At 39.3% G+C, this 270801-nt stretch overlaps 4 protein-coding genes across 4 annotated transcripts in view; 3 read left to right on the forward strand and 1 right to left on the reverse strand.

The window, feature by feature from the left end:
- The first annotated feature begins 24120 nt into the window (after nt 1–24120).
- Nucleotides 24121–144203, forward strand: BLTP1 (bridge-like lipid transfer protein family member 1). Its single transcript, XM_082482267.1, has 85 exons — nt 24121–24212; nt 32190–32319; nt 35946–36062; nt 38950–39028; nt 39695–39759; nt 45371–45557; nt 46716–46797; nt 47423–47616; nt 50876–50955; nt 52165–52315; nt 53861–54017; nt 54802–54880; nt 55667–55758; nt 56657–56774; nt 57878–58033; nt 59023–59120; nt 60134–60312; nt 60443–60549; nt 62625–62833; nt 66000–66227; nt 66804–66941; nt 68178–68354; nt 70722–70850; nt 71774–71893; nt 72620–72897; nt 73672–73922; nt 74304–74562; nt 74979–75822; nt 76694–76764; nt 77244–77417; nt 77804–77924; nt 78784–78930; nt 79301–79428; nt 79856–80058; nt 82045–82242; nt 82916–83127; nt 83446–83597; nt 84466–84616; nt 85758–85910; nt 87160–87400; nt 88761–88909; nt 90753–90972; nt 91880–92038; nt 93610–93785; nt 94328–94503; nt 95125–95831; nt 97139–97378; nt 97803–97896; nt 102957–103163; nt 103318–103556; nt 104140–104384; nt 105766–105871; nt 108296–108393; nt 108683–108868; nt 109906–110074; nt 110606–110817; nt 111859–112057; nt 112614–112673; nt 113920–114146; nt 115055–115185; nt 116655–116778; nt 117770–117879; nt 119347–119437; nt 119975–120037; nt 121672–121916; nt 122553–122768; nt 124101–124281; nt 125713–125905; nt 128067–128228; nt 128347–128486; nt 129547–129748; nt 130148–130351; nt 130471–130650; nt 132305–132442; nt 132849–133106; nt 133999–134149; nt 134423–134580; nt 135099–135291; nt 135499–135716; nt 136360–136611; nt 137184–137387; nt 138829–139023; nt 139921–140055; nt 142317–142482; nt 143453–144203. Exons 2-85 carry the CDS (start codon nt 32223–32225, stop codon nt 143667–143669), a joined length of 15018 nt encoding a protein of 5005 aa, XP_082338393.1. The 5' UTR covers nt 24121–24212; nt 32190–32222; the 3' UTR covers nt 143670–144203.
- On the forward strand, nt 143853–155238 carry ADAD1 (adenosine deaminase domain containing 1; the record flags this gene model as incomplete). The annotated part of the gene is made up of 12 exons (XM_082482445.1): nt 143853–143870; nt 144257–144542; nt 145012–145209; nt 146486–146659; nt 147088–147255; nt 148398–148523; nt 149493–149616; nt 149828–149998; nt 151691–151917; nt 153175–153412; nt 153933–154065; nt 155125–155238. 12 exons carry the CDS (start codon nt 143853–143855, stop codon nt 155236–155238), a joined length of 1977 nt encoding a protein of 658 aa, XP_082338571.1.
- A 107757-nt stretch (nt 155239–262995) lies between these two features.
- Nucleotides 262996–270801, forward strand: part of BBS12 (Bardet-Biedl syndrome 12) — a gene marked incomplete at both ends in the record, with an annotated part of 13704 nt that continues 5898 nt past the window's right edge. Inside the window, 2 exon segments of the mRNA XM_082482522.1 lie at nt 262996–263067; nt 263073–263080. Of these exon segments, the coding sequence (XP_082338648.1) occupies nt 262996–263067; nt 263073–263080 (80 nt within the window).
- Nucleotides 265729–270690, reverse strand: LOC309671416 (uncharacterized protein). Its single transcript, XM_082482647.1, has 5 exons — nt 270612–270690; nt 268755–268910; nt 266692–266820; nt 266447–266584; nt 265729–266209 (listed from the first exon to the last, which is right to left on the reverse strand). The coding sequence occupies exons 1-5, from the start codon at nt 270612–270614 to the stop codon at nt 266120–266122; spliced, it is 516 nt and encodes a 171-aa protein (XP_082338773.1). The 5' UTR covers nt 270615–270690; the 3' UTR covers nt 265729–266119.

The raw sequence follows: 270801 nt of genomic DNA on the forward strand, positions 1-270801 counted from the left end.
CTGGAAATGTTATTTATATGCCAAAGGGGTTATTTAAGATTTGTTCTGACTCCTATCAGACTTGGACACTTCCCCAGGAGAAGGAAGGAAGGAAAACGTAGGCAGAGGACATGAGAAAGAAGATGAAAAAGAAACATATAGCCTAGAGACGGTATATGAGATTACCATGAGGAAAATGCTGGTGGCATCTGGTTCAACATTTGCATCTGAGCAGAGTGTCTGTTGGCTTCAGATAAACAAAAGCTTAACAGCATTATGGCAAGTTCCAGGATGGAATGTACCAAATTATTTTTTTAATAGTGAAAGATCCAGAAAGGTGTTGGCCATTTCTAGTTACATCTGATAATAAAAGCAAGCTTCCAATGACCAGCTTGGAAAATTCATGAAAATTCTGGCTTCATACTATTTTATAAGCTCTCCAGAGGACTTGAATTCTCTTAAGTGGCAATTATTTCCGTCAGACCACTCCCATGCTTTTTTTTTTGTTTTTGTTCCAGTGTGTGGATTCTTTCTAATATAAAATTATACAATACATTTGCAAACTAAAACCATTTTCAAACACCCTCTTTTCTGGACATTTAAAAACCTTAGTCTAGACTACTAGTTACCATTCTGTTGCTGTTCAGAGCTGCAGATAATGTAGCTGGATGGCATTTAGACGGGCAGAAGAAAATCACCCTGATTCAGATTTCATCTGAACATCACAGCATGTGGAGCAACTCCAATGATTTTAGCTTCAAAATGCCATTTTTTATTAAGAAAGTGCTTCTGTCCTCAGTGTTTACATATGATAAACAAGAGTTTATGGGGATAACAAAACACAGATTTGCTTAATTGTGAGACTGTTTTTCATGATGGACAAGATTTATTCCCACTTCAGGTGCTAAAGAGGTATGTTTGAGTCTTGTCTGGAGAAATCTGCAGCAGGAAATCTGTTTTAAAGCCTGTTAAAAATCTGTTTCTGCACAAAACTAGTTCCTATGTACTTGCCTATTGTAGGACCTGCATCCTGAAAAGGGATCACACCTGTGTTTGCTGATGACTGACTTGAAAGTAAAATGCTCTGTTAAATATGGAATTACTGAAATGAATAGTGACTTTCTCTTACTTTCTTTTCAGGAACTAAATTCCTTACTATCCTTCCCCCCCCTCCCCCCGCTGTTCTTTTGCACAAAAGATCATTTTGGATTCCATTTTTTGTCTTTTACCTAGCTTCTTACTAGGTCCCAAGTACAAAGCTGCTTCTCTCTATTCAAAGCTTGCAGGGTTTAGCTTCCTCCATCCCAGTAATACCACACTCAGCCAAAGAGCTTCACTCGTGAGGAGTGACATGAGCGTGATGAGTGGGCATTGCTTAGCAAGGCCCATGAGCAAAGTACAGAAAGGAGACCTGAGTATATCTGAATTTTGTGCTTCTTAAAAGTGTTTTCATTTTAGGCCTTTCAACATTGTGCAAGTATTCGCTTGGGAATGGTCATGTTGCCATACATACAGATGTTTAATGCATACAGAATGCTTTATTTTTTCTAAGAGCTTAAAGAACATAAATAATTGCTATAGTGTACCCACTACTCAAAATGTTAAGCAAAATCTAAGTTCATAACAAGTTTAGGGCCAGACCATCTGCTCCACAGCAAAAAAGGCTTGAAATTGCTTTCAAAAGCAGTCCTATCTGGCAGCTGTAAAGAGAAGATGATCACTTCTTCTCTTTACAGCAGCCAGAGAAGACACTGGAAAGACATAAGCTGTCACAAATGACAACTTCCCTGTAATAGGACATGCAAGATTTTGGGAGAGATGGAAAATGATGAGCAAAGTGGTGGCTTTTCACACTGATGACATCTTGGGCACAAACTTAAGTCATTTCTGAAAACCTTGATGATGAAAGTGGAGATAACAAAGAAGATTGTGGGTAATAAGCCAAGAGAGTTGCATGAAAAGGTTGCTTCTCAAATTGCCTGGTCTGATGCCTTCTACTTTCTGAATGTGTTTCTTTGGAGCATGTAGGTAAACAGAGTTACATCCCTTGATGCTGCATATGCCTGCAAACGCTTCCTGTCTTACAGAACATAGTTAAACCTAAGGTTTACTACAGCTTTCAGGTTGCAGGGATTTATGAGAAGCTTGCCCTCATCTGTGCAGTTCTGTGCAGACAGGGAATATGAGGTCTCAAGGGCTTTCCTTTTTCTTAGAACAAAACCATGAGTTTTATGAGCTTTTAAGTAAAGCATTGGCAAAAAGCAAAAAATATTAGTTGATATAAAATATGCATACATCTTTATGTCTGCATGAGAAATTAAATTATTTTCATTCATTTTCAAGGATAAAAAAATAACTTTGACATACATTTAAAACCAGGACAGGCTGGGGATAAGGAAAATAAAACAATCTGTGTGAAAGCTGATCTCAAACAACTGAACGTTCATTTCTCATTGATTCATAGCTCAGGAAAATATATTTGGGTCATTGCCCAGCTCCTTTTGCCCTGAATTTGGATTGGCCATCTTGCTGCTGTATTAACAGCCTCTGCTCTATTCCAGGGAACACTTCTGGGAATATGTTTTTGTGTCGTGATTGCAATAACAGTAAATACAACTGGTCTTTCAGATTATGAAACACTGATTGTGTACAGTTCACTCCACTTAGTGCTGGCTGCTTTTTAAATGTATTTTCTCTCCTGCCTCTTTAGACTGTGAAGTCGATAGGTTGGCCAAACGTGATATGAGTTTCTTAGTCAGGTTATGGAAAGTGCATATTAATATACATCTACATATACATACATATACATACTAGTGTACAAAATAACTTATAAATTATGCATTGAACTTTCTTACCTAGGAAACTAGTCAGTGACCATTTTAAGGTAATAATATAGTGTAGCAGAGGTTGATTATAGAATACCACGTTTAAATCAAGATCTACATCACTACAACAGAGGTCTTGGAAACTGTAGAAATGTAGGGCTAGGTATAATCCCAGCCATCAGTTCCATTCTCTGGGATCAAGTTGAGTAACTCTCACAGATTTTTGTATAGCCTGTTCTTAGGCATGTCCAGCAATGCAGATTCTATAAATTTTGTAAATAATCTCTTTTAGTGCTAAACTGTATTTAGAAAGTTGTTTCTAATATTTAAGATGGATTTTTCCCTTGCTATAAAGAAAGATTAATTCTTCTTCTGTTCTTGATGTTATGGAGAGTAACAGTTGGTTACCATGCTTTTATGACAACTTTTTACACATTTGATGTCATCCATCTTCCTCCACATCCTCACTTTCCCGTGCAGAAAAAATCCATTTTTTTCAACTCTTCTTCAAAGGCCTAATTTTCTAAACCTCTCACTGCTGGCTCACCTCTCCAATTTATCCTAATCCTTTTGACACTGAGATTGGTACCAATTTAGGTTATGTTCCAATTTAAGCCATATCAAATTCCAAGTCCGACAGAGTGCCTCACTTACATGCTATATTTCTGTTGATAACTCCTAGAACAATTACTGTTTTTCTTGTGGAGTGTTACATAAAAGCATTCCCTATACCTATCATTTAGGCTGTTAATTAAAACATTAAATAAGCCCACATCCAGGCCTGACACAGTCAAGAGCCAACTTTGAAACTATTTTGAACATGAGCTTTCAACACTTACCTAATAACAACACCTTTTTGCCAGTGTTTCTTAGTTTTCATGTGAGAATACCACTCACATCTTAATATAGTAAAACTATATTAATAGTCTTTATTAAAGTGAAGTTATACCATACTTAGAGGTTGACAACTACCCATTAGGCTGGATGTTCCATCTATAAAGTAGAAGAGCTGGACTTGAAATGTATTGGTCAAGTCCACATTGGCTGATTTTATGCCCTTTTTGTCCTCTGGATGAATACCATGTAAGTACTCTATCATTGTTCCATTATCAAAGCACCATGAGCTGGCCTGTAATTCTTCCTGTCCTAGTCTTCTGACCTTTCTCTAGTGAATATTAAGAGGTAGTTGGGAGCAGAAGGGAAAGTGAGCCAGAAACTATGGGGTGACAACAAAACAAGCAGAGGCAGTGACCTCGCCGACTTGGGTGCAGTCCCGCAGGACTCCAGCAAGGCAGGGCAGGTCTGGTAACACTCGCCAGGGTCAGCCACAGTCCAGCAGATTGCCAGGCAAGCCTGTAGTGATGGGGCAGGCCAAAATCAAGCCAAGAAATCAATCCAGCAGGGCAAGGTCAAGATCAGCCAAGTACAAGGCTGAGCGCAGACACACCTGTGATGTAGCTTAGGCAAGGCCCGAAGATGAAGACCTTGACCATAAATGCACCTTCCAAGTGAAGGAGAAAGCCCTGATGCGGCTTCCCACAGCTCTCCCTCCTAAGCCTGACCCAACGTTATATGGCTATGGGTAGATGGCATTTCAGAGCTGGCCTTTCTCACCTGCCTGTGTTGACAGGCAGCATGATGCCTCAGAGGGCTGTAAGAGGTTGCAGAGTCTTTTGGTGCACACAGGGCCCTGACAATGGCTGGCTTTTGCCAACTCATTTCCCTCCTCTTCCCCTTATTTTTTAAATTTCATTGTATAATGTGTAGATTGAAAATGGAGTTTTTCACTGAAACTCTTCTGACCTAGTTTGACCTAGTTTGAGTGCAGCCATGGCACCTTAACATTAGTCTTCTGAAGTCATAGGCTTCAAGGACAGTTTCCCTACAGGTAGCTTGCACTGGTAGTGCTTATCCACTTGCCCATATTTCCATAGGCTGGTATATACATCATTACATTCACACTGGATGGACTATTATATTTCGATTATCCAAGAACAGTGATACAGCTTTTATGTGTAAAAAAAAGTATTTTTAAGTCTCTCTCTTCTTTTTTTTTTCCCAGTTACCTCTTGCCTGCAACTCATCTTGTAAGGAAGAGAAGTATCAGGCTGCTTCAGTATCTCTAGAGAGATTATATAAGTGGAGAGGTGGTAAGTGTTCTTAAGAACAATGCAAAAAATTTTGTAGCCGTTAATAAGAAGTAAATAATCGTTAAATTGGTAAGCATAGAAGATCTAGCCTATTCAAGTGTTATTTTTCAATGATCATAGTTCTAGCAGCTTGGTATTGGACTGCTTTGCTTTGGCATATGCATTTATCAACAATTTTGGAGGTAATGTCACTGTTTTATTAAGAAAAATACTGAATATTTTCATTGGCAGGCATGCAACATTTTTTCAGTAATGATATTACCAGGCATGGGGTTGAATATACAGACTAAGATTAACAGTAATTTTACTATCTGGTAAAGCTTGGAAACACTTATATGCTAACCAGCTAGCTGAAGGAGATGCAAAATACTTGGCCAGATAGCATACGCGCACACCCTTTATAGAAACACATAGAAGAAACTTTTATTAAAACAACATTTCTTCAGAATCTGGCATGGAAAAGGAGAATGCCTGCCTCAATAGATGCATAGAAAGATGGAGACCTGTGAGGGCTATCACCTGCTCCAATCTGGCTGAAGACGTTAGTGACAAAAAATTGTTACCACCTAATGGTTGTTTAATCCCCCACGCAAAACTACCTAGTAGTTAGCTTAGTTCTCTGTGGACAAATACCCACCTTCCAAAGATCCTGATCCTGCACTACCTGCAGTTCTGCTGGCAACCTCAGTGAAGCAGCCGAGTGACCCGGAGCGTAATCTGCTCTCCCAGTCCTATTTCCAGGTGGCTTGGAGACCTGCTGGCAGGTCATGGCAGCATGGGGCTGGCTGCAGCACTGCTGCTTCTGCTCTACCTGCCCCTGAAAGGGTAGACTGAATCTATTTCCAGAACTATTAGTCAGGCTTTTCAGAATTAGTGTATCCGCTCCTCCCCATTTCTGAGAAAAAGTGCGTGCTGGGGAATTGTAGCTTTGCCTCATTCTTTCTTCCTGTTCTGCCACAAGTCTTAGTGATGGGCTGAAATAACGTCAGTTGTCCTGATAATAAGAAGTGCTTATTTCCTTGCCACTGTGAAGTAAAACAATAAGTTGCTTTAAGATAATATTTGCCTCTAACCACACTTAGACAATGCACTCAATTTCCACTGCAAAGCTAAACTAATGCTTTAAACTCGGCTCCATGGGTTATTTATAGATCCTCTGCTGGCTGGTGATAATGATCCTCCTCAGGCTTAAGTCACAGGCAGAATAATCCCCTGAATTCAAGACCTTTTATTAATCGTTCATGTATTTTTACTTTGTGGGAGGAGAGCTACGTCCTACCTGCGTGCTTGGATGCTATTAACAAACCACCTCAAACAGTGTATTGTATTTTTCCGAAGGAGTCTTACCTCGGGAACAGGGACTTACAGTACTTTGGCTCCTGCAAACCTAATCCCAAGAAACTGCACCAGCAATGGGTTTTATCTTGAAAATATACTTGGTCTGAACCACCATTACTGTCCTCCACATGCCCACAGCTGCGACAGTCAAGAGTAGTCATCCTAAACCATGCAGTCAAGCAGCTGTGTTGTCTGAGGTATTCAACACTGTAGAATACTAGAATAATTATTTTCCTCTTTTTTTTTTTTAATTAATTTGGACAGTAGCAAGCACTAATCAGATAATAGGCAGGATTGCTCATTATTCAGAAAGAAACAGACACAGAACAAATGCTCCCTCTTTTCTAATGTGCCTTTGGGAACAAAGAAGCAGGAAAATTGGAGCAGAGAGACCTTACAAGGGAGGAACGACAAAGCCTTTGCTATATGGTTCTTTTGCCAGCCTCACTCCAATCTCTTCCATGATGTCCTCGCTAACGGAGCAGTGCAGGTGCTACACAGGTACTTGGAGCAGGAGTGCAAATGGCAGGAGGAGCCCTTGCTGCCTCCCATGGCCACATCAGCACCTATTGGGATGCTGTGGATTCAGGCTTCCCTCTGGGCTTCAGCACCACTGCTTCTACTGGTGCAGCAAGACCAGGAGTCTCCGGAAGGCATGTTTCCATGTATTTCTGTATATTCAGTGTCTGACCCCTCATATTTCTTGCAGAATATGCTGAAAAATGGTTAAGAAAGTCATTCTATGGGTTATTCCCCTAAGGCATGTGTAAGTTTCTAGGAGGAAAAGAATGTTCTTTGTGCTAATTCATAGAAAGAGGATGCATTCTTTTTTAAAAAAAAAAAAACGTTTAGCAAGCATTATTTTCATGTGAACAGCATACTGGAAAACAGATATTTTCCCAAGTTATAAAAATTGTCATAATTTTATGTGCTTCACAAAATTTTACCCAGTTTTCTGCATATGTAAGTGTGGGAAAACAAAAGCATTCAGTGAGCATTTTGAAGAAGATGGAAACATTTGAAAAATCATTGGCATTACAGATTCCCTACCAGCAATTCCACTGTGTGAATGCAATGAAAAAGCAAATGGTAGATTATTTCCTCTCACTTACCATGCTTCTAAACTCTTCTGAGAGTTACAGGTGAGAAGTAATATCATAACAAAGTCAGTAAAGACAACTTACACTGCTCTGCAAAATAAGAGGGGTCAGAATTTTGTTAGAAGATCAGGTCCTACACTAAAGGTAGGAAACAAAGTACATTTAATTTATTGACCAGAGGTTAACCATACCAAAAGGAAACAAATGTAGTGAAAAGCAGATAATGGAGTCCAAAAGATCCTGCAAGGTACTCAGATCACACAGTGCACAGGGGAAACTGAGAAAGGTGAATTGTCAGATAATACTGCAAAGTATTAATGCCACAAGAACAAAGAACACAGCAGGAAAGAGAGATAATGATCATGAAATTCTCATGTAACTTATTCTGCCTTGTGAGGGACTGTCTCCTCAGCAGAATGAGGCTCTGCAAGTACAGAAAGAACTTTGCCAAATGGTCCTGTCTTTTAATCAGAGAGCTTTTTGGAGTGTAGTTGGTTGGGGCAGACAGGTTTTAAGGACAACAGCAATGTGTGCCTTCTGGTGTTTGGGATTTTCTCCAGTTGTGAACATCCCAAATTCTGTAGTCAGATGATTCACTGGTGACAGAGTATTCCTTGCACCACCAATAGATGCTTGAATGCAGCTCCATTCAGGAAAAGTTCTTATGAGATTCCTTTAGAGAAACATCTTATTAAGGGACCTGAGGAGAAATCTCTTTGGGAAAACTCTTTAAAATGGCAGTTGAAATCAGGATTTTGTACTAGCAGATAAAAAGACAAAGAGAAAAGTACTTTTTGTCGGATTTGCTGGTAGGGAGAGTACCTACTGAAATTTCTTTATAGTCTCCCATAGAAGTTGAAAATACACATATTCCAAATGCTGAAGGAACCAGTCTCTGTCATTGTACTTCAGTATGTTGAGCAACAGGATGCCAGAAAGAATAAATTGCCCAAAGCATGGCTATGTGCTCCACGTGGACTAACTTTCAGAAGAACAAGCGCAGACTGCAAAGTTAGGAACTGCCAAACGAAGCTCTGAATGTATCAGTCAGCTTCAGTTCTGTCCCTCTGTGTGCATATCAGTTTTTTTCATCAGACAGCCTTACACTCTTTTTTAACCCCGTGAAGCAGGGATGGGCCCAGGTTGTAAATTGGGGTGCTTTCTGGGACCCCGGTCTTAGCTGCTACGAGGTTTGAAGTGAGGGGGAGCAGGGCTGGCAGAGGTGTGCACACCTGCCATGGGCAGGCTTGGAGGCAGATGGAGGGTGTCCGGGTACCCTATGGTGACAGTGCGTAACCCTGTAATGTATAGCCCATAATGTATCCTTAGCAACAGCCTGTGTGGAACCTTAAAATTCACTGAAATTTAGCTCAGTTTCTGTATGGAAAGCAGAAGGTGCATCTATGAAACAAAGAATAATTCCCAGAGAAATTTAAACCCTTAGGCCACAGGATGGGGAGATGACTAGGAGTTTCCAAAGAAGAAGGTATCTTTATTATTTTTTTTTAATACCAAACAGCAACATTTTCCCTGTGTTCCACTCTGAGAAACAGCAAAATGAAATTCTCACAGCAAAGAACCCCATTAACCTTACCCGCAGGCTATGTTAGCAGTTCAAATTTAATAGAATTACAAACAGTTGAAAATGGACTTTTCTGATAAGAACTGTTGGATGTTCTTAATAGAGGTGCTGCTGTTAGTCCTCAAAGTAGCACTCACCTGTTGCAGGTGTGTGCACAAACATGTATGTGTGTATATTTACCTAAAATAAACACACTTTCTCTTGTTTTAATTCTGCTTCCTGCAAAATGGAAGATCGTGTTTTCCAACAGTAATAATATTTAAGAACAGAATACGGGAAGAGTATTTAGAATAAGTAAACAATGGATACTGAGAGTGTTTGAGTAGGTGATCTATTACAAACACTTTGTGTAGACTACACAGTGTAGCAGTGTACAGATATCATAGAACTGATATGTCTGTCAGTTGACCAAATGCTTATGCTTAGAAATCAATGTTCCAAAATCAAAAAACCAACCATATATTTAACTACATTTGCTGTGTCCGTGTTATTTCCCTGAGACTGCCGCTGGTAAATATGAAAAGGAATCACATAACCAGCTGCCTCATTTGATTTCAAAGAACTAAGCTAGTAGCAATACAGTGAACACTAAAATTCAGTCACAGTTTTGCAAAGCATCTGCAAAACAAATAAATAAATAAAACCCCAGAGATTTTGTTAAAATTCTTCAAATGAGGCTACAAAACAACACTTACCACAGAACTTCATTAGAGAGAATTAATGACATAATCTTTGTGTTTACCTCTTCAGAACAATTACTTGAGGCAGGAAATCTTTAGATAAAAACCTCTAATGATGCTAAGTCTCCTATCTAACCTCCTTCCCGAAAACATTACAGTTAATGATGACAAATTCTTTCCTTTTGTATCATAATAAAATTCAGTCTTTGTATGTGGTTCAATAAGAACAAAAGACTATTTGGCCTCCTTCTTTCTGATTTTAAATTTAAACTGGTAATTGACTTATGAGAAGTTTACAAAGGTGGAAAAATGGTTTTCTTCTTTTGTCACTGTAGTTTTTATTTGTTCTGAACTTGCAATAAGTAATACATCAATTTAAAAAAGGCCAGAGAATTCCCAAGTCCTGGGGTACAGCGAATAAGGGACTCTGCATGTGCTTTTCTCTTTCATAGGCTGCAGAGAAAATAAGATGAACCTACAAGATACAGTCAGAAAGAGCAGGCCAGGTCAGAAGAAAAAAAGTACAGCTACGGATGGAAGAAAAACTACTAAAGATCCATAGCAGGTAAAACTATAGCTATCATAAGTAAGATATGCCACTCCTGGGGTGATGATAAAAAGCTTTGCTGGAGCTAGCCATACACCCCAAAGCGGTGAGTTCATGCTGGAAGAAAGCACATCTCCGTAGCACCCGGGCTGCTATTGTCCACTGTTGCAAGCTGAGCTCTGAGTCCCTGCAAACCCCTGCGCCAGCGCTGGCCTCCCTGCTTCGCGGGCTGCTGGTGCTTATGATCCTGTGAAAAGCAGGAGCTATGAGAAGTATTTACAAACTGGTAATATGGAAGGGAAAGCAAATATTGCCTGTTAAACCACATGTTTTCTGTGGTGCATTGCTGTCAAGTCTAGACTGTGGGATGTAAGTACTCAGGCAGGAGAGCCTGTTTCCAGATAGTACTATCTAAGGGGCACATGCTGTTTGGAAGCACAAAAGTATCAGCTGATCTGCTTACCTACCGATGCTGCTAAATATAATGGGAGTTTATCACAAATTTTCAGTTATTATGCAAGAAATTAACTTTGGCGAGTTCTACTTCTATCTACTGAGAAGAGTCACACAGTTCAGCAGAAGGAATTACGGTGATAGGGATTATGCACAGAAGTAAGGATTGCAGTGTTCTTCAATTTAAACATTATGATTTTGCATCTGAGTCTACAATAAGTGCTATCGGTAATGTTAGTGACAATGAGTTCTCTACTACTGAGGGTATTTGCATGATCCTTTTGCCCTTTAAAGTATCTACCATTAGGAATATATATGTAGAAAAGGCTCTGGAAAATGCTGCTACACTACGATGATATCATGTACGCCTGAGTAGATGATACCAGGGTTTAAATCCCAACAGTAATTTAAGTGTTTCCTATACTAAAGCTATGATCTGACAATCATTGCTGGAAAGGTGGTGGCAGCTTAAGCCAGAGCTATCCACAGCTGCTTGTTCTCTGCCAGAAATCATCCTGGCACTTTGGCTAGTGGAACAAATCACTGGAGTGCTCCTCATCAACAGCATCGCAGAAGTGCGCCCATCTAATTTGAACTGCTGCCACGGCTGTGTGAAGTAACTCGGCTGATTTTACACTAGAGTGGGTGAGGAGAGCTCGTGTAGTCTGTTCCCTGGCTGAATTGTGGGGATGTGACTGCCTGCAGATAGCTGCTGCTGACAAATAGGAGGGGCCTTCTGCATAGATCGCTGATGGTGGCCTAATGCTCCAGACTGGAATCAGTAACAGTTGCTGTAAAGACTCCTTATCAGTCTGGATAAAGCCAGAAACTCTACAAAAGCAGCGTCTTAATGCTTGAAAAGCATAAAGCTGACAATTGAGGTAGTGTAGGTCTACCGATACTGGGATTCATTATGAAAGCTCTTACTGAACGATGCAAAATATTTTTTCTGAGTATGCCCCTTTGCATTGCACATGCAAAGGAAGAAGCAGCACATGTAATTCAATATTGCATGTCTTTTCTCTTACAGGAACTGGGTAACAGTAAGGCATTGACACAGTTGTTACAAGGTCATCAAGAAGTTGTTAGCTGAACAGAAGGTTGCGGTAGTCACTTTGTTACTGGAACTGAGCCAGGAGGGCTGAGGAAGAACTTTCTCAGCTCAGGGAATTGCTGATGCTTTTTAATAGGTCCAGCACAGAATATATGTGAAAGAATATATGATAATCTTCTGAAGTACTTGCTGGAGCTTTCTACTTTATGAATTTAAAATACACAGTACTGCAGTTCGGGCAAGAAAAGCAAAACAGCACACACAAGAATGGACTCTCTTTACTGAATCTAAAATGTAAACAAGCACCCCAAAATGCCTCAACAGCAGCCCTTCTGAGTGTACTGAGTTTTGCTGTTATCTACAGATGTTATCAGCTTGTAGTACCTCCTTGATGCTTCTTAATTTCAGGTCTCAGATAACTGTCTTTCCCAGGATATCTAGAAAGAAACACCCAAAGAACTAATTATTGTTCAAAACCACAGGAGCTCTGTTTTAAAGTAATTTTCTCTCCTCATGTGGTTTTCTACCCTGTGTGAAAGCATGGGTGGCTCCTGCTCTCCTCATATCACAGTGGCAGGGCTAGGCTGAGGCAGAGTTGGCCATCAGAGATGATCGGGGAGGTAGGCTGGATGCTGACCTGTTTGTGGTGTTTAGGTCTCAACTGAGAGATCAAGGCCTGCAGTGTGTGTGTGTGTGCTCTCACCTCATCCCAGGCACAGCCTTCCTGGGAAGGAAACCAGGGTATTTTGCTCAGAGGTGAGCCTAACACTCATGGTGAGGTCCTTGGTTGTGACTGGTAGATCAGAGCTGCAAGTTTTCACGGCATGCACCTGCCAGGCAGAGCAGACATCACCTCTAAGTCCCAGGCAGAGCCAGATTGAGGCAAGTGTGTCTTGAGAGCAGGAAGATTTAATACCACCAAAAGGTTGTGTCAAGGTCCCAGGCTGGGATTGTTTGTTCAGAAGACAGATCGACAACGCAGCTGGCAAACATCCAGGACGCAGCTTCCCAGCCCTTTCCAAGCTTCCTGCCCCCATCATCGCTGTTCTCCTCTTTCAGTTCTGCAGGAGGAGCATCTGCTGAGCAGTCCTGGGAAGGGGAGCAGGAGTTGCCAGGTCACCACATCAGAAGCTCACTGCTCTGCTGGTGTGCACCTTCCCCTCATCTCTGCTCTCCCTGCCTCTTTCCAGTTGTTACCATCAACCTCCTCCATCCCCAAACCTTGCATACGACCACAGATGCCCAGGGCTCTGGAGCTGAGGTGGTGAGAGATGCAGCAGTGGATGATAAAGAAGGAATCATAATGAAAATGGAGAACAAACATTAAAAAATAAATCAGCCTTCAGGAGGGTTATGTGATTGCAGATAGTTATACCAAATCCATCACTTCTGTCATTATCATCAGAGCGCTGTCAGAGCCATCCTCATTGGTTTCAGTGGGCTTTGGATTAGATCTGGAATTAATATAAAGTGTTAAAAGAGCTGATTAAAAACAGTGGCAACTCTAGGAGCAGTCAGCTGCATCACTGACTATTTGCTATCTGCTATTTGCTTTCCGAGTCTGTGACCGTGGGTGACAGTGACAAAGAGAAATACATCTAGGGGACACCATTTGATCTAGAGCTGCAATAAGGCTGCTCACTGCCAGCAAGAGCTGACTCCGGACTGACGCAGATGTTCATTCTGGATTGAAATACTAAGTTGGCATCTACAATACAGTAGGCCAAAAGAGAGTAGGTTTGCTTTTTTTTGTGGAAGTGCTAGTGCTAAAGTAAGCAGTTTTCCTTTTTGCTAAGTCTGCAAAAGCAATGAACACCATGGTCAAAGTCAAAGAAATACTGTCAATTTAGCAGAAGCCCAGTTCCTAAAGAATTTCAAGTCATACTTGTAAAACTGGTAAGACCAAAGTTGTTTATACTGCACAGTTAATACTGAAAACAGTTTCCATAATAAGTTTGATTTCCAGCTTCTTTCCTTCCCTGTCCCTTGCAAATGTAAATTTAATAATAATAAAATATAAACTCCGTAAAAAAAGCAAAAATCTACAAACCTCCAGTGTTCCCTAAAAGCTTGTGTCACACCTTGTCATCCAGGGAAGTTTGCTTTAGGTACTCACCAAAGAAACACACAGCAATTAGGAAATGTATCTGTAGACTTTTGAACAGTTTTCTACCAGTTTTTGACTCATGGCAAATTCGATATTTGTTGGCATTTGTCTGAAAAGCTTAGGTTTGTTTTCATGACTCACAAAATAGTAAAAGGTTGCGTTTCTTTAGCTAACTATTGGGCATCTCTGGGCAAACGTGTTAATGTTTGTCACATCTGCCACAATGCAGTGTTGTCTAAAGCACAAAGAAAATCTCCCTGGAAAGAATAATATGATTTACTCCTATGCGTGGCCAGGTAGATGCGTTCATGAGAACTCACAAATGGTTCTGAAGAGTACTTGAGAAAGAGGAATGCCTAAACACAGGTGAAAGAAAACAACTCGCAGACCCCACTCCCTTTATAAACTATCCGGCTTGGTGCTGTGCTGGGTTTGGAAAACGTTTTGCGCTCTGCTTGGAAAAAAAGCACAAAAGGTTCCTGAAAAGGCACTTAGGGAGAGAGTAACACTTCCCAGAGTGTTACTGACTCTTTCCTTGCTTAAAAAAAAAAAAGCTTTCTAGTCATCACGGGGAGGAGGGAAGGGAGTAAGTCTATAGACAAACCCTTCTTTCCTGTGCACGTGTGGAGCCCAGGAAGCAGGCTAACCACAGCCTGGAAGGGAAACTGTGCAGCTCCTTCTGCTAGAAGATAGGCAGCGCTTCCCTATCTCCCCCGAACCAGCACCCAGGCACTGCTCCTGCCCTGCTGGGCTCAGAGACCAGGAAATGTGGGAATGTTGGGACTGCTGGAGAGAGCCCAACCCAAGCAGATCAACTGTTGTGTGTCTTCTGCTCTCTCAAATAATTTCAGCGGGTTTTCAGTTGGTGTTTGGTTTATGTCCTTCCAGCGCTAGTGAACGAGCTTATGGTCAGAGACGTTCCGCTTCACCCTGAACTGAAACCTGCTGTCATACCAGGGGTAAAGCCATTTTCACCACTGCCGTAAGAAGCATCCAGCATTTGAGATCACAGCTTTTGAAACAGCACAGAAATTCTTACCAGTTTTGTCTTTTTAACACTGTCAGTTTAATTAACTTTCACCTTTAGTTCAAGGATACTTGCTGGTGATAACTGTTTCCAAGGATGGTTTAAGACCTTCAGGTAGATGGAGAGGACAGAGTGTGCAAACAGAAAACATTGAGCTATCATTTTCTAGCTACACATGAGAAAGAAAAAATGAAGACAGCTGATTTTTTAAGGCAAAACCCAGCTCAGTCTTGCACAGTGGCAAACAGCAGAATAGTATAGTCAGAATACAAGCAGGGAAGCTACCTAATTTATCAAATGCAAATGTGATAAATTGCTTGTTTATAAATTATTTATTGTAAATATAATTTGTGAAGCTTTTATGAGGTAAAATCATCAAAATCATGTCTCCAAGGTTGTCATCTGCTTATTAGCAATTACACTCAGATCATTGCTAAGTATTACCACTAGCCAGTTTTCACCATAATATTTTATTACCAATAAAAATATATTCATTTGTACTGCTTTGTGCATCATCATGATTACACTGCGAATGTGTCAGCAATATTTCATCTGGGTCTCTAGGGAATATTAAGGGCATGCACCCTACCTCCACAGATGTCATGGTCAAAACTTTCAGTAATTTCACTGAGAACAGGACCGAGCCTTGCCGGAGCTGCTCTGCTCTCTCTCCCGACGTGGTCCCGCTGCGTCAGTCTCCAAGGTGAGGGCTCGGGAGCTCTCCATGGGTCAGAGCTCCACAGCCGGTCCTGACTCCTCATTGATTAATTCCCTGATCGCAGTATGTCTTGAAGTGGTTCCTCTTCTATTTCTACTGCCGCTTTTAGTAACATTTTTAAAGTCACCTTGCTCATCCTTAAATGTTGTGAGCCTTGAAGGGAAGATGCAGTATCTTTCCAATACGACACTACAGCCTTTACGTGTGGAGGTATCCACAGTGAATTAAGACACTGTCCTTACAGCTTTGTTAATGTTTCACTTACATTTTTCTCGTTTATCCAGGAAGACTCTCAGGAGACCTGGAAAATGCCTATACAGCAGTTGCTTCACCCGCTCACAGGAGCAGGCACTGCTCGAGCTGCGTGTGGTCACCTCTGTGGTCCCATAGTAATACTGCACAAGCAGCTATGCCCAAAAGCCTGGAAACAGATGACATTATAGACATCTAATGTGTCAGAGGATCTCCTAGGCAACTTCCAAAGCCCTTGGTCACATAGGGCAGGAGCATTTCAAGCGCTGAACACGGATAAGGTGCATTGCACAATAATTTGTTGCACAGCTGACTATCCACCGTCTCCTGTGCTAAATGGTTCTCCATGAGCACAGTTTTGAGAGCCTTTGGTCTGCCTTTCTGTGCCACAATTATTGCCTTTACATAGATAGCTTTTTTTCTCCTTCTAGTATATGCTTGATTTTTTCCTCTTTATCTCTTTTTTCACCTCTAAATCATTTTCCTAAAACCTGCACTTAAGTGTGATTATTCCCTCAGTTGCACAATTACATCACCCCTTAAAATCCATGTTATATTTGTACATGAAGAATTCACTGTTGGATTCCCCCACCCTTTTTTAAAAAAAAAAAAAAAAAAACCAAACCAAAAAATGAACAAGTAATGAAAGGAATAAACCCCCACAAAGTCTCAGTATTATCCTTCTACACAGCAGCCGTTGAGACAGCAAGTGAAAAGTAGCTTCTCCAACAAAAACGCTAGAGGAGGTTAAAAGAAATGTAGGTGGGTATTGGTCATTACAAAAGGCTTATTGTACAGAGCTGGTATTAAACATGGGGCGATATCCTGCGTATGTCTTTATACACCCAAACTGCAAGTCTGTGGGAATTTGCAAAGTGCAAAGAACACGGAATCTAAGCCAGAATTATTTGTAAACATGCGATAGATGAGATTTATATAGCAGGCTACTGCAGATTTATGAAACCAGGAAAGGAAATAATTACAAAGGAAATTAAAGTTAAAAATAGTCATGAACCACCAAAAAGACTGTGCTTTCACTTCTTTCTCTGGCAACAGAGTGTTACACCCACTTGCTGTGTGCCAGTTCATTCATCTAGATAACCAGTAGGGCCAGGAATGGGGTCTCCAGTTTAAAAAAGAAACTTTACTTGGTAAATACTTCTCATTGTATGTTCAAAATAGGTTTTAGATTGCCTAGACAAAAAGCTTATACAATTTGCCTATACAGCGAGCACAAGAAGTCTTCTAATAGAGTGTTTCAGCACAATGTGCTTCCTTTGAGAGCAGGAATAACTAAAAATAAGAGAAATTTAAGAATGAAAGCTAAAGCTAACCTACCATCTGATGACAGTTATTACCAGCAGAACACAATAAAATGTAATGTGTTGTTAATAAAGTGATGCTGTAGAGCTTTAAGATGTGAACACTGAAGGAAGGGACATAACTGCTGGTAGATACCCTACAGGCAATTATTTATTGAGCTATAGAAACCCAATAAAATCCAGTATAAATCAGTAACACAACTAGACAGAAACAAAACAAGGAGAAAGAGTCAAGATGCAGCTCTACGGTGCTGGATATTGCTGTTAGCTGTGGCGTATGTGGCGGCACTGAGGCCACGCAAGGGAGCAGGGAGGATGCCTGGGATCTTTAGGAGCTTCCAAATATGCACCCCAAAGCCAGGCACAGGTTTTTAACGGGTTCAGTGAACAGATCGTAGGAAAACACAACAGGCTAAAGGAAATCTCTGGGACTGTAATAACAGCAATAACTTCCTTAATAGCAACAATTTCCTTAACCATAAGGAAGTTATAATCCATACCAAAAAAAAATCCATACCCAAAAAGGAAGTGGTAACACAATTAAGCTTCATGTATGCACGTCTAGCGAGTGATGTGGGGGATAGGTGAGAAAGGTGGGTTTTAAAAATACTAAGCGAAGGATTTTTTGACAAAATGTGTGCAGGTGCACCATAAGGACACTCAAGTGTGTTTTAGTAATCACCAAGACACAGTGATGGCATATCATGGGATCCCTACCTGTTTGCTTGTTTTCATCTGTCATTTTCTGAAATTAAAAGTAACAATTTTTCATGGAAATAAGATTTTTCGTGCTGTCTGGAAACAGTTATTATAGATTAATTTTAACCAGTTGCTGGTAAAAGCTTTTGCCTTCTACAAGTGAAACCCTGGGCTTGCTGAAATCAATGTTCATTTTACGTGGTTTGATGCCTGTTTCCTCACAGAATAATCTGCACGCAAGAGGTCTGAATGAGATGCGAGAGCGCTTTCCTGTGAATTTGGCTAACCAGTCCTGGTTATGAAATGCAGTTTTTATTATCAGTGTTGGTTTACAATCACACTCATTAATCACATCAGAAGGAAAAGGTTTATAAAAATGATTGTTTGAAGAAACTAAAATAAAACCCAACATGTTTTGTTAGTAATTCTCATACACCATTCTGACTGCAGATCAAAGTGAAAGCTATATTGTTTAGTTTAAAGGAGTATAACAGCATATCCTTTATGTAGGGTAAATTATATTTTCCTTTAGATTTTATTTAGGGATTTAATGAAGAATAGCTTGATCCTTCTACATTTTTCCTATATTCACGTAAGATCTGGGTGCACAGATCCAGACACCAATAAACTACTCTCAGAGCATGGAGGATTTCTTCCAGCTCAGGAGGAGCCTGTTTGGGAATCAATTTTTGGGTACAGCATGAGATGGCACAACTTCCATTGAGAGACCAACAACGTTCAGTGAAGCTCCTTGGATAAATACGCTTTGGAAGCAAAAAAGACACTGTGAGTACCGAAAGGTCAAGTATGGAATAAATTAAATCTGTAATTGATAACAAGTGACTTCCAGCTCTGGCAAATCATGTACTTAATACAAATTATTAATATTTGTTTGTTTTCTGAACTGAGTGTCTGTGATTTTATCCTCAGATGAAACAAACCAAAGAATTTAAGATTCTGCCACTAAGCTAAAGGATGTGGGTGTTTCTGACCCACCGGCTGCTAGCTGCTGGCTTATGTTATAGTGAGTTTTTGCGTAAGGAGTATTTATATTGATTTATGTCTAAGCTCAGTGTTTGTTTTTAATGTAATCTAGAATTAATTTTTATAGTAAACACTGATGTTATTTAGAGAAAGCGTAAACCAACCAGTACTTCCATTTATATACTCACAGCTCCAGCAACTTCAAAGCACTTGCTAAAGCACAGCTGAAGACAGACTTTAGCTTCATAGAATACAGATCAGTAGTAACATGCTTTTCTCTTTTTATTTGTGATCATTTTCTCAGAGTCGGGAGAATGTGGGAAATATTTTAAGTTCGTTTTTTGTTACCGCGCTGCTCTTGGTCCACCCGAGCCGGAGCCCAGCCTGAGGTGCAAGATATCCGCGTCTGCACTCGGCAGCCTCTGGTGATGCTGGACACGGCACCAGGAAAACAGTTCCCCAAGGATACTGCGAGAGAGCTCCCCACAAGAAGATTGCCTGACAAGGACTTTTCAATCTGATAAAGACTATGAAGGGGCTCTTTATGGTTTCCTGATTAAATGAATTGTTTCATAAAATAACCGATGCCGGTGAACCAGCTTCTAGCTCCATGATGGTGAATACCCTGGCTGGCGGGGGGGCTGTTGCCAGAGTCTGGTTGCTTTGGGGGATGCAGATGGAGCATGGTGATGGGAGACGGGATGAGGACAGGAGCGGCAGAAGGACAGGAAGGCTGAAGGCTCTGCGGTTGCGTCTGGGGCTGGATCCCTGTCCACTCTCACACTGCTTGGGGTGGGGGTCCTGGATCACTGCAAAAGGACATCACTGGGATTAGCGGGCTGAGAGAGAAACAAGATCCTTGCTACTTAGGCAGTCACATGTGGCAGTTTAGTAACACGTTGCTAGCTTAATCGCAAGAAGAAAATAATTGTTGGTAAGGGAGGCTTTCTGCCACGTTATTGAAGGAGGAGTGCTGCTGTGCACAAGCCTGATTCTTAGAGGGGTTGTGCCTTTGAGTATCCAGGTAATGTCAGCCAGAGCAGTGACTGCTCTGTTCCCCTAGAAAATGCCAGGAGAACCCAGCTGCCCCAACAAGGCAAATAGTATAAGCCCGAGAAATAAGTATGAATGTTCCCGGTCACATTTTTGCTTTTGTTAAAGAAGGTCATGCACCCAGCAGCTTCCGGTTCTGTATAAATAAATTCTGGCAGCCTCAACATTAGCTTGACTTTGACCCTTGGCTGGCATCAACCAAAGATAAAACATAGGAGTTAAAAGACTTGGGAGCTTTTAGAACAATGTGCAGAGAAGCGTCTTCCATTGCAAAACAGAGGAGGCATAGATAATTTAAAGATGATGCTTTTACTCAACTACTCCTCTTTCCTTACAAAGAAAGTCTTGGAGTTTTAGGCATAAAAATAAACATTCTGAGGCAAATGGGAATGCCACCTGATGTAAAATAAGTTAAAGTGTAGAGGACGGGGTTATAATTTTCCCTAACGTGAAAGTTACATGATTAGACAACATGAATAAAATCTCTTTTCAGTTCCCATGCGGACAACTAAAGACGCAACATCATACACTGCAAAGAAGTAACGACGAACTATTCTCTTTTTTCTAGACCATGAGAAAAATTTGGGCAAGCTTAAAAAATTATACCCCAGGGACAACATTCAAGCCGGGGCTGTGCATGCTCTGTGTATACTTAATGCCATCAGAAGCTGACAGTTTCCCCCCAAAAAGCAAATGAGTCTTTGGTATGTTAGACAGTGGACAGGACTTAGAGAAACCCCTGTCTTAGCTCCTCCCCCCACCAAATGTGAATCTATATATGACGGTCATTATGTTACTCTACTTTTAAGTATTATAGTGCATTATATTTCATCTGTTAATCTCAAGCCACCTCGAGAACGGCTTGATGTGTCAGGAGAGGCTTTCTTGGTCCTTCAGATCTGAATCATTGACTGGATTACAGAAGGAAAAGGAGATTAATCAACTCCTTTCTCTCATTACTTGAGTGGTTTTGTTTATGCTGATAACATATCTTGAAGCTTTGATGGTTTGTGAACCTTTTTAAAGGTAATTTCTACAAATAAATTGCACATGTCAAATATATTTTATTGTCTGGCATCAGTGTACAGAAGGAAGAGCTGAAAGAAGCAATCCAGCATCATTACTTACTGGGAAGAAAATGAAGGGAAAACTCCTTTAAGAAGAGAGAGGAAGAAAAGAAAGCAGGAGGAAAATATCAGGCTCCAATTTTTGGACACTCCCCCAAAAGGTCATGGGAGGCAATGGAAGGAATGAAACTGGTGATGGAAATCAGCAATACAGACAAACATCCCAAAAATTGCAATCTTCAAAAAAGCAGCAGGCAATCAGGCAGGGGTGCTGTGAGAATCCACAAACCTCATGTCAGCGCTAACCCATGGTAACCATGGCTCCTTGTCACACCCATGCAACACCCCTGCCTCCAAGAAACTGCACTTAAGGGGTCAGAAACTTCAATATAATTCCATGTGCCCACCTAAAAAAGAAAAGCCTGGCACCCAAGGCTTGCCACGGCTCCAGGCTGTGACAGTGACCTGCTGCGGTGATCCACGTGCGAGGTTCCACACTTTGGTGAGAGCCTGCCAAGAGTGAATTTGTTTAGGCCAAGCCAGATGATGCTGACAAAATAACCCTCAGGTGTAAAAAAAGGGGGATCTGAAAACTGAACATATACAAATCTAATAATGAAATACAAATCTAATAATAATGAAACTTTTCCTGCTAATTTCTAAAATAACTCTTTGTTATCAGTTTGGAAATAGTTCTTATTATTGCTGCATTAGGAAAGGGACCAAAGATTTAAAACAGCAATGCTGCTGGCTATCGTAAGGCAAAGTGAAGCATGCTCTTAGATTGCATGCTATAAATATGCACACGTACTACTTTTTGATATAAACACAGTGGCATGTTGGACTTAAGCTGGCCTTTATTTAAAAATACTGCATGGAATAACTTCTGTTCTTGATTTTATCTGTTGCACAAGTAGACTCAAAGCCTCTGCAGTTCCTCCCCACCACTGGAATTGTGATAAGACCCAGAATTGCAGCTACCCTGCTTTTCTATTTCAATCCTGGTAACTTTAAATTGTGGTATTACACTAAGAACAGAAAGCATTTCTCCCTCTGCCTTATTTTGGTTGTTCTGGGACACATTCTGCCTTGTAATTGATAGAGTTTAAAAATAAATCTAGTTCGACCTTTTCAAACATAAAAATATTTTCTTGAGAAGAAAGTGCAGGTTTCTTTTACAGAGGAGGTAAATATTAGTGCCCTTTGTGAAACAAATAGGTTCAAAGTAGTAGAGGGGTAAATATTTTTCCTCACATTAACTCCACATCAATTTTCTAGCCAGGCCTGTATCAGCATTAAAGCTTTTCTTTCCATCTCTTACACCACACAAAGGCCCACATTCCCCAAACTCTAGTGCTAATTTTGAGCTAAAATTTCTTCATGTGACTTAGCTGCATGGTCCTCATTAAAGCCTTCAGGCACCATGTGGATAAAAACATTTGGAAGAGCATCCCAAGACCCTGAGCATCCATCCCCTTGGCACAGCAGGTCAGAGCATCGCTGGAGAGCATGGCTCTAGCAACAGCGGGGAATGAGGTTGAAAGGGGGGCTTCACTATGAAAACCAGAAGTATTTAAACAATATTTTTGTTACTATGCTTAGTATGATGAGAATGTAATAAAAAAACATGAAGGATAAACCTTGTTAGATAACACTTGCTTTGATGGTAGTTCATCTGCTGGGCGGCGGATGCCTGAAGCTGTTCTGAGTGTGGCACTGCCCAGCTGTGCTGCTGAGGACGCTGGGGTGCAGCTGGGGCAAGGGTTCACCTCTGGTTTGCAGCACTGCAAGATGGGGATAATTCTGCCGGTGCCTCTCTGTGCCATGTTAAGAGCTCTCACCAGGTGTCCAGGGGCATTCATGACCTTGTGCAGCGAGCGGGATCACCTGTTTGCTGATCCGGCTGAAAGCTGGCTCTGCGGGGAAAACCATGCGGTCTGCTTGAGTCAACGTAGGGCAGGAGGCAAGAACATGTGGCTCATAGAGAGGAGCAACAAGCCCTCTGCTCAGCTGGGCTCAGCTCCACTTTGGCTCAAGTGAATCCACACAGCCCGTAGACAGGTCTCGCTGCAGGCCAGTGAGAGCAGGATCCTGGCTTAGGGAGGATCTGTTTCCCCTCCAAAGGGTTTATTTTGCAGGTCCGAAGCAGTACAACCAGCCTTCTAATCTAGGTGCCCAAGGCTGGGTACCCAAGGCTGCCATCTGAGCCCTGGGAAATTCAGCATGATGGAACACGGAGTTCAGCACTGGTCTCGAGAGTGTGCAAGCACCACATGGAAAGAGGTACACATGCACACGCGCAGTGTCAGTTCCTGCTCTGGTTTCCTCTGAGACACTACAAAAGTCTGTAGGATGCACGCCCAGCTGATTTTAAAGAAATCTATGCGTTTGTCATGTTTTACTACATCTGACAGTAAAAGTCATGGCCACGCACGTGCTCAAAAATACCTGACAACTAACTTTTCATCTGCCCGTCTTCCGTGGGCGAGTTTTGTCCACCTGCTTTGGAGGGAACCAACCACCAGACAGCCAAACGGGCAGCCAGAACACAGACCTACCCAGCGACTCGCTAAACAACACGCTCCCGCGCCTCCCAATTAAGAAACGTCCGAGCTGCGAGCGAAACGGGGCAGCCGTGGGCGCCGCGGCCCTGCTCGGCCCCTCAGCGGCGGGCCCGGCCTCGCTGAGGGGAGGGCGGGCGGGCGGCGAGGGCCGGCACTGCTTCTCCTCACGGGACGCTTCGAACGCGGTCGCGACGACGGCGGACAACTCCGTCTGCGGCAAGATCCATCAAAAAGACGAATATTTGCACAAAGGGGGGCGAGGGGAAGACTAAAATTACCAGCTGTAGACCCCAGCAGGCAAAGCCACCATACCGGCTCCCCCCGCTGCGCATGCGCGGCGCACACCCCCCTCCCACCGCGGAGTTCCCCGCGCGCGCGCACACACACACGAGCACACACGCGCGCGTGCACACACACACACACACACACACACACACACACACACGCACGCACGCACACAGAGCCGGCACCGCCTCTTGCGATTGGCGGCGCGTCCCCCTTCTTCCCGCCTCCTCGGCGAGCCACCGCCCTCGCCATTGGCCCCGCCGCCCGGCGGCGCCTCGCGGTTGGCTGCGGCGGCGTTGCGGGCCGGCGGCGCTGTGGGCGGGGCGGCCCGGCCTTCGCCGTGAGGTGCGGGAGGGCCCCGGCAGCCGCCGCCGCTGCCGCCGCCGCTTCCGGGTCTGTGGTGAAGCCGCCGCGGAGGGCGATGGCGTAAGTGCGGCGGGGAGGGGGCACCGGGCGGGGGCTGCCCGCGGCGGGCGGGGCGGGGGCGTGCTGCCGTTCCCACCGGGCTGGGTCCGCTTGAAGGCGGGGCGGGGGCTGGTGCGGAGGGGTCGGCCCCGCCGCCGTTCCCTGGGCCTGTCAGGCCGCGCCGCCGGCGGCCTCCGAGAGGGAAAAGCCCGCGAGCGGGACGGCTGTGAGGGGCCCGGGGGCCAGCAGCGGGCTGGGGCCTCCTCCGCGTCCGCCGGTGCTGAGGGGGAGGCGACCCCTCAGACCCTTGCTGCCTCCTCCGCCCGACGGGGCGTAGTGTTGCCGGTACCGGCGTGGCCCCTTTCCTCCCTCCGCTCTCCGTAGAAGCGGTGCGAGAGGAAGCCCCTCCGGTTTCACGGGTTCCTGTTTGGGTTTTATGTTGGTTTGGTGTTTTTTTTTCTTGGTTTTGTTCCCCCTTCTTTTTGCGTATGTCTTTTGTAGGTTAACGCTGTGCAGAAAGGGAGTGAGGTGAGGCGACAGGAGTTCAGGCACTCCCGGTTTGGTTTGGCCTGTGAGGAAAGTTTTGCTCTTCCCTTTTCCTGGCCGGTGAGGCACGGTCTCTGCCAGTGTCGCCGGCCCTCAGGGTTTAACGCACACACACGCACTGGTTTAACACAAAGTGCACCTGCTTTTTGGTGTGCCTAAAGCTGTAATGATAATGTGCTTGCACGTCACATTGTCAATAAAAAAAAATCGGATGTAATTTGTCAATATGACATGCTTTAACATGTTAATATGGTGGAGGTGTATTTTAAAGATGAGAATATAGTCAATATCCCAGTCGTAATCTGTGTCTGGATTTGTTTCCCATCTTAAGACCTCCACAGCAACCTTTGCTAAACTTTGTGAAAACTTCCAAGATTCGTAATTTACTGCAATGGACATATCTCTATATATAACTTCAACAGGTTTAATATGAAAAATACCACTATTGTTGCCATGGGAGTTCTTCTGTTGTGTAATCTAATTAGTTAATTCTACTTTTGTGGCTTTTTTTATTGTAGCTGTGCAGGTTTTTTTCCAATTTTTATGTGCAAAACCTAACGACAATATAAACAAGCAGTCCTGAGGTTTTAGCAACTGAGAAGAAAAGCTGGAGTGAAGGGGGAACTCCTACACTAACTCCTCTTGTTTGTAGAAGTGTGTTAATAGGTTTTTCAAACAATAATCGGTAAAAACAGTATCTGAGGTCTGATTAGGCAGTTGGCACTCAATGGATGTTCAGGGATGTTTGGTCATCATCAGGATGATCATGGCCTGAATTTGCACAATTTGACAGTGTCTGTGGACAGATTAATGCATGAGGTGATTTGGTCTTGGTGAATTGTCTCGAGTTGATTGGGTGGAGGTACACTTCTCTAGAGAGAGTGCTGTTATCCTCACGTGTGGCATGCTGAAGTAACTCACCCCTTTTGGGTATGCTGTTAGAAAACTTTGGCAAGTGAAATGCGCATCAGCTGCTCTTTGGTAATTGCCCTTTTGCATAATTTTATCCTGTGGGAAATAGGCGAGAGTTTACTGCTCTTTGTTAGCAGCATGCAGAGTTATCCTTTGTTTACAGCGGTGTTCAGATACTCTACCTTCTCCTAGTAACTTCTTATCTTCTTCTGTAACTTTTTCTAGTGCTTGTTGCTGTGCCGAAATCCTCGGGTTGGCTGTGGACTGGGGCAGACACTCATGAAGCTACATATGTAGCTCACTTAAGGATGGTGGTGTATTTAGCCACAAGACTCACTTTTAGTTTGATTTATGGCAGATTTACCCCTTCCTCTAAATTGTGGTGATGTGTCAGAGGAGAAATTTAGAGGAAGTACTTATGGAAAAATTTATGCATAAGGTGTAGAAGACTCAATTTCATAGAATATTTCAGAGGTACCGTGCTGTAGTTCAAATTAAAAAAAGGGGAAAAAAAAGTTATTGCCTTGTTGTTGAGACCAGCCCCAAAAAGGAATAATTTTCCTTTTTTTTTCTTTTTTAATAAGAGGAACGTGCATAAGGGAAGTTCTTATTTATTTCTGCTCTTATGAGCCTTTAGGTTCTGTTGTTTGGTTTTTTTTTTTTTCTGTTTTTGTTCTTTTTTCGTTCTGCAGCGTCAAAAGCTGGCAATGTCAGCAGGAAAACAACCCTCTCCCCTGAACAAGTCTGGGAGGCAAGGCTAAACAAGGCTAGATTTTTATTTTTAAAAATTAAAATTAGATGAACAATGATCCTAAGTTCAATTAGGTATTCCTATGATAGCAATTGAGTGATGCAAGGAGTGCTATATGTTGGCTGCCATAGCAGGAGTTTGTCTTTGATTTCTTCCATGTTAAAACTCATGTCTTGTACTACAAAAAATAAATAGATAAAAATGTATCACTTCTGCTATCTTGGATGCTGAATCAGTAAATACTAGATTTTTTTCTTCTGTGTTTTCCCACTGCTCTCAGAAGTGTGTTAAATTTTTATTTTTTTTTTCCACTGTAGATGATTCTCTAGTGGTTTCTCTTTCTCTATTAGGTAAAATAAATGTCATCAGGTAGGCTACTGTAAGAATGATTTTTATCTTGAATCTTACAGTTCCTTTGAATATACTTTAATTTTTATTTAATTAATTTTTAAGTAAACATGTTATTTACAAACGTAAGCTACTGTAGTGCAAATTATGTTTAACTAAGGCAGTCCAAACACTGGTTTAACTAGGTGTGACTATTCTGTGCTCTGTTTTTAATTCAGCTGTTTCTGCAGGAGGTTGTTGAAAGACTTCATTAGTATAATTAAAGCAGTAGTTTAGTTTGTTTACAGTTTACTGCTATTGTTACTTCAAGCACTAGCAGAGGGGGAAGAAAATAGGCCTGAATCTTAGTTCTTTTCATAAAAAAATAACTGCTAATCTTTAATTTGGTATAAGGTATGAAGCCAATGCAACATGTCGGATGGCAGAATTGCTGTGCGGGTGCTGTCACTTCACTTATTTTTCCGTATTCATGTGTTTTCTGAGAACTTTCCTTCTCTTCCTTCCTTTTCCCTTGCTTGTTGATTAAAGAATAGCTGAACTTCCTAGGCTGTGCTGGGACAGATTTGAAGTCTTTGGACCTAGCTGGAGTGTTTTGGGAAAGATGCCAAGGTTGGCAGGTTTCTGTTTTGTGAAATGTGCATAATGTGCATCTGGGTGCTGACAATGTCATGATACCTTCAGAGGAAAATTCAGTCCAGTTGTTTTTATGTTTGTGAGACTCCTTTCTAATGTCACTTAATTATCTAAAGTTCTGATTTCTTAGCAGTTGTTGCTGCAGACCCTTTGAAAGAAAGTGATGGAGTGGGTAGGATGCAAAAATGCCATTTCTGTACTTTTCTCTAAGGAACTGCTGTGGGCATGGCTCCTTTACTTGAGATGTGAAGCATCCAGGCATAATATCTACATTCGTTTATTTAGACTTGAGGGATCTACCTCCTGTTGCTTAACGTGTCATTTTGGTGTAATTGTGACTCCACTGGCTTGTAATTGTTGTACAAGTTGGGAGTTGAGTATCCTCAGAACGGTAGTTAACCTCTAATAACATCAATTAATATGTTTGGTAAGTGCTTGACTTCTGGGATGATCTGAGGAATATGTCTGACAAATTTAAACTCCTGGTTTATTCCCCTCATTAATTCTAGTAATAATAAGGGGATAGGCAGCATCTGTTATTTCCCTGCCCGCTTCATAACTGTGTAAAAGTGTTTCTTCTCAACACCGTGAAATGCAAGGTTTTTTTCCCACCTTTGGATACCAATTTTATTCAGCTGTTTCGACAGGGTGTGCCAGAAAGAGTGGTACAAAGGATGTGATAAACAGACATTTCTTTCTCTTTCTCCTTGTCTTGTGCAGCCCAAGACCCATATTGCCCTAATGCTCTCGGGCACTGAATAAAATGTCTGTTGCCTTCGGCCTCAGCTATAGGTATAGGACAGACCTTTTACAGGTGGGTTGTTGCTCCCTAGGCTGCAGCTGTCTGTGCCAAGCAACTGCACTCTGGTGTCTTAGAGCCTGGTGGCTGGGCTTCTGTTGTAGGGTTTTTTTTTTGTCAACTTGTTCATATGTGCATGCTTCCTGTAAATTTTTAATGACTTTTTGTTCAAGCAGAGCTTTGTTCTCGGTGTTAAGTGTTAATGTGTCAGGCTCAGGTTAAAACTGGTATACCTATTTGATGTGATTGAAATGAGTTTATTAAGATTTGAAGCAGCTGCTTTTGAGTAGTTGGCTTTTTAGGGATAGAATACTTGCTGTGAAAATCAGATTGAGTTTGGAATGCTGGACGTGGGCTGGAAATGAAGTGCATGTAATCCTCCAGGATTATAACATCACCTGCGTGTTCCTAGTACTGAGAAAAATGGATTAATATGTGACACGAGTAATTAAAAATGATTTTTTTAAGTGTCTGTTGAAGTGTGTGTTTCTGCTGTGAAGAAAGCCTGTCTGGCTGGGAGGAGCAAATCTACAGCAATATCGAACAATCACATCTTCAAGCCAGTCCACTGTCTGCTTTGAACACGCTAAGTACTCTAAACATGCACAACCTGAAAAGCAGACCCCAAGTATTTCAGTTTGGGCATCATAAATAAAGGATTTGGCTTTATCTCTCCTTGCTTCAGATGTCTTATTTGCAGAAAGAAAACCACATAACCCCTTAAAGCACTGCTGTGAAGATAAAAACGCGTATTAGGATTCTGTCACTGCAGTGCCCCAGAATCCTCCTCTTCTGTTGTCCTCCTTCCAGGAGAAAGCTAATACTTTTTGTATGTATTAACATGTTATGTGGTAAATGGGAGCCACAAGTGACATACTGAATGGTAAAGGTGGGTTTACAAAAAAAAAAAAAGAGGGGAGGGGAGGGGGCCCAAAGGGCCCAAATAAACCAGAACGCTTGTTACAGTTTCGGACTGTGTTCTGGCATGTTAACTGAGCTCATCACAAAACAGTAGAGACCTTGAGAAAAAACTAGAAATAAATACAGAGAGGTAAACATCAAGTTCTGGGTTTCTCTTCCTCTTTGGTATGTTTTCTTTCTTGTATTAGCAGGGCTGGTAAAAGTGAGTTTCCCACCCAGGCTTGGGTCTCATCCTTCCAAGAGTTGTCTCATAAGATTTGGAAAATATATGGTTACTTTGGAAAAATAGAGTAGCACCATGAATGTAAATTACAGGCTAATCAACCTATGGTTCAGTGTTCCTGGAGAGTGCAAGGGTTAATGTTTTGTCTGATTGCGAAGTAATTTTGCCCATAGGAATAAATGTAGTAGAGGGTGGATGAATGCAGGCAGCTGAGAGGTATGCACGATTTAAATCTATCAGTACAGTATGTAGGGCATGGAAGATAAAGGCAGATAGGTGCAGGACTGTCAACAGAAAGAAGTGCCGGTTACTGAAAGTAGCTAATATTGGTCCTGGAAAGACTGTATCTCTTCTTCTGAACAATCACAATGATCCAGATCCTGCCTCTCCATCCTCCATGCTGTATAAATGCACAAGGACATTATAAACAGTGTGTACTACTTAAGTCTCTATATGCGTCCCCTTTCTATTACACTAATTCATATGGCCAAAATTGCTTCCTAATCTAAATAGGTGAAGGACTTGCTTCCTCCTAGACACATACCGAGAGCCCACATCTAGTGCAGGTGTTGCTGCTGCCTGTTTCTGGGTGGTACACTTTCATTGCTATCGTCCTCTTCCTCAGGTGACTCAATCGAGGGTGAAGGGTGCCTGTCAGTGGGGCAGGATGTTAAAGGATCAGCTCTGGAGCTCCAAAATGGTGTATTGACACATGATGACTGATGGGGGATTCCTGTGTTTATTTGCGTGTGAATAGCAAATGTATTCCAGAAAACTTCCAAGGATATCCAATTTATGGTTTTGGATAGTGGTGACAAAAAATTATGAAAGTGGTCTTTATGTAAATAAGTAACTATCAGGATCCCGTGACTTGCAGTCTCTGAGTTGGCTTGCCACAGTCCTATTCAGAACATAATGATATTTAATCTCCTGCCTCAGTGTCACGTAATACTGGGTGGTAATTTCTTAGGAAAAAGCCACAGATTGCTTTCTTGAGGGATGAAATAGTGGTGGTGTTTGTTAAGGTGATGGGCAGTCCTCACCAATTAACAGCACTTCCACGGTGGTCTTGCTCACAAGAGAGTGACCCTGTTGTCCCTTGGTAAGAAAGGGAAAAGACCAAGTTGTTTCTTCTTTTATGCTGGAAGTGTTGATTTTGGTTTCTCCAGTTACCCTGTCATTCACGGGTTAAAGGCTCTTAGAGGCTGCCCGCAGAGGCATCATCTGCTTCATAATACAAGTTGACATGTGGGTTTTTTATTAAGGTACTGTGAATGTCTTAAAGCAAATCACAATGCTATTATGTGATTTTAATTTGCTGTTGTAACGTCCCTTCTAAAACAAGGGATTCTTTTTTTAAAGTGTGCGTATGTGCGTGTGATGCTTATTGCTCCTGGTAGTGATGATAAAGAAGCTACTAACTTAGCTCCCCTACAAAGAGGAGTAATGTCAGGTGTTGGGGTTTTTTTTGTTGTTTGTTTGTTTCTATTTATTACTTTTGTGTTCTTTCCTCCCCATTCTATTTCTTCTTAGAGAAGAGGTAACAAACAAATAGTTAGGACTTACTCTTGTGACTCTACTCGTATTTTAGTTCAAAACATAGGCTCTTGGTTCAAGGTACTGTATTTACCCAAATGTAGGGGAGGAACAAGTGCATTAAAGACACATTTTTTTCAACTTCTCCTTCCACATTTTGTTTTCAAGTTATAATAGTGAGAGATAGTGTGTATATTACAGGAAAAACTGGATAAATTGTTAGTTTTATTGCTAACGCTTCTAAATACTGACTATTCTAAGGATGTTATGCTGCTCAAAAACTAAGGTCTTAGGAACATTACTTAGTCTTATGTTGTAGAGCTCTTGATGGAGAGCATCGAAGACTTCTTAAAGAAAGGAAGTAAAGTCTACTCACTTTTTTCTGAGGGTTGAATACTGACAGGAAGACAGGCTGCCAGGAGCTGGAAGGTGTTAAAAAAAACAAAACAAAACAAAAACCAAACACAACAACAAACAGAATTAATGCTTATCTTCCTGTAAGAAGGTTGACAGATAATGTCCAAGGGAGAAGGCTTCAAATGAAACTAATGCAAGTAAAATACTGCTGTGTAATTACATATGTTACTGAGTTGAGCTACTCCCTGTTAATCACACTTAATTAATATAACCCAGTTGCAAGATGATTTATGGATGGTTTGAATAAGTGTGTAAGATCAGAGGGACTGGTTTTTTTCTCTCTATAACAGAGATACTGTGTAGTCACTTTTTCATACAATGATGCAAATCCATCCTAAAGCAAGAGAGTTAATGGATACAGTGGATCGAGAGGTTATGGGAATTTTCCATAGCTCCCTCAAGTGTCTGCTTCGGCCTTTCCTTCTGTGGGGGCAAAGGGTTCAGTCTCCTTTTGTCTCATACTCACTTTTTGAATGTTAGAAGGCTTAATACAGACTCATTTCTACTTGTATGTTTAGTTACCTTTTGACTTACTGTTATGGTACAACAGTTTTATAAATTCATTTGCTGTTATATGCGCTACAGGGCACTGAGGGTACTAAATTCAGAGAGCGTATTCTGGCATTCTGTTGATCTGTAATCTGTTTTAGGGAGGCACGTGCCTGGAAACTCTGTTTCAGCAGAGATGAGTGAAAGTGTTTCTGGAGCTCTAAAGTAGAAGAAAGGGTAGCCGGGAGTCATGAAGATGCTATTGAAGGAATGAAACAAGTAAAGTCATATTTGTGTGAAACAGACTATTAGAGATTATTTAACATGGTAGATACTCGATTTTCTCCAAACCGTACTGTGCTTGTTACTCATTTTGGTTTTGATGTTGTGTGGTTTTTTTTTTTTTTTTTTTTTTGCCTTCAGTTCTATAGGTGCTGGTGCAAAAACAGTTTAGCAATGGATCAACGAAAAAATGACAGTTTTGTCCCAAGTATCACGCAGTTGGAAGACTTCCTAACAGAACATGACTCCAATGTTGTTTGGCTGTTAGTAGGTGAGGTGAATCTATTGTTTTGGTTAAATGGTTTTTTTTGTTTGCAATTTTAAATGTGCTTCTCTAAATGTTGGCATACCAATATCCAATTTCTTACCAAATTACATCAAAACAATGAAAATAGAATTTTATTTGTCAAATAGCTGCTTAGCGAGGTATGGCAATGCTACTTAAGTAATTCAGAAAGAAAAAATACAGAACTGTTTCCAATACTGACTGTGCTGCAACACTTGGGAGATAAGTCTAATGTGCAAAGGACGATGCTCTACAACTGGGACTCTGCAAAATAACTCAGTGAGAACTACTCTCCATGACGGAAGTTTTTTCTAACACCAAAGTAAGCTGGTGATTAACTGTAATACCATAACAAAGGATTAACATTGTTGCACGTGGCAAGCAGATACAATAACTTCGTTATGCCAGTATGTACATATCTGCTATTTAATATGGTGTAGTTTGAATAGTGATATAAAGACTATTGTGTTTAATGATATAACTTGTAGAATAAATTGTGTGCCACAATAAACCTTTAAGCCAAACCATTGTGTACTCGGCTATGGGCTGTTTTTGTAAATGTGCCTGATTAACGTATGCTAATTTTTTTTATAACACTAGTGCTATTGTTTATATTTGTGTGTAGGTACTTTTATTTTCTGAATCTACAAACAGACAGGTCAGGGACAGCAAAATAAAAATTAAGTTATATTCAGGTCCAGATGAGAGTGCCAGAAGCGTGTGATGAATTTGGACTTTTCCAAAGGTAGTTAATACCTGGTTTTCAGCCTTGATTCTTAAACCTGGAGTGAGGGGCAGCACAGGAAAAATAACTTTATTTTTTGACTTCTGGGAAGTTAAAGCATGTCTCTTGGCTAATGATGCACTGGAATCATTTTTCAGTAGGCCGAACTGAATAAAAATAACATCGGCAAATTAGCTGAGGGTACTTTCTGAATATTAGTTATTTCACTTTTAATATGTTGACATAGAAAGTTTGTACTCAACATAACATTCTAAGTGTAATTAAGGTGAAAATAAAGGAAGTCACCATGTTGATAGTTGCTCATGGTGAAATGTGGAACAGATGCAGAACACATTTGAAAAATTTGACTCTGAAAGCTTTGACTTGAGACTTAAAGATGTTCAGGTCTTTCACCAAAGAATAAAATTGTTAAATTGCAGCCCGCAGCATTTTCTTTCTCTGGTTTCGCCTCTCTGCACTGGATTCTTAGAGCAAACTATTAGTAATTCTACTTGAAAAGTATGGAGGATATAAGCAATTCCACATAACAGCTGTAATTTAAACAAAAAACTTTGCTTAGCTTTCTTATTTGTATGAATATATTAAAGTTACAAACTTCTTTTTCACACAAGGGTGGGTGGAACTTCAAGAGATAATACAGGCCATCCCCTTTTCCTGTGGGCAGAATGACCTATATATGGTTATGCAGTTTTGGGGAGCTGCTTATCTCTTTAATTGTAAGAAACCACCTGGTATTCTAGAAACAATTACGCAACAGAAAAAGCTGGGTAGCCTCCTGTTGTTATGAGGTCTGGATAAAACCACATTAAAATAATATTTATTAACTGACCCAGTTTCAACCAGCCATTCCTCCTTCACTTTCACCTGCTGACCTATGGCATCCTGTTATAAGAGAATAAAAAAGGATGTAAACAGTTTCTTCTCCTGAATCCCGAAGCAGCTATTTATCCCAGTAAAAGAGGTGCTGAATTCTGGAAATGAACATGCTCCACAAAGAGCTGTTGCTCAGTTCTAGAATACTTCCTAAAAATCACATACGGCAAAACTTTCCATATGTAATTTCCAAAATGTAGTTTCAGTGAAGAGGCTTTTAAAATCGAGAATACAATAATGAGATGAATAGAGTTTATGGGACCTGTCACTTAATAGCAGAGACTAAATTTGGTGAGGGAAATGAAAAGGCTACAATTTGTGGCAGAGGTGAGACTAGTGGTAAAGGCAGTGGATTAGGACTATAGTGCCTGGAAACTGCACTTGGCTTTAGGTATCTCGCAGTTAAGTGTGTAGTTGAACTTTAGTCTCAGCTAAGTTAAGTTTTATTACTGGAATGAGACCCTTTGATTGTGAGTCATTCCACCTTTCTCCCTACATTGATAGAGGACCAGCAGTGAGTAACTTACTCATCTGAAAGTGATGGGAGGTGAACGCTGTCCTTGGAGTGTGCCTTCATTGGCTGCTGAGAGCGGTTTCTTTCCTGGGGTGTACCTTTAACCCTCCCTACTTTGTTCTTGTGTAATCATCCACACAGATTTGGTTTGTTTCACGTGTCAAACAGCTTACCTGCCCAAGTGTAGGAGCTACTCAAACTTTGGCCACACTGGATCAATTTTCCAGTAAGGAAAAGACACTCATGCAAGTCTCTCTTCTACATTCTCATCTTTCAGCAAAGCATAGGTGGTGTTACAAAGTAGTGGAGCATCCCACTGCAAAAAAAAAAAAAAAATAAGGGGCAGTAAAAGGACAGGTTATTTTTGTGATTTTTTTTTTTTTTTTTTTTTTTTTTTGTGTGTGTGGTTGGTTGGTTGGTTTGGTTTTTTTTTGACTAATCACCTGAACTCTCTGCAGAGTAAAGGCATCATACCCGTATGCATTTCTGCACTTCAGATTTCCCATAAAAGGCACCATAAATCTGATTTTTTTTCAGTATGAAGTGTATACATAAATGAAAAACTTCTTTTACAAAGTTCAGTTAGTATAATGAGTAGAGATACCTCAAATATAAAAATTGCTTTCTTGCCTGCTCTGCTTTGGATGAAACTGAATGGTAATTATCAGTAAAGGGAGATAGAGCTAGTCTGTTCCCTGGCAGTCCTTTTCCTTTTGGGTTTGTCCTTCTGGAAGATTTGAGAACCCTTGTAGTTATAAGTAGGTTACTAGTTCTTAATCAACTAAACTAAAATTTACTTTGGGGATTAGCAGACCTAATTTTTTTTTTTTTTTAAACATGTTTCTCATTGGATTGCTATTTCCTTTTTTTTTCTCCTATCAAATTCCATGCCTGAGCTATTGACAGATTTCTGCTAACCCAAGAACCCGTACATTTCTCTCAGGATACAGCAACTTAGGAAGTGGTTTCAGATGTGATAATGTTGTTTCCTGTGCTAAGATATGAAAGACTAGAAATTGAAGTTACAGGTCACAGTTTGGCGGAGGAATGTAGTATGACTTTTGTGGTGTTGGATTTTTTTGGGTGTTTTAAAATAAATGACCATGTAGGGTAATGCGTGTTATGATTTGTCTATGAAATTTAACTTTTTGGATGATAAGGGATGTAATGAAATATGTGGTGCCTTTTGCGGGTGCTCTGGAGGATAGTTGGTTTTATTTTTATATGGGGAATGGAAAAGCAGTGAAGAATTTATATTTTTCTGAATTTCCTTTCCCCTTCTTTTTTTGCCGCCCATGTCTTCACACCCTTCTCGCAGCATCTCTCTGAAAACACCCATTAAAGTGTCCCATTGGTTTCCTTTTTTTTTTTTTCCGGAGAGTAGGAAGAATTCTGTGCTTTATAGTCTTAATAGGTAAGGCTTTTATCTAGGTCAGCATACTTTTAAAAATACTTTAATTCATTTTAATCTTTCAACAGCAACAATATTGTCTTGTGGATGGATTATCTACCTAACTTATTATAATTCCCGGAACATTGGACTCATTTTAACATTGGTTCTTAACAGATTATATAAACATGGCTACATCCATATTGGTAAGTTATGATTACTGTAATGCTGCTGCTTATCTACTGCTTTTTATTACACCTCAATTTGCTAAAAACGTGAAGTAAAACCCAAGTGTTCCTTTGTTATAGTAATTTGAAAATGATCAGCATGGGTTTAATTTAAGAAGTTCAATATCATGCTTTAGGGAAGGATTCCTGGTGTAGGTAGAAAAAACAGCCCCTTTTTCACTGAAGTCTCATTATTTTATATTAAAGTTCACTTGACAGGTTTTTAATTTTAAGTCAAATTTACTTTTTTCTGTTTAGTCTGTATAATTTGTTTACTTAAAATCTGTACATTTTCCATTACCCCTTTTTCAAAGCTCTGGAATCATAATGGTTAGTGTCATAGAATCATAGAATAGTTTGGGTTGGAAGGGACCTTTAAAGGTCATCTAGTCCAACCCCCCTGCCATAAGCAGGGACATCTTCAACTAGATCAGGTTGCTCAGAGCCCTCTCCAACCTGACCTGGAATGTTTCCAGGGATGGGGTGTCTACCACCTCTTGGGCAACCTGTGCGAGTGTTTCACCACCCTCAGTGTAAAAAATTTCTTCCTTCCATCTAGTCTAAATTTTCCCTCTTTTAGATTAAAGCCATTACCCCTTGTCCTATTGCAGCAGGTCCTGTTAAAAGTTTGTCCCCATCTTTCCTGTAGGCCCTCTTTAGTTACTGATAGGCCACTGTAAGATCTCCCTGGAGCCTTCTCTTCTCCGGGCTGAACAAACCCAACTCTCTCAGCCTGTCTTCACAGGAGAGGTGCTTCAGCCCTCCGGTCATTTTTGTGGCCCTCCTCTGGACTCGCTCCAACAGGTCCATGTCCTTCTTATGTTGGGGGCTTCAGAGCTGGATGTAGTACTCCAGGTGGAGGTCTAACGAGAATGGAGTAGAGGGGCAGAATCACCTCCTTTGACCTGCTGGCCACACTTCTTTTGATGCAGCCTAGGATACGGTTGGCTTTCTGGGCTGCGAGTGGACATTGTCGGCTCACGTCCAGCTTTTCATCCACCAGTACCCCCAAGTCCTTCTTGGCAGGGCTGCTCTCAATCCCTTCATCCCCGAGCCTCTATTGATACCAGGGGTTCACCCAGTCCAGGTACAGGACCCTGCACTTGGCCTTGTTGAACCTCATGAGGTTCACACAGGCCCACTTCTTGAGCCTGTCCAGGTCCCTCTGGATGCTATCCTGTCCCTCCAGCGTGTCAGCCGTACCACTCAGCTTGGTTTCATCTGAAAACTTGCTGAGGGCACACTCAATCCCACTGTCTATGTCATCGATGAAGATATTAAACAGTACTAGTCCCAGTATGGATCCCTGAGGGGCACCACTTGTCACCGATCTCCATCTGGACATTGAGCTTTTGACCACTACCGTCTGTATGCGACTGTCCAACCCACTCCTCATCCACTGAACAGTCCACCCATCAAATCCATATCTCTCCTCAGTCCCCCATGGAACCTGCCTGATCTGCTTCTGAATTTGTCTCATGGTGTTAAGGGCTGCAGCTTCCCACTCCCCTGCACCTTTGAGGTTGGTTATACGGGGTCTGAAGTGTGGGTAGCAACTGCTGGAGTGGGCTCAGAGGGGCACAGTAGCCGTGACTTGCTGTTGTGGCAGTGTCCTTGCTTTCTAAATAAGCTGTCAGAACAACAGATCATGTTAATCCATACTGGGACTGTGGTATGTAGAATTCATACTGGCTAGAACATTTGCATCAAAATCCATTAACTTTTTTTTTTTTAATTTTTTAAAACATTTTTGAATAAAACAGGTCAGTACAAATCACTTGGGCACTCACCCACATTACAAAAATATCTGGTGCTGAATCACAGAGGGCTGTGTCCCACAACCTCACTCTGATTGCACTTTTAATTTTCTTTCATTTATTCTTCCATATTTTCCTCTGTCTGCTTGCCAGAATAACGGTGACTTTGGTTCTGGACTTTTTCTGCAACTATTGATCATAAATGTAGTGAAAACTTAAAACCAAAAAATCCCGCCCACACTTGACTTCCAGGGACACCTGCAATAATTTGCTTGTGTCCTTAAGAATTTGAGAACTGTAATCCAAACAATCTTCAAAACCAGCTTTTTAAACAGTAATATAGATGAAATATTATTGGCTGCTACACTTGATCTATAGGCTTTTATTAAAATTTCTCTGTGAAATTGCTATTAAGTAAAGACAGCTGGCCATAGCTGGCCAAATATATAGTGTTCTTTATAGACTTAATCAGTAAGAGGAGCATAACATTAATTAAATCCCATAATTTACAGCTTGGCTTCAATTGATTAATGTTGATTTTTTTTTTTATAAAAAAAAAAAATCATGGTTTACTTAACTTTCTGCGAGTGAGGTGAAAAGCCTTAGGAAAAATATGGGCTATTGCACTACCTTCTGGTCTTTTCATGATTATTAATCCTTCCTGCTGTAAACACAATTTGTCGTAATAATTGGACTGAAAACTTTATAGCCATTTAAAACTTGAAAAATTATTTTGTCAGGAATCTTTATTTCTCTAATTACAGTCTTGCATACAATGGCTTGGTACTGTAAATGTTCAAAATAGCTTTCCTAACTTTTTTCACAAGCTTTGCAAGGCACCTTTGTTCCTGAGTGACTAGTGTTGTATTCTTGGGTGGTGCCAAACCCAGAACCTTTTAGATTTGCGTGCTTTTTGTCATGTATGTTCTGAATCTCTGGCTTCCCTTCTCCTCTGAAAGTCAGTCTGTTTTCAAAGGGAAAACTCAACATACCCAGTAAACCTATTTCAGGTAATTGAATACTATATTCTTCCTGTTCAGAAAATAAAGCATCAACAACTTTAGACTAATGTCTAATAAACCCTTTTTTTTTTTTTTTTTTCACACTAGGTTCCTTTTCGTTTTCTGTGCTATCTGGAAAAGTCATGGTTCGTGAAATCTATTTCATCACAGAAGACATGTCTATCAGGTACAGATTTCCAAGGGAGTTGCTCTTCTAAATTATAATTTTAAATACAATAAATGTGAGGGTATAACGTATCAAATACCATCTTACAAATGAGCAAAGAATATATTTATAAATTTTAAAAATAAACTGACTCTTTGCTAGTAGCATTTAGACATTCTTAGCTACGTGTTAGCTCATTTCCTGTTTGAATGTTACCAATTGGAAGTGAGTACTGGATAAGATTCTAGTTGTCCTTAGTATTTGTAAAAGAAAACACTTTAGAGTTTGCATTAATGTTTCATTAATGTTTTTCGCTCCCTCATGCTCCCGCTCTTAAGTCTGGAAGATTCATTTTGGCCAAGTGGTTTACATTTATTTACTGGAATTGAGAATAATTGGTTTCGTGAACCACACACTAGCGAATAGTTTGTAATTTTTATTCTTATTGTTAAATTTGGAAGGGCTTGAGAGGGCAGTGGATATGGTGTTTTACTCAAGTTTCAGCTAATGCAGTAATTGTGTAATATTATACTGTGTGCTTTATGCTGTAATGCTTCGTGCTTTAATATCGCTTGTATACTACTGCAGCTGCAGATCTCTGCATAAGGCAACATCTCATGCAGCTGCATATAGGACTTTGGATTATCACTCTCTTATCTTCTGTTTTATCTAACTTATTTGATTTAGAATTCAAGATGGATTTATCATATTTCGCTGGTGGAAGATGTACAACCCTAAACAGAAGCAGCATGGTAGGTTTCTCAAAAAGGTTTCAAAGTTTAAGTTTACAGGTAGCCTAGAGAAAAACACTTCCTTTGCACGATCGCATGTGTGTAATTGATTTGTTAATATTTACCTGAAGTACATTGAATCATCAGAAGGTATGGGTTCTTTTAACTGGTTGATCTGCATTAGTAGACTAGAACAATACAATGATATAAATACAGGATTCGTTATCAGGGACTTGAACCCTCTTAAGACAAACCAATAACCTTAATAGTAGCCTTCATTAGCTGTAGTCTAAGCATAATTGACCCTATATTGAAGTTTATAACTCTGATAACTGGAGACTTATCTTCTGGAAGTGATTTTACTTTTCAAGTTTTAGTGTTGTGCTGCGAGTATTTTAGCAAAAGGTAGGGGACATTCTTTAGTATTTGATAACACTCTGTCTTGATGACATCTGTGGTCATAGAAGTGGGGAAGTGTGAAAAAATAATTTATTTTTCTTCCTTATCTCTGGCTGAAGAGGGATGATTAACACTGGATGCAAGAGATTAATTGTATCTGTGGAAAACACTGTGAGGAAACATAAGTAGCCTTGTGATGTGTGCTTAGTCATTTGTAGGATTAGAATCTGGTTGAATGAGTCCCGGGTCCTGTCTGTCTTGACTTTTTAAGCATCACAGCTCCATTGCTGATTCAAGGAGGTCCAGAAATGGCAACTCTACAGTGGCGGAGGGCACTAAGTGAGAGGGTCATTGAACTTTGGAGGGCTGCTTTTTTTTCCCATCTCCCCTTTGGAAGCCGCCTTTGGTGTGAAGCTTCTTAGACTTGTCAGCAAGCTTGTACAGATGTTGCTTTGTCAGTACCAACTCAACAGTGGTAGGAGTACTGCATGCATGTGATGCAGGTAAATATGAGACACCGTTCAATATAGTGATATGAATTAGGAAGAGTTGCTCGCTTCTTTTTATTGAGGCATTACTAAGCCTCTGAGGTGATAGGACACAATTCAAGTTCTTTATAGTATAGGAAGACTAATTCAAAAAGTGGAACCTAGGCTTAGAGTTAATTAGATTTTTTCCAACCACAGGTTATTGTCCAACAGGTTTTCATAGAATTTTCTTCATCTGCTAGTTAAAACATATTTCTCTAGTGGCTCACAGAATGAAAAAATGAATCGAACCTAATGCAATAAAGATAGTTGTGTCTGTCTTTTATGGTGGTATTTTTGCTTGGCAGTATTGCAAGGCTTTAACTTTTTCTGCTGGCATTTAAGACTGCATAATTAGTGGACAAATAATACAAGTAACCAAGGAGGTCATAGGCACATAGGTCTGACCACAAAGTAATGTGAATAAAATACTCTCTTAAATAATTACGCGTTTTCCTAGGAAAAATAACCTTGCTCACTTTACATTTTGATTATTTAACAGAGATGCTTTAGTTTTTAACTTTGAAGATTTTATTTTTCCTTTAATGATTCTTAGTCTGTTCTTCCCAATACAATTTAATCTGGTTGATTGCAAGAGAAATACCTGTACCTGACTAAATTGCGAAGGCTCATGGTATGTTGCATCTTAAGATTTATGTTTTGTTCAAGGATTACTTCCTTACAGCTGCCACAGAGAATGATTGGAAAACCTGTTGTAGCTAGACGTTACTGATGCATACCTTTGTTTCAGATCCTTCATAAAACAAAAAAACGAAAATAGAGCTGAGATTTTCCTATAGAAAACACTTAGACTGAATCAGGGCTATTGACAATGTAAAATCCCACCAGATTCTTATAAAACACAAGCCTTAAATATTTTCATATTTTTGCTTGGAAAAAATACATTTTATGAAGACTGAGATATAAGCAACAACAATTAGTTTCCCAGTGTTGTGGGCTTTTTGTTTTTTAAACTGCACTGAAGTGCAGGTTTTAGGTGCTCCTAAAAATAATGGGAAATGCTATAGGAACGGGATTTTGTTTTTTCATAGTGGTGATGAACTTAAAGTCCTGTTAGTGTAGAAATAATGTAACCTCATTCTATTTTATTCTGAGAGGTACTTAGAATGTTAGAGGAGAGGGTTTTTGTGCACAAAGGGAAGGCTAGTGAAGGATCCTGAAATACTTGGAGGCCTTAATAAGGAAACTCCCTTTCGGGTCATTTCAGGTGTCCTTGCCATCACCTCTTTGGTAAAGGACTGCACTCGATAATCCAGTTTTCAGTGGTGAGTTTATCAACGTTAAGCACCATTACAATTGTATGCAAGGAACTGAACTTCAGCGTGGGGACATCTTAAATTTTCTAAAAGCTAACTTTGTCTGTTCAAATGTGTATGAAGCTTGTATGTGTCTCCGTCTCCTGAAGGAATGTGCTTAAGGTACTGCAGATTCATATATTCCCCACTGAGCTTGTGGGAGGAGAAGGACTAGAAATTAATTCATATATTCAGAGGTTTTAGAACCAGACAGGGCTTCAGTGTTCATCCAACCCAGTCATACAAGTTGTAAAGTCTTCCCTGGAAGCAAAATAAGTGACTTTTTAAAAAGATTGAGTGATGTTGAGTACTTGACATGTTCTGTAAGTTATGCCAAAGTAAAATTGTTTTTAATGCTAGGATTTACATATTCAATCTTGATATAAATTCAGCTTACTCCTGTTGGTAAGAAAAATCCAGTATTGTTCCACGTGCCCATGCAATACGTTCATGTGTTATTGGGAATATTTTTCCCTGATAACTGCTTTCTAATCACATGGCTTCTCGGCCTTCTTCCTGAGGAGCTGAAGAATGTGGCAGCGCCTGCCAGATGATGCTGACCTCTGACTTTTCAAGCCTTGTGAGGATACACAAAGAAATAAAAACTGAGCAAGAAGCAGGATCTGAAGTTGGTCAGAGAAGGGTGAAGGTTATTAGGAAAAAGACGGCAAACTTGGAGAACAGTTCCCTTCACTCCGGTGTATGTGCTTTGCAAAATGCTTTACAGTGTACTCTTCCTATTGAACCTCTGGTAGTCGATATGTGTTTATGATCAATGGATAGATTACAGTAATGGATGCTAGCAAGCACTACTGTTACAGCTTTGTGTCAGAAAAAGGAAAAATGAAATTGCTTTGCATTGTAGTGGGTATTTTTTTCACATTTGTTCTAAAGCTAAGAAAATTATTTTGTTACCATTCTTCTGAGAAGAGGAAAGCTAACCTATCAAAACTGCTGCATTGTCTACCTGCCCACTGGCATCTAAAATAAATGTTGCTGTAGGACTTGGGTTGCACTGTAATTTAAGGATGCTTCTTATAAAGACTCAATCACAGCTCCTTGCATAAGAGGTTTGAACCACAAAAAGTTTGGATAGTGATTATTGATTTCCTGCTGTGGTTTTTCAAACGTTCCTCAGTTCAACCTAGCAAGTGCAATCTGTTTTTCATCACGGCACTATGTTTGTACTAGGCATGTCATACCGATGTTAAAAGGACTTTGTAGAAAAAGTCAAGTATGTGGGTTGTCTTCCTGCCTTGAGTGTTAAAGTAAACCGGACTGGGACTTGAGAGTAGGTTTTGTACATACTCAAGAAATGAAAGTGGTTTAGGAACAAAAGTTGGAGTATGTGGTGAATAGGGCAGACCCAGATGCCTTAGCTTAGGTATCACAGCAGATGATCAATTTTCACATTGTAAAACTGTATAGTGTAGTTTGTGACGTACTTTTTGAAGGGGGAATACTGTTTTGAGAACCAGTTCCTCTACTTTTTGTTGTTGGGAGCGAGTTGTTTCATGTTTGTGTTAGGTTTTATTTAGTGGGTATATTTATGTTGAATTCTTTGAGTAGGTATGATGCAAACATTTAAGTAAATAATAAATAACTAATACATCTTGATTAAACTCTGTAGGAAGCAAATGTCAAAACCTTGGCTACGTTAGTCACCTTGATTCCAACAAATGTTGATAAAATTTAAGTGTTTTGCTATCAATCTGGTAGTTACTTTTACATGACTTACACATATGCTTCTTTGGATCATTTAACTATATGACATTCAGATGCGCTTGCCCCCCCCTCTCCCTTTTTTTTTCTTTTCTAAAAGTGTCAGGCAATCAAATTGGTGTGGAGAGGTGAAATCTTATTTTTGTTATTAGGAAAAAGATAGTTGTCTCTTCAAATCCCCTTTAAAGAAATGAATTATTACATATGATTTCATTTAGTTAATGAAGTCTAATGCTTTCCTCCAGGAATTGAAAAATTACATTAATTTGTGTTCTTGATGATACTGAGTCTCCCAGGTGATCAATTGTGTATCACAATCTTTGTCCATGTCATCCTTTGCCTATATCTTATTGATGCGAGTTAACATTACCAACAAATGGATTTGATAGTGCTTTTATGAAAACAGGAAGGAACTGAAACTGGCTCATTAACTTTTCTTTGTCTCCTGTTCAAGAAAACTGATGTCAGTGCTTTCTGGAGTCTTACTATACTTTTTTTTTTTTTCATAATGATACAGAAATTTCTGGTAATTTAGGTGTGAGGGGTAAAAGGTGGGTTGCTGTTGTTGGGACAGAGTGTTGTATAGATGCGTAACATCGGGGGACAGATGAGTTTGTTAGCAAAGAGGGTGCATTTAATAAAGCAGCTGTGTCTAAACTTTGGTTCTTTGGCAGCTGCATTTCTTCTCTTGACCCTGACCACAACAGCAGCGGTGTTCGCTCTGACTTTTTAATTTCTAGTGTTTGTGGGAAATGTTGACTTCAGGTTGTACCCCCTGAGTTACAGATTTGGGACTGCTGTAATAGCCATTGATGCTTCAGCTTCCTAAAGTCTCTTTGACTTAGAAAGACCAGATCAGGTTTTAGAGCAGCTCAGGTCTCTTGAGTGAATGTTTAATGGGCACTCTTTCAACTGGGTAATTAGGGGGAAATTGTGCGAGCTTTTTCCTCACATTAACTACATAATTAGGTCATACTATCTAAGGCAAAAGTATGCCAAAGTATGTCACAAACAGCTCTGTATGTGATCAACAGCTGTTAAACTAGTTTTTAAGTATCAGAGAGTCAAGCTGATATCACAGGTAAAATTTTACATTTTTGAAAATCTTGACTGATTGTGCAAAATGACTATGCTTCTTGTTAGTTCTGCATATTAATGTTTTCTGTTTCTCTGTAAAATAAAGCTTTTTTTCCCAGTTCAGGCCTGCTGTACCACAAAGCTTTTGGGTTTTGAGATTGAATTGGTCTCAAGTACTGATATCTGTGGTAAAAGGCAGAAGTTGGCACCGAGGGTTCTGTGCTGTGCATCAAGAGGGGTTTTTGTTTGTTGGTTTTTATACATGAGTCTGATTAAACATCATTTACCATTTTGTGCAGCTCCTGCCTGGATTTATTTTTAGATTGTGACCTAAGGGTGAAATACCTTTCAGGTTTCATATTTTTTATGCAACTGTCTTATTTGCCAAGTTTCACTGATTTGCTTGGAACGGTGTAATTATTTTGTGGAGTTTTTTATTGTTTTGTAATATGTACTTCAGCAGTATACTTCAGCAGCTGTTCACTACTGCATAGATTGTTTTTGCAACATCACTGCCTATTTGAAAAACTGTAAATGTTGCAAGGGAATGTTGGAATAGAATTAGAAACTCTTTTCCTACTATTTGTTTAGATCCAAAGGCAGAAACACGACTGTATATTATGGTGAATGACTTTGAATTTCATGTGTACAACCGTTCTGAGCTTTATGGACAACTTCAAGAACTATTTGGCTTGGATCCCACAATAATTCCAGCAAAGAAAGATGATGAAAAAGCACAAGTAAACGGGAGGCAGAGAACACATACCAATCTTGAAAGGTAAATTATTATGCATTTTGCTGTTTTGTTAAAGCTTTGTTCTGCTAAGTGCTGAACTAACAGGGTAATGTTTTGTTAATGTATGCTCTGGAGGCCAAATGGTTGAAGCACAGCTAAGAGAGAAATTGCACTGACAAGCCTGACAGTCTAAATCTTTTTCCTTTCCTCAGACTTCCTACCATAATAATTAAAAACCAAACACTCCTTGTTTAACGTTCAGGGACAGGTTGAAAAATCTATTTGAAGCACACTGGGAAGGGAGCATGTGTTGAAGAGGATTATGCTTCTAGAATAGTAGTGGTGTTGCTCAGTAGAAGTAATAGCTGCTCGAGACATTGAACAGACAAAACATGAGGATCTATATGGTTTTGGGAGAACTTAATTGGTTTTTGAGTTTTAAATATGGGCTAATTTCACAAGTTGTCTTTTTAGGGGTGTGTGTTTGTGTATAGATACACAAACCTCCTTTTCTTATTTTATTCCTTTTTTTTTGGGGTGCCCCAGAAAACATGGTGCGCGTCTATAAGGAATTCTTCTACATGGCTTATGTGTAGTGGAGTGGCATGTTCAATAATAAGCCTTTGGGCAGAATCACACCAGACTGATTTATTGCCAGGAGCAGAGGAGACTTGAGTCCTTCCACTGCTGCTGGCCAGGCCAGCACGTGTTACTAAATTACATAGTGGGCAGCTGCAGGATTGGGTAAGGGCTGTGCCTCCAAGCCAGTGTCTTCGTGTTTTCATCTTACGCCCTTATTGACAGGTGAAGGAAGGACTTCTGCCTTTGTGGGGGGGACACATGTCATGGGAAATGAAAAATCCCACACCTAAATAAGAATATTTAGAACAGACCAAATTCCCCTGAGGAAGATTTATTGAACTATTTAAGAATTATTGCTCGGTGTTAAACATGGCACATTTGTTTTCTGCCTGTGTTAGCTCAGTATACCAGCGCCCGAGGCGTAGGTGCGTATGCTTCCTGCTGTTCTACCAGGCTCTGGAGGAGCCTGCAGTAGTCTGCTAGCTGGTCCCTTACAGGAGGCACCCCTGCAGGAAGGAGTGTTCCCTGAGATCTGTGCACTGAAGACCCCTAGAAGAAAACGTTGGTTAGTTCTTCTGCAGAAAAGACAAAATAATAAACCCCATTTTTTTCCTGTAGTGTTAAAGTAAAAACAGAATCTCAAGATCCTTCTTCTTCATGGAGGTCACTTATTCCAGTCATTAAAGTCAATGTGAGCACGGTAAGTGAAAACACCCTGATAATGAGAATATTTAGCAGTGTATGCTTAAAAATCAGGCTTGCCATTCATTTTTCTTATACATTCTTTTTGAGTTTTTGTTCTCCTTCATGCTTTAGAAAAGTTTTAAATTGACACCACCAGCACTCCCTTGACACAGACACAAATCCTGCTGGTGCTGATGGAAACATCAGCATCTCTGTTGTGGGAAATAGTTATGTCTTAGACTTGTAATGATTTCAGAATGTCACCAAGTAATTAAGCTAGGTAATGGGTGTTGTATGATGTGTGGTGTGTTGGGTTTTTGAGAGGTGTTTGGGTGTGTTTTTCTTTTTTTCTTTTCTTCCCTGCATCTTTTAATAGGGATATTTGGACACGTTCCTTAAAAGTTAATGTTGCCTCCCCAAAAAAACAGGAAAACTGTTATTGAGGTGATATGGGACAGAATATTGAGAGTTTAGTGTACAAGATAGTATTTTTAGATATGCACAGAATATGGCCAGGACTTTTGTCCATGGTCTTTATTTGCATATGGCTGGTTAAACCGCATTATTATAGGTAAATTATATATATGTAGATATTAAAAAGAGCAGTATATAATGAGTAATTGGATTTTCTTTTAACTTAGGGTCGTTTGGCGTTTGGGAATCATTATCAGCCACAAACACTTTGTATTAACTTTGATGATGCTTTTTTGACATATACCACAAAACCACCTTCGAGCCACCTTGATCAGTTTATGCACATCGTGAAAGGAAAATTAGAAAATGTTAGAGTCATGCTCGTTCCAAGTCCGAGATATGTTGGTCTTCAAAATGATGAGTAAGTTTTGGGTATTTTTGTTTCCATTTTATTTTCTTATTTATCTTAAGAAAACAAAGAAAAGAATGTTGGTTGTGTTTCTGTGACTTTATTTTTCTTAGTGTGTTTAGATAGTTGGCATTTTTACCACTCTGAAGGTTTTAAATGTCGATCTTTGAAACTATTTCATTTATGGAGAAAACTACTTTTTTTCTATCTCGTAGATTTTTGTGTGTGTGCGTATTCTGCTCTATGATTAATCACAGAATTAGTAGAATGGTTTGGGTTGGGAGGGACCTTTAAAGGTCATCTAGTCCAAGCCCCTGCAATAAGCAGGGACATCTTCAACTGGACAGGTTGCTCAGAGTGCCGTCCAACCTGACCTGGAATGTTTCCAGGGACAGGGCATCCTGCATTCAACTTTTATTTTCTTTCACCTGGGTACTATAGCTATACGCTTTGACAGCACTAAATTTCTAGAATAAATGCAAGGTTTACGGTATTGACTTCTATAGAGCTGATTTGCATATGGTTTGGAAAATATTTTTTTAAAAATGGGCAAAAGCTGCACAATACTTGGTATAGGAGAAATCATGTTATCTCTTGAAGACAGATTGCTGATCCTTTTACCTCTGTGTATTCTGCGTGAGTGGGGTTATGCAGCTTTAACAAACTGAGTGGTAATAAGTCAAACAAAAGGGTGCTTGCATGAAGGGATTTGACACTAGAATTCTCTTTTTATTACACTTTAACCAGCAAGACATTTATGTGCATACTATATTAACATCCCCGATTGATATGATATGAACACCTTAGCCATAATTTTCTGCATTATCTTATTTGATGCTTGCAACTTTATATATTCAACAGATGATTTGGACAAAAATGCTAAATTTCAAAGTCTTTCCCAGGCATTATTGGCTCAACAAAATTAAATGATGTATACTGTCCTTGGACAATTGCGTGTATGAGTTAATGTAAAATGATTATACCTATTTTATACCTCCTTATACCAATATCCAGAGAATGAATAATGATGTTTGGAAGTAAACTGTACATCATTTGACTGTACCTTAATTGGCTTTGTATCAAACAAATACTGCTGTCCATAATATGCCTTTATATGTTTTCAAAGACCATTCTGTGGATGTGTACAGAATCTTACTCTTCCAACATGACGACAAAGGAAATTTCTCCAACTAATATTGAGAACAAACAAGATTAAAACAAAATAGGATTAAGATACTCAAACTATTAGCTTTTCCTCCTGCTTCCGCTAAGTATTTTCTTTTCATGCTGTTACCATCCCTGCAGCTCCTGATGGCTGAAGGATGGCATGTGTGCAGAAAATGTGCCCTAATTTACTGGGTAGATTCAACAAATGACCCAGTTCACTGGAAAAGGGAATGTTTGAATCTTTAGAGCCTACCCTCTTATGCTTCTTTGCCTTAAAAATTAAGCTGGTTGTCTTAACTTACAAAAATTCCTGCAGGCAGTGCACATATAAAAAAACACTGAGTGACTCAATGAAATTTGTAACAGACTGACTAATCGATACAAACATCAAAACCCCACCTTAAAAACTGTCTTATTACATTACAAACAGATATCTCAATGCCTCCATCACTTTTTGTAAATAAATCCTCCAAAATCCATGGAAAAAAAGAAATTGTGCTAGGAAAAGCAGATCAAAGCAGAACAAGTTTGCAGAGCAGTGACTAAGTCAGCAGGCTTGAAGTGGAAATTTAGGATAGATATTGGGAAATACTTTTTAATGGTGATGATAATCTCATTCGCATTCATTGCCTTTATCTAATTTGCTTTTAGAAATGGCCTGTGGTGAATTTCTACCACCTTCATCAGCTAAGTCCAGCAAGGTGTAATTATTCCTGCTGAGGTTAGGCAGCCTCGTTGGGTACCTTCTTCTCCCGTTTTCTGCAGAGGTGGTCTCATGTGCACCTTAAGCTGAGAATACAGCTAAAAGAAGCAATACTGTTCTCGTTGTTTTTTTTTTTTTTTTTCTCCATGGCTGTGCAGTGAATACTGATCATGGAATTCATGCCTATTAAGAAAAATATACGTTGGTCTTAAATCTAAATTGTTTCTGCTAGTGGGTTAGAAAAGTGGCTGAATAGTGGCCAAAGCATCTTTTGCAGTAAAAATGGAATTGTCAATTATAATATTATTACTACTACAAAATGTAATATGTAAATTAATGTGTGGTGACACTGTTAGAAAGGAGTTTAATATACCAATATAGTATTGTTAGAAGAACTGTTTTGTGTATTAGTTTCATCATTTAGATCTTTTTATATTGAGGGAAATGTTATTAAGGAAGAACAGCGTGGTTTGTTTTTTTTTTTTTTTTTTTTAACTGATGGTCTAATTACTGGAGCTGTCCTGTCCCTTTGGTTTAGAGTGCTATTTTAGTAAGAAAACAATTAGCAGGTGAAAGAACGATATAGGACAAGGAGAAAAGAACTCTTGATGGAAAGAAACATTGAAAGTAAAACTTTGGTAGTTGGTTGTGGTTTATAATACCTGAGAAATGTCTTTGTGGAGAGGAACATGTTAACTCAAGCATGAAGATACCTAGACGTTTAAATTACTTTATATGATAATCATAATGTAATGATCAAGTATTTTTTCAAAATCAGGGTAGACATAGCCTAGCAATATGACAGTTGCCTTTTTGATAGAAGACGTGAGACCAGATAGACTTGAATTTTCAGTGTTATTTTCAGAACCTCATTTAATCTGAGGTAGCAGACTGAGGAATCACAGTGCGATAGGGAGGGAAAGAGAAAACTGAAGTTATAACCTGCACTTCAAATTTAGCTTAAAAACAGCTGCATTTGGACAGACTGTGGTGTGATGCAGGTACTTCTCTCTATTCCGTCTGTCAGGAGTCTGATGCCTGGTAGATAAGTTGGCCTGTGGCTCTTGCAGGCAGCCTGCAGTCAGGCTGCTGGCAAGGCCAGCACAGGCACATGGAGCTCATGTCTTGGGATCCCATCAAACTTGAGTCTTGCCCGCAAAATCTTCCTGGTCAGGTGCCACATACACTCCATCCCCACTGTTGGCTTGCTTGATACAGGCAGCAGTTTTATTGATGATTCAATGCTTAAATATGTACTACATACAAGCTACAAGTGAGCCTGACCTATGTAATCTCTTCCATTGTGCTTAATATATTGCATTTAAAATTAAGTGAATTCATAAAGATTAATTTCAGTGGATTGCTTTTTAATCTTTATCTTTGCACTCTTTTCTGTTACAGACCACCGAGGCTGATGGGTGAAGGTTTTGTTGTAATGCAGTCCAATGATGTTGATATCTATTACTATATGGATGAACCAGGTACCTTCTGTTCAATACAAAGATAAAATTTTAACAGATTTGAAGGCTATTTGTTTATTTAATTGTTTAGACTTGCTAGGCAATTTCTTTTTTTTATGCTGAAAAAGTTCTATGATGAAGCAGTTGGTGTAATGTTTTGGAGCCAGTAAAAGCATTCATAAGTAGGCTTATAAGTTAGTAAGTTATTTTGTCTGCAAATGAAAAAAAATTTCCACTGAAATAAATGGGAGAGAGTTCACGTGTTTCAAATTTAGAAGGGAGTGACATTTTAAGCTGCGTTTTTAGTAGTTGTCGTCAACTTCTGGACCATTTCATGTAAGAGGCCTGGGGAATTCCATAGATGAAATAACTGTCTGTGTAGAACAAACGTTTTTATCAGTGAGTAGTTTTATATAGATATAGGTACTCTGTCAGCAGTGCCTTCTGCAAGTCTATATGCAACTTGGAACCAATTAATCTTGACATTTGTTCTTGAAACATGTTATGTTTTAAGCTGTAAACTTAAATGATGTGGTTTCCAAAGTACTTCAGGAGTGGGAACAATTTATAGTCCATGCCTAGTGGGGTTTTGGGGAAGTTTGATTCATCAATTTCTGAATATTGTGGTGTCTGTCTCTTTCACTTTAAATCCAGTGCATTATATTACCACTTTATTTTGTCGGAGCTTTTTTGGTTTGCAAAAGCTTTTGCTCTGACTTCACTTAAGTATTAAACAAAGGTAGCACGTTCAATAATGATGTATGCTGGTGTAGGATAGGTGGCAATTTTGGATAGTTGCTGAATGACTGCTCTTTTCCTTAAAAGAAACTTAGTCTTCCTTTTTATTTGCTTGCCTTCTCTGTAGAAATGATTTCAACTTAATCTTATTTGGTTCAAAACTTGGTTTGTAAGTAAGATTCTTAACTGAGTGTGGATGTATGAAAGCTTGTATTGGTAAAAAGCATACTTAAGAAATAAATCTGCTGTGTATGTTGACGTTTCACTGACATCAGTGAGCAGTGCTCCAGAAAATCCTGAGGATTTTTGGTCATATTTTTGCCCTTCCCCTGGGAGTCTGCATTGAATTGTGGCTAGATATTTATGTAACGTAGTGGTCTCAAATAAAACTGACATCAGGACACTTTAATTGTCTTGTCCTTAGGAAACATTTTTAACGCTAATTTGAAGCAGCTTCCTTTAATAATCTGGTTATTATATTCTGTAATACAGGTCTTGTACCAGAGGAGATGGAGGAAAGTAATGATGGAGAAGCAAACAATGAGGACAGCAAACTACAGGATCTGCCACCATGCTGGGGTTTGGACATTGTTTGTGGAAAAGGAACAGACTTCAACTATGGACCTTGGGCTGACAGACAGAGGTATTATCATGATTTACATCTTCAGCTTTAATCTTTAGTGTGTATATTGTTATTGAGAAAACATTCTAAAGGTTCCAGCGTGCAATGGCTCAGAAGGTACAAATCTGGGTATGAATATAATGGGGGAGGAATCATTTATCCCTGCTTAGGAGAATCAACCGTCTCTATTATCTAGATATTTTAGTGGCAAAATATTAGGCCAGAGCTCTACTGTTATTCTTCACTTAGCGCTCGATGTTTTGCACACGACTTTCTGAAGACAGTAGGATTGTTTAGAGAGTAAAGGACTATTAAGTAAAAGTGACATCATCAGTGCTTTTCCTTTTTTCCCCTATTAATTACAGATTGATACTTCTCTTGGCTTCCATTAATTCTCCTGTGAAACTATTATGATTAACTGTCTCTTAGGAGTGTGAGGATGGCAGACCAAAGAGTAGTCATTAGATATGACAGCAGCTTTGAGAATTTAAGAGAGAATGCCAATTTCTAGAACAGTGCTTTGCTAGGAACATGAAGTCAGTGAATCATTAATGACACTTTTAATACCACCAAAAAAGCTCACTCTATGATGTTATGCTTTTTATGATTTAACTGGCTAAACAGAAGGCAGTTTGATGCCTATGCAGCGTCCATAGACTTCACAAATAAGTACCTGGGAATGTTTTTCAGTGTGCCGTGGACAGAAGATAGAATTTTGGAAAGTGCCTGAACGTTAGAAGCACAGATCTGTAGGAGTTCTGTGGACTTTGTACTCTCAATTCTTATAAGGGCTTCTACAAATACCGATCTTTAATACAACATACAATAAAATCCTGTGTTTCCCCAGGCTTTTGACAGTGTGTGTTGTGTGGTGTTTGTGAGGGTTTTGTTGGGGTTGGTTTTGGCTTTTTTTTTTTTTTTTTTAAACTTCTAAGCGGCTGTAGTGGTCAGGTGCTGGGTGCAGGATACTGCTACCCTTAAAGACTTACTTCCACCCCCTTGAAACCTATATAAGCTATGCTGTCTGTGTTTCATCACTGTGGCTTTCCTTTCATGTAGTTGCATGTTCAGATACAAGTCTGCAGAAATGTAGACTTCATTTCCCTCCCATTCTGAGGTCCTAAAGTTTTGTATTTTGTTTATTTCTGGGCATTACATCAATTATTTATGGACAAACTGAAGCATAAACAGTTTGTTTCCTGCTATGTTTTTGTAGCAGACTTGTAATCCAAAGATGAGGAATAAGAAAAACATAGCTTATTTGCCATCTGAATTAAAATATTTTTGTTCTAAATCATTTACAGTCTGCCCATTTATGGCTTTTATCCAAAAGTCACTTCTTGTCATTGAAACTTTGGGAGATTTCAGTAATGAGTTGGAAGGCACCCATCATGAAGACTTGAAACAAACATTCTTTCTTATCACATCCAGTTGTTGTCTAAAGACTCAGCTAACTGGCAAATAATTGAACCAAATAGATGCATAAATATGTATATATTTCTTCTGTGAATAAAACCAACTCTTTTCTTTCTTTTTTTTTTTTTTTCCTTCCTTCTTCCTCACTAGGGATTGCTTGTGGAAGTTTTTCTTCCCACCAGACTACCAAGTTATGAAAGTCTCAGAAATTGCCCAGCCTGGGAAACCAAGACAGATCCTTGCTTTTGAACTGCGGATGAATATTATTGCAGATGCCACCATTGATTTGCTTTTTACCAAAAATAGGGTAAATAATGAAAAATTATCTAGAAAATAACTTGTGTATTTTGATTGCACTGTGCTTTTTGGTTGTGCATATTTTTACTTTGCTCAGGTGTTTATTACAGAAAGATGTTTTTAAAAGCTAGGAGATTTTTGTTTTACTCTTCCATAATTAGGAAGAGGTAATAAAAAGAGAAATACTGGCCGAGAGACATTAATATTTGTTGGCTTATTTTAAGTTTCTTTTAAGCCTTAAAGCTACATCTTGAGCCATGCCAGCTCCTGCACTCTTGGCAATTCATGATCTGGGTATTTCCTGTGCAGTCTTTCATTACAATGAAGCTCACCGAAAAGATCGTTTCTTCTGATATTGGATGAATATCTAATATTACTGGAGAGATGATAGTGAAGGGAACAAAAGATGCGTATGCGTAAGGGTTTGGGTTTTTCTTTCCCCTGTTGCTACTCTTATAAATGGGATGTAGTGTTGACTTCATTGCACACGTGTTTTCTTCTGGTTTTGTGACTGAAAGGGTTAGAAAGTGTATTGTTAGAAATATATATTCATCTGCCCTCTTACGCTGTTTCTAGTAGTGACTTAAGACAGCATGTTAAGCCTAAAAATGGCGTTACTTGGTATCATTGCACATAGGTAGTTCATTAGTAATTTTTCTGCAGGCAAGAAAGACTTTAGTCATCTGGTGCCTTAATCCGGGTGTGGGTAATGGTGCCCAGAGGCATAAAGTACACTGGTTGATGTGGTGAGCCTAGAAGTAATGTTTGGACTTTTCTCCTTTCTTGCAACACAGGAAACTAATGCTGTACATGTAAACGTTGGTGCAGGATCATATTTGGAAATAAATATTCCCATGACAGTAGGTGAAAATGGTGAGTTAAGGCTAAGCTTCATTTGTTTTCCTAGTGTTTTTCCTGAACGACTATCTTAATTCCTACGTGTGTGAATGTCTTGTAGTGTTTTTCCTTTGCGACTGTGAAATTTATACTCTTACGTAAAGGAACAAAAAGTATTTCCTTGTACATTTCATTGCAAGATATTAAAGCGTGTACATATTTAAATAGTTAAGTTACCTCCATGCTTTGTTTAGGTTAGGAAACACAAATTCCTTAACTACTAGACAGTGTATCATTTAACTGTGTGTGTATTGAAGCAGATTACAGGTACATTGTCAACTCAAAGCAGGAAGACATCTTCGGTAGGATTAGTGTAGTAGTTGAATCATGCTGAGAAATGCATTATGAAAACTAATTTAATAGTAGTTTATTTAAACAAAACAAACCCCCAAATCCAAGGTGAAGTGGAGATACAGGTATGGGTATGTTCCTTGCATTTACTGATCTTATTGGCTAGTTTGAAGCCCTTTGCTAAATTGTTTGTTCTCTTGATTCTTTTTGGCATATTTGAAATTTATTCTGCAACTTAAACCAAGATCATCTTGCCGGGTCCAGAAATGGAGACTTTTGTCATCTCTCCTACATGAAGGCAGAACATGTTAAGCTCTTTACTGATGACCAGGCGAGGAGAGAATTATAATAGTACTAATTTCCATCATGATATCTCTTGTTGGTGGACTGCTGAAATCACTGGTGAAAATTATTTAAATATTTGTGTAACTCTTATGTCTGAATGACTGGTTTATGTCTTCTGTTTGATAGGCTATTCACCTACAATTAAAGGGCAGCTTCTACATGTTGATGCCACCAGCAGTATGCAGTACCGCACGCTCTTAGAAGCTGAAATGCTAGCTGTAAGTTTGCATTAATAAGCGGAAAGCTTCAGTCTCTAGAGGATTTTTAGTAAAGAGCATATTTATTTGTCTGTGAAGCAGTTCTTTAGGTTCTTAACAATACAGAAATATGCCTTTTGAATGTATTTTGCAAGACCTCTATATGTAAGGAACTTCTGTGCACACATAACTATGTATGCATGTAACTTCCAGTGACTTACGTAATTTATATACCAAGTTGTATGTGTTTTGAAAGCAGTGGAGGGATTGGAGTGCCGTTTACAAATCTCGCCTTGTTTACTGTGTAGCCATATGTTCATATAGGCTTTACCTTAATAAATGATTACACTTGCTAGCTGTGCTACAGAATGTGAGTGCATAAGTACTTAAAATTACTTCGGAGTGCTTAAATTACTTGAGACAGACTTAATACTGCATTATTCTTTTGTTTGCCCCATGTTTCACTTCTGCAATACTGTAATTCTGTAGATTACCTTTCTCACTGGTTTTTAAGTGACCTTATTAGAGCGATGTTTGTCATGTTATAATTTGAGCATTGTATCAATGGTTGAAAAATATTATGTTGTGAGGGATTTTTATCTTTAGCATATTGTGAAAAGTGATGCTTTTAATGAAAACTTCGGTTTATACATTACTTGGTGCATCTACTGCAACAAGATGTAGCAGAAGTTTGTAGTATACCTTTCCAAATAAATGAATACACTAACGCTTGACCTTCAAACACAGAAAGAGAGAGAGATTAAATTATTAAGGAACTGGAGAGTCCTTCTGTTCATCCCAGCAGGAAAACAGTTTTAATTATTCAGCAGAGTACCTATGTGAAAACTGCTGAGCTACAGGGTCATCAAGCATTGTCATCTTTTCAAGTAATTCTGATGCTTTAATATCTTGTTCACAGTTTCATATTAATGCCAGCTATCCCCGGATATGGAACATGCCACAGACATGGCAATGTGAACTTGAGGTTTATAAAGCAACCTATCATTTCATCTTTGCTCAGAAAAGCTTCTTTACAGGTAAATTCTTTACTAAATAAGTTCCATATCAAATTAAGTATTCTTTCTTTACAATTCCTTTTCGAATTTTGCAAAGGTGTACAAGGTCAGGTAGTCTGATTTCACATATTTAAGACAAGTTGTTTCTGAAGACGAAGTCCTAATGTTTCCTGTTGTCTGTAAGTGTCTAAGTACGTGACATTCTTATATTTGAGTAGAGATAACAAATAATTTAAATTTCTAACATCTAAATTAAATTTGATCTGCAGTTCTGTTAAGTGATTTTAAATTTCAGATTAATTTATTTCTATCAGAGCTATTGATTTGTTTAATGTTTGTGATGTAGGATGGTGATTCCTCCGATATCTCTCTCTTTGGCTGACTGATTTTCAAATACTTAGGCTTTAGGTTGTGTCCCTGTGGCTGACAGATGGTGAGAGAATGTAATTTGCTCCTTAGGAGTTTGGCTGTGAAGAGGAATACATGCGCACAAGGCAGTACAATGTGATACAGCATCACCAAACTGTTGCTGAATGTTCCAGCTGCAGTAATGGAAAGAATATAGCCCCATCATTGTGGCACTGCCTGGGCTAATTAGCCCTGCTGGGAGGAAGGATTAATTAGTGCAGGCGTAGTGCCATGCTAATAAAGTTGTCCTCCTAGTGAGGCTGGCGCCGTTATCCGTATAGTGCTGCAGTACGCAGCATAGCCTACCAATCTATTCAGAGCAAACATGAACTTCTACAACAACTCTGTTCTGCTGTGTTAGGAAATACTACTAGTGTACACATTCAGACTATCGGAGTGGAAAAGCAAAGGAAAGCAGTTGGTAGTCCAGTGCTTTTAGGTCAACATGTAACTTGGCTACCGAACAAAAACTGAACTAGAAAACCTTAATTAAACCTATGGCTTTCGAACTTAAAAAGCAGGTGAGAAATGGGAGATGGGTTCACAGCAAGTATTTGTGGAATACCTGCCTGAGAAATGGATAGTGTGTATTGTTCTCATTTTCCTTCTTCTGTAAAGGAGCAAACAGTTAAGATTTACAATTTATGAAAAGCCAAAAACATAACAGAAGAAAATCTCTCACTTGATTGCTACTAACTTGTGTTTTATTACTTCAGATTTGATCCAAGACTGGTCCAGTGACAGTGCACCTGATATTTTTTCATTTGTTCCTTATATGTGGAACTTCAAAGTCATGTTTCATCAATTTGAAATGATTTGGGCAGCAAATCAACACAACTGGATTGACTGTTCCACCAAACAACAAGAAAATGGTGAGACCACTTTTTACTTGGATGAAGAGTACATACTACAAAAAATACGTACAAAATATAGAGTATATAGATATAGAAAGTACAAGAATTATAAAATTTTTACTAGAAAAATGTGTGTTCATGATAAGTAACCCTTTTGCTACTGGTGATGTGCACAAACTGACCTAAAACTGTTGTAAGTTCTAACTTACTTTGTACAACTTTTTTGGGGGAGAGTGCAGTTCTAGATCATGTTTTAGCATTCATTTCTCAAGACCCTTTGAATCTTTGATTTAGTACAACAGTTTGCAGAGAGGAACCGTGAGGTCTTGACATATACTCAGTAAGCTAAATGAAAATGTTCACTTGGGAATAAATTTTTTGAGTTATGTTGGAAAAAAATACCATTTGAACTCCATATAACTAGAATGTCTGTTTCCTGTTCATTTCAGAGTAGGAGATAATACTGCTAAGTCTAAACAAAACTAAGAGGTACATTTCAGAAAGCTAAAACTTTGTTTAATATGCAATTTGGTGTATATGTATTTCAGTGGTCTACATTGTAGTAAAATCTTATAATTTCAACGTAGAAAGAGGATGGTGGATTAAAAATCATGAAGTTGTGTTGTAGTTAAAAATAAGGCTCGCTAATTTGTCAGAAGCCTGAGAAATTTTCACTGTGTGTTTTCTTGTCCAATAACTGGTGTGTGAAGCAATAAAGTCAGTCGTAAGAAATTAGTTACAGTCGTTTTTATTGTCTGCTTGCAAGTTCACTGTGCTAAGTGCAGTGTCCTTTCTATAAAGGATAAGCAGTGGGGAGTAGGTACTTTCAGAATAATTTAGTATGATGTACTCTAAATAGACAGTAGATAAAATGGCAATTTCCTATGTCATGAGTTCTTGAATATCTCTTCATTATTTTTACCTGTATGTTTGGTAATTTGTCTAAGAACAAAACAAGGAGTACTTTTGACAGGTTTTTTTTGTTTATTTTTCATCTTCTCTCCCAGTTTATCTTGCAGCTTGTGGAGAAACATTGAACATTGTTTTCTCTCTGCCTTTCACTGACTTTGTTCCAACCACGTGCAATACTAGATTCTCTTTAAGGGTAAGTTCTTCCCCTCTCGCCCCTTTTGTCTTCTAAATGTGAGCTAGTTTCCCTACCTTCTTCAGTCAGGAAATTTTATTTAAACTCTTTTCTGAAAGAAAAATACTCTTTCACTTCTGGTTCATAGAATTTTTCTTTAGGTAACCCAGAGGTAAATGGTTGATGTTGTTTATATGAAGCATCCGATCATAGGCTGTTTTAATTTACACATACGTATATCTACACAAATAAAAATGTATTTTAAGAATATATGCACACATATGCTTCATACATATCTATATACACACATTTAGAATGTATATTTACTATATATACTTAGACTGTGTGTGTCTATGTATGTATTTTACCACTTGGAAGTCTGTTCCCGTTTATTTAGAAAATGTGAAAATCTAATATCTGTTCAAAGGTAAAAATCAAATCTGAAACGAGTCCCCCCAAACCGTTTTGGATAGCCATATTCCAGATTTTTAAGAGTTTCTGGAGAATAAGTAATGATGATAAAGTATTTTTAACAGACGCAGCTAATTCTTTGAAAGACTGTACTTCTTGTCTTCCCTAAAATAGAAGCAATCTTCTGCTACTAAAAATAAAAAACTAGTTGATGGTGATGTTGGTAATTTCAGATAATTTGATAGCAAAGAAAGAAATGTCTTTTTTTTTTTTTAAAGTATGGTTTAGTCGAGACGTAGGGTAACCTTGGGCCAGTTGCTTAACTTCTACAGTATGGCTTGAACAACAGAAGAACAGAAATCACTGAAAGCCATACCCCTGTGTTTTACAGATTGCTGTGGTGTGTTGTTATGTGCAAATTACTGGACCTATGACTGTTCAGAACTACAGAGCTCTTGGGATTGTACTAGAAATTGGTGGGATCTGTGGTCAGCAATCACATGTGAAAACTGAGATTTCTTGCCTCACTTTGCCTGTAAAGTGAAGATGATGGTGCATCTGAATATGCAAATAGCATGTGAATACGTAAATTAATTTTTCTGTTACTAATGTTTGATTTTTAGGGAGAAGATGTTGATCTTCATTTGTATCTACCAGATTGTCATCCTAGTAAATATTCCCTTTTTATGTTGGTGAAAGATTGTCAGCCTAACAAAATAAGTCCTGAATCTTGCATTTCTGCCGAATGTCAAAGTGGTCAGAAAACGGGCAAACCCAAATGGAGGAACATTACTCAAGAAGAGTGAGTTTCATTGTGATCTATATTTATGTCTTTATATTGGCTCTTCATATTGACTTATTTTGTTTGTGATGAAAGCAATCTCATATCTTCGTGGAAGATTTAATAAAAATGTGATGTTTCTTTTTCAAAGGGCTGGATGGGTTGAATGCTGGACAGTCCCGAGTGTTGTGTTTACAATTGACTACTCGTGGCACCCAATTTATCCTCAAAAGGCAGATGAGCAGTTAAAACAATCCTGTAAGTGTCACTACCTTTTTCTTGTTAGCGTGTTTCATTTCAGGAACTGCTGAGATTTTGTTGGATCAAACTGTTTAAATTTGCAGAAACGAATTTTGAACTGAACTACTATTATATGTCACATAGGAGAATGCTAATCTTTAGACTGCACCGGGTTTGATTTAAAAACCAGCAACATCTCATCATGCAGAATTTCAGAAAATGTCCCAGTTCCCTGTGTAAAAGAGGGTACTGCCTGTAGTTCACTTCTCCTTGTCCTTAGCAAAGTGGATGTCTTAAATGGGTTGTTGTGTAATGTAAAATGTCACTTGGTATATTTAATGTGAAGTACAATATTTTTGGCGGTATCATGTTCCTTAGCCTTTCTAATCTTTTCTACCTTTGGATGTTGTCTTATGATTTAAGTGTTTAAATATACTATATATGAAAGATAATAACATAGTATTACCTTTATGGATATGAAACTGGCAGATTTCATTGTAGCTAGCACTGTTGAAGTGAGCCAAGGCCATCAGATACGAGTGTTAGTCTGGTCAGTCTAATTTCTAAATAGGAATTCTTAAATTTTAGCTGTCTAAATATTTCTGAATAAGAAATATTCTATAAGTTTGTGCCTGTAAAAAAAAAAAAAAAGTTATAAAATACTTAAACGCAGAGATAAAATTAAGTTATTTTAAATGCAGAGGGAGGTATGCAGGAAGTTATGGGGTTAAATAAAAGTCTTCCAGGTTGAGATGGTGGAAGCAGAACTGATGAAGGAGAGGTATTAGAAGAATAATGAGGACTAATTTGAATGGGCTGCAATCAGCAGGTGTTAGAAGACATGCTGAGTAGTGGTTTTAGGTTTTGAGTTCCAACAATTCAAATCTTGGAGAACTCCGATTTTAGAGGACAAAGCAGAAAAAGTAAGATTCATCTTGCAGGTGTTCATTAAGTGCTCTTGTGAGACTGTCCGTTTGTGTCAAATGTGCACACTTCAAATTTGAAAACATTTACTGGTAATCGTAGCAATTGAACCTGCGTTGGAGACTTTGTACATACATGGGTAATTTTGCCTGCCGTTTCCTTCAATGAATAGTCCAGCACAGTCCAGCTCGCTTCTAATCTGTGATGCTGACAGAACGTGTTTGTTACAGTAGCAACACCTGTATTTTATTTTGAGTCAATCGATAGAACTCTTTAAGTCTCCGAGAAACAAATATGTTGCATTACAAGAGATGCAGCTTCCAAAAAAGTGGTCATCTCACTGCAGCATTTAGCTGATTTGTAACACATAACATAGTGCAAGCACTCAGCAAGTGTTGTAGGCAATAATGGTAAGTTAAAGCCTTGAAGGTGTGCTGCCTACAGGCATGTGTTCACTGTAGTTCTTTATATGCTGGTTCTTCCAGTTAAACTGGCACCCGAAACCTTACTCCATCTGGAGCATCAATTTCAGATGTTTTTCCCATAGAGTTCTTTACTTCCCGGCAATCGTTTTCCATCCCCAAAGCTCTTCCAGTTATTTGCTTCCTTCTCATCGCCTTTCCCCACTTAAAAAAGACAAAGCGCTTTCTTCTCCCTAACTCCAAATTAAAAGAAGGGATAAGAAATAAGATGTGCATTTCCAAACTGTTTTGTGACTAGAGTAATTGAGTTGTTTGAGAGGAAATTTTGGCCCACAGAGCTACCGGTTCAGAATAGGTTTCTAATATAACTTTTGCAATTTTCCTGTTTATTCACTTCTGTTTATTCTGCAATAGCTGTGTGGTTGTGGGAAATCTGCTATGCTGAAATGAAAGCATGTCTTTGTTTAACTTGAAAAGCAAGATAAATAAATTTAAATTTTTTTAAGAACTTGAAGGATTCTTTTTCTCTTGCTTAATTTTGACTAAAATATTCTTTATTTTCCTGTCTTCCCATAGTTACTAGTATGAGAAACCAGTTCTGTAGCACAGACATATTAACATAATTATACAAGCCAAATCAGAAAGATGTGAGAAGTTGTACAATTAATACACATAATATTTGCAGAATTTTGACCATCGGAAGCCTAACTTGTAATCAAAAGCTGTTTTCTTTGTTTTGCTCCCAAGTGTCAGAAATGGAAGAAACAATGTTATCTGTGCTAAGACCGTCGCAGAAACCAGCCGAGAGCGTGATTTCATCTCCCACAGCTTCAACCCGCCTTCCCCTTGACCCCTCAGAGCTGCCCCCGGATAAGCTCCACGTGGAACTGGAACTCTCCCCAGATTCCCAGATAACCCTGTACGGACCCCTGCTCAAAGCCTTTCTATCCATAAAGGTAGGCATAGGAGCACAACTCGTCAAATTTATGGGTGGCCACATTTAGGAAAACAAAGAATTTGTTTGAAATGGAAAATTAGGATTCTGCAGAATAAGTGAATTTAGATGAAAGCTTCTTGTAAGTACTACTTCGGAATGGCTTCATGGTGATAGCTGGGATGAATTCAGTTGGCACAGGCTTATGAGTAGACTTCCAATATATATATGTAGACACGTATGAACATAATTTTCCTTTCAATGAATAGTGTATGCTCTGGACTTCATGTGCAGAAAATGTCTTCTTTGACTTCTGCAGTAGTAAAAAAAAAAAATAATCCATGATTATGACTAGAGCTTATATTAACAACCACTTTTATACAAAGATATATCAGAACCCATGCTTTTAGTGCATTTTAAGTACTGCAGAGTATCTTAATGGTTTGTTTGGTTTTGTTTAAATTAGATTCTGTGAAATTTCTGGAGTTAGTATCATGGAGGGGAAGGGGGAAGGACATGACAACAAGTTTAATTTAAAAAGCTATTTCGATGAATATTGAAGAAGAATTTTTCATCCTTTTTTGATGTTAATCTATTATGCTTTAAAATGTTTGTTTGTGTTGCTTATGTTGTGTCCTCTTCCCTTACTGATCTTCAGAGTGGCTAGAAATGGTTTAATTTAGCCTCCCTCACCCTGCCTTGTTCTGACAAAAGCAGAGGCGGTTGAACCTGTTTCTTCTGTTTGACTAAGGGTTTTGATTGGTTTTTGTGATTGTTTGGGGTATTTTTGTTTGTTTGGGTTTTTTTGTCTGTCTGTTTTAAAGGTCTGTTCTAGCCTAGGCAGATCTAGGCTAAGGTAATGCTTCTGGAGGCTTTCATTTTGGATCAGACAATGAGGAATTTTGAGATAGGTGATCAGTGTCAGGACTTGTACTGAAACAGACATTTTTACGAATTTATGTAAGGTATTGCATGTAAGCAATGAATAGCAGAAAATACTATGTTTTTGTGGATTATAGGACTTTCAAATATGCTCATTATTTTTTTCATGTTGCCACTAAGGTAAATGGGATTAAAATTATGCCAGTTTTGCATCTTGAAGACTTCGTTTCTTCTGATACAGAGGAAATGCACCCATGTTTGAATTGTTTATTGAGCTCCTATTTTGGAGCCCGTAAATTCATGAGACGGTTCTGTCTTTCCAAGCAAAGTAGCACTTCTTCAGTGCTTCAACCTCTGGAGGTGTATGGAAACGGTGCTACGTTACATCCCTTGATTCTATGATGATTTAATTTTTTTTAGGTGCAGATTTCTCAGGTTAAATCTAGCTTTTATCTTCTAATTTTTATCTTCTAATTTTTCTCTTGAGATTTAGATGAATAGCTCATTTTTGAAAATGTGCATTTATTGTTCTGTGTACTATTTTTGTGACTGTTTACATTTTTTTGTTCAGCTGTGCTGGCAGCATATCTTAATAGGTTTCTAGGGTTTTTTTTTAATGCTTGATTTCCTGACTTGTTGTTTTCAGTTTGTTTTCATCGATCTTTTTTAATACATGTGGGAGAGGTTCCTGGACATGCACCATTCCTGCCATTTTGTTAGCTTTCTATTCTTGGGGGGTAGTTCTTTGGGTTTAGCGCACTTTGTTTCTTACTGAAGGGCTTATTGGCTGGGAACGAGTGACTTCTAGATCCTTGCATCCCCAGCAGAAGGTACCAGGAGTAAGTTACTGGAGTTCTTAGCACCCTCTGCTGGGTCTGCCTTACAAAAAAAATATTTCAAGGTCTGTGTCGTAACATTGACCTTTATCTTTTCCCTTTGTTAAAAGGTAAAGTGTGTGAGCTTTGCTTGACTTCTGAGGCTTTTTTGGTTTGGCCACAGGGCAGTGCTTAATTCATACGTGTTAACACCAAAAATACTTCAGAGACTCAGTGCAAGTTGGTAAAATTACATGTCCACAGGAGTCATTATTTCAAGGCTGATAATGAGCCTCCCTTTTCTGCAGAGCTTTTTCAAGGACATGGGTACCTTGCGGTTGCTTGCTTTCTTTTTGTTGTACGCTTCCTCTTTACTCACTTGCACTGCAGTCTTGGGCTTGCAAAAGAACAAAGTAGTTTTGCAAAGCAAATGAGGCACAGAAATGCGAAGGAGGGGAGCAAGAAACATCATAAGATTCAAGTCTGTTTCAGTTTAATCTTCAGTTGAGTACTCTTGTCTGCATCTCACGAGTCACCAGTGGAGTGTGCAATAGTTGGAGCATTTTTGTCAACATAAGAGGCCGAGGGACTGAATTACTTTCTAGGAATGAATGAGGGGGCAATGTTTGTGCTTGTCTTGTAACCGCTTTGGTCAGAGAGGATTTTGCTTCACAGAAAGCTTGGTGCCCAACACTTCCCGCATGCTGAATTAACAAGAAAATAAAACCTGCATAATTCAGAAAATCCGTCTTGAGTGTCTGGCCTGTTGGGTTTTTTGTTTTTGTGTTTTTTGTTGTTGTTGTTGTTTTTTGTGGGTTTTTTTGTTGTTGTTGTTGTTTGTTTGTTTGTTTTTTTAAGGGGGGGAGGAGGTGAAGAATTATCAGAAATCTGATTCTGATGCACTTAATAAATAAAACACAGGAAGGTGATTTATTTATTTAGTGATGGATTTTCTGTTTCCCAGTAGAATTTGGCAAAGTTATTTTGGTCTTGCATAATTGAGGGGTGTTGGCTTAGCAACAAGGTGCGTTTTAGACAAAAGGGGAGAAATGTTTATGAACAAGTATTTTAGAAGCATTTAAGACTTTGAAATATGCTGATAACAGGTTTCAGAAGGTTGGATGAGAGTGACTTCCTGCCGGATGTTTTGTGTTCTTACTCTCAAAGTTATCTTTAAAAGCACAAAATCTGTTTAAAATGTCAGTAGTAGTGCTTCAGAATAGTTATTTGCATAGCATGCATCTAGAATACTAGATAGCTTTGAGAACTGCTGAGAGTCCCTTCTTTTCCTGCAAAGCACATGGCCTAAATTTGCTTAAGGTATCCATTTTTCATAGAACAGAAGTTTATATGTTTCTTCAGCTATAGGTTGTAGCTATACGGCTTATTTTAGGGAAGGCTAACATACAGGAAAAGCTTGGATTTGTATTTCATTACATCGCCTATATGTTTTTAATTTGTTTTCCATATGGTCATAATTCCTTTTCCTAGGAAAATTATTTTGGAGAAGATGACATGTACACTGATTTTGAAGAAGTTATTTCAAGCCCTGTTTTGTCACTGTCTACGTCTTCAAGCTCTGGATGGACGGCTGTTGGAGTGGAAAATGACAAAAAAGAAAATGAAAGTTCAGTGAAGCCAGTTCACCCTCTCACTCTACGCCCATGGGATATCACTGTGCTTGTTAATTTGTACAAAGTGCATGGGCGATTACCCGTTGTAAGTACTTCAGAATCTTAAAATATTTTGTTTCATGTAATTATTTCTTTTTTTCTAGATTCATAACCTGGAGTTAAGTTTAACTTCCTGGAAAATTGTTAGGGTGGTGCTTACCAAAGGATGTGTATATGCTCTACTAAAATTGCGGCTATCTAAACCAATTTGAGACATGATGTATTTTTCTTATCTGGGAGGCAGAATTGGATAATTTTTCATAAGATTTTTATTCAGTGAACTTGATTTGCGTGATAATATTTTTGATTGACCATTATGACTTCTCTGCTAGTTAGCAAAACTGTCTTCTAATGGTGCATTCTGCTCTGCGCAGCTGCATTTTGAGGGATCCCCAGGAATTCAAATAAGAACCGAGTTAAAAATTGGGTTCACCCAAATGGTTTGAATTGATGTTTATGTAATTGTGGAAAGGTTTTTGAAGTTGCACGGGCTTCTTTTTGAGTATCCATTTGGTGGAAAACTGGCATGCTTCCTGCTCACAGGTTTGGTTCTAATCCTGCAATTTCAACCGTGTTGTGTATTTTCAGTTTCTGAAGCAGATGTGTTTAATTTTTATTTTAGCATTGCAGTCCAGATGGTCCTGAATGCCCTACAGCTTTCTTGGAAAGGTTGTGTTTTGAGATGAAGAAAGGATTTAGAGAAACAATGCTTCAACTTGTACTGTCTCCAGTGAATTTGTTTCTGAATGACAACTATCAGGTAGTAAGCAGTTTTTTACGTGTTCGTATGTGTGTGTTTGTATTGTGGAAGTTGCGATGATCTTAAAATTGAATTCTCTTTTGTTAGGAACTTCCCTGTTGTACACATACAATGTTTGTTGAGGCTTATGAATCATAAGAGACATTAAAGAAAAATCTGATGCATATTTTTTTAAAAATCCTTATTTCTGTCCAGTTTGCATTTTAGTGAAATGCACAAAAGATAAGATTGTATTTTCTTAATTTTGCTTAAAATCTTTCTGGAGAATTTGCTTCAGGAGACAGAGAATAATCTTCAGGCTGGTCTTAGAATCATTGAGTGATCTCTGGTTTGTGCATTGGGGCTTGGTTTGTTTGGTTTTTTTGTGTGGCGGTTGGTTGATATTATTTTTTTAAAGAATCTGGTTTTCAAAGATTCATAGGTTGTCAGTGATATCAAGAGAGTAGGGTGTGTTTCTTCTTCATTAAGCAACTCCAAAGGTTTTGCTGTCATTGGAAAACAAACCAGGCAAGATAACAAGTTGAAAAAAACTGAATGAAAGAGAAGTGTTGCTATTGACTTACTGGCTTTAATCCACAGCTTACCTCCATGCAGTCACAAGCGTCTGGTGTATGCCTATGCTGGTTTTATCTTCTCAGTTTCTTCTCTGGATGGTGGAGTAATCTTCTTTTGAAAAGTATTATATCTGAATGTTCATATCTGCAAACAAGTAGCTTTGCTTTAGGTAGCCAAGAAATACTTAAGTGAAAAGCGTGACTTAGAAGACAGCCTCTTATGTTTGTTTTTTGGACTTTTTTTAATGTATTGGTGTTTTTATTTTTATAATTTGTCAGCTTTTTGGTAGTAGCAAACTTTCATAAGTCATGTTTTTTAACCTCTTGATCACTTCCATTGTTAAACAAAGAATGGAAGAGCATGTTTATATTTTATTGTAGTAATATTTAACAGATGGTGTCTAGATGTCACTGTGTGGAGTTCATCAAGGGAAAGTTGTTGATGAGGGTTGCTAAAAATTAAAACAAGCCTGGGTTAGATAAACGTCTCTCTCCCCTCTTGTATGTATGTTGTTGCATGGGTAATGCTGAGAAGGCTTTAGACTATCCAGCTGTACAAAAGTCAACAGGATTGAAGAGGTGAAGATGAATGTGTATGACGTATCTCTGACTGCACAGTTTTTGTACTTTCTATTGATGCATTCTTTGCAAATATTAGCTTTAACTTACTTGTCCTTAACAGCGGCCTGCAGTGGATGAAGTTCTTCGAGAAGGTCACATCAGCCTGTCAGGTCTGCAGTTGCGTGCTCACGCAATGTTTTCAGCGGAAGGTCTGCCTCTTGGAAGTGATACTTTGGAATATGCATGGCTAATAGATGTACAGGCTGGTAGTCTTACAGCCAAAGTTACCGCACCACAGGTACCATCTAGAAACTATTCGCTTTGAAGTATTACCACCTTCTTTCTTGTAAAACTGACATAGCATGGATTTTGGAAAGCACGTGATCTCAGCTGAATTCAGATGCATCTGTGCCTTAAGTAACCTTAGTTTTATAGTTTGAAAATCTTACCATTTCTGTAAATGGGTGCCAAATGAGCTGAATCTGATAATCATCTGGGATGATGGTAACAGAGCCTGAACAAATCAGTAGTGAAACACTGTTGTCACTACATGTAAACACTTGTATGTTACATCTATGTATGTTAATGCGCTTTAATATTAACTAGAAAGGCAACCGCAGTGTCTACATGCACTTTGTGGTTTAATGTAGAGTAAATAATACTTCTCTGTAAATAGAGTAGGTGTTTTGGGATACTTTCAGCCATATGTAGGTAACGTGACAAAGAGGAGAAAGGAAGATCTATTCAAAAGGTTTAAGTATGAGATGACTTAGTTGTCTGTGACTTCCTCTGAAGTTGCTTTTATTTTATGATGCTGACTTCTGGAGATGCAGGTTCGTTACCCCCGCTGGTTAACTCTCTGGGAAGGACAAATGAGGTATATGCAGTTGTGATCGCAATCTGAAACGCAATTTGATATCCCTCCGACATAAGGTTCTTGGAGATATGTTGGCATTTGTGTGAAGGGATGCTGCCAGCAATAAGGATATCAAGTTGAGCATCTGGCAAGAATTTAGCTTGCAAAAAAAGTTCTGGCTTTCCATAGAAAGCTGTGCACTAAGTGACATTTTGAAGTATGAGACAAACGAGGTAATTGGTGGGAGTGTAGTATGGGCAGGCCTTAGCGGGAGCGTAGCTGGTAGCTCAGTTATGCTGCTCAGTGTGTAAATTCTGATGCTTGGTCCCACTGTGACATAGTTTGCTTTCACAGTGTTGGATTTACTTAGGTCAGTCTTAGCACTAACTCCTTTTAGATTTGCCATTTGTGTGACTCTTATTTTTCCGGATATAATAATGGCTCCAAGTATACAGTAGGCAGGTCACTTTGATTTATTTCTGGTGTGGGCTGCCAGATCTTTAAAAAAGGTTGCTTTATCAGTGTATTCTGAGGCATGAGAAAAGTATGTAAACTCTATTTAGTAGTTCCTGTTTGGTTTATTTATTTATGTATTTTTTTAAGACACTTTTACATCCTCTTATTCCTCTAAAAACTGGACTTATTTTCTAGGATTAAACATATATTTCAATAGGAGACTTCTGCAGCAAATGAAATTGCTGGTATGCCTTATTTTGATTTTGTTAAATCTAAAGAATAGACTCCAGATACATTGTCATGCTACATGTACAGACTTTTGTGGCAGTATTCCCCAAAACGCTACCACTGATTTAGATAAGCTATAGTATTTACTCCACTGCTCTATGCTTCAAAATTAAACCTAGTTGATTCAAAATACTCTAAGGATACTCTAAGGTTAGAGGACATTATAAATGCTTGATTCAATTTAAGGATTTTCTTCCCCTACAAAACCATTCTCTATTGTATGCTTCATACAGGATTTTTATTTTGTTTTGTTTGTTATTGTCAGCACTGATATGGGGCAGAACTTGAATTTGCTGTTTCACGGTCATTGGCTTTTTTCTTCCTGTAGTGTGATGTATTGCAAGAATTTGTGAGGCACTAAAGGGAGGAGGGGAGATTTTGTGCAGGACAGTCATAGCTCTATTAAATTCCATTTAAATTACTGCTGATTTTAAGTGCCCTTTCCTTTGGCTAGCCAAAGAAAATCTATTTCCCTCTCATAATAGAGACAAACAGTCACGAATCATTTCCTTTATAAGTGAACTAACTATATAAAAGATTTAAATCAACAATAGGCTAATTACTAGGTCTAGTGAGATTCAGCAGTGTTCTGTTTAGCCAGTTTCCTCCTATGCCTTTTAAATGTAATTTTGTTACTTATATATAAAGAAGTCTGACATTTAAATTGTGCAAGGTAATAGAGTATTTCAAGGTGGGTTTTTTTTAGGTAAAATCAAAGGGAGCTCTGTCTTTACAACGAAGTTCTCAGTTGACTGTAACAGCAAAAACTGTTTTCTTTTATTAAGAAATAACTTATGAAATTGTTTAATGTCACAGTGTTTTCCATGAAAGACTACAGAGACTTGCATGTTGTGGCGCACACCAAAATAAAAGTTAATCTTGAGTAACAGGAAATAGACTATCTATAAGCAAGGTAATGCAGCCAGAATGTTATGGTGGGGTCTTTTGTTTGTTTTTACTCCTGCTCACCTCCCAACCATTGGTGATATTTTCAGTACTCTGTCAAATACTGAAAGCTCATTTTGTCTACTTAGTATTAGACGATGTGTTGTTATTTGCTTGCAGCTTGCGTGTCTTCTGGAATGGGGGCAGACCTTTGTATTTCATGTGGTGTGCAGGGAGTTTGAACTGGAAAGGCCGAAATCTGTGATAATATGCCAGCACGGAATTGATCGTCGGTTTTGTGACTCTAAGGTAACCTCACTATATTTGCACAGGTTCTTCGGAACAGTTTAGAAATCCAGCCTTAAAGTTATCAAGACACATGGAGTATATAGTCAGATTGGATTGTTCCCTTTGATAACTTGTAGCTAATTATGTTTTAGAAAGAAAAACAATTCTCTGGATTTTCCTGTGGATATGCACACTGGGTTTATGCTCTATGAATTATTTTGTTAAATGGTATCCACATGCCTAGTTTCTTACCTCTGCTGTGGCAGTTAAGAGCCAAAGGACCTACTCCAGTGTCCCTTAAGTGAAGAAGGTCATACTTCCCTGTGTGCTCCTGGCACATTTCCGTGGTACTTTTTCCCGTATCCTCTGTTGATGAAACAGTGCTTTGGTGGGTGACTTAAGCTAACAGCTTATAGCTTCCATGAACTGTTTTTCTTAAAAAAAAAAACCAAACCAAACAACAAAAAACTAACCAAACAAAAAAAAACCCAAAGAAAACACCGGGGGACTCTTACTTAACCATCATGTCGTTGTGGATTCTGCTTTCTGTGCTCAGTCCATGTGCGCGATCACTTGAAGACTGAAGGAGGCTTGCCATATATTCCTGGATTTCACCTCTTGACATCTTCCATGTTTTCTTCCAGTTTTTGTGATGTTTTCTGTTAGCAGCCTTGATTTGCCTTTTGCTGGTGGAAGTAAGAAGAGCCAGCTGCGTCCCCTGATGTTGCTGGAGAGAAGAATTAAACATGCACTAGTGAAAATGAACCTCAGCACAGAAACATCTCACACTCGTGTTGATAGTGTAGAATAAGTAACTTTTTATTGCTCTAGTCTTAGGCCTCTGCTAAGCAGAACATAAATAAAAGGATAAGCAGAAATTAAACTAAAACTCCTAATGTACATTTAAAGCTCTTTTTCTTTTTTTTTTTTTTCCCTCCCTTCAGATGAACTGTGTCCCTGGGCCATGCCCCACATCTGATGACTTAAAGTACACTATGACACGATTAGCCATGGATGGAGCAGATCTGTACGTGGTAGAACATGGCTGTGCCACCAATATAAAGGTAAAAATATTCCTCTTAACAGCAACTAAAATACTTCTTTGTCAATGAGTTCTTTGTATTTTTTGATAGAATAGCTACCTGAATTTATTGCTTACATGCAATGGACTAAGCAGAATTTCTGAAACTTTAAGTGATAAAAGGTTGGCTTGGAATGGGCCAGGAGTAAGTCAGTTTGGCTTCTGCTTAGTAATTCCATAAATGATCTTGGAAAATGGTAAGGAGGAGTGGATGTCTGCCAAAATAAGAGTGGAAGCTGGTTGTCTCAATGAGGTGTTTATTAATTGTAGAGTTTGATACAGCTTTATATTCAAAGCATATAATTGAGGTTTTAGTCTAAGGACATAGAATGATATATATCATGTCAAGTCATATGTTTGATTTCGAAAGTTTCGGATTTCTTGGTTGTTAGATGACAGTGAAGAATTTAATAATGATATAGTTTTTTAAAGTTTTATTACAACATCTGTCCAAAGTTGAGCTTTCTTTTTTTGATCCCTTTACAAAAGGAGACTCCTAAGTAGAGACTTTATTTTTGTTATTTAAAAACTGGCTGAAACTAATTTCTAAGCTTGCCTTCTTTTGCATGTGTTCTCGTCTTTTTTGGAGTGAATAGTTTACTGAGATCTTTCTGGAATGTAGTAGGTGGTGTGTTAACTGGTTTAATGCTGCCTTTCCTTTGTTTCACTCGTGACTAATCAGAGCTCATGTTTTAAATCGTGTTTTCAGATGGGTGCTATACGTATTGCAAACTGCAACCTCCACAACCAGTCTGTTGGAGAAGGTGTAAGTGCTGCTATTCAAGACTTTCAACTGAGACAATATGTTGAGCAGGTGAACAATTGCAGAACTGGTCTTCAGCCAATATTAAGGAGGGCATATTGGCTGGAAGCTGGCTCTGTCAACCTGGGGCTCATCACTGCTGACATCGCTTTAGCTGCAGATCATCCTTCTAAACATGAGGTGCAGAGACATTTCTTAGAAACACATGACAACCGAACTAAGAGGTAAGAGATAAGATCGAATGAGGTGCATTTGAATTTTTTTCGGGGAGGCGTGTAAGTTTATACATTCATCTAAAGATGGAACTTTGATTTTTGCTTTTGAGGATTTTTTTGCTCACATAGATTACAATTTCTTGTAATTTTTTTTTAAAGTATGTTGAATACTTAGCTAGGGGGTTAGTGGTTTGAATATGCTTGGACTGTAAAAAATCATATGGTTTTTGGCAAAAAAATTACTTTTCCCTCTGCCTTCCCTTAACTCCCAAAATGAAGACCAGGGAGAGGAGGGAATTGAATTTGTTCTCAGGGTGGACTGAAAACAGGCCTTAAAGAGTCCTGAGCAAGCTGCTGAGCAGCTGTGAACAAGATACCTGGTGTAACTGTGATTTGTGTGTCTCCCCGAAGAGCAGTTGCCTCTGGCATAAGCAACATAGACCGATGTGGAGTGTGTTTGCAGTGCTTGCCTCCGTGCGGAGAAAAAGGGTTGTTACTATTAGTGTGTGTCGTGGCAGGTGGACGCAATCTGTGCCTGAGCACGGTTGCTTGAGGGCTGCATACACATTTGTGATTTGCTTCTTTCTGGAGCTAATCCTGCATTTTGTGTCTGACATCTGTGTTTCAGGTACAGATCTTTCTTATACATTTCATGCTGGGTGAAACAGGAGCTCACATATAAAAGACGGATATCTTTTAATCTTGTTTTTACTGAATTTAAACGTATTAAGGCTGATGTGGTCATGTTTTTGTTTTGTTTTCTGTTTTTCTGCCTTTGTGTAGGTTATGGTTTTTGTGGCCTGATGATAATTTGAGGAATAAGAGAAGCAAGAACAAGTGTGGCTGTCTTGGTGGTTGTCGATTCTTTGGTGGCACGTTAACAGGACTAGATTTTTTCAAACTAGAGGAACTGACACCTTCAAGCAGCTCTGCTTTCTCAAGTACAAGTGCAGAATCCGATATGTTTTATGGGCAGTCTTTACTGCAGCCAGGAGAATGGATAATTACTAAGGAGATTCCTAAAATTTTAGATGGTGAGAGGCATTGTACTGTAATTTTACTCTATTTTGCCCAAAAGTATGATTTCTTAACTGCACATTAGTATTTATAGTCTTTCCGATTCTCATTAATGAGTAGTACTTGCTGCACGCTTGTGCAAGAGGTCTTGTAGCAGCACGGGACCCTCTAAGAGCAGACAGTAGCTTGAAAGTGGTGACCAAGCTTTCATATGCTGAATTTTTACGATGTGCAACTCCTTTCTGCATAAAAAGTTTTTTGATTTGTTAGACAAGTTCTACTTGTCTACCAAGACAATCTGACGATTTGCTGCTATGATTTTATTCATTGTTGTTAGTACAACATATTGCAATTGTGTTATCAGATGTTCAATTTTTCTTTTCTGTTTCTGATCCTAGGTAAAGCAAATGGTGTAAAACGAAAAGAGTGGGATTGCAGATCTATGGGTATAGAAATAGAAAGAAAAGCACAACATCTAAGCCTACAAGTGCCATTGCGCTCCCATAGCTCCTCATCGTCTTCAGAGGAAACGAGCAGCTCTAGTGCTGCACTCCCCTTGCTTGCAGGTGAGAAGGACAGCCCATCGTCAACTACTGAGGATCACTTGGGACAGAAGGAGTTCTTATCTGGTGCAAAAAGAGAAGATGGTCATGGAAGGTTAGTACTCTCTGTCCAGGTAAAAGTATAATTTGACTTTTGAACATGTTATGACAGAAAAAAACCTTACATGTAGCAATTTATAAAGTGTTGGTTATTTCCTAATGATACTGCTGAAATGTTTTTCCTAGTTTGAATGTAAATCCAGATCCCTAATAGGGGATGATTACCTGAGCTGGGTAAAAAATCCAGCATGTAAGACAACAGCAGTTGCCATTAATGTTCATTTTTACATCGTCTCTATAGGCAAGTGGACTAACAAGTGGCAGAATTTAGTATGTAATCAGCATTATGAAAATAATTGCTATGCTAATGGAAAGTCACAGAATCACTGAAGCATTTGACAGCTTCTGTAATGTAAAAAGAGAAGCATTAATAATAAAATAAGCAAATGAATGTTTAATTTTTGTTTCCAGTATTGCAGCTGAGGGTGCAGAGGGCAGCCCTGCATCCCCTGGCAACCAGGAAAGGCCTGTTGGTCAGTCTCCCATGCGGTCTCCACTGAAACGGCAAGCGTCCGTGTGCTCCACCCGGCTCGGGAGCACCAAGAGCCTCACGGCAGCCTTCTACGGAGACAAGCAGCCCGTTCCAGTTGGCGTGCAGTTCAGCAGTGATGTGTCTCGCAGTGATGAGAATGTCTTGGACTCCCCAAAGCAGAGGAGGAGCTTTGGTTCTTTTCCATATACTCCATCTGCAGATTCGAACTCATTTCACCAGTATCGCTCAATGGATTCCAGTATGTCAATGGCTGATAGTGAAGCTTATTTTTCTGCAGCAGAAGAGTTTGAACCAATAAGTAGTGATGAAGGTCCAGGAACCTATCCAGGGAGGAAGAAGAGAAAAAAGCAAGCTCAGAAAATTGAATATAGCAGAGGGTCTATTTATCACAGTGTGGAAGGGCCCTTAACAAGCACAATCCATGGAGAAGTTAGTCAAGATGTTAAAACATTGCCAATTAAGACTCATCCTTCACAGGCTTCATTTGTTTCGGCTCTGGGAGGAGAAGACGAGCACATTGAGAACATGTATGCCATGGAATCTGAGAAGACTGTGGAAAATGAGCAAATAACTTCCCAGCAGCCTGTAATGGCATGTTACCAAAATTATCTTACACAGTTCCAGGTCATCAACTGGTCAGTAAAGCACCCGACTAACAAAAGAACTTCAAAATCCTCATTACATCGCCCTTTAGACCTTGACACGCCAACGAGTGAAGAAAGTTCGTCATCTTTTGAGCAACTTTCTGTCCCAACTTTTAAGGTATGGAAGATGGAGGAAGAAGGAGTAGAGAAAGGAATAAGAATTCAAAACAAGTTAAAATTGCTTAGTACACCTGTTGTGTAAATGAAGCTTGGAGGAACTTGAAACTTCCTAGCTTTAAGTTAAGGAATACCTTGGATTTCTGACTTCAGATCATGGGCTGTGTGGTTGGGAGGTTGTGGAAAAGAAAAGATGGAGTTAGAATTCTGTAGATAAAACGTGTGTTCTGAATTGTCGTTTCTGCACTTAAAAATGCTGCCTGTTGAATGATATGCAGCTGAAGGATATTTAGGGGAGTTTTATTTAAAGTATATGTTACGCGGAACTTTAGCAGCAGTACACTTAATACTGATAAAGTATACTCAAGGCTGTAAATGCTTTATTTCAAAGTAAAATTGAAACTCAGATTTCACAAATTATTTTTGTAAACGTTTGGGCTTTTTTTTTTTTTCCTTGTGTTGTATGTAATACAAGCATACATGCTTAAGAGGGGAGCTGAAATGAAACACAGGAAAACCAGTGGAAATTATTTGATAGCAAATAGGTGTCTAAGCTCTGAAATTTAATTGGTTATCACTTTGCAGCAAAAGCTTCGTGTTCGTGCAATCTTTTTGTAGATTAGTATTTGAACTGTATTTTTTAAAGCAATTAGTCACTATTTATCTATGTAAAACCTTTGTAAACTAATCTCTCAAGTAATTAAAAAAAAAAAAAGAACCTAGGAATTTTGGGATACTATATTGGAGAATCTGCATGTGAGGGATGCTTTTTAAGAAAAAGACTGTAAGGAGAATCTTTATTTGGAGATTCCTTGGGTATTTTTTTTACATATAGAAGGAATGTACTAAATTTATGTGCACTTTTGTCTTAGATTGTCAAACAGGGTCTCACAGCTAATTCGTTACTGGACAGAGGCATGCAGCTTACAGGATCAACGTCTAAGTAAGTTGAATACTGCATAACGTTTATTAGCATATTTTTTAAGAGTAGGATTTTCCTGATACTCTTGTTAAATATTTTGGCTCTTGCTAGTCCTACAATTTGATTTGTAGCGGTAATTTACAGTACAGATCTATTTTAGAACAGAGTATTCTATTATAAAATGTTTGGGTTTGGTCAAAAAGAAAGTATACTGTGAAAACATTAAATGATTCCACTTGTACGTTTTCAAAATTGCAAATTGCAACTTAGTTTAAATTAATTTGGGAGGTGCTTATGGCAAGTGTCCATTGCATTGCCAGAAGCTGAACTTGCATCTAGGGAAGGGCTTGCCCTGGAATTGTATTTGTGTGTGCTTTCTAAGCTATGCGGTAGAAGCCGCCTGCCATTATATGCACTTTATTAAGAATTAAAATGATACCAGGATATTTTTTAATTTCTTTTACAAACGTGGATTATTAATACGTATTTGACTTGTTTAGTACACCTTATACTCCTTTGGAAAAGAAGTCTGCAGAAAACACAGATGATGAAACAATAACAGAAGAGTGGACGTTGGATCACCCTGTCTTCCAGACGCGGACAACGGCAATAGTAGAAGTAAAAGGAACTGTAGATGTAGTTCTGACTCCTCTTGTAGCAGAGGCACTGGATAGGTAATTACTTTTACTTTTGCTGCTGCAGTGTTAATTGATTAAGCTAAAAATTGTCTAAAATCGAAGCTGGTTTGTGCAGCACATGTTTAGGTAAAAGGGTTGAATAATGTGACCGGGGTTGGGGGTTGGACTAGATGATCTCCAGAGGTCCCTTCCAACCCTGACTATTCTGTGATTCTGTGACTGGTGGAAGAGCAGGGCCTTGTACCCAGTGAATGTAATTCTGCATTTCCCCCGAAGAAGCTAGAAGAATGTTATAGTGACCTGGAGAGCGCCCTTTGGTGCTTATTTTTTTTTCTCTGTAGTGTTAATTAAACATTATTGATGGGGTGTCATGTGAAACTGGAAGTTTAAATGGTCTGTTGTGGTGGTGTTTCTTCTCACAGGTATATAGAAGCAATGGTGCATTGTGCCAGCTCTCGACACCCAGCAGCCATTGTTGATGATCTGCATTGCAAAGTTCTTCGAGATGCTGTACAGAACAGCAAAACAAGCTTCTCAGAAAATGTAAGAAAGGGAACAAGAAAACTGCACAAAAACTTGAAAGAATATTGTTTCCTATATTTTACATGAAAAAGTTTTAATTGAATTCCGTGTTTTGAGATATAGGAGTTAAATGCTATATCAATTTGGAATAAGTATTTATTTTTCTCTTGTGCCTAATCTACATGCATTTTTATAATCAACTGTTATATACTGTCTTTCAGTGACCAGAAATCTCTCTTATAGGATTGAAGTGAGGTTTTCTGTAATTTGTACAGTCTAGTCAGTAGCTACAATAATTTGCATGAGATCATATGTTGTGTTCTTCAAAATTACTATAACTGATATTCTTATGTATTATATTCATATTAGCAATATGTCATTTATTATTTTACAGTAGTCTCTGTGCAGTAGAGGAAAGTTCAAACTAAGCTGTGAAAGTACATGTGGTTTTTTTTTTTTTCAGTTCATCTGATAGCTTAAAAAATTAAGTTAGCTTGTATGGTAGTTCTACAGAAATAGGAGTTCTTGCTGTCCAAGTTAATGACCATAGCTATATGTTATGATTTCTTAGACTTCACAGTGGACACTAATTACTTACTTCATAATCCGTTGTTCTATATAACGTCTATATGTAGAACTCAAAGTTTCAGCTGAAGTCTGGTCCTTAGAAAGTTTATTGCAGAATGGCATTGCTACCCTTAGGGATCTAGACCTGCCATATCTCTAAGTGCTACAGTTCTTGTTCTCAAAATCATGGTATTGTGCTTTAAATGAAGTCAGAATCTCTTGCTGCTTCAGTGCTAATGAACTATCCTATTACTCTTTAGCTTAGCAGCTCTGACTTCCAGTGAGAATAAATTATTTTTTTCCTCCCTCTAAGTTATCTTCAAAGCAGGATATTAGAGGAACAAAAATAGACACTACCACAACAGGAACAACAAACCAGGGACCAGCACAGACCAATCTCTCACTTAAGCAAGATAATGTGACAATTAAAGGTCTTCAGGCCAACGTTACTGTACCAAAGGTAACACCTTTTTGCTTACCTTATTAGTAGACATGCGCCTCACAAATTACCCTTATTTTGCATCCCTATTAGTTCCCCAAAAGCTTAAGTGAAGCTAGTATTTATGTTAGATAACTAATGTTTTGAACAGGATAGACTGTTTTGGAGCTGCTCCATTTTATTATGGTAGGCATGTGCTGCAGGAATAACTGACTACCATGTCTTTAAACTACAAACTACATTTCTACATCATCTAGATGGTTTTATCCTTTTTTTTTTTTTTTTCATTTTACTGAGAATGTAAGACAATATTGTATCAGAAATTAGTGATGTATGCTTAATGTAATGTTTTTCTAAATGTATTTACTCTTTGGGGGAATTCTACGTATAGGTGAACCTGTGTTTACTACAAGCGTCTGTTGATGAATCCCCAGGGGTTTCTTCTGGCAAAACCGTGACTCATGTTTCATTAGTAGCTTTGTGTTTTGATAGAATTGCTACGCAAGTTCGTATGAATAGGTAAGATCAATACATATCGCTATTTGTGGCTCTTTCTTGTTAAGTTAGTGAAAAGACAGCAATGCCAGTTTGTTGCAGTTCTGAAGAGTATTTGGACAACTTGTCATGATTGAGTTAAGCAATAAAATGTGTCTTCCGTGTTTTATAAATTAACATCTAAGTAGAATTGCTGTTCCTTTGAGAAGTGGAGGAACCTTTCCAGAATAATATTGAAACTTTAGTTTTAACTCTTTCTTGACTATATGTCAGGCAGGATAAAATTACGTTTTTCAATATTTTACTACCAAAGCATATGTATCTTCTGTCTTACAGGAATTCTTTTTAATACTGCTGTGCCAATGTCACTTAAAATTTTAAACAAAAATAATCAAATGAAATATGTTTATCTGAGATTTGCTTAATTGTTTTTTCTCCCTTATATTCTAAGGGGTATAGTTGAGGAGACTTCAAACAGTGCAGAAACTGGGAGGAATTCAGTCACGTTTGATCGTTACATCCAAACCAGTAAAATGCAGCCCCAGTCTTCTGGCTCACTGAGATCCAATGCTGGAGCAGAAAAAGGAAAAGAAATCGCTGCTAAATTGAACATCCATCGCGTTCATGGGCAACTTAGAGGCCTTGATACAACAGGTAAGCCTTTTTTTTTTAAATTGTGGAAATACCAGTTTTCATAGAAGTAAGTGGTTATAGTTGGCCTTGATTTTGTACCTTGGTTGTGGGTTTTTTTTTGTCAACACAGATGATAAGACTCTTGAACCCAGAGATTTTGCAGATACTCTAAAAAGAAGATAGGATAGATACTCTGAATTATTTTCTGTTATTCTACTAAAGGACTAGATTTAAAGGTAGGCAGAGTGAAAACTGTCAAGACAAACTTCTAAGTTGTTTGTGTGGCAGATGGGTTGCATTGTAAATATTGACATGTACTAGTAAAATTTCAGGCCTGGGCTCCCTTCTTCCCAGTTGATTTCTTTTCTGCTACCATTTTTTGTCACCTGATGTGGGGAATGAATTATGCTTATTTGCTTTCTTACTATTTTCTAACAATTTCAAGATAAGTATAAGGTGTCTGTTGTACTGGCGGTTTCAACATGATAAGCCATAGATTTTTTTAACTATAGTGACTACAAAACTGAAAATGAGATCTACTCAATTGTCTTCCTTCTTGTTTGTGTTAAGAAAATTCCTTCGAGACGTTGTGAATTAAATTCAGCTGCTATAACTCCTGATCCTGGAAAAGCTAACCTGGAAAAGATGATCAAAAGTAGAGGCAGTTTTTGTTAAAATTGATTCAGTTTTGATGGAATCTATACCAGTTAGTGGTGTTTTACTCTGTCCCATAAAGAACAGGAATCTTTAGGACATAAGGAAGTGCTTGGTGAAACAAGCATGACGATAAACAAACAAACAAACAAACAAAGCCACTGCTGTGCAAAGATGAATGAGCAAAGGGAATTGGAGGAAAACACAAGCAATAAGAGAACACTAAAACGGTTAACTCCGTTTTTACTTAGTTACGGGTAGAATCTTAGCAGTAGTGTCCTGTGTTAGGTACGCTGCAGACATTCAAAAAGGCCAAGTAATTTTTGAATTCTAACCAAGGAAACGCATCATCTTCTATTTAAAAGGTTTGAGAAATGTCTTTCTAGTGATCTTAGCATTTCACGTATACTTCAAAAGTGATTGCAGTTATAAGTTGGAGTCAGAGAGTGAGGGATGGAAGGGATGTAAATTGACTCAGTGTAGTTCTGTTCCTCAGATATTTGACATTTAGATCTGTGTACGCGTTAATAGGCAATAGGTTTAAAATTATTTAAAATGTTCCTTCAGAAATGTCACTAGAAGAATGGCTTTCTATTTAAGCTACATCCTAACATCAAAGAAATGAAAGTGGCATAGTACCTTCCTGTATCAGACAGCAAAGATCATAATGAATTAAAAACTACTTGAGTCTGTATTTTCTTTGGAATCAATGAGACATAGTGCATACATCCTCCCAACACAGACATAGACATGCTTCCACCAAGAATAAAATTAAAACTTTATTTCTAAATATCATTCCAGTATGCTGCTGTTAATACCAAATGCATTTCTGCTAAGACATACTATCCAAGAGCACTGTCAGTATCACTGTCGTTTGTTGCCATTAAACCTTAGATATTTATTAGGAATGGTTTTTTTTTGTAAAGTAATTTCAGGTCAATTGCCAGTTTCAGATAAAAATCTGAAGAGCTTGTTAGTACGCATGCCTTTGGAACAGTGATTCTACAAAAGGACAGAGAAGGCAGATGTGTTAGGATTGGGAATGTCTCGAAGCTTTAACTTTGTGTTGCTTGGTCCCTGTTTTTCTGAACTTCAAAATTACCCTGCCCATATTAACATAGCTGGAATAAGGTTATTAGACTTTATAATATGCTATATATATGTATGCTGCTTTTTTTTTCTTGCTCGTACTTTGATTTTTTTTTTCTTTCTTTCTTTCCTCACACCCCTTATTTGAGGAGTGCTAAAGGGGCAGCACTCCTGAAACACTGTAAACTTCAGAGAGCTATTTGAAGATGTAAAGATTTTTTTTTCATTTTGTAACAAAGTTGGTAAATATGTTTGTTTTCACAGATATTGGAACTTGTGCAATAACAGCTATTCCTTTTGGGAAATCAAAAGTTCTTTTTACTTTAGAAGAGTTGGATGAGTTTGCTTTTGTCGATGAAACAGATCAACAAGCTGTTCCAGATGTAACTCGAATTGGTCCTAGTCAAGAGAAGTGGGGTTGGATAATGTTTGAGTGTGGAATTGAAAATTTAACTATAAAAGGTAAGGTTATGTAGGCTTTAGATTATTTTGGTTTATGAGACTACTAACAATTTTGTTGTTTGGTCTTCTAGTTTAGCAACTATGTGATTAGAAATTGCTGAATATAGGTGATACGTCTATCGTAAATAAATTTTATCACACAGTGGATTATACAGTAAAGGAACTTTAGGTAATCAAGACCACTTATAACAGTATATGAAATAATTCTATATAAACCAGTTTCAGCAGTTTCTGAACTTAAAGTGGAGGTAGAAATCAATGCTTTCACTGATCACTTAAATGACCTCGCAATTGTACCCACAGTAAGTGTCTGCGTATAGCACCAGCGTTTTGCTTTGGGAGGGTAAAACTAGCTTGAAAAAGAAAAAAAACAACCGTGTACATGTATTTTCTGTCATCCAAGTTAATCTTTTCAGGGAATAGTTTAAAAACAGTCTTCATGTGAGTACTTTTTGTCTACTTGGAACAAACTATCAGAAGCTCTGCAACTAACTGTTAAATTGTTGTATAAAAATTGTAGCGATAAATTGTTGTGTAAAATCGTAATGCACCTTGTTTAACCAAAATCATATGTATTTCCCCTTTCAAGTGCAGATCTTTTCAATGGGACATAACTTACAGAAGTTTATGCATGGCAAACATTTACAGTCTTGGTATGTATGTGCTTTTACAGGAGGAAGACAATCTGGAGCAGTATTGTATAATACGTTTGGAGTCATGGGTAAATCAAGAGATACAGAGAGAGGTGGCTTGCTTGCATCAAATAACTCTTCAGATTCTCCAACTGGCAGTGGTTATAATACTGATGTGTCTGATGATAACCTTCCCTGTGATAGAATAAGTCCCTCTTCGGATATTAATGGAAATTCAGTTTCAGATGAGCAGGTATGTACATACTATGTAGAAATGATTGGTGTTGGGTTGAGTTTTTTGGAAAGTGATTAACATTTGTAAGAAATTGACGATTTAACAGATGTCTCATTGTGCCAACTGAATTTATACTGTCTGCTTGCACACTACACTGCAAGGTCTCTTGGTATTGTCTTGGCAGAATTGGTGGACAGCATTAGTTTATTTTTCTTTGACTATATGCATATGAAACTATTTCTTATGAACAGTGCACAGTATGGTATATTAGTGCCTTTCAGTGTAATCATTTTGGAAAACAATTTCACTTTTGACTTTGTCTTTCCTTTTTTAAAGGATGAAGGGGTTGAATCTGATGATCTGAAAAAAGATATACCCTTGATGCCTCCCCCCCCTGACTCTTGCAGCATGAAGTTAACAATCAAAGAAATTTGGTTTAGTTTTGCGGCCCCTACCAATGTGCGCTCTCCAGCCCATGTATTTTCAAGGTATAATTTTACCTGTTTAAAAGAAAGAAAATCACAGTTCTGCTTTGTTTAATTGCAGTTGTATTTGGTAGAGTCTGAATGCAATTTCAATAATTTTTGAAGCTTCTCTGGAAGTGAAAATTTTAGATTTCATGTGAATCGCATGCTTCAATTTTCTATTGTTGTCATTTATATGGAAGTGTTGCTAGAAAACTTTTGGTTAGATATGATTAAAAGATGAAAAAAGAGATTAAAAAAACCAAAACAAAACAAACCAAAAAAAAAACCAACAAAAAACTTCCAGTGAGACTGAAATACATGAAGGAGAAAGGCAGGGGAGTGTATTTGTTTTAAGTAGGAGAGATACTAGAGAAGAGAAGCACTCAGTGCTTTTGGTGTTCAACTTGATGCTTAACCTGTGATCTTACTGCCATTGCGCTATAAAGTTCAAGATAAATCTTTCTAAGATAGTTTTTCGTATTGTGTTGGTAGAACAAGTCAAATATTCCTATCCGTTAGTAGTTTAAGCTCAGTATCGAGCTATGAATTAGAAAACACTCTCTCTGGTTTTCCTGATATTCTTGCTTCAGCCCTTCGGCAAAAGTCCTTCATGACATATTGTGTAACACTTAATGTGGGATTCAGTCAGTGATGAGAATTTCAACCTATACGATTTCAGTAGGGAATACAAATGGGAAAAGGAAGGAATAGAGGTAGCAAGAGTGGATGGAATCACGAGTGCATGAGCGAGTAAAAGAAAACCTGCCTTAGGTACTTTTTGCCACTTTTTATTTTCTGGGTAGTAAGTCTGTGTTTGTTGCTTTGTAACATTGTTCTGTCATATTCCACCGACTTGAATGTCACTCATAATAGCATTTTTTTTCAATAGGCAGCTGAACCTCCTGAGTACTGCAACGCCTGCAGTTGGTGCTTGGCTCGTTCCCATTGATCAAGTGAAATCCTCATTAAATAAACTGGAAACTGAAGGAACCCTGCGAATCTGTGCTGTTATGGGTTGCATTATGACAGAAGCGTTAGAGGTAAATGACCTTTATAAAATCAATAGGCATATCAGAACAGAGCAGCATAGTATGTAATACATACTTGTTTGGGATTCTGGATATTTTTGCTGACAAACTTACAGCACCTCTTATGAGCCTTTACTTCCAAAATTGCTCTCAAGAACTCACTACCTGTGTTTTCTGTACACAATCTAAATTTCAGTGGAAAAAAATTCAGCTGTTATTAGTGAGGAAGTCTTGCTCTTCTTACAGGAGTGCATCTCCAGGTAAAATAACTGGAGATTCTGCCTTTTGAAAGGGAAGAGTAAGAAATATGGCTGCAGTATCTGGTATATTTTATGAAATATGGAAGCATGTTGAATTATGAAATATTCAGGGTATCTTTCAGGAGAAAATGTGAGTTTCTGTGCTCTTGCAGTGTATTGAATCATTGCGCTTATTGCACCTGCTTGTTAGCAGAAGGGAGGATGAGCATAGTGAGGGTGAAACATTCTGGCAAGAAACACAAAGTAGATGAACTTTTTGTTGAAAACTAGGGTTGGTAGAGATTTTATGACAAATTGGGTGTTACTGTGATTTGCTAAGGAGGTTGCTTTCTTGTGTGTAGGCGGTTTTCTGCTGCTCGTTTACTTAGCACCATCTAGCGGGATGGTTTGTGGTGGTACCCGTTGGTGGGATCCTGTCTTGCATTGCAAGATCGACAAGCTTAGTGTCAGGCTACTTTTCTGCTGTACTCAAAAATCATCCTTTGCAGCACTGTCTTATTGCTGCCTCCCTTCCTACTTGTTTCCCTGCCTCTTTTCTAGCATTAAACCAAATTGGAGTAAGTGCCTGTTTTTTCTATAACTAGGAATAAATAATTTGTTTGAAAATCTCAGCTAGCTGTGCATATATGTCTACTAGTCCAGAGCTAATTTTACAAAGTCTGCTATTTGAATCCAGCCTTCTGTATTATTACTTCATGTAAATAAATAAATAAGCATCAACTATCATTTTTCACATAACGCTATTTAAAATAAGGTTGGTATCCATGTGGCAAGTCTTTATTGCAGCAGTTCAAAACAGGGTTAGAAGTTTGTGATATCATAGGTGAAATCTTGTGCGTGTGTTCTGTTTGCAAGTATGTTCATATGTGAAAAATTGTTACATTTTAATCTAGAATAAGAGTGTGCACTTTCCTCTGAGAAGCAAGTACAACAGGCTTACCAAAGTGGCTCGTTTCTTGCAAGAAAACCCTTCCTGTCTACTGTGTAATATATTGCACCATTACCTTCATCAAGCAAATTATTCCATTATTGAGGATGCCACCATGGTGAGTTACCCTGTAAAAATGGAAATAACTCGGTGTGTTAGTTTCAAATGTACCAATTCTAATGCCTTAAATTGGGTAACAGTTTAGGGAAACTTAACAAACAGGAAAACATAACCCAAACTTGTATATATCCTTAAATTGAGGAGTAGATATGGCTTCTCTTGTTCCATTTTCTTTCAGATCTGCTGTTTTTGTTGTGGCCTGTGTATATGCATAAATTTCATCCTGCTGCTTTATTAGTAAATACATGAGAAATCATAAACCAAAAAGGCATGTCTTTAAAATTGTTAATGACCTTTTTATCAGAGTTCATATTCTTAAAGAAAACAACAAAGTAGTAAACAATTGCATCTGTAGTTTTAAAATTGAATAAATCTCAATTATTAAGGCAAGCGCATGCACTGATCAGCTTATTTCAAATTCTCTCCTTCAGAAACAGTTTTCATGTCTTTTAGAAATACTTAAATAATGCAGACAGTTTAAGAAAAGAGCTAGAATTGGGAAACTTCAAGGCTTAATAATTTTCTTTGTGGCTTTAGAATGTAAATGACTGGATTGTAGTGGTAAATAATTGTTTGAACAAACATATTAGGCATAAGGAGGAGTGTTTGTTCCTGATTTTGTGTCATTTTCATAATCCAATTCCACAGCTGTCGGATTTAAATACTGCATTTTCTGACATATTCCGCTGAGAGCCCAGTGATCAGAAATAGCACAATTTGTGGCAAGAATAGCACTGTTTGATTTGTGGTCAAAATAAGACAGTTTTTTTTTCTTCAGCACAATTCAGTGATGTAATCAAAACAATCCCTATTTTTTGCCTCAAATTTATGTTTTTAAAATATTGCTTACCAAGAGTGGAAAAAGCCTCATCTTTTTAATTTCAGTTCTGCTTCTACAGTCAATCTAGTGCTGTTGTGAATTTTATTCCATAGTTCACAGCCTTATAATGACTTAAGTACTTTTAGTTTCATATTTAATGAAGCTGTTTCCTATTGTTTATTTTTGGCTCCTCGGGCTAGATCCTCAGGTCATGTAGATGAATGTATTTAATGTGTTCAACGAAACTGTAATTTTTTATCTGTTAGCAGTATGGCTTCTTATATCTGAATGGCCGTTGTGTGATGCCAGCGTGTTTCTGTCCATAAGCCTCTTGAGCGCAAAGATTTAAGGGAGTTCTGTCTTTTTTGTTTCCCCAGTTTACTTTAACATGCTGTGATATGCATTTTTAATTATTTTTTTTTTAAAGAGTGATGGCCTTCCCGCCTTAGTAACCTTAAAGAAAGGTCTAGTTGCCCTGGCAAGGCAGTGGATGAAGTTCATTGTGGTGACCCCAGCCTTTAAAGGAGTCAGCCTGCACAGACCAGCTCAGCCAGTAAAACTGCAGACAAATGCCTGCCACGAGCATGAGGATGGACTTGGATTAGACAACGGAGGGGGTCTCCAGAGTGACACCAGCGCAGATGGAGCAGAGTTTGAATTTGATGCAGGTATTTTTGTGTACTTCTCTCTCCATAAAAGTTCATAGGGACAAGTAGCTCCTCTCAGAGCATGTGTATCTTCTTTAGTTTTAATGCTTGGGTATGTCGTATTCTTTTTTTAGAATCATCGGGCTTCTTTTTTAGAATCATCTTTGTTTTGAAGCTGCTGCTGGCAATTATAATTAGAGTATTTTTATTACCTGTTTAGGGAAATACAAAACAGAAAAATTCACTTTCTTCACATGCTTTGTCTTATTTTTTACTGCACAAAATATATCAACTTAATTATTTGCTAGCTTGGAATTTATGATTTTGTTGTGCAGCTTCTGACCTTAGTTAAGAATTGTAACATGCAATTCTATGAACTCTCCAGGAATAGCTTCAAACCTACCTTCTTATCTGTTCTTTGTGAAGACATTTTTTTCCCCTTCGTTTTTACTACTTTATATGTGGTAGATTTCTATTGTCAGCTTACACATTGCCAATTTAACATAAGTTACTGATTTAGCTTTGTACTTGACATAGAGCTGACTTAAGAACCACAGAAAGGAAGGGCATAAACAAGTACATGTTGTTGGAGTGCTCTTTTTTTGCTGTCTTGAGTTGACTTAGTTATTTTGTGTTTGTAGCATCTATGTACAGTGCTACCGTTCTCAGGAATACGATGTGTATGTTGTTTTTCTCAACTAACAATTACATAACATTGAGGAAAAAAATAATTTAAGAAATCGGGAGAACTATCTGCTTTTAATTAAAAGCCAGGCAGCAGTTATCAGCTTAAAGAGCACAAAACCCAAAGATGTTTGTGTGTGAAACTTGTATGTAATTGTCAGTATGATGGAAATTTTTGCCCCCTCCTCTGAAATACCTGCTCTGGTTGAGAAGAAACAGACTATTAGAAATAGTGAAGTGTTTTAATTTTTCCCCTCCTGTGTATATTACTGGTTTTCACCAAGAATTTTGGAAGTGCCAATTTTGCTGCCTACATTTGCCTGTGTTTACTTATAGATGGAATTCGTGCAAATGTAAGCATCTTGATTCACAAAATGGTCATCCGTGCCAGAGTCAGCAAAAGAAAGTGAAACGTGGCAACTTTCTTTTGTTTCTGTAGCACAGAGAAACAGTTGTATGACATTAGAAAGACAAAAAAAGATTTTTTTACTTGGATTATTAAACAAAATCCAGTGGGGCCGTGTCTGAGGTTTTCTTATTCATCTTAAAATTCCCTTTAATTCCTTAGGCAGCTGTGTGTGGGTGTGTGCCAGAATTTGGAAGTTCATGACCGCTTGTAAATCAAATGGACCTAATAATAGATAATCTTGTTTCCCCATATATATAAAAATGAGAAAAATAATTTGCTTGGTTCCAGCTACTGTCAGTGAGCATACAATGCTGTTAGAAGGAACAGCTAACCGCCCTCCACCTGCTGGTGGCTCTTCGGGGCCTGTAACTGGTGCTGAGATCATGAGGAAATTATCCAAGACTCACACTCACAGTGATTCTGTTCTGAAAATAAAGGTAAGTTTCTAGTGCCGTGCATGAGGGGAAAGTGGTTTGTAGCTGGCCTGTTTAGAAGCAATTCTGTAAGCTGCAGATGAATAAATACTTGTCTGAAAAGTAACTAACTATAACTGTAACACATGGACAGTATGCTCCTTATCTTATAAAAGTGATGCTCAATCAGTTGGCCTATATTTTACATCTATTCTATTGTTTCTCTTGCCATTTAACTGCAGAGACACACTTAAAAACAATGTGTTTGTGCATTATTTAAGGATGTGCATTGAATTTTATTACTTTTCATCTATTTATGGAAGCAGCAATGAGGATTTAACTATCATTATACAAAACCTAAGATTGACAAAGCTCTCCAATAACTTGTAGTAAAATTAGTGTGTGTGTGTTTTTTTGGGTTTTTTTTTTTGTTTGTTTTTTTTTTATTCCACAAGCTGTTCAGAAAACTGAAAAATTTTATTTTTGTATCTACTTCCTGAACAGAAAGATTCTGTGAATGGTTGTGGGGTTTGGGGGCGGTTGGTTTGGTTTGGTTTATTTTAAGTAATTTGTTGGTTTCTGTACGTATGTTAGGTGGCTTGGTGGCTTGTACTGATTCCTTTTCAGCTGTGGGTTTTCACAGAATGATTGAGATTGAAAGGGACCTCTGTAGGTCATTTTGTCCAACGCCCCTGCTCAAGCTAGTTGCCCAGGGTTATGTTCAGATAGCTTTTGAATATCTCCAAGGATGGAGACTCCATAACCTGTGCCAGTGCTCAGTCACACTCACAATAAAAAAGTTCAGGAAGAAACTCCCGTGTTTCAGTTTGTGCCCGTTGCCTCTGGTCCTGTCGCTGGGCAACCTCCCTTCAGGTATTTGCATACATTAATAAGATTCCCCCTGAGCCTTCCCTTCTCTAGGCTGAACAGTCCCAGCTCTCTCAGCCTTTCCTCATGAGAGATGCTCCAGTCCCTTAATCATCTTAATGGCCCTTTGTTGGACTCTCTCCAGTATTTCTCTCTTGTGCTGGAAGCCTGTAACTGGACACAATACTGCAGGTATGGCCTCACCAGTACTGAGCAGGGGGGTAGGATCACTTCCCTTGACTTGCTGGCAGCTTACTGCCGAATGCAGCCCAGGCTGGACAGCCCAGTGAGGGCACGTTGCTGCCTCACATTCAACTTGGTGTCCCAGGACCTGTTCTGCAAAGCTGTTGTCCATCTGGTCAGACCCCAGCACATACTGGCACGTTTGTCCCGTCTAGCAGGTAGTCACCTGCTACTATCGCTTACTGCTCCCTTCTGGTGGTCTTGCATGATTTAGAGGTAAGCGGCCTAGATGCTTTGCTTGAAAGCACATCTGGCTCTTCTTCGATTTTGAGGTCAGAGAACCTATTTCATAGTTTTAAGCCTTTAGGTGGACCAGGAGCCTTCCTCTTGGTGACAGAAGTCCCCAGCTGCCATTCTTCACCTTCCCCAGAGCCTGCACTTACTGTTATGATAGGGATGGAAAGGATTTGGTCTTCAGGTGAAGAACAAATATAAGTGAGGCTTATATTTGGTGGTATGTGCTGTTCCTTCTGCTCTAGGTGAATTCCACACATCTGCAGTTCCATTTGTTACTTGTTTGGCTTTTTAAACTGTTTTTACACATAAAATTATTTCAGTACTTGTGCATAAAGGCACTATTGACTTCTCAATACCTGTATGGCATATAACCTGCCCCAGATGAATTGCTGCTTGTCCAGAAGTTTGCAGGAATGGGAATTTCGTAGTTATTGTGTTCCTATCTCGTATTCAGACCAAATGTCGCTTCCTTTTTGCAGTTTACACAGTACTTCATTAGTTTCTTTGTTTTCTCCACAAGGGCATACATCCATATCATTCCTTAAGTTACACTAGTGGAGATACAGCCACAGATTCACCAGTGCACGTTGGCCGTTCTGGGATGGCAGTCAAAGAAAGTCCAAGAAAAGAGAGTCTGCTCAGCTATCTGACTGGGAGTTTTCCTAGCCTGCATAATCTTTTGGAAGGCACTCCTCAAAGAAGTACAACTGCAGTTAAAAGTAGTTCTTTAACAAGAACAGGTATGACGTAGCGTAAGTAAGCTAAAAGGAGGGGAAAGGAGGATTGATTTTAGTTTAATAATTTAGAAAAGGTACTATATTTTCACTATGAGTTATCGTTTCTGTTTAAGATCCCACCTCCCCCCTCCTTGTCCCCAAATAAGAATCATAGTTTTTAATAGCAGTTCCTGGACATTGCTGCACCATACCATTTCCTAGAAGCAAATGGTGAGTACATCAGGTTGGGAAAACAAACATCAACTAACAAAATAAGCAAAACATTTTCCTTTTACTTAGCCTTACTACTTTGAGTGTAATACATAATTACTTAAGTTAGTCTTTTTGAATGAATAAGGAAATGAAGTGATCATTCTGTATTTGTCATTTTTTCTTGACCTTGTAAGTAGCTCAAAAAGTAGACTAAAACTAATGTTCCAATAACTTAGGTTTTGTATAATAATTTGCAGATTTTTAGTAATGGTCTTTTGAAGAAATGGGTTTTGTAAGAGTTTGAAATATGTACAATGAAATTTTTTATGTTCTATATTATTGTTCAGAGTACATTGTTGTATAAAGAAAAACAGACAAGTTTGATACTGCATTTTCTCTAAAACCTCTCTCCTTTGCTGTCAGGGAATGAAATGTTATTCAGAAAAAAAGGTATTTTGGTTTCTTAATGAATTCTTTCTTCTAATTAGTGGTAGAGATGAACAAATGCAAAGACACTTGCAGTGCAACATCCATTAGGGTAATAGTAAGTTCTGTGGTAGCACCTGTAGTCTGCTTGACATAATTTTCTGGAATAAACCTTGAAGATTAGTCCTATTTTTATAGTAAATAGGTATTGTCAGTAAAATTATGCTGCCTTCTTGTTTTTTGCTGACTTTGGTACAACAAATGCTAAAGCTTCTGATTTATCTGTGTATAGGAAATACTGTGGCCACAGACATGTTGTCTGAACATCCCTTGCTGTCTGAACCATCTTCTGTGAGTTTCTATAACTGGATGTCCAATGCTGTGGGCAACAGAGGAAGTGTCGTACAAGAAAGTCCAGCCACCAAATCTGGCCACAATAGTCTTCCAACAGGTATTGTTAATTACAGCTGAATTCAAGAGATTATTCTGTGTTGGCTGTCCCCGTGTTTACCGCATTCTTTCTGAAAGTAATTGAGCAAGTGACTTAAGTTCAGCAGATGTAAATACTACTTGTGGGACTTCTCAGCAAACTGGAACATGAACAAAAGTGATTTAAGCAAAACTGTTGTTTTCATTTCCCTCACCCTGCCTCCAAAAATTTAGCTTTTTTTAACATTTGGAATTGTGAATGTAGCTTCCAAAACTATGCCATAAAATCAACCTTAGTTGCAGAGTTTCTTGGATTTTGTTAGTTACTTTTAGTCTAATTTGCATATGCTGTTTTTGTAACGAAGATCTTTGTACATAGGAATCCTTGCTCTTTCTCAGTTCAATTTTGAGACTAAACATAAATATCTATTTTGAGAGTAACCACCTTCTTCAGTGATGAGAAGCAGTCAACTGGTATAAGGGAATGGAGAAGAGAAAATATACCTTACTGAAAGTGTGTTAAAGGAGCATATCTGTAACAACTTATTGCAGCTTGTTCGTGATTCTTGTAAGCCTGTCATCATACATAATCCTCAAATCTGTGTATCTTAATTTTCATTTTCACTGACACTGAATTTGAATTTTTTTCTGTTAACTGTCATTCAACCGTAATGTATTAATCTTAGGCGATAATAAGCTGTTTTAATTTGGTTTGAATATTGAACAAATAGTCTGATCGTACAAAACATCTTTGTGCTGTACATACTGGTGTGACTCCTCTGTAAACTGGAAAGTGTTTCTCTGCAGAAAGAATCATAGGGTAGAAGTATATCTTTCAATTACTTTTTTCCTTCTGAAAAAGCTGTATTTTTTCCTACTGAAAACGTAACAGTTTATTCGTGAGCTCACGTTCCTGAAATGAACAGGAATTAACAGTGATTTTAACTCGGACACATATCTATCCAAACCATTTTTCTGTGGAGGTGTGTAGTCGTGGCTCTCTGATAAGTGCTGTAAGCTTGAGTTTTGAAGAATTGGGATTAATTTACATTGGCAGAACAACTCTGTCTCACGGAGGTTGAGTCCAACCCAGACTCAAGTCTGATTGTTGGTGAACAGAGCAACTGCAGGGAAGTGGCTATCCATAGTCATTTTTATGAAGAGCATATTTGGTTAGAGACTAATCTATAGACATCCACTGATGTTGCATTGGTACTAATAAAACCCAGAAGCTTATAGCACATTGGAAGCTAAAAGCAAGTATCTGCAACTGTGGATAATCTTTCATCTTGTTGATGGTATAGGCTGCTCGTACCCTGCAGAATGCAATACAGACAAAAGGCCTTGAGAAGGAGGGGGAAAAAGAAGGAAATATTTTTGTGCTTTCGAAATATGAGTTGGACTATCTCTGTTACCTGTTTCAGCAATAGCAGACTCTTTCTTTATCCTAAATGCTGTTTTTGTGAGGTTATAGACCTGACTGGGGCTCTGACCGTCTGTGTATGGCATGTGTTTCTATATAATTAATCTTGCTGAATTAACAGTGTTAAAATTTGCTGTGGTGTTAGTGTTCCATGGGTATTTATTTTTCAGGTGTGGCACCCAATCTTCCTACAATACCCTCTGCTTCAGACTTCAATACGGTTTTGTCTAGTGACCAGAACACCTTGGATGGCACACACTCGCAGCACAGCACCAGCCAGGATGACATTGCAGGTGTAGAAGAGGGTAACCAGGGGTTTCCTGCTGTCCAGCTAGCAGATGCACAGGTAGGGGTGGTTTGCTGATGTATTTTGGAGTTCTGTAGGGAAAAACTAGTTATTACTTTAAAGAAAAAAAATAATCATATTACAACAATGAAAACATTACCCTGTTTTTGTACGTGTTTCTTATGCATTCCTATGCAAAGACGAAAGGCTCAGGAAACCTCTGATGTGTCCCGTGACAAACTTTATGAACGGTGATTAATGGAGTATAGTTTTATAACTTCAAAGAACATATTGGAGCATTTATGAGAGTAGCCTAGTTCTCCAGCGTAGTTTTTACTGGGGGGGAACATGCAGAAACCTTGCTCCCATAGCTAAGCATTCAGTGCTAACGTGCTGTGTAGTCAGTCTTTTTGCTCAAAAAGTCCATAAAGTGTCTCCTTTTTACCCCCTTCTTTTCTGTCTTACAGCACTGTCAATAAAACTTTAAAGTGTTCTATATTATGTAGCTGACATTGTAAATATTGTAGATGAAAAAATGATGGAGCAAGAATAAAGGAATAATCTAGACAACAAAAAGTAAATCAGTGGGGTTTGTTTTGTAGGTCGTTTTCAAACCTCTCCTAAGTTACACGGGAATTCAGTCTCAGGATGCAATGCCGCTCTGCTACAGAATGTACTTCGGGGAGTACCTTTCATTCTCAGGAACTTTGGACTGTCTAAGAGCAGATATTGTTGATTCAGATACAGCAAAGGAAAGAAAAAGCAAACGAGCTCGAAGGTATGTTCTGAGGTATTTGAAAATATGTATATCGGTTAAAGAACAGAAATTAGGTTTTTCATGTGAAGACATAGAATTCCAATGCACTTCCACGTAGAATAAGGAGCAGACCTTTATTCTTTTAAACTTATCTGTTTGCTTTTCCTGTTACAATACTTATTTTTTTTAGTCTTACTATGGAATGGTTTAGAAACTTTAAGTATGTAAACCTTGGCTACTTTTGAAAATTGGAGACTGGGGAAGCGAGAGCTGGTGGGAATAATAGCAGGGGAAATTTGAGAGACTCTTGAATGCTGATTTGTAGTTAATCCTGTAAATGAGGTTGTCAGTTTTGCTGTAAGTGCTGAATCTGCCCCCTGCCAATTTTGAGCAAAGCTTTAGGTTATGATGGTGATATTGCATGCCAAATTAGGCTAACCTAGTTCTGAATGATTACTATGTCAGTAACATGCATTATGAAAGTATAAAAGTTCATTTTTGATGTTTAGAACTACGGTAAGAAGATGATATCCTAAGGGAAATAAAAGGTTGGATTCAGTAAATTGGATGTACCACTGTGTAAAAAGTATCTGACTCTCAAAAAAGAAACAAAGTAGTAAATTGTACCTTTTCTTTCCTTAGGCAAGGAGCTGTCAATCTTCCTCCTCTTGAATTCAAACCAGCTTTGATGTTAGAAACTTTCAGTATTAGTGCTGTTGTAATGGAGAAATCCATATGCACACCTCATAACTCCACCAACGCCCTTTCTTTTCATGACTTGAATAAACGCTACTATAATACTTTTCACTGTAATTTTACAATTTCTTGCCAGTCCATAAGCCAGCACGTAGATATGGCACTGGTTCGTCTCATCCATCAGTTCAGTACAATGATTGATGATATCAAAGCCACGCAGACGGACATCAAGCTGAGCAGATACACAGCTGGGTCAGCCTCTCCCACACCTACTTTTAAAACCCGCAAACACAGAGACTTCCGCTCTTCTGATTTCAGCCGAAGCTCTCGAGGAAGTCTTAATGGTGGTAACAGGGTGAACAATACCAAGAACAAAAGAACAAACAATGAGAACAATAAAAAAGAGTCTCGAAACAAGAATTCCCTGGGAAGGTCAGAAAGAAGAACTTCTAAAGTGTCCAGGAAAGGTTCAAAAGATGTAGTTGACCACATGACTATTCATATGGATGACTCTGACTCTATTACCGTGTCAGAACAGAGTGAACCTTCTGCTGAGTGCTGGCAAAATATGTATAAACTCTTGAACTTCTATTCACTCATTTCCGATCCAACTGGGATTTTAGAAAAGTCTTCTGAAACTTTCGGGCCAACAGGTAAACTAGTTCATGAATCCAAATAATTGAGAGTGTGTGCTTTTGCTCAACTGTATTCTTCTAAAGCTTGATCATAAGGCAGTTTTTGAAAGTTGTCCACCCCATCTAACTTGTATCAGAGGGGCGAGTAGTGAGGATGGGGGCGAGCTTGTAATTAGTTCACCAAGATGGTGTGTAAAATAAAAAAAAAAAAGAATATTTTCCTTAGCTTTCTAGTATGCTTTGATTCTTTCAGTCCTAGACTCAGTCAAATATGCCTTAATTGATTGGTTTTAAATTCAGTCCCTTGATACTCCGTTAACCTGGATTTGCAGTGGGTGTGGGTTTCTGGTTAGCTGTGTACGGAGTGGATTGAGTTTGTTCCTCCCTAGGTGCTGTTTTGTTTTCAAGTGGCTAATGGAAACACTGTATATTGTCATTCAGTGAAAATATGTAAGTGCACGCATAAGCGATCCTGAGGGAGATACTTTCTGCCCTGGGAACGACTGAATTAAAAAAAACAATCTGTGAACCTAGCTTTCGGAGAAGAAAAGGTGAAATACTGCTTTTGGTAAAGTCCGGCAAAGATTACAGGTGTTGGGCCATAACTTCACCCACAGCTCTGGGTGAAAATGATCTGGGTGCTCATTGCTCTCTATTTCCAATGTAGTTTAGCACAGCAGAGTAAATTTGAGAGCTGACTTAGGATCATACTTTTTGTTGGTGAACTTCAGTTGCTGTAAATATGCAGGGGATGGTATAGCTACTACTTAGGCATATTTTCTTTGGACTTCTTTTAACTAAAGAATGAAAAACTGAGAAAGTCTCAAATGAGAGCTTCTGTTAAACAGGGTAGTATCTTTCACACACAGAGTATCATATCCACAGCTATGACATCTGCACAAAATGTAAATTTTCCTGCATTGTTTTTATGCTCTGACTATTGAAAAGGAAAAGTTGCTCATCCAGAACTGAATTATAAGAACCTTTGTCTGTGAAATGATCAAAAAAGAAACAGGACAATTGGAAACTGCCAGAGCATTTTTGTTGTATAACAATAAAATTGCACAAATATGAATATATAATGTACATAAGAATATATCTATGAATAGTGATGAAATTACATCACTCATTATTGTCCCCATTATGTCTTGCATTTGGTTCAGTTGCAATGTTATTAGAGTGGAATAAGCAAGGCACAGATAACTTGCCCAAAGAGTTTGCTTGATGTGCAAGATATGTGATTCTTGATTTCAAATACAAATATAAATCAGATATGCCAAGGATTTCTTGTAAAGTATCCTTAAATAACTCTTGTATTTTTGTAGGTGTTCGAAGCCCAACCGAGCCTGCTTGTAGAGTGGTGTTTGAGAATGAACAGGATAATGGCAGAGACACTCAGAGGAAGCGCAGCCTGGTGACTTCGGAGCCGCAGCATGTGACTCTCATAGTCTTTGGAATAGGCATGGTGAACCGAACCCACCTGGAGGCAGACATTGGCGGTCTAACGATGGAATCTGAGCTGAAGAGAATCCATGGCAGTTTCACCCTGAAAGAAAAAATGAAAGGTGGGATAAGCTAAAATGTACTCTGGAATTAAATTCAGTGGCAGCTTTACATGTTTATGGGTGTGCGGAATGGGTATGTATGTGCGTGTATAACGCGGTTTGTTTGTAAAAAGACATACGTTATGTCTGTGAGTGAATAGTATAATAACATTCAACAAGCTCTTTTAAAAGCTATTGCTAGGATGTTGAAGGATGCAAGATTTTCAGAAAACACCATGAAGGAAATTCTTTTAGAAGATAGTCACTCCTTTCGTTTTCAAAAGCTTTCTTCTTGTCACAGCTTAAATTTTATATTCCTTAATGTGACTACTAAAACTGTAATTTTTCAATTATGTTCCTGCTACTGTAATTTTGAAAGCAGTAAGCATACCTGGAAGTAATTTACTGAATGAAATAGTGTTAAGCACCTTTTTTTTTCTTAAAGACGTACTACATCAAAAGATGACCGAGACATGTGCCACCGCTCACATAGGAGGTGTCAATATCGTCCTGCTGGAGGGAATTACCCCAAATATCCAGTAAGTATGAAGCCTGACAACTTAAAATTGTGCAAGTGCCTAGAAGTGGTATCAGTGGTGTGACAGTAAAGTTCTGTAGCTTAATGTGGAGAAAGCATTGATGATGTGTATTTAGGTAGAATCCATGAAGTCGTAGAGTTTGGTGGTAACTGTGCAGCTGATGCAGAATTGGGCTTGAGTTTGACTTGTAAAGTTAATTGCATGTGTCCGTTGACAGGAGGCTTTTCTGTGAAAGGCATGTCTGAGTAAGCTCAGAATGAATATGGTGAACATATTAGTAGTTTTCAGTCTAGGACACCCAATCACACCAGTCTTAGACATAGTTACATGAATAAGAATACTCCTGTTCCTTTCTATTTCTAGTAAAAGATACTAGTAAGTTCAGAACTAATTGTAGGATCGCAGTCTAAATGGGTAAGTGACCTGACTGAAAAATCATAGCTGACGGGTCCTCTTGTAAAAAGAAAGAAATTAGATTTCATGTCATCAGAACTTTCTGCACTGATTTTATTCCATGTGGTGTACACATAGGAACTTTATTACATTGTGTGTATTGTTTCTCTTATGCTTCTAATCGCTTCTTGAAGCTTATCGTTTCCACTAAACCATACACGATTTTTAGGGAGTATTTAACCTACTGACACTGATTATTCCCATTTAAGATCTGTGTTGTTTCTTTAATATATATCTTTTTGAACTCCCATGATGCATGATGCTTTGTGTTATTTTTACAGTTTTAATATCCATTCTTCGCCCTTTATATAATTGACACAACTTGTCGGGGGCGAGGGGAGAATCAATTTTGTGCATGAACATCTTGAACAACTTGCTCAGCATCCACATTGGTTTGTTGTTTTTTTTTTTTTTGCCGGGTTCACAAACTCAAAAAGGGCATGCATTATTTTTCTTTGTTTCTAGTTGAACTTCTTTCTGTTTGAATTGCAAACCATCAGTTGAACTACAACTCTTTGTAACGTAGATCCCCCTTGCACAGTTTGGGTGTTAGCTGGGTAACCCTCAGTATGTGATCTGGTTTTAGAATGTTAATGTTGTAGAAAAGGAGCTAAATAATGTGACTTGAGTCTCTCTCTTATGTTAATTCCTGTTTAGTTTGGAAGATGCTATATAGAACTTAATACAGAATTTTATTAATGTCCCAGCTAAATTGCTTCCGTTAAGCGCCTTTCAGAGGGATAAATAAAAGTTCTAATCTGACAGCCACGTAGGGTTTCTGAAGGCGACTGAGGTTCTTCGTGTCTGTTTTACATCGTAATCTTACCGAGCTTCCATATAGGGAGGGTGCAAAAGGAAAGGGGGGAAAACAATGATAAATCTTTAACAACAGCAGCAAACAACAAACCTGAACAAACCCAAAACCTTCAACCTGGTAAATTTCAAAGTAAGTGTCATATTGTGGGTTACAAGTAATTAACTGACTAATTTTGCATGAATGTTTATTCTTTATTTGCTTTGTTTTTGTTTTTCTTGCTTTCTCTTCAATCTTCATCTGTAGACTGGAGGATTTTCCTACATCTCCTACAAGCACAGCCAAACAAGAGTTTCTGTATGTCATATTATTATGTTTAATAGTCTTGCAATTAACTTTGTGTTGTCTAGCTAATGGCTGCATTCCTACTGTGTGTGATTGTGTAGGTAGATGTTGCTTGAATACATTTTAGTTTAACATCTAATATTACCTAGATAAGCTTTTAATGTAGCCTGCTAAATATTTGTCAAAAAAAGCCCTTGTAAATGTTAACAATCTAGCTTTAGGGGCAGGTATTACGCTACATGATCACTACTATAATGCTCAAATGGTTTCATTGGCTCTTAAGTTCTTTAGATCTGCTTCTATGCTTGTTTTAATGAGGTGAAATAATGCTGATAAATGTAAAAGAACAGACAGGTTAGATTTGTTTTGAACTTGGTAAGGAACTGCTGTGCTTGAAGTGATAGTACCTGTTGTGACTTCAGCACGAATAGGACCGTTCCTTTTGTCTTTATTTATCTCCATGCTGGGTTTAGTTACGAGGCATGCTGACCAGGTTATGCTCACACAAAATGTTTTCCTTAAAACTATCCCTGTTCATCTAGTGCTAATGAAGGTGACTTCCTTCACATTCCCAGATCCGTATGTGCAAAGGTTTTGCAATGTTTTCTTTCTAGTTGCGTTGTTAGTTCCTCATGCTAAAGTCCAGAAGGTCTCACTGGAATAGTGGTCAAGGTGGGCAATGGTACACTGGCTACCTAGAAGCCCTGTTAGACAGTGACCCTGTGGTACTCTGAGAAGAAAAGTTAAGTAGCCAAAAATTATAAGGTGGCCTTTATATTTTCTTTTTCTGCTCTCTTTTTTTTTTTTCTTCACTCAAAGCAGTATTCTGAGCATGGGTTTCTTTTGCTGCTTTAGACCACCACTTATCTTTTAAAAGGACTTAGTACAGCTGCTGTTTGTTACAGCACTTATGTATATTCAGTCTTGTGATAATACAGGAGTAACATGTCCTCAGAGATGGTAGCTCTGGAAGGAGAGGTGGTGGACTGTAAAACTGCAAGCGGTGTAAAGAAAACGTTCAGGTTTTTTGTTTCTTTTTGTCTGGTAGCAACATTAAGCCAGCAAAAGAAAGTACTTTTTTGCATAACGCAGCACTGAACAGTTGAATTCATTGGCGTACGATGTGGTCTACAAAAGTATAAATGATGAAAAGGACTGCACAAATCTGTGTAGGACAGGTCAGGTGGTGAGTCATGAACACAGGACAGCTTCTGGCTCAAAAAGGAACCACCTGATGGCTGGAATTCAGGGAAAGATCACTTCATTTATGCCCCAACTGTCTGCTACTGCCTGAATTTTCATCTGACTTGATGTGGTAGTTCCTGTGTCTGTTACGGGCCTCCTGCTGATGTCTTTCGCCTCCCTCCTTCTAACATTACCAAAAATCTGTTTGGTTGAGTGCTGGTTTTGTAGCTAGGTCTGTAGTGGGAGAAAGACTTTGTCCACAAGTTTGTCTGGAGAGTGATTATTTACGGAATTGATGCAAGAACATAGAATTACTTCTGAATGCGTTACTGGTGTATAACTTAAATATCAAGTCATGATTTCAATAATACTCAACCGGATCTATTATAGGCATATCACCATAGGTAAGCAAACTGCAGATGTATAATGTGCAGTGCTCATTCCAAATACACGTATAGCTACACAGTTGTTCTGCATTTCATTTAGTCATAGGAGGAGGCTTTTTGTAGACCAGACGAGTGACAGGGAAATTAATTTGTTGCATGAAATATGGAAATACCTTAGCAGAGAAGCACAGTTAATCTTGCTGAAATCTGAGTCTCCTGCAACAGCTCTAGTGGTGTAATTTTTTTTTTAACTAAGGGAGTGCTTAAAATGGTATGAATTCACATGTTCAGAATTGATTGTAAATTCAGTACAGACTTTAACTCCAGCTACATTTACTTTTCATTTGTATACAAAGATAGGTTGAGACTAGACTGACTGTCTGGTACATGTCAGGAAGAGAACTTGCAACTTCACTTAAATTGAAAGTTTTTCTTGTGATGCTTGAATAGCTAATGTAGTAGCATTTTGTGTTATAGATGGGGGAAAAATGTATTCTTGATTGGCTTCATAATAGTTCAATCAGAATGGTAGCAGGAAGAGGCTAAGAAATAAGCAAACATCAACAGATAAATAGTTGTGGGTTTTTTTCTTTTAAAGAGGTGGATTAAAATAAGTCTGTCCTTTTCTTAAGTAATGTTTATTTATATAAAGTTTTTCTGAAAATAATTGTGGATTAAGATTTCTTTCCACCTTCATATTTGTGTAAATTCTTCAAATATTTTGAAATTGTTTCTACTTGAGAGTTATTCATCCATAACTGCTTTAGGTCACTTGTAGCTCTTATGTGGCTGTGAAAATCTAAAAATGTTTCTAGAGCTTCAGTAAATTAGTCTGCTGTTGTTAGGCCTGTGGTTGGATTACAGTGTGTTGTATTTCTTCATTATAAGTAGAAGGATGATGTCTTTTTTTCTAATCTCCACACCTGGGATGTTTTGAGCTAGCTGATATTTTAACACCAGAATAAGGAGCCCTGTGTTAGGGCTTCAAAGAAGAAACGTTACTTAGAGAGTAGAATTCATAGAATATTGTAGCTTTCACCATGAAACCAAACTGTCTACAGCATAATTTAAATCATGATTGATAAAAAAGTATTTTAGCTATGCTCCTTAAAATTTAGTATTTAGATATTTTAGCTAATATACTGCATCTTCACAACTATACGTTTTTCTCTTTGAGGATGTAATATTCTGTTCTGGCTACATAATATACTTCTATTGGGTAACCCTCCAGTAATTGAGAAACATTAATGTGTTACCCCATGTATCTTTTTTAACAGGAGCTTAGTGAATTCTGGTATGCCAAAATTTCATTCCGACGTCAGAAACTGTCAGCTCTGTGCAGTTGTATTTTTATCTTGGGTAAACCATTGTGAACCATATCCTCCTGAATATTAAATTAAAGTTTAGACTTCATATTTTGGAATAGTATGTCCCAATTAAAGGTCGTTATTAATTCACAACCCCATTCATCCCTTGCTATGTGTTTATTGCTAAGTGAGTATTTCCTCCATTGACCTTTTGGAAAGCTACGATCAAATTTTTCTAAGTCTTCATATGAAAAGGATGATTCAAGATAATTCCTGAAAAGGAGTTGAAAGAGAAGGCTCTTCTTTGTTTCCATGTGTGAAAATTTGTCTGTGTACGTGCAGCGTACTGTGTATAAACTCAAATAATCTTACATTATGCAAGAATAACAGTTTAACGGGTATTTTTGCAATGCATGTCTTGTAGTTCTCTTAAATGTAGTGTAGTTGTTTGTGGCATGTAGTGCATCTGTGTGTGTAAAGTAAAAGAAAAAGGAATGTGTACGTAGTTCATAAACAAAATCACTTATATGAATACTTTAAAATTCAGCTGACACTTAAAACCCCATTTTAACATAAAACTGTAACTGTTTTGAAAGGCATGCAAATAAAGCCTATTTCTTTTTCTGTTAGAACTGTCGTGAAGTGCAGTATTGCCAAATCCCAGGCCCTGTACAGTGCCCAGAGAGGGCTGAAAACAAACAACGCTGCCGTGGTCAAAGTCGGAGCCATCAGCATCAACATTCCTCAGCACCCTGCCACACTGCACAGCATGATGGTGCGCAGTTCTCACCAGCTCTCCAAGCAGATTTCAGATCTCATCAGGCAGCCATCAACTGCGTAAGTGGTGCTTGCGTGGCACTTCTGAATGCTGCCGGCCGCCATCCGTTTATGGGCTTGTGCTACTTCGAACGTATGTGGGAGAGAGTCAGGCTGGCTATATATCGTATTAGAATTACAAAAGGTATTTTCTGATCTTTGCCTTGGTAAACAGGCCCCAGCCTACCAAAGAAGATGTTGCAACTCCTTTGCCCTCTGAAAAGACTCCAACAAGTATTAATCAAACACCTGTTGAAACAAATGAATTTCCACAGCTGCCAGAAGGCTTGGAAAAGAAGCCTATAGTTCTTAAATTCAGTGCCATGATAGATGGTATAGCTATTGGAGCAGCGCTCTTGCCCTCCCTGAAGGCGGAATACAAGATGGGAAGAATGAGGAGTCACGGAATGACAGGTAACAGTTCCCTGAAATGTTAAAAACACGGCTTTTAGTTTGGCCTTGCTAGCTGCATCCAAGAGGACTCGATATTTCTCTTGTGTTAGAGCTAGAGCTTTGAATCTGTTGCTATCGGCTTATTTTTTTGAATGTGGTCTTCAAACAGATGGGGACATATAGAGAATTTACACTGTTGTTAAACCCAATTGCCAGAGGCAGAATACAAGAGCAGATGAAGACACGTATGTGTTCATATGTAGCTTCCTCCCAGGAAGCTTCCCTCTGCTAAAATCAGTTTATGATCCTTGATGAATTGAATACTGATTTGTAAGGCTACTTGAGAATACTCTTGTAGGGCCTCAGTACAGATGAAGTGGTTTGTATGATGCCCTTCCCCATCTGATTGCAGTGAAGTCTTTATTTTCTTTAAAAAATAAGAAAACCCAGAATCAGGTAGGTGGATATTTGTAGCTCTAGAGGTCTGTGCATTTCAGTAACATTTTAAAGATGTTTTTATTCCAAAAGTGTTCTTAAATGTAAGGATAAATAAAAGATTCTTTTGCCGGTTCATACCTTTTCTTTCCCCGTCTCCCTTTTACAGGTGCCCAAACTAGATTTAATTTTGAGCTTCCAAGTCACAGATTGCGCTTCACTTCAAAAGTCTCTGCCACTGATATGTCAACCATTCCTCCTTCGGCAAGTCTCAACCTTCCTCCTGTCACTATGTCAGGCAAATATATCATGGAAGAACATGATACTTACTCAGACCAAATTTGGAGCATCGATGAACTGCCTGCTAAGCAAGGCTATTACCTACAGGGGAACTACTTACGATGTGTGGCTGAAGTAGGTGTTGAAGACAGTAGTCACTTTTGATAGCTTGTTGAGTTATTTCCATTCTGTTACATTTCTTTATGTGCATCTTCATACTACTTTAATAATCTGCCTACACCAGAACTCTCGGGTTTACAGGTTGATCCAAACATAGCATTTATAATTGCGTGACACTGCAACAGAACTTTCTCAGTCCTTAATTTGATGAGTAGCCAACGTACTAAGCAGTCAAGACGACGATATTGGAGGATTTTTGAATATGTTATTTAGTGGAAATAAGTAAGGAAGATATGTTTAGAAACTTCATTTTGGAATGGCAATATTTCTCATCAGTGAAGTAGACAAAAATATATTATGCTGATGATTCAAATGAAGTGTAGTTCTTATCTGATGTGTTAGTTTTCAGTTTATGTCATACATTTTGCAAAAAGAAATACTGAAACATTTAAAAGCAATTTTGTTGTTTTATTTTTTTCAGGATCAGGCAACTCCATAGATAGGAGAAGCTTTATATAACCTTAGGAAATGATAGAAAATTTTCTGGTCGACCCAGAGTGTTCTACTCAAAAAGTCTATTTGTGTACCAATTTCCAGTTACTTTTCACAGAGAGAAAAGTGATGCTGCTTAAAAGAAAGCTCTCTGTTGCGGTTTTTCTTTAGTCAGAAAAATAATCTAGCATGTTTGTAATTGAGACACCTGATGTTTGCATCTTTATGAGAGAGGTTTAATTAGCTGCTGCTCTTTGTTCAACCCGTTTGAGTTACTTCCCGGCTGAAGAAAGACCTTAGGCTCTTTGAATTTGTTCAGCATGTAAGACAAAATGGAGGTGCTGCTTAGCAAAGGCAAAAGTCAAGTCCAAGTAGTTTTAGAAAATATCTGGATTTTAATGTTATTTAAAAAATCTTAATGCAAATTTAAACAATCATAGGCAGACTCCAGTTCCTTAGGGATATTCTTTAAGATTAGATTGGACACATAAGAAGTTTACCATTGAAGATATCAGTCAACTTGTTCATCTACAGTAATTAGAATAATGTACTTTTAGAGGTTGACAGCGTGTTTCCGGTTTGTTCTTATAATGATTTACTATCTGCAGTTAAGTAGCATTTCGCATAATTCTATGAACCTTAATCAAGTCCTGCATTTTATCGTCTAAGCTAAACTTAAGCAGGAGAATAAACTTTTTCATATAACAGCGTATATCCTTCAGTTTTCTGATAGGCATTCACAGCAGAAAAATTGCAAGAAAAAGCTGCATAATCTTTTTTTTACGCCAATAACAGTACAGTTGGACTTGAAAAGATACGCCTGAAAAGTAAAAATGTATTGTTTTGGAAACGTAGGTGTGGTAACTGTTTTCAAGTTTTGTTCTAAAATATTGTATTCCTGCAGGTTGGTTCCTTCGAACATAATCTCACAACTGATCTCTTAAATCATTTAGTATTTGTGCAAAAAGTGTTCATGAAGGAAGTAAATGAAGTCATACAGAAGGTTTCAGGTAAGCAGAACACTTAAAACCAACTTTAAGTAAGATCCTTAAACCTTGTTTGATGGCAACGTTATGTAGTTCTCTGGATCGGCTACTTATTTCACAAGACACCATCATTTCACGTCTAGCACGCCACGCAGCGGCAAGAAGCAAGCAGCGGAGCTGGAGTTTGAAGTGATGAACAGTAAATGAATTAGAAAAAGGAAAAGCAGTAATTAATAAGAAGTATTGTCTGTCTATTAAGAAATAATAGTAATAAGTCAGAAAGTAAAATAACCAGGGGAACTAAAGAGAATATGAATTTTATTAGTTATGTTTTTAGAGGAAGAAGGATGAATGTTTGAGAGAGAATGTTACAGGATGAAAAATGTAAAAAAATGTTCTAAACCGGGTGAATTTCAAGTAGTTTGATTTTATACTTTTTGAGTTATCCTACAAGGCTATTACAGAAATATAGCTAGGTTTTAGTGGAAAGATTCATTAATAGTTGGAACCATCGTAAGGAAAGATAAACTAAAAAGTGGTAACTAAGTGAAAGGAGTGTCTGTGTATGCTTCTACACAATCCTTTCATATACCTCTGTGTGTGTGTGTGTATATTCATGCATACAAACGTACGTAAAAGAAATGTGCGGGTTCAGATGACGTGCCCTTAAGGGAGTTAGAAGATGCATTGGAGAAAATGGAAAATGTCAGAATCCCTGAAGGATAGGAAGAAGCAAATTTTAAACACCCTGATGTTTGTTCCAGGCAAAATATATTAGTACTGGGTAGTAAGAGAACACTTAGGCGAACAATAAACCTTCATCAGCTGTCATTATTCTATTAGAACAATTTTTATAGAGCAGCATAAAGTGGTAAAATGGGAAACCTATATTAGAACTTTTTTTTTTTTTACAACATTTCTCAGTGTTTAGAGTTCGATCTCTCCTCTGTTTTTATGTTAGGAATTTATTACCATTGCTGGTTCTTTGCCTTTCCAGACCATAAATTTGTATTGCAAGTAGCAGCCTGATGGTTTTTGAAATGTGACTGCTACCCTTCTGTATTGTGGTAATTCAGCAGGAACGTGGTCAGGTGCCAGCAGTCTGTGGGGCTAGGTGCTGAATGCAGAGCAATGGGGTCGGAAAATAGTTTTTGTCCTTCCGGCTTGCAGCAAAGTCATTTACATGGCTTGAAAATTCCAATTAGCGTAATATACTAAAGTGTTTTTTTCTACTTACGGTTTCTGTTGCACTAAAACATTGATTGCATGTTATCCTTACATAAAAACTGGGTAAGTACCAATTACTTAAAGTGAAGTTGCACAGATTAAAAGCTACTTAATGAACAGAGCAGTTCATAATAATTCCATCTGTGAGTTGAGGGCAGTGTTGATTTAAAGACAGCTGGTGTCCGCCTTCAAACTCGTACCACTTTTTGCACTGGTTTATGTAAAGATTCAAGTCCGACTTCTAATTTAGTTTCATTCAAGAACATTATGCTCCTGTCCTGGTTTGAGGTGAGAGAACAAACTCCGTGAAGAAATGTCATTGCAAAAATAGCCTCTAATATGCATGTGGAGAATACATGAAAGATGAGTTAGTTCTCTTGCTCAAAACCCTTGGGTTACCACTGTAGTTTAACATGATCCTAGTTCAGAATATTCGGGGGGGAACGGGGGGACACGGGACAACAAACTAAAAGAGGAAGAGGTTATTAAGACTATTTGGAGGAGAAAAAAATCCGGATACAAAACGGAGTGATAAAAATTTACTGTTGTTGATTGTTTGGGGGTTTTTTAGTCCATGGTTTAACAGCCTATTCTTACCACCAAAAACTGTAGTTAGAAGAATTGGTATATATGGAGAGAATTAATGGCTTAGCCTTTTCCAGCAGCAAGCCTTTCTCAAGGAGAATTTAAACCAGGATTGCTCCTTCAGGTTAGGGCCTATGGGGATATATAACTTGGGATGACATGTGCCAGGATGAGGAAATGGACGTGAAAATAACGTGAACTGCAGAATACTCTTTCCTTCTATCATTGAAAAATGCTGATATAATTTTCAATTCCTCTTTTCATGCAATTTGCACAGTATTCAGTCAAGTGTTTACTTCTTGTTGTCAGATAAGTAGGAGGTACATTGGTGCAGGAGACAGAATATCTTTTTGAAAACTAGGTGTGACTCCTTACTGGCTTTGAGTTTTCCTGTGGAAACTTCCCCAGGGAGGAACACGACTCTGTGCCTCGATTCTTAGTAGACGGCTATTAACTATATGTAACAAGCTGAATCTGCACCTGCGTCTTCCATCTTCAACCTATATTTGTTTCTATCAATCTTAAGTAGTCGCTGCTTAAAATGAGGCTTAATTCACTGTCACTGGTTTTTGTATCTATTTGTTTTAAAATGTTTTCTTTTTTAAAACTCTGAATGTGTATCTTTAATGTGTACAGGAGGGGAGCAGCCAATACCTCTTTGGAATGAACATGATGGCACAACTGACGGAGAAAAACCAAAAATTCTTCTTTACTCATTGAGCCTACAGTTTAAGGTACTCTGATGACAAAACAGCGGTCCTAGATGCTAGTGATGGCTTTCAGGTTTTTACCTCAAAGGTTATTGCGTCAGGAATACTTTGCATGAAGAAAAAGACCTTGAGTTTGGTTCCTGTACTCTTTTAAAATAGCTTAGTGGCATTGCGTTGCGAAAAAAACCTGTCTCCTCTTTTTTTGCTGTACAGTTAAAAGGGGTTTTTGGTTGGTTTGCTGTTGTTTTTTCCCCCCTTCTCTTTATGTCTCTGAACCAGATCCTAATAACTTTGTACCTTCCTTATTCATTAGGGAATTCAAGTGACAGCTACAACTCCCTCAATGCGAGCTGTGAGATTTGAAACTGGATTGATAGAACTTGAACTCTCAAACAGACTGCAAACCAAAGCAATGCCTGGAAGTAGCAGCTACCTCAAACTGTTTGGGAAATGCCAGGTGGATTTAAATCTGGCACTAGGACAGATTGTTAAACATCAGGTTAGTGCTCAATATCTTTGCACGTGGTGTTCTTAATAGTGTGTGATTAAAAAATACATAACCAAGCCGAGAGGTGTCTTACACTGCTGTTTTTTTTTTTCTGATCGGGCTGTGGAGTGGGTGTAAAGTGTAGGGGAGCTAGGGAGGGTGTTAGGGTTTTGTTTGAGGACTTTTTAATTTATTCTTTGGTTGGTTTGGGTTTTTTCAGCTTTTTTTTTTTTTTTTTTTTTTAATAAAAGTTTAAGCATTCTGCAGCACACAGTTGGGGAAATTTACTTCCTGAACATGGTCTCATATTTTGGTAAATAGTCGCTCAAAATAAATTTTCTCACTTGAGTCAAGAGGGACTGGAGATGACTTTCCAGAAGAATTAGCAAATCTTCATTATGAAGGCCAGTGTACATGCATAAAAGATGGAAGAAGTCAAGTATGGGCTCTTTATTTTTTGGTCATGCTATTAGTATCTTAGAACTTATTAGCCCCTTGCAGCAGAAATGACCTCACCACTGAGCCAAATCCAAAGCTTTCACTGCTATAGCTATTATTTTTATATTACATGAATGAAATAATTAGATCAAGCAAGATCCAGACTTTGACTAGACCTGCACTTTGACCTAGTTTGTGTGTATTAGTTTGAAAGTTGTATCCCTATCTCTTAAACCCACTGTTACCTGGAATCACTAATTCTATGATATGAAAATACTTTGTGATGCCTAGAAACAAACAGATACAAGCCTTAGAACCTATAAATGTACTGTCATAATAAAGGATCTAGAAATATGAATAGTTATTTTAGTTAATGTTTCATGATAAATAAGGAAAATAACACTGTGATTAGCATTTAATGTAAGAAAACTGAATATCCTCAAAGGAGCTTTAGCTAGAAGAGAAAAAGGGGAAAGGAGACATCTTTACTTCTTGTTGTAATTTTACATTTTGTCAAAAGCAGTAATGTCGTTATTTTTCCCTGTCCCTGAACTTCTCCCTGCTGCAAACCCCTCCTCCCTCCCACTTTTTTTTTTTTTGAACATTTTAAGGTTTATGAAGAAGCTGGCTCAGACTTTCATCAAGTTGCCTATTTCAAGACAAGAATTGGATTAAGAAATGCTCTCCGAGAAGAAATCAGTGGCTCGTCAGATAGAGAAGCTGTGCTCATTACTTTGAACAGACCGATTGTTTTTGCTCAGCCTGTGGCCTTTGATAGAGGTATTGAAGAGACAATTGCTGCAAAGTTGTTTTCTTACTGAGAAAGCTATGTATTTTTTTCCAAAGAGGCTTAATTATTCAACATTTAGTATATTTCATGTTAAATCAAAATGTTAGGTATAATAAACTAGCTGAGAAATTTAGACCTACTGTATGCTAACAGGTTAATAATTCCTAACATCAAAAATTCCATTTGCTGAGGTGACTAGTTTTCAGGTGGTTTGGAGGCAGTTGCTATTGTAAGTCTTTACAAATGAATAATGCTGCGAACAGCATTGCTTTTTGTATTTTACAACGTTGATTTCGATGCTAAATGATGGGCTTAGTCCGTTTTGTCTTTTGCAGCATGAGCCTCTTCACTGTGTCCTGAATGTGCGTGTGTCCAGTGTTGTACATCCACTGTCTTAAATTAATGGAGAAACCCTAAAAATGAAACACACACGCACATCCCTGGAAAAAAATGAACTTTATTTAGTGCTTTTTTTTGGTATGTGTTGATTTCCATTAAGCATTTCTGGTTTCTTCATAAAGCTGTGCTATTTTGGCTGAACTACAAGGCTGCGTATGACAACTGGAACGAACAGAGAATGGCGTTACATAAAGATATTCATATGGCCACAAAAGAAGTAGTAGATATGCTGCCTGGAATCCAACAAACCTCTGCGCAGGCTTTTGGGACCCTCTTTCTTCAGCTGACTGTCAATGACTTAGGAATTTGCCTGCCCATCACAAACACACCGCAGGTAATCAAAATGGCTGAAGCAACGTGACTGTTAGTAGTCTATTGAAAGGTGAAGGTGTGAGCTGCACCTCGTAAGTATAAAATTGAAAACGTTACATTGCCAGTTGACAGCAGTTTTAAAAACACACGCAGCAGTGGAGCATTATTAGGATAGATAATGTTAGATGGCTCTGAGAGGAAAACCTTGGATTCGGAGACTCTTCCTTTGAACTGCGAGTATTCTTAATGGGGAATAATTCCAGAAAAGAAATGAATCACTTTAACAACGTAGAAGGAAATAGTCAGAATACTTCCAAATGTAAAGGAGTAACATAACATTTTGATTGTGAATCTTCTATCTGGCAGCTATGGACAAAGCACATGGCATTTTATGCTCTTATGTGTTACAAATTATAGTAAATTATGAAAAATACATTCTGGCTTGTGAAGTCTTAAGCTGTATATAGAATAGCATGTTTACAGTACCTATGCTTGATCAAAAGAAGCCTAGCTTTATAAAATGGAATATGTGGGCTTTTTTGCAGGTAAACAAAAATATAGACCTTAATATACAAAGGGCTGGAAAATATTCTGTGTATTTAAGACTCCGCATAACTGTAGCTATCAAAATAAGCACAAAAAATCATGTAAAAGTTAAAGCTACTTTTCATTGTTATTCCGTCGACTCACGTGTAACCCTTCTTGGAGGAAAGAATCAATCCTGAGCTAGTGTTCTGTGGTCACGGGGCCATATGGTTCATAGCCTTGAATTGTGTAGTCCTTGATGAAACGTGGATTTCCTTTCCTCTTCCAGATGAGCGTGACTCTGGGTGCCCTAATATATTTACAGTGTAGGTGTTGTATTTAGAAAACAACAGTGCAAGACACTGTGTGGACAGATGTGATGCTTTTGAAACTTTCTGCAGAGAAGGAAAAATACAAGGAGAGACGAGAAGGGGATCGGTTTTCTAATAGGGAAAAGATAAACAGCATTTAATGCATGTACAGTATCACCTTGACATTGCAATGACCAGTAAATTCTCTCTGTGATTTTATTTTCCAGTCTAACCACACTGCAGATCTTGACACTGGCTCTGCTTTAGTCCTGACTATTGAAAGTACATTAATCACTGCCTGTTCCTCAGAGTCTCTAGTTAGCAAAGGTCATTTTAAAAACTTCTGTATCCGCTTTGCTGATGGCTTTGAGACAAGTTGGGATGACTGGAAGCCAGAAATAAGAGGAGATCTGGTCATGAATGCATGTAAGTGGGTGTGATTTCATACTGGACAATAGTATTTCCCGTGACTTTTAAAACTGCTGAACTTTCCCCCAAAAGATAAAGAAAAGACTTCGGCATTTTGAAAGCAAAATAATATGTATCTAAAAGGTTGTATTTCTTTGTTGTTTTCCTTTATTAATAACTTTGCTGCTATAAGTCTCATTGTAAGCATTTAAGTTCTGTCTGAGAGATGTCAGAAGAGTTGGATGTGTTACTTTTATATAATTTCATAAGATCCCAGTAAGGTTTTAATATAGGTGATTTTCATTTATATAGGTTTTTTTTTTTTTCATTATGGTGAAGGTTCTAGAATTTATCTGGAGTTGTAAGTTGATATAAACTTGGGTGATACCAACTAGATTCACTTTATTAAATAAGGGAAGTAATTCAACAATAATTAAAACTAAACCTTCTATCCAACACCACTCATGCTTTAATTGCAGAGGGCAATAGATTGAGGTGGAATTTGGAAGGGCTGGTCTAAAGCAACTTTCACTGTCTGCGTAACTCATGTATGTGCTTTGTATGCTTCATATAGGTGTTGTGCCAGATGGTACGTATGAAGTGTGTTCTAGGACAACAGGACAGGCTGCAGCAGGTAACGCACTTTTTGAATAAATCAAATTCTATATAAGCAAAGCATTCATAAAATGTGAAATTTAAGTCCTTGAACTGTGTTGTGATTTAATTGGCAGCCTGTTTTTTTGTTATGTTTAGAATCTTGTCTTCCTGGTAAAACTCCTCAATGGTTTTTATCTGCTTCATCTTTTCAAGCTATTCCAGGTTTTGAGTCACATCAGCAACACTGGTTTTAGATTTTTATCTGCAGCAAACTACCCAGTGTATATGCGTTTATTCCTTGGTTGGAGAATAGTCCTTTGTAACAGCAATGTTGTCCTACTGCTTCCTGTTGTAGAGACTGCTAAATTTTCCAGTCCTTCTAATGCTGAAACTTTGCATGCCGAGCTCCCGTTCCTCCCTCACCTCTTCCAGAGACGGCTTCTATTTTTCGCAAACTCTCTTTCTTCCCAGTCTCTCCTACTGTTGTTTGGACATTCTCCAGAGGCCTCAAAACCACCTGATAATCTCTGTCTTGGTCATCATACCTGCTGCTTGCTTCTTCTCATCTCTTTGCCCAGATGTTGCATCTGCATTGTCTCCTGTCCCTGTAGTTTTGCACATTGTCGCCCACTTGCTCTTTTTTGTGCTGAGGAGCCATAAAAATGGAACACACGCTGCAACTATTAAAAACTTACCTCACGTGGAATTGTGAATGGCGAAAACCAGCATGAATGCACGTAGAAGGAAAACCAGGATCTCGTGTAGTTCTGCTTTAAAGCAAGTTCTGTATTTTGACGCTGAAAGGTGGCGCTCATTAGAAAAATCCTTGGAAGACAGGGTATGCAGCAGGCACATTACACATATATTATAACATCTTCCAGCATCATTATTCAACTTGAAACTGTAAATAGGTCAGCATTTTTACATGCGCATAGACACCCTTTAGGTTTCCTGCTGTTAGAAATCCTGTTCTGGAATAGTGTACTTAGCTGCATTTTTAAGAGCTGAAGTTTGAGATGCTCTCTCCTGGTGATCAGCTCGGCTGAAGGGAATGTATTTTCATTAGGCTTGTCTGTGTACATCACTTGTTAAGGAAATAGTAACTTCATAGCTGTGAAGTACTTCCAGCAGGCATTTCGGCTGTGGAATACGTGGGCAGAAAAGACAGCTCTTTGTAACTGATAAACGCTGTCTTGGCTAACTAATACGTAACTTGGTAGGGGGGATTTTTTTAAAAAGGAAAAACTGGTTAAACTTTTGTGTTTTGTTTTTTATAAATACAGAAAGTAGTAGTGCTGGAACCTGGACACTGAATGTGTTATGGAAAATGTGTGGTATCGATGTCCATATGGATCCAAATATTGGGAAAAGATTGAATGCTTTGGGCAACACCCTCACAACATTGACAGGAGAAGAAGATATTGATGATATTGCTGACCTCAACTCTGTAAACATAGCTGACCTCTCAGATGAGGATGAAGTTGACACTATGTCTCCCACTATACACCCAGTAAGTGAATCAACCAAAATAAGTGCTACTAATTGGAGAAGGCATGACAAGATCTTCAGTCAAATGGAAAGATCTCAGTCTTGAGTTGAGTCTGGCGTGCTACTCTTTATTGCTCATATAACTCTTACTACAAATCAAAAAAGCTTGTGTGTTAGTTTTCTAACTCTGGATTTCAAAGGCAAGAAATCCCAGATCATATTTCTACTGGAAAGAGCGATCTGGACTTGAAAATATGGAGATAAAATACCTAATTTCAGGTACCTGAATCGGAAAAGCTGTGGCTGTAGATAGGCTTTCTTAACAGGGAGAGTAAGTTACTAACATGAGCAAATTGGAAAAAAATCTTTTTCGGTACTTCTACCCAATATGCTGCTGACCTTGCTTTTTGCTTTCACGTAAAAACATTTTAACAGATGTTTGTTAATGGCTATCTTAAATGTCTCTTGCCTGCCGACAGTGAAAACGTTATCCCAGAACACTAACGTTCCTGTTTGTTGTTCAGAAATCAGGTGGAGGTTCATTATGCGGCGATGCACCCAAGCTAACATTTGGGCAGCGGATTGTAAATCACCTGCTTGGTTTGAGCCCCCCAAACCATCGATACTCTGTTCCTGTAGAATATCTGTTGGGGTCAGCGAAGTGTGATTCTCTTCAGTCTAGCAGATCACATATGAAAGCAGGCAGGTCCTGCTCATGGGGACATGTATGTAGTAGTTACAGTGTGTCTAACTGAATGATGGGCTTTGGATCACTGGAAAAAATCCAATCAGCTGTCTTTCGAGATGAAACTGATTCTTTTGCATGCACTAGTCCAAATTTTAAGGTGTGAAATTCACTTTGCCTGCTGTTAAATCGCACTAATGTCCAATTTTGGATGAGGGCTTTAATTAAATGTTTATTTTAAATAGGAGATTGTTGATCACCGACGACAGGGAGCTTCTAGTATCCAAACTGGAGAACAGCGAGGAAGAAAATTTGTGAAACGTTTAGTCGATATTAGAGAACTCAATGAGCAAGCTAAAGTTATCGATGACTTAAAGTAAGTTGGGTATGCTTTAACTCACACAAATATAACAGTAACCGGGGAACAATAAAGTGCAGCTGATGTTTTTCTTTCCTGTTCTTATCATATATCTTGTGGCATTGTGACGGTCAAGTGGCAATCGTCTTTTTTTAAAAATAAAAAATTGTCCTTTTGGATTGAGTAAGAAAAAACTATACGTGCAATACTCTTTCAAATTTCTCAAGTTCTTCCCCAAGTGTCAAATTAGTCTATGTTCTTTCTGGTTCTGCATTATGATGCCTGATTATAATCAATTTCCTATTGATTCAAAATTGTAGTTCCATCTTGATTTATTATCATGGTGATTACTTTGACAAAATATATTACTTTGTAACTGTAACAAGCTTAGTCTCATTCACTGGAAGAAGAAAAATATTTAAATAGACTATTTTTTTGCATCCTGTAGGTGATATTTTAAAATTAAATCTCCTATGCTATACTGGAGAAAACCCTGAAGAAAGAATTATTTGAAATTTCATAAATTTCATCTGAACTTCTGTGAATTTTATTAGTAATTTTTCACAGTCATGGTTTGTTTTGCTTGCTTTTTTTTTTTTTTTCTTTCTTCCCTAAGACAGAGTTACTATAAATAGATCTGTCTGGGATGAGAATACAGAGCTTGGTAATTACATGTTAAATAATGAAGAGGAGACAAGTTTTACTGCTTGTACTTGGAATAAAATTGCTGTCACCGTTCAGAGGGCAATCGTATCTGAACTTCAGATTTTAGGTTAAATATTTCTTCTAATATGAGTTCAAGAATCAATGTTATGTTTTGTGCCTGCCTTTTCTCAGTTTGTGAATGCTTCAGGAAACTGATTCTTTTGAAATAGCAGTTGCTTTACAGAGTTTTTTAAATTGTTTAGCAGTGTATTTTTTCTGCGGAAGGTAATCTGCTACAGAAGGCTGTCATCCGTGTGCCAGGGCTTTGGACCATTAGCAGCAGGAGGGTTTCTCTTCTCAGTTTTGCCCATTATGTTTGTTTTAATTAAACAGCTGTCATGTGATTGAAAGTGTATAGGAGGTCTTTCATCTAGTCGTTACATCTAGGGTTTTTTGAAACAAGGGAGTTGCTGCGTAGCCATTCTTATTGTCCACCTTAGTTAGCATCGTGGTAGCACTGTTGTTGGGGGTCTCCTTGCACGCTAGTTTGTTCCACGTCCTCTGTCTGCTCTGATGAATCATTTGGAGACAGAAACCTTAAAATTAGAGAGTCCTCATATGGGCAAAATATTATATCTGACAAAAAATCGTATCTTGAAACAAGAATAAATCTTCTGCAGCTCTATTTATATGCACTGGTAATAAGTAACTACTGAAAAAAAAAAAAAAGAGAAAATGGGATAATTCCCAGGGAAAGCAGAACATCATTGCAACACAGATTTTGAAATGGTGAAAACAGCGTTACTGATTTGTAAAATAACTCAACCATGGTTTATCCTCAGAAAATTAGGTGCAAGTGAAGGAACTATAAATCAAGAAATTCAGCGCTATCAACAACTGGAGTCGGTGGCTGTGAATGATATCCGCCGAGATGTTCGTAAAAAGCTACGTAGATCCAGTATGAGGGTAAGCAGTATTAAATGATTTTAAAAATACAATAGCACTGGTGTTGCGTATTTTCTTTCTGCATGTTGATTAAAGCAAAGAAAATGTTAGTAATGGAAAAGGAAGGTTAAGAATATCAAATAGTTCAGCAATGCCTTTACCTTTAGGAGCGAGTGGGGAGAAGTTTTTCTCCCTTGTAATAATGGCGATAGGAAAATTGAAATTTCAGAGATACTACAGTGTAAATGGGTTTACTTGCACACTCACAAGAAATAGTCAGAAAATGTGTATTTGAAGTTGGCATTTACTCCTCTTAGCAGATTTTAAAATGATTATTTATGGAACTGATGAATGCAGATGTGGAGGTGAGCATGTTAACTGCCTGGGCAAATGATAGATACCTATTTATTCCACTTGGCACATGTGCTTTCTATAAGTGTGTTCTATATATAAGTAAACAGTGTATTTCCAGAGTTAGGTGATGTAGAAAGAAAAATAAGCTACTTGGCATAGACACTAGAAAAAACTGGACAAAAACCCATATGTGGCTGTCTTCCCAGACCCTGATAACAAACCTGGCAAAACATTATTTTCAGCGTGTCCTAGTGCATGAGCTCCAAGTATGATGCTTCATTAATAAGAAAAGATCTTTCAAATAGTAATCTCTTAGCAGCTCTTTCTCAGCTGCTCTCATTGTAGCTGATGTTCTTCTGTTACTGTAGTGGTAGCTAGGGAAGATGTCTGTCAAAGTGGTCAGATTATCAGCTTTGGGTATACGTTTCTCCTGGCGACAGGACACTACCAATTCCCGCAAGTATGAAAAGTGAACATGTATCCAGAGAAAAGATGAAGATGCTGGCAAATGCTGATGAGAGATGCATTTTAGCTATTATGGAAAAAAGAAATCCTTTTTACTTTACTGGCACACCAGTCTATAAAATAGTATTTTAGCTTGCCAGAGTTTTTTCTCTGTGTTCTCAGTTGTTGCATTTAAATATTATTTTTGTTTTAGGCTGCCTCCTTGAAGGACAAATGGGGTCTCAGCTACAAACCCAGCTATAGCCGATCTAAGAGTATTTCAGCATCAGGAAGACCTCCTCTGAAGAGAATGGACAGAACCAGGTAACTTCTGGGAATTTGAGATCTGATCACAACAACAGCGTATGTAACAGAGGAAACATTGGACTTTGGCCCTAAGCATCCCTTTACTATAGGCAGGGGCTATATGTGGTGGAACTGGATAGGAGAAGGTCATTTTGGAAGACAAGCATGTTCTAAAAAGCAACTTTTCACCTTTTTTTGAAACTACTTTTTTATCAGAATTAGTAGTCTGTCAAATGAGAAGTTTCCAGTTCTACAACAACTTAGGTTTTTCTACAGAATCCTGCTTTCAAGACATGTTGAAGAAACTTACATGAGGAAAAATGGCATAATGTAATAATTTCAATTTCTATGCTTGATTTGCAATCATCTGCCTTAAAGAGTTTAAAAAAGAAAAGAAGGAAGGAAGGATCATTTTCTTTTAATCTCTTCACCTGTATAACGTATTGGTTTTGTTTCATCATTTAATGGTTGCTGAGCAAACTGTAGTTGTATAATGATGCCTCCTAGTAAAGTGTTTGCTTCGCTCTTAGAATACACGTTTGAGCTTATTGCTACTGTAGATCCAGCTGAAGCGTTCAACTTTTGGAATTAAAAATGTGCTACATTATTATGTATTAAATATAAAAGATGTGAGAGTAGTGTTAGAATTTTGTGGACTTTCTTCTATGAGAATAGAAATTCTTAATAGAAATTTACTTCAAATTTGAATACTTCTGTAGAAATGAATTGAAATTTATAAATAATCCAGATATGAAAATATCAAACAGCAGATATTCCAGCATAAAACCAGCTTTCTAAGTACTCTAAAGTGAATTTTTCAAGGTGGCCTTGAAAAGGAGTCTGTGTTCTGAATTAATTAGCAATCTTGATAATTAAAGCAGAGCAAGTGTTGAAGGCATGAAGGTTCTAGTTCGAGATCTCCTCAGATGAAAACCAATTTCGTTGTACTTTTTCACAAGGTTATCTGAAGAGAACCGGAAATTGCAGGGAAAAGATAGTGGGGCTTTTCTGTTGCTTTATAAAAAGCACAAAGTTCTGAAAAACTTAATGAGTACTTTGGTTTGAATGAAAAGTATATGCATGTGCTATAAGGCTGAATAATCAAATAATTCATTTCAGTTGCATTAGGGAATATATAATCTGCCAACTTGCTTTACGTCTCAAGTGTCACAAAGATCTTATTTTTCCTATAATTTCTGCTTGTTGGGTCAGGGTTGAAAAACTTTCATAAAGAAATACACAGAGATTGCTAGCGATAGCCTATTAGCCGAGTAATGTGTAGCTTCCTTCTCATTCCTTCTCCCCCTCCTTTTTCCTTTTCACATATCCTAAGTGCTTCAATTGTGATTTTATACTTTCTTCCATAATAAAATCGTAAGTACTGACTGTACTTTTTTTATTGCCTTATATTTGTGCAGTGTTTGCGTGAGTGAAAAATTCTGCAGTAAAATTCAAGAAACTGTTGTGGTTTGGTTTTGCTTATAGCTCTCGGCTTGGAGACAGCGAAGACCTCCCGGATATCCGTGTCGATGCCGCATCTCCTGGGCCAAGAGTAACTTTCAACATACAGGATTCTGTAAGAATTACTTTATATGCCATATAATTATACTTGCTGTGCCATTTGGTCACAAGTTCATGAAATAGGTATACCTAGGCAGACTTGAATTACTTGTATGTTTTTGTGTCTTTCACTGCGTGTATGTGCCTCAAATTATGGGTGTGGTTTTGGAAGATAGATTTGTTTTGATAGAAGACATGTATTTTGGTTTCTTAACGTAGAAATTAATTGAAACTTTAAGGGAAATACTTGAAAATGGTAATATTTTAGGCTGACACACATAGTGGTAATACAGTTGTTTTATTTTTATCAGAAGCGTGCAAAAAATTCACCTAGTATATTTTGGTTTTGAACATATTTAGAGTTTTGGAAATGGGTATTAGTCAGTTTGCTGTAGCTGTACAGGTACATCCTTCTGTGTGTTTGAAATGGATTGTTTTGTTTGCTCATTTTTTGTTTGCTCATTTTTAAAATGTTCCTAATATGTTGTTTTTGCATGGCTGAGATTATTGTAATTGTTTTATTTTTTTTTTTTTCTTTTCACTTCTAATTAAGTTGAATAAAACAGCTCTGGGGATTGCACAACAATCCAGCTGTCCAGGGGAAGGGTATTTTCAGGTATTTGTGAGAAGCAGCAAGTATTCTTTGCCGGACAACTAATTTATCTCACCAGGAGCTGCTTTTCAATGTTTCATCTCTTTTGCACTCAGCTAAACAGAATGTATATCAAATTGGAAAATATTTAAATATGTACAGTAAGCAGAACAACAGCATTGGTTGTTGATGAACTTTCCAGAGTGTTTCTACACCCTTATGTAGACCTAAAACTTGGTAGTTTCTGTAAAATGAATTACTGGAATTTTGTTTGTATATTTATGAGGACCTCGATCAAGGCTGATGTAAAATGACATAAGTCTAGCCTTGAAATATGCTTTGGAAGAGGATTGTAGTGTGTGTGCAGGTGTCTTCATCTGTTACTTTGTGTTCCAAGATTGCAGGCATCAACACCAGTACAAAATAATTGCTAGGTGGGAGGACCTCTTCTCACACTTTTAGTTCTGTTGGAATTCCTATATTTAATGCAGAGTAAGACATTTTCAAATAATGGTGAGTAGGGAATGTGTCAAAACTTAATACCCAGAGAAAAAATGGTGGAGTTTTTTTGACTGCTTTAATATGTTAATATGTTTAGGGAAAATAAAGAGAAAAACAACCAAAAAACCCAAACAAACCAACAAAAGCAAAACAAAACCAAACAAATAACCCCAAGCAAACTCAAGCGATAGTAATATACCTTTCTTTCCCTTCCAACTCATCTCGCATTCCCAGGAAATGAATTCTTGTTTCTGAGAGAGAGGTGGAAATAAAACACAGAAACGTGTTGTCCGCATTTAAATATGTTCACGTTTAAAAGCTATCCTACCTTTTTTTGTTGTTTATATATAAGCCCAGTTAGCTTAAGTGTTGACAGCATTTTGCTATGCCAACAAAGCTCAGAGGTATCAAATGTTGAATATTTGTAAAGAAATAATACCTTATTGACATTATAATGCCGGTTCTTCAGCAGAGCTTTAATGTGAATTTGCAGACGACAACTCTGTAGCTCTACAGTAACGTTGCACGGGTAGTGCTGGTGTTGAATAACACTTCTAGATATTTTTCACTGGTGTTTTAAGAAGTTAATGTTCAAAAATTGCTTGTGTGCTCTTGTGTCGTGCTTTATGTGAGAAACAGGAGGCCCCTTGTGGAAATTTGGCCTGATGTTCACTTGGTGCTAAAGCACGTGGGCCCAAGAGCGCAGCCCCGAACTGCGAACCGGTGCCGTACATTCTGTGTTAGCACTCTGCATGCACGCCTCACTAACGCTCCTGGGCGCCTCAGCCGCTCTGCAAGGTTCACGGTGATTTTTCCTCTCTTTGGTTCTTTTCTTTCGAAATATATTTTTAAATTGAAATGAAATGTTTCCGTTCCTTCTGATGGTGTGAATCGGTCAGAGCATGATGCGTAATTAGCTAACAGACCGAGCTCGATCACCAGGCAATGGCAAATGTCTCCCCACCAAGCTTTCATTTCTTTCTTTTTCATAATCCGTCTTGCAATTTCTACACCTGCTGTCTCTGTCTTATGAGGAACTTGGGAGCGAGAGTTTCTCATAGCGCTCTTGCTTTTTTTATTTCCAGAGCTATCTAATGCATTCTCGACGGAAACGAAATCTGTGGAAATTTAATATCTTTTTGTCTCTTTACAATCAGTTTCCAGAGGAGACAGAAATGGACCTTTTGTCTGTAACTATTGACGGTCCCTCCCATTACTCATCTACTAGTGAAGGCTCATGCTCGGTATTTGGTTCACCCAAAACTCCAGTAGTCTTCTCACCCGGCATTCCCTTCCAGCCTGAAGAAGGACGCCGGGATGACAGCTTATCATCAAGCAGCGAGGACTCTGACAAGGAGGATGACCATGAAAGAGAGAGGACGTATTTTTATAGGAAACCACCGTAAGTAAAGGTCCTAAGGAAGAACACAGAAATTAAGAAAATACGCTTGAAATACTGACGTAAAAGCTACAGAATCTGATGAAGGATCGAATTTTGCCCGAAGTGGGGATGTGGAAGGCCGGGCAGGTTGCGTTCGGCAGAGGTGACTGTGAGGGAAGGAGGAGTTCTGATCTGAAAAGGAGGCAACTGTTAGAAATTTCAGGGCTTGGAACAAAATAAAAGAACTTGGAAAGTGAATTTTTTGAGGCACGGGGCAGGTTTTAGTAGGCCCAAATGACGGATTTGTCAAATACGCCGTAACTTTCAGTTTTATCCAGGGATTATACCGCCGCAAAGTGCATGCAATAATATAAATATTTACAAATACAAAAATGATTGTATTATCTTTTTGTTCCTTTTCTAGATTGAGAATTTTTAAAGGGCTTAGTTCTTTATAGTACCCTATACTAAGAAAGGATACTTACTAATATGTTAACGGAAGATAGATCACTGCATTCCTGTGTATCAGATAAGGCCTTTTCCAGAAATGTTCTTAAAAGATTATACGCTGAGTGTGGACGTAGCCTAAGAATGTCTTCTACCACCTGTTCAGCTAAATGTCACGCTAATATCTAATCCACGATTGTGCCCGGGCAGGAGTACCTCTCGCAAGAAAGCAACAGGCTTCGCTGCTGTCCACCAACTGTTCACTGAGCGCTGGCCCACGACGCCTACCAACAGAAGCGTGACTGGCACGACCACGGAGAGAAATATTGACTTTGAACTTGATATCAGGGTTGAAATTGACTGTGGAAAATGTGTACTGCACCCTACAATGCTTCAGCAAGAACATGATGACATTAGTTTACGAAGGTAAGAAACGTGTCACTTACAGCTGTTCTTCATAAGGCTACCGAGTACTTTATTCGACTTTAGCTGTTAAGTCCATCTGATGTTTCCATCACTTAAGTTCTGACCATATGAGCAATAATTAATGACTCTTAAGCACCGGCCTCTGAAAAGCATAGAAGATGTATGCATTAGTTTAACATCACTTTATTCGTTGTAATTATCACTACTTCATAGCATTACTGTAAGTTGCAATTGTTATGTCCGAGTATGGCGTGGGGAGTTGTGTTTGTTTAGCAAGGATCATCATATGCCTCTCTTCTCATTTTATTTTTTAAATCATGTTTTGTCTTTCATAAACAAAATATTAGGCTTTCAAAGCACTCAGATTATTTCTTTTTCAGCCTCCAAAGAAGTAACTTTACAACTTAGTCAAACCATTATGTGGATTCACTAATAGTGGCGCTACTAGTGTGTTTTCTCATGATCTCTGAGGGCTCCCATTATTTTCTGAGTGTGAAGGCATGCTGATGTAATGTATCTTTCTTAATAAAATGCATTTTTTTTAATTGTCTGAGGCAAGAGAAGTGTTTACTTCTGATCTTAATGAGGTTTGATCTCATCCTCAGTTTTTAAAGTCTCCTTTTTTCATGTATATGCGATCAGGGATCTAATGGCAGCTTTACATTACTTTCTAAAATTTGATTGGTTGTTAATAAAATGCTGAATTTTAAGAAACTTATTTGTCAACAAAGATAATTCTTAAAAAGTATAGTATAAGGAAATCAGATTTACTTGTTTTAACTCTAATTGTAAGAAATAGGAACAAACGAGAAATACTTTTTCTTACTGAGAGGTATACATAGCAGATCTGTAATTAGAAAGGAACTTGGTTTCTGTCTTTCCAAGACACTTTTTTCTAAGAACTGATACAGAAGGAAAAAAAAATCTCTTAAGAATTTATACAAAGACAGGCTTTACAGCAGAGAATGAAAATTGCTAAGTGTTTTCTGCATATAGAAGAGTTTTCACAGATCCCATTGGGTAACGTAGATGAACTTGACTGTAAGAGTACAGAGAATTGGAAGGTGTTTCTCTAATGACATAGCAATAATTTTGTACATTTTACTGCCTGAAATAATCGCATAATGAAAGTGGCGAAACCAGAGTGGGCAGACAGAAGGGGAGTGGAGGTCACAGAAAGTAAAGAGTAAAGCAGAGATTGAAATGCTTCCTTGTATAGTTGATATTACAAATTTGGTTTAGACATCTCTAGGTTATTTAATACTGGAAAATATGCTCTCATTAATATGAGTATTAAGCTCGCTTTACTAACATGCAATGCATTTATTTTAGGAGCTATGATCGGAGTTCCAGAAGTTTGGATCAAGAGTCTCCTTCAAAAAAGAAGAAATTTCAAACTAATTATGCATCTACTACTCACTTACTTGCTGGCAAGAAAGTGCCATCATCTCTACAGACAAAATCTAGTGATGTGGAAACAACAGTGTTTTATATTCCTGGGGTGGATGTAAAGGTAAAGGAGCGTATAAACTCAGCAGGGAAGCACTTGCTCTTTCTCTCTGCTCAAATGTGATTTCAACGCAAATACATTGTTACAGTATGTACAAGTTTGTATATACAGAGCACCTCGGCAAAAACTCTTTTCAGTTATGTAAATTCTGCTAAAATATGAATAACGATTTCTGTAATACTACATTGAAAACCGATAAATGCTTTTACCCTTGTTTTCTTAGGGGAGGAAAAAGAAAACTTGTATGTAGCGTCAAAATTACAACTATGTCAAGTGACACTACATAGCAAACAGTGTATGTGATATCATATAACAAAAAGAAATCAGTTCAATTAATATTTTGGTGTCAGAAATCAGACTCTTTTTTTGGATATTTTCATCTCTGACAGGTAGTTTATATTGTATACCCTTTTTAAATAAAGGAAGATCTGTTCACTGTCAGTAATTCATGTGGAGGGCAGCTTAGTAGTTGGCCCCCTAACACATAAAGCGCTCTTACTGGTCTTGTGTGTTGCTTATTATAGCAGCCAGTCTTGTTATAAAAACTATTTTTTTTTAAGACAATGCTCTCTCAAACACTGTCAAACTGTACACTCCTTTGTTTTTTTAAATCGTTGTTTCTATATCCTAGTAAGAAAGTGTCCCAACACAAATGTTCTTGTATTTGTGATTTGAAATCCTTTGGGTAAGAACAGGAAAATTAGGTCACTGCTGCATGGAAACTTCATGCAGTTCAGTTGAGGCAATGCCGTAAATCAAGTGCTCTTCACTTGAAACAGCCTGGCTTTTCTAGTCTTTGGACATGGAAGGGCTATGTGTGCCCATTTTCCAGTATCCCTTGCTATCTTCAGGGATAACAGTTATGCCTCAGGTCCTGCCCCTTGCTTTTAGTCAATTTATGAATTAGCTAAACATTCTCCACAGCCTTCTGCATTTTCATTGATAGTATATTATGTGTGTATAGGAGGTGTGAAGTTCTGGAATATTTTATTATTTTTATATTCTATGCAACTTTCTGTATGCCTGTGTTCAGCAGTGGAATAGTTCCACCAGGCAGTAAGACAGAAAGCAAGTGATGTGGACAGGAGCAAAGAGTTGGTGGCACAGGATGCGTACAACATAACAGAGCGGAGGGGCACGCTTTAGGCATCGTTCCTAAGTAGTTCATTTCCTCTGTTTCTCTATGTTTCCTTGATTTATTTTTTTTCAAATACAGTGTATTAATTCATATCTTTTTTTCTTTCTTTTTTTTTTTTTTACAAAGATTCCAGTGCATGGGCTGTATCTGTAGAACATGAATTGGAATGTAACGTATCTTACAGTGGATCTTTGTAAATAATGGGAAAAAAAATTGCAGGGAAGGAGTGACACCAAACTGCTATACCGAAATCGAGCTACTTGTATGACGTAAATTGATCTTTCTTTGCTTTCCAGTTGCACTACAACTCTAAGACTTTAAAGACCGAATCGCCAAATACTTCTCGAGGATCCTCTTTGCCAAGAACCCTTTCCAAAGAGTCCAAGCTGTATGGTATGAAAGATACTGCCGCATCTCCTCCTTTATCTAGCACTATCCACAGCAAGACTAACACCTTACTTCCTCCCCAACCCCCACCCATCCCATCAGGTACTTATAGACAATAACCTTCTAAAACTGTCATGGATATATATCTTCTCTCTGTGTAATCTACTAGCTTTAGATCTGTCTGCACATTACCTGAACCACTGTATTTATCAAATCTTAACTTTGGCTGCAGAAACCCGATCCCAGAAGCGTGAATGCAATTCATAAGGCTACATTTTTAGAAGTCTCTTGCCAAACCAGTCTCAGTAATATTTCTGTCATAGTTGCCATATCCCAGTCATGGGCTGTCAGTGCCTTCTCCCTGTTTTTATTTAACAAAATAATGCTTATTACTGGAAAGCAAAGTTGCAGTATCTGTATAAAACGTGATTGCTGGCTACTTTATTCTTCATAATCCAAGAAGAAAAAAAAATCAGATGAATCCTTGTGTGCCTACATTACACTATTCAAAGAATACTTTCAGCTTTTAAGTGCCTTCTGCCGCATAAGTAATGTGTAAATTATTGCTTTCTGGAACCTGGGTTATTTCTTGTGGTACTGAAGCAGCTGATTAGACCTACTTGTATTAATCAAAATACCAGGCTAGTGTCCTCAACTGTTGCAGACACTTAAATAAGAATGAATTGGAGTAACATGAGTTCTAACAATTGAGTTTTATCTGCAACGATTCCTGTTTTCAAGCAGGAGTCTGTTGTTACATCATGTCAGATCTAGAGGTATGTAGATTGCACCTCCACCTTCTGAAATGTTCACTCTTCTCTCCTTCAGCATTTGAATATCACTTCAAAAACAAAGTCAAAATTTGATGAGCAGGCAAAATTAGTAACTGAAAAAAGTTGTTGGTAGTTTTCGGGTTTTTTTGTTTGTTTTGGTTTGGTTTTGTTGTTTGTTTTTTTTAATAAAACCAGTGGAGATGCTGGAAGAGAACAGTGAAATGGGGACACCTCCCTCAATTATCCATGCTGTTAAACCATTAGCTCTTACACCTTTATGTCCATCCCCTTTATGATTAATGAATGTTTTGTAATCTTGGTTTATACTACTTCTTTTCAATTTTGTTCTGTATTTTCCTATCCTCTTTCCAATCTTTGCCTTTTAATTTTTACTGTGTCATGTGCAGTTACTGAGTTGTCTTGTTTTTATATCTGTAAGCTCTACATTTGTTAGGGGGCTTACGGAAATTGCACTTGTATGATGATATAAGTGTCTCCCAAAACTCTAGGGATAGCAAATAATTTATTTTTTATGCCTTGTATTTTTGTAAATATTTATTAGTTCTGAATTGGTTTGAAACAAATTTATTTTTATTTATATTACTTTTCCTCTGGAATGGAAACCACCTTGTCTTATTGTCTTTGGTCTCCAGTAAGAGCAAGATAGGACAATCTAGTCAGAGGTACTAGACAGAATAGGTTGCACAGAATGAAAATTCAGTGCTTAGTTTTTAGCAAATAAAAGGATTTTTAAGCTCTGGTTTAGTTATTTAGTCAATTTTTCTTGGAGAGTTTTAAATCATTATCTTCATTTACCTCCATTCTAATAGCTGTGTTTCATAGAGACAGTAATTGAGCTGGTACTAATACCTTCTGTGCATATTTATATTTTGCTGAGCGTGGATCCAAATGCTAGCCTCTTCCACAGATTTAGAAGACCACAACCTTTTTATGAGTTTATACTCTGGCTAGCTCCAAGCTTTTAAAAACACTGGTTTAGAATCTTTAGTTATTCTTTGCATAAATATAGTAGGACTTGCCACTTACGGTTTTTAATTTTTTGATGTATTGTCTCAGGTTAAACTGACATTCTTCCCAGGCTCATGTATATATTTTTGCTAATTCCCCTTTCATTTCCAGTCAGCTGTGGTTACTTTGCATTGTGTATTTGGAGAAGAATTGTTTGTATATGATTTCAATGCTGTTTTTTAAAAAGCAAAATGGTGACAATAAGGTAAGAGTGCTTCGTCAAGAACATGAGGAATGGTATTACAGTCAATCATAACAGACTAATAGTTGTTCTTGCACAGTTTTCGTGGTGAAAACTTATGGTTTAATTTTTTCTAATCAATCTGATTTATGCCTTTTCAGATGATGATACAGAGAATTTGAGGAAACAGCAGTTAGTTATGAATTATCTTCCAATGTTTATCAGTCAGTTACTGTTGAGTGGTATCATATTAGACAAATTTATCTTCTAAATGTTGCAGCCAAAGGGAAAGGAAGTGGTGGAGTGAAAACTGCTAAACTATATGCATGGGTTGCGCTCCAGTCATTGCCGGAGGAAATGGTGATTAGCCCGTGCTTACTGGACTTCCTAGAGAAAGCTCTTGAAACCATTCCAATTACACCCATTGAAAGGAATTACACAGGTAAGTTGCACATTTGTATTCTAGTACTCTGTGCTTTTTCTTTTTTGTCTTGTGGTGGCATTGAGCTGCTCCTCCCTTTAAATCCCACTTTCTAACGAGTTCTTGTACTTGTTAAAAGCTGTTAGTTCACAGGATGAAGACATGGGACAATTCGATATACAAGATCCCTTAGAAGAGTCCACAACATCATTAGTATCGTCCTCAACATCAGCATATTCATCCTTCCCTGTCGATGTGGTGGTTTATGTACGAGTTCAGGTGAGGTTTTAAGTCGACATTCAGTACCATAATAACTCCAGTCACAGTCTTTGAGACAATCCATGCTTCTAAGATTGCTTTTTAAAAAATAAAAAATAACTTCAAGTGTCCTTTCTGAGATATTAATGTCTAGTGTAATGATAAAATAGGACTATTTCAGCAGCTCTGACATATTTTAGTCCCGTGGAGACCAAAGAAATGAGCTATTTTGAGAAGTTGCGAGCTTTTTTAATCATCGCTTCTTCCATGTCTCTTTTGGACTTTTTTTGAAAATATATTTCATAACTAGTATTTCTATCCATTGTTTATGGGTACCATTACAAAACAACAATAATAATTAAATATGTTCTCAGTTTATATGGAAAATGTATGAACGTACAGTTATCATCTATAAGGCATTATTCACACTGCTTCATATTTAATGTGTCTGGACTTTTTATATGTGTCAGAGAGAAAAGTGCTACCGCAGAGTTATTCAGAGCACTTGGGCTTGGTCTGAACATTGCTATTGTATTTTTCCGCTTTGCTCAAACAACATTTTTTCCTGGTATAAATTTGATTCTGTTCCCAAAGTGAACAACATATTCTAAAAGATGCCTTTTTTTTTTTTTTTTTTTTTTTTAATGCCTATGAAAGTTCACCACAACAGTCTGTAGACTCTCTCAGCTTTTACTTGCAAACTGATCTGGCCAAGAATGTGTTGAGGGGAGCTGAGGCTTTCAGCATCAGCTCAAGTGATTCTGTATAGTTCTCACATGAGATGAGCTGCAAATTGACTTGGGAAGGAGAAAGAGAGGGGGACATTCGTGTCCTTTGCTGCATCCAGGCTTCCTGTGTTGAAATTTTCCAAAAACTGGTCCAAATAATAGCCCTGGTGTTGGAGGGATTTCTTGAAATTAATGTATCTATATCAACTTGTATGCAGTTTTCTTACTAATCCTAAAACCAGTCTGAAAAGGCTGTCATTTTCTTAGTTTTAAAAACTAAATACGTAGCCAAAGTTGGGATGTTTTTAGTATTTCTTAATTGTTCATTGAATGCTTTATTTTCTGTCTTTCAGCCCTCTCAAATCAAGTTCAGTTGCTTGCCGGTATCAAGAGTTGAATGTATGCTGAAGTTGCCTTCCCTGGATCTTGTTTTCTCTTCAAACCGAGGAGAACTGGAAACATTGGGCACAACGTACCCATCAGAAAATGTGTCAATTGGTGTCAATACTTCACAGAGCGGCTCAAAGAATTCAGTTAGTAAATCCGGAGCACCAGGTAATATGTATATGAATGTTTATCCTATATACAGCTTGTAGCATAAATAAATGTAATGTTCTGTTGTCTGAAACTAGAGCAGAAGATAAGCTTTTCCACACCTTAAGGCTAGACATTTCTGTATTAGTGAGTTCAGAAGGATTTCTTCATGTTGTATCAGTTCCCTGTAAAAGCTTGCACAGAGTTGGAGTTTTGCTTGCATTGGTTAAGCGAGTTCAGTTCTCTCTTACAAAAGGCTAGCATCAATACATAGAATATTTAAGCTGCATTGCTGCTACAAGGACATAATTTGATATGCATTTGGTCTGTTTAGTATTTCTGTTAACAATCAGTATTATTTCACATTTGAAAATGCTTTCATACTAAAACTGTCTTTTGCCAAAAAAAATTTGACTTCAGGTTCATCACCTGGACTCGGCAGCCCTCTTGGCAGAACACGGCACAGCAGCAGTCAGTCAGACTTGACTACTTCTAGTAGCAGCTCTTCAGGCCTGAGCTTTACCGCTTGCATGTCTGACTTTTCCCTTTACGTGTTCCATCCGTATGGAGCTGGAAAACAAAAATCTGCTGTTACTGTTCTAACCCCTGGATCGGGAGCCTTAGGTACAGAAAGAACAATTTTTTGTTTGCTTTAATGAACGTTGTTCAAGTTTGGCATGGTTTTCTGAACTGAAGATTTGAAAAGGTCACAGAGGATTGAACTTTTTCCTGTCTATTTCTAGGTAACGTGGATGAGGAACCAACTTCAGTCACTGGCCGGAAGGATTCTTTGAGCATTAACCTTGAGTTTGTGAAAGTCAGTCTGTCACGAATAAGGCGTTCAGGAGGTTCCTCCTTTTTTGAGAGTCAGTCTGCGAGCAAAGCTACCAGCAAGATAGATACTACATTGATAAACATTTCTGGTAAATGCTTGTTGCACTTTAATCCCATCTATTCCGAGAACTGCTGTTCCAGGGATAGGCCTTACTCTCGGCCGCTTTTGTAGATGTTAAGTGAGAACCATCTACTTGTAGCGTGCAAAAGAGAGTGGTTATTTTCCACCTAATGGCACAATGTATATTTTTCTTCAGATATAAAATCCTATAGTGTAAATTAGCTTTGTACCTGAGAGACGAGAGTCTTTGAATAGTATCGTTTGTTGAGCAATATCTATGCCCTTCATTTTTTAACCCTATTTCTTGAGAACTCCAAAAGCCTGTGTGGACTGCAGTATGACTACATAAATGGCAATGAGATGGAACATGTAATGCTAATCTGTTCTCACTTAAATAATTTGTTTCAATGACAAACTCAGTAGCTTGGTTAGCTTTTAAATATTTTTACATTAGCTATACCAGTAGTTCTAGTTTTCCACCCAAAAAAAAAAAAAAATCCTTCTTCCTAAAATATTTCATTTATTCTTCACTGTCATGAATCATTAAGAGTTAAAATAGTGGGTTTGAAATCCTCAAACTCTAAATATGCCATTTCACTTCGGCGTGGCCAATATGAATCTGTTTTACTGCTGGTGACCAAAAAGAGTGTTGTTAATCTGAAAGTTTGTTTCTGGGAACAACCAGTTGAGGGGACTGCAAAACACACAAAAAAAAAGTATATGATGAGCCTTTGGACTGGACAGACATAAACTAGTATAATAATAGAACCTTATGTTAAATTTACTCCCAAAGTTAGTTAAGCTTTCAGTTGGATCTGGTTTGGTAAACACTAACCACCCATTTTCATAGTTCTCTCTTCTGAAATAGGTATTTCACAGCTCTCTTTTGTTACCTGAATAGGATAACTCGCCCTTTTTTTCTGGTCTTATTTGAAAACTAGAAATGGTCTAGTTTTCAAGCAGTCTCCCCATAGATGGGGGGGGGGGGGGATCAAAGCGGATGATGTAGCACAATTTAATGTGGTATTATGGAGATGCTATACTGTGCCCATTAAAAATGCCAGCTGAATCTCCTAGATCACAGGTTGCCTTCTTAGTGTTCTTCAAGCTCATTTTTTTTGTTGTAAACTGGTATTTGCTGTGTGTTGTTATCTTCAGTCGTGCTACTCGGTGGTGTAGTTCTGCCGTCTGTTCAGTTACTAGCTGTCAAATTTCACCGCCTTGCCACCTGGTGCCTATGAAATTACAGTGAGAGTTGGACTCCTGAATACGCAAGGTACCTTGAAGTGAAAGTGCAGTTTAAAGATTTGTTATTTATTTATTTATTTTCCCCCACTGCACGTGGGATCCTGACTTACTGGGCAACCAGCAGAATGATTGTGATTAACGTGCCATTGAAGCCCTCAGATGAGGAGTCCCAGAGGGACGTAAAACACAAGTAGGAGCATCAGTTATATTCTTAGGTTCCATCTTGCCTTTATGAAATGTGTTTGTATCTAATACTGGATTTGGAGATATGGCAACACCTCAGGGAAACTGCAGGTTTTAATAACTATTTTTTCATTACAGCAGAGGCTATACTGCTGGGTAAAGAAGTATTAAGCATGCATTTATTAGGTTTGTTTACCAAAATCTGTTACTACTGAGAATTTAAAATTGTGTATATGCTTTTTCTTTGTCAGCTGTCTGTGATATAGGATCTGCTTCTTTTAAATATGATATGCGGCGACTCAGTGAGATTCTAGCCTTCCCAAGGGCTTGGTACAGGAGAAGCATTGCTAGACGGCTTTTCCTAGGCGATCAAACAATAAATCTGCCAGGTAAGATGTTGCTTCTTATCATGAGAAACCTTTTTGTACAAGGGGTTGTAGTAGGAATTTTATCAACATTTATTACCTGTGTATTATTACATGTGACAAGATATAAATGTATTATAATTTATTCTGTATGCAATCACTCTAGTAAGTTTAACAGATAATCCTAGAAAGAAGGAATGGAAAGTTCCTACAGTAGGTCATTGAATTATTTGAAGAGCTTATATTAATGAAGACAGTAGAAAACCTTTAGTTATGATAAATTAAATATATATACTCTCCAAATGCTTTTCAGTATAGGGGAGGATATTGTTAAATAAAAATGAAATAGTTTTTCTGCCTTTCACTTGCTGTTTGTTTTTGTTGGGTTTTTTTTTTGTTTTTTTTTTTTTTTGTTTTTTTTTTCTAGCAGCATCGGGTCCCGGAACACCAGATTCAATTGAAGGGGTAAGCCAGCATCTTTCTCCTGAATCATCACGGAAAGCATACTGTAGGACGTGGGAGCAGCCCTGCCAATCTGCTTCATTTACACACATGGCACAGTCACCTAATGTTTTTAGTGAACATAGTGCAAGCAGCAGTATGTCACCTGGGACAGCATCGCATAGCTTAAAGTCTCCAGCTGTTACAAGATCCAGGAGTGTGTCTGACTCTTCTGTGCCTCAGAGAGGTCAGTAGACAATGATTTCTTTAAAGTATTGCTATCAGTTGTATGAAAAAAGTGTGTCATTACTCGTTTGTAGCAAGCAACCGTAAAATATTCTTTCCCACTGTGCCTGGGAGTGGAGATTCAATGGCTTGGAGAAAGGAAAACGTCTGAAATGGATAAATCACAGTGTAGTTTGTTAGCATACTTTCTATGAAATTGCAGTTTCTTTTACTAGAGCAAGAGTTGTTTAGCTGGGATTAGATGAGTTCTCCAGCTAAATTTGATGGCATTGTCATCTTCTTCGCTCTCTATTCTCGTCCAAGCAATCACCACACTCTTAGAGCATCAATATCACAGCTCACAAGTGAGGTCAGGTATTTCATTTCATCTGAGACTTTGGGCTTATACTAAGAGATCTAAATAAGGGTAGTTTCTATATAAGAAATAAAGTAACTTTTAATTTCTTTTACTACAAATGTATCTTACAGCAGTGTAGCACTGGCTATGTGGAATATTTATGGTATTAGATATAGATAGGAGATTTAGAATCATAGTGGTTAGACTTGGAAGAGACCTTAAAGATCACCTAGTTCCAACCCCCCTGCCATGGGCAGGGACACCTTCCACTAGACCAGGTTGCTCAAAGCCCCATTCAGCCTGGCCTCGAACACCTCCAGGGATGGGGCAGCCACAACTTCCCTGGGCAACCATGTGTAAAATGAGTCAATTTCTATGACAACTAAAGCGATGCATATTGCAAACCCTCTACTTCTTACTTATCCTCACTCGTAGTTTTGTGGCACTCATTAAATATGGTGTTAGTCTGTCCTTTTGTAATATGTACAATGGATATATTCTGCCAGTTTTTCCTAGCATGCAGAATAACTTAAATTTTTGTCCCCTTTTTGTTTAGATACTCTCTCAAAAACATCAACTCCATTTAATAAGTCAAATAAAGCTGGAAGCCAGCAAGGAACACCATGGGAAACACTGGTTGTATTTGCCATGAACCTAAAACAATTAAACGTTCAAATGAATATGAGTAATGTAATGGGCAATACTACGTAAGTATAAACCAAGATCAAGCATGTTTTAACAGTGTTGTTTTGGGGGAAAGAAAACATTTTCCCCACAGACTGTTAATAGCTTGTTGTCTTCTAGCTTTAAAATCCTAACTTTTTCAGTTTTGAACTGTGAAGCTCCTCATGTATACCAGTAGATGATTAATCCTGAAGTCACATGTGCCTAAGCCACGTTATTTACTGCTTTCCAATAAATAATTTTCAGTTTCTCATTTGACAGCCTGAAAACATTGAATATTTTCACCTCTGTTCTAGGTGGACCACCAGTGGTTTGAAGAGCCAGGGTCGCCTCTCGGTGGGTAGTAGCAGAGATCGGGAAATTAGCATGTCTGTTGGCTTGGGAAGATCACAGTTGGACTCCAGAGGGGGAGTTGTTGGAGGTACCATAGATGTTAATACCCTGGAGATGGTGGGTAAGTTGGAAAGCTGCCTGGTATTAGCATGTGCTCCAGACAATAAATGTGAAAAACTAAAGAATATACACAGTACCTTGCTTTGTGAACCTGCTAGTGTATAAAAACTTTGGATTCTTACTTGTGTGTTCTGACTCTGAAACACACTTTGAATGGAAGGCATAGCCCTCTGATCAGGGGCAGATTCGGTCCCAGGCTTGCTCTAAAATTACACTATTGTGCAACCCTCCAGTCCCCTTCAGCTGTCTGGACAGACAGCAACTGAAAGATTTGATAGCATGTCAGCTCCTCCTAGAATTTCGCAAGTGCTTATGGACTGGGAAATGCAAAAGTGGCTTTGGAAAGAGGCTGGGTGTTCTGGCGTTATCCCAGAGTCATGACCTCTCTATGCCTCTGGAAAAAGCAGCGCTTTCTCAGTCCCTCTATATCATGTGGATGGCATAAGGGTGATATAATTGGAAAAAACTATTTTCTTTTCTGTAATGCTGTATTTCTACGTTGCTTTGGCTCTATTTCAGCTCATATTTCTGAACACCCAAACCAACAGCCCAGTCATAAAATTCAAATTACCATGGGTTCTACTGAAGCACGTGTTGACTATATGGGGTCCAGCATCCTAATGGGAATCTTCAGTAATGCTGATCTTAAACTACAGGATGAATGGAAAATTAATCTGTATAATGCTTTGGACTCGAGCATCTCTGATAAAAGGTAATACTGCTTCCGGTGTTTAGAATGTATAATGTTTCGTAAGGTCAAATTCTGCCTATACGTCTTCTGCCCAGTATAGCTAACCAAAAATGTAAGCATCTGCTAGAAAGTAAAGGGTTCGTTGTTTTTGTTTGGTTTTTATTTATTTATTTATTGTCAGTAGGAAATAGATTAACTGCTGCTGTTCTTGCTCTTTTTAATATCTAGCGAGATATTTGTCCATGGGGACTTGAAATGGGATATCTTCCAAGTGATGATTTCAAGATCGACTACACCAGACCTAATAAAAATAGGAATGAAACTCCAGGAGTTCTTTACGCAGCAGTTTGATACAAGCAAACGAGCTTTGTCCACCTGGGGACCTGTTCCTTATCTCCCTCCCAAGACAATGGCCAACAACTTAGAGAGAAGCTCACATGAGCAGTGTAAGTGGTACAAAAAATAGTACACTTCCCAAGTAGGATGTTTTAATTTCAAAAATTAATCTCAGCAACTTTATACATGCAAGTATATCTATTTGACTTGACATAGTTTTTTCAGTATATTTTTCCTGTAAATTTGGGCTGGCAATAACCTTTTAGTGAAGAATACAAATACCTCGAGTACCTTGCTAGACCTGGGGTACAATAATGAACTAACATGTTATTTTGGGGTTTTAGTTAAAAATATGTGGTTTTGTTTAAAAAAAAAAATATTTTTTTTTGCAGTTTTCTAACTGTTCCAATAGAGTTGGAATAGACATCAAATAGACTTTTAAAACTGTTTCATAGAAAAACATTTCTACTTTGAGTAGCAGTGGAAGTGTGACGTGATGCTCCCTTTCTATTAATTGTGAGCCGAAACCATAATTTCTGTGAACACAATGAGTCCTTGATTTCCAAGTATGCTTGTTCAGATACTAAGCTACAACTATCTTAGATCACAAAGATGAAACGGTGTCCATGAAATAGATTAGAAAATACTGCTCATAATTCCATGTTTTATTAAAAATATAAATAAGGCAGCAATCTTCTGTGTATCTTTCTCTTTCCTAAAGTTTGTTCTTGCTATTGCATGTTTACTTTCTAGTCTTGGATGCAGCCCATCATCGCCACTGGCCAGGAGTTTTGAAAGTGGTATCTGGGTGCCATATATCCTTATTTCAGATGCCATTGCCAGAAGATGGAATGCAATTTGGAGGATCCATGAGCCTGCATGGAAACCACATGACGCTGGCTTGTTTTCATGGACCTAATTTCCGCTCAAAATCGTGGGCCTTATTTCACCTCGAAGAACCCAATATTGCATTTTGGACAGAAGCGCAGAAAGTTTGGGAAGATGGTAATGTAAACAATTTCCTCACTTCTCTAAGTCCCTTTAAATGAGTTTTAACAACGTACTGATATGTAGAAGAAATCAAAGAAAAACTTATTTTCTTTAAGTCTGAATCAAGATTATTTCCCCAAATCTACCATTTACCTAAAATAATAATGTATTCCCTTGCCGTCTTTACCATAATTTGCTTTATCTGTGGAATAATGCAAAGTACATTATCAAATATACTAGATACGGCCCTGATAATAGGCCTACAAAGTGGATTGTCTGCCTTGTTAATTGCGTGGCTGTGTTTATGTAGTCCTTTGTTTCTGTATGCTGAATTTTGATGGTCTTATTGCTTATATTTGTCTTCATGTTGAGAAGTTTTTACTGTCTGTAGCTACTGAGGGTTTAATTTTTCTGTTGTTTGCAAGCTTTATACAAGTTTTTAATGCCACTGGCATACTAATTATTCATGTTACATACCTGTGCGAGGAGAGGAGAGTGAGAGGAGAAATCCTACTACCCTTACCAGGCTGCTTTTACCATTTTCCTTTTCTCTCTCTCACCCGATGCTGCCCACACCTTCCATGCAGGTACCAGTGAACACTCCACGTATATTGTGCAAACCCTGGACTTTCATTTGGGCCATAACACTATGGTCACCAAACCCTGTGGAGCCCTTGAAAGCCCTATGGCGACAATCACAAAGATAACAAGGCGCCGCCATGAAAACCCCCCCCACGGAGTTGCCAGCGTGAAAGAGTGGTTCAATTACGTTACAGCCACAAGGAACGAAGGTTAGATTCACGTTCACTCGGTTTGGGGTTGGTCTGCTCGCCAGGCAGTGCAGATTATGCTCTTTAAAAGCTGCTAAATTTCAAGTGGGCTATAGGGAGAAAGGAATTTGAAATGCTGGAAGTTGTTTCTTCTGGAGAACCTTATGGTGAACTGCGGAGTGAAGGATAGCAATATGCAGAACAGCTGGAAGGGTTACTGAGCGAAGGCCTCCTTTAAACTCTGCAGTAAAGCCAAAATGTTCTGTTAGCGTACAGGTCGTTTATGTATCTGTCATTGCAGTAGTTCTAGTCTTCTCCTCTTTCACTATATGCAAAAAAATTTCTTGTTTCACATCAAGTTGTGATCTTGTAACGTGAGGATGTATTTCATTGTATATGGAGGATTTATGGATTAAGTTGAAGTAGAAATATATTTTAGGCTTCTGTCACCACTTACAACTAACATTTGAAAATTGCTCATCTGGCTAAAGCTTTTCAACCTTCAGCTGCTTCTAGGCCTTAAAACATTTTGAATCATACCTTTAAATCATTGTTAATTAGAAAATAAAACTTTCAAGATAATGTTAAGAAATCTTAAAAACACAGCTGTCGCTGTTTCATTCACAAAGTGTAGAATCAGTAGACGGTATCAAGAGAATTTCTGTGAAAGGGCAAATAGCAGAATATGGCATATTGTGAGAAATAAGCAGATGACAGTTTCTTGAAAAAAATGTTAAAACTATTGATATACTGTACTAATATTTATTCCTTTTGAAAGACACAACAGGATGTAGTGTTTGAAGTTGACAAATAGAGGCGCTGTCTGTTAGACGTTTTTATGTAGCCCTGTCTTGCTACCTCGAGAGCGCTTAATCAAATGTTGTTGTTGTTTATATACTTATTTGCCCTTTTGTAGCCATGCTTTTGGGAGTAGGATAAAGGATATAATCTTCTTAATAACCATATGCCAGCAGTTTTACAGTGTCTTGTCAATTTTAACAACTGAAAACTAATTCTAATGACGTTGCATGTGTATTACGGTAAAAGTCTTGTGACAACGTTGGATTCCTGGTCAACAGTGATTTCTGACGGCGATGCTGCCTCGTTGAATTTAGGTGTTACTTGTATTTAACCAGAAACATTTATTTTCATTTTAAGTACTACCATATTTTCAAACACAAAGGGCACACTTTGAACCCGTACAGTCTGTATCTCACTTAACTGAAAGCTCATTACTAGAACAGAGTTGCGATAGGGTGGTCAGATGAATAAAATTTGGACTTTAAGCTTCCAAAACACTAACAAAGATTCTTAGAAGTGCTTAGATGTTATGGTACTGATACTTATTTCCTTCCCCCATCTTATGAGGTGTATTTTATGAAAATTTGTGACCCTCTGTGTTGACAAGAACCTTTTTTTAATAAAGACTACTGAACTCGGTATTTTCCCCTTGTCCCTGTAGAGTTAAACCTGCTTCGAAATGTTGACGCTAACAACCCAGAGAGCAGCACAACAGTGAAAAGCTCAAGCTTGCTCAGTGGATTCAGAGGTGGCTCCAGTTACAACCATGAAACTGAAACCATCTTTGCATTGCCAAGGATGCAGCTGGATTTTAAATCTATTCATGTTCAAGAGCCTCAAGAGCCTTCATTGCAAGGTGCAGTAAGCATAATTTGTTTTTTCTTGATCCAAAGCTATGTCTTGTAAATGAGGAAGTGAAATACACAGCTACCATGCTGACAAGAGGTTTTACTCTAAGCATTACTGTAGATCTGCAAGAAAGGACATCATTTCATAATAAAATGCAGGGGGAATTCTGATGACAGAGTGAAGATCTAGTCCAGAGGCTGGTCACTATAGAAAACACTTACTAAAAGAAATTAATATGAACAATTCAGTTAGGTTGGTTGTTTTTAGGGGGTTGGTTTTCTTATTTTTTTTAAATGTGAGAGAGGAAGGCCATTCTGAAAAAGGGAATATGGGATAGAAACTTAAATTTTATGCTTTTGTTTTCAAAACGTTATTTTCAGACTGCAACTGGAACTGGTGGGAAATAAGACTTCTGAAAGTATAAGACATTAATGTAGGTGTTTATCTTGGCTGAGGGGTGGTTTTACTCCATACCTGATCCTAGATAGTACTGCTAGATGAGTCAACCTGTTGGGCTTTGGTTGTTTTTCCAATAGCCAAACCAGCAAAATTTGCTATTGGCTCTTCTTATTGTTTAAAATCGTGCATTGATAGCATAGCACAAGCTAGTGATACTGCTCTAGCTTGACTTTTTGTGTTGAGGATGATCAAGGTTGCCACCTGGTAGTATTTCTTTATTTTCAACATCTTTTATAAAATACCAGAAGTGACTCTGAGAAAACTGTTTAAAAAATGCTGAGGCTGCTAAACACAAATGTTAATTGTGGACCTTCGTCACTTTTGAGTCTCTGGTTCAGTAACAGCAATGTCATTTTCAAATGATTTGTATTCCAATTCTGTGTACGTTTATGTGTACTGCATGTACTTATAAGTGTATTGATACTATTTTTATCTGACTGTTTAGATACAAGTGTTAAACCAAAGGTGGAATGCAGTGTAGTAACTGAATTTACAGACCACATTTGTGTAACTATGGATGCTGAATTGATTATGTTTCTGCATGACTTGGTATCTGCTTATCTAAAAGAAAAAGAAAAAGGTAAGTTGTTACTTATGAGGTAATGCTCGTCTGACAATCTGCAGTTGTCAGTCTATTTGATTATAAACACTTCCATACTTTTTAATAGAGTTGACCTGTTAAAAATGGATTTAATTTTAAAAAAGTTAAGCCTGACGTTGCTTTCATTGAAATCAACAGAATTAGTATTAAATGTTCTTGAAATCTAGACTTAATGCTATGAAATTATAGTTACCTCTTTGAGTCACTGGTAAGTGAAATATTAACTATACAATAACATAAAGTTTTCTCCAGGTTATTTTAGACTGAAAGCCAAGAGGTATTTTAGCACTTCTCAAAAAGCGCAACATTGTTCACGAAATACTTTATTTGATTTTAAGTCAGCTTAAAAGTAGGACTAGAAGCAGAGTAGTTGCACACAGGCTGACAAACCTCGTAGCATCGCTCCGCTGACATCCCACCGCTGTGCAGAGAGCTGTACTGGTATCTCTGCCTAGCACTTTGCTACACCGTGTGGGTACAGCAGGTGGTTCGAAAACAATCTGGTCACCTCCAGTGCTGCAGAGAACAGACATACTCCTGAATTTCTCTTCCTTACCTGCTACTGATGAGCTTGCGCTAGTTACTCTAAGGCATAATCTTGCTCCTCTTTTGACACCTGCTGCTTAGTTTAACTTTCTTTTTCTAAGATGGTATACACAGATGAAAACTGCTTTAGGAAGCTACGTTACTTTTATTGCACTCCTTTCATCAAGAGAGTTTCTTTCAAGACATGCATTTTTGTGACTTGAGAATGCTTTACTTTTCCTTATGAACATGTTCAGTTGCAGCATTCAAATTTGACACGTGCATTCTTAAGCAATATGTGGTCTTTGATAAGGTGAAATTGAAGCGAGTTTGATATATATGTACATTGTGCCAAACAGAAATGATTTTCATTGTTGCAGGCTGAAGGTGAATAAGCAGTGCAGTACGGAATGACTGAGCGTGATCGATGATTGCCTGCATGTTGAAGGGAAGGGCATCATCTAGTGGCTTTAATGCTTTAAAAGTAATTATTGCCAAGAGTATCTAAAACCTACTAAATCACTTGAGACTTGGAAAAGATCATAATGGCACTGTAGATGTTGACCATAGATAAAATTATTTCAGATGTTAAATTTACTGTAATTATTATATAATTCCATATTATATCAGATGACATCATCACTGAAATTAGAAGCTGATTATTTGAGGTTTTACAACTTCCGATCTTAAATTAAGATTTTCTAGATTTTGCCACAACAGTCCTGCTCTAGATTCTCATTTTTGTACTTTTTTCTTTAAAGACTGCCACAAGAGTAACGTAACATGGTAATGTACTTATAAGCAATGAGTTACCACCACAGTGAAAGTCACATATTTTGGTTTTTGTGTGTGTGTGAAATTCAGTGTTGTGCATAGTATGCATTTATTACTGAATTGTACAGAAAATGTAACATTTATTCATGTGGTGTAACGTGATGTATAAAAGTAACACTTGCCTGATGTGGAACACATTAAATTCAGTATTTTTAAAGTTCATTTTTATAACTAACCATATCAAAACCTGTTTACATGTAATTGTGTACAACAGAGCTAGGAGGGCTCATTTTCCTAAAAGCACTTTATAGTAAATAATGTCCCAACAGGTGCAGAAACTAACAAAAGGGGAAGATAACTATTTTTTGTGGAACTTTGTACAAAAAAAATGTTTTCAGACTACCTTAAATCAAAATTCACATATTTTATTTTATTTTATAAAATATGTTGTTTGAAGGAAGAGCTGCTGTTCCTTTTTTTGTACTTACTGGACTTAAACTCCAGTAAGAGCTGGGTTCAGGTCGCCGTGATGCCTTTGGACAAAGATGGAACTTAACTATTCCTCCACCATCCTCCTCCTCAGAGACTATTCTGTCAATCTAAAAAAAAAATTCTAAACTAGAATCTTGATATGCTTTGTTGAATGCCATGATGAATTTGAAAGAAAGCCCCTGTATGTGGATGCTTTGGGCTGGCAGAGAGAAGGAAGAATCTGACATTCCAGTGTTATCCAGTGTCTATTACAGTTTTCATAAGATATTTTTAATAGCACTTTGTTCAAACCAAAACTGTTTGCCAGAAATTATGTAAACTGAAACACAAGGTGGTTCTCTCTTTTTTGCGATTTGTGCCTGTGTTTCTTTAAACGATGTACAAAGAGAATTCAAGTGAGATGCTCATGACTGACTGGTGTGGGATTTTTTCCTTTCTCCATTTTGCAGCAATTTTTCCTCCTCGCATTTTGGCTGCTCGTCCAGGGCAGAAAAACTCCGTTGGTGTTCTTGAGGACAACTCCACTGACAAAGAGGCAGAGGAAAGCATTACTTACACTACAGTCGACTGGAGGGAATTTATGTGCAATACTTGGCATTTGGAACCCACGCTCAGGTAACAAGCAGGTTTATCTGCAATCTTGTTGTCTTTGCTTTTTATCTGTCGGTACTGTCCTGTAAACGACAGGTGTTTCCAAGTTGATGCTGTTCAGCTCCGAAGAGGATCAGCCATGTGGATTCTGTTAGAGATTCATCTTTGGCTGCTATGAAAGATTCCTGCTCCAGGACATGACAAAAGCTGCATAACGCAATTATCTGTTACATCAGTTAACTTCTAGATTAGAATTTATGAGATGAAAGATGTTGGAGGCTCTTCAAAATTAGGATGCAGTAAAATGAAACTCATTAAAGACCACAGATTACTGTGTTTCACTCTGTCCCACAATAGCCCATTTGCTTTCTGCCATAGATTTTCATCTTGCACTTTTCCATTTTTAGCATTCCAGTTTTAGTGCTTCTTTAAGCAGTCACCTTAAAAATAAAAAGCCCTGTATAGCAGTTGCTATATGGCAGTTTAAAACTTAGCACAATAGAATAGCGTGTATAGCAGCAACTCGCTGCTCTCAAGATACACTTTTGATCACTGAAAATTACTTTCCTCTGTGTCAGGGTTTGTTTGTTTTTTAACGTCTGCTGACACTGCTGGAGCACCTAAGTGTCCATTCACATGTCAAACACCACATCAACCCAGGCCAAACAAATCTTGACAGTTGGCATTTCGTGTTAGCAGTAATAATAAATCAATTTAAACATGATCTGGAGGCAGCCCAGTCTGGGTTTTTTGCCTCCTTGCGCAGCCTCTTCGAGAGGCTGTTCCACTGGTCATCTTCAGCTCATCTGTATAAATTAAGTTTGAAACAATGCCTGTTGGACTTAAGTTGGTCGGAAGTAACCATGGTAAAAATGGATGTTTGTTTATACAAACACCAGTTGCTATATTTATATGTTTGAGGTTGAGTCCCCTGCATACTGTCGGGTTTTGTGGTTTGTGTGTTTGTTTTTTGTTGTTTTTTTTTTTTTTTTAGACTAATATCCTGGACTGGGAGAAAAATTGATCCCGTTGGCGTTGACTACATCCTCCAAAAGCTGGGCTTTCACCACGCAAGGACTACAATTCCAAAGTGGCTGCAGCGCGGCGTCATGGATCCTTTGGACAAAGTGTTGTCGGTCCTTATAAAGAAACTTGGTACTGCACTACAGGATGAAAAGGAAAAGAAAGGAAAAGACAAAGAAGAATACTAAAAGCATAATGTGACAACTGTAATTCCGTTTGATTTTATCAAAGTGTTTTATTGTATTTTTAAGAATTTAAATATGGTTTAAAGAGAAACCTAACAGCTTTTTGCTACTCTATTTAAAACTTACATTGTGAGTAACTGTTTACCGTGGTACATGATACCATTCTGTATTTGAAGTTATTGCATGATGATGATGATGACCAATGTATATTCTGTGAAGGAATAGCTGGAACACTGTAAATCTGCTCCTCAGCGTCCACTGTTTTATTATGTGCAATATGATTCCTGCATCTTTAAAATACTTGCAGATTAACTGTGAATTTTCATAAACTTTATTTGCCATAACACAACCCCCTCGTTGATGTGACCGGTAATTGATTTGTCAATGTAGACTTGTGTAAATTATATATATATATATAACTTATGAAACTGTGATTGCCTTAGTGCTAAAAATCATGGAGTTTATTACACTTGTAATAAAATTTAACTACTGTACAGGGTTTTTTTTTTTTGGTTGTTGTTCAACTTCCTTGATTAAAAAGAAAAAAAAAAATGTTTTAAGTGTTAACTGTGTACGGGATTATCGTTGAGGTGAGGCGACTCGGCGCCGGACCGCCTCACCCCGCGGCGGCGGGAAGCCGTCGTCTCCCCCTCAGGGAGCTGGAAGGTGGCGAGGAGAGTTATGACGGTTTATCCCGGGGCGGCGGCACGGGAAGCCGACCAGACAGCGAGGTGGGGAAGGCAGGTTTGCCGGCGGCCATTGCTGCGCCGGTACCAGGCTCTCCCCTCCCTCCTTCCTCCGCGGAGGGATCTACCACCTCCACGAAATGGAGGGGCTGCGCGGAGGCGTCCCTGGCGGTGAGAAGGTCACGGGCCGGTAGAGCCCGTCCCCTCAGGGCTGGGCCCTCCTCTCACCTCAGCAGTGCTCCACCTGCCCGCGGCGGCCGAGCCTGAGAGGGGTGGGTTTCCTCACAGCACGGGAGAGAACGTACCGAAGCCTTTAACTCCAGCTCGTCCTAGAAACTTAAGTCAGCTTTGCTGCTTTAGTTTTTTTTTACCTCAGGTGCCTGCTGGGGGGTTGCCCTGTCCTTCGGGCTGGTTGTAAAAGGAGGTGCAGAGCCGCATGGAGTCTTGGTTTAAAGTGTGAGGGAAAGCGGTTAACGAACTGGAGAAGTGGCTTTGAGCCTGGGGAAGGGGAGGGATTGGAAGGACGCTGGGTCTGGGCTCTTCTGCCTCAGTCTGTAGGGAGTGCGAGTTGTTCATAGTGCTGTTGTGAAATGGCTTAACTAAGAAAACTGGGGTTTGCAGCATGCCTGCAACATCTCATAACTCTGCTGTTAACTTAGGTTGGTCAAAAATGAGTAGCAGCAGTGGCTGGTTTCCGAGTGCTGGAATACCCACCCTTGACCCTGTACAAAAGAAGACTTTGCCGGCTGGGGCTCCGAGGCAGCCACCTTCAGAGGATCTTTCGCAGTCTGAGGATGTAAGGCCAAAACTTCCACCTTCCAAGAGGTACAGTGTACCAAAGGTGATGCAAAATCCAGGTACAGTTTTCAGTTTATACACTGGGATTAGATATTAAAATGCGCTGTGAATGCTAGTGAAAATAACTTAATCATTTTCTTGTTTTTAGAAGGTTGCAACCCTCTGCTGCTCTTTCTTACCACTATATTTTTTTAAATGGCTTCTTTAGCATCTACTTGAACTTGTTCCACTTCTTCCTGTGTCCATTTGTACTGGAAGTTTCTTAAAGTAAGAGTTTTGTTGTGGGGTGGGCTACATGGTCTGTAGCATTTCATAATTACAAATTCCAAGTTATACATTAAAAATGCTGTAGAGGTTGCCAAAATATGGGATATGTACTGATGTGTGAATTTATGTAGAGGTCATTGAGAAAAGTTTTAACTGTAGTTCCAGATGTTCCAGGATGTGTTTTGAATTCTCTCTCTCCAAATAGTTGTATTGAGGTAAAGGCATCTAAATCTAAAAGAACACACTGATCCTTCACAGAAGTACACGCTGCGGGAAATGTTAATTGGCTATTCTATAGGAGACCTCTAAGTCAAAGACAGCTATCCAGAGTTTGTCTTTTGTATGAAACTTAGAAGTGTGGGTTTGCCTCAGGACTGCTTCTCAGAATTTATAGAAGTCTCTTACAACTTAGCTGACTTGCTTCACGTTGTCCTCTGAAGAGCATAAGGACTCTGGCCTAGGGCAGCTGAAACACCCACCTGACTGCTGTCCTGGTTCCAAATGTGGTTCATCGTGGGTGTGGGGGAAACCTGCAGGATCAGGGTGGGTGTTCTGTCCTGGCCACCTCAGCCAGAGGTGCTGTCCCTCTATTCACCAGCTCTTTGCGGGTGGCTTTCTTTTTCTTTGAATGAGTTACCTGCTTTTTGAATAATGTGTGTGGTTGCTAGAACTACATAGTGTCTTAGGGCAGGGAGTTCTACTGCGTCATAATTTTGTATGAAAAACCACATGCTCCGTTGTTTTGAATCTGCCATCAGCAACTTTAATTTCATCACTGGTTTGCAAGGAGTGGGAATATATGTTGTATTTACATGTAATGTCTGTCTATATTCAGAGGTTAATGGATTTAGTACTCAAAGTAAAAGCTTTGATGCTTTTAGGAGAGGGGAGGTACACACCATTTCAGAATGGCTGGTATTGTTAATGTAGGATTCAATACAAAGCATACTGCTTGAGAATAAATGTTTTTGCCTTTTGTTCTTCTATGAGGCGTTTAAAAAGCATTTCTTGTAATCAGATTTAAGCTATCGGAGATTGTGTTCAGTTCTTTTAATTTTGTTTCTGAAGCTTTACTTTTGAAAGCAGACCGTGCACCCCCATTATCAGCCCTTCCTCCAAAGAAAGCTCTGGAGGAGCTTATCGCAAGATATAAACAGGGAGTAATAAACCCAGTATCTGCCTTGCATCAGTTTGCACAAATGCACCATGTACAACTTGAATTGAAAGAAACTAGTGTGGCAGGTAAATACTTCTTCTTTTCTTAAATAAAATAATACTTATTTATCCTTGAGGTGATCTGAATTTCTGCAGTTAGTATTGATGACACTAATACAGATGAATTTATTTACTGTTGGTTGCACTGCCCTCCACAGATGTTGCTTTTTGGCTGCCCTTTTATTGTGTATGCAGCTGTGTCTCGTAATTAATTCCTACAGAATTTGATCAGATGAATTGTATAAAATTCTGGCTGCTACCAGAACTTTGTGAAAAGTGCATGAAGTGAAAACCGCCAAAATTTCTTGTGGAGGTGTAGGTTCAAGTTGTATTACACTAAAATTGTCTTTTTGTCTTGTACTTGTCTTTGGAATTAATATAAGCACATAAAGCTATGGATAAAAGTACCTTAAGGTAATTTCACTAATTGCGACTGCTTTTTTTCTCCTTTAAAGGCAATATTATAAGGCCTTATTTTGCCTTTTGCGCTGTGGTAGATGGTATTAGCTACAAAACTGGACTGGGAAAAAACAAGAAGGAATCTAAATTAGATGCAGCTAAACTGGCTCTTGATGAGCTACTTAACTTGGAGTATACAGAGGCAAAGGCTTCTGAAAAGTCAGGTAAATATTCAAGCAACACCTGATTAGAACTTGAAAAGCTTTGCTAAAAGTTTCCTGCAAAATCTCTGTGTGGTTTTACTAAATGCTTCAGTATTAGGGCCTCTTGTCAGTTTCCTTGAATCCTTTGGGCAAAACCATTTGTCCTATGGTTCTGAAACTGTTTTTTTTCTTTGTTTCTTCTGTGTATTAGGAGTTGCATCAGTTTATAGCACAGAGCAGAGAATACTGAAGGAATGAATTAATTTGTTGCTGTTACACTTGATTTGCTGCTTGCTAGGTAACAGCAATATGAGGTTGATTCTAAGTGGTTTTGATTTTTTTATAATTAAAAGGCTTCAACAGTGAGTTACTACTTTCGAAATAATTCAGTTACCATAATGTTTATCTTCCTTTAAGTGTTGCTGCCTAAGTAGTTCTATACTTAGACGGACTTAAGAATTTTCTTTTCTGATTTTGAAGAGAATTAGGAACTTTAACTTGCTGGAAATAGTATGAGATCCATGTTTTGAAATTTTGAATGCCCATCCCAGTTGGAAATTTTGTTAAATTCTTAGATCATCCCTGTATTCCTACTGAGCTCCAAACTCCAGGAAACTCTGTTCGTGTTTCAAGGAACTGTTTTGGTAAGGAATAGTCTTGTTTTTCTCTATTGAAAGCAAATGCGTGGTCTTTTTTTTTTTTTTTCTTTTTTTCATATTTACTTTTACTGCATTTAGTGACGTTTATGAAGTTACTATTATTTTAAACATCTTCTCTTTGAAGAACACTGTCACTAAAGTAGGAGATTGGCCATTGGTTCTACAAATGGACACAAATTCAAGCAGTTTTCTTCAGTGGTGAATCAGTGACAGAAATGGAAACAGTATTTCTGTCCTTACTTGGAATACTGTGTGCAGTAGGTGATCAAACTGGATCCATATCCCTGATTTATTATCATGAATAATAAAAGCATAAAGTGTTTAGATAGTCTTGTCCTTTATTTACTCATGTCTGTCCTGATAATCTTCAGAATCCCAAAAGTGTGTGTTGGTAGTAGTGCTTTCACCTTGTGTTTAGATTTATAGTTTGGCAAGTGGTTGATCATGCCTGTTTTTTCCCCCCCTGCCAATTTGTTTCTTGCTGGCTTTTATTGTTTCATTTAGAAGGAAGACAGCTTATATATCAAAAACTTTCAGAAACAATTAAAGAAGTATTTAACAGCCTGACTACCAGTCATCCTGAGTACCAAACTTGTGGCAGTTCCCTGGCTGCCTTCATCATTGAAAAAGGCAAGTCTGTTTTGATCCTGAGTATTGGGGAGTGGAAAGCCTAGACTGTTTGTGTTCCCAGAGAGCCTTGATTAATGCATTTCTCATTTAGTAAATAGGGTAGCTTTCCTTCTTTGACATAACTCTGTTCCAATGGCTCTGTCACATGCATGATTGTGCTAGTCATGCAAATACTTGAGATGTACTTAAGCATTTCCTGGTGCTGTCTCAAAGAGGAGTAAGGCTGTATGGATCAGCAAGGCTGCGTAGATCAGTATCGGCCAGAACAGGTGGATGTCCCCTGAAGGAAGCTGCAGCCTGTAAGGAACCCTCACAGGAGCAGGCTTCTGGCAGGAGCTGTGATCGGTGGAGAGGCGCCCATGCTGGAGCAGGTTTTCTAGCAAGACCTGTGACCCCATGGGAGACCTACACTGGTGCATTGTCTTCCTGGAGGACTGCACCCTGGGGAAAGGACACGCACTGGAGCAGTTCTTGAAGAACTGCAGCCAGGGGGAAAGACCTAGAATGGAGTGGTTCATGAAGGACTGTATCTTGTGGGAGGGACCCCATGTTGGAGCAGGGAAGTGTTAGGAACTGATGCCTTCCCACGCCCCTGCATTACTTAGGGAGAAGAGGAGGTAGAAGAGTCAGGAGTGAAGTTGAGCCTGGGAGAAAGGGGTTGAGGGGAAGATGTTTTTAGTTTTGCCTTTGTTTCTCACTATTCTACTCTCTTGGCAATAAGTTAAATTGATCTTCCCCAAGTTGAGTCTGTTTTGCACATGATGGTAAATGGCAAGCGATCTCCCTGTCCTTATCCTGACCTATGAGCTTTTTCATTTCATTTTTTCATAGAATCAGTTAGGTTGGAAAAGACCTTTGAGATCATCAAGCCCAACCTGCTGGGGTGCAAGAGAGCAGCTTGGTGGGCACCTGGCAGCCAGACAAGATTAACCCACCACAGTCACGTAAAAATACATGTTTTCTTTTTAGGTGGACAGTATGAAGTCGTAGCTCTAGGAACAGGAGAATGCAATTACAGTCAGTGCTTTCAACCTTGCGGAAGAGTGTTGCATGACAGCCATGCCATTGTTATTGCAAGACGTTCTCTGCTTAGGTGAGAATGCATTTACAAATGGTTACCAGTTCTCTTGTAGCCTGTGCTTCTCAGTTTTGCTTTTGCAAATGTAAATATAAGCACATTTGCATTTTATAGTTATAAAGCTTCTGGATTATTTTCAAATCATGTGAATTAAATGTGGATGCCCATGTATTTTTAAACAAAGTAGTATTTTTCACATATACTGTTACTTAACACTTTCTTTTAGATATTTTTATAGACATCTTTTGCTGTTCTATAATGAGAATCCATTGAGGACAGAGAAATCCATATTTTGCACAGCACCGGGCTCGAAGCTGCTTAGCCTAAAGCAAAATACAACTATCTTTCTCTACATGAATCAGCTTCCAAAGGGAACTGCTCAGTTAAAATCACAGATGTAAGTGCTTTGGTATTTTCAGAGATGTTGTAGTGGAAGATTAATTTGTTTGCAGTGACAAACGCATTGTGCGTGTGGAAAATACACATTGTTACACATTTCTAAGTTGGGGGGGATATTCTGAATTTTTTTCATGTTTTTCAGCATTAATGTGCAGGGTGGTAACAATAAGCGTATGAGGTACAGTTCAATATGACAATACAAAAGAACGTTTACAAGGGTTATAGCTTGAGGACGATGCTTTGTTTATTACAGATATCTGCTTACCTGTTAACCCCCCTCCCAAGATACTATTAAAATACTAATAAATCACTAATTTAACCACTAACCCAGTGGATGTGGTGACTTAATGTCATCCTTTGCACCACAGGACTAGAGTATAGAAAGCTTTGAATTGAAACAACAGGCTCCTGCTCTCCTTTGCAGAAAAAAGGTAATGAGAGAAACTTGATGGGACAAATACACTTCTGTGCTTACCTTTACACTTCTAACTTGTGTTATAATTTCGAACAGGTTTGTTTTTTTAGTTTTGACACCAGTGACCAGCAGTCACTGGTTTACCAAGGTATTACAAATAATGTTATTTTGTGTCCCTTGTAGTGGAATAATGTCCCTGAATGTCATACAGTCATAACTTTTTCATATAGACAAGATAGCTAGCTGCTTTCATACTGTATTTGGGGTGCTCAGGGGGCAGACTTATGAACTGGAAGTCACAGTCAGTTCACTGTAAGTTGTGCTGACTGGGGGAGCCCCTCCTGTTGGAATTGCACAGGGTTTTAGGTTACTTTCAGTGTCATAGCCTGCTCTTACAAGGAAATAGTTGATGAGACTGGACAAAGTTTGTAAGCTACTATATAATAGTTGATGGATCACAGATTCGGCACTCTTTCTCTTGCTTTTTGTCCATTCTGGTGTGTGCTCTCTTGAGACAAAGTCTGGGAATTATTTTCTTCTAATACAGCAGACTTGCTTATATAGAGAGTTATTTAAATATGTTTTTTAGAAGGGAGCTACTTGCAAGTAATACATTGAGTAGCAAAATGTGGCCACTTTATAGTGGGCAGTAGTATGTTACTTACGCCAAAATTAAATGGTTGCTTTATAATAATGTAGTGAAGGAAAAGCACCTTTCATCATAACATTGTAAGTTATGATAAAATTTGGGAGAGTTAGCTCAAAACTTCAGGCTTTGACTTCTTATCCCTCTTAACTAAAGAGGGATAACTATGTTTTGCTTTAGAACAATCACTGTTTTGTCTCCCTAATGTATTGCATCTGCTTGTTTTAAATATTTTGAAGAATTGCAGTGTAAATTATGTTTTAAAGGAGCTTAACAACCTTACAGCTGCTTTTTCACAAGATGAACCGCCTCCAAGTAACTTCTCTCATAGTGTAAGTAGACGCAAAGTGATAGCTTGTTTGTAGCATATACTGATCTTTTTTAATGTTTGCACAACTGATGGTTAAGAATGGGTTGAATTACTATTTCTTATTTTAATACTGATTTCAGTGTTCTAGTCACTTGAGCAGCTGAATGTGGTGTTTCTGAAATTTACAAATATTGAACATAATGTAAGGGCCCACATCTATTGATAATTGTTTTCTGAGAAACAATATTAGATACCACTTTACAATAATCTCTGATGAGAGCACTTTCTTACTGAAATTCATTTTCTTGTCTTACTTTAGACATCTTAATCCACAATCTATATCTGCATATGAAACTAGCGAAGAACTGAGCCTCCACGTTGCTATAGAAGGCAAGATTTACCTAACTGCTTGCTGTCCACCTAAAACTGTTAGGGCAAGCAGTATGTCAGCTAGTGACAAATTAACAAAATGGGAAGTGGTTGGTATTCAGGGAGCGTTGCTGAGTCACTTCATTGAACCGGTGTATATCAACAGTATTCTTGTAGGTAAGCTTAATGCAAGCTTCAGTGGGCTTTTTGTATGTTTTCATGTTCCAGTTTGATTACATTTTATAAAACATAAACTAAACCAAGATGGTGCTTTAAAGAATTACCGTATTTTTCTGAAAAGGTACTAAGTGTGTATATTTTTTTCACTCATCTTTGAAATGTCCTAATGTAGGACTTAGGCTTGCTCTTTTGTCATCGTGGGTTTGTTTTAGCTTGCCAGAATGCCCTTCCTTTACTATGTATTAGAGTAACAGAAGCAATTCAGCATTGTTTTATAATAAATTAAATTTTAGATATTGAGAAACTATCAAGTGTGACAAATGCTGTGTTAACTGTTCAGTCAAATATGGTGACTTTAAAGTGACATTGTTAGTCACTTAACTGTAGAAATGAGCAGTGGTGGTAAAAACTCTGCCAGTATGCTGAGTTTTGCTCTGGGGTATCTTACGAGCTCTATTGGAAAGTCTGTGGTTGATTTTCTGTCTTCTCTGTGGTCTTCATTCCCCACCACTTTGTATTGGTTAATGCAAATAGATGTTTTGTTGAGGAACAGGGATTACCAAGGTGAGAGTGAATTCTCAGGATTTTGTGGCAGTCAGGAAGAGCATACTCTTATCAGAACTCATTTCAGTAGCTTTTATTTATGTGGTGGAATTAAATTAATGGGTATTATCCTGAAGGTTTTCAGGTGTTTCTTCCTGTCAGTATTTGTATTATGAAACTTGATACACAGATGTCTGAGTTTCCCAGACATTGAAGCTGTAGCAGCATTTTCTTTTCTAACACAGAATGAGGTTTTTGAACTGCTCCAAAAGATCTTGCGAGAATTGGTGAATGCCTCCCTGTTCTTTCTGAGGAAGTTTGGGCACTTTTACATTAAAGCGGTAGAAAAACTTCTGTTGTGCTCGCTTAAGTGGTATTCAAAGTAAACATGATAATGTATAATGTATTCCCCTAAAGTTTGTGTTGTGGCTCCTATTTTAATGGTGTCTTCTGCAAGGAATGTAAAGAGTTGATGAAGAATAATTGTTCCGAAAAGGAGGCATCCAATGAAAACAATGATGCCTGAGGAAAAGAAGCAGTGAAATAGTTTTTGTTCTGCAAATTGAATATTGGAATTGATTTTTCCAAACATTAATTTTATGTAGAAAAATGAATATAATGGGGACCAATGGAAACATCTGCATTCTTTGCTTTTTTTTTTTTTTTCAGTTTGATGTAGTTATACATGACTGATCTTGTTTTGTTTAACAGGAAATGGAAATTGCAAGGATATAAGAGGGCTAGAAATAGCTGTAAAACAGCGTGTTGATGATGCACTTACATCAGAGCTTCCCATGCCTTATCTGGTCAACAGATCTCATACTTACTTGGTGAATGCTGCACACCCAATTGAAATAGACGTTCAACAGTGGTTTCTTAGTTTGAATTGGTCGTTGTCAGATGCATCACTGGAGGTTGTGGATGGCTTAAATGGAAAAACCACTGAAAGGTTAGAATTTTTCTTCATTATGTTGTAAATAATGGTTAGCCTTATTGTTCTGTGCCAGTTTATTGGAGGATTCCCTTTTTAAGTTATGCATGAATGCCACAGCATTACCCAAATGAGATTCTCTCCTGTGTTAGGTGAATGCATCCTATGATTAGATGAAGTTTTAGAGATCCTGTAACTTTACAGTGAGATACCAAGATATGAAATTAAATAGTTCTTGGATTGAGATACATTTATTTCATTGTCTGTTGTACTGAATGTTTTCGTTTTCACAATACATAAAACCAGTTAGCATCCTAGTTCAGATTAATTCCAGTTTGAAAACCGTTTTTTGTTGGCTTGTTTAAATTCTCACAGCTGCTGATTTGCATTAGCTTTGCTTATTGAAAGTGGAAGTACAATCAAATGATCGTATTCACAAAGCATTGGAGGGGAAAAAAAAATCCTGTAATGATCAAAGCAATATACCTGTAATGTATTTTTACTAAGTTTTATTATTCTTTTTTCATTTTGACTATAGTTCACCATTCAAAAGTGGTACTTACATGGCAAGTCGCCTTTGCAAGGCGGCAATGTTTAGTCGTTTCAGATTGCTTGCTAAGAAAGCAGAACGGAATGATTTGCTTCAAGTTGCAACGTACCGTGAAGCTAAGGTAAGCTGGTATGGGGAGGGGGGGAGTTTTAGTAAGGAGTCTCTTAATGGCTACTCTCAAAGGTGGTTTGAGAGGGTGACTTTCTCATTTGCTGAAGACCTCAACTGAACAGCTGGATCTGCTTTATTGCTTACAATCTTTGCCTGAGAACGTCTGAAATTGCTGGTTTCATGTAAAATTAATCTACTGAATTAATCTTGAAACGTTCTTTATGAAAATCTGTCATGTTTTGTCTTAGCATATGGAGGTTGCTGGCCATTTTCCTCACATAAGATAGTTTCATATTAAAAAGATTGGGGTTTTTTTGTTCATTAGTTCATTTTAATCTTTTTATAGTTGTTCCATACACATGTAGGTATTTTTCTAGCACAGTGTAGCCTTGTGGGATGATTCTTGTGCCATAGAGGAGTGGGAAAGTAGGAATCGTTCATTGGAAGACAGCATTAGGTCCCAGGCTTTCCTTTGTGTTATAAAAATGCAGAGAAATTACTTAAAGGAGCTACTGTGATTCTTGATTGCTGTAAACACAGTTTACTCACTTCTGGCCCCACTTGGAAATATGTAGGCTCATCTTACTTCTCTGTACTCTTCCAGGTTTTTTTTTCTTCTTAGTTCAAGAGATATATTTTAGTTCAAAAATTGCTGTGTGAAACTTAAGCTTTTATAAGTATGTATCTTTTTTTTTTTCCGTCTGTCAGAACATGCAAGAGAGAATTTTTTAAATGATTCAAAAACTACTTTAAAATGGAATGGCTTGCTAAATGACTGTTCATGTGTTTAGATTTGCACTGAATGATAGTGAATGTTTATTTTCTGTGTAAAGCTGTTATCGGAACTGAAAAGATGCTGAAAAAAAAAATTTTAACAGAACAATTCTTCCATGCTTATAAATGCCTAAACATACAAAAAGAGTATATTTTTAGAGTCTGTAACACTTTCTCTCGCTGTCAGCAACTGAGAGAACTGTAAGATATGTAGGTACCGTTTTCTGCAAGAAGACAGATGTCTGTAACCATCATTCTTGAGATCTTTCAAGTTCTCTTTCTTTTTCTTTTTTAGATTCAATCTGAATTGTACCAACAAGCTAAAAACTTGCTGCAAAACTACTTAGAGCAACATAGTTATGGATCCTGGATTGTGAAGTCTTCACATAGCGAACAGTTCAGTGACTGACTATGAGATGGATTGTATGTGAAGTCGCTTTGAATGATTTCTTTCAGTAAAATGTAATTCTGATTAGTCAAATGTTTGACTGTAGGGTTTATATTTGCAGCAAGAAAGTCATTCCAGAGCTTGTTGTCAATTTAAGTGCTGTTATTAAACCATCTGTAACAGTTTAGTTTTTTCCAAAAGTTGATGTTTTCTTATAGGTAGGAGTATCGAACAGCTTTCCGAATCTGTTTTGTTTTGCCTCCCATTTCTGCTCCCTCACCCCCACTCCCACCCCACACCCTGTGGAGTTATTAACATGTTTTTTTCCTGTTAGTTTCAGGATTGCTATGGATGGATTTCTTGTTTTTTCCCACCTTTTTCATAACTGTCTTCAAGAAAGAAAAAGAAAATCAGTTAAAGTTGGATTTCCTCTTTTTTTTTTTTTTAAGCAAAGTATACCAATGCAAGAATCACTGTCAAAACCAAAAATTGGCAATCTGTGCTTTATCTGCAGGCATCCTTTCCTAGTCATTTTAAGACTTTTGTTTAGCATGGATTTGCCAAGTGGCTTGTAGTTCACTGTATATTGTTTGTGGTAGAAGGGTTAAAAATATTCTGTGTACTTCCAAATGTGCAACTTTGAATTACCAAACTGTTACTTTGCTGTTTGGTGGCAATTGCTGTTTTTGATAGTGATTTTAAAGCATTATAAAGGTGTCAAAGCTGTAAATTACAAAACAGTGTGATGTAGTACAGAAGCCACTTCAGTTTTTGTGGGCTGCCCCCAAACCCATCAGATGTTAGTGCTTGTAGATTAGTTGGACTTCTTCACCCATGGACTACTTTATCACTGTACTGACAAGTCCTTGCAAAATTGTCTGCTTACATAGTAATCTGAAAAATGGTGCCTGTCAAGAGGGAAGTTGCTTTCTTGTGACTTGCGGTAAGAATGTGTTAACTTTATAGTGATGTTTAAAAGGATGTTGTTTAGTACCATCTTTGGGTTTTGTGTGGTGTTGTGAAACATTAGTGCATTTGAGCTAGATAGTACACTTTCATTATGTTACACGATTTTTGTATATCATACAAGTGGGGGAAGCTGTTATGTGGTGTTTTCATACATCAGTAATAGCATAGTTCTGTAGTCATGTTTCAGCTTTTTATTTTAAGAGCGTTCTAAAACAAAACCCACCTCCTGGTATTTTTTTTTTTCCTTAATCTGTTTTTTCTAACTAGTATGTGGAGTCTTTGCTGGAGCCAATCTTATGTTGATTTTCAAGTTGTTGAAAGTCACTGGCTTGTTACTACCCTGTCCTTGACCTTTTTTTTGCTATTCTGCTATTTTGTTTTCTGTTACTATCTTTTTAGTTGGAGGAGTGGGGTGGTGGTGTTTTTTTTGTCTTTGTGGCACATGCTCCGCATAATGTTTGCTTCATGTAATGTTTTCTTTCTAATAATGCATGAGAAAGGCCATCATGTTCCAGGCTAGAGTGTAGTGTTGCCTTTTTTCCAGGGGTATTAAAACTTCAATAAATTTCCTTGACAATGTGTTAGTGTTTTGTATGCTTTTGGACCATTTTTCTGTATGGACTTAGACTTGTGCTGAGACGTCGTCACCAAGGTGTTTTCTGTAGTTAAGCTAGAAGCCTTAAATATGTACGAGTAACTGAGCTTTTGTTGTGTACTTCAGCCATTTTATTAATTGAACAGCAAATGAAAATATCTATGAAACTTAGGTTCCTTCTTAAGAGGGGAGAGGTTCTGTTGTGAAAACAATGTGTTGTGCTGGGTGTGATAGCTGTATCCTTGAGAAATGAGTTGATGACAACAGAACGGATCCAGTTCTTGTATCTGGATTGTTCTTTGTTTAAGTAACAGTGTAGAATACACTGACCTAATATATGTAAGCACGGAAGTGCTCTATCCAGGTTTTTCCTCAGCTGCTACAGTGATTCCAAAATGTATAGTTCTACAAGCTTGAGAGACTCAGGAGTGCTACGGTTCCAGTAATGAGGCTGAAGATGTGTTACCAACAGGTACATGCACACAGAACATATACATCATACATAAATGCGTACATGGCTGGCTGCACAGACCAGAGACAGGCTTGTGAACGTGAACAGCATTAACAGCTTCCTGGTGAGAGCTCAGCCTCTCCCCTCCCTGCTTGAGGAGCATGGAGGGCCACTGGTGAGAGTATGTATACACATGTATACGTGGGGGGAGTGCGTGTGCATATTCTTTCTGTATACATACACACCTGCTATACCCATACACGTATACATGGCACAAGTGACATGCATGTCAATCTGACATACATGTAATGTACCTGTAACATGTGTGACATGTTGATTATCACATGTAAAATACGACGTGTCACATACCTGTCATGTCACACATTTGTGCTGCATGTATGTCTTCTGTCGTGTTACGCATCTCACGTCACATCTCATGCATGTCTCATGCATGTCTTGTGTTTTGCATGTCACATACATTATGGTTCACATAGTGTCACAGGTTTCATGTGTAGCATATAACGTCATGTCACATGCGTCACATCACACGTGAGTCACGTCGCGTTGCATGCATGTCACAGATGTCACGTCGCATTGATGTTGCATACACGTCACATGTCTCATACATGCCGTGTGTGTCACATGTCACATGCATGCCACACACATGTCATGTCACGGTACATGTCACATTTGTCACTACATGTTAATTTGATATTAAAGCTATGGGATCAAGCAGGAGAAGAGAGCTCAGGAAATCGATTTTCATAAGTGTTGTAAGGGATTCTGCTGATGTTTTTTACAACTTACAGAAAAAGTTATGCACCATAAAGTTCAGATGCTTTCAATATAATATCCTTTTTCTCTGAAGATTTCTTTTAAAGCTTAAGCAAATTCAAGAGCCAATCCCACAGCTACTCTTTAAGTGTATGAACCTACCTATAATTAGTTGCAAATTTGACAAAAATACATGAAGAGCTTATTTGCTGTATGTAGAGTTTTTATCAATATTTTTAAAACTTTAGATGTTTTCTCTTGCTTTTTAACAAAAGGTCTACCGAATGGACTACAGCGATAGTACTGCAAAACAGGGAGGAAAGTACACTTCTACTTCCGTCAAATGAAACTAGATTATTCATTGACTAGAACTTGAGAAATGTTGCATTCCATATTAATACTGATACAGTCTGTATGTTGTAAATGTGCAAGTTTTAGTGAGAAATCCATCGTGTGTTTTTTCTATAGGCTTTTTGAACAAATGTAAACTGATTTTTCTCACTGTCTTTGGAGCTATGCTAGTTACTCCTTTTTGCTGACAGTATATTTTTATTTAGCCTAAGCCTTTACCTTTTATGTTACACTCAGTGTTATCTGCTCTTACCATGTGCTATGTCATGGCAGTCTGCAAACCTCTTTGCACACGGAAGTAAAGTGACCACTGCTGTATATCTTGGATCCACAATAACAGGTTTTTGCAAGATTCTGCTGCAGTATTGTTTGCCATGCCGTTTAGTCAAGAAACTTGTCGCATAAAGGAGTACATATTTGCAGGCATTTTTTAACTTCAGTGAAACGAATGCCTTGTCATTAAAACCACACAGACAGTAATATTAAACTAGGTTTCTCAAGCATATAAAGCGATAGTTGAACAATATTGCTTAGATCTGTTGATTATTACATAAAAGAACGTGTATCTGTGATGTGAAGTCTATGTATTGCAAAATAATGCTATGTCAAAGTAGCAGTATTTAATTCTAACGTTTTTTTACACTACCCTTTGCCTTAGATTTCCTACAGGATGGCGTGAGTGTGTTTACATGCTTTTCCAGTGTGCATTTTGTTAATGTGACAGAAATAAATTTTAACTGCTGACATACATAATGCTTTGCAAACTTCTTGCATACTTTTTAGGAAACATACAGCTATGTATGGCTGAAACTGAAATACCAACTTAAAACATTAATCAGAATCTAAAAGGCCTCATGACTGCAAGCACACAGCAGAGCATAAGTACAGAAGTCATGCGGCAGTCCCCAAAACTAGTGCCAGAATAGCTAGAGCTTCCGCTTTCCATCACTGAAAACCTGCAGCTGTTTCAGAATATTGCAGCCCAACTCCAAATCGGTTTGTGAAGACCAAAACCCAAGAAAACGCGTGTGTATTTTCACACTGCATGTGTATCATGTATGAAATTGTTAGTGAGCTATGACTGCATGTGTTTCATGTATGAAATTGTTAGTGAGCTATGACTTCTACCTTTCCTCATGAATGCATGGGTAAGTATCTCTTTACCATCATTTTTTGGTTTCTGAAGTGCTCGACTGTTCCTGCTTTATCTAATGCTTACTGTTTAGGGACTTAGAAAAGGTCTTGGTTATTCCACGTAGGGTGTTCAACTGCATGGATTGACTTCAAGGTAGGTTTTACCAAATCTTCAAAATTGAGGTCTCTCACGCTTAGGCAGATGTTAAAGGAAGCCTCACTTACTAACAGAACTGTGTTCAATGAAAACTGCTCCTGTACCCTCTTTCTGATTGCTGAGAGCTGGGGCAGCAATGCAGATAAACATGCGTGGCCTGATACTGGAACATGTTTGACTGCTACGTGTGATGCTCTGTCTTTGGGGTGCGGCTTTCTGCTGTAGATTAGAGGCTTTAGATGCAATTGATTCAAAAGGTTATGTTTAAGTCACACAGTGAAAAAACTCAATGAAATAATGGATATTCTAAAACCACACCACTATTACTGAGTTAACAATTGCATTATGTAGTATGCTTTTACAGCTGTAAATCTATTAATTATTAGTCTTAAATTATATAAAGTGTATATATTTACTATTGAACTATAATTCTATTTCCATTCCCTCCCTAATCCTCAGCACTAGAGTGAAAGTCATCCCCGCCTTGGACCAGCTTCCCACACGAAGTATTTCAGACCGAGACCTGATGGGGGAGTCCAGCACATCTTCAAGGAGGTCTCTGGATTTGACTCTGCAGGTCAGTGTCGCTGCTAGGCGATCTCAGCCTTACTTGGTTTTATTGTTGTGGTCACTTAGGTATGGGTCGTCTTGCAAGATTATGCACACTAAAATTCCTCTACAGGTGGCGATATTAGTCAGAAGTCAATAGTATTCATATTATTCTTACATTTTTATGGCTGTTTTTAAGACTAGTCTCTCTTTGACTTTTCTCATAGGCTCAGTGCTTCCTATATCTTTAAATATTGTCTCACTTTGTTTAAATGACAATTTTTTTCCCTTTCTTTTTGCATGCTGCTTTTAAGAATTTATCAAGTAAGAAGCAATCTATATAAAGAGAAGCAGCATTCTACAAAGATTGACAAGGTAGAAATAATTTTTATAAATAAATTTCTTGCCTGTTTTCTCATCTTACACGTCATACTGTATTTAGGTATTACTGTTATTGCAGGCTGTCATTTGGAAGGCATCTGATTTGAGAAGAGGGTGGAGCTGATCTGTTTGTGGCCAGCATGAGTGACAGTATTTTGCTTTCCTGAGCCCTTGTGGGTGGGGACAGAGCACTCTTTCACTGTGGGAAGAGAAGATAAGTAGAGCAACGCATACCAGGCTGTAAGTATTTTCCCAGTTTTGGCAGAAAGCTATCATTAACGCCTATTTTCTCTTTGCAGCGTTCAAGAAAACTGCTGGTTTTTCCACTGTTCGTCTGTTTTTAAGTATAAAGTGAAATACTCCATACCACACCCACCAGCAAAACACATCAAAGACTAAACGATAGGCTGATAACTGTTGTAGTAGGCTTACTTTCATCAATCACAGCTTGCGTTGTTAGCATTGAGTGGTAGGTTTTGGATTGTAAAAGATGCTCTTAGTTGTTTCTGAATAAAACGTACAATGTTACGTGAGTGACTTCATCTTCATTTGAAGTAAGCACATTTCTGAGGTTCCACAAAATGATTTTTGTGAATACTTAAGGCAGTATACGTTCACATGGATTTGTACATTAATCATCAATTTTATGTCGGTTGTTGCTGGAAAGAATTGGCCATGTAAGTGTTCTGGCACATTGGTACCTCAATTACCTGCATAGTTATTTCAGGTGCGTTATTGTTCTGTTAATGTTTCCCTGTCTCTGAAGATTTTTGAGAACTACATGTTTTGCTTGCACCAACGAGATAAATGTATCCTGCAAAAACTATAGCAGAAAGCCTGTGTAGCTAAGTAGGACAGCTCACAAAAAAGTTGGAGGTTTTGGGTTTCTTTTTTGGGGGGAAGCAACTTGGTACTATTACTTCCATACCTTGTGCTGTATTTTATATTGCTTTAAAAAGGTTACCTGTGGTTGTCTTGTTTTGAGACTGCTACCTGTACGCTTGTATACTGGTAAAGGGATTTTTGTTTTGTTTTGTTTTTAATTGTGTTTAAAAAAAAAAAAAAGGCAGAGTAGTAAGTCGCCAGTGAAAAAGGCAGTATCATTTAACAAAGAAGACTCTAGACATGATTTTTATATGTTACTGAAATTTATTAAATATCATCTGCAAGTAAATTTTAGTAGTTTTTTCAATAAATAATTGTCTCTCTAAGTTTATTGACAAAGTGAGAACAAATTAGTTTTCCAAAGTATATTTTGAGCCCGTAGGGCTTACAGAAAGGATCAAATGTGATCTTAGAACAGACTGTCTTATCACCCAGACTAAGAACATACAGTGGTCCCAAAATGGCCAGCAAGTTAGTAAGCCACAGGGAAAAATATATAAATTAGTCTTAATTAAATATTTAAATAAATAATGTATCAGTAAAAATAAAGGTGGTTATCTGATTATTTTAGCATAGATATCAGAAAGTTGCTCAGTTCTTGGTGAAATGCAGGAAACTTCTTCTTGTCATTAGCTTCGCAAATCTTGCATCCAGTTCCTAAGGGAATTAGGTCCTGCAATACAGATATTTTGGTTGACTGGAGATAACTCTCTTGCCAGCTAGTTTTAACAATAATCAACATCAACTTCTCTATGTTAAGTTTTTCTTTTAAGAAAAAAAAACCTTAATATTTCAGGGGATTGGCTTTTTTCAGCTGGTAAGTGTTAAGGGATGATACGATGAAGAATCTGCTTATAAAGGAGATTTTTTGTAAATGTAAAAATACTACAAGCTAAACACATTCACTCTCTATGAGAAACATTGCAGCAGAGGCAAATCTTAATTTCTGTCCTGAAGAGGATTCCTAAAGTCATACAAGGATCTCTTAACCATGGCATTTGTTTCTGTAGTGTATCAAGGTGTACTATATTCATTGTTGGGTACTTTCCAATCATAAATTTATGGCACGGTTTTCGAAGCCATTGCTTGTGTAAATAATTATGTTCCTAAAAGCAAGTTTTTGTCAGTGTAAGATGCCTTGCATGATTCAGTAAATAAAATAAATGTCATACTTTTTAAAAATGTTGACTTGAATAACCAATAAAGCTCAAATCTGTTTTACTGTATTAGATTATCATGCAAATAGATGTTGTCATATAGTTTAATGTTATGATATTTTTGTATAAAATCCTGTATTATCATGAGATGATAGACCTTGAGGCATAAAAACACTGATTCTGGCATTGTTTTTCACTAATACTGCAACATTTTTTTTTTCTCTTTCTTCTTTTTTTTTTTTTTTTTAAATAGGGTAAAAAGATTGCCTACCATAAGACTCTGGAGATTCTTTTTGATATTTCGAAGATTATCAACATCCTCATCTTCAATTTCATCCTCCAAGGTGCCCATTTCTGTCAGGAAACATTGTAGAGTTCTCCAGCTGCACTCCTAAAATAGTCAGCAAAATCGTTATATGTATAAATTGTTTCCTGAGGATAATTGACTCAATTTAAAAAAAAAAAAAATCTCAGTTGTTGCCCATTGTTGTTGTTCTCATATGAGGAATTAAGCTGTTGGTTTTCTACAACATACAGTTCATTTTTTCCCCTTAAAGTTGTATTGTAAGATGCTTCACGTGGCCTTAGTTCTGTGGTAGAGTGTAGCTTTTGAAATGTGACTAATCTTTACAGGACACTTGAAGTGTAGGAATATCTCTTGGGAACATGAAGCTGTAGTATTTGCTCCTAAACCAAGCCTTAGTCCTGGCTGTCAGGAAATCACGTCTTAGCAAAAGGATTAACAGTCAAAGCCTCTGTCAGTTTTACAGTGGCTTTTTTAGAGCCATCTTCAGTTAATACAGTGTAGTTGCTGTAATGTCTGCGTCTGATCTAGCTTTTGAATATGCAAAATAACTTTATGCATCACTCTTACAAGCTATTTCAGGCATTCAGTGACAATATGTTTTTTATCAGCCTCGTGCATTCACGTTTAGGCACTGGAGCTCTGAGAGAGTTGCGTCTTGATGTTGCCAGCAAATGAGAAAAATGACTCAGATAAGGAAGTGGTTGCAGAATCTGTCTTTAAATCTTTACTGAAACAAAATTACTGTTAAGTGAGAATTCTTCTGGATTAAAAGCTTAATTGGAGGTTCAAAGTAGTTAACATAACTTGTGTAAAGATTTTAACTGCTTCCCAGTACTAAATAACTTGAAGCTCTTGTTCATTGGTATACTTGCACACTGAATTGACGAGAAAAGTAGTGCAGCTCAGCAGCCTGTCAATGATAAATAGTCTGTGGTAAAGCTGTACTTAGAACGCTATCTGCACTCTGATGTGCAGTTTTTTTAGAAACAAGCAACCACAGTGGTAGTATTCTTGTGGAACAAAGTCTTAGGTATTAACTACATGCCATAAAACATGAATATATAGCTAGTATATCCAGAATGGCTTGGTAAAGTTTTGTTCCTGAAAAGAACTAGGTAGAGCATAACTGAGTTTTGTCATTGATGGGATATAGAAGACTTACAGCTTCTTAAGCAGAACCTACCAGAGGCTATATATATATATAGGTGATTTCATATAGATATTTCATCTAGGTAATCCGTTTCTAAATTTAGTTTCATTCTCAAAATTGTTCCTGTGTTAGTGTTAATACAACAGTATTGCCTCCTGCAAATCTTATACAATGTTTAAATGATTCATAAAACATTTTTTCCTGTGAAGTCAACTGTGTATTAAGCAGGATGAATAGAGAGGATTCATTTTGTGTTACATATTGGACAGAACAATGAGGTAATATTGTGCATCAGCCTGTTAATGTTGGAGAATACAAATCAAAACCAGAAGTGTCTTTAAGAAACTGCACTCCCTACATTGAATTCAAACTGTTCACGTTTGTCTTTTGTATCTGCCCTTCTGAGGAGCGAATTGTTTTGGTGTAATTCAATAATACATCATCTTAAAGTAGCCGTACCTTAGAAATTCTTCTGAAAACACAGAATTTAAACTCACCTGTTTCTCATTTGGTGTGTATAGGTCAAGATGAATCTTCTGTAGAGAAGGGAGAGAAAAAGTTTTTTGTGAAGAAATGCATAGAAAAAATTAATAGAAAAGATAACTAGAAAAGGGTCTTATAGTAAAGAAAATCAACCACTTACATCCTTGCTTTTTTCCAGGAATTTTAGATCTCTTACTAAAGCTCTCAGAAGGCGCACTTTTTCTGTTGATAGAGGTGCTCCGTAAGCTGCAGTCATAAGCATCACTGCTGAAATACAGCTGAAGATCAGTACTTTGCACATCATGTCAGTGTTCTGATTTTCTCTATGCTAGTATTGGAGTTGCGATATATGAGAGCTGATAAGTTGTCATTAAGCTGTTTAGTGTATTTATACTCTTCTTTCTGGGGGGGAAAAAGATGGGGGCGTCATGTAAAAGAGGTTTTATTACACATTTTTTCATATGTTCTACCTGTATGGCAAGAATCATTACTTTTGTTTTTCCTCCCCTGATGACACTTTGGAATTTTTATAAAGCAAGAGGGATTTTACCTACATTCACTGGTGTAAGAGAAGCCCACACTCAGTTTTGGCAGTCTCTCTTTGTGCCTTCTGTATGAAACACTTTTTCCCTCATGCGCTGTCCCACTCCCCCATAGAATATGCCATAGAATATACTACTACCACACAAAATGTTTTTCTAAAGATGGGTAACTTAACCATTTTGTTTGTTTCTCTCTATATATTTACCCTTCCACAAATCCTGTGGCACTTTTTAAGCGAAGAAGAAAGAAGCATTCTCATTTTAGTAATTGTTGATTAAACAACAGGAAGAAAGTTGGCTTCCTGTCTGAAGGTGGTTTTACCTGTCATCTTTTGCAAAGACAGTGTAAGCTTAGGTGCATAAGTCAGTCTTTATACCATCAAATTTAAAATGTTTATGAAAAAAAATTCAGCTGGATTCTTTGCTTTGGGATGTTAAACCCTTTTTTTTTTCTATTACTGTATATCTTAATGCTGTTCCGTTTTCCTTGTGTGCACCTTTCACTTTTCTACAGCTTATAATGAAAATGCACTGCTTTTCAAAGTATTTACAGATTTTCTTACTGATACCTAACCCACTGCATTTTGTGGTATGTATCACAGTACTGAAGTTGAGAGCGAGCAGTCATTTGACACTGAACCGTTGCATAATATTGCTGAATTGTTTTTCTTTTCTGCTTCAGGGGTCTGTTGGCTGATATCTTTGGAATGCTATGTGCGGTGTTTAAAATTCAGTTTACTTCATTTTGAGCGTAGTTCTGAGCCAAATACTCCCCCTGCTGCCCAGAAGTCTAACATTATGTGAAACATGGTTCTTTTGCTCAGTGAATTTATCTGCTGAAGCTGTGTGGAATAAATTCTGGGTTTGCATGCTACTGTGGTTTGAAGTTCTTTAGCATTCAGGATGAGCAAGACCGGGCGGGTAACAACTTCACCCGCCATTGCATATAAAACTACGTGTGGAAACCTACTTTACATGTTCTGATCACGTAACCTGAGGGGAAGTGGATCTGTTCAAAGTTGGTTAGAATGTGCTTTTGCTTGGATTAAATACAGTCCATTACTGTAATTCTTTTTATTTGTGTCTGTTTGTCTGCTAACCGTTAAACTGGTGTTGATTAGCAGTGCAATCTGAGCTCCTGGAGAACTTGGTCTTCATTTCCCCATTTTGAAATAAGTACAAACATTAAATATGTATGGTCATACAGAAGTCCTAGTAGCTATTGTAGCTTGCAATATGTAGTATCTGTGCGGTTTGAAACCTTTTCTGGCAGTATATCTTTTGTCTTTTGTATTTATTCTTGATAGTAACCAATTTCAGACAGGAGTTATGACTGCAGAAGTGAGCCCCTGAGCACTGGGTTGTCAGCTTTTCTCCAGGGTGCTTATAAAGTTAGGTCATTTTATTCAAGGTTTTTAGATGTTTGGTTTAGGTTAATGTGTTTTGACTGTGTAAAGTATTAAGAAATACCTCAATAATGAGCACAAGACACATTTTTGTAATTATTGCATACTGTTTTCAACGCTATTCAGTCTTTCCTATGTCAGCTGTATAAAATTACAGAGGTCTTTCTCTTATTTATAAAATATTCCGTGGAAATACATTTGGAAGCACTGAATTTGAGATTCTCAATGTGAAGCTTTTCTGGAGTAGTTTTAGCAGTTTAGATTAGAGGTTTCTCCAAGCACTTCCTTTGTGCTGAAGTCTTGAGGGTTTTTTGCATCAGTGCTTAAAATACAACGCAGGCAGCACTGGATTATTACTTTATTTTGCCAGCGTTCTACTGTTTGTTTTGCAAGTCTTGGAGAACTTAAAGAAAGCCTGAGCGTTCTGTAAAATTTTCCAGCAAGTGTGCAAATAGGTCTGCTAAAGAACTAACACTGTTTAGGTAACTAGCTTCCATGCATCTTTGACTGTAGGGTTTGTAAGAACATTTTCCTCTTAAGTCCTTTATAGGCCATAGTGTATAAAACTACAACTTTAGTTGTAGTCTAGGTGTAATCAAAATCAGATCTTTATCTGTTAATTGTTTTCAAAGACTAAAAGACGTTTGAGCGATTAGTTTTCCCGTAACATTTTGCTGCAGGCTTTGTAGTCCAATGGGAGAAAGCAACAGATTTTGTTTTAACTTTTTTATTGGATGTGCCAGGTTAGGAGGTGATGGCTTGGAGTGCACTGGTAAACCCAGAAACAGCACAAACTCAATTAACGTTAACACACAACTTCATGTTTGCATTGTACCTTAAGTTTTGGGAGTCTGTCCTGCTTAAAAGTTCTAATATTCACTGTGCTAGCTAAGCAGTTTCCAAAGTAGTTGGAATGTTTTTATGGGCTATTCTGTCTTTGCTGTGTACATCATGCAAGACAAACCAAATCTGACCACAAGTAGTAAAAGAAGTTGAATCTACAAGGGGAAAAAGGCAGAATGTGTAATTTGTGTCATTGGCGTGCTGACATGATGGTATAAACCCCCAACAATTCCCAGTGGTACTACTGTGTTTGAATAGATTTGTGTCCAAAATGTCTTAATCTGTTTTTAAAATTAGGTTTTTCTTGCTTGTATGTGTTTTTCACTTAAGTGCTGTCTGTCAGATTTCAACAAACCAGTAGTTCAGTGTATGCTCAGGGGCTCGTGTACTGTCAGAGATGGATAGCTTTTCCAGATGAGAATACGATGATGTGCTGTAACCTTTAAATACACTAATATTTCTGTCTGTATGGTGTTGGACTTCTGGTCATATTGCGGCAGTTATGCTCAATTTGAGCTCATATTTATTACTGGGCAAGAATTACTTAAGGTGTTACTCAGAGGCTGAGGATTTAGATAGCCCTCCTGGCTTCACCACAGAGTTGATTGCATTGTAACAGGAAATGAAATTACTCCTTTAAATTGCCTTGGAATCATACAGGATAAAGTAGTGCTGCCAATGCTGAGCCCCAAAAATCCTTCCGTTAAAAAGTATTGGGGCAAGTACTGGCGACCATGTCATACTGTGGGTTTTTTGATTTGGTTTGGTTTTATTGCAGAATTACAAAAGGTTCGTTGATATATACCTTATTTTCTTTCTAAATAAAATAGCGTTACACTAAAACAATATTGTAAGAAAAACACTGTGAAATGCAACATACCTGAAAAGCTTTAAGGAACAATTTAAAAGCCTCACTTAGAGGTGTATGTAAGAATGTGTATTGCTGTTGCTTTAGTGGATTGTTTATACTTCTTGTAGTATTTGTGCCTAATATAAAGAATAAGGGCTCATTTCTCTTTTAAAAAAATGAGTAAAAGTAAATGACACACGCTGACTTAACCCCTGATCTGTACAACTTCAAAGTCTGGAAAAGTTTTTACATAGGATCTGACTTCTTTCGGTTTAGGCTCTTATTTTTTGTGTCTTTCTGAACTGAAAGCTTGCATCCCTTTTGTCTTCCCCCCCCCCCCCCTTCTTGCAAACCTGATGACTGATGAATTTTGGAGAGAAGTTTTGGTTTCATTGAGGTATTAGGCATCTTGTTGATCAAGGTGCTTGCCTACTTTCTCCCTCTCCAGAACAAAGGGGTATTCAACTAGAGTCACCGTGAATGTCTTGTTTGGTGTACTTTAGTTCATGTGCAGGTGTTTTTCAGACTCCTACTATAGTACCATGCTTTTACAAGATTACTGTCAGTAGAGTCATAGGAACCGCAGCAGAGTTCATATGTCTGGTGAAGGTGATAACCATCAATTTGTGATCACGGTCTGTTGATTTAACTCTTTGTAGCTGTGTTCTAGGACTGTTTTAAGTAATTCTGAATAGTCAAAGTTGTCTTCTGTTTGCAGATCTCCTAGTTCTAAGCAATAACCTGTGGAAAGTAGTAAGCCTTTAATACTCTTACTCTGCTCGGTAGGGAGACTCATGTCAACATGTTGAAGTGAAGATTAGAATAAAGGGTTGAGTGACAGTTGTCTTTCATCTGATTTTAAGCCATCAAATGGAGAGCGCCATCTCTTTCCTTCTTCAGCCTTTTCTCAGTCTTCAGTCAAGTCCTGGCAGAGGGTCATGATCCTGCCTGCATTTAAGAAATGAAAAATTAATTGTATTGAAGGTATTAGGTTAATAACAAAAGAAAAAAAAGTTAAAAAAAAAAAAAAAACAAAACAGTAAACTGTATGAGTTTAATAAACCCTGTAGAATGGAGCACTTGCTTCCCAAGTCTCTGTGATCCTAAAACTCAATCTCTAACCTGTTGAACAGTGACTGTTGTATATTCTGTTGAGCAAGAACAACCATGGCGATATCTGTGTTACAGCCAGTAATCTGTGTCTCCATGTTACAGTACATTTTTAGAAGATACTACAAGTAGAATAGTTTTCGGATAAATGCAATGGATTCCATAATGTATTAGTATTTAAATATAGGAGTGAACTGATGGCTGTGTTTATAAGGAAGGATAAGAAAGCACTAAGTGTTTTTTCTTTTTTGCTTGCTTCTGATGAGATTATAGCATGAATCTTGCTGATTTACCAATGTGTGTGGTGTCATCACTGCAATGATAAGCGATGCGGGAAAGTATCCTTTGGATGGTTTGTGTGACAAGGACAGATGAAGCAAGGGGTAAAAGAGGAGCAAGGAGTTGCCATATTGGATTAGAATAGTGGTTTTAACTAGTTGAATACTGTCCCTGATTAGGGCAAGTACCCACTGTTTCAGGAGAAAGTGCCAAAAAAAAAACCTCAAAGTGAGTGATTCTTAGAGTGAATTTTTCCTGTAAAAATACCAGTGGGTTGTTTGTTTCTTTTTAAAGAAAGGCTTTTGATTTTAGAGGGTTAACTGAAATGATCTGAAAATAGTTAACAATTGGGAATCTCTTCACAAATCCTGTGTTTGAAGTAGTTTTTCATTGAAAGGACCTACATAAATAAATAAAAAAAATAGTTCTAATAATTATAAGTGAGCCTGTTCTTGGGGAAAGTAATTTTAATCTTTCCTTAGGAACTGTCTGACACACAAGTGTTTATCTTTCTAAAAGTCTTGTTTGTAATTGTTTAACAGTTGTGGATTTAGCTAAGGTATGGAGTGATGGACTTAGGGGAGCCTTGGTGTTTCCCGTCACCATAGTTAGCATTGGCCAAGAGCAGTCTCCCTAACAGTGTAGCGAGATCTCATTGTATAGGTCTCTCCCCTCTGCATATTTAGGCAGTTAGGAATCTGCCTTGTGCCCAGCTGTGCGGCCTGATTTTCCTTTATAGAGAAGTGATGTCTTACCACACATCTGCTCAGTCCAGTTTTTTCAATGCAAGTCATTATCTCACCGAATGGCTCATAAATGCTGATGATGCTGGTTCTTCCTTGAGAGATTTAGAACCATCTCTAACTGAACTTTTCAAAGCAAGCTTCACTGAATGTAGAGCACTTGATGTACTGTCCATTACCAGATTTATTGTTGACAGCATTATGTTTTGAGTATTTGTTTCTGTTGGTATATGAAATACATGCAACCAAAGATCATGGCGATTGTTTATCTCCACTGACTAGTAAAAAGCAAGAGCAACAACAAAAACAAAGGATGAGGAGAAGGATCTGAAGAACTAGAGGCTGGTCAGTGTCACCATAGTGCCTGGGAAAGTTACAGAGCAAGTCTTTGGGCATTTGAAGGACAGGGAGGTGACTGGCTGTGGGTCAGTACAGAATTACCACCAAGCACCTTCTGCTTTACCAGCCTGATTGCCTTCTGTAATGAAATGATTGGTTCTGTGGATGAAGGGAGAGCAGTGGATGTTGCTGATCTTAGCTTTAGCAAGTACAGTCGCTGATGATATCCTTTCAAGGTGGTGGGTAGGAGGGGGCTGGGTAGGAGGACTGCAAAGTGGGTGGAAAAAACAGGTGGACCATTAGGTTCAAAGGGTAGCGATCGGTCATTTGCAGCCTGTAGAGGTCTTGGGCTGTTTGTAATAGGCATCTTTTGTGGTGCAGGTATTGAGGAGGTAGATAGGCTCTTCACTTGGCCTCTCAGTTGATGGTACCTGCTAATGATCCCACATGTGTATAGAATGGCCAGCAGATTTTATGGACTTACTATAAATCAGTATTTTCTTTTAGTCACACAAGTGTGGTGACCAAACATGCAAAATGTGCAAAAATATGTGTATGGCAGAGATAAATCATTTGATATCTGTCTGAATTATATTGAGCATTAGAGTAGTAGTCTTCAAGAAGTTACTTTTTATACTGTCATAATTATTGGTGTAGAAGTTGCTACGGAAGCTTATTAGAACAAGAATTTGAAATGACTAAAAAGTCAGGTAACAGTAGGTGGTAAATGTTGACCATCCCTAACTTTTTTTCCTTTAATTATTGGCCACTGTAAATATAATGCAGTTGGGCATTACAAGAAGAAGAGCTCCTTCATTACACATAAAGAGGAGCAATAGAAATTTTAAAAAACATTTCCTTTTCAGAAAGTAAACTTGCTAAGGGTATGAACTTCAGAGTCAGCATTTTCATTTTATGGTAAAATTTGGGGTGATTGCAAGTCTGAATGAGAAAATGAATTACTCTGAGAGTTATAGCTTAATTTAAAGTAAGTAGGGTTGATTAATAAACGGTAAGGATTAGGACTGGATGTAAAACAGTTTAACATGGTGTGCTGTATTTAGAGAGGAAATAGTTGAAATTTTGCAAGATTTCTGGGTGAGCTTGAACGGCTTTTTTTTTTGTGTAGGTATAATCTATCTTTAGGAGGTCTAGCATACATTTACGAGGATGATTAGTCCTCTTTCTTTGTTTTTTTCCGTTTGTATCCAAATGGATTTTTTTTAAGAGCTGTCTCCACAGTTAGGTGTTGCCAGTATCAAAACTTCACTTACCAGTTTCCTCTTGGTTGAACATACACCAAACCTGCTAAAAGTGTTCCTGAAACACCCACAAAAGAATACAAGTGTTAACCTCTACTAGTTTTGTTTCACACTTCTTTTTAGGTGAAGAACTGTAAGGCCAATGCAAAGACACTGCTGATGAGGCATAGTTCTGGGACTTTGGCCCACTGATTTTGTTGGCATATGGGTGGAAAACTGAATAGGTCCTTCAAGTTCTTCTTCTTTATGATTTCCACGAAGAAGTATGTGTTCTGGACCTAGATGTTGTGTATTTGTCTGCTTAAGAAAAAGGAAGGCAAAATGGAGGTATTCTGAAGAGAGGTAATCAAATCAGAGTGTTGTGCTTGAACGGTGTCACCATGGGTTAACTATTACTGGTGCAGTGTGATAGGGAGGAGCTACAGAGTGAAAGTGTCATGAACCCTCTGGGTTTTTTTTCAGAGATTCTTTCTAAAGTTGTTGTGTAATTAGTTGTTGTTGTAGTGTATACCAAAACTTTTAAATACTTAGGTGGTGTTCTAGGTGTGTTACCTTTAGGAGTAAGCCTTGGTGGCATGTAAGCTGTTTGGCCACCAATATAGTCATCCTGGTGGGCCTAAGACAAAGAGGTGCTTTGTTGTGGTTGGAAAGAAACTGAGATCTGGCGAACATGCTAGGTAGCTCAAATTGGAACCATACTTGTTTTCATTTTGGAATGGGGGAGGTCACTTAGAGGGTGGGGACACTCTGGAGTTAGGGGTAAGGGTGCTTTCTCCCATACTTTCCTTTCAAAATCCAGTAAATACTTTCATGTTTTCAGGGCAGAATCAATCTGTGGTGTCTCACTGAAGCCTCACTGTGCTGGGTGGTGAGTGGTGTCAAAAGCTTAAGACGTTTGAGCCATTTGATGCCACCATGCAAACTTGATTCCTTTAAATACTTTAGGAGCATAGCAGAGACTACTTTGAATTGCTCTAGAGGAATTTTAAGTTACTGTGCTGAAATATACATTTCCTGCTTTTTATCTCAAGTGAGACACTGCATGATATAGAGCTCGCAGCTCTGTTCCTAAATACTGCTTATTAGTTGTGTAACAAAAATTGCCAACTAGGAAAAGCTGTAATGGTAATTCTTGAAGTGGAACTTCATATGCCTTTGTCCAGTGCCAATGACTGCTGTCATCATGCGTGTGCAAAACCAGACAGGTTGGGACAGATGAGCTTATTGAAGTACTTTCTGATCTATAAATAAAGGAGAAGATGTGTCATTATTCCACCACCACTACCAAGTGTCCTGGAAATAGAATTAAATGGCAGATGAATTCTTATCTTACCCAAGTAAGACCAGTCTTTGAGACATTGCTTTGTGAGAAAGTCAGTCATGAGTTCCTTTGAAAAACTTGGTAGTAGTTTAAGGTTCTAGTACTGCAATAGATAGATTTACGTCCCAAGTGCTTTTTCAGAGGACTTTGCCTGAGCTGCAGACTGAGCGTCTTTGCCCAGTTTGCTTCTTTCTGTGGTTGGTAGTGAGCTTGGATTATGGTAGAGGGATGGACTTGAGCCTTGTTTTGTAATGATCGGGAAAGGCAGATTAGATATTAGCAAGATGGACGAGGACCAGAATGGGAAGCTTCCTGTTTCAGGCTCCCAAAGTGCAAACACTAACTGGCTTTTATGGATTGGATTCACAATGGTAATAGCTTTTCAGCCATGCAGGCAGAGTTCTAAAGGGAGGAAATATAATTGCCTGATACTGTTGCTTTGGCTAGTGCTGCTCTCTCTGGCTTCTAAGCCTTTCTGTTTGCATAGATTAAGACGTGGGAGATTCTCAGAAGATCATCTTGTTCATTTTAAAGCTTGTGTTGTTTCACTGTATCTTTTAACTGCTATTATGGTCCTGATAGGATGTCTAGATGGTCTGGGTAGGCTCTTCTGTACATATACTTCTTGACAGACTGTGTGCTTGCCATGTTGTGGTGCAGTGTCATGTAATGAGAGAAGCACTATGATGGGGATTCAGTTCTTGTTCTCAGTTCTTTATCTTGAAGTAGTTATTTGAGTGTATTTATTTATGGTATAAACTAATGAAAAAAAGCCACCTTAATTCAGCATAATGAATAAATGTTGGCTTTTAAGGCAGTGCTGTCTTGTCTCAGGATGATAACCAGAGTGCTGTTAGCTTCAGAGTGCACATTCACACACCAAAAACCTCAAAAATTTTCCCTGGTTTGTTTTTTTATTTTCTCGTCGTACACTGTGTTACAGGGGACGGAATATGATTTTTTTTTTTATGTCAGGTCTTTGTCAATTTGAGAATCAGCCACAGGGGGAATCCTCTCTGCATTTCTGTTGATCAGGTCTTAGAAACACACTTTAACAGAGGCAGGCTGCACGTTTCAGCTCTGCAGTTATCTATTTGGGAAGACTAGTGTAATCAGGTATCCTTTTTGTGTGTGTTTGTTTTTTTTCTTTCTCATTTTAGCTATTGGAGTAAAAGCCTGAAGGCAAAAGATTTCTGATTTTCAATATTATTGTTTCGCGGGGGGGGGGATGACACACAGAGATTCGTATATACACCGGCAAACTAAGTTGTTGCCCAGCTATTCTCAGTCTCTGGATTTAAGAAATGTACGGTAAAATGAAAGTTGAAATTCCCCTACTGGGTCAAAAGGCCAGTGTCAGATTATAACAATACAGGATGTTAACAAACCACAAACAAAGAATATTGTTTTACCTTGCTGAATGCTATGATACTGCACATGCTAAGCAGATGGCCTAGATTCATCACTAGATAGGGACAAAAGCTATTGAGGTACAACCTCAGTGCTGGCTGGCAGTAATGAAGGCTCAAAAATTGTATATAGGCATTTTTATGACGATGTACCTGTTCTCTCAAAAGTTCGGTTTCTTGATTCCATTTTCTTTTTGCTCACTTTTCCCACTTGCTTCAGATTGGTTGTGTGGGATTTACTGGGGAGGGGCAGGGGCTTCCCCACATGTACTTATTTTGCCTACTGTCTTACCCACAGCCAGTAGTCTATTCCTGCATTCCTGGTTGAGTGTTACAAGTGTTAGCACAGTGGAAGTGTTTGATCAGAGACTGTGTTCTTCTTATTCTGTCCGTGTTAGCCAAACCTTCTGACTGTAAAGACCCTGTGGAATTTAGTGGAGTTCTGTTGAAGATGCAAACGATTTGTTTTGAAATAGCTTAAAAAACGGCATTGGGAGGAGAATAATAGTATATTTTCCTTAAATTCTGGAACTATGTTTCATCAGCTGAAGAGCCTGTTTAATTCAGTTCTTTCACCAAAGGTGGCCACAATCAGAATCTTAGGGTGTATGATACTCCTGAGTACTTTCCCAAATGCTAGCTGTTCTCAGCCCAGAAGAATCACTCAGTCAGAAGTGGTTCCTCTGTATTGATTAACCCACAATGTGTGTCCAGGCCCTGCCTTGAACCATGCAAACACGTGCAGCATAAATGGTTAGCAGGTTCCACAAATCTACCTACTGTGGCTTTGCTTGTTTCGATACTGGTTCCTGCTGGGTTTCTGTGATGGTATTACATTTCAATCCTTGTACTAGAAGAGACAGTGAGCCTTCCTGTCTACTTGTGCTGTGACACTCAAAATTATGTGGGAGTTTGTCCACGAGAATTGCCACTTTTCTAGGCTGACTCTCCTTTCCTACTTGTTTGTTGTACAGAACAATAGGAATGCGATTGTTCTTGTTGTGCTACCTTGAGCCCTTTAAAGTTCTGCTATTCTCCTTTGGAAATGAGAGGACTGCAACTGATCCTTTTCTTTTTTTTTTTTTTTTTAATACAATTGCATGATACTATTTTCTGGTTTGTTTTGTGTTGCTTTGTTTATAGTTCTTGACATCAGATTCGCTTCTCTAATGTAGGCTGCACACTGAACTGACATTGGCATTGGACTGTAACTCCCAAGATCTTGTTTCTCATTGCTAATTGTCAGATTTGAGGCTATCTCTGTTTTTTTTCTTTCATGTGCTATCTTGCTTTCTTTGGTGAAGCTTCTCCAACTCTCAGCAACACACTGGTATTTTAAAGCAATTAGGTTTTAACAATTGAAAATGACCTGTAACATATCATTCAAAATCTGGCTATAATCTGTCACGGTAGAATAGGTGGCTTATACCAAGTGTTTATTTCTCATATCCTTGCTTTCTTAAGGAATCGCATAGACATATTTTATCTCTCTAGTGTTTGGGTTTGCTTTCATTGTAGTGCTAACATCAACTTGGGTGTTGCTCTTACTTTAGTTCTAATCCATATACTCCTGAAAGAATTGTGTGGAGTGCGGTGCTTTCTTCTTTCAGTCATCTTCGAATATAAGTCAAAACCTGAAAGCAGCATCCTTTTAGAATGAAGACTTTATCTAGATGTGCATGAAAAATACGTGATTCTCTTTACTTGCCAGTAGTATTTCCAAATCTCTTCTTTCATTTGGTGCTGCAAGACTCCCTTCTGTTCGGCAGTAAGTGATGCTTGTTATAGCCACTATGCAAGCGATTTACGATGTAAGTTGAGGCAGGCAGCATTTCTTAACTTCTATGCTGTATTTGTCACAGTTATTGAGATTTTGCTTGGAGTTATTCTAATTCCAGAAAGAGTTAGGTGGACTCTCTAGAATTAGTTGGGTGTTTACTTCAGCAAAAAATGTGACAGCTGCTATTTAGAGAATAGTGTAGCTTCATTTATCATCTAAGTAATCTGTCATTCAGTGTAAGGATGTATGACAGTGAATCTAGTTTCTTAACATCTAATTTTAGGAATTTTTGTAATGAAATAACAACTGAAAAGGTGATGTCATCTCAACTTTTTTCCAGATTCAGAGGTAAAAGGAATTCCATTTTTACTGCTCTTGTTAGATGATGTGTGTAATAGTCATAAGGAGACTTTTTACATGTGAACCTGTTGTTTGTGGTCTCCAAGGACTTAATATTTTCTTGGTGTCTGAAAGGTATGTTCTTGCTCAATTTTCTGGTCTGTTCAAGACACTGTAAATGCCATTAGGCACAGCCTGAACTGTAGACAAATGAGACTCTTGTCAAGACAGCTGATTGGTCATTTACGTGGCTTTCCATTGTGGCTTCTGATAACTATGACATAACTAACAACAGACAAAGTTACCTGTCTGGATGTGGAGGGGCAATATGGCCTTTGCCTGCTGTGATGAATAGGTTGGTCTTGCTCCCTGTGTAGTTTCAAAGAAGAGAAGCACACCCTCATTAAATTTACTTCCAGCAGATGGATGATGGCAGGAAAGAGGTCTTCGTCCTTAAAATAAAGATATTTATCTAGTAAGAGGCAAATGGTGTATGAGCCCCTTTTTCTGAATTCGAAGAATTGGGTATGTGCACCTGTATGCAGGGAGATGTTCAGAAACTCAGAGATAGGTGGTTGTTTGTCCTGCTGTGCTTTCAAAGTCTAAAATATGGAAGGCTATACAAGCATAGGGTGTTCTATGTGTGCCATGTTTCCTCTTAGGGTTTTTTTTGAATGTAACACAGTAATGAATAAATATGGTATTTGCTGGGGAAGAAATTGATCCCTAAGTCTGTGTTGTCCAGTGTCTCAAAATGCTGGACAGTGTTGTCTTTTTGTGTCTGTGCACTTGAAATTAATTCTTAAAGGAACAAAGTAATGAAATAGTGTCCTGGTTTCAGCTGGGAAAGAGTTAATTTTCTTTCTACTGATTGCTGTGAAAGGAATGTCAATACTACCTATTGTTTTTACTTGTTGATAAGTGATATTTCACTATTCAAGGACTTTTTTCAGCTTCCCATAGAAGCATAGACAGAATGATGGAATGGCCAATTAAATATTCCATACCATAGATGTCATGCTCAGTATATAAATGGGGGTTAGCTAGGGGGCAGGAATCCGGGATCACTGCTCGGAATGGTGCCAGTCACCTGGCGGTGAGAGTGACCCATGTTGTTGTTGTTATTGTTATTTTTGCTTTTCTGTTATTGTTTCTATTAAACAGAGCAGACTTTGGCCTCTTAAGGAATCTGCTTGATGTAGAGTACTGTGGGATAAAGCACTGGAGGGGAGAGAATCCCAAGGAAGCTTGTTAGTATTCAAGGACCACCTCCAAGCTCAGGGACAATGCATCCCAACGAAGAGGAGGTCAAGCAAAAATGCCAGGAGGCCTGCATGGATGAGCAAGAAACACCTGGAGAAACTCAAACTCACAAAGGAAGCCTACAGAGGGTGGAAGCAAGGACAGGCAGCATGGGAGGAATACAGAGAAATTGTGTGAGCAGCCAGGGATCAGGTTAGGAAAGCTAAATCGCTGATAGAATTAAATCTGGCCTGGGATTTCAAGGACAACAAGAAAAGCTTTTATAGGTATGTCAGCGATAAAAGGAAGGCTAGCGAAAATGTGGGCCCTCTCTGGAAGGAAATGGGAGACCTGGTCACCCAGGGTATGGAGAAGGCTGAAGTACTCAGTGACTTTTTCGCCTCGGTCTTCATCAGGAAGTGCTCTAGCCACATTGCCCAAGACAGAAGGCAAAGGCAGGGTCTGTAAGAACAAGAAACCGGCTGACTGGAAAAGGGGAAACATAACCAGCATTTTTAAAAAGGGAAAAAAAGGAAGACTCAGGGAACTACAGGCTGGTCAGGCTCACCTCTGTGCCCGGCAAGATCATGGAGCAGATCCTCCTGGAAACTATGCTAAGGCACATGGAAAATAAGGAGGTAATTGGTGACAGCATGGTTTCACTAACAACAAATTGTACCTGACAAATTTGGTGGCCTTTTATGACAGTTTTACAGCATTGGTGGATAAGGGAAGAACAACTGACATCATCTGCCTGGACTTGCACAAAGCATTTGACGCTGTCCTGCACGACATACTTGTCTCTAAATTGGAGAGACATAGATTTGACTGACGGACCACTCGGTGGATGAGGAAGAGTCTATGCAGTAGCTCTACCCAGGCTAAAAATAACATTTCTTCGTGCTTTGCTCATTTTCCTTGCCTGTTACACATTCCACAGATTACCTCCCTTAAAGCTTCTGGAGTGGAAGGAAGTGCTGTATTGTTGAATATTGTCTTCACACCTCAGGTGCTGTGTGACATGGGAGGAAGGGGCAGGTGACTAAATATGAGCTAGCTATTAGAGTAGGGTTTATTTTCACATAATGGTTGAGGTTGTAAGGCATTTCTGGAGAGTGTCTAGTCCAAGCCTCTGCTCACGGTAGCATCAACTAGAGCAGGTTGCTCAGGGTCATGCTTAGTCAGGTTTTGAGCATCTCCAAGGATAGAGACTTAACAGCCCTTCTGGGCAGCCTGTTCCAGTGTCTGACCACTGTTGACATTTTGAATAAAAACCAAAATGAATAAAATTTTAAAAATCTTACTTGTAAGTGGAATTTCCTGTTTTTTCAGTTTGTGCCAATTGCCTCTTGGCCTGTCACTGGTCACCACTGTAGAGTCTGGGTCCATCTTCTTTACTCCTCCTCCTCCCCCAAATCAGATATTCGTACACCTTTGTAAGATGTCATAAGCCTTGTCTTCTGTGGGGAAGGTTATTCCTCCCTGTGTGGAGGGCTTTATATTTGCTTTTGTTGAACTTTGTAAGGTTCTTGTTGGCAAATTTTGCCAGCCTGTCAAGGTCCCTCTGAATAGCAGCTCTACCATCTTGTCTGTCAGCCAGTCATCCCAGTTTTGTATCCTCTGCAAACGTGCTGAGGGTGTACTCTGCTCCATTGTCCAGGTCATTAGTGAAGATCTTAAACAGTATTGGCCCCATATTGACCTGTTTGAGGATTAATGGGGCCATCACTGATGAAGGTACTTCATTGGGCTTTCCACCTACTCTCTGCAGACAGAAGCAAGCTATCGTCTGCCCAGGGCATCATAGCTAAGCTGATTATGTGAATATAGAGGGTAGTTTAGATGCCAGTTGGGGATGTCAAGTAAGACTTCAGCTCATACTCAACAGAGTCCTCAGTTAAAGTAACTTTCTTTGAGTTAGGTCTTAGTGGCCTAAAACTGAGGAAAAATCATCCTAATCTTACTTGGGTAAAGTGTAGCTGGTGCCACTGCGGAAGTCTGTCCTGGCTTTAGAGTATTTCAAATCAAATTTCACCTCAGTACTCAGTATTAATCAAAAAGCAGAATGCTAGGATCTACTAGGAAAGGAGAACAAAATTCTGCTGTGCAGATCTGAGGTGCACCCACATCTTCAGTAGCGTGTGTGGTTCTTGCCCTACGTCTGGACACAGATAATGGCAAAGCAGGTGACCAATGGAATGAAAATGCAAGAAGCGGCTAAGCAGACTCAAACTCTTCATGCTGAAAGAGATGTGAAGATATATTAGAGGCCTATAAACTCAGCGAGCTGATAGAGGGTAAAGAGGGACTAGTTCTTTAGTTGATGAATGAACAGTGAAACCAGCTGAGATGTTGGGTTCCAAATGAAGAGAAGGTTTCCTTCTTCCATCTTGGTGTAGTTAAGCAGAGGAATTCCTTGCTACAGGATGCTGTGGGTTCCAAAAACTTACATAGTTTCACAAAGCCAGTAGACAAGTTTATAGCTCCAGCAGTATTTTTATTCCCTTAAAAATAAAGATGATGCCTTTTATTTAAGAAGCTCTTAAACCACAAATCCAAAGTGAATCAGACTATACTGGAGTAGTATCTTCCATAGGCATCCTCTGTTGGTCCTGTCAAACAAAAGGTTAGACTCAGGAGACCTTTTTGAAAGAGGGTTGGAATGGATTATTTGCAGGAGCCTTTTTTAAGGTGATTGTATCTTCACTAACCCTTAGTGATGCAGGTTAGGGAAACAAGGATGCTGGATCAAAGAGGAGGCTGTGGTTTCTTTTTCACTGAATAGAGATGGCGTGTAAAATTCTGTCTTGCAAGTACATCCATTTTGTTCCAAAGACAAGATGTGAGATTTGTGGTAGTGCCTCAGTCTTGTAGTAGATTAATTAATCAACTTAAAACCAACGAACCAACTAAAAGTTGCAATTTTTTTCAGTCTTAAGAGTGGGAGTTTTAAGAGATACACCAGAGAAATAATGAATACAAATGCAAATTTAATAGTGATTACAAGAGCAAATTTCCATACTAGTGACCTGGCACGACATGAATTTGAACATCAAACTGAAGAAAAAAAATATCTTTTGCTAGGAAAATCCTCTGTGGGTGTCAGTGGCTGATTCAGAGCTAAGGAGTGTTCCTGGTTCTTTCCCTTTCACTCATGGTGAAAATCATTTCATTACTAACGTAGATGGAGCAAAACCATCTTCGGTCCTAACACAAATGCTGTGATAGACAAGCTGAATTTCATATTTATTATTCATATTTACTATTAAAAATATTTTTCCTTATCTAGATCACAGTTTTTATGAGTTTGCTCTACATTTGTTCCTATTAGGCACAGCAGTTCAGTGTCTAGTTTGTTTAAAGACCAACACAAGTGTTTTGTTTCTTTAAATAATAGAAAAATCACAAAATCAGTTGATTTGGCATAAGGTCATCAGTACAGTGATCAGAGCTAAATGTGTATACTGCTCAGGGTCTCAAAAGTGTTAGCATTGTGCCTTTTCTGGATAGCACTGGACACATTTGCAACATGAAGCAGTATATGCAGTAGGTCAGACGGTTATTTCTGAGATGTTCTACTTTTGCTGTAATGGTTAATTTTTATTTCTAAATGGACTGCTAAGCTTTTCGAGATAAGCATCTCTTTACACTGTGATGATACGGAAGCTGAAATTTCACCCAGCTGTATCTGAAGTGCTGGCAGAAGCTAGCTAGCAGAAATAGCTTTTCTGCTGTTTGTGTGACTTAGATTCTGGAGCACTTCTCATGTGTGGGCTAACTGATTGGGCCCACTGCACTGTGCATTTCTAGTAGGATACAACTTTGTATCTTCCCCGTTCAGATTCCATTGAATGAATGAATCTTGAATCACTTTTGTTCAGTTGTCCAAATGACATGGCACTGTTTTACTCATATTAGTGCTGGGAGTTGAAGAAAGCAAATCTTGCTGAAGGTATATTGGATTTAATGTGGCATAAATTTTGCATTTCCTTACATACAGAACAGTTGAGGTGAATTGGATAATGTGCATGTTATCAAATCACAATCAAAGCTTCTTTGTATGTTTCCAATGATGCAGAAGTGTTTTTCTTTCCAGATTTGTGTTCTGTGATCCCGCGCTGCAGAGTATGAAAAATACTTTTAATAGCTGTGGAGTTCTGGAGTCTGAGACCAAAGCAAATAATGTCTGTAGTTCCTCTTTTTGGTTCATCTATCCTGTCTTCGTCTGTTACTGTCATTTTCAAAGCAAATATTGCTGGACAGCACAGACTTAAGAAAAATGGTTTATGATTCTTGGGGTGAAGAGTAAACACAGATGCTTCTGTACAGATCTCTCCATTTGTGTAATGAGTTGACAGTCAAGACAATACAGGCATAAGAAAGAGAAGGGTGAAACTGAGGAGATACCTCCTTCAGGTCCTGCTGTGCAGCCCCACTTTGTAGCATATTGCTTGAGACTTAGCAATCCAGACAAGGACAAGATGACGTTGTGCCAGTTCTCCTTAGCATGGAGAAACGCTTGGTTGCTGCCACCCAGATATGATTGTTGACCTCTAGACAGGAGGTAAGAATCATGAGAACTCAAGGAACCAGTTTCAGGAAAAACAAAGCACTCCCCTGAATGGGTATTTTTAGTAAAATAAATTTAAAATCAGTCATGCAATACAGTAAATGAAATAGTGATGTAGTTTTTATGAATTTAGTAGGAAGCCTAGAATCTTAATAGGGAAATCTTCACGGGTTTTGGGGATGCTAAAACCATTATCAGATGGGTAGCGTATTGGGAATAAAGTTTCAGATGATGTTGTGAGGAAGCAAAGGTATTTTTCACCTGTAGACGAAAACTGCCATACCCATCACAAAGTTAAGGCCACATGAATTCCCCTTCAGTGAAGAACCTTCTCTTATCTAATTCAATACATATAGCTGTATTTTTGTAAATGTGGCGAGAGGATATGCCTAACCTGTTCCATTCTTTCTGGGCAGACAGACCTCAGTTTTACAATCTTATTTAAGCAATCTGGTCTTGGTCTCTGGTCGCTTCAGGCTGTGGACATGGTTCTATGCTTATGACGTTTTCCTTGATGTCTTTTTGACTTAACTTAGGGTAAAAGCCTTACTTTGTCTTAAGACTATTGAAAGGTCTGCAAAAGTCCTTTACCATTACTACTTCTCTAGCTTTCTTAATATAATTTCCAACTTGCTCTTTAGGTGAGGAGTCCTCATTTTGTTCTGTTTGTAAAGCCCTTGGGATAACAGGAACTTGGCTTACATGTATGGCTTGACACAGCCTAAATTTGTTTGATTTGCTACATATTTTGATTTGTTGCATATTCGAACAGTTGTTACTGTGCAGGTGTTGAGAGGTAAGAGCATTTGCTACTGGGTCAGTAGAGAAGTTGGTTGATTCGCATAGGTGATTTCCACAATTGTTTTGGGGTCATTCTGTAGTCTTTTCTGCAATGAAATGATGAGTGTGTTTTCCTTTGATTTTTGTGTGTGTTGCCAGTTTTGCTCTTTTGCAACTACTCTGTGACCCAGGTTACCTTGTTTCCTTGGTTGAGAAAGCTGTTTACTAGCCACCGGGGTAGTAAGATGAGTCTGTCAATGTTAACTGAGTACTAGCAGAGTACAGAAGAACAACAGAACATGCATTTCTGAAATTGAAAATAAGCTTGTAGTGTCTAATGTCTAGAGCAGAGACTGGTGAGGAATAGCTAAGTTAGCTGTGCCTAGTGTTTTTTACAAGCTTTGTGCAAACAAAAGGGAGAGCTTTGGGGCTGATCTGGAGGAGAAGATTGGGAGATGTCCTCGTAGGTATGAATGCCTAAAAGAAGGCTTCTACCAAATGATGTATCTACTCAGGATAGCAGTATCTAGGATATGCTGTGCATCTACTTCTGGGGAAAGTAGAAAGTATATGAAAGAATTACAACAAAATAGTTCCCTCAACAGAAAATAAAAATGATACATCATAGTATGGTAACAGCATATTTGATAATTAAAGTCCTGTGGTAATTTTAAAAGAGCGCATGCCCCTACATCTGCATGTCTCTCCCAGCCACGTCATGACCCCGTACCCGTGCACGACCCATATGTGCGTCACCTTCCCTCCTGTACCATGGTTTTCTCAGAAAGGAAATGCAGTTGCGTGGGCTGGAAAGGAGATGCTGTGCATTCTAGCTAGGTTGTGATCTGGACGATTAGTATAGCTCGGCTCATGCCCATCTCTCAGTCTAAATGGGAAAATCAGAAACAATAGCATAATTCTTCCCTTTGGTACCTAAAGAGCATCATAAAATGACCTGAAAAATTGGTGGATCTTGGTAGAAGAGAGTTTTTCCAGGATTTGTGTTAGAATGGGAGGAGTAAGTTTCTATAGTGCTAAGCCACTTAGGAGACAGAGTATTAAATTCCAAACCAGTGGAGACTGGTGTCTGGCAAAATTGCAAGAGAGCTGTGAAACACTTCAGACCTAGAACACGTTTTCTGTTTAAATGCATGCACTATTGTTTTGATATTCGTGTTATAATAATGCCCAGGCATGACAAGTGAAATCCAAGTCCATTGTGTTAACTTTATAAAGGCAGAAGGAGGGAAACTGCTGTTGTACGTTGAACATGCTCCTAAATAATGATGGGTCATAATAATTCCTAGAAAACGTGTGTTCAGTAGGGTTCGGGTGTTAAGTCTTGCACATCTAAGTTTTCTGGAGTTTTGGGAAAGATGCTTTTACATTTCAGCAGCTCTAGAAGCAGTTTTTGGAGAGGCAAGACTGAACAGCATAGTAGTAGAAAGAATATGACTGATTTTCACAAGAGAAACTGCACTTTTTTAAAGCAAAAGATTCTAATCTGAGCCAATTGGGCTACTGTATCCAAATACCATAAAATCATCTGGTATGTGACCTCATTATATCTGTATATTAACATTTACTTTTGCTCATCAGTAATAAAAAGTGCAGGAAATTGAAACTTTGATCATGTAGTTAGAGGTTTCTGAAAGGACCACAGTGATCTGATTAGAGTTTATTCTCTTCTTGCTCTGTTTTTGCAATCTTGATAGAATATGAGAAGTCTATTAAACCACAAAGTACGAGTTTAACTTGCAAGCTCTGCACAAGGTGTAGACTTATTTTGGGTGATTCCCCGTTTCGATAGCTAGATATGAAGGTCAGTAGACTATATTGTAGAAAGCAAGGTTGAAATTTTAGTGCTGAGTTCTCACTTGGTCTCTGGACTTTCTTATTGACAAATTTGGCAGTGGAAGCAAAAAGCGATGGAGAAATTTGCTTGGGTATTGGTCTTCCCACTGTTATTCAAATTACTGTACTTTTTACTTTCCATATCCTGCTGAAGGAAAGATTGACAGTGATTTATTGGTGGCAAATGCATCATAGCAACTTCAGTCATATATTCCATAACCAGATGCGTGAGAGAGCAAGCATTTTGTGCCCCTGCCCCGTTCAGATCCAAGTTTAAAAGTTTTTAGTAATATAAAGGTTTTGATATAAATGAATAAGCGCAGAGAGGCCCTTGAATGTGTCATGTTGTGCCTATTCAATTTTAAAACTTTTTAAGAAATACGTCTTTTGGATTTGCTTTTTAGTGTTAGCATATCAGTAGTACAGCACCTGTGAAAGGCTGGCTTCCATGAGATAAAGTGGGGAACAGTGAATGTGTGATCAGTGAAAAGTTCCCTTTTTAACCGCAGAGAATACCAGTCACTGAAACAAGTATAAAAATGACTATGGCCTACTAGACTGTAGTCACCTAATCATGCTCTTGTCTACGGGACGAGCAGTCAACGGAATGTACCTGACATTTACATCCAAATGTTAAGGTGTTGCTTTCTGAATGGCAACACTGCACAGAAGAGAAACCAGGGTGGGAGAGGAGAACGGGATGGACAAAAAAAAAACTCAAATCAACCATGAAAACAGATAACATAAATGCACCCTTCCACCTGTGGAAATTGGAAAAGCTGAGGACTTTAATCAGATGCAGCATATAGTCCATTAATAATGCAAATACAAATAGGATGTAAAAATTTTGTACACTTCAGGATTTCATACAGGGATAGCTACACCTTAGATGCTCAATGCAGGAAACTGCTACCCTGGATTATCACAGTAATGATAAAAGGACTTTTCAGTGCATTTGTTTCAGACTGAGGCTAGAGGAAGTGAAGTGAACATGCAATATTGTAATTATTTTGATTCTAGAAAACTGCTTGCTTTTATTTTTATGCTGAATTTATATGATATATTTTTTATCGTAAATCATTCTTCTTTTTTTGGCCTTTAATGAACAGAGTGATCTCGCGCAAGCCATTTATTCCTAAATGTGAGGTATAAAGATTTGAGCCAGATACTAAAATAAAGTAGCAGACTTTTGCTACTGGCTCATAATCCCTACTTTACAGAAGCCTTTTCTGGTAATAAGCTTTATGTGCAAAATGGGAGGCTTTGATCAGCCTTTGAGTGCCCCATGGAAAGCTCTTGACATTTCCAGAAGGAAATGAAACGTTACCTCTGTGAAACATCTCCTATTCAAAACATTTTGTGATTATGTTTTGGTGTAGTGTGATTATTTTTTTCATATTTTGACATGAAATTACCATCAGATGTTGATTCCTGCTATTCTAAAAGGAGATTCAGTGCTGATGGTTCTTCTGATCCTGTCAGGATACTGTAGTTGATTATGGAGTGTAAGACTTACCCGTTGTTAGCACGAGCATCTGATAGAATTATATGTATTTGTGGGTGATTTTCTTCCCTTTCTGGTGAGATGTTTTTAGTTTTGGAGTTCCAAGTCAGTAAAACACTCCATTGCTGAAAATTATTTCCCCCGCTGGCAGGGGCAAGTCATTATACCCTTTGAAAAAGGGAGTTGATATCACCTGATAATATTAGATGTTAAAATCTCTTTAAAATACAAGCACTCAAGATAATGAGAAAATTTACTGATGAATTGAACTGACCAACTGTTTCCTAAAACCAAGGTATAAAGGCAATAAGCATATGTAGTGGAAGGAAGGAAGGAGTTCTTGGGAAGGTGTCACTTGTTAGGATGCCAACATCTGGACAGGTTGGATTGATGGGCTGAAGCCGATAGTATGAGCTTCAACAAGGCCAAGGGCCGAGTCCACTTGGGCCACAACAACCCCATGCAGCATCACAGGCTTGGGAAGGAGTGGCTGAATAGCTGCCCGGCAGAAAAGGACCTGGGAGTGTTGGTCAACAGCTGGCTGGATATGAGCCAGCAGTGTGCCCAGGTGGCCAAGAAGGCCAACAGCATCGTGGCCTGCATAGGGAATAGTGTGGCCAGCAGGGCTAGAGAAGCGATTGTCCCCCTGTACTCAGCACTGGTGAGGCCATGCCTTGAGTACTGTGTTCAATTTTGGGCGCTGCAGTATAAGGAGGACGTTGAGGTGCCTGAGAGGGTCCAGAGAAGGGCAACAAAGCTAGTGAAGGGTCTTGAGAATAAGTATTATGAGGAGCAGCTGAGGGACCTGAGGTTGTTTAGCCTGGAGAAAAGGAGAAAGGTTGTTTAGCCTGAGGGGAGACATTATCAGTCTCTACAACTGTGAAAGGAGACTGTAGAGAAGTGGGCATTGGTCTCGTCTTACAACTTACAACTGATAGGACAAGAGCAAATGGCATCACGTTGCACCAGGGGAGCTTTAGGTTAGACATTAGGAAAAACTTCTACACTGAAAGGGTTATCAAAGACTGGAACAGGCTGCCCAGGGAAGTGGTTGAATCGCCATCCTTGGATGTATTTAAAAGCTGTCTAGATATGGTGCTCAGGGACGTGGTTTAGAAGTGGCCCTAGTAGAGTTAATTAACAGTTGGACTTGATGATCTTAAAGGTCTTTTCCAGAAGAAACGATTCTGTGATTCTATGATCTAGAGGACAGCAAGAGGATTCTCTAACTTTTTTGATTCAAGAATCCATTCCTTTTTTACTTAGGAGGTGTGAAAATGAGCCATTGAATTTTATGATTTGTCCTAATACTGCACCTCTTTTCTTCCATTTTTGTAGGTGTAATAGCAAAAGTCTTACTGCAGTTCCTGCCAAAAACATCAAAAGTGACTGTCATGTTGGAACAATTGTGATTCTGCTTTACGTGAAACAGGACTCAACTGCTGTAGAAAATAGAGTAGTAAGAGAGATGTATAGTCCTCAGTGTGCTTTTCTGAAGCACTATGTGACATCTATACAAAAAACCCCAAAAGGTCATGGTAGATTTTTTTTTTTCCATTTATCCGCAAATGAAAAATGTCACTCATTTGAAAATACTGGTTGAGGCTTCAGAATTTAAGAAGAGTTCACTGCCTTTCTGCTTTTTAATCCTAGACTTTGACAATGTTGCCAGATTCATGGAGGAACCCTGTTATGTTGAGAAATTCTCGTTGATAATGCAGAGGGCGGTGGTAATGCAGAAATGGTAGGTAGTGGAAATTTGGATCAAATTTCAGGTGGGGATTCTCAGCTTGAATCTTTCAGCACTTAAAATTTAGTTCATTTGTCTGTGAAATAAAACATTGTAGCATATCTCGCGCTATTTAATGGCCCTTATTTCGGGAGGCTCATTCGGAAAGTGGATACGCATATGGGTAGTGTGAGTATGGAGTGCAACATGCAGGTGAGATGTTTTAACAGGAGGATGGAGACAGGTTCTTTCATCTCATAGATTACATTTTCCAAAGACTTAAGAACCACTTGGAATCGTAGCCAGTACCGTGACAGGTGGAGGCTAGCCTGACTGGTCATGGTGTAGGGGACTGCAGGTTTTCTCTGCAGCTGCCTTCATGAGCATTGTTAAATAAAACCATTTCAGAGTCTTGAGATACTCTCCTTCATGTTGCAAATACACCACAACTGAAATTACATTGGTATATAGAGACCACGGGGAGTGATGGTTCTCGTGGCTTCACAACCAAATGTGAGACAAGAAACAAGAAATGAGAGCAGGACCAAGGGCTTCTGATTCAGGTAGTGTAGGTAGCTCTAGTACAGTGAATGTTGATTGGGTTGGGTTGGGTTGGTTTTTTTTCTCATTTATTTTACACCAAACAGCTATCCTTGACTTAAGCACCAAGAAAACCGTCTGCCTAAAATTTTGTTTCATTTCGCATACTTACTATTCCAAATGGGGTAGGTTATCTTCCCATGCTGAAACTGATCTCTCGGTATCTCACAAACTTAATGTACAAAGTCTGTGATTGAGACAGATTTCTCTTATAATGCGAGAAACAATAGCAATTTTGACCCCATTTCCTATCTTTTTATTAAAAAAAGGTAGGCTGAATACAGAATACCTTTTGTGGTTTGGGTTATAATTTCATTATTAACAAATGTGATTCATATGTAGAACGTAGGGGTTTCCCCCTACGGTATATGGTATATCCTTGCATGTGGTAATTCAGGGTTTTTCCTCTCCTGCCTGTTTAGTTGGGTTTATAGTCTAATTCTTCCTGTTCTCCTAGATGACTGTATATTAATTTCTTCCTTTCTGTCCAATCCTGATAGGTTTTTGTAGGATTACCTGGTGTGGTGAAGTGTGACCTTAAGCAGGGATGTGGTTTAGAGACTCCCATGTTGTCATTCTAGCTATGACAATGCCTCCCCCGTTACCTGGGAAAGTTGCTGACTCCTGCTTTAATCTTCCTCATGAGTAAATGAGAGTGAAATTTCACCACTACAATTGCAGGAACTTTGTGCCAACTTCTGAATAATCCAGTCCTAATCCTGATTTTACAGAAACAAAGAAGTGGTTTGCATTGATGAGTTGTTTCATTTTGATGTAAAGCTTTGGAGCGCTTACCTTATATCTCCTGATTTTGGCTCTAGTTTTTTTTCCCACTGCAATTGGTGATAAAATAATGTACTTTGGCTTCATGATAGTGGTAAGGGTGACACGTAGTTCTGAAAAAATACACTCCTTATCTCCGGAGGATATCTCCATTCATTCCCAAAGTAATTTTATTACTCTATTACATTTAATTCCTGGATTGCCATAGTAAAAATGGATTTTAGACACCAGCATCAAAGATGTGGTTCATTATCCTGGTTGCACCACCTTACCGCTTTAGCAGCTAGATAGTGATCTTCCAGGGTAATGTGTAGAAGTTTGCATAATCCTATAAAAGATTCTTTAAAGTAGGAATCAGGGATGTATCTGTCTGGGTCCAAGGTTAAATTCTAGTTCATAGCCTGAAAGGAGGAGAGCATATGTGGTATTTTAATGAAGACTGTTGTAATGTGTAAGGGGTGGAAAAAAAAGAGCTTTGTGTCTCAGGACAGTTTTTACACTGACACCTCATATTCGAAATTAGTTCACTGCTTTTACCGTAAGGGAGATTTGAAGGTCTGTTGTTGGTGTCTGTCTCTCTCCCCATGGCATTCTCTTGCACTCATTATGACGCTGCTTGAAAGCTGGTAGCATCAAGTCTGCACTATCTTTTTCAAGGAAATGCCATGAGACGTGCAGTGAAGGTGGAGAGAAGAAGGTGGGGTTTCTATCTTGGCTACCAAACTTCTTTCTGAGCAGCATTATCTTGAGAGTGGGGCAGTTTTTGACTATTGGAAGTACTTGCATAATTTTACGTATATGCAGAATAACTCTTGAGAGTGCTGCAAGTTTCTTGTGTGCGCTGAAGCTGCTCATACTGTACCTGCTCAGCCAATTGTATATATCCATCTTCAGACCATCAGAGGGCTGTTTCAAACTGAGAACTCAGTACCTCATCTAGGGACTGTTGGCTAGAGATGCACTGCTGCTGCTACCTTCCCAACCTAGGTTTTGTGTTAATGACGCTGCTTTCAGAGCATTTTCTATTATATGGCTAAATAATTTTTGCCTAACAGTGGTTTCTTTATCGGTGTAAAATTTTACAAGTAGTTACTGTGTTGCTTGTGTGGCAATAAGCAGCTCACTCATGGCTATTAAACTGTTTTTCATGAACTGTTACATGGGAGAATCCATATAGTCATAGATTAAAAAGAGAAAAAAAAAAAAAACAAAAAACACAAGTGTCCAAAGGTCAGATCAGATTCCTAGCAAGCAAAATTATGTGCTTTCCTGCAAGGTACTGTTTGTCAAATCCTGTGGATTCAATGAGAGTTTAGATTATACACAGGGATTGTGTAATTGATTGCTTCTATCTGTTGTATATATGGTTAGTGCCTAGGGAAGGACAGGGGAAATCCCTTTGTTAAATGTCTCTGCAAGACTTAATTCTCCGGTTACTGCTTGAAGTATATTGAAGTCTGGTATCTGTAAAAATCTATACATTTGGATTCTATGTTCAGAGAAACTGGAGGAATATTTTATGAGACATTGTATATTTTATGATACATCTCATAGAGTAGAATTATTACTGTGCCTCCAAAAATCTTAGCTGTACATGGCTAAACAAAAATGTCACAAGGTTCCATTTAAATGCCTAAGAAAAAGACCAAGAGTGAAACCAAGGTCTGGGGGAGACAAATTTCCGATGTTAAACAGGAAATGTAAATATTCAACAGAAATGTTAGCGAAAGCATCATTAATAACTGTATAGATGTACACATGTTAGTTTTCTCACTCATTTTCCCCTGAGCATTATTATATTATTTATGGGGAACTTAAAATAGCTTAAGCCATCTAATTTAATGTTAAAACTGGAAATTACAAAAGGGAAAAGAAATAATCTTTCTGTGTGTTTGCCAAACACATAATGGTGGGAGGAAAGTCAACCAGTGCTGTAGCCATGTAGTTCATCCGCTGCTAATAAAGGAGTTGTAGTTACTCTTTGCCGAGTTCAACACTCGTATTATCTGACATTTGTGTTGTACAGGTGGCTTCTTGTAGCTTCTTATTCTTGATGGTCTGAAATAATACTGACCTCTTGAATAGCAGTTTTAATTGGTACATCTTAACGCATTTTACAAAGAAAATTAGTAGTGGTTTTCCTGCTTTCCATGTGCAGAATTTGAGAGACAGAGCTGAAATGAGTTTCTGAAATGCCAGCAGCAAAATCAGTAAGATGGCAGCAGTCTCTGAGGTTCAGTTTTTGGCTCTATCTGTGATGTGCTATTTTGTCATTTATATGGAAGCAAGTAAATTTCTGCAAATACCAAGCTGTGGCAAATTCCTGTATTTAAGGGTATTCACTTTTAAACTGATGACTTTTATAGAGGGGAATGTCAGTTAATTTTGAGTGAATGAAATTGGAACAACATGGCCATAGGCACATGGGAATTTGGAATGGGAAGATTTGGTAGTACAGTTAAAACAAAAAGGTCAGAACATCTGGATTTTTTTTTTCCAGTTTTGTCCTTTGAGTTGCTGTGTAACCTAATACAGCTAGTGTAAACTGCGTCTTAATTTAATTGTACATGGAACGGGGATGACAATTCTTTTTAACTGTAGGTTCTGGGAAGAAAATTTAAAGTTGTTCAAGTGAACAATGCTTCTACTCACTATAGCTGAATTTACCCAATATTTCTATTATGTGACTGTGGTCTTCTTAGTTCAGCTATTTATAGGTAGTTGTAGCTACCAATAAGTTGTTTGGCTTGAAAAGCAGAATAAAGTTCATCTGTTATAAGAACATAGTTGCTGCATGAAGTGTACGTGCAATTTCTTGGTTTGAAGGATGACTTACACCTTTGGGATGTCTGTGCTGATCTGCATTTAAAAAGGCAATCAAGAATGGGTTTGCCACTTCCAAAAATAGGGCCAGTACAAAGTATTGGTTTATGTCATGATTATATTAATAAATTCATTTTTACCTTATCTGCGTGATTTCTTCTGGGAAAAAAAAAAAAAGAAGACACACATGGTTGTGAGATTTTTAACAATGTTTAAAAAATTTGGAATTCTTCGTGTATAAATTTGCATTATTCTTCAGTAGTATTTTAAGTAGCCTATAATACAAAACTGAACTTTTTCTGTTCTTAAAGATTTTTTTTTTCTTCTTTTTAAAAGCTGTCTTTCCAGTTCTCTTCCCAGAAACGGTTTAGCACCAGTAAAAAGTTGTATTCAACTTTTTTGGAGGCCAGTGAGTTGAAAAATAAGCTATTCATATGCTACTTGTGCTATTCCTTGAGCTCGACTGAGATGCAGATGAGAACACGAGCCAGCCCTGGCTGCAGAGGAGAGCAGACTCAAACAGGTAATGGGGTGTAGTAGCAAAGGGTTGAGAGAGAACAGCTGAGACTGGAAGAGGAAATGGTGCAAGAGCAGTGGGTAGAAAAGACTTGGAAGGATGCCAGTAGGGTGCTGGGGGACAGAATGAGGCAGGACACAACTGGCTCCAAGAAAAGTGTGAGAGGTTGTGGCTGGGGCGACGTAAGGCTGGGGGGGGCGGTGGATGTAGCTGGGCAGAGAGGTGTTACTGGGAAGGGCTCTGGCGTGACGTGTCTGGGTGAGAAGACTGAAATACTGATTGGCTATGACAACTCCTAGGAGGTGAAGTGGATTGTTATTATTCAATTAATGTGGCTGTTCTCAGAAAATACAGAATTAAAGTCCTTGCGGTATGTCTGCACAAGAAGGATGTGTGCAACCAGTAACACTTGAGTTCTTTCCTTTTTCATGTTAATATCCCTTCAGTATCCCTTTTTCTATGCAGTTCATTATTCGCACATTAACATGGAATGCCTAAAATGTTGAGGAAGTGGAGAGTACTAATACCAAGCGTTTTAAAACGTGCTAAAATATACTTCAGGTAACTGTCATTAGGGTACCTGTGATTAGGAGCTCACAGACCAGTTCCTTTGCATACATAAAAACAGTGACTGACATTGAAAAATAGTTTGCCCCTTTCTTGTCAATGTATGACCACAAAGGTCCAAACATTCATTTTAAATCTATATGCATCTGGACATTCTCTGCAGATCAACAGAAGCAGAGAGGGAAAAAAACCCAGCAAGATCAAGCTCACTGGATCTGGGAGAGCTCCAGGTGTTCTATGCAGTGTACTGAAAATGAAAAGTGTTTCTCTTGCTGCTATAGACAAAGGGTTGCGTGGGGCCCCTTGCGCTGCAGCGCTTGTGAGAATCCTGAATTCTAAGTAGAAGTGGAAGACTTTTACTTATATTCAGAAACTAAGCTGATGGTTTTTTCCATCCAGAAAATGATTGAAAGATTGTAAATTGAAAACAACGAAAGAAAAAATCAGAGTAAGAAAATGAGTAGGCCTTGACTCAATGTTTTATTATATTTAAAAAGTACAGATACATTAGTCATATTCTCAGAAGGATTTCTTGTAAAGGAGCTTTGCTGTTTGTAAGCTTTTCCTGTGATTAATTTTTTTTTTAATAAAAGGAATTTTTAAATTAAGTGATTGGTACTTTGGAAATTGATAATTATGGAAACTGAAATTATCTGCTCCTGACTTTCAGGGACACTGAACGGTAAGAGCACCGTGCAGAGGAAGCCATTTCTTGAGGTTGAGCCGGCATGTGGTGCTCAGCAAATCCCAGGAGATGATATGGTACCTGTTCTGGGGCACCATCTGCTGGTGCCTCCTCATCTGGCTGCTGCATATGGGTATATGTCATATACAAGGTGTAGTCTGTACGTTCTCTTACGGCATGGAACACCTGCAGTTCTCATTGGGGTCGGATCCCTCTGCTTTCAGTGAAGGTGGTTGGTGTTACACCTGGTCTTGTATAATCATGTCCCATGACTGTTCCACAGCAAAGAAGTAATGGCCACTGTGTATTTATTTCAGTCTACTGATATATTGTGCCAATAATGTTTTAATATTTTTTGAGTGAATTTACTACAGGAGAGAGGAACAGAAGAATTTACTCCAGTGCTCTCAGATGAGCAAGAATGTGGTATCAGAGTCAATAGATTTTTCCATGCTATGTGTAACAGGTTTTGACATACTGGCATCTCCAAAAGACAAGCAGAGGTATGCATAAGACTGCAGGCTGCTACAAAACAGTTACGGTACACTGTGATGCACCTGCCAACTCATGAATCTGCTGCTCTTTTCTCTTTTGTGCTAAAGGACCGGATATTGTAGGAGGCTGGAAAGCCAGAGACAGTAGTCTGGAAATGGATTTGAGAGAGGTAGACAGTCAGAGAGTTACGTGAGGAAGTCGCCAGCAGCTGAAAGTGGAAGAAGTAAATGGAAACAGAAGAACCGCCATGAGGCAGGTGCGAGGAGGACCGTTTAAAGGAGTAGTTTAAAGGTGACTGCCATTGATACTTCACAGGGCTGTGTTAGCTGAATTGGCAAGTCAGCAAAGGGTCCCTGTGAAGCCAAGTGTGCAGCACACTTGTAGCACTTCAGCCTGAGATTGTGGGATACAGCAATGTTTCATTAACTATTGGACACTTCCCAAATACCTGTATCCTTGCTGTGATCCCCTGCTGAGGGGCTACTTGCTAAGCTTTGTCCTGCAAAGCTGTCTTAGCAGCTCATTGCCCAGTTAGACTTTTGACCATAGTGATACAGATTTAGGCAGAAGAAGAAACCATTGCTGCTTGAGGCCAGAATTATAATGAGATACTAGTACCAGGCAGGGAAATTTGAAATTGTGGAACTTGAAATCCCAAGTTGTAAAACTTCTGTTTTCTTTCTTTCTTCATGTCAGCTTACAGGAGTCAAGAAACATGCACTGCATTTATACCAGGATACCAGTCTTGTCAAGCCTGTCTGTATTTACTAAAATCTAAGAAATCCCTGAACCTAAGAACTTGTATGTTGTGAACACTGCGACCATGGCTATTGAGAGACACAAGCTACCCTCAGGCAGTGAGACATTCTACCTTTCTTTCATTGGGAGGTAAGCTGTTGCAGTCTTCGGTCTAGACACACGTGCAGGAGCAGTTGCCGTCAGGTAAGCCTCTCTTTACTGAGCTGTAGGTTACAAAGGAGTAGTTATGTAAAATAATTTGTTCTATTACCTCTACGGAGTGCAAGGCTTTGGATACGACCTTTTCTTGGTAAAAGCATCCAAGACCTGTGTCTTGGTTACTCCCAGAGATAAGAGAGTTGATAATTTTGGAATAGTCTTTCCAGAGGCTTTAGTTAACGGTATTAGATTATATGATCATACCAGCAAAGAACTAACTATTCTTAGAAGCGACTAAATGTTGCTAATTTTTGAGAGTCTGTTGGTAACTAGCACCAAATTGCTGTCTCTGCAACTGTTGTTGCTATAGGATTCAGAGTTTATAATTCAAGCTAGACGAGCACCGTGCTGTTTTAACAATTCCGCTGTAACAATACTTCAGTTTATCCCTATAAAAACTCACATCCCTAGCCAGCGAGCTTAGAGAGAAAGATCTCAAAAACACGTTAGAAATAATTATAAAAATATGAATGTAACCTTTTTGCGCTAAGTATTAATCTAAAAGAGCAGGTTACTCTATAACACCATTTGTAGACTATGTGTGGGCCTGGTGACAGTGCTTAAAGGAAGAATGCTGGTTTTGAAATAGCATTGGCAACACAATGAGTAAAACTCTGCTAGCTTCGGCAATCTAATGTTAAACATCAAGTTTATTTTTCACTGTCTAGTGTTGACTGGGTTTTTTTCTGTTTATTTAGCAGTGTAGTCCTGTCGCTTTGGGATGCTCTGACTAGTCAAGTACTACTGTTGGAGAGGCAGTAAAAGAGTATGCCTATGACAAGTGAAACATGGCACATTTACATGAATTTTTTAATTCTCCATCTCTAGGGTTAATAGTATTGGGGCATGTGTACGCTGCATATATGTGAACTGTGCAATGGTAGCTGGTCACATACATCTGGATAATTTTTATATGTAAGCAACGTTCAAATAGAACAACAGAAAGAACCACAATTTTAATCACAGTTTATGATGAGAATTATAAACCATTATGTTACAAATACATGGAGCTACATATTTGTCTTACAGTAACAGAGTTTGAAAATACGTTATCATACGTTTTAAAGCATACATCATCATTCCTTTAACTTAAAAACTGAGCATGAATTATCCAAAGTCATGTGACTGCTGATATCTGAGTTGCTGCAGAGCAATTTCACTGAAGTGAAATAGTTGTGCTGGTGCTTTGTCTTGGTGGAAAATAAGGAGATCTGTGGGGGCTGGGAAAACACCTTGGGTGCTTTTGATTGTGAAATGGGTTATTGATGGATCAATACTCATATGGAAACTTTCACAAAGGGAGAAGTTTTAAATGAGATTATTATCCATTTTTGTTCTCCCATTGACTTCTCAACCTACGGTTTCTTTTATTCCATAAAGGGATTTACTGTTTGCTGTTTACCTCTGCTGCTCTTCCTCTGACCTTCATCACTGTGCTGCCCACTGAATTTTACTTAAAGGCTAAATAAGGTGTATGCGTCAGACTGGGAAATTTGCCATAGAATTGTTTCAAACACTGAGATAAATCTTACGAGAACCAGATAGAACTAGCTGGAAAATATTTCTCTGTCTCACAGAAGTGTCATTTTTTCAATTTTGACTTTTTTCCCCCTGTGTTACGCTGAAATGATGTTGAAAACTTTCAACTATTTTAATAAAAAACAAGAAAGAGAGAGACTGATACATAGGAGTCAACAGCCTGTTGAGTAGGCACCTCCTCTAGTGTCTTGGTGGAGCGCATCCAAATGGAGAATCCAAATCAAGCTGAGCAGGGATCGGACCCCGACTCCAGCAGTCACTTCCCTGGTGAACGCCTATCCCAGAAACTTGCCGTCTGCTCTGCTCTTGTGCGCGTGCTCGTGTTTTTAATAGAAATTCCATCCTGGACCTGAGAAATGTTTTTTTCGTTTAAATTTTGTCAGACTGTTTCAGTGAAAGTTGCAAAGAAAAGTTTCAGTTTCAACAAATTGTTATTCTCCAGTGGAAAAACATTTCACTGAAAAATTCCCATCCCAGTCTACTTCTGAGTTTGCCTTGTACAACATCTTTTTAAGGGAAGTCTTATCATGATGCAGAACGTGCATGCTTGAGGAGGACATGTTTTAAAGGCAGTTGCTGGTTAAGCATTAATAAATCCAAATGAGGTTCTTGTCTGTGTTTATGCTGAGTGCTGCAGCGAGCAGTCCAGCCTGGTGTAGATGCTATGGGTGTCAGGCCGGGGCAGTGATCTGAGGAATTATATCCTGGGTGTTCTTCACCAAGAGGTGAAGGTGCAGTGCATACCAAGAAGGCGTCCCTGTCTTGGTAGAGGCAGAGGAGCAAAGCCTGTCTCTTCCAGGACTATCTCTTCCAGGTCTCGAGTTTCTTCTCCCTTGGAGAGATCTCTCTCCTGATACTCTCCTCAATATCCCTTACATCCTAACCTTACCTGGTTCCCTCCCTGGGGTGACATTATAGCATGATTTGGGTGGAGAGTCAGGTCCTATAGTCACATATGTTTAGCATGTTCTTTTAGCTCATTATCATACTTAGGAGTGTCAACTTTCGTATTCATTTCACAGACAATTAAGCAAAAGGTCTCACTCTGGGCACTGCGGCCTTCAAGATTCTGTGCTGAAGCTGTTTATCTGCCTATTCCTGCTTCCTGCAATTTTGAGCCTAAACAGGACCATCCTGTCACCAACAGACTCCCCCCTTTGGCTGTTTTTAACAGGATTTGAAAAGAACATAAGCGGACACCGCATTTGAACTGTGCCTGCAAAAGAGAACACAACATGGAACAACCAACAAACTCTTCTAGAACTTTGTAGGCAGGTTTATGCCTATTTTCAGTTGAAGTAAATTTGATGGCAAGACATTTTTGCTTAAAAATACCAGTTTTCCGCAAAATGAACTCTTACTCAAAAAAACCTCAAGTAAACCAACATTACTGCAAAAATTTTCGGTCTTATCACAAAATGTGTTTGAGGAATGAAGTAAATTGTGATGGGCCTTTTGGGTTTCCTGTGTGTTCTTTGAGAACCCAGGCAAAGAGCCTTTAGTTTTCTTGATAGTGCTTTTAATATACCACCAGGTAAACCAGATTTGTCTTGTTGTGTTGACTTGTTTCACTGGTGTCTTTATATATCCCATTTCTTAAGCAGCTTTGAAAAGAGAGTTCATATGTGTGGGAGCGAGGAAAATATTGTAGAAACTTCCAGCTTACTTCCTTACAGATACTGAATTTAAAGTGGGCCTCCGCATTAACAAGTGCACATTGTCTGAGCAGGGTGTCACACGCTCTTGATAAAAGCATTCATAAGATACTAGGTGAGCTGTTAGGAGGATAGGTGCGTGCATGCTGGTGTCATGCCTACGTGTCTTTGTGCATGTCTGGTAAAGGCACCGGACTGGATTCTTTAGCATCATTTTGCTTCACACTATGCCTCTGATACAGAGTTCGTCTAAAGCTTTGGGAAAGCCATTAATTACTTTGTGCCTGACTTATTTCCCCGATGGCAAAATAGGGAATAATGATAATAAGGATGAGATTAATTATTTCTGAGGTCCTCAAACACAATGATAGTAGGTTTTATAAACACCTGATGCATAAACCAATGTTTTCTCTTTTTTATTAATATTCTGGTTTTAGTCTATTGGAATTAATAGTGTCTGTGCAGACATTATCCTCTTAATCAATGAAAATTATCTTCAGGACTGATCAGATCTGCTTCACTGTGTTTAAGTCATTGCCAGGTAAATGTTTGGTTTTCCCCCTAAGGAGTTCACTGAACCCTAAGGTATCTTAGTTTGTATCGAAAAAGTCAACTTTATAACTTTTGATCATTGATTCTTTCTCAGAAATGGGAGCATTGTAGCTCTTTTTAGTGAAGTCACCTTTTTGAACGTTATTTCCCTACCCTTGACGGTTGGTGAGAATAATTTTTCTAAAAGCTGAAGCTGGGTGGGGAGGAGGTCTGTTTTTCTTTCTCAGTTGCCTGCTGCCCTCTTGTGCTCCAATCTTGTCTTTACATTGGTGTGTTTACTTGCCATCCATAAAGGCTTTCATAAGCTTGGAGTTGCTTCTCGATTTGATGAAATGCTGAATTTGGTATGACAACCTGATACGTTTTTCTGTATTTCACTCCCTGCAGATTGTGTCTTCCATTCAGCCCTGTCTTAATAGAAACTGGCTCTGACCTTGACCCCTTTTCATTCATTGTCTCTACATTTGTATTAAGGTTTTAAGTGATGATGGAAAGAGCTGCTCTGTCACAATGCTAAAGTATTTGTCTGATCTGTTGTGATAAGCTTGATATGAAATGTACTGTATCTTCCATTACATCTGGTTCGTGAGTGGGTCCCCTCACTTCTGTGGCTTAAAAATGAAAACCATTCTGACTTCCTTGTTGTGAGGATGTTCTCCCGTGGATGGCATTTGATATTCAGCCTAGAGAGGCTGCCATGAATTTATAAGCCATATTTTATCTTGTGTGAATTTACACCGGTTGATAAACAGCAGTTATGATGAATAAGGAGTTTAATGTTAGTGTCTGGTGGCCCTTATAAAGTTATGTTCAGCTGTTTATTAGGCAAGCTAATTGATTATTTGTGTAGAAGAAACTAAAAGGTTCAGTTTGGTAAAAAATTGAGAACGTTGGCAACTTTCTTCATGAGGAAACCATCAAAAGATCTCTCAGGAACTGAAGTGGCTAAAAAAAAGTTTGTGGAACAGCGTTTTAAAACAAACAGTAACAGGCTGCTGTCAGTATTTGCCCAGGAGTTCCAAATTAGCTGAATTGCAAAGTGGGGTGTGTAACCTCTTGCTCTAAACTGCCACAATAGCTGAGAACTGTGCAGCGATGAATGGGAAGCCAATGTTCTAGAGAGGTTCCACAGGGCATTTAAGAAACTGTGAAAGCTAATAGACATAACAAGAGAAAAATGAATTGGTGCTTAAGAAGAGTCACTGTGGCTTTTGGAAAGAAAAATCCTGGCTTACAAAGTATATTGGAAATCTTTGAAAGGGTTAACAGTCATATAGATAAAGGTGATTTAGCTTCCATAGTTATGTGGATTTCCAACACTGACCAAAGTCCATCCCTGACAGATAATAACTCTAGACATCAGTAGACTTAAAAGGAGAGTCATTTCATGGGAAACAAATTGGTTTGAAAGATAACAAACAGAAGACAGAACTCATTGTAATGCAGTTCTTGTAATAGAGATTAATTTGGGAAAGTTTGCTGATGGCAGTGAAGACAAGGGCAGAGCATAAGAAGTTCTGGAAAAACCTGGCAAGACTCACTGGGCAATAGAATGGTGAAATTCAGTGTTGATAGAGGTAAAGTCATATCTATGTGTCTGTGCAAGAAAAATCCTAAGTTTACATGTAAAACAGTGAGCTCCAAGTTGGACATAACCACACATGAATGATGCTTTCAGGTAACCCGATCCTTGCGCAAAATGTCAACTCGTGGCTCAGGAGCAGTCAGAAAAGCAAGTTAAATGTTAGGAATTATGAACAGAAAACATCAGTATGATACTTATTTGAGCAAGCAATCACAAGGAAGGTTGTTGGACATAAAGATGGCAAGGTGCCTAAAGGCGGGGTATGGTGGGTATTTGGTGTTTATGTACATTCAGAAGTAGGAATCTTATTCCCTTCTAATGACAGCAGTAAGAACAGGCAGTGTATTCACTGCATACCTTATCAAGTCCCTGATTTACAGGCATTGTCTTAAATTCAATAAACAGATGATATAGAGAGATATTCTGGATGATCTCAGTTTACTATGTACAGATAAATAGTTATCTGTTGGTACCAGCAATGAGTTTTGAGGACTCCGTCTGTATTCTCTTGCCACAGCATATAAATCTTTATCATAATCAGTGTTGCTCCAGAAAAAGTTTTGGAGGTATTCATTAAAGATTATTGTCTCGGGTATTTTGTTATACCTGGGGGTGTTACTGCCCAAGGACAATGCTTACAAGAAGCTGCTACCCTTGTCAGCTTCACTGCGAACTTCTTTACTTCTTGGGGCTACAAGCCAGTGTCAGAATAAACACCAATTTGCATGACCTGTGAGCCAGCTTTGATCCAATTCTATTTTGAAGGTAATTCTTTGGAAAACTAAGCAAGCTAGTGAAGTGAAATCAACGTTCGCAAGCTGAACTGTATTAAACCCAGTGAAGATACTCTTGTCCAAAACAAAATAGAGAGACCTTAACTTAGCCTCAGAACATCGGTATGTAGGTATTATGCTTTGACCTGTGCATGTTATTCATTATTTGACATGATTTTCTTATCTTAATTTTAAACTAAGTTTTAATTTTCTGAGTGACTCCATATTGCCATACTTTTCAATCTTCATCCTCTCTGATTCCTTCAGAATTTTTAACTACCATGTAAACCCTTCATCCTCTCTAAGTTGTTGCTGATACTTCAGTCTGCTCAAGAGTGGTGGAAAAGGTATGCAAGAAAGACGCTGAAGTGATGGAGTCCTGTGATACATAAATGTAGGAAAGTGAGACATGAGAACAGAGAAACAAAGCTTCCATCAGAAATAAACAAATTATTCTTTATGAATAATGCCCTGTCTTTTGGGTTCTTAACGTCTCTGAAGCCTAGAAAATAGAAACTTTTTTGAGTAATTTTTCAGGTGCCTTCATTGTGGGTTTTTTAAACATAGACTTCGTGATGTTACAGCAGTAACACAATTGGACAAGAAGATAATATTGGGAAATCTTCAGCTGTGTAAGCAGGAAAAGGGAAAACTAAATGGGAGGTAAAGAACTTAGTTATTATCTCTGTAGTGTATCTCAAAGCATGCTGTCATGAGAATGATTCTTTCAGCTTACCTATTTTGTATCTGGAACTGTTTTGAATTTCCATACAATTATCAGCAGGTGGCAGTACAGCAATTCGGATCATTAGCTTGGACAAAGATGATGGTTGAGTAGGAAATGTTCTCTTTCACCTTTGATCCTTTTACAACATGGATCATCAGCATAAGTGCAAAGCAAAGAACACTGAGGACAGTTTTGTTTTGTTCCCCGTCCCCCACATCTGTTGGGACAATATGCAAGGGGGGGGGTAAAAAAAAAACAAACCTCATTGAGAGAAGGAGCACGGCATTTCTGTGCAGTACAAACCAACATATTTGAGACGTTCCAACTCTGAAAAGGAGTTCTTTTACATCTGTAGAGCTATCTAGGTCAATTTGGGCAAGATCGTGCCTAGACTTCACAGTAGAGTCAAATAGTTGAGTTATTGTAGTCTAAGCACAGTTGTCTTTGCTTTGGGGGGCTCTACTGGTGTTTATTGCACCAGCATGTATCCATGCAATGCACAACATGCTGTGGGCCAGCGAATGCATCTGAATGTACCGGAAGCCTAAAGCCTTCTGTTAAAGTTTCTCTGCAATCAGGTCCTGTGAGGTCTGTGCAATTATAGTTGGAGTTACGAGAGTATGTCTACACAATGAACCGTGTACTTGGGAAGACAAAGTAGCCCGGCCACAGGGCTTCAGGGTCTATTTGCTTCCCAGCGTGCAGTGTCAAGATACTTACACACTATCAGTTGCACACAGCAGAGACACTGTTAGATCAGCCAGTAATATTTCTGAAATTGTACTTACATGTTTAATCTGTATTTATTTTTCAGTTTCCTTAGACTTTAAAAGCAAAGAAATGTCTACTCCAAATGTCGTCTTTCCTGTATTTTCTAATGTAATTGTAGCTGTAAGTGGAAACACTGAAAAATGCCAGTAAGAAATAAAAGCAGTGTATATGTGCAAAATTAAGTATGTTATGCCAGGAAAGAGATGCTATAGTGTATTTAGCAAATATGCACCGGGAGACACTGTATCAGCCACAGAAAGTATGCTGAACATTTTGGTTTGCATCTAAATCCTAGGTAGTTTGAGTGAGATTCATCATATCTAGTAATGGGCATCGAATGGGTAGTTATCTGAGTGAGAAGTATTCCCTATGTTTTTTTCCAGTCACCGATGTTATATACCTAGTTTGGAGTGGGATGACTTGTTCCTGAGTACATCGGCTTCTCTTCATTGAGTGGACAGGTGGCTCAGATTTGACTAATGTTTAACTCTGGATGAATCCCAGCATACCTGACTCCCACTGGTTTCTTGTGTGCAAAGATAGGAGGGATTGCTTGGATTAGACCCTATCCTTTTGCTCATCCCTCCAAGCGCTTTTACAGGCTGCAAGTTCAAGTGTCCACCACCACTGAACTATCTGGGAGGCAACTGGCATATCCAGCTCATTGTCAGCCATTCTGGTGCCTCTTTTTTTTTTTTTTTTTGAGAGGAAAATACCTACTGGGCAGAGCAGGACTGCTTGCCTTCTAGGAGAGGGATTGTAGCAGCACTGTTCTGCACATCAGCCTCTGTCCTGGACATAGGAGCAGTTTACCCCTGAAGTCTCCAATGTTTTATGACACTCCTCTTTGTTTCTATTTATTTCTGAAGGATTTTTTTTTTTTAATGAAAATCAGACCAAACAAATGCAGATGTGTGATGACAGGAAACATAATGGAAGAACATACTATTTGAGTTAGTGTTTTCTGAACAGGTGAAAAGGGAAGGAATAACTGTTTCAGCTGTTTAGTCTTTGTTTTTGTTAGAGCTTTGTGATTGTTTGTTGGAACAAGGTCCATTTTGGTTACATTTTAGGGAAAAGGCATTTTTATAAAAGATAAAACATAGCTACCCTTATAAAGCATAATAGCTAAAAATACTGATTTTTTTGAGAACTTCAACACTTCATATCAAATTGGGATGTGAAAAAGGATTGACACTTCAAGAGAAAAGTAAGATGAGAGAGAACAGTGAAAATTGTTCTGGATAATTGTTACTTCTAGAGTCACGTTTTCAGGTGTTTGACTTTATTCTGTGTAGACTCAAAACATGAAGTTACCTGATTTTTTTTCATGTCAGTGTAAGGAAATCTAGGTGACATGATTGAACCTGCTGTGAGTTTGCCAAAAGGAATTTATTAAGCCTGAAAAGCCAATTTTAAAATGATTTTCAAATGAGATGGGAACAATGAACAATTAACGACCCCTTCTTGGCGCTTGTGTAAGAACAGGGGGAAGATAATCCTTGTATCCCATCTCCCTGATCCGATCTGGCAAAATCTATGATAGTGTAGGCTAATAAAGAATAAAGTTCACGGAGGGGTCTTATGGGCCACTATCAGGGTAGGAATGGTTAGAAGTTTTTCAAGAAAAACGAGAAAATTGTATTAGCTAAAATTTTTTTTAATATCACAGGCATATAAATAAGTCAGACCACATAGTCCTTAATATGAACATTCCATTCACAGAAATGCAATAAATAATTAAATTAGGTGAATCAATTGGTATAAAAATAAAGAATCTTCTCAGGAAAAGTCAACATTATACAGAATTGTATATATCATGCTAAAACACATTTTGAAGTGCCTGAAAAGAGCACTTATGACTAAAATCATAAATATATTGTAAAACCTCCCTGGGAGGTAATGAGCTTTTATGGCTTACTCTATGTACTTAGTTAACGAAACACACATTGTTTCTGCACAGATTGCAGTTAGTACAAAGAGAGTTCATCTTACAAGTAAAAATAAGTCAAGATTGTGTACACATGTGGAATTGTGATAACTAGTCTTTCCAAGGGTCACAAGTTCCTCCCGGGGCATCTTCATTTTTTCTCCCGAGAACGTTGTTGAAGAACAAGGCGATGTCTTCTTGAAGACTGATCTGTCTTTACTGATTTCCTGTTCTTCATTTGGGATTCAGATAACACACCCTGAATAATACACTCAACCTTTCGTAACTCTGACAAATCAAAGAGCACGAAGCTTCAGCATTGTGTAAGTCGAAGTGTATTTGAAGCGTACCAAGTTGCCCACAGTGATTGTGCTGACACTGCCCTGAAGTGTGGTGTTAGCTAAAATCAGCTGTGATAATTTTGTCATTAATATTCCCCATACATATCTGGACTGGATTGTCCAATAAATAGTTTTCCGCAAGATCTCAGAACAATTAACCCTCTAAGTTACATTTGTTACAGTTTCTCACTAGTTTTTTTGAATCCTATGAATGAGCATTTTGAATTAAGTTGTTCTGCAGGTACAAGAAATAGCCTTGATTAAGAAAAGAGTATATTACGCTTGAAACAACAAGAAAAACCCTTTAGCACTATGCTTGATGTGATAAGATACATAGTTTAAAAACAGTCCAGCAAGTCACTAAACAAAAATAGCTACATTACTTACTGCATTACATGCTGCCTTGCATACAAAACCCAGAAACTCTTCCAGTGTAGGCAGGAGTAACTAGTTAGCTTATGACATTCTGGTTAGGAAATTGCTTTTCCGTTGTAAAATATCCATCCCAGGTACAAAAGTTACTTCTCAATTCTTTATAATGATTACTAATAAATATTTAATATACAACGTGCTCTTTGTTAGGGCATGCTAATCACATTTTATCTGCACAACAAGAATTTTAACAGGCTCTTTTAGAATATTGATTTCAATGCGCTTAGCAAGTTACTGGAAAAGACATTTGCAAATCAAAAAATACGTACAATAGTCTCTGTACAAAAATAAAGTTCTTTCCCCAAAACTCTGCACATGCAAACATTTCATGGAAGTGAATGAAAAGTGCTGTTTTATTGGTTAGCCTTCTAGGACTCACCAAAAAAAGCACTTTATCATAAAGGCATTCAATTAAACTCCTCTGTAAAAATTTAAATGTCGTGTTGTGGAAACATTGGCGGGTACTCTGTGATTGCAGGACTTGCTTTAATCTTTTCCCGGTTGTTTTTATCCAAATCTGAAATGAAGTTTTACCTTGACTTTCTCTACTTCTGTAACTTTAAAATCTATTGCAGTTGCAGCAGCAGCTTTGCATATTGCTTACCAATTGGTGATGAAGAGGCTTTATGGGTAACAAAGTCAGAGAAAGGGGGATAAAAGGTGCAGAACACCATTTTAAACTTAGTAGCTTCATTAATTACGTACGAGTGGTAGTTCATGTTTACAATGTGAATTCTCATGCAGTAATGTGGAAACATTGACATATGAGATAGAATGTTACTCAGAGGAAAAAAGGGTTTTGAAACAAAAAAAAAAAAAAAAAAGAGAAAGCAAAAAAATATGATGTAAGTCAAAATGTTCATCACCAGAAACAAGGAGGGGGTTCTGTGTGGAAACTTGGTTCGTTATTGCCCTGAGGATCCTCTCTACTCCTCTGACATGGGTTTTTGAGGAGGTTCACGTTTCAGGACAGCGAAGATGTGGAGTCAAAAAAACCTTTTTGTATTAGTTTTCCTTTAGGCTGACATTGGTAGGAATGGAAAAACTACCTTGTTATTTTTGGAGGTAACTAAGCTTGTAATTTTCCATCGTAACACTAGATGTAGTTTTCCAGTTTCCTCTCTATACCACATTTCTAGTAGAGAGAAAATTAGATGAAAGGTTAATTTTTACTGGAAGACTTCACACTCTTCAAAGAACAGTTTCCTCATGTGGGGCTAATAATCTGTTTGGGGGTAAATGAAGTTACTTCTCAGATGGAAGAGTCTAGAGGTACACAATGATTGCAAGCAGAATATGGTGGTATATAATTAAGATGCTAGGAACTATTTTTAAGTGCTATGATACTCACTTTTATTTTAAAAATTTACAGTGGTATCTCTGGCCATAGTTCCACAGAAACGTTCAGGATTCAGAAGCTCTACAGGCAGACTTCCACATAACAAAAAACTTGATAGTTTTTAAAGAAAAAACTGCAATTAAAACTTAAACCGTTAAACTGGATCAAGAGTAGAGAGAAGGAGTAATGTTAACGGTACATGAATAGGAGTGTAAAATATTGTCTTCTGAGAAAGAGCAATATGCGTTTGAGCTGCTTCACTCTGAATAATCATCACTTGTTTGTTGGACCTGGTCATACCAGCCAGTCATGCCTCTGCTGTATTTATCGCATTAAGCTCAGGGAGCCTAGGTGGAATTCCATCTTCTGAAATGTGTTTCTCCTCACAGAATCCTGTATCTCTATGGAGAGTGTTTGGGTTACTTCTCTCCCTCTTGAAACCCATAGCAAATGTGCCATGAACTTCAACAAGGATACAGGTCAGACCCATGCCATACAATATGATTTGTAAATGTTTTTCCAGTATTTATATGACAGTTAAATGCAGTATATTTTTCCATAGGTAGCTAAGATACAGTCTAAGAACTTACAAATAAAATTGTGTGTGATATTATTGTAGATAAGAAAATTGGTCCAAGGAGATACCTTTTGAGACTTCAAAGTCTCTGATATTGGTTTTGTCCATTTTCTTTAAAAAGTTTCAGACATCTCTGTATGAGATTCATTTAAGATTGAAGCAAAATTACCAGAGTAGCCATCTCATGTATTTCTAGTTCAGCAGAAGGTGATAGTTAAGTCCTTTAAGAGAATGTATTTTTGTGAAATGACAGTTTAATTTTCACTATAAAAAGTCTAGGATCACTTTCAAAGCAGCATCCATCTTATGAATAGCCATCCAAATAAGACTTCTTAATATTTTGGAAGAAGCTTTCACTTACCACACACACAGCACAGCATAGTAGCAATAGAAAATATTTACATTTTTCATGTTGTCTTAAATAACATAGTGTCTGCTTTAAATAGTAGATTTTCAGGAGCCTTCAGCTCTGGTGTGTCTTATATTAGTCCTTGAGTAACTGTAAAAACAACACGTTGTTAGAAAATAGTGTAAAATAAGGATATCTGTAATTGTTTGCAAACTGTCAGAAAGCACCCAGGAGGAATTAACTCTGATTACCTTTCTGATTAGCTTTGCAAAGCTCTCCAAAAACTCTTTGGGGTTTTTTTTCTCATAAGATTCACATGAAGACTTGCATTGCTGGAAGATAAAAGAAAATCATGCCTTCTATAAACAGTGCATCAGAATCATAAATAATACTTCAAGCTTTCTTACTGAAAAATCAAGAGGGTTGTAGTGAGAGCCTTTTACAAAGGAAAAAGCCAAGACAGGCTATTTCAGAAAGGGCAAGAATATAGTAACGACACCTTTCATTCACATGTTTTGCAGTAATCCCTGTCCTTTTGTCTGGCACGTTGCATTGATGCCAGGTACATACATGCAATTGACTGATAGGATCAGAGTGAACACCTCTCCCAGATGGGCAGAAAATTGGAGATTTTTAATTTCCAAAGAAATGAAAGGCAGATTGGTTTTTCTAACAAGTTTACTTTCTACAATTCCACCCTTGCAGGTGGTGTCTGCTGTAGAAAATAAGAAGCAATGATCAAAATTATGAGAATTAGGAGGAAATCCTACCGTGCCAGGGTTGCTGAAGGGGAAATTTTTCAAGACTTTAATGGTTTGGGTGAATGTAGAATTTAGTTGGCTGTTTTCTGCTTGTAATTTCAGTGTGCCCTTCTGGAAGCAAGCCACAGCTGTGAACAGGCATTCATCCTAGGGCAGAAAAAGAAGGAACCGTTTTAAAACAAACGTTGCAGCATTTTTTCCTTGATGTGTTACGTTGTAGTCCATGAGCAAAACTAAATATCCAGGATATCCTTTGAGAAGTTTCAACTGTACTTTTTTTTAAAGTTAGTTTTAGATATACGAAAGATCTTTAACCTTTACTCTGCCTGTTCTTCGATAATTACTGAAGTATTTCCTCATAAAAAAAAACACCTAAATTGTCCACTTGATTATTAATCATGACAGCAATTAAAAGAAAATGCTACTGAAGGGTAGATCATGTTACATGTAGTAAGTTTTCACAAACACGGGCACAAGTATTTTCTTTTTTAAAAAAATGTGAATATCATTCTGGACTGTTCCTCAGTGCTACATGTGGGAATATACTGTTTTATTCTGATTTTTGTGACCTACTTAATTAGAATTTACATACAACTGCATATTTTCAAATACTATTGACATGTTCTTATGTGATAGCATGGGAAATGAAGGTGATGAAGTAAGCTAGTTGCCTTACTAAAGGGAAAGGAGGGATTGAGGATAGGAGGCAGGCTAAGGAGTCAAGTTCCTGGCTCAAATCGCCTTACCGCGTTGCTTTAAATTCAGGTGCACATTAAACCTAAGCCAATGCCAGTAAGCACCGACTGTATCTAACTTGAAAAAGAAGCCATCTATTCTGATGATCGAAGTTTGCTGCTGCTGCTTCTCTGGAAATTAAAGCAACCTGCTGTTTTCCTTTCATGGTACAGCTGCATGTTAATTTTATTGATGCTAACAGAAAGACTACAAGTCCTGTGCAGTGGCTGTTTTCCTTCGCTAGGCTCACAACTATGGAAAATATCACCAAAATTAACCTATAGTCAACAGAGAAAGAAAAGCAGGGTTTCCTGAAGACAATTTCTAACTTGCTTTCTGTTTTCCAAAGAAGGAAACATTTAGAACTGCTGATTATGCATATTAGAAAGGTTCCAAAGCCTTCCCTGTTTCGCATACCAACTGCTACCAAAGCTGAGTCTTGTCTGGTTTATTAGATGCCACTGCAGCTTGCCACTTTGGCAAGGACATAGCAACCTTCATGTATGTTGCTTATAGCAAATTTTATTAGCAACATTTTATATTGGTTAGATATAACATTTTATTTTCCTTAAAAGCCACGCATTTATGTTTGTTTCAAGCTTCTTACCGTAACCAGTCTTGCTTACTGGAAAAAAACCACTCGTTTTTATTTTAAAGAGATCAATTTTCCAGCTGAAACTGAAAACGTTTTGTGCCTCATCCGTGATGAGCTGAGAAACCAGCATTTCTCATAGATGCTGCTTGCTTTTTTTTTTTTTTTTTTCTTTTTGCTGAGTTAACAGTTAGCTGTAGGCAGGCCAATAGTCAGAGGACCACAAGGATTGTGGGTTTTGGTACATTAGGATGGGTTAAGCACTTTGATGAAGAGGCATTAAAAAGCAGAGACCACTGATGATGTCTGAGGGTGGCTAGGGAAACGTAAAATATTTGTATCGGAGTCAATTTGCAGCAGTACTCTGCATCTGACTCAAACTAACTTTACAGATTAGCCTGAAAAGCCTTCACTTCCTGAATTAGCGATCAGCGGGGTTAGATGCTGATCATGATGTAAATCAGCATTGTGTCACTGGCTTCAGCTGCGGTGTCAATCACCGGCAATAGATCTTATTTTCCCTCCGCTCTTAAATTGGTTCAGCCTTAAGACTACTCTTTCAGCCTCAGCATGTTTTCCCTTGAGTTGATGTACACTGATGTTTTAAACTTCTCACTTCTTAAAAAACTTCTCACTTTTTAAAAAAAAAAAGGTATTTCATTGTTGAGTGTACAAGGAAATTGTGTGGGATTGAACTGGGGCTAACACACAGTCCACTCACAGAAACCTCAAGAAAGTCAGAACGAATGGTGATAAACCACTGAATTTAGAGTGTTATAAAAGGTAGTCTTCCTGAGTATTCAAGGCCAAATGTAAATCTGGCATAAGCAGGTTATCATAGAAGCAATAATATAATATTTGAAATGCAGTTATACGAAAGACTTTTTATTCAGTCCAGTTTCGTTAGGGTATGGTTGCACCTAATCACCCTGAGTGCAGCTTTGGCACACTGTAATCCATATCTTAGTATCTGGACAATTCAGTAAATATAAATTTCACCCTGTAGGATGAAAAGTTTGTTAATGTGGTTGCTGATGATAATTACTGTTAGTGCACTAGTATTTTTTCTTAAGTTTTTCATCAGAGGTTGAACCTGTATCAACTTAGTACCTTCTCATTATGTGAATTTTCTCTCTCTTCTAGTTTTAAGCAGAGGTACTCGGGACCTCCCAGAATCAGACTGTAAAGCCCTAAGCTGCAAGTGAACTGTTAATTTCCTTCCTGAGGTGACCATGTTTTTTTGAGAGAAAAAAAAAAAAACAAACAAAAAAACCAAACAACTGATTAAGAGATTAGTCATTAGTTGTATTTGCTTTGTTTCGGAGGTAGTGGCAAACACTGCAGTAAAATGACGGCTAATCATCTCCTCCTTTTCACTTTGACACCACAAGTTAGAAAGCGTGTTAATGAAAAAAACCCAGTAATTAGTTAGGGTGCATTAGGTTTTTTCACTGCAGTTGTTTCTAGCAATGAGAAGGAATGTATCTGTTTTGGTCATGCTTCTATATGTTTTTGGCAAGTTAAAAATGCACCCAACTGTACAGCCTAGGAGAAGGCTAACAAAACCTGTGTGAAACGAGGTGAGTTTTTTTCCTTTCTTCTTGTCGTTTTGCAAGAGATTTTACAGTCCTGAGTAAATAGCTTTACACTCTGAGCGTTTTTCAAAAAAACCTATACTTAATGATCATTTTTATACATGGATCAAAATTGTTTGCTTTCTGAAATAGTTGTCGGGGCTCAAAAATCAAAGTTATGGGTAAATTTAAGACAGCTGATAACAGAAGTATAACATTAGATTAGCTACAGCTAGCTCTAGCAACCTTTGTTGCATGTTGGGGATTATCAAAAGAAAGCAGGGTGCATTTACCTTCTAAGCTTTTAAGACATGTTGTTACTATTACTAGTATTTAATTTCACGGTAATCCTGCATCCTGCCACTTTTGGGTATGCACACGCTTTCTGTGACTCTGGTGTAATTTACTACAGATAAGAAGTTCCTGACCTTGGGCATGCGAAATATCAGCATTAAATAATGTATAAATAAATATCTGTATTAAAAAGGGATTCACAGCGACCTGTTCTTGTAATTTTAACTACTTATAATCCAAAGAGAATACTTGCACAATGCAATTTTAGCTTCCCCTTGATAGCACAACCCTTGCACGCGAATAGTCTCGGAGAAACCAGCGTGACTGCATATGGGAGGAAGCGCTTTATAATATGGCCTTATAGTGCCCCTCTTGGCATTTATCTTCAGTGGGAGGGAAAGGGGGGCCCCTTTGGGTTCAGCTCAGCTACGCTCCCAGTGCGGCAGGAGCTCATGGCAGTTGGAGCCGCTTCCGCTCCCCAAACCTGCATCCCTAAGAGCATTGCTGCTCGTCTGGATCTTGTATGAATCCTCACTCTTAGTACCATTTCTTGAGTAAATGGAATGAATGCAAATTTGGATCTGTGGGTGTGTTAGAATACACACACAATAGCAAAATAATAATTAAGATTATGTAATATAAACACTTCTGCCATTAAAAATCCAGAAGTAAGGAACTTATATCAAAGTATTTTCTTTTCAGTCCAGCTGGCGTTAGGAGTACTAGGTCAGAGATGTGAAGAAGGCATGTGCCATTTGTCAATGGAATAAACCAGTAAAAAAACAAATTGATATAATTTAAAAAGAAATGTTAAAGCAGTCTCACCGTGGGGTTTTCTGGTGTATGCAGCAATTCAACATCCTACAATAGAACAAATCCAAGTTAGAAAAGTTTAACATTTGAAAGTGATGTCCCTCACAAGATACGTTCTAAGCAATACGTAATGCTTGAAAGTAATTTCAATATTGTGACAAATACTTTGCTTACCTTGTTTTTCACTGTTGTTTCTAACCGTCTAATTGTCTTGAAAAGCTGTTTGTATTTCACCGTTTTGTGTGGAGCTGCAGTCAGTGCCATACTGGAACAGAGGAAAAGCATACACAAAATAATCATCCTGTCCATACTGATGAGTTTTGTTTTAAAATGTGCCAGGAGCAAAGTTGTGCTATTCAAGATGAACACTTCAGTTTGAGCTGTGCTCAGGTATGCTCCGTACCTACCTATATATTGCTCCTTGCTGGAGATGTAAAACCCACCCATTTCAGTTTGGAAAGCTTTGTAGAATGGATTAATGAGTAACCCTTTTTTCTTTTCCACTGGCTAGGTGCATGTATGCGAGTTTGTGCGTAGGGGGCAGGGATTGATGGAGTGAACGAAAATATGCCCCATCTGCACATTGGACAGGAAAAAAGAGAAAAGGGTGAATTCCCATTTTCACTTTGAGTCAAGAAATGAACGTAGTAAGAAGTAGGTACTTAGAAACCGCAGACCTAGGTAAACAAAGATTCTGCATTTTTTTCCTGTTTCTTACAGCAACGAATCTCTCCAATCCATCTGAAGCTCTTCTGTACTATGCTGGAGAAATATGACAGGACTTCTTTTCAGAATTCAAATGTATTTATCCTACTTACTTTATGGCTCTAAGGGATGTTTGTTAGTTAGTTCCCCCTGATGTCTGTGAACTGCCACATTTACATTCTTAGCTTGGTTTCTGCAAGAGCTGTGAGTAAAAGCTCGTCTTAGCATTTAAGCCAGCTGAAGTTTTATATTTACTTGGAACCAGTACCAGATATTTTAACAGCATCGTAGACAGTACGTCTGCTGCAGATGAAAGTTGCAGGGAGATGCATTTACCTGGGAGAGGTGGATCCTGTACCATTCCTGTTCCCCAGATGGGATTGGTACTGGAAGGTCAGGGACTAAATCCTGGTGAGTCCCAAGGGACGCTACCACTTTGCAGCTGTGGTCCAAGGCTTGTGGCAGGTAAACACATTCAGTTATGTTCTGCAGCATCTAGGCTCAAGGTTAGTTTTGCAATTTAATGCAACTCCTTCAAAGGAGATGTGATACTGAGACCTGAGAATTCTCTTGAGAATGTAGAAGTGTGTTTTTGTGTGAAATCCAAACAAAAGTGCATACTTTAAAAAAATGTGAAGGCAGAATAAAACCAACAGAATGGTCTGGATTAAGAAATAAGGCAGGCTCTCATAATTTCCTTCAAAATTGATGCCTGTTGTAATTAAGTATATATGCTGCTTTTGAGGAAATGTATTTCGTTTTTAAAAGATGTGCATTAATGAAGGGATTTTTTTCCAGCAGATGCTGGTAAGGAACGTTCTCTTATGGGGACTTCCACAGTTGCTTTCTTTCTAAATGACTGCCACTGAAGTTAAAGATATTTAAAGGTACTCTTCTTGAGTATACTCTTTTTTTTTTTATGTTAGTTGCTTCAGCCCAAGCCCAGTTTCTGTCACTCTCACTGAACTGCACTGTTCTCAGTAAGGCTCTCTGCAGGCACTAGGGACTTACCGGGCTGCCAGCTCTTGGAATCAGTTGATTTCAAAATCACTGTTCCTAATATTTCATCACAAGGAGGAAAAAAATGACTTTAAATGGCTTTTATGTATTCTAATTAATAAATGGTTTGGCTCTTATGTATTATCATTAATAAATTGTTATCAACACTGTGGTATTACCATTAAGAGGTTCCTGTGTGGCATTAGTAGGGTGCAGTTAAAGTCACTTGGACGCCTTCACTGCAGTGAATAAAAAGATGCTCACATTTCTTTCAAATTAAATTTTTGCTTCTGGAAGTCTGAAGATTTCAGATGGCTTTGGAGATGCTTTACAAAATCTACACAGGGTTTGGACTTCAGTTTGGTATCATCTTTATCTAGAATGCTAGTCTGTGTAATTTGCTAACATCATATAAAATGCATCTGTACATTTCTGGTGGGTGAATCTGGGCAGTCAACTTGGGTCACTTATTCCACGTTCTTTCAAAATCAGCGTTTCAACTCTGTCTGGCATACTCAAGTGTGTTTGTTTTCTGTATACAAACAATTATTCGGTGTACCCTGTTTATGTGCTTTAGCCATTTTTAACCTTTCAGAAAGTGGATAGCTTAAAGGAATGAATAGCTTAAATAAATTTTATAGGTGTATATGTAGGTACATATAACGCACTCATGCTCTCGTGTATGCACACAGAAAATCTCTCCTTGTGAAAGAGGTAGCTAATCACACCTGATAGAACAGAAATCCTGAAAAATGAGAACTGAAATAAGTAAGAAAATGGATACTTTACCACGTAGTCTAAAATTTAATTTCTGAAGAAAAGGTAGTGCAATTTATTTTTTTTATTTATTTTGATGGACAGCTCTTGAAATACTTTTAGATAAGCAGCTCGACTGGACTGTGAAGTAGGGGGTGTATCAATAGGTTTTATTCAGAAGTTGTATTAGTTTATAGCTAAGGTTCCTTAATGGATATAAGCAGCATCCTTTGTTTGAGGAACCATATGGTGACTGATACTTATTTTTGTCTCGCCCTCCCCCCAACTCATTAATGTGAAGCTTTGCAAAAATTTTGTTGTATCTGTTGTTCAACGCCTCTGTGAGACTGCTGAGAAGTTGGAGAGATTACTTCTGATAGTGGTATTCTTTACATGAAGTGAATACTTAGCTCTGCTCCTCTTTACCACTGCTGAGCCTTCAGCTCCTTTGTAGGTTATTGACTAGTAACTTGGATGAACATGCATTGTATTCTCAGTCCATGTTTTGACTGTGCTGTTAGAAGTGTTGATAGTCAAGGAGCAGGCCGGTGATAATGTCTGCTTCTGCTTTTTATTGTCAGTGTTTCACCTGTGAATTATTTTGAGAAGTTCCTTTCAGTTTAGCTACTGTAGGTGATTGTGCTAGCCCTGTCAGCCTTTATTTTATGCATCTTTATTTGGTTGATAGGTTGGAAGCTTTCCACTTGGATGTGGAGTATGACTCTATTAGCTGTGTCCTCGTTAGGTGGTTGATGGTTATTCATGCAAAGATATCACTGCAGATTTTTTCCATTGAGCAGACAACTTCAGGACCACTCAAGAACTTCAGCTAATGCACAATATGACTGTCTGTGTATTTTCAGAAACTCAGGGCTGGAAGGGACAACATAGAGGGCATGGGCTCCTGTCATCATACAGCCAAATTGTACAGTGGCTTTAATAGTTTATCATATCAACCAGAAATGCTTCACCTATAATAGCCTAACATTGTGGTTTTCTTTGTCCTTGGTGATTTGCTAGACGAGAGTATGCCTAACAGCATTCTGGATATAGCTATGTCTCTGGGAGTCATTTCCAGATACTGATTCTGATCTATACAGCCACGCATAAAGAGACCATACTGCTCCACAGTAGAATCATACTTGTGTAGCAAACAATCATTTGAATTTTTATCTTTTGTTTTTTCATAAACTTGTGATAATTACAGATCTCATGCAGCGACCAGGTCTTAAAACAGTGCTGCTTCTGGAGATACAATACAAGTAACAGAAGAGTGAGATAATCGTAAGGCTCTGCGCTCAGTGTGTTGCTAGTCTGGACATTCTTAAGATCCTATTGCTCTAGGAAAGAAAGAAATATAATGGCAGACAAAGGCAGCTTTAAATCTACTGAACCAAGCTCAAACCCTGTGAGCACTGTTTTGTGGAATTTGAGTCATGCTAAGCTTCATATTTAAGCAAAGCTTTTATGTTAGGCTGTGATTATCCCTTCACGTTCAGGTTTACTTAATGATCTTGCAAACTGAGTCCAAGTGGGAGAGCCCTGCTGATGGCTGGCAGGTTGTGTGTGCTGTTTGTGGTCCTAGCAAAACAAACCTTCTTGTACAGCACTGCACTGCAACAGGCAGTTTATGATATTAGAGGACATAAAAAGGTTGATTGTAGTGAAAGTCTGTCAGTCTGAGCCTGGTGCCAGGGAAGGTTATGGAGCAGATCATCTTGAGTGCCATCACGCGGCACATGCAGGACACCCAGGTGATCAGGCACAGTCAGCATGCGTTTATGAAAGGCAGGTCCTGCTTGACCAGCCTGATCTCCTTCTCTGACAAGGTGTTCCACTTAGTGGACAAGGGAAAGGCTGTGGATGTCATTTATCTGGAGGAGAAACTGGCTGCTCATGACTTGGATGGGTGTATGCTTTGCTGGGTATAAAACTGTCGGGACAGCCAGGCCCAGAGGGTGGTGGTGAATGGAGTTAAAGCCAGTTGGTGGCCGGTCACAAATGGTGTTCCCCAGGGCTCAGTATTGGGACCTGTTCTCTTCAATATCTTCATCAACGACAAAGAGAGCAAGTGTACCCTCAGTAAGTCTGCAGATGACACCAAGCTGGGCAGGAGTGTTCATCTGCTTGAGAGTAGGAAGGCTCTGCAGAGGGATCTGGACAGGTTGGATCGATGGGCCGAGGCCAATGGTATGAGGTTCAACGAGGCCAAGTGCTGGGTCCTGCCCTTCAGTCACAACAACCCCAGGCAGCCCTACAGGCTTGAGGAAGAGTGGCTGGAAAGCTGCCCAGCGGAAAAGGACCTGGGGGTGTTGGTGGACAGCCGGGTGAATATGAGCCAGCAGTGTGCCCAGGTGGCCAAGGCAGCCAACAGCATGCTGGCTTGTATGAGAAATAGCGTGGCCAGCAGAACTAGGGAAGCGATCATCCTCTTGTACTTGGCACTGGTGAGGCCCCACCTTGAATGTTGTGTTCAGTTTTGGGCCCCTCACTACAAGAAAGAAAGATGTTGAGCTGCTGGAGGGTGTCCAAAGAAGGGCAGCAAAGCTGGTGAGGGGTCTAGAGAACAAGCCTGATGAGTAGCGGCTGAGGGAACTGGGGTTTTCAGCCTGGAGAAAAGGAGGCTGAGGGGAGACCTTATCGCACTCTACAACTACCTGAAAGGGGTTGTAGCGAGGTGGGGGTCGGTCTCTTTTCCCAAGTAACAGGCAATAGGACATGAGGAAACGGCCACAAGTTGCACCAAGGAAGGTTTAGGTTGGATATCAGGAAAAAGTTCTTCACCGAAAGGGTTGTCAAGCATTGGAAGAGGCTGCCCAGGGAAGTGGTTGATTCACCATCCCTGGAGGTATTTAAAAGACATGTAGTTGTAGTGCTGAGGGACACGGTTTAGTGGTGAACTGGGCGGTGCTAAGTTAACTGTTAGACTTGATGTTCTTAAAGTTCTCTTCCAACCAAAATAATTCTAAGATTCTATGATTCTATATTTTACAGTAAAACCTACTGTGTGAAAGAATGGCTGTACAATAATACCAGAGACCATTTGGGCAGTAAGTGCTAAGTGAAGCATTATCATTTTCTATCAGAAGCATCACAGAAATATGGCAGACTTTATTCATTTGCTGGTCCAGCATGATAATTCATTGGTTTGGTGGAGGCAATCCTCCACCAAATTCATGGGAGGTGAGATGGCTCTATTGGAGGTATTCCTAAATTAAATCTATTGTATCCCAAATCAGTTTTAAAGTTGGTGGAGTAAATGGAATGGGAAGCTAAACAATAGGTATTTGGCAATGTGGTAGCAGGTGGTTGCATATAATGTCTCTAAAACTGTATAGTTTTGTGTTAGAGGCTATAAGGTCACAATAATTGCTTGAAGAAAGGCACACTGACAGAGAAAGTGAAATATAAGGACAAAGAAGAGCTTCCTTTATGTCTAGGCAGTGGAGAAAACTCCTTGATATCCCTCTTATCAGATAAGAGTGAGCAACATGCTTTTTATATACGTCACTTCTCTTTTGTGGCTTAGGAACATGCTGAGTCAAATAATGACACACTCTCTCACACAGTCGCTTGCCTGGCCCCAGAGGGACAGCTGCAGAGTGGAAATCCGAAAAACCTCCCATCCCAGGCCCGCGAGGCTGAGCCCTCCTCTTTCCTCTTTGCGACAGTGCCACCCAAGTGCTGAATGACTTCGACCCTGAAAGCCCAGTTCCCCCACCCACATTTTCCTTTACAGTATAGCTGAATGGAGGCTTTTCCCATAGCTTAGTCATTGCTATGGCTCAGCCAAAAAAGCCTGTAATGTACAAGTCTGCTTTCAAAGAATTTTTATAACTTACGTCCGTGAAATTTCATGTGTATACTATCTGTGACTCGGGGGGGAGGGGGGGGGAGTTGTAGGAAAGCAAGGGGAGAGAGTTATGCCGGAAAATGGGAAACTAGGAAGAAGACTCCTGTGTAACAGATTTTGGAAAACTAAACTTCAAAATATTTCTGAACAACTTTGCAAGTTAATTCCACCCTCTTTCAATCTTACTTTCTTAATATAAGTTTTGGTATAATTCTTCTGTCTTTTAACCTTGCTTTGAAAAGAGAAAATCAAACCTGGGAAAAAATTCTATTCCTAACTTGTAATTGTATTGCTATAAAAATCAGAGTAAATACAACTCTGAATGTGGTGACACATGCACTAAAAAATTAATAGACTGCATATGACACTATAAAACCCTAGACATTCTCCATAATCTTCCTCCAGATTTGACTTACAGTCAATTTCTAATCAATACTGAGGTGGGTCGAACAGTGGCTAATAAAAAGATCCCACACAGTAAATGAAGGAACTGGAGGAATAAATGGAGCAACTCTTACAGGAGATTGTGCGTTTCTGTCCTGAAGGAATGTACTGAAGATCAAAGGGACGCCAAGCAAAAGCTTTTATTACAGAAGATTCTTCTTATATCATGTAAGGGTGATTACCTTGAGCGAAATATTTAAGACAATTCCCAGTTGCTGGAAAACAAGGAGAAGAGTATGAGAAGTGCTCAGCTGGCTGGGTTATAAAGTGAACTGTTCTGTCTTCAAAGAATTTGTGTAAGTACCAGAGCCCCCCCCCCCCCCCCCCCCGTGCAGTTGGTAATAGTGGCTGACTGGAGTGGTGCTTGGGTACTGTGGGCATGCTGGTGTTTGGCCTCTAGCAGTCAACATCACTGATGATAGCATTATAATCTGTGGTTCTTAATTGCAGTTAAGGCTGAGACGCAGTGCTGCGTAACAGAAAAAGAGGCAATGTAAGAATGAAAGAGGCTTGGTGGATGGAAAGTAGAACCTGCTTTCAAGAAGAGACAAAGTCTTTCTGCATCTGGTACAACCCTGCTCGTGGTTTTATCTTAAGTTTTAGAAACAGCTTCAGCTAGTGAAGATGCATGAGAAATGCAAAGCCATTTGCAAATGTTCCTGTATTTCCTCGTGTATTTTGTACCTGCCATTATTATCTTAATTTTCCCTGGTTCAGCAGAAGTGGGTGACTATGACTATAAAGCAGAACAATTTAAGATGAACAGCAATGGTATGTCCATTACATACCAGGTGCATCCTGCTCCTAGGTCAACCCAATGATGCTTGTTATGCACGTAGTTTGATTGATGTATTTCTAGCCTTATCAACTACTAATAACAAACTGTACTGACAAGATGTCTTGTCAACATCCAGAGCCTGAGACAAGCCTGGATCCATTATGCACAGAACCATATATTTAGAAGAACTGTCCTCTTGTGACCACGTCCTTTCAAGTCTTTCCTTTAATGTTGGAACAGCCTCCCACCCCCTGGGTCACACCTGTCTCTGCATGTAGGATGGAAGAAGCCTCACTGGGTCACCAAGTCTGGTCTTCTGCCATTGGAGGCATCCACGTCATATAGTTCCTTTCACATCTCGGCTAAAAACTCCTGCACAAGGCTTTATCAGTTCGATCTCTGTAATGATAAGAGCTTAGAGCTTTTTCTGTGCCGGAGCTGCGTTCCAGCTTTTATAGGGCAGCTTCATTCTTATTTACAGTACTACTAGTAATCTTTCCTCACTACCAGAGGACAGCTACCTTCAGAATACAAGACAGCAGTTGACAGGAAATCAAGCTACCACAGTTCTCTTCACAATTTGAGGGCAGAAAGTAGTTGTTCAGCTGAAAGCCACAGGCGGGGAGAAGCGAGGGCAATAAGCAAGAAAAGTCAGTGCTCCTTTTCTTTGCTGCAACAAGGACTTCTGCAGATCTCCTGCTTGATGGCATTGCATTTTGCCGTCGTAAGGTCTCCTCGTGAAACTTGGCCGAGCGGCGTGCAATCTTTCTACCTCAGAAGTGTTCTCTCTATATAATACTCGTTTCCTGATGACTCCACTAAGAGAAAAAATGTTCTGAAAGAAAAATCAAGAGAGATACAGCAGATGTTGGACAGTGAGTGGAGGAAGCAGAACGGCATGGTGCAAAATGCTGCCTTCGTTCATTTACTAATGTTAATGAACAGAAGGAACAGAAGTCAGAAGAGAGTTACTTCTGTGTTACAGTATCAATAGTATAAAACAAATAACCCCCAAACCATTGTAGGCTCAAGATGGACAAGTCTGTTGCAGTCTCCTGCAGCGTGTGGGAATGCATTACACACATATGTAACTATTCCACTGGCAGTTGGGCCTTCCTGTATCCTGACATGCATTGCATGGCGATCAGCGTGACACTACAGCTCATGTTCCAATATCAAAATTAAAAGCTTGACATTACAGATTCTCTTGGAAGTCCCTCTCGGGGCTTGGTGAGGCTGCTGTGCTGCTATGGGATCTCCGCAGCAGTGCAATTGTTCCCCTCTCACATAGTCTAGAGCAAAATGCGGGGTGCAGCAGTGGGGGGCTATGGCCCCTTTTCCCTCCTCTCCAGCAAATCTGCCCTGATTTTACTTTCTTTAAAAATACGTTCTTCATAAAGTTATCTTTAAAATAAAAGGCAGGTTTTCCCTTTTTATTATGCTTTACCTTTTGGCATGTATCGGTAGAAGCAGATGACTGAATACCACTTTTATTTCTAACAAGTTTCACTTTCTGGTTCTCAGGTACTACCAACATATTACAGATTGTGCCCTTCTTCATATATGTTTACTGTGGATACACTGTTTCTATTAGAATTATTTTTTTAATGATAGTGTTGGTTTCAAGTTCTATAAACCCATTCACATTTTTTGCCTGCCCTTTTTTTTGTCTCCCAGGGCCAGGAACTGTCATGTCATACCATGCTGGGGCACCTCTGTGGCACAGCGAGGACAGAGGAGTAGTGTGAGATCGCACCAGAGGATCTAGTGCACTTCCCCTTGGAGTGACTCCAAGTACCTGCTTGCAGACCAGCTTCTCACTTTCTCCTGTGCACCACCACTGTGTGTGCTACAAACCCCTGGATCAGCCGTCAGATGCCACTTGTACTTCAGCTTCTGCAGTGGAGAAGAGGTTCTGGTAACCAAAGGGCAGAAGCTACCTCTGCAGACATCAGGATGTGGTAATGCAAGTGCTTTCTTCAGTAGCAAGACCATTCAAAGGACTTTACGTCAGGACGCTGCTACTCTGCCGTATCTCTGCGTCACAGTTTATTGCAGCCTGAGGAGCCTCTATTACAGTAGCTTGGGTCATTAAAATGATCTAGGTTAAAAATTCCTCTTACAAAGGCCTTGAGAGTTTGTTTTGCTTGGTTTTGATCGGAATCATTTCGCTATCATCAACTCTACTTTCTCCTTAGCACAACTGACAGATTTGCAAATAGCAATGAGTTGCTAGAAGTCAGAAACTCCTCTTCTGCTGGCTTTACTGCTTATCAAAACTGGGGATCGCCTATGCAACAACTACCTCCTTAGCACACAATGCTGAGGGGGCCAGTGGGTATCGCTCAGTAGTGTTGTTCCAGGAGCAGCAATTTGGTGCCAGTGCAAACAGCATTCAGCCCTTTAGCCATGACTGAAATGCAATTTGTGGCAGAATCGTTTTAAGGAAGAGGATTTAGTGAAGTCTTAGCTTTGCAGCCTGGCCTACATTTATGACTCTTGCAGGTATAATAGTATCACTTTTGAAAAATTTGTTTTTTTTTTTCAGGCAGTTATATCAATAAAATCTCTGGTGTGGATTTAACTATACCAGCATAGAATTGCCTTAAATAGGAATACTAACTATTCTGTTTCTCATATATTAATTACTCTGTAAATATAATGCACTTTGTTGTGACTTTACACTTAAATCTATTTAATTGTTTAAAGCAGGTTAAGGAATGCTCTGCGGTGACTAGCTCACACTGTCCTTAACAGATAAAACTTTGATGTAGTATCTTTCAAAAAATACCCCAGCTTTTCTTGCTAAAAATTTTTTTCAAATGTCTGTTTCTGTCTACTTCTATAACTAGGCGTGTATAACAGATATGAACGCGTGTGCCTGTGCCTACAGATATATCTTTCATATGCATACATACAGATTTGAAAAGCTATGTAGCACAGTTGCTTTGCATAATGAGTTTCATTTTTTTTCACAGGTCAGCACCTTAAGCGAACCTTGGAAAAACTATTGTGTGATCAGTCATCGCACTGAAGCAGCAGCACCCATTTGGTAAAGGTAGTCTTGGATAAAAAGCTGAATGCTGTGGTTTCAGTGACTTATCGTTGAAACCTTGTGGTTTCTGTGTAGGAGGCTGTATAAGCTGGACACGTTTGACATCCTTGTTTCTGAGCTGTGAAATCTGTACATCTAATTTATGAAAATTATCTCTGGTTTAATTTTATTCTTTTTTTTAATGAAGTCAACATATTTTCCTTGCATTCAGTGGAAACAATAATGGAAATGTTTTAAGTTGTACTGTGAGCCTGTTTTGACCTCAAAAAGGGAGAAGAATCAAGATATTCTTGATTATGATTAAGGTCTAAGAAGGAAATTAAAATTACATGTAGGGAGTTAGTGGTGAGAGGAAGGCCTTTCTCAAGTGTGGAGACAAATAGAGAAATTAACTGTGGGAAATTGCATAGACATTGTAAAATAAAAATCTTCCAAGTGAGAATTTGATTTTAAAAAACCATAACATCTAAGTAAGGTAATTCAGAATAAACTATGGTACTGATACCATTTGGGGTAACCAGCTGTATTTATGGTCTTTCAGGTGATCTAAATAAATAAGTTTACATTTAAGGTAAATCCAAGACTAATGAATCTAAAGGTTGGACAAAGAGGGAGCTGCAGCAGAAGCAAGTGCAATCACAGAAAAACGTAATTGAACATTAGATCAGTTATGTGATTTTTTTTCTTTGGTACTTGAGTTTTATGCTATGTTCAGTGAATTGATTCAGTTTGTTGATGGGTGAAATGTGCCAATGTTGGTACAATGGACAGAGCAGGTATGCATAGCTGGAATTGGAAGGAGGGGAGAGGAAGTTCTTGGCTTTGCTGTGCTGTGTAGGTGTAGCGGAAACACATCCATATCTGCATCACCAAACTGGAACCAGGAGAGTTACGGACCCACCTGCATTGGCCTTTGTTTGTTCCCTTCCTCTTCTTTCTTCTGCTCTGGTGAGTGCCTGCTGTCCTAAAACTCCCTAGAAAGCTGAGCTCGGGCAGTGGAGGATACCTGAGCCTCTAATATTGGTTAAGCCTCTTCCCTTCGCTGTCATGAGCAATAACTGCAATGACTGCCCAAACCCTGAGTTTTCACCAACAATTTTGCCTCTGGCAGGCAAGTTCCCAGAAGTATGTACACCATTCCCTGTATGTGAACCTTTGGAACCGTATTAAAAACAAGCCAGCACCTCTGAATAGAAAACAAAGGAGAAGAAAAAGAACAATCAAGATACAAAACAAAGTTTCTTGCCAAAATACAAATAAAACAGCTACTTGTGTGAAAATAACTAGTCAGTGCATTTGTGGGAGTACAAAAATCTCTCTGAAAACAGTAGTCAAAGAATTCTGTGAAGCAAAGATTGAAAGTGTGATCACCCACTGTCAAATAATTTCAGAAGGATGACTGTAAGATTAATCTTAATAATTTTCAGTAATTTCCATATCGAAACATTGATAGAAGACCATAGATTTTAATTCCTCGCTACTGCCTCATTGGTCTGAAAAGGTTGTTCCTTTTCAAGAAAAAAAAAAAAAAAAGGTGTTACTCTAATGTCGTATCTTTGACTGGGAAATTAAGGTGTCTTGTCCTGCTTGTGTTTTCTTTCCAGAAACCTAAGCCAGTAAACATGATGACTGCATCCATAGGTGAATATACAAGAAAATAGTAAAATTGCTGTCTTAAGGTACTCTTCTGGACAATAACATTTTTCTTTGTTATTTATGTGCTTCTTGCAGACTTAACACTTGATACCCTGTTCTTTGAGCATAGCTGTTTCTGTGAACTCACTTGTGGGAAACCAAGAGAAAACAAGGAGGCACTGAAGATGCTAGTCCAGATCAGTGGAGGCTTTGGAAATCACGTTTTTCCCATAATTGCTGCAAATGTGGGATATGCAGATAACCAAGGAAGAACTCTCTTCTTTGGCATCCAGAATTTACCCAGAGGCAGTATCATAAGATTCAGCATTCCGCTCCATATAGCTGAACTTCCAGTCCTGATCCTCTCCTTCTGATTGTCATAAAGATTATACAACTATTTTTTATTGAACCCAAGGAAAAACTCTATCTATGCCTCTGTTTTATCTTTTTTTTTTTTTTTTCTGTAACTAAACCTATAGTTCTTCAGAGCTCTCATTGGCAGCATTTTTAGGTGGTTTCTTAGCCACTACATTTCTACTTGTATCTCTGAGCCTGCCTTCCTTCTAACCTGCCTGCCTGTTGCTGGCCAGGGATAGGCAGTGAAGCACCAGTGCAGCATCTCTTGCCCCAGGCACCCCCTCTCCCTCCCAGGATGGTCCCATCCTGGCAGCTGAGGAGCCAAAGCAGCCGCTTGAATCTCCCCTTCTGCAGGCTTGACCCCCACGGTGTTGAGGGCTCAGAGCAAAAGTCACAGGAGGTCCTTTTTTCCTCACCTCCTTCTAGCACCAGCCACTCACCAGCTTTGGTGTTTGCCTCTCAGGGAACAAGTTGTCACTGACCCAGCCGAACACGTACCTTGCTGTGGCAGGGAGCTGTTAGGCTGAACCAGCCATCACGGCAGTGTGTATCCTGGGAGGCGCTTGGCCATCTGGGCACAGAGACGCTGCAGGGACCTTGCCATGCCTTCCCAGGAAGACACGGTCTTACCAGCTGAGAAACACTGCTCTACACCATGCAAATGACCGAGATGACGGTGGAAGCTTGCCTCCGGGGTGTTTCTTCTTTTTAGTTTTTTAAGGGCATCTTTCATTGTCCTGCAGCCTAGAAGGTTACACCTCTTTGGTCACCCTCCTCCCCTTTTGTGGAATACTTATTTTAACCCTGATCATTTCAGGCATCTGATTTACACGTGGACCATAGGCAATTTTTCCTGCCCCACTGGGCATGGCAGGCTATGCACCCAGCAGGCATGAGAAGGAGAGGGTGGATGTGACTGTGTCCCACCCAGCCTTCGCCTTCAAACCAGACCTTCACCTGCTACTGCCATCAGCTGAGCTACTGCTGGCAACTGCACGTGTGCTTGGAGCCCAACCACAGGCAAAATAAAATGTGAAGAACTTAAATCACGAGGAAGATTGCATTTTACTTGCCCTTTGGACTGGTCAAAGAGTGCACGTGTACCAGTGCTTTTAGCCACAACACCTTGATCTCCCGGAGTTGTGTGTCCATATCATGCACCACACATAGGGAGATGATGACTGGACTCCAGACACTGCAAAATAATTGTACTTGATACTGTTGCACAAAGGGTGACAACATGAAGGAAATGGAAACATTAAAGCTGAGAACAGGAAAACTCATGAGAATGTCAGAAACAGCCTGAAGAAAAAAGGAGACGACAATGTAATTTCCAAAACAGTAACTGGAGATCAAAGGAGGCTGATGTTCTTTCAAATCGCTGTTGGTGGCAGGTGTACAGGAGGTTAAAGAATGTTATTTTTAAAGGTGCCATGAAAAATACAGAGAAGCAATAGACCCTGTAGCTTTTTTCTTGGCTCTCTTCTTGCCATTGCCCCTGCATTTCTGTGTTGACCATGCTGAGTTTTTCTGAGAGAAATGCCATCAATTAATTGTCTTTATATTGAGAAGAGATTAAACTGTTTTACCCTCTGTTATAATCCTATGCCATGGAAACTCTCCTTACTCATTCTCTGAGATGCCTTGTTTTCTACTCTATTGCCAGATCTAGTTCAATGCTTTTAAGGATTGAACTGCACAGAGTTTCCCTTTTAGGTCTGCTCTTTATATCCTGATTGATTTTATTGGTTTGGTCTGATTTCTGTCAAAACTAATAAATAATTAGAAATACGAAAATGTTTCATGCTGACGCTTTCATATGAGCATTTCAATTTTCTATTTATGATATTTCATTGTCAAGTTTTGTTTGATTTGAAGTAGTTTTAAAAGCTGGGAAAGAAACATTTCTTCATAGTTTGATGCAGAATGTCCGACTGGAAGTAAGCTTTTTTTTTTTTTTTGCTAGACCGTCTCAATAATTGCAATATGTTTTGTGCCACTTCATATGTTTTCTGGCAAATGAAAGAGTCAGATGCGTGCCCTGTTTTAGGCAATCAGTCTAGCATTTAATAGTCATTCTCTGTGCTTTCTTAGATGTTTATGATTCAGTATACGTGCCTGATGGCTCTGAAGCATTTCTATGCCCGCTCTTTATTTTTTCACAGGTGGGAAACAATGCCAGGGTTATGTACAGCGGGTAATCAGTATTCCAGAAAATGAAGGACAAAGAAGTAAGTGTTAAAGTACACAAGGAAAGCATGACCTTTAGCATATACAAACTCTGAAATTAGTCCTTGTCCTTCCTGCTGTATCCATGAGGGTTAAGTGATCTGATATAAAAAAGGGAGGTTGGCAAATCAGTGTGCCAGAGTAGAACTACCCAGGCACTTTAAGGCAGTGTATAAGCGTCCAGGATAATGCAGGTTGAAGAAAATACTGTGACTTTGAAGGACTCCTGGGAAGAGGGGGCCGGAAAACTGTTCACTGGGGAGAGGTGTGGGCCCTTTACCCCAAATTATTCGCTGTGGGAATAAGCCTGGCACCACTCCCATCACCACTGCCTCCGCTTCCCTGGCACGGTCCTTATGTGCACGTGCCCCTGCTGTTAGTCCTCCCTCTAATTTGTTGGGTGACCAAATATGAGTGACCATGAGGAGCTGTGGAAAATTTGTGAAAGGTTTGTGCAGCTCAGGGAATGGCTAGCCAATGTGTATCTGCTTAGGTCTGGGGACTGGAGACGAGGTGAAGTCCTTTGACCTTATTAATGTTTGTCTGCTTCTAACAGGGCCAGAGCAATTTTCTTTGACTTACCAGACCAGGCTAGGGAATCTGGATTTACCAGCTGTTACTACTACAGGTAGTAGTTTCCTTTATTTTTTGGTCTCACAGAAGGATAAATAGTGAGACTTTTGGAATTAAAACAGTGTCTTTATGTTTAACCTGTTCCTTGATGTTTAGAGAAAGACAGGGTTAACATTTTTATAGGGTTAAGAGAATAGTCAGGAGAAGCCAATATTTCATACAATAAATTGTCTTCTCTCTATAAAATTGTATTTTATACAGTACGTTGTCTTCTCATTAATGTAAATTATTCTTCAGTGTTATTTAACATCTTCCATAAGTTAGTGGAGGATGTCCTAATATGGGTTGATGTGGACTGCTATGCCTTACTAGTTCTTTAGACATAAACAACACTTCTTTGCACCTAGTAGAAATGGGGTAAAAAAGCCTTATTTAGCTATTTTTCAATTCCTGTTTTGACCACCCTTTGGCTGCTTCTTGCTCTGGACTTGTTCCAAAAAATCTGTACTCTCTTCCTGAAGGTATTCAAGGGAGCTCACAACATGGGGCACTCAAGGTTTGCTTAAGAAAAAGCCTGTAACTCAGCCCTGCATTTCTTCAGTTTAAATGAAATAGCCCAAACTAGAATAGGAGCCAAGATTTCTGTAAGGATGATGATGTGCCTGAACAAGACCAGATTGGTGCTAAGAGAGAGCTATTACACCGGTATGAATCAGAGCAGCCTGAGTCCGCACCTCCATTGCTTCTCGGTCTAGTACTGAGAAAGCTTTTCAGGTCTGATTAGTCATTTGAGTTAAGTGTAATAAATGTCAGAGAAACTAATTAAAAAAAACCCTCAGTAAATGTGAGGCATAGCTGCTCTCTAGTGGACTTGTGAATAGTGTCAGCAATGTAAGTACGCTTAACATCCCCAGAATATAATCATGTAGATTGATACTCTGCTGAGAGACAGAAGATGAAAACTTCCTACAAATGAGTTCAGCTGTTTCTTTATTTTCTTGCTGTCTCTCCCCTCCTTATGTAGCTGACTTACACCAGGGTCACAGTGAAATGGCAGAATGCAGTAGCAACTTTAAACAAGATCTGTCCAATGCTGCGGTGAGCAATATTTCATTATTTGTTCGTTGTAGTTTTGTTTGCAGATGACAGTGTTTCCATTCAGCATCATGTGAGAGTGGCAAGTATCTTAGAGCTAAGGAAAACCGTTTTATCAGAAAAGGGGAGGCGTGCAAAGTACATGTACTTATTTCCTTATGCCATACAGAAAGGTAGCAGAGAAAAAAAATACTTACTGCATGTAGGATCTTGGCATTTGGAAAGGTGGGGTCCTCTCAGGCTTTCTCAGGAGAAAAACTTCTGATTTCAGTGGGTTCAACGTCAAATCAAGTCAGCATGCCCAGTCATAAGTGCATGCACACAGAGGACCTCGTGTAGCCTGGCTGCCCAGCAGGGTCTGGGGCTGGCTGTGGTACGGAGCAGTGCTCAGCCTGCAGACAACCCCCAGGGACAGCACGGGGCCGAAACGTGGCACTTTTTGTTCCTGACCTCTCCAGCAGCTTCACTGGCTCAGTGTTTAGCTAGCTCTCCACTATGTGTCAAGAAATTCTCCTACATCCACTAGAATGCCCCCAGAAATAATCTTCTGCCTGTATTGATTTCTTGATGGGTAATCTTTTAAAGAATTTCAGAACAAACCTATCAGTTACATTCTTTTATTACAGTAACTCTAGCAAAAATTAGTGACATATTTCCTCAGTAGCCCTGCAATAACTTAGGGACTAAATAACGTGATTCAAACCCACTAAAGGTTCATGGAAGTGACTGAAAAAGTCTTTAATGCTATGAACAAAACTATGCGTACAACAAAATAGCCTGTACTTAACCCAACGTTGTGTTTATATATATGCAAGAATGTTTGCTTAAGATGTAGTATGTTTTTCAAAAGCCACTTTAGAAATAACCCGAACATCCCATTTCTTAGGTTTTTAGTTAAATTACTAAGAAAAGTGCTCCCTCCATGAAAAAGTCTGGCAAAATATTGAACAAGTGAAACAAGTTTCCTATATGATGAAGTCTTACACAACTGTAATCATTTATGTGTGTGCCAACTTTAATAAAAAGTTATTGTGGTGCAATGGTAAAGGCATTGTATTCAGAGTTGGATTATCTAATTTAATTTTAAATTAACAATACCCACCTTAGCCCACAGAAAGTTATAAAAAAAGAAGAAAGAAGAAAAAAGAAAAAATATATTTTCCAATTAGCTGGGGAAAAAAGAATGATAAAGAACAGAGTTGGTGAATGGCTTCTTTTGGTGGTCCTTTGGTCCCCTCCAAGGAAGAGTAGTGTGTGCTGCCTGGATCAAGTCCCTCAGCAAGATACTACTTGCTTTGTGCTTTTGTGTTATATGAGTATGCTATAGTACTAGTAGTGGTATGTACCTGCTGTGATGGAAAATAGGCATTACAGTAAATGCATACATTTTATTGCAATCATTTGCAAAACTACTGGAGCACAAGTGTGGAAGGTAGAAGGAAGGGTTGAGGTCACTTGTAGTAAACACAGCACACCGTGTTGATGCAATTACGTAAACAAAAATGTCCTTCAGCAGTATAGCTCATTCTACCTAGAAAAGGATTTTAATATGTGCTGGTGGAAAAATTCAGCTATAGACCATCTGTAGTTACACCAGCAAGTTCTATTAAGTACAAAAAGTGTACCACATCCTTCTCCCCAGTGGTCTGTTGCCCAAGAACAAGCTGCCTTAATGATGACTGGGGAGTCTAGGTGGAAGTTCACCTGGGTTGGTGCTGTTAAAATCTCCATCTAGTATTTAGGGGTTTTTTATTGGCCTTAAAAGGAAACACAAGGGAAAAATCCCACTACATTCCCTTCTCTCACCAGCACTGCAGAAGAACACAAGGCATGGTTACTTGGGGTCAGCGAACACCCAGAACATACTCATGACTACCTCAGCTTTTTCAAAGCACCAAACTCCTTCCTGCTGTGGTGGGTTGACCCCAGCCAGCAGCTAAGCACTCCCACAGCTGCTTTCTCATTCCCTCCCCCTACGTAATGGGGGAGAGAATAGGAAGAGCAAAAGCAAAAAGGCTCATGGGTCAAGACAATGTTTAATAATTAAGTGAAGTAAAGAGCAGGGGGAAAAGCGATGCAAAGGCAATAACTCAGCCCTTCCTACAAGGAGACTGACATCCAGCCAGCCTCTGAGCAATGGCTACCTTGGAAGACAGCCCCTGCCCTCAGTTTTTATTGCTGAGCATAACTTTATTAGGTATGGAGCGTCTCTTTGGCCAATTCATGTCAGCTGTCCTGGCTATGTCCCCTCCCAACTTCTTGCTCGCAGTCAGCCTAGTTGCTGGGCTGAGTGAGATGAGAAAGCCTTGATGCTGTGCAAGCACTGTTCAGCCATAGACAAAGCACTGGTGTGTTATCTGCACCTTTTAGTCACAAAGCCAAACTACAGCACCTTGTGCACTGCTGTGAAGAAAATTAACTCCATCCCAGCTGGAGTCAGCACACCCACAATGATTAAACTGGTTTGGTTTATGGATTCTCTTATCCTCGTTCTTTTCTGGCAGGGACAAAATCTGGGATTTCTGATTGCTAATCTATTGCTCATTAATAATTATTTGCATCTCCCACTGGGAAAGTTCACTGAGTCCTTGTCCCATCACCTGCCTAGAAAGAGGGTGGTATTTGGTTCTGTACCTGAACTGAGGATTTAAGCTAGGAATCTGGAAGGGGTTCCACCTCTGCATCTGAACAGAGGTATTAAACACCTTTCTTTTATTCAGACTGAGGAAAGATTTCCTTACGTTATTAGAAGTAAAAATTCTGGATTTTGTAGTCTGTATCCCCAAGTAAACATTGCTTATTTCGCTTAATTGCAGCACTCCTCTCTTTTGTGTCTGGGTGCCATTTTTATTGCATCCCTTGTCTGACAGATTACAAGTCTAGCACAGCTATCCTTCGAGATTTTGGATTTGGAATTTGTTTTTAAATTTATATATTGGCCCTTGCCCCTTACATTATGTGCGTGTTTGAAGATGTATGTCTGAGGTGCAGATCTTTGGCATGATGCAAACACCTAATCCTCAGTATTGCAGGCATTGCCATTTTCAGCAGATATGTGGTCTCTCCTCTCCAGCAGATAGGTTGTCGTATCTTTAACAGGGGCAGCATTGCAGCTCCCTGAACGGGCATGGCAATGCACACAATTGTTTGCAGTGCCTGAGCCCCTAACCCTCCATGAGAGCTGATGCTCAAGGCAGCACCAAGGATTCTCCTGCCAACCTGTCCCTCTTCCCCAGGCCCAGAAACCGTGTCAGCTGTGGCACACCGATAGCCTGCTAATTAGAAATGCCAAACAAAATCTTTGAGGTAAGAGGTGACAACATTCCACATCTTAAAGGCACAAAAGAAACAAGTTATGGGTGAAGACATCTGCCTTCCTAGCCATCTCTGCCATCAGAAGCATTTTTTAGTACCTTATGATGACATCACACTTTCCCAATTAATACAAAGGCAATTTGTATTGCATTGATTTCAGCCTTGTAACCTGATTGTGTTCACAATCGTGTTGGCAATATCATAGCAAGTAACTTCCCAACTCCATGCAGCCTGTGAAAGGAGGACATGCTGAATGGGGAAGCCTATGAGTCTTGCTAAACCAAAAGAAAGATGCTTGGAAAAAATGCACGCTCTTGTTTGTTATAGCCTGGGTGATTCTGGATGGCTTGTTACGCGAGAATGGGAAGTAAGTCTGACTTCTGCAACCCTTATTAACCACCAGATTCATCCTTCAGCTCAGTGGGATTGAGGTAACAGTGGTTTAAATGGAAAAGGCTTAAACTTGAAAAATAGAAATAGAAAATGCTTTTTGCCTCCATAGTGAACTTAACAGGCTCATCTGAAAGATAACCTTGAAAGGTGAACTCTGTGAAAGTATGTCAGTCTGAACTGTGCAGAGGTCCAAATATATATGAGAAAAACTAATATTTTCTATTTCCTTTTTGTTCAGCTTCCTGTATGCTGAGCCCAGGTTGTTTATTCTTCTGAATGATGCAATGGGTTAACGGATAGTATGTGGGTTATCAGTAAGGAAATCTGAAGGTACAAGGACCATAACAGTACCTTATGTTTCACTTTGATTAAACTGGTGGAATTCCGTGTAAATGGAAAATTGTGAAGGCGTATAGCCTTCATTTTATTAAGAGGATACAGTAGGAAGTAACTTAAAACACAAACTATCGTATCATTTCTTATTTCTAAATAATGAAACGCCATTAAGTCTTTTAATTCAAAACTCATCAATTTTAATTTAAAAATACATGCATAGGCCTTACTGCAAAGGCTGAGATTTAAGATGTGAGGCTCAGGGGAAGGGTTTGATGGATTTACTTAGGAACAAAGATAAGTCGCCACGAGGCTGCCATTCTCTAACTTAGCTTGCACAAGCTAACAAGTGAGTTTCCTTCTGGAGCGTGCTTTCTATGACAAGCAGCCTTTTGCATGGAAAAGCACTTTATTTGCTTTGGAAATCTAAGTAAATTGAGGATATTTTAAAACTCTTTTTAAAAAAATCTCTCCTTTGTTGTTTCTTTGCTTCTTTAGAGTGTGTACAGCGATGCAGGGAAAGCTCAGTTGCACTTCAGAAATAAAAAGAGCTGGTGCACAGGGAATCTGCTCAACCCCCCATGCCTGAGAGCTTCAATATGTGTGCTAGTGACACAGGAGAGCATGGCAGAGCTTCCCTCACAGGGACCCACACCAGGCCAGGCATCATCCAAACCCTCGTACAATGCAATGTGCTCCTCTCCAGGTAAGCCACAGGAGACACTTGAGTATCTGCCCACAGGTGTACCAGCAGTAGGACCATTTCAGTAGTTACATTCACCTTCATGCAACTTGATGGTTCCAAAATATGTATGGATAGTGGGAACGTGCCCTTTGTGTCTTATGCAGAAATAGTTAATACTGTATTTGGACAGCAACAAAGATTTTCTTTGAGGCGGGTCTGATATACATTGTTTGCCTAACTGCTGTGGCTGGAGTAAAGATCAATAATATTGTTTCTTAAAAAACAGCAGGGAGGCAGTGCCCTTGGTTTACCCCTCCTTAGCGCTGCATGTTGGTGTTTTGAAACTAGGGTGGGGTGGTTTATATTTTGATAGACCATTATCTAGGAGGGAAGCAAATAACCCGAAACCTTGACCTTTCAAGTGCCTGTGGTCTGAAAAGTGTTTTGTTCCTCACCGATGATGTTGCTTATATGCTGCACAGCTGCCTGTGAGGGCAGCTGGGAGCTGAGGAGGGTCATTTACACTAAATGTTCTTTTACGTGACTCAGTATGGAGGACAGCAGCGTCAAATACTATCCTTCACCCAAGTTGTTTTCTCCATATACTCCATATACAGCACAGTGCTGAGCAGGCAAATAAGTAATCCTAGTAGGTCACACACAGGGGAATAAATGAGCAGCAAGAGGTTTTAAAGATAATGGAGAAGCAGCAGCGGGTAAATCCCGTGCAGGCTGCATACAGTCATTGGTAACCAGTAATGCCTGAGCACCTCATGGGACCACTGAGTCCCGTAGGGCAAACCTTTTGTGCCACTCCTGTCTTCCCGGAGCTGTCGGAGGGGAAGTGACTTCTCTTCCTCTGTGAAGAGCTTTGAGTGAAAAATTTTACAGAAGAGCCCCAGTGCTACTGTTAATACAGGCAGTCTTTCACCTGACTGTGGACCAGACCTAAATGAAGTGCGCTTAGTTTAGGACATAGAAAAGGAGCCTCCTTTCCAGAAGTCCTTGACTCTGGTATTGACAAAGTGGTTACCCTAACTTTTAATATGCTGTACAGTAGAATAAGCAGGGCTCGAAGTATATGAGCTACAGCAATCCTCTGTGCAGTACTGTACTGTACTGCACTAGAGAGGATAAGTGGAACCGAGCCTGCTCTGACTTCCCTTCTCAAATAGCCTGTACACCTCACTGTGCTGATTTTATGTAGTATAGAATTTTGTCTCCAAGTTCTTTGCATGGCCAGAATGAAATCAGTCTTGGATCAGGTTCACAACAGCTGCCTTGCAGTAGTATAGACATCACATCACTGCAAGAGAAGCAACTCAGACCCACCACTGGTTAAATAATCCTCTAGTACCCAATTGGAAAGCTGAACAGCCACGGTACAAATTTTGCCTGAATGCAGTACACGTTAATGGTTTGCTGGAGAATCTTGGCAGGAATATGTAGCTTGAGAGGTTTGATGAGGAGCACAAATAGCTCTGAGTGACATCAAAGCCACTCTCCAGACTCCTCCTGTTGTTAAGTTTGTTGTTTACATGTGGGGCAGAAAAGGAAATACTAAGTCCCACGCAAGTACTTTTGATGCAGTTGTGCCTGTTTAGAAAAAGGACACATCATTGGAAGTATTTGGAACATGACTTAGGACAGGACTGGAAGGAACCTTGAGAGGTCACTTCCTCTTCCCCACGTCTGTACTTGGTACTTTTTTCTTCTGTTTATTTTTAATAAATGGCTAGAGCAGACAATCTAAAGTGAGAAGCAGGGCGCTCTGCCATCCAGGAGATGCAAGAACATACTACGGCATGCTAATGCTAACAGAGTAAATGAAGACTACCATACACCTCTCCATTGCCCTGCTCCCCAAGACCCGCAAGGTACACAGGTATAAAGGTGATCACCTTATAAATGGCTAGAGGGAAAGATAGGAGCTATAGGTTAGATTTAAAGGGACTGATAGGAGGAAGATACTTGATCTCTTTTTGGAATGTGTCTCTGTTCATCTTTTCCTGTATTTTTCCTCTATTCTCCTGAACTTCCTCTGTCTCTTTCTGCTCTTACTGGTGTGAGGAGGACTTTTTTTCCTTCTTGCTTTTTGCTCTCTTACTGTTGGCACTCTCTTACTGGCAGCACTGGGGCACTCTGGCATCTTTCACCCTTGCACCAAGCAGTAAATGTCCTTCTCTGGATTGTGTGAGGTGGCAGTTGTTTGCTGGAGAGTTGTGTAGCTGAGATCGTGTCTCTCATGGTCACGGACATGGGTCTCACCAGCTGAGAGAAGAACAACATCCAATGGTCTGCAATTGATAAAGGACCCCTAATGGTCAGGTCACCTAAAACTGCAGTTCAGAGGGCTGAAGATGTGGCTACAGTGGGTGTCTTTGAGAAGAGAGGGTGACACTAGAGGGGTGGAGTCCAACATCCTTTGTGCCTGGAGGAATACCATCATGATTCAGGAGCACACTTGTGCTGCTTAAAGGAGCTGAGCCCTGCGTTAGATAACCAAAGGGGTTCTTCAAAATGTGGGTTCCTTGGTAGGATTTGTAGGCCAGCAGGTGAAGGCAGGCCCAGGTTCTGGGAGGTTGCAGAGCATGGGACATCACCTGCTTGCTCCTGGCGAGGCATACTGGGCATCTGCGTCTACCCAAATCCCTGCCTGCCTATCTTGCCTTCTCCAGAAGGCAACATCTCCAGCACCTTTGGGAACAGCTGCTGCAAAGGAAGTGCAAAGGCATCATATTCTCCTTCTTCAAATCCTTCTTGGCAAACAGTTTTGCCAGGATAACTTCACTAAGTAAATTAGTTTACCCAAGGCTCTGAGAATGAAATCTACAGACAATATTTTTCTCCTAAATTTATAGAGGTACATGAGCAAGTGACTTCAGTGCCTAGCCTGTACCTCCTGCTGCAAGACACAGGACCTGCATGTTCTCAGCACCAGTAAGAATCTCTATGGCATTAGTCACAGCTAGCAGCTACCCGCAGTCACTCTGGCTGTCTGAGCAAGAAAACTTGTGGTTTTCTTTCAGCTGCCTTGCTAGGAGTCTAAAAGCCAGGCATCCCTATTTTGGGCGAGAGATACACTCCCAAACCCGACTTATCCCTCTTATTACTTGTTATTTTAGCGTCTGTTTCCTCCTTGGCTTTGACTTTACATTCCCTTTCACTTTGACCCTGTAAGCACGTCAGCTCTTGGTGCTCCCACAGCGTTACATGCTGCCTCGATGATATTGCTGCATCCTCATCCACCGCTTCCTCCCCGCTCACCCCAGCTCCCGCCGCCCCGGTGCATCTGCAACGTCACCAGCTGGTGGCTGCGACGAAACTGGCGTGTCCACGTCACAAGCCCTGTACTCTCCCCTGTGATGGCTAAGAACTGGCTCCCAAATGCCTCACTGTTTTTAAAGCCCATGTCTCCCAGTTTCTTCTTTTCACCTAATATGTACCATTTCTCTCTCTGCCTTCAAATTTTTTGTTTCTGTTTTAAACAGATGGATTTTCTTTGCCTTGAGAGAGGCTTTTTCATACAACTCTGCCTTATCGATTCTCCACTTCTTCCTAAATCTCAGATGGAAAATGCCTCTTCCTGTGCCCAGACTTGTTTTTCTCTTCTGCTGGGGCTGATTTCACTGGTTATTATTCTGCACTTCCAACGTTGCTCAAAAGATGTTGCAGAAAACAAAGTTGTATTGTATTGAAACAGAAAACAATTTCAGAATGGGATGAATCACCCTTTCTTCAACCTCCAGCTAAAAATAAAAAAAAAAAGATGATTCACTGTAGAAAGTCTATATGAGGTTTCTCAAATTCAGTTCTGGTTTACTATCTGTGAGGCAATTCTTTGCTTGTCATTCTGGCAATGTGGTATCATTTTACTTAAAAATGGCCTGGCGGTTTCATTGATTCATTCTGGGAGATGACTTTATTTTGTTGGTAAATTTGAAGGCTGTTTTTGCTGATTTCATGAAGCATTTGAAGCACATCTTATATTTCAGACTCTAGAGTATTTTGGAAAATTTAAGTAAATATATAAGAAAACATAACAAGACTTACAGTAAAAATACAGCATACTTAAAGCCAATGAAAGGCAGTGCTTTTTTACACAACACACAATCAAGCTGTTGAAGTTTTTGCCTCAGTATCACCAAGGGCGAGACCTTTGTGAGATTCAGAGCAATTAGGCACACTGATAACATCATCTATAGTTAAATTACAGAAAATAGATAAAAAGAAAACATTGAAACTGGGGGACAGCGATACCTGCAGTGCATTCCTTAGGATACAGAAGTCATGCCTGGTGCTGCGGGCTGCCTCTGCTCCCTCGGCCGGGCGCTGGGGCTGGTTTTCAGTCCCCTCAAGCTAGATCCAGCCCTGCAGTTCCCTTGGCCTGGGCAAAGGCTGCGACTGCCTCTGCAGCTTCTGTAATGCAGTTCCTTAGAAAGCAGGATCGATGCCTGGATGTGATAGACCATTGGGTGATGTTGGGACTTTGAAGGAAAGCGATCCCCCTACCTACAACAAAATTCCTGGCCCTGTTGGCCAAATCAGACCAAAAGTCTGTCCCAGTGTGAAATTTGTGCTTCCATCTCTGTGTGGTGAGCAGGGTGAGTATTTTGTAATCTATGTAAAAACGTACGTTGTTCACATGAGCTTTTTGTCTACTTTTATGTTACCACACCACCCCCAAAGAGGAAGACCATGAAACAACTTTAGTGGAAGCCAAGCTGTGTGCATTTGTGGGAGCATGTGGGAGCGCTCTGGAGATCCAGCAGCAGTTTTGGGGGCTGGGGGGGGATTGCGTGTGTTTGGGGGACTGGTCGGGAAGGGTGAGGGATGTTCCTCAAGCTTGCAACAAATTGCACTGGATTTAAATAAAAACTTCAGGTGCAGTATTGAAATACTCTTTATTTTGTGTTTCCCTAACAGGCTTTTTCCAAAAGAGATTGTGGAGTAACCAAGCGTTGCTACCCAGGCGAGGGGAGAGGAGCTGAGAAGTGGCACATGCCTCCTCCTGAGCCCCCTGGCAGCACGTTTCCCATGTTTCCTCTGCCAGCCCCTGGCTCCTGCAGGTCAGTGCCGCACTGGGTGACTTCAGGAGGAAGTGTGATTAAGAGGGTGACAAAAGTTAGCGAAGTGCCAACTGCCGTGAAGCCCTATCGCACGCAAGGTGTGATATTTATGGCAGAGCTGACATGCATGCTGTGAATTGAAGAAAAAAGGGCACATGAGGTCAAACGGCCCAGCTCTTTGACTCTTCCTTGCTGAGGGCTGTCTGGAATAGAAATCAAACTGCTGCATGGTGAAAGCTTTTTATGAATGACTTTTGATTAATACTTGTGAAGCTGGTGGGAGGGGAAAATGTGAAGAGGAATCAGCGCTGTGGCCAGAAGCACTGCTGCTGACAGGGCACACTTTGCCTGTTGGCAGAGGCACAACGGGACCAACGCTGCACAGAGCTCTGCGTGTGTGCATAAACCATACGCGTTGGCAGTTTCCCCAGATAGACTTTGTCGGGATTGCCAACCAATCAAACTGCCTCTTAACTTAGTTTTCACAATCTATCCACTTTATTAGAGCAACTTTTGAGGTACCTATCAACCACATTTAGTGTAAGGCAGCAAAAGTGGTAGACATGATTTGTTTATGATGTATTTAGAAATTATTTCATATGAGTTAATTGCTGTGTTTTGTTCTGGGGAATTTGCTTTTCAAAGATGTTCTTCCTCGTATACTAAGAGTAGTCATATTCATGTGGGGAAAAATTAAAATCCCTCATCCCTAACTGAATTTCGAGCTGAATATATCACAGAGAGAAAATAAGATATATATTTTTCATGCCTTTGGTCTGTTCTAAGTCTGTGAGATGTCACACCAGTAAACGACCATCTCTTAGGGGCAGAAATGGGAGTCTCAATCCCGTTTCAGAATGTAGCGTTCGGCCAAATGCTTTTGCCACTCTTAAGACAGTGAATTTTAATTGTGAGCATTGCTTAGAGCATGGTCAGCTTGCGAAGGATGTAAGTTAGTTCCAGAGAAAGTGGGGACTATTGGCAAGACAAAATCTGGGATGTTGTTTGGTGCTTGATGGATATCCTAGTTTTGCCATGAAGAGGTACAGCACAGCTAGGTGAGCGTTGGCAGTTACAGCGCTTAGCTGAGCGGTGACAGCCAGGCGTGTGGACACTCCTGGTTCAGTTCAGGGCTAAATGAGTTGGGTAGCTTCAGCAGCGCACCAAGGTACTGTTTCTCAGGTGGTGAGTGCTTGCTACTGTCATCTTCTTCCTCTCTGCTCTTTGCGTGCTGTTAAAGAGCGGGGACTGGATCTTTGGTTAGATCTGCTGTGGCCATTTTCATACTTAGCTTATGTTGAATTGGTAAAGCCTAGTGAGGCATAATAATATGTTAAAAATCTTGAATTATACTGCATGTGCTCCTTCGGTGCCACCTCAGTTGGTTCTCTTGCGGCAATGATTGAGGTTGGTGTATCAGATGGGAAATCTAGCTTGCCGAGAAAGGCTGTGTCAAACCCGAGATTTCTGTCCTGCAACTGACGCCTCTGGCTTCCCAGGAAAGGCACTGTTTCTGTTTGGGTAGTTGCTGATATTCAATGTTAGTATTGGCTACGACCATTCTCCACATACTGCAGCCAAATTTTCAAACTTCAATTTCCCAAACAATTTTATACGTCTGTCTGCTGTGCCAGTACTTAGGGCTGCTCTAAGCCAAATGCACTTGTACTATTGGTGAAGTGGTTTTTTCAAAGCACTGCTAGATGATGGCATGTCTACTGAGTGGAGGGCAACAGAGCCCAGAAAAAAAGATGCTAAGGTAAGCATAGACAGCAAACTTTAGATGTATTTAGTACACTGTAGGACAGGAAAAGTGGTGTATAAGATTTGTCACACACAAGAGAGAACTAGTGTGCTTTGTTCTGGGAATTTGCTGTCAGATTGGAGATGTGGGGAGTTCAAAACCAGCAAGTGCAGCAATAATTATACAGCCTGAAAAGAACTAGAGGGAGATCCGAGAGAGGCTTCCTCCCAGCTTCAGTCAGGCTGAGAAGACACAGCTTCCCTTTACAAACCTGGATTCACTTATACCTATAGATCATCACAACTACAGCAACATGAGTACCGCAGTTTCTACCAGGGTGCCAGCCATTCCTTTCACGTGCATATCCCTTTTCCTCAGTGACAGGAAACCTGGGAATATCCAGAAACTGTTTGTAAACAACTCTCTGTCTACAAGTGTCAAAACCTGCACCTTGAGAAACCCTGTTGGGGTTTGTGGTCATGGACAGTCGCACCTGGGCACATGCTGGTGTCAATTTGTTCCCTGATTTCAAAACACAAACGTCAGTGTGCAAACTTGTGCTGCTTTGTGGCAAAAAGGAACATGAGGACATTCGCACATCCTTTTTATGGGTGCCCAGGTAGTGTCTTTTGCTTGGAAATGTACCCTTTTAACATGAAATAATGAATAAGATATGACCAAACCTGAACGATGTAACTACCATCAATATTAAGCACACGAACGGCCATAAGGCAGTGTTTTAAAAAGAACTGTTATGAACAAGGCAGCATAATAAGGGATTTAGAGAGACCTTGTTTTAATGAAGAGGCATATAAAAATGTAGGCTGATCTTCTGTCACTTCTACTGTTTTGCCTTACATTTTGCAATCCCAGACATGAATAGAGGTATATTTTTATTCTAAGCCCAATTTGCTCACAGATTTGAATTTCTGAGGATAGAATTTGCTCCTCGATCTGTAGACAGGTGTTTTGTAGATTTGGCCTTAATTATGAGCAAAGACAAACTTATCTACCAAAGCAGTGTTCAGCCACCTGAGAGTTTTGCAGCGACAGGTAATGCTCAGATACTGAAAAAGCTGACAGATGTCAAAGGTTCTCATTCAAGATTGCCTTTAAAGTTTTATTGTCTATCTCCTACAAATGTTTTCTTCCTGAAGACTTTGTCAGTCGTGTTTGCTTAGGTATTCTTTCTGCAACTGGAAATGGTGTAAGAGGAGTTTTTACTTGGTTGCCATCACAGAAGGTGAAGTTTCACTAAGCAGACTGGGACTCAAATAGTCCATGCAGTCCTGAATTGAATTAGATACAGCTACTAAAAGTCAGTGAAGTTAATTTAGATTTACATTTCTGTGATTTTAAGGCCTAGATAACCTAAAATAAAGAATTTTACACTTTCCAAGTAAAAGGAATAGCAGCACTCACCATACAGTTTGGAAAGGTTCGTTGTTTTGTAGCCCAACCAAATCAATCCCTTTCCTTTGCTCACATAATCAGGCTTAGGGTGGAAACTTTGTTTTCAGACTGATTATTTTCACTAGAAACTTTGGAGCACTTAAATTTGTAACTTGGTCTTTGTAGTTTGCCATGCTGCTGCTGTTCATACTACGTGGAGTTTTACTTTAGTATTTGTTCTTATAGATCTTCCCATTGCTCCAAGTCACGCCTAAGTCACTTGCTGTAGCAATGACAAAAATCTCTGCAACTAGTTTTGGTACTCAGTGTTTAAGCGGTTGGACAAAGTATCAGACAATATTTGCATATGTTTTATATACACAGTAATAAAAATGAGAGGGATAGCAGAAGGTTTATGCCAGACCAATGCCAGCCATGTTGTATGCCCTAAGGAATGACCCAAATAATGGGATAGGTTCATAAATACAGCAAAAAACTGTTAAAGAAAAATGTCTTTATCCACATGCTCATGGAGTAACATTATAACATGGCCAATCTTACCAAGTTTCACAATGAATAGTAAGTGGGAACTGAAAAAACCAAACTGTTGCCCAAACGTTGTTACCGTAAATGTAAAGGAAAAGAAACACTGTAGGTGGGGATAGTAGTTCTGAGCCATTCCTTTGGTGTCTTATATGTAACTGTCCCAAAAAACCCCAATAGGACTTCACCGTCAGAAATCTCCTGTTCTGCAGACTGCCTGTCTGTTCTTGCCTCGTTGGCCACAACTCCTGAGCACTTCTGACGACAAAAAAAAAAAAGAATATCATTTGACGTATTTCACATTTCCACTTCTGTTCAGTGATCTTTTTTCCTTCTGTCTGCGGTTGTTTAACCTTGATCCAGTCATTCAGCTGAGAACAGAGAAAAGCGGAAACGAGTCTATGGTTTTTTCCCCCTGCATGTTGAGACGCAGCACGGCTACCATCTCAGCATGGTCAGAGATGGACTCAATGGCCCTGAAGCTAAAGTGTTCTTTAAAAACAAAACAATATTTTGATTGTGGTTCAGTGATATTTAATTTTTTCAGCCAAAAGCAATTATTTTACTGACTGGCTGCTGAAAATAGCGACTGTTGAATTTTCCCCCAGATTTGGCTTTCGAGATTGTGGGAAAGCACCATTCAGGTGCCAAGCTCCAGAAGCTATGGTGCAGCCAACGATCGGCCCAATGTGTTGCAAAATCTTCGTTTGCATGTGGTACGTTGTGCATGTTTAGGCCTTCTCATTTGCAAGCTGTTCAGCTGCAACAAAAATTTCAGTGCAGCAGGGAGCAGAGAAGCGTGCTTTGGGATAAAAGCCAAGCTGATGTTTCCAGCCTGTGAGCTGGCTACATTGCACTGGCAGCTACGAATTAGGTGACTCAGTCCTGTGCGGTCACAGTCGGTCAGAAAATAGCAATGTTTGTGGCACAGAGGGTGGTCTGGCTGGTCCCATCCTATTCAGCAAGTCAGACCACTGCACTTTTCCTTTCCTTGGAGCAACACCCAAACCAGCCTGCTTAACTTTTCAATATTCGAGTATAATGGTGATATTTGGGCCAGTACTTTCAAGAGTAAGTCTTGGAAATTGCATGTGAAAATTGCCACTTCCATTTACACACCTAAATAAAGCGCCTGCCTTCAGAAACATAGTTCTGAAAACCCCGGACTTTATCATTAGTGACATTTTGTTGAGATCTGTTATCTGCGTGGTTCCACAAGTGACCTAGAATAAGAAGAGCAGAATTCTTGTTCTTAGAAATGGAAGAATTTGCCCTTTAGGGAGTAGTCCACCACGCAGAAAGATTCAGGCATGTACAGGGTGGCCGTTCACCTTTGCTTCCACTATCATTGCAGTTGATGCTCTTTCTAAGCAGTAGTGGGATTGCCCAGTGGCAATCGACGAGCTGCAAAAGCAGCTGGAGATGATTCAGGATGGTTTTGTTCGCAGTGTTACTTTCCCGGGGCAAGCAGGGCTGGGGAGGATAAATACACTGCAGCACAAGTCGGCAGCAGAGCAGGGGGAATCAGTGGCACACCACAGCATTTGTAGTGACTGCTGCAGGCCACAGCCACAGTGTGGATTGAGGTTGCCCTCGGATTTTTCAGTGACTTCTTTTAGCGTATCCACACCAACGAATCATCTCTCTGGCTTTATTGTAGCTTTACTTCAGAAAAGGCAAAGCAGATTTCCTCGTGCTAGCTGCAGCAGGGTGCAAAGGGTGCAAAGGGACAGGGTTCCTGGTTAGTGCCTGGGAGTAGCATGCAGGTCCCGGGTGCTAGCATGGTCAGGGGACTTGTGTGGGCAGCTAAGAACGTCAGAGGGGTTTTTGCTCTGTATTTCTGCTGTTTCATGTTGCACAGAGTCTGGCTGCACATTTTTATCAATCGGGAGTCATGAAGCATGAAAAGACCATATAAACATTTACTTTTATTATTGTTATAAATACACCACCCCAAAGACCCTAATTCTGGGTGCTAGCGTATAGAAAAACTAGACCCTGCCTAAGCTCCACTAGCATTTCACTTCCAGTTAGTCAGCTCCGATGACTGAAAATACTTATTTTTTCAGAGGTAAGCCAAGGCAAGCCAAGAGCGGATTATATAGCTCTTACCAGAAGAAGTATTATCTTTGAAATTACTGGTTGTGGAGGGGTGTTACAGGACTCAGTTTGTATGTTGAAGTGTTGCTCAAAGTTGACTCATGAAGGGGTCCTTAATTTGGATTTGGATCTTTAGGTACAATCTTACAGTTTCCCAGACATAATCCTTTTCTGAATGAATAACGAAGGGGGAAATGCTTTGCTGAAAGGGCATATGAGAGGCAGCGCACTGTCTAATACTTAATCTGGAGAAAGTTACATTAGGAAATGAAAGACTTACAGGAGGCTATGAACTGTTTTTCCTATCAGAAATACGCAGAAAGAATTGCCATGCTAGGCAAAGTCTGCCTATACATCCTCAAAGTTCAATATTTAGAAGAACTTGTTCAAGATCTTTGTTTTCTCTTTTGGCAACCTACTCAAGAAAGAATAAAAATGGATAAACTATATGGGGACCCATATCTCTTAATCCAGAATACACCTGTCTGCACATGATGTTATTGAGAAAGATCTGCTCATCAGCAGATCCAGATTCTACCCTTAGACATGCAGAGCAGGAACATGGGCTTAAACAAGAGCTAGAGTCTTCCCAAAACTAAACAGACACTATTCTGTAGTCTTACCTTTTTAATGTGCATTCTCCTTCCGAATTACTCATCCATAAAAATGCAAATGTCAGCACTGAAATGAAAGCTGTGCAAGGAAAAAAAATAATGATTAAACCATTTGCCACTGTCAATGGCTTGAAGACAGAAGCCCATATCTGCAGTTCTGCATTTCTTTGGTATAGGAAGCGAACAGGTCTGCAAAGAGGCTTCTTAAAATAAATATTCAGCGTAACCGCTGGTTCCGCCTGTATATTAGTACATCTGTTGGCTTGTGGGGGCTTCTCTTACTCAGAATTGAACTGAGACTGACAGTAACATTTGTTTACTACATATCTGATCAACCATATATAACCTTTGCCAAAGCAACTAAATTATAAAGGAAAGAGCAATGCATTCATTAGGATAGGAACATAATTTTTAAGGATTATTTAAGCTTAAAAACATACACAGGTCTTAAGCTCACAAGTTACTGGAATGAAGTTTTGCAGAAACCAGAAGACACTTGCTTTTTCAAGGCAATGATCGTTAAAAGGAATGCATGATATGATGCTGAAAAAGATGATATAAAAAGAAAATAAAGAATATCAGTACAACAAGATATAAACTCAGAAGTCTCCAGCTACAGATCAGATACTTTACTACTTAAATAGACTGTGCTTCATTCCTCTAAATTCAAATTTGAAAATTTGTTGGGCTTCAGAATTCGCCAAATTTTCATGAAATAGAAGATGTGCAGCCAAGGGCTCATATCATATCAAATGAAAAGGAGTTAATAATAGTCAAAGACTTGCAGAGAAAACCTGTCATTGTCCTCAGGGAATATTTTTCCTAAAAGCCTTATGCTTGCTTTGGAGTGAATTATATAAAACAAAAAAGTAAGGGGTTTGCTTTTGGGGGGGGAGGAAAGGCGTGGCATTTTTGGGGTGTATTGCTCTGGAGCGTGGATTGCAGCCAGCACAGGCTGAAATGCCCACTGTTACTTCTGCCCAGCACTTTGTTTGCAACTCACACTGGTGGAGGTTTTTATGTCAGGCAGCAGAGTGATTATCGCTGTTATTAAACTTCGCTTCCAATAATTGATCCGTTTCTGAGAATAAGAAATATATATATTTTTTTAAATTGTTACAGCTCTTTCACTGAGAGCATCTAGCAGTTCCAACCTCTGGAACAAGGTTGTCATGTTTGTCTGCAGGAGTGGGAAGGTGTCACCCATACTAGTGTCACAAAAATACCTTCCTCAAATGCAGCCTTGAGCATCTTGCTGGTGCGGTCTTTCTAGAGGTTGACAACAAAATTGCCCAAAGCACCTTCCCCTGAGGATGCTGTGGCTGAAGGTAGCATGGCCAACCAGTGCTTCCTGATCAGGTGGAACCAGTTGTGGCTTCAGAATTGAAATTAAGACTTTCTCCTAATATCCCTGTAATGACGTTTTCCTTAATTTCACTAGTGGAGAAAGGGGTGATCTTGGAGGAATAGAGATCCTGAGAGGGAGAAGGCTGGAGGGCAGACATGTAGGGTTAAGCAAGGGGGAGCTGGACAGGCAAAGGAGCTGGCAGGGCTCTGGAGTGGTGGGACCAGCAGAGGACAGGAGGCATCTGGGCAGTGGGGCAGGGGTGGCATGGCAGGGGAGAGCCAGTGTCTCCCTCCCTCCCAAGGATGAAAAAATTTGTGCTTTCAAGTCAGGCACTAGCTCAAGGGACAGAGGCCAGCACTGGGGCTGTCCATATCCCAGCCACCCTGGACACAGAGAGCAGGCGTTTGCCTGATTTCTGAGCAGGGGATGCAGACTTCCCTTTTGTCTTAGATGTTAGAAATCAAATAAATCAACTTTTACTGAAAAGAAGTGCTGGTAAAAGCTTGTTTTGAGTTCAGAATCCTTTGTTCAAAGTTATGAAATTCCCTGACAGCTTTACAGCTGCTTTCTGCACAATGCTGGTGTGTTCGTGTCCTTTCCAACCACTTTTGTTTTTTAAGGCCATGGCTATAGCTTGCACTGTGAGAAAAGCCTTTACAAGTCCCCAAAAGATGGTGTGGGGCTTTCAGCTGCTCCATAGATTACCAAACCTGAAGCCGAGCTGTGTCCTCTCACTCCACTCCCATCTGTCCCTCATCATCTCAGTAATTAATCCTGCCCCTGATTTGATCATCCTCCACTGACATCCTCTAAGAAGTCATTTGTAGAAGCTATTTTGTCTGCATAAGCTCCTAGCCTTTGTCTCGCAGACTGTGCGTAATGCCTAGTGAGCTGAAAAGACTGAGATTTCTGCAACGCAGAGCCAGAATTTGTGCATTTTCAAGGTGCCCAACTCAGAACTCCTGGGGCCTTGATGAGAAGGTGAGCACTAGCAGCTGTCGGAAGGCTGTGCCTCGTGCTAGGTATTGGCACAAAATACTAAATACTTAGAAAATTAGTCTCTCAGCATGCAAAACTCACTGATGTTCTTGATTGTACTGCCTGTACTTTCTCTCTGGACTTCTTGTTATGAGTAAAATAGGGAAAGAGTGTGATGTTGCTTTTCAGCTGTCTGAGAGTAAATGTGTTCATGTTTGTAAGGAATGAGGAGATTTGAATGAGCACACCACATAAAAGAATGTGGATTTTTTTCAAGAACTCATGCAGGATTTACATGGTGTACAAAATAATGCAAAGAATGAGAAAGATTGGTAAGTTGAGTAATTTTTCTGTCAGTACCAAGAACCCTATGGAAAAATCTGCAAGATCGTGTAATTAAAAACTAATAATGGAACTCAGCAATAGACTGAATTAAGGTTGAGCAAGTGAACCTAGTTATTGTTCTTCTTAACTATGGTAGTTCGGCTTTGCAAGTGTACTGCCCTTCCCTGGCAATTTTCTGTGCCTCCAGAGAGCTATCGACTCTGTTGAAGACAGGAGATTAATTAGTCATGCCACTCTTGGATTCAGAGAGAGAATTGCTTGATATTCCAGTATTATTCCAAAAGTGAAACGGTATTCTCTTATGTGAAACCTGCAATATTAAATCATAGCATAATGAGAGCTTTCAAAGTGGGAAGTATATTACTGAAATCCTGTGCTTTTTCACCCCTGCTCTTCACAGGGCCAGTTCCAAAACGTCAAGAACTTCTCCCAGCTCTCCCCCATTTTTAATTATATTGTTCAATTTCTACCATTCCTCTCAAAGAGTCTCAGAGATTTCATTTTGGGGTCCTTTGAACAGGCTAAAGTAAAACTTGAGACATTGTGTTGACCTTGGAGTCCTCCTAGGTCTCGGAGTTCTGAAACAAGGGTTGTCCTCTTTGAAGGTAGAAAAAAATTGTGTCTTCAGCGCTTTCATCCATTGCAAAACTAAAACCTCCACATACATCACCCAGTGTTGCTATAGAAATGCCTTTGTAATGAAACAGACAGATTCTGTTCATGTTGAAGCTGTTCTGCTCGGTATCTGGATTTTTCTTTACAAGCTGTCTGATGTGGAAGGACTACCCTCCTTCACAGCAGAGCCACAGGCAGAGTTGTGGTGCATGCCTGCACAGTCGCCTCTTGAAAACTCTTTGTCTGCATTAGACTCTCACTACTAACCTCTGTTTACCTCCATCTTCCCATGTTTTTGTACGAGAGAAATCTTAGTTTTAAGAGATAGGGATGAAGAGGAGGTGCTTGAAACAGTTTCACAAGATTTCTATGTACAAAAGCGTTTCAGAACCACTTACAATCCTTTGGTTGAAGTAGATCAATATCTGTCGAAAATAATCCTTCAGTTGCGTTTCCACAGCCACATAAAACAAGCAGCCACCTGTGACCAAATTGTGCAAGCGGTGCAAGCTGCATAGTACCAACAGGAGCGGTTTTCCTAATCTATGGCGTTCTCAGTTATGCCATGGAGGTTGCATTTGACAGAAAGTGCTATGATATAATATAAATAAATCCGCCATTCATAAACAGTTCTGCAAATCATTGTTTTATCAGCCATTAAATATCAGCAAATGATCGTTAAAAAAGCATTGAGAACAATTAAAAAAATAATAGAGGAAGGGCGTACAGTCATAAGATGACGTGTTATGCCTCATTTTAGCACAATGATTTTCATATTGTAATTAACATACCTTGTCTGGTCTGCTGAAGAAGAAATTATCACAAGCTTCCATCTTTTGATCATTAATAGTAAGAGACTGACTTAAATTAGAAAGGAAGCAAAGAGCATTGATGGAAAATTATCACTGAAAACCACATTGTCCTGTATGCCTGCAGACTTTACAGGGTATCCGATATGCTGCTGAGTCACTAACGTCAGACCTGGGGCTGCAAAAGGACCGAGGCTGCGTGCCAGTGTTTAAAAGGTCAAATGGAAAGCTTGACAACTGATAAATATACCACTCCAGCGTCCGTTGCTGGTCTGAGCCAACAGATCAGAGGATTGCATGTAGTTTTGTGCTCGGTCTTTAACAATACTCTAACCGAAAGCCTGCTCCCTGTCTCTTTCCTTTGATATGTGAAGATAAACCTTCTGTTGCATGTAAGTGAAGCTGTCAGCTTATTATAAATGAATAAAGAAGAAAGTGTGCGTATCATTGGAGATGCTCAAGAAATGAGTGGAGTAGTGCCGTACCTCTGCTTGCTGCCAGATCAAAGGCAATCCCTGAAGTCGTATGGCTGCTGTTAGTTTCAGAAAAACATCCTATTTCCCTGTGCTTCGGCTTGTGCATATCTAAATTTTACCATAAATTATCCTATCTCTGAAGCCATGGAGGATGTAGTATTCATTAGCTCCCATTTGGTGTTTCGGTCTTTTGACTAGGAAGTTTGTCGCTCAGCTGAAGAGTAAGAAATGGTAGTGTGTGGCATAGCTAACCAGCATTAGTCACTGTAAACACGGGGACTGAGTGACTGATGTGAACTGTTTGTAATCCATTCCCAGGAAAACGGCCTCTGGAGGGGAGAAAATGGTGATGGAGTGTTATTTGCAGAAACCAATATTGGTTTGTGAATGATTCGCAGATCCCTGAGCTGAGGTGGGCAGATAATGTCTTGGCAATTAGTAAGTTTGTAGTTCAAATAGATCAACCCTCTGCTCTTACCCTGGAGACACCCTGAATGAGTTACACCCAACTAAACTCCACTAAGCCCCTTTTTCACCTGGCTCGTGGAATGGGAGAGGGCAATGTCTTGCCTTGCTAGCAGGAAAACAGTTTTCCTCTATCAGGCTGGCAGAGGGAAGTCCCTGTTGGGGAGCCCTTGGCTTCCAGACAGGGGTGAACCCTTTTCAGGTTTGTAAGTTGACCAAGAGAAGCAGAGTGGAGCTAGGGCTGGAGAAAAGGGGGCACTGTGTAAAATCATCTTCGGAGAAGTTACAGCAAGGATTTCAGTCCTGGGCCTTGCCCTGAGAGAGGGCTGGGAGCTTAACCTGGGACTGGCTGGAGAGGCCTTGCTGGAAGGGATGTGTCTTAACACAAAGTGCAAAGGAGGGTGGAAGATGCCAATTATCTGGTTAAAGTAGATCAATATCTGCTAAAAAATCTCTTGGAGGTATTTCCATGGCCGCATAAAACAAGCAGCCACCTGTGACCAAATTGTGCAACACATCATGTCTTTAAAGATGGTTTATACCTTTGTGCCAATCAGTTTTGGGTGTTGGAAGGGATTTGGATTCAGAACTTGTTAAAGTGACCACGGCAGTTTCCCTCCTTTCACTCTAAGCCTTGGAAGAACTTCCTCCATCACTCTCTTGTGTATGCCTCTCGTTTGTGACTTGAAATGATCCTCTGTTGTGTTCCTCTTCAGCTAAAGGTAAAAAAATTCATCCAAATCTCTTCTAGAATTCAGTTTTTAACCTTTAAAAAGGAAATCTGCAGAAATGTCAGAGATATTTACCATTAGGAGTCAGACTGAGGGTAAGCAGAACTTGTGCTTCTAAATTCTGTACATGTTTTGTAACTACTCCTGCCTGGTGGCCATGACTGTGACTTTGCCCTTTGGGCAGTTTTGAATGAGGGGAATGTGTGGAAGTACATCTTGAGGTAAATATTGAGCTGGTGGAGAAGGGCAAGGAGCGGTAATCAGGAGCCTGGCGTGCTTGTAGTTTTAAAAGGGATGTCCTACTGACAGCACAGGTATACAGAGGACTCGGTACTTTGAAAATCCTGCTTCTAGTGACTGATGCCTGTTTTTTATCATAGGTCCAGCAAGCATAAAGATGAAGGTTAGACATGTATATAATTCTGCTCTTCCTGCAGAGTAAGGGTATAAAGGGGAAACTGAAAACCAGATGATTTTGGCATAAACTCAGATTAACTGTGCTACCTGCCTTAGATCATAGTCCCCCAGGGTCATGCGGACATCCTTGCACTGCGTGGAATGGCTGTTGCCTGGTGGCCTGTCTTTGCTTGGCTGCCCATCTGGCCGTGGGAAGGGGCTCCAGTTCACCGATCTCTTTCCTGGGTACTAGGTGAGGTTGCCTTGCACTCTTCTATGCAGGGTTTCTTACTGAGTGCTTATTGAGTCAATCATTGCACACCTGACTGTCAAATCCTTTTCTTTATCTAGGGGGGACACGCTCAGAATCAGCCGCAGCTCTTCCTTCTGTACTGCTCGTTCTGCAGGCAGCTGCAAAAGTGGGTTTTGCCCAGGCATGCACCGTTTGCAGTGATCAAACTGAAACCAAGTTAAATCAAGTAGCTGGTTGAAGTATTGCAACACCCTCGGGGGGCTCTGTAGCATCAATTCAGTAGTAGTTATATCTGGTCATCTTGCCATCAGTAAGGACACAGGTGAAAAAATCTCCTGTGCTATTTGTATGACTTTTCAAGAATAACATGTTTCTTGAAATTGGTGCAAATTCGTGTGTAGCAGAGGTGATGTGAAGCAGCTGACAGTGTAGGAGGAGGTGCAGAATGAGGTGGATAAAGAGCCAGGCTTGTTGAGGGTGAGCTGAGCGCAGGGATGTGAAGAGGCAGGGTGGGCTTTGGCTGGGACAGCAAGCACTTGAGTGAGGAGGAGTGAGCAGCACCCCCAGCAAGACCTGTGAATTGCATGGCTTTGGTGAGCAGGAATGATTATTTAACAACATTATGCCAAAGGCAATGAGGAAGGTTTTAGGTGTGTATATGGCAGCAGGCTAGCAGAGAGACTGTAAAAGTAATGTGGTGCTGGAGAAGAGCTTTGCAGAAGCAACAGCAGAGCTGGCTGTGTGTTGGTGTGGATCTGGTCAGGGATGTACGCACACAGTCAGAATTTCCCAGTTGGGTGAGCAAAGTGACCATGACTGAAGAAGCAGGAGGTATTGGCAAGCCCATTTCATGTCCCCCACCCTTTCTGCCTTGCGAAGGGCATGATAACTCCCTGATGTGATACTTCTCTGCAGTTTGCTGTAAGTTTTTTCCCAAGGCACGCTAGTATATTACATATGAATTGCCATTGCTGGTGTCCATGCTTCTTTCCAGCTCCCTGCTGGAGGCTGCATGGGCTTCCCAAGGCAGAGAAGGAGACTTGTGCCCTTCCTGTCCCACCTGCTAGGCTGTCACGCTTAGGAAAGGACCTTACAGTTCTCATGAGCGTGGCACGGTGTGTCACGTTAGTCATAGCGCTGTGGTTACTGACAGCTCCCCACTGCTAAACCCAGGAAGGTACAGGAAGCACGGTGGAGTACGTGACCCAGCACAAAGCAATAAGAGGGCACCTTGAGTCCCTGACATTGTAGCCACCCCAAATTCTCACTAAGCCAGTGTCATGCTGGGTGATTCTAGTCTGAGGATGATGAAGGCAGTATCTTGTAAGCTCAAGCTCAGCACAGCTAGCACATTTTAGCATTTACTACTAGTCTGATGTTTGCGTGGCAGTCCACAGGTAGAGAAAGGACTGGGAGGTCTGTGTTGTGACAAAACTGAATAGTAGAGGGTATATCAGAGTGCAGAGTACATCCACCTCAGCCAGTCTGCAGAGAGGTGGAACTAGATGGATCATGCCTAGCGCAGCTTCCCCCTGCCTGATGTGTTAGCTCCATGGCAGCCACCTGGGTTTCTCCATACAGATCACTTTGGTATCCATCAAGGCTTGTCGTACCAGATGTGCTGCCAGACCCACACTGGCTCCATGTGGTTGTGAAGCCTTTGGTTGCTTTCCCAAGTGCTTCGGGAACCCAAAACTCTGAGCAGCCCTGGGCAAAAGCACCAACGTGGTTTTTTTTGTTGTTGTTTTTGGGTTTGTTTTTGTTTTTTTGGTTTTTTATGTTGTTGTTTTTTGTTTTTTTTTTTAAATCACAGCAACTAATCTGGTAATTTATGAGCAGCCCTGCCCAAAAGCACAGAAACTGAGTTTGGACCTTGGCAGACCTAGAGAGCTGTATGGCTTTGTTTGCTTGGCCCGGGACCTGGATCTGCTGTCTCTGCTCTGGGACTCCTCCAGTGTCCCCGTACTTGCAGCATGGCTAATCCGCAACATGGATTAGGCACCCACAGACAACTGAGAGCTGGCTGTACCTGCTGTTTGATTATTAAAGCCCCAGCATCTTGCTTCTTGCTCAGACTTGCAACTTGGGCATCATCTTTCCCTGGGACTGCTCTGTATCCAGATAATGCTTAAATCTGGATGTGTGTATTCAGTAATGTAAAGGTTTTAGTCACAGAGCTAAACTTTCTTCTTGTATCTCTTATTGAAGGATTCTTCTTGGCTTTCACATAATCCTTGCTTGCTACTGCAAAGCTAATTTTCCAGGCTTACCTCGCTGCTTAAATAATTTCTGTGGTATTTCTCTGCTCTGCTGTATTAGGTGCAAGTAAAATGCCCGTTCATCCAAGGCCAGCTGTGATGTTCCTTCAGCCTCTCCATCATCTCCCACTTGTCAGTACGTTCTCTTCTGCCTCTTACTGACCTGTGCTCCAAGGCTCTACCACCCTCCAGTTAGGTATTTAAGAATGCATGTTTTTTGGTATTTCCACAGCATCCCAATTTCAGTCGTCTTCAGATGGCTTTGGGAAATGTCCCTTTTCTAAGAAATTACTATCAGAAGGATGTTAATGTTCCTTGGATTTCTGGCCAACACTGCCTTATGTATTATTTGTCTGTTACCAGATGTCTTCTGCTGAGGTTGAAAGCTTTCTAGGGCATGAGGCTCTTACTGTTCTGCTTGGATAGTCCCTAAAAATCTCATATGCAAATACTATATAGAGGTAATTGCTAGGAACTCAGTGAGCGTTATCAAGTAAAATCTTCTGAAGTTGATGTAATGTTTTTAAAGAGACCGTGCCATGCACAAGCCAATTTCTCAATGGAAACTGCTGAAATAAGTGTCAAACGATTTCATTTTTGTCAAAGGCATGTCACCTTTTGAACTACAAAAGACTCAGGATGGCAACAGTGCCACAAAAATTACTGTCCTAGACTCCGTTTTCCATTAAATATCTAGATTCAGTTTGAATCAATGCTTCGCTCTTAAAAACAAATTATTTTGTAGCTTAAAAGGACCTCATCTGCCACCTTTACGTTTTCAGGTGGTATTCAAAAACCACCTTAAACTTTTGAACGCCAGGACAATGAGCCATCAGCTCACATGCTAGTCATTGATATAAATTCATTCTAACTCCAACCTGTAAAAGGAAATTCACCCCAAGAATATAGTTGTAGATATTTAGAAATGTCCCAGATGATGGCCATGAAGTACCCGTAAACAATTACTTGGCCATCACTATAAAATAGTTAGGGGATATGATGAACCCAATGAAGGGGGAACCTGTGGTTGAGCCAGGCCAGTGCCATAGCCCAGCCCTATGACACCTCCTCAGAAGAGAATGTTGGTGTTGAACACCAGTGTTAAAACATCCAAGTGGTGACCCAGTCACGGTAAAGTATTTGTTGGGCCTCATTGTTGGCATAGATTACAAAGGAAGGCTGTCTTGTCTGCCCGTCAGGCTGGGTCAAGGGCACTTGATCTAGTAAATGAATGCATGCTGAGACAGAGTTAGGAAAGGGTGGTTTGTTTTCCCCTTGACATGTAGCTATTTTCTACCTGTCTGTGCTTTCCTGTTTTGGTCAATATGAGCACAGAACAAATGTGACAGGGAATGGATGCCAGGAGAATTTTTTTCTCCTTTATTTCCTGCGTGGTCTCACTGCTTACCCTTCCTAGGAGAAGTTCAGGTGGCTAAACAGAACAGAAGGACAGTGCTGGGAGGTGCAGGGGTGGCAGCTTTGCATAAGGAGGAGAAGCAGCCTCCAAGGAAGCATGGCACTAGCGAAGGTTGATTCTGTTAGGGTTGTGGGGCTGGCTGGGGAGCTGATGCCAGTTCTGCTCTAAGTGGCTTATAAGCCATTGGATACTTTGGGTGGGAAGGCTTGTACTGCACAGGACTAACAGAGGCTGTTTGCTTTCTGAAGGCAGTCTGCTGCCACCTGTGTGTCTGAGCACACATTCAGGGATGACAGGTCTCTTGTCGACTTTACAGGAGTGGCTTCTCAAAAGAGCTTTTGTCTGGAGCAGTTGCCCAGACAGATGGGCAAACCCATGTCAGTCTGCCTCTGTGTTTCCTGTCCCAAGAGCAATACTCAAACTTAGACCAGAGAGCCAGGCTCTGGCTGCCTGACCCGGCATGCTTGCAGTCTTCTCGGAATAACACCACCCTCGACATAAGCTTGGCAAGTGCCACAGGGAACTCGTAGAAGGAAACAATATGGATTTGTGAGCACTGTCTTCAGTTGCTTTCCCAGCAGTACACTTGCAGAGCCATCACCTGAAGCGGCGGTGGCAGTATTCAACCAGTATTGGCAAATTCAGAGGTTGAAGCTGCCCTGGCTGATTGCACCCAGCTCTGCAATTGTCTGCTCATGGAGAATGGTGGAGAGTGAGCTGAGATGGGTGGGAGGTAAGAGGAGCATCTCTGGTGAGCTTCACTGGAGCCTACCAGGGCTGTACTGGTCGTAACAGCATGGCAAGACTAGTGACTTCAGTAAGCCCCTGTGCTTGAAGCCATCCAACATCCCAGGCTAGGTGAGACCTTCCCCTCGCCAAAGAGCAGAGAGACAGGATGAGGTGGGATGGGAGGGTGGTTTCCTGGTGGCCCTGGCAGATCCCCATGCGGGGAGGTAGTGCTGGTTGCACACCTGACAGCACTGGGGTTGGCAAACCAGCGAGGCTGTGGGCAGGCGTGCAGGCAATGCTGGTCGCGTTGTGTCCTGGGAACTGGGATGCCGTCAGCAAGGTCCTGGGACGTTGGCCATGAGGCCGCGGACACCGCCCGCAACCACAATCTCCCCTTTGTTTTCGGTGGCGACGCATCCAGAGGCTGTAGCGGTGTTTCCTACACCCGCTGGGAGGATGTGGGATTTTCCTGGCTGCGAGGCAGAGGACGGCTGCGAAACACAGCAGCAAGGAGCTCTGCAGGCTGGGCCAGTGACTCAGCCACTGGCGATGGGCAGACGACAGTACAGACGGGCTCTCCCCTCTTGGTGTGCGCAGCAGCCTGAGCCACTGTGCCTTTGCAAACCTTAATCCTTTTGGTTTCCACCCTGCTCTTAATCTTGCCACGCAAGAGGTGAAGAAATTAATCTCGCCAGCAGGAGATACCCTAACTGGTTTGGAGAAACAAACACATTTTTATTTAAAAAATATTTCATTCCTTTCATCATAGTCATTTCTGCAGAAACACAGTCAGAAATTGCTGTGTAGGAGTATGGATTTCTGGTAACAAGGCCACCTACACAAATCCACTGCAGGAAATAGGAAGCCTGTACCAAAAGCCTTCATTGTCTAGGGCCCAATTTTGCAAAAGTGCTAAGCACCTCCTAGTCCCGCTGAAGGCAATGGGAATAGATGATGCTGAGCCCTTAGAAGGAGGTGGTCAGGATTGAACCATCCTAGATCTTGACTCGGTGAGTCATAGTATTGCATGGCATTTGATAGTCAGGAGAATTCTGAATCTTTGCGCAAAAATCCCCATGTAATAAATAATATCCTGTTTAATACAGCTATTGCATCTTGTTTTGGTAGTAGGAAGAATAAGAATTCTTGTTTCTTTCCACCCCCCTTCTAAAAGCTGTTTCATTTCTGGGAAAAGCTCCTTTAATTTTGATACATAAGCATTTTCAACTCTTCTTTTCTCGTGGATTTGTAATATTACTATTTTTAATACTGTAAGCTATAATAACATTCTTTTCTGCAGAAGGATCCTAAGCATTTACTTCACTTGGGTAGTGACCTAGTTTATCAGGATTCGACAAAGAATATTTATTTATTTCGCAGCATGAACAGAAAAAATATTCAAACCTGTCAGCCATTTTGTTGAATACTTTATTGGTTCCTAATATGAAGGAGGAAGCTGAAAAATGGCCATGTAAGGGATGTGTTTACCAAACACTAGTCTCAGCTGTGGTAATGTTCTGCTTAGAGAAAATAATTGTAGGTTTTGCCCCTGTTTCACCTGTTGTTTACAAAAGCATAGGTCAGCTCTAGATGGAGTATACCTCCACTGACATGCATTTTTCATCTAGAAAAAAAATCTCATTCTGTTTCTGCAAAATGTACCTGTTGTTCCACAAGCAACAGGTGAGACTACTAGAACTGAAAAAGTAATCGAAAAAAATCTTTGTTCGTTACTGTGCCCATGCAGTGGAGTTTTAAGCAAAGCTGGGCTCTGTTTCCTTGTGCAACTGATGGGCCACCAAGAACTGAGTAACTGAAAAAGAGCGTTTGGCAATGGTAAGCATCAGGGAGAAACCCTTAAAAAATTACGGGCTTTAACATTTGACTTAAACAGAACCACCAGTCCTGCCTAGTCGAAGCTGCAGAGAGGCCTCGTCAGAAATCTGAAATGGAATGAATAAAAGAAATCCAGATGTTGAGTTTGGTAGAAATCTTTTTAAGATGAGAAGGATAGTTCTGTGTGACCCATTTTTTGGACCTCATCAATACATGGGTCCCATACTAATTTAGTTAAATTGATGGGGGGGAAAAGGCTTTGTTAAATTTATATAATCCCTTTCCAAAAGGAGCAATTCTGCAGCAATCATCTTTGATCTCACGTAACTGACTACATTGTATGGACTGATTTAAACAAAACATTCAAAAGATTTGTGGCAACGGTGCTTCTGTGGATTTCTTTGGCTGATCTTGGCATAAGCTATCTAAAGAGGAAACATCTGGTCCTGTCACCTTTTGTTTTAACACGGGGAACACAGACTTTTAAAAACTGAAATTGTGATGATCTGGTACCATGTTTTTAGAAGTCGGTGTAAATGTTGCTTGTTTGTACTGAAACTGCTTCTAGTGTTTATAAATCAGATCTGCTATTTTGCAGTCAGTTTTTCCTTGATGTTTAGATCTTTCATGGTACTTCTAATTTGGAGGTCTGAAAGAATTTACAGGAAAGCATGTATTTATTTTCTCCATGGTGAAGGGAATTGAGCAGAGGCAGGTGAAGAAGGAGCTTCATACAATAGCATGGATTTTTAAATTTTGCTGGTTTTGCTTGAGCTAAGCTATGGTTTTGGGCAGAGAGTGCTTTAAAGTAATGGGCTAGGTCAGCTGTTGCACATTTCCAACATAAACCTATTTTTTTGCTTTGTTTAATGTTGGGGGGATGACTTACATCACTACCAGAACCGGACAGCAGCTTTCAAAGGAAATAAAGTGGCCTTGAGAACAAGGGCCACCTCAGTGAGACTGCACCAGTTTGTTGCAGACCCTGAACATGGTACAGAGAGTTCCCATGTCAATTCCCACAGCCCTTGCTGGCCCAGTGGAATTTTCACTCCATGGGGAAATAAGGGCTAGACTTCTGCTCCATCATAACTCTACAGTACACGGATCCTATCCTATTTGGGACTAAAATGTTACAACAAATCCACCCTCTTTCCACGTGAAGCTTCTAAACTTATGCTTGCATTTGTACTTTTTGCATGTCCAAAGTATGTGAAACACTAATAATGACAAGACCACAAATTTGCATGTGCATATAAAGTACACATATGCATGCACATGCATCCAATATGGAGGGAATAATAAATGCATGTGAAACTGTTACGGCTGTGCCCAGAATTTTGCACGTTTGCAGCTCAGGTTTGACAACTTTGCTTTGTTCTTACTCACCCCGTCAGATCTAATTCAGACAAGCGAAAAAAATGACTTGAGCAATTTCAAGTTTAGTAATTAGTGGCAGTCAGAACTCCAAAGAGGTCAAGAGCTGTAGCTTTAGGTCCCCAACTCCACTCCAGTGGACCACTGAAATCATCAAGGGCTGAGGCTCATAAAAGTAGGCGCCATGTCGGTACCATTTCGGATGAAGTCTGAACTGCTCGTGCATGTTCTGCTGCTCTGTGGGGGAGCAGGTTTGCTATGACCCAGCTCTGCTGGGCTGCTGGGTTAGCAGAGAGATTTGGATCATCGCTTTAAGACCCTCTTTCGCTCTGTACTGCTAAAGGAATTGGGCACATAAATCAGGTTTTGAAGCATCAGACTTTGCAGGTCCTCAGTCTTGCTCCACCCTAACTCCAGATCTCTTCCTCGCAGGCCCCCTGTATTTTTCCAGCAGTAGATATGAGCTGTTGAGCTCTTGACATTCTGAGCTGCCTTTAAGTGAAGGCAGGTGTCCATCTGTCATGCTTTTGACCTCTGGCTAGGCAGTTGCCTGAAAACGTGTTTCTTGGTCTCGCTCCACCCCACAAGGCCATTGGAATAAGACATATCCCAGTGCAGACAGTCTCCTAAAGGTTAGCACACTCACCTTGGGGACAAGACTCTAATTCTCAAATCCTTGTTCCTCTTGACTTGAAGCGAGGCCACGATTCCAGCTTCCCTGCATCCCAAGGAGGGGCACAAGCATCCTGCAGTGGGTCTGGCTCTGTCTCTCTGCTTGGAGTGGTTCCATTTGATAGCAATATTCCCAAAGAGAGAAAATAACTCTACAGAGTAGTGGTCAGAGCGCTCGGGGGGACTGTGCGAAAGGCAAGTTCAGTTCTCCGCTCCACTGAGAGCGTGTCTGTAGTTATCGATACAGAGTGGGAGTTTCAGAAAGTGTGGTTTGGGGGTTTAGCTTTGAACAACCAACTAATAATTACAGCATTTTACACTTGAGTTGTGTGAGAAGCCTGTTCTTTTTTCAGAAAAAAATAATTCTGTATCCAACCGCATATTTCAAGCCCCAGCTGGATGGTGTTTGTTAGCCTACTTTCGATCATCATTAAAAGCCACAGAGGAGGGAAATAAGCATCACTCATCTTACACGTTAGTTACTGGATGCCCTCTAGCGAGACTGTCACGCTGTCAGATCTATCAGTTCTTTATTCTGTTATAAAAGAGAGAGAAAAGACTTTTACACTATTCTTTAATGTAAAAATTCAGGAGTGCATCCTGTAGTTAATCAGAGTGTGCAGTGCCCACTGAAAGCAGAATTTTATGCCTGTGCAGCAGAGACTTTTGCAGAACCTTTGGGCTGTAGCGGAGGGGCAATCCTGGCCTCCCGTTCACTGGAGCGATTCACAGAGGTGTGTGCCCCATGGCCCCGGGCAGCGGCATGCAGTAGTGTTGTTCGGTGCGACTGTCCACCCGCAGCAATGCTATTTATATTGATACGTATGACAAAAAGGAAGCTGTCTTTGCAGAATTATCCTCATAGGGTTTCTTTCCTCGAGCGTCAAGGATCAGCCCAGCCTGTAGACGGAGCAGTTTGTTTGCTAGATCCCCAACTATCTCATTGTTAGCTCTCCCTGCCTGATCTTTATTACACACGTCAGACAGCTGTGGCTAGTTTCTGTTAGCATATGTAACTAGGTTTTAAAACAAAGCTTGTGTTTTGAAGCATCTCAGAAGCAGCATCTTTCCGACCTTCATTTGTTTTTATCTGTGTAAGGAAACAGAAATAATTTTCAAACAAATGTAACGGGGAGAATGAGTTCTGAGTGAGCAGGGGGGCCACTGACAAGGTACCTAGACACAGTCTCAATGGTTCTGATTTGGCTTTAATGTTGATGCTTTGGGAGGATGGCTGCCTGCAAAAAAACACACCACCTAAAGGCAATTAATCGTGCCAATACGCTTGCAAAGATTGCCAAAAGTATCAGCCAGTGCATGGAATAGATTTAAATAGTATGGTACTGTAGTGTTTTTGTTGGGGTCACAGAGATTTAACCCATGTCAGAAAAATGTGTTCTGCCAGCATTTCCACGTGTCAAATGTGGCAATGGTGAATTCTGGCTCAGAGCACTTTCTACTCCCAGAGCCTTTTTCAAAACCCGCTTACACTATCCAGGGCTGTTTAAAAGCAGATGCAGCGTGACAGTATTTGATTTATATGAACTCAGTGAGAAGGTGTACAGGGAATAAATACTTAACATTTCAAATATGTGGTATGACTTCACCGAGCAGTTTACAAGAGTTATTTTTCAAAACTGTGAATGACCAATTTAAGTATTTTAGTATTAAATGCCGTATAAATTTATTGAAATATTTGGGCTCTGTTAGTAGGATTCTTGGCACATGAAAGTACACCAAGGATTTCTTCTGTTGCTTCACCCCGACCATCCTCTTTTAAATACTAAGATTAGGCTTACCTGAAAAGAAGCCATTATATTTCTGCGATGTTAGTCTTTTGCAGTCACCTGTGCCTGGCCAGCCTGCTGTTTTACACGCCCCTGGCACAGGTCTAACTGCAAAGAACTGAATGGCCTTCCGGCTTGCTGCCTTTACCCACTTTTCACTGTGATGTGGTGAGAAAGCACAACAGCCCAGTGTCCCAAGTTGCCAGCTCAGATTACTTAAAACACCATTGCACACTAGGTAGTCACATTGTGTTTTGTGGCTTTACTGTGGGGATTTGCTTTACTGTGGGGATGAGAGCTGATAAAGAACTTCTAAGTTGCACAGGGGAGATAATAGCAAAGCTTAGTTTAAAATTGCCATGCAGCTGGCATATTTTGAAATACAACTTGTAAATATTTTTTTTTCTCTTGTACTATTTCGTATTTTATTAAAACCCCAGCACATATCCATTTGAAAACATTTTTCATTGGAAGTCATTTGCAATATCATCACCCTTATCAATGCTTTGATATTTAGGTGCTTGCCAAATACAAATTGCAGTTCCACTTTCTTTTTTGTACAGAATCTGCCTAGCACGAGCACACAGACTGAAAACTGGGCTTCGCTGATGTTGCAGCAGGAAGGGTCTCAGCTGGATGCACATATTGCAGCGTCTGAACTGCAGCGATCCGAGGGGAATTTGAAAATGCCAGGTAAGAACCCAACCTCCCTGTTGATGCAAAGGGTGAGGTTCACAGCCATCTGCCTCCCACTGCTTCTGGAGCTGTAGGGAACATTTAGCAGGGCTGGGACTGAAGCTTTCCCTTCTGCACCAGGTGCCAGTCGGTATGCACTCACATTGATGACCTCTTGGATTCAGGTGCCTCAAGGGATGGGTCCTTTCATGCAAGGTGACCCAAATCCCTGCTTTGCCTCCTTTTTGGTGCTTTTAGTGCAAAGGAGTTGAATCCAAGTCTCCTGGAAGTGCCGCAGCTCTTATTTTTGTGAATAGAGTGAATGGGAAGAGGAGGAGAGGGGTGAAAGTGACCTGTCTCCTCTAGTGAACCCCCTCCATTTAGGGTAAGCTACTTGAGTAGGCACTAGAACAGAGCCCAGCAAAAATGCCTGCTGGGTACCTTCCCAGTTCATAGATCTGAGTCACTTTCTCCAGCACAGTAAAAGGATGAAATTCCTGAACAGGCAGTTCAGCACCTGTTCCTCACACAAACCTAACTCTGAGTTCTGCCCTTGGCTTCAGTCAGGCTCCTTTTCCTCCACCACACATAGAAATATAAAAGATAAAATTCTAGAAGGGACAGGAAGGATTCACAAGGGCACTGAATATAAGTGACGTGGAACCAGAGCACTGCCGTGTGCTGCTGTCAGTATTGCTGTTAGTTGTCATACTTGGTGCATGTGGCTGAAGAGGTGACAGGATAGTCCTCACTGTCACGTGAACTAAAGCACCATGAGACACTGTTCTATTACGTTAACACTTGCAAGTTTTGTACTAATTCAGCCACTGCTCGACATTCCAGACTTAAGACATTAATGGGCAAACCAGAAATAACATTTCATCATTGTAGTGCATACAGTAGATATGATTGTGTGTCTTTTTCCTACCTTCAGAAGTCAGGTAATGGGATTAGAACAGGAAGAGAGAAGTGACATGCATCATAGGTAAACAACAGTCATCAATCTCTTCCTGTGGCAGCATTAAAAAAAGTACAGTCGCTCTAATAGGCTCTGGGATTCCCCATCATCAACTAGAACTTCAAATTTCCCTTTCTGAATATAAGTGGTTAGTACTAGAAACTTTTAATCAGCATAGTGGAAGAGGCAGAGGATTAATGTGATAGACTACTGCACCTAAGAATTTCTCTTGGAACGAAAAAGATAAATGAAAGTGAAAATGTACTTGGCGAACCATTTAACACTTTAAAATTATTTTTGAAAATTTACTTTTCATAAGAAGCACACCAAGTTATAAAGCACATAAAGTCCTTAACTTGCAAACCAGTTTTATTTCACACTTATACAAAGTTAATAGACATTTTAAACGCTTACAGTACCACAGGTTACATCTACTGCCACTGGATATGTTAATAGGGGACTTCACAGGTCTCTGAGTTTTCCAGGGTCCTACACAATCCCTGTTCTCCTGCAGGTTTAAACCTACTTCTATAGAGGTTAGAGAAGGTCTAGAGTTGTTCAGAGTACAAAACTGGGAGGATCGAGGCAGAATGTGCCAGATCCGCATCTGCACGCTGAGAAGATCCGTAAATGAACACTTCTCCTTTCCGCTCCTGAAACTAATTCTCCCCCTGCTGGGCCCTTACAGCTCATGAGAGCTGAAGCAGCTGCAATGAAGAGGTAATCCAGAAGCTGCTCTTCCTTTCTTCTACAAACCTCCTTAGTGCTGTCAAACAGCAGACGCTGTCTGAAGAAAAGTGGGATCTTAACAGATACTGGTGAAATACTGGTCTTTCCCTCCCCTTCCCACTGAACACTTATGGCATTTTGCTACCTACTTGCCACTTCAGTGTGAGCAGTAACAAACTCTCCTTCTGGTGCCTTATTAGAGACAGATGGGATTTAGGATTATACCATTTCCCTGCAGTGTTGAAGCTGATTGTCTAATCAGAACCCAAGGATAAACCCTCCTGCGGAACCAAATAATCAGATGTCATGTTGTGTGTCAATGCTCTGTCACCATAATACAGAAAAAAACGTGTCTTTCCAGTAAGTCCTAGATTGACAGTATATGCAAGAAATATTCACAAAAATGAAGGTACTCCCAAAACCAAAAAAAACCCAAAACAAAGCCAAACCTGCGATGTCTGAAATGAATTTGGATTGTATGGATCTAAATATATTCAGTGTTCCACAGATGTCCAAGGCGAGCTATTTTTGCAATTCATCCCTGCACCTTGACTGTAAACAGCCAAAGACAAACTTTACTCTAGTGCACCATAGAACTGAACTTTTTAGGTACCTGAAATCCTGGCTTAACAACAGCTCTGTAATGTCTTGGGACTAAGAACAATGGCACAGGATGTTGACTGGTTATACAAAAAACTTTGATAATCCAAGCAGGTTACATTCAAGTACACTAGGTTTCAGATGATCAGATAAACAGAAGAACATCTACTGATAGCACACAGCTCCAAATGAAGAACCAAATCTGGTTATCTATATTTGCTTCCCATTAGGTCCAAAACCAACTTGCTCTGGGAGAAGTGTTTCATACAGAAATAGACAGATATGCAATTGGTTTTAGAGTCTTTCATGGAAATAAACAAAAGGAGACAAATACCAAAAGATAACCTAAAAGCCTTAAAAGGAATAAAAATGCTGTGTTTGTACCTTTGTTCTGTAGCCTTAGGAAAGTCACAAGTGGCCTTTCCCAGCAGCACTGGGAATCTTCACATCTCAAGTAAAATGTCTTTTAGTTAAATAGCTGAAACACAGTGTTCTTTATCCAATCAGTGAAATTGGGGAGGGGAAGGGACCACCCTGCCTTGCAGGTTCAGTTCAGCCTTCCTTTTCACTTCTGCAATATATAATTTTAACAGTTCTGGGTCCCTAATCTCCCCTTCCCCAATTAACTTTGCTGAAAAAGAAGAATGAACCAAAAATCTGTCCTTTCAGGCTTTCTTTATATGGCAGACAATATGCAGGAGACACAAGCCCAGTTTTTAAGTCTTTTCCAGGTTATCTTTTGAAGTAGCTGTATAGCAAGGCAACAAATATTAATATAAGCTAGTTTTCTTCATAATTCTCAGAAATTCTTGCTCACTCACTTCTCCATCTCCATCTCGATCAGCTTCATCAATCATTTCCTACAAAACATATTATACATTTGATCAGGCACTGTACCTTAAACACAAGATCTTCCATTCATTAAAACAACAACAAATCAGAAGCACTTAATGTGAAAACATAACTGTGCATTTGATTGCTCTTCATATTTCTGACCTCTCAGCCCTTTTTGTATAGGCATAAATTTCCACACGATCTTTAGGAGCTACTGCATTGGTCTCTGCCTGTTAGGAAAGCTCTGGCAAATCAGAATTTACCTGAAGTTCTTCATCTGTTAAATTTTCTCCCAGCTCCTTGGCAACCCTTTTCAAGTTTTTGAATGAAATTTTTCCTGTCCCATCATCATCAAATAATCTGAAAGCTTTCAAGATTTCTTCTTTTGAATCCTTTTCACTCTAAAACAAGAGTAAAACATGCATTAATTAGAAAATACCTGCCACAGAGATACTCCTTTTCAGTATTTTTTCATGCTGTCCCAAGAATTTCTATTAAGAATTCCTACCATTTTTTGCGTCATCATAGCCAAAAAGTCTTCAAAGTCAATGGTGCCGCTTCCTTCTTTGTCAATATCTGCTATCATTTTCTTAATTTCTTCCTTCTTTGGCTCAAAGCCTAAAGCACGCATTGCAACCTGCACCAGAAAGGAATTCTGTTAGGAGGCCGCCAGAATTATAATGATAGCACCTGCACTAAACCTTGTTTAATTTCCTCATCCAAAACTGTAATAACAACTCACTGCAATGAAAACATCTTGATATCTTTTACTTGCTTGTTTAATCTCTCCAAATAGTAATAGTGTAGGCTTGATATTCTTAAGATTTGGACATATTTTCTCTTTAGATCCGTGTGGAACATGGATATATTTCTAAAACTAAGCGAAACTTTTTGTGTGTGAATTAGGTAAAGGTTCCAATCTACATAGTTCCTAAAGGGACTGGATTATCAATGGGGGACTTCGAAGGAGGTTTGGAGACCAGGGGTGTGATCTGAAAGTAAGGACAGAATGCCCATTAATTTTGATGGGTGCAGAATTACATGCAGTTAATTTACATAAGCCAGTATGCAGAGATAGAAGAAATCCATATGCATAGCTGTCAGCACTTCTGGCGAGGTGGTGGGGAGGGGGGAGCAGGACGAGGTGGGAACTTACAGAACTCTAAGTGTCTCAGCCTCAGCAACTCAAAGACTGACTGCTGTGCTAGTTGAGGAAAGGAAAGCAAACCTTCTGAGCCTTACACAGCACAAGTAAAGTATTACTGCAAAAACAATTGTGTAGATTGTTGTACCAATGCTTAATATTAACATCATTTAAAACCAGGCTCTGGCCTTTTACCGGCCTAGAACAATGATTTTGCTGCTTAGGTATTTATTAGTAACTTCACAGTCCTGGTGTGCCAGACGATTACAGCGTAGTTAATTCACAGGCTGAAGTTTCAAGAACACGTAACTAGAAGAAGATTTGAACTGTGAACATTCGTTCTTCCTATATGTCGTAGTGGAAATCAGTATTAGAAGTTTTCTCGCTAAACACTTTTCTACTGGAAAGTGCCAACTCATCAGAAACTTAACTTTTTACTGGTTTTCTGACCAGTTTCTTGCAATGGGACAACTGAAAATATTCCATTTTGTCTTTCAGAGGGGAACACTTTCTATTGTAAAATATCCATTATTTTGAACTAATTTTGAAAAAGAAAAACATAGCATCAAATGGTTGATGCTAAAACGTTTCAGTCCATTTTAAGAACTATATTTTAACATGCATCATCTGCATTCAGAGAACACGCTCTCCTTAACCAAGCATAAGTACTTCCGTTTGGAATCCTGAGATAGGATTAGGTAACTCATGTTTCTAGGTTACATACACAGAAATTGAGGCAGAGTTTGTGTATGTGAGAAATCAGGGTCAAGGAGATAAGATAAAAGGTTCACGCTTAAAAAAAGATCAGATGCAGAAAATCACAGGGAGACAACTGAGAATAATCTTCCCCCTTGTACTGCTGTGCATATGCATGTGCACACGTACACACACGCGACCTGAATTGCTACTGAAATGCAACTCAGATTTCTGTTTTGTTCTTTTTTTAAATTAAATTAAATTAGATAAATTTTGGATTATGTATATGAAAATATGGTTGTATCTTTCCTGAACGTATGCAAAATCTGTGTGCTTAGTTCTGAGATGAAGAAAAAATTTGATGTTCTGACATTCATCCCAGAACAACAAGAGTCCACTTCTGAGAAATAATGTTCTCGGTCAATCAGGAAAACTGAAATGTGTACTGTGTGTACCTAAACACAGGAACTGTTTTGTTCCTCTAATGCTCAGATATTCAAAGCTATCTGACCTAATATCCATGTATTAGAGAAGCCTGTCTGTTCTGATGTATTACATACAGAGCTTTCTCAGGTTATCCATGTAGTACACCCCAAATTCAGTCATGACAGCCACCCATTACTCTTGTTTGTACTCCAAAATTATTTTAAAATAGGGCTGGACAAACAGAAAAAGCAGCTACAATTTTGAGACCAAAGATATTTCCATCCAAGACAAAAAAGCTTGAAAACCTTCAGTTCTTTTATGTCGATGCTTCCAGATCCATCAGTATCAAACAAATCAAAAGCTTCTCTGATCTCCTGCTTTTGCTCTTCTGTAAGTTCAGGTTTCAAGCCACTTTTCTTCCGCTGGGCTGTACTTAAGCCAGGTTTTCTATAGTTGGATGCCTTCAGGAAATAAAGGAGAGAAAAGATAAGAAATAGCCCACTCTGGGGAAAATTCAAAACACAACTAAACTATAAGTAACAACAGTAATGCTATAGCAGAAGTGGGAGACACTCGTTGCCGCAAGTGGTAGACACTGGGTCTCTGTGCTCGTTTTCTTAGGTTATTCTAGAAAGAAAAGCAGCTGAAGGCTTTGTTACTGGGCAATAAGCATTTGGGCTTCATGTTTTCGGTTTTAAACAGAAAGATCATCAATTAAAGGAGTAATGCCAGAAAAACAGGCGGGCAGTCTGAGAATGAACACTCTGCTGAGGTGACTAAGCCCCTCTGCACCTCCTGCCGGTTGATTTGACGCGTCAGGAGTGGTTTCATCTCTTAAAACATGAGTAAATCATCCTCACAGCTAAAAAGGCTGGTATACAGGGTCTTGAATGTAAGTGGGAGTCAAATTCAGCCACTCTTCAGAGTCAGCGCTGAAATGGGATGCTGGAGAGCATCTACTCTGTTGGAGCAAAGTTGAAAGGGAGCTGTGTTGCTCCAGCCTGCCTGTCTACCAACACGCTGTGGCAGCAGCGAGATCAACACAAAATCTATTCCATAAGGCGAACTAATCTGCTTGTGCTGAGCACTCTTATCCAGGAGACTTCTGAGACCTTTCCTGCTTCTGGTATAAGCTAGTGCAGTGCAGAGTGTTTCCCACCCCCACCCGCCTATTGAGCAGAAAAGATGTTTTCCTTGAATATAGGTTTTCTTCTAAACCAGCAGCAGACAAATTTTAGTCCTTTAGTCTTGAATCTGCAGATTCATGGAAGGAAGGGCAGTTCCTCCCACCCCAAACTGGTTGGCCTTTATAAAAGTAAATAAAACAAATACCAAGAAAGGAATTTGTTTTCTAGCTACTGCTGAGCAATCTCGTACTGAGAGATGGTGGATTGTTACCATTTTTTGGCTGGGATCTCTCTTTTAAATCCCCAATGTGTAACACAGAAGATTCCATTTTGTTGTATTTGGAAACGAAACTTCATTTTTTAACACTATTTGTCCCTCCCAGGTTGGATTGCAAAGCAGTTTGTCTAGCACACCTCTGACACTTCTCTGCTATTAACACAGGCATCAGATTTTTACTACTACTACTACTCTGCTCTAGGAGAAGCCCCCGTGAAACCTTTTCATGACTATAAAGAAAAAAATACTGGCATACAACCTGAACCTTTTTTCTTGCAGCCTGAGTATACACCTATATATACGCATACATAGATGTATCTGAGAAATATTTTGCAGGTTCTGTTGCTTTTGGAAGCAGTGAGACCAGCGCCTGGTGCTAGAAGCTCCCAAACCTAGCTTTTGATAGAGACAACGTTGAAGATCCCGAGGAGCAGCGTCTGCGTTTTTCATAGTGCCAAGTTTCGGGGTTGGGTTGGTTGGTTTGTTTGTTGGGGGGGGGGGGGGGGGCGGGCATCTCTTTGCCCTTTTTTGGCCAGGCTGTTGACTTCCGCGTTGCCTGAGGTAGCCAAGCACCGCAGCCGGCATGGTCCCCACAGCCCTTCGAGCCCAACGGCTGCCTGCGCGCCCCTGGTCGGGGATCGGTAGAGGGCTCGGGGGCCCTGGGGAAAGCCGACCCGCGGGCACCGGCGGGAGGGCGCAGAGGGGCTCGGGAGGCGGCGAGGGGAAGGGGAGCCCGCGGCGAGGGGAAGGTCGCTCACCATCTGGCCGACGCCGCTCCGGGACGGGACCGCCGCTCACGGAGGCGTGGGCACCCAGCGCCACACGCACGCAACGAACGCGGGCCGTCCAATGAGGGGATCGATTGTACCGGGGAACCCGCCCCCCTCCCTTAGCGCGGACCAATGGTAGCCGGCGCCGTCGTGATGTCAGCGCGACCGCGGCGGGGGG

Source organism: Vanellus vanellus (genome assembly GCF_965231255.1).
Source record: "Vanellus vanellus genome assembly, chromosome: 4".
NCBI lineage: Eukaryota > Metazoa > Chordata > Aves > Charadriiformes > Charadriidae > Vanellus > Vanellus vanellus.

What these genes read in the sequence shown, in the direction of transcription:
- BLTP1 (XM_082482267.1), top strand. Translation starts at nt 32,223, where the DNA reads ATGGATCAACGAAAAAATGACAGTTTTGTCCCAAGTATCACGCAGTTG. An exon ending in CCCTAAACAGAAGCAGCATG is followed by an intron (nt 39,760 to 45,370) that starts GTAGGTTTCTCA and finishes CTATTTGTTTAG; the next exon opens with ATCCAAAGGCAGAAACACGA. An exon ending in ATACTAGATTCTCTTTAAGG is followed by an intron (nt 59,121 to 60,133) that starts GTAAGTTCTTCC and finishes TTTGATTTTTAG; the next exon opens with GGAGAAGATGTTGATCTTCA.
- LOC309671416 (XM_082482647.1), bottom strand. An exon ending in TCGACATAAAAGAACTGAAG is followed by an intron (nt 266,821 to 268,754) that starts GTTTTCAAGCTT and finishes TTTCTGGTGCAG; the next exon opens with GTTGCAATGCGTGCTTTAGG. An exon ending in CTATGATGACGCAAAAAATG is followed by an intron (nt 266,585 to 266,691) that starts GTAGGAATTCTT and finishes CTCTTGTTTTAG; the next exon opens with AGTGAAAAGGATTCAAAAGA.